General features: G+C 39.4%; 14 protein-coding genes and 2 non-coding genes across 23 annotated transcripts; 8 read left to right on the top strand and 8 right to left on the bottom strand.

Moving 5' to 3' along the window:
- The first annotated feature begins 4,280 nt into the window (after positions 1–4,280).
- Positions 4,281–8,719, top strand: LOC131975818 (phospholipase A and acyltransferase 2-like). The gene is made up of 4 exons (XM_059338594.1): positions 4,281–4,961; positions 7,278–7,401; positions 7,515–7,816; positions 8,630–8,719. The coding sequence occupies exons 1-4, from the start codon at positions 4,908–4,910 to the stop codon at positions 8,717–8,719; spliced, it is 570 nt and encodes a 189-aa protein (XP_059194577.1). The 5' UTR covers positions 4,281–4,907.
- Positions 8,720–9,647: 928 nt separating this feature from the next.
- alg2 (ALG2 alpha-1,3/1,6-mannosyltransferase) lies at positions 9,648–21,773 on the bottom strand. 2 transcript variants are annotated; one of them, XM_059338588.1, is made up of 5 exons: positions 21,665–21,773; positions 14,475–14,646; positions 13,577–13,714; positions 12,055–12,222; positions 9,648–10,516 (listed from the first exon to the last, which is right to left on the bottom strand). In XM_059338588.1, the coding sequence occupies exons 2-5, from the start codon at positions 14,643–14,645 to the stop codon at positions 9,776–9,778; spliced, it is 1,218 nt and encodes a 405-aa protein (XP_059194571.1). In that variant the 5' UTR covers position 14,646; positions 21,665–21,773; the 3' UTR covers positions 9,648–9,775. The 2 variants fall into 2 exon arrangements, with proteins under 2 accessions (XP_059194571.1, XP_059194570.1); XM_059338587.1 differs by lacking the exon at positions 21,665–21,773 and adding an exon at positions 15,927–16,057.
- On the top strand, positions 16,355–19,762 carry sec61b (SEC61 translocon subunit beta). Its single transcript, XM_059338593.1, has 4 exons — positions 16,355–16,511; positions 17,024–17,121; positions 18,278–18,382; positions 19,200–19,762. The coding sequence occupies exons 1-4, from the start codon at positions 16,509–16,511 to the stop codon at positions 19,285–19,287; spliced, it is 294 nt and encodes a 97-aa protein (XP_059194576.1). The 5' UTR covers positions 16,355–16,508; the 3' UTR covers positions 19,288–19,762.
- A 76,782-nt stretch (positions 21,774–98,555) lies between the features above and the next one.
- Positions 98,556–120,532, top strand: nr4a3 (nuclear receptor subfamily 4, group A, member 3). Of its 2 annotated transcripts, XM_059340232.1 has the most exons (8): positions 98,556–98,698; positions 101,706–101,876; positions 105,920–106,752; positions 111,702–111,831; positions 112,543–112,706; positions 112,818–113,017; positions 116,362–116,540; positions 118,675–120,532. In XM_059340232.1, exons 3-8 carry the CDS (start codon positions 105,922–105,924, stop codon positions 118,935–118,937), a joined length of 1,767 nt encoding a protein of 588 aa, XP_059196215.1. In that variant the 5' UTR covers positions 98,556–98,698; positions 101,706–101,876; positions 105,920–105,921; the 3' UTR covers positions 118,938–120,532. The 2 variants fall into 2 exon arrangements, with proteins under 2 accessions (XP_059196215.1, XP_059196214.1); XM_059340231.1 differs by lacking the exons at positions 98,556–98,698; positions 101,706–101,876 and adding an exon at positions 102,767–102,904.
- A 4,315-nt stretch (positions 120,533–124,847) lies between these two features.
- stx17 (syntaxin 17) lies at positions 124,848–139,679 on the top strand. Its single transcript, XM_059338663.1, has 7 exons — positions 124,848–124,982; positions 126,434–126,642; positions 126,749–126,814; positions 130,397–130,717; positions 131,487–131,537; positions 134,836–134,922; positions 138,503–139,679. The coding sequence occupies exons 2-7, from the start codon at positions 126,520–126,522 to the stop codon at positions 138,755–138,757; spliced, it is 903 nt and encodes a 300-aa protein (XP_059194646.1). The 5' UTR covers positions 124,848–124,982; positions 126,434–126,519; the 3' UTR covers positions 138,758–139,679.
- A 424-nt stretch (positions 139,680–140,103) lies between these two features.
- erp44 (endoplasmic reticulum protein 44) lies at positions 140,104–153,541 on the bottom strand. The gene is made up of 11 exons (XM_059338662.1): positions 153,360–153,541; positions 149,977–150,049; positions 148,911–148,950; positions 148,441–148,556; positions 146,697–146,881; positions 146,258–146,373; positions 145,989–146,163; positions 145,653–145,764; positions 145,423–145,564; positions 142,267–142,369; positions 140,104–141,663 (listed from the first exon to the last, which is right to left on the bottom strand). Exons 1-11 carry the CDS (start codon positions 153,417–153,419, stop codon positions 141,553–141,555), a joined length of 1,233 nt encoding a protein of 410 aa, XP_059194645.1. The 5' UTR covers positions 153,420–153,541; the 3' UTR covers positions 140,104–141,552.
- An 89-nt stretch (positions 153,542–153,630) lies between these two features.
- invs (inversin) lies at positions 153,631–186,935 on the top strand. 2 transcript variants are annotated; one of them, XM_059338661.1, is made up of 19 exons: positions 153,631–153,761; positions 154,319–154,425; positions 164,957–165,056; positions 166,480–166,643; positions 167,858–168,031; positions 168,653–168,820; positions 169,317–169,497; positions 170,649–170,758; positions 170,910–171,081; positions 172,375–172,530; positions 173,311–173,432; positions 176,266–176,373; positions 177,030–177,136; positions 177,220–177,429; positions 178,567–178,778; positions 179,430–180,018; positions 180,606–180,757; positions 186,439–186,525; positions 186,615–186,935. In XM_059338661.1, exons 2-19 carry the CDS (start codon positions 154,423–154,425, stop codon positions 186,728–186,730), a joined length of 2,931 nt encoding a protein of 976 aa, XP_059194644.1. In that variant the 5' UTR covers positions 153,631–153,761; positions 154,319–154,422; the 3' UTR covers positions 186,731–186,935. The 2 variants fall into 2 exon arrangements, with proteins under 2 accessions (XP_059194644.1, XP_059194643.1); XM_059338660.1 differs by having other exon boundaries at positions 166,477–166,643.
- trnat-ugu (transfer RNA threonine (anticodon UGU)) lies at positions 182,536–182,608 on the bottom strand. The gene has a single exon. It is a non-coding gene; the product is annotated as a tRNA-Thr (tRNA).
- On the bottom strand, positions 185,915–185,987 carry trnat-ugu (transfer RNA threonine (anticodon UGU)). Its single transcript has one exon. It is a non-coding gene; the product is annotated as a tRNA-Thr (tRNA).
- Positions 186,936–187,716: 781 nt separating the features above from the next.
- tex10 (testis expressed 10) lies at positions 187,717–202,305 on the bottom strand. 2 transcript variants are annotated; one of them, XM_059338775.1, is made up of 16 exons: positions 202,160–202,305; positions 201,523–201,714; positions 201,223–201,410; positions 200,460–200,786; positions 200,160–200,372; positions 199,054–199,306; positions 198,859–198,971; positions 197,751–197,998; positions 196,777–196,912; positions 195,462–195,631; positions 193,544–193,721; positions 191,991–192,213; positions 190,395–190,475; positions 189,788–189,972; positions 189,415–189,625; positions 187,717–188,241 (listed from the first exon to the last, which is right to left on the bottom strand). In XM_059338775.1, the coding sequence occupies exons 2-16, from the start codon at positions 201,703–201,705 to the stop codon at positions 188,119–188,121; spliced, it is 2,832 nt and encodes a 943-aa protein (XP_059194758.1). In that variant the 5' UTR covers positions 201,706–201,714; positions 202,160–202,305; the 3' UTR covers positions 187,717–188,118. The 2 variants fall into 2 exon arrangements, with proteins under 2 accessions (XP_059194758.1, XP_059194757.1); XM_059338774.1 differs by lacking the exon at positions 202,160–202,305 and adding an exon at positions 201,972–202,153.
- A 192-nt stretch (positions 202,306–202,497) lies between these two features.
- Positions 202,498–211,351, top strand: si:ch211-197h24.6 (uncharacterized). The gene is made up of 12 exons (XM_059338777.1): positions 202,498–202,693; positions 202,972–203,066; positions 204,721–204,748; positions 205,972–206,049; positions 206,149–206,288; positions 207,140–207,265; positions 207,347–207,392; positions 207,494–207,559; positions 207,655–208,082; positions 209,751–209,855; positions 210,849–210,897; positions 211,064–211,351. The coding sequence occupies exons 2-12, from the start codon at positions 202,989–202,991 to the stop codon at positions 211,084–211,086; spliced, it is 1,167 nt and encodes a 388-aa protein (XP_059194760.1). The 5' UTR covers positions 202,498–202,693; positions 202,972–202,988; the 3' UTR covers positions 211,087–211,351.
- A 650-nt stretch (positions 211,352–212,001) lies between these two features.
- On the bottom strand, positions 212,002–214,250 carry rbm12ba (RNA binding motif protein 12Ba). Its single transcript, XM_059338776.1, has 2 exons — positions 214,107–214,250; positions 212,002–213,935 (listed from the first exon to the last, which is right to left on the bottom strand). The coding sequence occupies exon 2, from the start codon at positions 213,918–213,920 to the stop codon at positions 212,169–212,171; it is 1,752 nt and encodes a 583-aa protein (XP_059194759.1). The 5' UTR covers positions 213,921–213,935; positions 214,107–214,250; the 3' UTR covers positions 212,002–212,168.
- A 1,225-nt stretch (positions 214,251–215,475) lies between these two features.
- Positions 215,476–228,891, top strand: tmem67 (transmembrane protein 67). Its single transcript, XM_059340238.1, has 28 exons — positions 215,476–215,684; positions 217,912–218,000; positions 218,138–218,228; positions 218,326–218,425; positions 220,376–220,439; positions 220,557–220,628; positions 220,729–220,791; positions 221,163–221,317; positions 221,859–221,967; positions 222,106–222,192; positions 222,711–222,776; positions 222,871–223,021; positions 223,092–223,206; positions 224,391–224,487; positions 224,686–224,742; positions 224,897–224,995; positions 225,094–225,192; positions 225,494–225,580; positions 225,682–225,781; positions 225,978–226,117; positions 226,213–226,353; positions 226,621–226,701; positions 226,793–226,909; positions 227,016–227,132; positions 227,243–227,350; positions 227,556–227,658; positions 228,339–228,481; positions 228,564–228,891. Exons 1-28 carry the CDS (start codon positions 215,480–215,482, stop codon positions 228,642–228,644), a joined length of 2,937 nt encoding a protein of 978 aa, XP_059196221.1. The 5' UTR covers positions 215,476–215,479; the 3' UTR covers positions 228,645–228,891.
- Positions 228,892–231,379: 2,488 nt separating this feature from the next.
- On the top strand, positions 231,380–240,740 carry pdp1 (pyruvate dehydrogenase phosphatase catalytic subunit 1). Of its 2 annotated transcripts, none has more exons than XM_059339833.1 (9): positions 231,380–231,453; positions 233,040–233,304; positions 233,393–233,560; positions 234,449–234,660; positions 234,998–235,079; positions 235,943–236,037; positions 236,163–236,331; positions 236,992–237,210; positions 238,620–240,740. In XM_059339833.1, exons 2-9 carry the CDS (start codon positions 233,053–233,055, stop codon positions 238,998–239,000), a joined length of 1,578 nt encoding a protein of 525 aa, XP_059195816.1. In that variant the 5' UTR covers positions 231,380–231,453; positions 233,040–233,052; the 3' UTR covers positions 239,001–240,740. The 2 variants fall into 2 exon arrangements, with proteins under 2 accessions (XP_059195816.1, XP_059195815.1); XM_059339832.1 differs by lacking the exon at positions 231,380–231,453 and adding an exon at positions 231,484–231,908.
- A 5,326-nt stretch (positions 240,741–246,066) lies between these two features.
- On the bottom strand, positions 246,067–268,772 carry cdh17 (cadherin 17, LI cadherin (liver-intestine)). Of its 2 annotated transcripts, XM_059340229.1 has the most exons (19): positions 268,698–268,772; positions 266,591–266,647; positions 265,994–266,089; positions 265,166–265,303; positions 264,917–265,052; positions 262,578–262,736; positions 262,118–262,270; positions 261,453–261,658; positions 259,499–259,630; positions 259,251–259,401; positions 256,306–256,515; positions 255,392–255,468; positions 255,130–255,318; positions 253,344–253,588; positions 251,899–252,029; positions 250,861–251,085; positions 250,104–250,214; positions 249,067–249,183; positions 246,067–248,370 (listed from the first exon to the last, which is right to left on the bottom strand). In XM_059340229.1, the coding sequence occupies exons 2-19, from the start codon at positions 266,636–266,638 to the stop codon at positions 248,279–248,281; spliced, it is 2,616 nt and encodes an 871-aa protein (XP_059196212.1). In that variant the 5' UTR covers positions 266,639–266,647; positions 268,698–268,772; the 3' UTR covers positions 246,067–248,278. The 2 variants fall into 2 exon arrangements, with proteins under 2 accessions (XP_059196212.1, XP_059196213.1); XM_059340230.1 differs by lacking the exons at positions 264,917–265,052; positions 265,166–265,303; positions 265,994–266,089; positions 266,591–266,647; positions 268,698–268,772 and adding an exon at positions 263,259–263,367.
- Positions 268,773–271,262: 2,490 nt separating this feature from the next.
- gem (GTP binding protein overexpressed in skeletal muscle) lies at positions 271,263–274,022 on the bottom strand. 2 transcript variants are annotated; one of them, XM_059339669.1, is made up of 4 exons: positions 273,255–274,022; positions 272,726–272,802; positions 272,410–272,614; positions 271,263–272,113 (listed from the first exon to the last, which is right to left on the bottom strand). In XM_059339669.1, exons 1-4 carry the CDS (start codon positions 273,607–273,609, stop codon positions 271,830–271,832), a joined length of 921 nt encoding a protein of 306 aa, XP_059195652.1. In that variant the 5' UTR covers positions 273,610–274,022; the 3' UTR covers positions 271,263–271,829. The 2 variants fall into 2 exon arrangements, with proteins under 2 accessions (XP_059195652.1, XP_059195650.1); XM_059339667.1 differs by having other exon boundaries at positions 272,410–272,802.
- Positions 274,023–288,358: the final 14,336 nt, after the last annotated feature.

Below are 288,358 nucleotides of genomic sequence, written 5' to 3'. Positions count from 1 at the left end.
ATCTCCAGCAATTCTATGAAAAGTTCAGGTTCATTTCTCTTCAGATTTATCATCTATGAAGGTTAAAAACCTTTGTAGAAATTACCGTAAAACACTGTCAAATTGCATCAGAAATAGGTTGTCAAATTAAACATTGTACATCACCATAGTGAATACTTTTAATTACTGTAAATCAAAGAATATCATAAAACTTTAAATTCAACTGCCATAAACTGTAGAAAACACACAGTTTTAGTGTAAAAATATAAAATTTTGATGTAAAGTTAATGGAGAAATACCATGATGACACAATTATCCTAAAAGTAAGGGGATTATTCAGTATAAATTACAGTTTTTGCTGATATTTACATTTACATACGCTCACTGTATTTTTTACAGTGAAGTTCTGGTTCTGTTAATATGTGTAATTTCATAACCTGCAATAAAGTAATAAAATAAAAATAAAAAAGGTTAAAAAAAAACAAATGTAGCCCCTTTGACATTCACAATAATGTGGCCTAGCTTTGTAAGACCCTAGAATCCAAAATAGCAACCATCAGCTGTGTTGGAAATGATGATGATGATGATGATGATGATGATCAATGTTGGCCTACAGAGATTAACAGTTCTTGTGTCTTTTTGGGTTGAGGAATTCAACATTTCTTATTTTGTATGACCAACATACCTTTGACATTCAAATACCACTAGCTGCTGATCAAACTTGTCACATAGTCTTTATATTAGGCTGTAAGAAAAGCTCTGCTCGTGCTGAGTTGAGTAGCGATACACACAAGTAGTTGATGATGAACACCTCTTGCTAAATGCTAAATGTTTATTAAAATACATGTACATCAACTATATGGAAGTAGAAGGTTTGTTACAAGGAAATTAACCTGAATTTGAAATGTGATATTATTAATATTTAACTTAATAATGGAATGCTGCTCTTTATTTGAACATCTGACCCATTAATATATTCACAGACACCTTCACATCAAACCTCACTTCTGGTGTACAATATTATCCATACAAATGTTGAAATTTGCCCTACCGCTGAACGACTGACTGATTTTGTTTGTGTTCTCCTGTTTCAAACTTCCTTTTTTAACTTTTAAAATTTCTGCAACCCCAGAATTTCAATGTACAGCAACAATATAGCTTCAAATCTTGAATCTTGAATGAGATATTTAACTGAGTATGAAATATTCAGAAAGAGTGATTGTGTTGTTGCATAACTTTTTTTTGTCTTCATTAAAAATTTAGTTAACTGAAGAAAACATAAAGGTAAAAATGAATAATAATAGTATATAATGTGTGTGATGCTTGTTACATTAGGAGTTCTTCAACACTGCAAAAAACAGAAAAGTTGGGTGAACTCAAAATTTCAAGGCAACAAACTTCGCTAAAATTTTAAGTTGGACAATTAAACTAAATATTTTAAGTTTTTGAGTTTGCTCAACTCTGAATTTCTCTGGCACGATTGTAACGCCGCTATGAAATGTCAGCTAATGTTGTGACCACAATTTTGAGTTAGCATTGATACGCTAATGGCTACTCTTGTAGCTGTAACAAGCAGCGCCGCTAGCATCAGTTAGCCGCTAGCTTTCGCTAATGACCTAATTTCACAACAAAGAAATAAGAGTTATCAGAACTATTGTCCCTTGTTGTGAACCCCAACTTAAAGATATAAGTAACAACAACTCACCAACTTGTTTTTGAGCAGACAACTGGCTTCCTTTGTTGTGCTAACTTACATTATTGCCCTAAATGTCAATAATTTATATTTCCAAGTTTTACCAATAAATCACTGTTTTAGGCCAAAAAATACAAGTTGGCTTTTTTGCAGTGAAAGTTGACTACTCAATTTCTAGATATTACTATCATACATTTGTATTGCTAACATGCATGCACATACGCCTCTGGAACTAAATGGAATAAAAATGTTTAAGAGAAATGGTTTCGCTCCTATTCTCTTTGATATTTATTTTATTATCATATAATATTATATTGTATTATAAGATCCTTACCAGCCTTTTTGTTTAAATGACTTCTTCCAGTCGTAACCCTATAAGCATCTAATTCATTAAAACCTGCGTAACACACACCATCCATTGGTTCTTGCATTGTTTAAATCTGGTGTACATCTCTGTGTTTCAGGGCAGCGAGTCTCTGACCTGGATAGTGAGCCGGAGGTTCAGATTGATGTATTAACACTAACTGTGTTTCTCTCATCATCAGCTGCATTTATCCCATGATTAACTCCCAATCATATGCTGTGATTAAAAGTCAGAGTAAAAATATTCCATACATATTTAATATTCCACTAACAAGGAAAGCAGCTCCCAAACTGCCAACAAAATAGATATACACCCATAACACGCACACACTCCCACATACATCTCTCCTTTCCTCGCCTGAAAACACACACCTAAACATTTCACGGCTATCTCCCCCACACCCCGGTGCCGGCTAGGTGGAATTAGAAAACCAACCCCGCGGTCTCATTAATTAATTAAACACCATGTGCCAGTGGCACCTGGGTACCGGTTATCGCTGCCACTCAGACACACCGTGATCTCAATAACCACCCCACCACAGGGCACGGAGAGAGAGAGGGGGGGGGGGGGGGGGGGGGGGGGAAGGGACATCGATTCTTCTTTCACAAGTTTGAGGGAAAGACAGTTTCTTTAAGAAGGAAGAGATAGAAAAGAGACTTTAGACACCATCTTCCTGTGCAGGCAGTAAAGTGGGACACATTCACACTGAATGGAGCTCGTTTGTGGGTCTTTCCCTCCCTTACAGGCTCCACGGGGCCTTTTTTATCATCTTGCCTAGCGGGGCCCCTAAATCACTGCAGCAACGCCTCCTCATCATCTACTCTTAATACCTCTGTATGTGGACACACACACACACACACACACACACACACACATTCTTGTACTTCTATCTTTGTGAGGACCCTCATTGGAACAGTGAATTCCCTTGCAAGGTTATAACAGCTTTGGATTTTTCAGTAGTTTTAGTTTTGATTTCGTTGTGAATTTTTGTTTTCGATTTCAGTTAGTTTTAATGTGTTTTAGAGTGAGTTTGCTAGTTTTAGTTTCATTTTTTTTTTTGAAATGCTTTAATTTTTATTAGTTTTAGTGTTAGTTTTAGTTTTTTGTAATGGGGTATTTGTTGGGTGGGAGATTAAAAGAGGTCACAGTAAATTTTGCCTTTATTTCCTTTGCCTCATCCATCTTCATTATGTATGAAAAAAGTTGACAAAGAGGAAAACAAAGGACATTTTCACTATAATTTTAGTTAGTTTTGTAACCACACAATACAGTTTCAGTTAATTATCATTATCATGTAACCTTTAACCCTTAAAACAAAGTCTGAAATCTCAAAAAAGCCTTTAAAGAAGTGAGGACCGGCCGAAATGTCCTCACTTTGCAAAAATGTCCTCATTCTGTTGGTTAAAAACGTGTTCCGGTCCTCACTATGTAGGAAGTACAAGAACACACACACAGCGGCTTTCTGATTCCTGCCCTAGAAGCACATTTACATTTTTAAAACTGCCTTTAAAGATTTTGTGTGGTTATTTCCTATGAGATGCCCTTCTTTACTTCAAAAAAAAGGCTTAATACATTTAGAATCTGTACTTTGTGCACACTGGAAACACTTTGTTTTCTTATTTTGATATATACTAAAGGGCATTTAAAGCTCTGTGATACTATAAAGTTAAATATGAAAATTGTACACATATTTGGCAATTCTAGATTAGGGCTTGTAAAAGACATCACATTTGGCACATTTGCACTATTTTATGATATGTTACAAATGTTTCACCCACATATAATTTTAATATATTAGTGGCCGAAAAAATTAATAATTTAGGGGAAAAGAGTCCAACATATCCTGTTTCTCCCTGCATTAATTGTTTTTGTCAATTCAGCAGATACATAGCAACATTATCATTTACTTCTAATCATATTTTGGACCATTTAATCTACCTGCTCCTGCTTATGAACGCTCTTATAAAGAATAACAAAATGATGAATGCTGTTGCAGGCTCTATGTGTCTGCAGGTCTTATTTATGTATTATTGTCTTTAGACTTTTTTTTGTTGAATGTCTGCATGTTGTTCAGAAAACAAACAATAAAATGTCTTTATTGAAAATTGTGGCCATTCCAAATGCATGATTTTTTTTTGTTTTTTACGTTGTTTATTTTTAAATCACGTTTTCTGAAGTGTGGTCATGAGGGTTGAGGTTTTGTTTTAAAGGAGCTCACAGAGCAGATTCATAAACAACTGAATCTGATTCATTTCTATAAATGTCAATAATTAATTGAATATCCAAGCAGTGAGAGAGCAAACAACAAATGTCACAATTATAAATATACAGAACTGGATTTCCTACAATTTAAATAAGATATCTATTTGTATATAAACAAATTGACTGAGGTCTACCAATGTGATAAATTCAAATGCTACACCTCAGTATCTATTTCAAATGGAACAGAGGCACCTGCACTAATTGGATCTATAGGGACAGATAGTTTTCAGATCTAACAAACAAGCTGCATCGCTGTTGGTTTCTCTGCATTTGAGCTTTTGAAATTGACTGAAGAAATGTCTGAATCAATAAGAGAAGTGGGGATTGAAAATTCGATGCACATTTTTAACAAACCGAAGCAAATATCTGTAGAATTTATTTTTGCATGATTGACTCACAGTGTCACCGTGAACTTGACATGATAGAATAATAGAGCACGCATATTAGATTAATAGGTGACATATTAGGCTGCATATCATCTTGAGAGTGTTACAGTCAAGGCTATCTGCGACTAATAAAGTTGTTTCAGATATTACACAACCTGTTACAGTGTCCCAATAATTGGAAAGGGCATTTCAGTCCATCTGCTCACTTCAGCTCACAGCAGCAATGGAGCTTCTTGGAAACTGGAATAGCATGTTTCCCCAAATGACATGGAGACAGGTGAATATTATTTAATATATCCAGAGAATATTTAACTTTATGCACACTGTAAACGATTGTCTTGTAAATTAACAGTAAAATACTGTCAGCAGGGTTTCCAGCATTCTTCTGTTAATTTTAAAGTTCCCTTACTGTTATCTTCTTTACACTATGTTACTTTCATAAAACCACATACTGAATTACAGTAAAATCCTGCATTTCATTGATTTTTACAGTAGACTAAAACACAGTATAGTGCTGAAGCTAGTTGCAATATTGTTGCAGTATGTATGCAGTCATTTTTTGTAAATAGAGCATATTACTGTCTGAAAGCCAATCACTATGAATTAAGCGCTGTCTTCACAATAACCTCAGTAATTTTAATATATCATATACTGAATGAGTTAGTTAAGTAAAATACAGCCATTACAAATGTGGACAAGAAGAGTCATAGAAAATATCTTAGATATACATATATATATATTATGGGAAACGGCAAGCTACCAACAAATATTGCCCAGAATGCATTGTTTTCTACAGTATAATACCTTTTTAATGGAAAACAGTATGTTACTGTCACAATTTGGCTGTTTTCTTACAGCAGTCTGTTACAGTGCAGTTGTGCCTACAGTCCTGACACATTAGAGGACCAGTTTAAGGGGAATTATAAACAGGTGCATTCCCAAAATATACCCAAAACATACCCAAAAAGTATTTTCAGGACAAAAGCAAAGAAAAGTCTTATAGCTGTGATGCAATGTGTTATTCTCAACATCAGGAATTACCTTTTTTTTCCATAGACTATAGAGTTTCAAAATTCAAAAAAGTTTCATTAATTCCACAGCTCAACTTTGTTTTATGAATCAGGGTTGTTACAGCTTGTTAAGAGTAAAATTCAAGCATTTTAATGCATCTAAAACAAAGATATGAAAGTCTTTATCATGACATCTAAACAGTTTTTATAAATAAAATTCTGGAAAAAGTCAACAGAATTCCTTTACACCCAATGCAAACCATGAATATTCTCACTCACTGTTATTTTAGCTGTTTAATCGTATGTTTTAGGGTCATGATTATTTAATGATGATTAAAATTTAAATTCCAAAGTAAGGGATCAAAGGATCTGGTGTCGGACATCAGTAGATAACAAACAAAAAATGATTGCTTCATTTCAAATATTGAGCAGATTTTTGTTTTACATGAGTGATTCTGTAGATGAAACATCAGATGATATTGAAAAACTTCTTTCAAGGATTATATTAGAATTCAAGCATGTTTCTAAGATTGAAATTATCATGGATTTTAAACTCATCCTACTTGTTTCCAGACATTTAATTTACTTTTTTTTAAAGTATCTTTTCATTTTGTGTCCTTTTTATTGTGTCATGTCTGAAATAAAGTTGATAACAAATGGATAAAATTAAGCATTTTCCAAACTTTCAAGACTGTACAAACAAAAGAGTTGTATGATTTGATTTGATGTATCGTTTTTTTTTTTTTCTAAGATTGCTATAATAAATATGAATGTATTGTCATTTGAATTACACTACTGGTCAAAAGTTTTAGAACACACCAACTTTTCCAGAATTTAATTGAAAATTATGCAGTTTAATGTCTCAGTGTACTCTGAAATTAATGCACATTTGCAACATTTAAAATTCTTTATTGAGCATGATAGTGTTTTGAAAGTAAAAAAAAGATTCAATATCACATTTTATGTTGGACTAAAGGACTAAAAAAAGACACAAAACGACCAAAAAAAGACACAAACTGACAAAAAAAGACACCAAAAGACGCAAAATGACCAAAAAAAGACACAAAATGACTTACAAAGACATGAAAAGAATTCAAAAATAGACAAAATAGCCCAAGACTCCATAGAGTTAAGTTGTTTATCCATTTCTTGTTCCCTGAAAAAGGCCTACTTGTATAATTCTGAAATGTACATTATCTTTCAGTTTTGGTTAAGCTTACCTTTTTTTATTTACCTCTGGCAGTTCACCACTTACCTTTGTACCCTTTCAAGCTGTTCTTTTGACTTGAACTGCTTGAATTTCAATAAAAAACTGGAAAAATTGGGGTGTTCTAAAACTTTTGACCGGTAGTGTATGTGATGAAATAAAGGAGAAAGAAAAAAAAAGTGTGGATACAGGAGAGGCAAAATTAAGCCTTGGGGCTTCAGCCTATTCCTTTTTCGGTTGCTGTCTGATGGATTATTTCGTAAAAACATGATTTTATTTTGTTGTCTGTTTTTGGGGGGGGGGTTTTGTAACCGAAATAAAGCATTCATTCATTCATACTGTGCATGGCTTCAACTTTGCGCTTTCTTCCCTTTAGACTGATCAGAGTGTGTCCACAGCACAGATCGGAGACTTGATTGAGTTTATGAATCCGTGGTCAGGATCGTCTCTCTGGGCTGTTCATGTTGGAGAAGGTCGTGTTGTCCATTTTGGAGCGGGAGGTAAATGTGACTTTGTGAAAGTTAAAAAATAATGTATACAGAAGTTTAAATAAAGGAGGTTTATTTTAATGCTTTTTCTGCACTTTCACACTGTATTTTCCTGTAACTGTAAGATGAGAACATGACGCAGAGAGCCTGCCGCAGCTTCATTCAACTCATGGTTCCAAAGTCAAAAGGCGATCGTGTCCTCAGGAAGACCAGAATCTGCACACAGCACATTACGGAGATCAAAGTGCCAGTAGGAACTCAAATCAGGGTCAACAACACTAAACACAACCTGGTTCCATCTGATGTGGAGATGATGACGAATCGCTGTGAGACTTTTCTGCACCAGGAGTTTAACTACGACCTGATGAACTTCAACAGTGAGCATTTCGCCACATTTGTTCGATACGGCAAGGCAGTGAGCAACCAGGTTGGTTCAATGAGTGAAAGTTATTGTATTGGTAAATATCTCAACCTACAGGTGCATCTCAATAAATAAGAATATCATAGAAAAGTTTATTCATGTCAGTAATTCAAATTTTAAAAAGTGGAAATAACACATTATATACAGTACAGGCCAAAAGTTTGGACACACCTTCTCATTCAATGCGTTTCCTTTATTTTCATGACTATTTACATTGTAAATTCATCAAAACTATTAATGAACACATGTGGAATTATGTACTTAACAAAAAAGTGTGAAATAACTGAAAACATGTCTTATATTCTAGTAAGCAAAGGGTGGTTACTTTGAGGAATCTAAAATACAAGACATGTTTTCAGTTATTTCACACTTTTTTTGTTAAGTACATAATTCCATATGTGTTCATTCATAGTTTTGATACCTTCAGTGAGAATCTACAATGTAAACAGTCATGAAAATAAAGAAAACGCATTGAATGAGAAGGTGTGTGTCCAAACTTTTGGCCTGTACTGTAGATCCATTGCACACAGAATGAAACATTTCATGTCTTCATTTATTTAATGTCTTCTAACTATAATGATTATGGCTTACATTTAATAAAGACTGTCTAAAAAAATGAATATTACAAAAGACCAATTTTAAAAAAGTATGTTTAATATGGAAATGTTGGCCTCTGAAAGTCTGTCCATCTATATGACTCAATACCTGGTTGGGACTATTTGACTTGAACTACTAGAAATTTACTTTTTCATGATATTCTAATGTATTGAGATGCACCTGTATAATTCAATGTTCTAATTATTTATTTATTCTTTTTAGATTCCCTTTAAGAAAAAGAATGATGCAAATATGGATACAACTCAAACTCTGGAAATGATAATGATGCAGCGGATGGAGACAGAAACTTAAGATCATGTGCATCTTTGTTAATGAGTAAAAATAAAAGTCTTTTGCTGCTACATTGTCTGAGAATGTTTCATTTCAGAACTCAAGGCCCAATCAAACAGTTCAATGAAAGAAAAAAAGTATGGTACAACATTAACAACATATCTGTGCCTCCAAACTCACCCGCAAAATCCTTTGCAAAGTCTATTAAAGGCCAAAAAAAACTTTACAACAAAGCAAAGCCCATGAGAGTCAGCAAAGCATGTCTCCTCTTGTTTATTAAGACTTGGGGAATGTCAATAAGAGCATTTCTATACAGTAGGAGGGCTGGAGAGGCCACCGCGCAGACACAATGACCTTCTGCTATTCTCCTCGTTGATAATGACCCAGACGAAGCCACACTGCCCATCAACCAGACCTCTAATAAAGCCAAACACTCTCTATCATCTGCTAATAACCTCCACGCAGCAGCAAGAGTCATGAACAGGCCAGCGTCTCCTGAATGCGAGGAGGGGAACAAAGCTCTGGGCGGACAGGAAGTAGTGGAAAGCATCCTGTTTTATCGATCTGTGACTGTGCACTGCCTGATGGAACATGGCGGTAACTACATTCTTCTTCTTCTTCTTCCCCCAAAACACACAAAGACAAAGACTTCTGTAGCAAAACATACACAGTGCAAAACATTTCACTCTAACAATCAATCCTTCTGGTACGCTCATTTACTAGGCTTTGTACAATTACACACACACACTCACTTACACACTTGCAGGTGTTTTTTTTCCAGAGATAGGGAAGGTAAACTCGTTACTCTTTTCTTAATTGGTATAGAGATTCCGTCCTTTTTTTTCCTCTCAGCAACCCCTCCAGGGGAATGCTGATTGATTGTCCTCCGAGTCCTCATAATACCCCCCCCCCCCCCCCCCCCCCCCCCCCCCCCCCCAATACCCGCCCACCTTCCTGCACATTTACACATACATTCTCTGTTCACCTCACTGTAGACCCCAGTGGCCCTCAGACAATTCACAGTTCAGAAGAGGATCATTTTCCCAGCCGTCTCCCGCCTCTCCTCCAGCTTTCCCGTCACTCGCTCAGCCTGACAATGTAGCCATACAGCTGGTCTGAGAAGGCCTGGAGAGAGAATTTATCTTGTACCCTCCTCCTCCCAGCTTGTCCCATGTCCCTGCGGAGCTGTGGCTCCCTCACCAGCCTCTCCATGGCCTTAGAGAAGGCCTCTGCTGTGGGCTCGCACAGGAAGCCCGTCTCCCCGTCTGCCACGCTCTCCAGGGGCCCCCCAGAATTCACCGCGATAACAGGGCAGCAGCAGTACATGGCCTCTACGGGAACGATCCCAAAATGCTCTCTGCTCGGGGTGTACAGCACGGCGGCGCTGGCCCGCAGCAGCGCCACCTTCTGTGAGTCGGAGGGGGAGCGCAGAAAAGTGACACAGCCGTCCAAGTGGATCTGCGCTGCTAGCTCTTTCAGTTCAGTATAATGTTGAACATTCTCAGTAACTCGGTCGTCGTAGCCCCCCGCCACCACCAGGTGGATACCTGCCGCCTGGCCCGGAGGAAGGCTGCTCCTCAGGACTGCGAGAGCCTCCAGAGCCAGACCCAGGTTCTTCTTCCTCTCGTATCGGTTCAGAGAGAGAAACAGGCAGGAGGCTCCCTCGGGGAGCAGCCCTTCCAGGCCTTGTGCTTCACTGGACTGCCGGTCAAAGGTACTCGTGTTGAGGGAGGGATACAGCACATCTGTCTGGACGCCTCGCAGACCACGAAAGGTCTCGCTGAAGATGCCTGCGGTGAACTTGCTGTTTACCAGAATCTAAGGAAGTACAGAGAGATTAGTTCATAAGGATCTCACATATATCACAGGCATTTAAATTCACTGTGAGCTGGACGACAGCCTGCAGTCTTTGGTTATCCTAAAGTCTAGAATAAAATGTAAATGTCATTTTCTTTTCTGTCAGGGCCCAGAGCTTCTGCAACGACTTGCCTGTATAACATTTTGAATAGTCAATAAGTATATTTAAGCAAAATAATATACCTTGTATTCTGATTCATTCTAATACACTACAGTTTTAGTAGTTATCAAGAGCCAAACTCAGTCAGAAAGAAAAACTTCACTGCTCTTAACCTCTCTTAACATCTAGGTGATATAATAGCCATTTTGAGCAAACCGACCCTGTTTTTCAAGCTGCAGTATTACCTTGAGAGCAGCCTTTACCTGGCAGCTCTGAAAATCCCATTATTAAAATACCTCATGATGTCACATGCATGGTGTATAAGTATGTAAGATTTTCTATCCATTGAAATGAATCCACTTCGGAAAATGAAATTTTTGAACTGTAGTTACTGCTCAGAAAAATCACTTTTCTCCCTACAATCAGCAAAATGCAAAAACTTTAAAATGAAATTAAGAAACTCATCATATCATCCTATTTGTTTTAAAATTAGATTTAGAAATGTTCTTACGTGACGTGCATAGTTTTAGCCTCTGGCTCTCCTGTAGACTCCGCCCTTAACATCCTCACATAGGACCCTCCGACCATTCTCAAAATATGTGCATAAAACCAAACCGTTTTTACTAATAAAAGCCAATACAACGATTTTTATTTATTTAATTAATATTTTTTAGTTTGATCTAATACTTTTCTTTTGGTTTTATACTGAAAGTACACTCCCGGTCAAAAGTTTTAGAACACCCCAATTTTTCCAGTTTTTTATTGAAATTCAAGCAGTTCAAGTCAAATGAACAGCTTGAAAGGGTACAAAGGTAAGTGGTGAACTGCCAGAGCTAAATAAAAAAAGGTAAGCTTAACCAAAACTGAAAAATAATTTACATTTCAGAATTATACAAGTAGGCCTTTTTCAGGGAACAAGAAATGGGTTAACAACTTAACTCTATGGAGTCTTGGGCTATTTTGTCCATTTTTTGAATTATTTCCATGTCTTTGTAAGTCATTTTGTGTCTTTGGTTGTCTTTTTTTGTCATTTTGTGTCTTTTTTGGTCATTTTGTGTCTTTTTTTAGTCCTTTAGTCCAACATAAAATGTGATTTTTAATCTTTTTTTTGTTTTCAAAACACTATCATGCTCAATAAAGAATTTTAAATGTTGCAAATGTGCATTAATTTCAGAGTACACTGAGACATTAAACTGCATAATTTTCAATTCAATTCTGGAAAAGTTGGTGTGTTCTAAAACTTTTGACCAGTAGTGTATGTGTTGTTCACAGCAAAGCATTTTCCCCACCATGTTACATAAATTAGCTTTTCCATCTAAAATAAAATGGTAACAGTGACACAATGCTGCACTGCCAACAGACCATCTTAACCCTTTACAATGCCACAACCGTTACGTACCATATCAGCCATGCCGGTGGTGCGTTCCTCCAGCCAGTCGATGGGAGCACGATAAAGCTTCTTTAGGGCTGACTTCCTCTGGGTCAGCAGCTGGTCCGGGAAGTGACAGTAAAATAAAACCTTCTTCCGAAGACGGGACAGCCTCAACACCGGAATACAAGCTGACACCTGGAATTGGATAAAGGGAGTATGAACAAAAATGTATATGTCTTACTTTTAAAAAATGTTCCCAATATCTTCCTGATATTATTAACATATGTGGGTACTTTTTTTCTTTTTGCAATTTTTATAAAATAAATCATCAAAGAAATTCAACTTGCATTTTTTTTATTTTTATGATTCATGGCATTACTGTGTTATACTGCACAAATTACATTTTGGGGTTTTCCTTAGTTCTAGCCATGTTTGTGCTGTTTCCATAGAGGTTTAATGAAAAGTGAGGCCACAGTAAGTAAAAATGTGACGAGCAAAAAACTCCCTGAAACTGCTCGGGGTTCAGAGGCTTAATACCATAGACTATAAAATACTTAATGTACTTGACTGGTAAACACACATTCTAAGACAAACACTTTAAATGCTCTATGTGACCGATGCATGGCATGTTTTGGTTGATTGCACTTTTATTCATTTAGGAAGTGAGGCTTCTTCGAATGTCACATTGTAAGTCAATCAGAACAACAGTTACTGTACTGTACTTACACTACTGGTCAAAAGTTTTAGAACACATCAACTTTTCCAGAATTGAATTGAAAATGATGCAGTTTAATGTCTCAGTCTACTCTGAAAGTAATGCACATTTGCAACATTTAAAATTCTTTATTGAGCATGATAGTGTTTTGAAAGTAAAAAAAAGATTCAAAATCACATTTTATGTCGAACTAAAGGACTAAAAAAAGACACAAAATGACCAAAAAAAGACACAAAATGACCAAAAAAAGACACAAAATGACAAAAAAAGACACCAAAAGACACAAAATGACTTACAAAGACATGAAAAGAATTAAAAAATGGACAAAATAGCCCAAGACTCCATAGAGTTAAGTTGTTAACCCATTTCTTGTTCCCTGAAAAAGGCCTACTTGTATAATTCTGAAATGTACATTATTTTCCAGTTTTGGTTAAGCTTACCTTTTTTTATTTACCTCTGGCAGTTCACCACTTACCTTTGTACCCTTTCAAGCTGTTCATTTGACTTGAACTGCTTGAATTTCAATAAAAAACTGGAAAAATTTGGGGTGTTCTAAAACTTTTGACCGGTAGTGTATGTTGAAGAAAGGTGATATTTGTGCGTATTTGTGTGAAACACAAAACAGTAGAATATAGTCAAAGGAGTGTTTACTTTACGTCATGGTGTAGTGAAAGGGTGTGACACAAAAAAAGGGAGATGGGCTGCTGTGAACAATGAAAGCTATTCTCCGAGCAACAGAGACAGTTACAAGATACACGAGGCTCAGGGGAACTCAAATAAGTGACAACCAAACAGACAGGTAGTTAGTTAGTTGCTGCAGGACGTCACACTCACTTGATCACAGAAGATAACATCGTACTCCACCCCACTGAGGAAAACCAGATAGAGAGCCACATAGATCATCCTCAGGTAGGCACACATGGCATGAAGGTATCCAAACACATTGGTGGGCAGCCAGTCACCCACACATACCTGTTAGAAAAGTAACAGATTAGGGGTGTGCCATATCGTATCGTTCACGATAATATTGGTATATTTTCTTGTGGTTAAAAAAAATGCATATCATGATATTGGCAACATTCCTACTTCTTGATATAGTGGCGTAAGGTTGACACTTACACAACTGACTATACCGAGCTGCCCTCCAAACACACTGCTGCATTATGCAATTCGTTAGCCACAAGCTAACATTAGCTAACAATTAAAGTTGTTTTAATCACAAAAAGCTACTTACTCTCTGTCGCTAAACACATGCAGCTTTCAAAATAAGATCACAGTGTGTAAACAGAATCCACCACAGAACTTACAAGAAGACCGTCAAAATAAGATGCCTTAAATAAAACATACAAGAACCTTTATTCTCCTTTACAAAATGTCATTAAAATTTGCCCCCGGAACCCCTAAATGGTTAATTTTTTATTTTTTTCTCATACTCAAGAGTCAAGAGTACATTTTTTTGTATTTGACAACTGTTGAGATTTGCACTTCACACTACATTTTAGATTTTTATTTATTCATACAGACTAAAAAAAATCAAATTTTTAATATATTTTTAAGTATTTGGTAATATTGCCAAGAATATCGTTATCGCAAAAATAGCCTGAAATATCGTGATATTCTTTTAGGGCCATATCGCCCACCCCTATAACAGATACAATGAAACAATACATGCACTAGTCTTTGTCTATGTGTATCTTTGAGGGACAGTATTACAAGGTGTGTGTTAACGTACCACAGGCAGCTCTGGGTCCAGGGTCTCGGAGAAGCAGTGTGTTGGGTCATAATGGGCCGTCCAGATCTGAACGCTACATCCCTGAGACTTCAGAGCGACAGCAGCATCGACGACCAGCCGCTCCGCTCCACCGATACCAAGGTCTGGATGGAGGAACACCACCCGCACCATACTGCACACAAGAACAAATAAAGTTCAAATTCAATCTGTTCAATATAGCTTCCTACAAGACTGTTGGTTTGCAGATAGGGTTGAAGTTGTATACATTATATATCACTATTTTGTGCAGAATGACAGATAAACTGATGAGCACAGAGAGTACAAATCATCCCAACATCAAAAATACAATGGGAATTCTAACAACAGCTTAAACTTTTACAGGTGCATCTCAATAAACTAGAATATCATAGAAAAGTTTATTTATGTCAGTAATTCACTTCATAAAGGGGTAATAACCCATTATATAGACCCATAAACACAGAATGAAACATTTCATGTCCTAATTTATTTAATTTCTTCTAATTATAATGATTATGGCTTACATTTAATGAAGACCTAAATTTCAGTGTCTCAAAAAAACAAAATTACAAAAAAACTATTTTAAAAAAGTATGTTTAATATGGAAATGTTGGCCTCTGAAAAGCATGTAAATTTTTATGCACTATGCAGTATAATACTTAGTTGGCTATTTGATTTATACTACTGGAAATGGACTTCTCCATGATATTCTAATTTATTGAGATCCACCTGTGGAATAAGTTGAGCTTAATGCAGATCTTAAATTCAGTGTCTCAAAAAAATGTATCGAAATGTTGGCCCCTGAGTAGTAAAGTATGTCCATTCTATATGACTCAATACTTGGTTGGGGCTATTTGACTTGAACTACTGGAAATTGACTTTTCCATCATATTCTAATTTATGGAGATGCACCTGTACATGAGTGACTGATTTCACCTGAGGCACATAAAAAAGTAAATTCATCTTAAATTGCATCCAAACAATCTCAAATATGTAACCACCAGTAACCACTTTATCATGCCAATAAGACATTTTTTTAGAGCTGCATTGTTGGTAAATGTGAAAAGTTTTCTAATTCCATGACTGTTTACCAGAAAATGTACCTACTACATCTCTTGCAAATCAATGTGGCTGACATGATGTCCCAAAGTGTTCTGCCTCATATATACTACGAAGAAAACCTTTATCTGATAATAAGTGTAATGATAGGAAGTCAAACTGATAGCAATTACAACAATACACTATAATTTTAGATAAATGTTTGCTTTGGAGGAAGGTGTCTTCAGCTACAGTGATAACTTTATGGATGCTAGCCTAATGTAGCTAATGGTATTTTAACACGTCCTAAAGCTAGCTTGATGATCAGTTGTCTTTGTTTCTGAACATAACTAACTATGTCTCCGTAAAATCTATTTACAAAGAAAGTCTGTTTACCTTTAGATCTCTCGACTACTTGGTGCGACTTTAGAAACCTGTGATTATGCTCGTTTAGAACCCCGTAGCAACAGGAACTGTCATGAAACTGTGGCGTTTGGACGCCATGTTGGCTCATATAATCTATTGTGATCGGGCTAACCGCGCCTCCGTGTTTGAGCCACAATGGCGCCTGTTTCCTCACAGCGCTTCCTGTGAGACACGTCTCCCTCAGAATCAGGGCAGACCAAATATTTGCCTTTAAATTAAAAGACAAATATAAGTAGGAATTAACTGTAGCAAAAATTAGATAGAGTTTTGAAAACACGTTTGTTTAAACTGGTGCAAAACTATGGTCTTAAAATAATGTTTCATTAATCATTTTTGTGGTGATTGCGATCTGCCGGTCAGGCATCTGCTAGGCCACCCGTGCTGGTCTTGTGTTTTGCAGTCGTGTCCTTTTTAGACAAGCGTCAGCGTTGTGGGATCCCTTCTCAAGTTTTTCAATTCACACACCGACTGTCTGCTCCTGTTCATTTGACGTGGACATCAGCTTGAAGAGGGGCTCAGGGTTTCATCTCGCATCAGGACAAATAAAGCAAAATGGTAAGCTTATCAACTTCATCTGAAACTGTTACTAAAACTAACTATCGAGCTCTAATGCACTCATTTAACGTTAGACCTGAGCTAACGTTGTGCTATCTGTTAGCTAGCTTGCTAACATTAGCTCATCATTTGTGGACGTGGCTTTTCTTCAGCAGCTCAAACTGTCCCTAAACACACATTAATGCTGACACAGCACTAGATAAACTAACTATTTACTATATGTTTGTATTCTGTGTGTTTTATCACCAGAAGTTGAAATTAATCTACAGTGTGGACATCAAGTCAAGGCCTTTGCCATCAGTCTGACATAAACACATTGTAACAGTTCAGAGTTAAATGTAAGATAGTTATTCAAACACCATTATTGGATCTCTTCGTCTGAATGTTGTGCGTAAGTTTTCAAAGTTTTACATGTGTTGCAATGTAAATGTTTGTGAGTGTATGAGAATGACAGATGTTAGATTGTCAAAGGGTATAATGATAAATCCTGATCATATGTGTTTTCCCTTCAGCCTGGACCAGCAGCAAGTGCAACCAATGTTGGGGCTTCTAGCCGTTCCCCAAGCAAGACAGTGGCTCCCCGTGCAGCTGGCTCTACAGTCAGACAGAGGTACACATACACGCTCTATCAAACTTTTACTTCTAACTGTACTTTTTATCCAGGAGACAGATGGATAAACTCTCCAGAAGTGCATACCAATGTGACACAAGCCTGAATAAAAGGGTGTATTAACACAATAAATTATATGTAGTAGGACTCAAGACCTCACTGAATTGTTTCAGTATGAAAATGATGTGAATCATTTGCTAGAGTCGTCCCATTCACCAGATTTCAACCCATTTGAACACCCATTGGATATTTTAGACCTGTTAGGCAGCTCTGTCCACCAGCATAATCAAACCCCACATGAGGGAATATGTTTTAGAAGTATTTAGCTCAAACCCTCAGTAGAGTTTAGACACTTGCACAGTAGAGTTGAAACTGTGGTAACATGTGGTCTTGATTGTATTCCAATAAGACAAATTATTTGTTTTTCCATGAATACGTCAAACATCCATATGTTAGCCACCACAGTAAAAAGTAGCCATTGAAGACCACTTTACAATAAACATAAGAGATAAGTTTTGTGGTCATCTAGGCCTGCCCATGTTCTCTATAATTATTTGCATTGACCTCACCTGCTCATGTCATGATACTGTAAAGAGTGATTGATGATATTCAGATAGCCATTCTCTTTACTTTTGTGTGCGCGGTTGAGATTAGAGCAGCAGATAGATGTTGCACTGTGGGCTTAATCAGTGTGTAATCAGAGGCTCGCTGTTACCTCTCATTATTACCCATTACTATCACCCTCTTCATTACCTCATTAACCTCCGTTTAATCTCATCACACAAGTGAAGCAGCCATGAATCACTCAGCTCTTTCATCAGCAGCTCCTGGAGTTGCTTACATTGTGAATACAGTGTATAAAAGTTTTATTTTTACTGTGATGGTCAAAGTGTTTGGCTTTAAGAAACTGCTGGATGAATAAAAAACATATTATTCAGCATGCATTATTTTCATCCATTGCACTATTATATTATTAGTTGTGTCTCTGTTTGTTCTAATGTCTTGTTGTCTTTGCAAAAGCATACATTATTTAATAAGCAGGAATTTTAAATTTCAGATCAGATTAGTATCATTAAAAGTTCTTGATAATAAGATGTTGAATCACTCAAACACTTGGCGGTGTCAATATATTCCTGACTTTGTGTGTGTTCCACAGGAAAGCTACCAGTAGCGGGACACGCAGCGGAGGCAGGACCACAGGGTCCGCAGGCACCGGTGGCATGTGGCGCTTCTACACAGAAGACTCGCCAGGCCTCAAAGTGTAAGTGCAGTTCATAAAGCAGAACACAAGAACATACATGCTTGCAAAACAAATTTAGCCTCTGACAATTTTGAACTTTCATCCACACACGAGCACGTACTAATACTCAGGACTTCCGACACTTGCGATCATTATTAGTGTTATATATGTTTATCACATAGAATAGGAGGAGTGATTAATAGCAGGAAATGGGCAGACGTGCCTCCGTGATGAAACAAATCATCTCTGAGCAGTGGATCAGCTTGATAAGTGTGTGTGTCTACAGTGTATATACACACACTAATGTGTGTTAGGAAAGCATACTTTTAGAAGACTCTCAAACTTCTATTCTGCTGCATCCTCGCCCCTAATATTAGAGCAGGCGTCCTGTCTCCTGGCCACGGCCGGCCATGGTTGATCGATGGTGCTGTGGTGGTTATTGAGTGCGTCTCTCCAGCAGTCGAAGGAGGGCAGACTGGCCATACAGTGCTGTATATCGAGTGCGTGTTTGTTCCTGCGTTAGACGCCGGCCTCAAAGCTTCATTAAAGGATGCACTCTGAAAGGTCAACTCAATTACAGCCTTCTGACAGGGAGAGGAGGGGGCCGCTGAGGAGATGGTTGGCATGGCAATGCTGCTACTTAGCGATGCGCCCCCTCCACCCCACCCCCCACTCAGTGTCTCCTTCAGAGATGAGAGCGCCTCCTTGTTTCCTAAGCTCATCAATAAAATCAGCCACTCCACTAAGACTCTCGCTCTGATCGAGGTTAGAGCAGACGATGGGATTGTGTGTTTGCGTGTTAATCTGAGCGTTGATCAGTTTCTCTTTGTTCTGACAGCGGCCCGGTGCCAGTGCTGGTGATGAGTCTGCTCTTCATCGCTTCTGTCTTCATGCTGCACATCTGGGGGAAGTACACCCGCTCTTAAAGTGCCTGATGACCTCTGACTCTGCGCCTCGGCTTCTTAAAACATTGGACCTGGACCAAACAACAACTGAACAACAACCTTACTCCCCTGGTTCTCTTCTGCACTACAACACAAGCCACACAACTTTTTTTTTAGTTATGCGACTGTTTTAGTACATAATCTTCATCTGCACTGAAGTTGGTATCCACCTCGTTCCTTTTGCCCTTCCTGTGTTATAACATCTGGTGGGCTGAACAGGAGGAGGCCATGCTAGCCTCACCTCAGCCAGTCTGTGTGTATGTGGCCTTCCCTCCGAGCAGCAGCAGCAGCAGCGTGTTCCTTCACTGCTGCATTAAGTTTCAGTGCAGAACTCAAAGGACATTGTTGTTTTCAGGCCCCAGCAAAAACATTTCCTCTTTTAGCCTGAATTTTTTTTTGTTAACGGCATTTGTACAAATGTAATTGTAATATTGTACAATAAAAAAGTGAAAATCAATGTGGTGGAATTTGGCCTTATTTTGGTCTGAAATAATATTTTTCTTATTTAGACATCTCAAGTTGAATGAGCCTGTTTATTAAGATGCTTCTTCACCATATTTCAGAGAAAAACGAGGCACTATTTTTTACTACACTCACTAAGTCTTGTACATTTCCCCAAAAGGCATTGGGCAAACCAAAAAAAAGTGCTATTAGGCAGCACTGTTCATAGAGGGGCTGGAAACCCTTAAACACTGTTTTGTTTTAAGGGTTTTTAAGTTTTGTTAACACAGCAAAGTTTGAAACTATTTTATTTTGTTGTAACTTGCCACCTTTCTGTAGAATGTTGTCACAAATCATACATTTGGTTGATGAAGAACTGAAACAATCAATATACTATATAAGAAGATGTAATTTACCACAGCTGTAAGGTGCTGGAATTTAACTGAACCCTGAATGAGATACTTTTCTCACTGTAAATCATTTGTTACCACTACCAGTCTATTGACTGAAAGCTGTACATTTTGCCATGAGGCAATAATAAACGTATACTCATAAATCTCAAATGTCACATTTCGGTATGATTGACAGATCACCTTAGGCTTAATGCTTGGTTCAAACAAATTCCTGCCACTTGCAACTTGTTCAACTAAGGTTTTGGCCATAACTTACTCAGTAATCAATTTTTTTGTCATTTGTTCAATTTTAAATGGCATCTCAACTGCATATAAACTCAAACAGCCTTAATTGCCATAAACTTCTTGTGTCATCATATTTGCATAAAGAGAAAAAGTCTAGACCTGCCTATACATATAATATATTAGACCAGAGGCTTTAAACTGACATCTGACTGGATGAAAGGGTTAACTCAGTATGCATACCTCTATAAAAGGTCCAGAGGCAGCAGACTCTAACATGGACTGCCCCAGGGTTCGTCTTTACCACCAGGACTGAAGCTTCTTCTTCTTTTTTTTTTTTTTGCTTCCATCAATAATTGCAAACAGGCAAAGTCCTCAAAGTGACTTAATACCAGAAGGAAATGTGTGATGATTTAGTGAATTACCGAATTTCCCTTCGGGGATGAATAAAGTAATCTACCTATCTATCCATCTATCTATGATCCAAACTTGTAATGTTACATTTTAAACTATATGTTTTTGCTCTTTTTACATGGCTGTCTATTAGATTCTGGTGTATGGTGTCAAGGAGAACAGAGCACCAGCTGATATATAATACATCTTCAAATATCCAAAGCACAATAATAGAATACATAAAAAAAATCAGGATGCAATTTGTGTTGATGTTGATCTAAAGGCTTGCATAATTAAAGGAATATTTTGAAATCCCTTAAAGACCCGAAATGTTCTTCATCTGGATTTTGCCCGGTTGACTTTCTGTGTTTTCCTGAAGGGGGAGCTGCAGACTATTTTCTGAATATAACCGGCTCAGACAATATCAAGATGTTACTCTGTCCTCACTGACAGAGCGCATGAACACATGTTCTGTGTGGAGATTTTTTTACCCAGTCATATTATCAAAATACTATGTAACATGATCATAGACACAAACCACACACACAAACCAACTTTTTGATACTCAAAATGCTTCATAACGAGACAAATTAACATCAAGTTCATTATTATTACATTCAAATCACTTGAACTGAGCTGAGTGAAACTAAAGTAAGTGATGAGAAACCGCATCAGATTTGATTTGTCCACATTAACTTAAACAGTGTGAATTTATGACAAGATGTTCAGTATAATGCTGTGAGCGTCTGGCTGCTTGTTTTGTAGGTTAGAAGAAGTTCAGGCCCAACCTGCATCACCAGGTCACCTGTGTTGAATATGAAACCACCAGCTGGCCTATACTTGTGCTTCTCTGTGTGTGTGTGTGTGTGTGTGTGTGTGTGAGCTTGTACCTTGTGTTAAACGTAGCATCCGGATCCTGTTCATTAATTCATTTTGTTGCTATGGCTCTGCTTTCCCACAGGCTTCCAGTGTTCGTGGCAAACTCAGGCACTACTGCCACATCACTCTCCCTGTCGTCCCTGTCCTACACACACACACACACACACACATACACACATAAAGAGAGAGAGCAAGTGAGAGATACACTCACAAACTCCACGGCCCAATTCATGGTGGCACAACACGGCAGTGAGCCAGAATAATTCAACGTAACAATTAAATATGAAGGAGCTGTGGCGAAGCTGTCCCTCAGTGTTCAGGAGTCAAACAGGCCCAGGCAGCATGTGGAGCGCTCCACGCTGCTGCAACCTGTAGTTACAAACTCCTCTTGACACCGTCAATACAAGTCAACTCAGTGTTTCATCAAGGGGTACAAATGAGGTGGAATTTTTTAATCTCCTTAACGCTGGAGTCCTCAGTCTTTGTGTTTTGGACACAGATGCATCAATAAGGCTCTTAAAGGGACAGTTCCCACCAAAAAAAAATTAAAAAATGTTTTTTCCTTCTTACTTGTAGTGCTGTTTATCAATCCAGATTGTTTTGGTGTGATCAATATAATCCACAGACCTTGTTGTGAGCAGTTTGGTGTAGATAACTACACTAGAAAGAAAGTACTTCCTACATGAAACTGCTCACAACAAGATGTGTGGATTATCTTGAGTAACTGGGTCATGATTTTTGGAAAGAAACAATGCTGTTGAGTTTTTCTTGAGATGTATTTTTTGGGAACTTTGAGCACCACAAGTGAATATAGTTCCATCATATTCAAAAGAAGGCAGACATCTCTACGGCCAATATCTCTAACCAAACAATTTAGATTGATAAAACAGCACTACAGGTAAGAGGAAAGTGATTTAAACTGTCCCTTTAAATCACTTGGTAGGTAAGCATGAAAATTTGAAGGTTTTTTAGATATGTGGAGATGTTTTTTTTTTTGCTTTGAATTCGACACACCTGCCCTAGTCAGTTTTCCAGCCAAAATAGCCAAAATATTAATCTTTAGATGTTTATATCAATCATCAAGTCAGAGTTAGTGTGCAACTTCTTTTCTTGCCTCTCACTAAAATAGGTGTGTGTTTCCTTTAATTCCTTAGCAATCACTCATTATTCACAGAAGATGACATGAAAACAAGAAGAAAGAAGAGATTTCATCATCGTGCACAAGTGAACAAGTGAAGTCTTTACCTCCACTTTTAAGTAAATGTTCCTGAACATCCACATGTGAGGTGACGTTTGTCTCGTGGAAAGAAAGAGGGGAGCGAGAGATAGGAAGACAGAGAAAGAAAGAAAAGAAGAGAAGCTTTCTTTAGAGCACTTCCTCTCTGTGTCTTTTTCACCAGAAACCCATATCCTGTGAAGAAACCACACGCTTTTACAAGGGATGGTCCCTTACATCGAGAGAGGTGCTGCACACGCACACCCTTGAGAAGACCTGTAAATAGGTCACATGTAGTTTCTGTTCTACATGCTGCTCTGTGGTTTAGCATGGAGGAAGAAGAAACTGCTGAAGTCAGTCTCTCTCTCCTCTGTCCCTCTTTATGGCTATGTCACTCTCTCACTCATCCATCACATTGGTGTTTATGCGAGGAGATGTTCCGCCCTGCAGCTAAACACAGCTATCAGGATATCAGGTGCAGCAGAGGGCTTATGATTTGAAACTCTTCTTTCCTTCCAAAGACTGCTCAGAAAATACCTTCTTTAGATTAATGTGAGCGCCCAGTCATGCACGCACTTATGTCAAGTATGTGTGTGCATTTCTGAACAGATCACATGGTTGGTAAAGCGTGGGATGAGTGGACGGGCGGGTGGAATCGATCCACGCTCACCGACCAAATGGATCCTGAGAGATGTCCCAAAAACTGAGGGCTGGTTCAGGTGATGCAGGGACACCTGTGACAGGATCTACACTGGGACATGGTATGAAAGCTGTACACAGGCCCAGTGGCGGTTCTACACAGGGGCCTACAGGGGCCACTGCCCCTGTGTAGAAGCCTTTGGCCCCTGCTGTGGCCCCTGTGTCAAATTAATAATAAAATGATCAATTTATAATAATGAACAATGGAACAATTCTAACCTTTTTTTTTTTGTTCAAACATTATCTCATTGTACACAAAAGGAACCCAGAATGTTACATTGTATAATAGTTTTACTCTCTGGAGTCTTATTGGGCTATTTTGTCCATTTTTGAATCCCTTTCATGTCTTTACGTGTCTTTGTAAGTCATTTTGTGTCTTTTTTGGTCATTTGTGTCTTTTTGTGTCCTTTTTGGTAATTTTGTGTCTGTTGTTGTGTCTTTTTTGTCATTGGTGTCATTTATGTGTCTTTTTGTGTCTGTTTTAGTTATTTTGTGTCTTTTTATTGTCATTTTGTGTCTTTTTGTCATTTTTATGTCTTCTGTGGGGGTTTTTTGTGGTTATTCTGTCTTCTCATTTTGTGTCTATTTTGGTAATTTTGTGTCTTTTTCAAGACATTCAAAGATTTTGAATACTTAAATATCATCTTTGCCATTTTTCATGTGCTAATATGCCCCTCTGATTAAACACTGGCCCCTCCTTGGCCCCCACAGTAAAATAGGTCTAGAACCGCCACTGCACAGGCCTGTCAGCATCATCTGTTTAACATTTGGTGGAGTACGGGAGCATCTCAATACATTAGAATATCATAGAAAAGTTTATTTATATCAGTAATTCAATTCATAAAGGTCTGGATGGAGGAACACCACCCGCACCATACTGCACACAAGAACAAATAAAGTTCAAATTCAATCTGGTATATAGCTTCCTACAAGACTGCTGGTTTGCAGATAGGGTTGAAGTTGTATACATTATATATCACTATTTTGTGCAGAATGACAGATAAACTGATGAGCACAGAGAGTGCAAATCATCCCAACATCAAAAATACAATGGGAATTCTCACAACAGCATAAACTTTTACAGGTGCATCTCAATAAATTAGAATATCATAGAAAAGTTTATTTATGTCAGTAATTCACTTCATAAAGGGGTAATAACCCATTATATAGACCCATAAACACAGAATGAAACATTTAATGCCTTAATTTATTCAATTTCTTCTAATTATAATGATTATGGCTTACATTTAATGAAGACCTAAATTTCAGTGTCTCAAAAAAAAGAAAATTACAAAAAAACAATTTTAAAAAAGTATGTTTAATATGGAAATGTTGGCCTCTGAAAAGCATGTAAATCTTTATGCACTATGCAGTATAATACTTGGTTGGCTATTTGATTTATACTACTGGAAATGGACTTCTCCATGATATTCTGATTTATTGAGATGCACCTGTGGAATAAGTTTAGCTCCTTTACTTGAGTGAAAGTAGAATTAAAGGAGACACATTAGGCTCATTTTCAGGTTCATGCTCATACATATTTAACCTCTGTATGAAACGCTCCATTTTAGCGCCTGTTTCTTTAAGTCCCCCTCCTGAAAAAGCCCAGTCTGCTCTGTTGGTCGGTGTTTTCAGGTTTCTGCATCTGCACTCTCAGCATCTCTGCATCTTCATTTCAGCCGGGGAGTGTCTGTAAAAAAACTGTAATGCCTTTGTCTACCTTTATATAGTAAAGTTTGTGACATCACAACCTTACAAAATATGTGGCAGCTCGTTTGAAGACACAGTATTTGAATATCGGCCTTGTGAATTTCTGCATGTATTGAGTATTTTGATATTGTCACAGTATTTTTATAGCACCTACACCTGCTTTATCTCTTAATCTTGTTTTCCTCTTTTACAATATGGTACCTCTAAAAATATTTAAAGAAAAAAGCATGCATTTTTACAGTTATTATTGATACATGGAACAAAAAATGCTTTCGTCTTACTTTAGTAAGTAAAAATAAAAGCACTTATTTTAGGGAATGGTCCCTTTAAAAGTTTTCCATTGAAGATCATGTGTACATTTAGAATAATAAAAGTAAATATTTTTAGTTTTAGTTTTAATCCATTGTGGCACGCCTCATATTTCATGACATAGTATATTTTGCTGGGACAATTGTTGTGACTCCAGGCATCAGATAAAATGAGAAAGAACAAAATATTTCTATTTTTATTTTTACTTTGGGTTTTACCAATAAAAGTGTAAAGTTGCAATTCCAATTTCTGTAATTATGCATCATATTTTTATTGCTTTTATTGTGAATTCTGTAATATGTACAGTACAGGCCAAAAGTTTGGACACACCTTCTCATTCAATGTGTTTTTCTTTATTTTCATGATTATTTACATTGTAGATTCTCACTGAAGGCATCAAAACTATGAATGAACACATATGGAATTATGTACTTAACAAAAAAAGTGTGAAAAAACTGAAAACATGTCTTGTATTTTAGATTCCTCAAAGTAACCACCCTTTGCTTACTAGAATATAAGACATGTTTTCAGTTATTTCACACTTTTTTGTTAAGTACATAATTCCACATGTGTTCATTAATAGTTTTGATGAATCTACAATGTAAATAGTCATGAAAATAAAGGAAACGCATTGAATGAGAAGGTGTGTCCAAACTTTTGGCCTGTACTGTATATGCATACTAGTTTTACTCTATAAATAAATGCTATTATTATTATTTTTATTATTACTATAGAACATCAAAATGCTACCGAAGTACAGTAATTTTCATTTTTTCTTTCCCCATCTAAAAGATCAGACAATTAAAGGAGGGTGTACAGCAAATCATATGTTTAAATCTTTCACACTCTCTGTGATGTGCGTGTGTGTTTGTGTGTTGATGTTGGTCCGGTCGCTGTGATCATGAGACCAGTGATTAGTCAGTAGCATAGCAGCCAATTGGTGCAACACTCTGTTAATGGCCAGTGATCAGTAGCAGGTCTGCTGAGAGGTGAGAGCTTGTTCACTGTAAAATAATCTGACTCCATATTCTGCATCCAGACCACATGGTCGCAGTCATATGAACTGGGAACTGGGACACACAGAGACAATTTGTGAATGTGTGTGTGTGTGTGTGTGTGTGTGTGTGCCAGCTGGAGGCACCCTGATCTTTCTGGACTCTCCTTCAGAGAGAAATAAGAGAGTCAGAGTCGGAGCCAAAGCTGAGTCTGCATCTATCAGTAACTCATCTCTCGCACTCTAATCCTCGGTGTGACACACACGCACCTCGTGCTTTATGCATGAAAGATGAACAGTGTGAAGCCCATTCACTCTGCAAAAATAATGACTTAATCCTAATGACTGCTTTTCTTATATTTCTATGAATTTCTGTTAGATTTGACCATGGTGCATTCCAGTGGAGTTGTTGTTTGACATGACAGAGACAGAACCAACTATTGTGTCTTTGGTTATATCACTTAAACAATTATTGTAACATTGTTATCTACAGTTCTTTGATCCAAGTAGCTTCATTGCTTTGTTCGTCAGGGTCAAAGATCAAATCTTCAGTCCTCATATTAAGTATTTAGACATGGCTATTCACAGCCAAACACACAATTACACCCTTTCTTTGTTGTCCCACTTTTTCTAAGAAGTGTCTGAAGCAATACATATTAAATAACAACCATAACGTCCTCATCAAGCTGAAGCAGCTATAATTGATATTTTTATAATAATGATGAGTCAAATGAGAAAAAACAAGAAAAAAGTGTGATCATGTGAAATCGGTTCCCCACTTGAAACTGCAGCTTTCCTCAGCTAAAGGACCAGATATTTCCCTCAGGAGGTGATGGAGACAAAAATAGAGCATATAATAGAGTAAATATCAGACACAGCACAACTCCTAATGAATGATACTTCTGTTCCTTGTGTGCCGGATTTATAAATTATCTTAATCTTAAAACGAAAAAGGCCATAATATGTACATTTTTTGCTCACAACTTTCAAATAACTAAGCAACAGTAAATCAGTTACTGCAGATTTAATTTAGAATTTTATCAGCAACTGTATTTGGCAAATTAATGACAAATAAAACTGAATGAAGTCTCAGGCTCAGTCACCATGTGCACATTTTTTGCTTGAACATGATTTCTATTAACTTCCCTGACTTCGTGAAAGTAAATTCATAAAAACAGGGCATTTCAGTTTTAAATCTACCAATTTGTTGTTTTGCATTATTAGAAATATTTATTATTAATGTCCTGAAAGTCTTTTTGATTGGAACAACATATCAAGACACCAATAATAACGTTACTTTTAATCATTGCATGAGATCTAGTGTTATTAATTCAGATAAGTCACAAAAGAAGCATAAAAACAATAAATATAGCATTGCACAAAGGACATAAAAAGAGGAGAGAAAAAGAAAGAAATGCATTGATAAAAAAGACTGACAAATGAGACTAGAAGGTGTTTAAAAATAGTCAATAGGCAAGTTACAAAGAGGAAAGAGTGGAAATTGAGATCTCGAAGAAGAATTGCATCACTTGAGGTTAAGAGCTTAAAGAAAACAATTATACAGAGGGTTGAAAGAAAGAGAGGCTGAGTGCAAGAAAGAAGCAAAACAAAGAGAGAAGGTGCTGGAGAGAGATATGAATAACTACAGGAAGATGGAAACAAGTGGAGACAGTCGATGGTGGGAGAAAAATAAAAGACATTAAAAGGTCTATAAGATTTTAAATGAATGGAACAATGTGGAGGCACATCTAAAGTCAAAAAGAAGAGCTGAATAAAAGCTTAAAGGAGTGGGGGGAGGAAACCAAACACAATTCTGTTTTTCAGATGAGAAGATAGCAAACACACTGTGAAGGATCAGTCAAAGGGAACAGGTGTCAGTATACAGGTGGATAGTTCTATCTAATGGATATCACTATGGAACATCTACAGTTGATTACTTCAAGACAATTATTTCTTGTATTACAAGTTTTCAAGCCAAGTTTTAAAGGCTTGTTTCATTTTGTTGACATATTAGAGTCAAAGTTTTTTTACACAGGGAATTTTGAAAAAATATCTACACTACTGGTCAAAAGTTTTAGAACACACCAACTTTTCCAGAATTTAATTGAAACTAATGCACATGTACTCTGAAATTAATGCACATTTGCAACATTTAAAAAGCATTTATTGAACATGATAGTGTTTTGAAAGTAAAAAAAAGATTCAAAATCACATTTTATGTTGGACTAAAGGACTAAAAAAAGACACAAAATGACAAAAAAAAGACACAAAATGACTAAAAAAGACACCAAAAGACTAAAAAAAAGACACAAAATTACCAAAAAAAGGACACAAAATGACTTACAAAGACATGAAAGGAATTCAGAAATGGACAAAATAGCCCAAGACTCCATAGAGTTAAGTTGTTAACCCATTTCTTGTTCCCTGAAAAAGCCCTACTTGTATAATTCTGAAATGTATATTATTTTTCAGTTTTGGTTAAGCTTACCTTTTTTTATTTACCTCTGGCAGTTCACCACTTACCTTTGTACCCTTTCAAGCTGTTCATTTGACTTGAACTGCTTGAATTTCAATAAAAAACTGGAAAAATTGGGGTGTTCTAAAACTTTTGACCGGTAGTGTATTTGCCATGTTTTTAGAAATAAAATCCTAAATACAGTACAGGCCAAAAGTTTGGACACACCTTCTCATTCAATGCGTTTTTCTTTATTTTCATGACTATTGACATTGTAGATTCTCACTGAAGGCATCAAATGAATATATATATAATATGAATGAACACATATGGAATTATGTACTTAACAAAAAAAGTGTGAAATAATTGAAAACAGGTCTTGTATTTTAGATTCCTCAAAGTAACCACCCTTTGCTTACTAGAATATAAGACATGTTTTCAGTTATTTCACACTTTTTTGTTAAGTACATAATTCCACATGTGTTCATTCATAGTTTTGATGAATTTACAATGTAAATAGTCATGAAAATAAAGGAAACGCATTGAATGAGAAGGTGTGTCCAAACTTTTGGCCTGTACTGTATATATCAGTTTGTGAATGATGTGTGATGAGCAAACACCTCTGTAAATAAATACACAAAATATAGATAAGAATTAAACTGGAAAGTGTGGTGAGTGTGAGTGCTACTGAGGGCTACATGGTGGTGTAGTGGTTAGCACCCTTGACTCACAGCAAGAGGGTGTCCGGTTCAACTCTACTGTGCAGCTCTTCTGTGTGGAGTTTGCATGTTCTCCCCGTGTCAGCGTGGGTTCTAGCTAGGTTCCAAAAAACATGTAGCTTAGGTTTAACTAGTAATGAGAGTGTGAATGGTTGTCTGTGATAGTCTGGCGACCTGTCCAAGGTGTAACCCGCCTCTCGCCCAATGTAAAATAATACAATGCAATGTAAAATTAACACCCAAAAGTGTATTTTAGATGATTTCTTTCCACTAGTCTAAAGGAAGAGATTTTATGGAAGCAAAACAGCCCAGAATGTCAAATTTGACCAGAGTGTTTGTGACCAGAACAAACTACCCGTAGATTTGAGGTCTGCCCAAACGGTCAGCTCCTTTAAATCAAAACACTATTGTTTATTGAAGCGTACTTTTAACTTTAACACTTATCTGCTCTACTCTACTGCCTTTACTATTTAACTACACAATGTTTGACTTGTGCTCTTTATTATTTTATCTCTTTTTTTATCCTGCTGTATCTTATTTTATCCTATTTATATTTTTATTTCTATTTCCCTGTTTTAATTGACTGTTTTTACTGTTTTCAATTGTGCCTTGCTGTTTTTAATGTGTATGTAAAGCACTTTGAATTACCTTGTGTTGAATTGTGCTATACAAATAAACTTGCCTTGCCTTGCCTTGCCAGTGCATGAATAAAACGTTTTGCCTGTATGTGTCTCACCTGAAATACAACCATAATAGAAGAGTCTGAAACAGCAGAATTTACTGCAAATGTCAAAGCTTTTTGTGTGTGTCTACGTGCCTCAGTGTGTGTGTGTGTGTGTGTGTGGGGGGGGGGTGTTATGACCGGGAGAATCCCAGGATGGAGGCCACTGTGTGACCTTTTCACACACATAGCTACGTCAGGCCTGGTGATGCCCCGTGTGACTGCCACAAGCATGCAAAGCCAACTGGGCTGTGATGTCATAAGCATGTGTCCCCCCCCCCTCCCCCCCCCCCAGCCCCTCCACCCTCCCCCTCTCCGTCATTAACTGCCAGCCTGCAGCAGAGCGGATCAGACTGGACCCTCAGGGACACGTTGGCCACGGCTGGACTAATTTAAGGAGGAGGGAAGGGGGTGACACGGTTGCTCTGAGTGTCTCAGGTGTCAGCCTTGTGCTTTCTAATATTAAAAACACTTGGCGTGCGTGTGTGAGAGGGTGTGTGTGTACCCATGTGTTTGTAAGTGTGTTGTTTATGTGCAGAGTATTTTTAGGTGACTGTATTTTCCACTCCTTGTGCAGCGCTCCAGGACAGGGACAGAGTGGGTGGGGGGGATCTGGGGATCACCTGGCTCTTGTATATAATGTTCCTCATTAAATTATATTGATGTAGTCTGAAAGATATTCTAAGCATGCTTTTAGTTTAGTTTAGCACATAATTCTTTGTAAATAGCTGCAATATTTGTTACATTCCTTTTGCATTACAGCCTAAAACAAAGCTGGGCTTACTTTCTTTCATTGAGTCAGACATTATAAACCCACATTAGCAGCGGAAATAGTCCAAATAATGACGTACGTACTCTTTTCTTTGCAGTTATTTTTTTCAAGATAGAGCCAAGAGCTTTTATCTCTGAGTCATAATTATCATTTCCTTGGCTCGCTTATGTGTGCCACACTCATAAATTGAATACTTCCTACATCTATCTATAAAAGCAAAAAGCTCCTGTGTGTGTGTGTGTGTGTGTGTGTGTGTGTGTGTGTCTAGGGCATATCTCGCTGACCGTTCAGATTTCGTATGTGACTTGCACATGGCACGAAGGTCTGCATCCTCAATTTTGAAGATTTTTGAATTCATTTTTCAAAATATTATTTACGTAGGGTGTGTTGCAGCATTGCACTGTTTCTGATCAGACACCTTTTAGTGGAGCTCCGCCCCATTGTGTGATAGGCCTACACCTGGTCACTAACACAATTCACTCTGTAATTCCAAGCCCGATCATCTCTTCTGTAAATCTATTTAGCCTACCTATATTTCTGAGTTTTAAAGTGTGCTACAAGGTTCGATTTTCCAATAATATTTGAATAGTTTCCGGCAAATATCAATGTTCAATGTGTATGTGCTGGATGGTGTGCGAATACATACTTCCTACGGGCACTGCACTAGTTGCATTAACCCATTGAGGCCTGAAACTTCCTGTAAAACCTCTGGGCGATTTTAAAATAAGCCCCTAAAACCTGAAGTTTTTCTGTAAATTCAACAGAAGTGTCAACGCTTCTACTAAATAATAGATTTTTCAGCCTCTGTAGCAGATAGAATGAAATTCAAAAAGTATTTGAGAGCTTATACAAATACTACAAAACGACGTATCCGCTTGTCAGGCTTCAATGGGTTAAAATAAAACAATATTCTGAAGTCAATATTTTGAATGTTAAAGAGCAAAATGAGCCGTGATTCTTGGCATAGACAAACTCTTAGCCAAACAGTCTGTAGAAGTGGTGAATAAGATGCAATAAATTCATTTCTCCTTTCGAGGAATGATAGAGTGAGATTTATGACTTTGGCCTGGGTGTGTGTGCAAACTGCAGATGCATGGAATGGGTGTGGTAGGTGGTTTAACATATTCTGTTTATTACAAGATGCTTATTAATAAATGCCAACATTCAATGTATCTCCCTTTGTCTCTCTTGGCACCACGCCAAGCGGCTTGTACACTACAGGCGTGGTGGTTTTGTGGTTTTGATTTCAGAAGCTTTCCACAGAATGAGACGCATATTTGCAGCGCTGATGAATGAGGAAGGCCGTCACGAACAATGAAAGCAGCCTTCAGTCACATGTCTGCCGGACAGACATGGAACATGGCGGTTTTCATATAAACTAATAAATAACATCACTCACTGACTAAAGTTATGAATGATTTAACACCCTCTGCTGCTGTGCTTCCAATTCATCTAAATGCTTTCCTAAAAGGTTGGAGCAAGAACAGTCAGTGAGTTTCCTCTGGATTTAAACCTGCAATAACTGATTTGTTGGCCACTCTGGGGCAGCAGAAACAAGTTGTAAACAAAACACACAACACAGAGAAACATTCACATTCATTCTGAGGAACTGATGAATATACAGCCATGGAAAAAATTATTAGACCATTATTTTCTTCAATTTCTTGTTAATTTTAATGGCTGGTACAACTAAAGGTATACAAAAGATCCTTCTCTCCTACAGCCATCAGGTTGTCTCATACTAACAGAGATTCTACCAGACTAACTGAATTTCCCCTCGGGGAAAAATAAAGTACTTTCGATTTTGATTTTGATTTGATTTGATTTGTGCACTCTTTGCAAGTGTTCATGCAAGACATGCATCTTCATTTCATCATTTCCTCAGTTATTATGAGTAAATATTGATGGTGCAACTGTAATGACAAATAAGCATAAGGCCAAAACAGGTGAACTTTCTTTAAAAATAAATATCCGTATTGTGTTTATGAAACTCATATCATTCATTCAGAAATCAAAGATTCTGTGATTTTGTGAATTTAAACATTTTAAAGCATGTTGTATAACCACATTATAACAACAACAGCTCCTTTCAGGCTGCATGATTTGCATATAGTGGCTCTCTGATTTGCATATTACGTGTATTTTTCTGTTCAAAGGCATGTTCATTCCATCTTAACAGGTCTGTCAGGGCAAGTTATTGCGTGTGTGTGTGTGTGTGTGATGTTGGCAGGTGGGAGTGCATTATGCAATGTTAAGTGTTCAGGGAGTGGAAGTACTTAAGGAGTGGAGATTTTCATAGAATGCATACCCCCAGCTTTAAATCCAAAAGCCCAGCCAGCTCAGCCCTGTTTGTGTGCATCTGCTGTGTGCATTGTTTACATATAGAGGTCATCTGATGAGGGTTTATTGCATTTTGCTGTGGGCCGTATGTCAGCATGTGGGTTCGTGCAACCCCTTTGCAAACTACACTTTCATTTGTAATTCTCATCCAGCCGATGTCAGCCCTTTTCTAACCTCTCACCCAGTGTCTTCCTGTGCAGCCGCAGTCTTGACACACTGCCCTGACTTACACATCCTCCAGAATAGTTACGTAAGCTTTTCTCTCTGCTTACTAGATGCAAAAATTGACTTGCTGGTCCATTTTTGCTCTTAGGATTTTCTTTAGTGCTGAGTGAGCACGTACAGCACAATCTCTCTCACCTGCCTACCTGCTGCAGGTCTGAGCAGGGAATTCTCTCAAAATGCTCAAATGTAAATTGTTGTTTGTTCTTGAGTATGGATGCATGTGTGTGATCATACTCAGGTCGAAGCCCAGGGTGACAGAGAGATAATACCATAATGACAGGCCGGTCCTCCAGTCATAATTCTCTGCTAGCCTCGGGGCGAGGTGTGGGTTCGTGGAGAGGTGGTGAGCTATGAAAAAACTGATAGGAGCTTATTCTTCTTCTGTTACCTGCCCTCTAGTAACCTCTTTCCATTCTATACTTCTCTCCCTCCCTCTCTTTCTTACAGTGGCGGAAGTATCAATGCAACACTGTAAAATACTCCATTATAACTGAAAGTCCTGCTTTCAAAGCCATGCAAAAGTGAAATTATCGAACTATTCTCTCCTCTGGGACCTTTCGGCTGTTTGGCTGGAAAGTGACTTTTTCTCGTCATAATGCAGTCATGGAAAAAATTATTAGACCATTGTTTTCTTCAACATCTTGTTCATTTTAATGCCTGGTACAACTAAAGGTGCATTTGTATGGACAAATATAATGATAACAACAAAACTAGCTCATAAGAGTTTAATTTAAGAGCTGATATCTAGCCATTTTCCATGGTTTTCTCGCTAATAACCAAAATCATTATCAAGAAAACCATGGAAAATGACTAGATATCAGCTCTTAAATTAAACTCTTATGAGCTATTTTTGTTGTTATCATTATATTTGTCCAAACAAATGTGCCTTTAGTTGTACCAGGCATTAAAATGAACAAGAAATTGACGAAAAAGGGCGGTCTAATACATTTTTGCATGACTGTAAATGTGAAAATGTCAAATAACATGTACAAAGAAACACAAATTTGTGACATCAGAAATCTTTCTATTTTATTTCTATTTGTAAATTTCTATTTATTAAAGACTTGTTGCATTTGTATTTTACAAATGTACCTTTAGTTGCGCCAGGCATTAAATGAACAAGAAAGCAAGGAGAAAACAAGGGTGGTCAAATAATTTTTTCCATGACTGTATGAAGAAAAAAAAAACAGTCTGCATGTGCCAAAAGATTAATTACAGTAAGATAAGAAAAGGGTTTCATCTCCTAAACCACAAGAAGGTATGAAGTTAAAAAAGAAAGAAAATATATACTCCAGTGCAGCACCAAAGTAAATGTACTTAGTTACATTCCACCGCTGGTTTCCTTTCACCTCACCTGCTCTGAGCTCCTGCTTCCCTCTGATGTTCACTAGTTGCTCGCATGAATAAATTGATGAGAAGAAGGACAGGTAAAACAAACGCAAAGATTCAATCTGCTGGGGGTGAAAAATGCAGACTTGCAGATTCTTCTCACAGAGATTTGTCAGGGTGAATGGCTGATGAGTGGGGACAGACACGGGTAAACATGACTGTGGGAGCGTATGTGTGTGTGTGTGTGTGTGTCAGCTTTGAGCATTGGACTTTAGCTGTTTCTTTATGTATTATTAAGCAACTGAAGAATACAAGGGAACACAAGAGATTGGCAACTTGTTTTTCTTTTATGAGGGTGTTTCATATTGATGACTCTTTAGTGAGTCAGTGATTTGAAGCCAAACAGAAATAACTTTGATTCAACTTCATGTTTGGGGAACTTAACATTGACCTTTTGGACAGATTAGACCGGATTAGTCACAGATTTACAAGGTTACACACGAATATGCTGAAGTGCGTATGTGCGTGGCGGTGAGGAGTGGTTGATTCTCGCTGTCGCTGGATGTCACATCTAATATCGTCATGTGGCCACTGGAGCTCTATTATTCATGAGATCAATGCTGAGATTCAACCAGGCCTAATACAGTACAACCTTCCCCCCCTGAGGCTCTTCCCCTCCGTCCTTCCTCCTCGATATTTCTCAGAAGATTATTTTCCCTTCACAGTTCCCTTTTCTGCAGAGACTGAGTTGTGAGAGCTGTGAACATGAAAACTGAGAGTGTTTACCTCGAGGGGATGACAGCCAGTGAGAGGTAACAAGGCGGACACAGGTTTCAGATACCCAACAATGACCAGGGAACTGTAAACTTGCATGCTACATGTCCTGCAGTTCCTAAACTGGTCACTCATTCACTGTTCCATACATGATTAACATGCAGTAGAAGACTCCATACTATGGAGTCTCCTACTGCACACTACTTGTGTGTACTTGCACACAACATTACAGACCATATGCATGCCAAAGTATACAACAGTATACTTTTTAGGCTGTAACCTTTTTTTTTAAGTAGGAACTTAAAGTCGAACTACTTTGAAATTAACAGAAATTATATTTACTTATAAGATGATTATGAAAAATACCAGACTGTATAAAAGAAGTGGTTGTAGCCTCCAGAGCTGATGTGAAAGTGCATTAAACCTTCATCCTCTCCAGCAGGGGACGACTTTACTGGTTGCAAAAATAAATCGGATTGTATAAAAGTCTATGAGAAATGTCCATTTGTTCCAGAGGTGGGACCAAGTCATTGTTTTGCAAGTCACAAGTAAGTCTCAAGTCTTTGCCCTCAAGTCCCGAGTCCTACAGTTTGCGTTTCGAGTCCTTTCGAGTCCTTTTAACAGCAGAGTAATAATATTTACACGGATCATGTATGTTCTTAAAATCTGTATTTATTTATCAAAACTTTTTTTTACAATGCCATTCTTCAAACACATTTGAAAAAAAGTGCATAACAAGAGCATATTGCACTAGAATTAGTTCCACAGCAGTTTCTGTCCTGTCTTGTCTCATCTCATATTGTGTGTGTGTGTGTGTGTGTGTGTGTACGTGAACAAATCTATCTTTGGTATCATTGTTGCTAAATGACGCCGTTTTTTGACAGTTCTTCTTCATTGGTTGTCCTGCAATTTGATTGGATGGATGCTGTTGGATCAAAATAACGTGGATGAAATTTTTATTGGATATTGTGCCAACAGCAGACGTCAGACACACACAGACAGACACAGACACACACACACACACACACACACAGACACACACAGCGAGAGAGATTTACACAAAGAGAGATAGAGCGGTCCTTAGTAACAGACTTTTTTTAATCTTTGGGTTTTGGGGAAAGTAGCAAGTCTTTTTCAAGTCGAAATAAATGAATGATCAAAAGTGATCAAATTCATGACTCAAATCTGACTCAGTCATGTGACTCAAGTCCACACCTCTGCTCCATAGTGAACAATAAATCAAGAATTTGGACAGATATGAATCATCAAACAGTGGCATCCATAGAATGTATTGAACAAGCGGACATTTCTCATAGATTTCTATACAATCCGATTTATTTTTGCAACCAGTAAAGTCGTCCCCTGCTGGAGGGAATGCAGGTTTAATGCATTTTCACATCAGCTTCACTTTTCAGATCTGGAGGCTACAACCACTTCTTTTATACAGTCTGGCATTTTTCATAATCAAGTTATCTTTTAAGTAAATATAATTTCTGTTAATTTCAAGGTAATTCGACTTTAAGTTTCTACTTAAAAAAAAAAAGGTTACAGCCTAAAAAGTATACTGGAAAATGTTGTGTGCAAGTAAAAAAATATGTTACATACTGCAGTCGACCCTTTCCACAAATCCTCCAACACTCAACATGCAACAGTTCCACCCACACAAACATGCATATTTGTATTCTTCCATGTGGAAAACATGACTGGTGTGCCAGGAGCTGGAGCGACAGGGAAGGAGGGACTATCCATGCATGCTGCCTGATGCCTGGTGCCTCTAAGGTCCATCAAATATGCACGACGACCAGAATAACTATATACAAACACACACACTCAAATCATGGACCAAGACTCAATGTCTCGAGACCAATCAGCTCAATACGATTTCAAGTGGGCCGAACCAGTTAAACCATTTCATAAAAAATCTGTAAGAAATGTTCCCCTTATTTTAGAAGAAAAAGAAGTTCAAGCAACTTCTGAAACATCACAATTAATGAACAATCCATTTACAAAACAGATGATTTAAAGCAGGGGTGTCAAACTCAAATACACAATGGGCCAAAATTTAAAACTTGAATAAAATCGCGGGCCAACATTGAACAAATAAACCTTTTAATATATACCAATCAATATATACCATCAATGTCATTCATTTATTAAATTAAAATTAAATACAAATTGTAATGCCTCTTTTCTATTTGCATCCTTCTGATTTAAATATCAAAATAAAGTTTTTCAACAGATGAATACATTTAAAAATAAAATAATAATAAATCTAGTATTAGCGGTAAATGCACCGTATAATACCGGCGGGTCAGCTTTTATATTACAAGAATAATATAATAATTTGATATTGGCTCGCGGGCCAATTAAAATTACACGGGCCAGAGTTTGACTGATTTAAAGCCTAAGTTGTTAAAAAGATAATTGAAATTTCAATGTGTCTCAGTTTGTCCACATTCATTCGGTCTAATTTTTTTTCGAGCTCAACAGCAATTGTACTACTACTACTCTAATTAGAACAGCACAAAGCCAGTACACACATAATAACAGCAGTGCATTTAACAGAAACATTGGAATTTCTCTGCAATTTTTACAGTATGTAAAGTCATCTACTGGACCCTTTCGTGGGCAGGTCCTGGCCCTCCAGCTGCATGTTTGACACCCCTGACTTATGTGAGAATCCTTGAGCTTGACCCACACGGTGTGCCAGTATTTTTACACACATCGGGCTAGTTATAGGCCTTTTTCACAGCAGACATTTTTACTTGTCACAGTAGGAAAGGCGCAGGTGTTAGCCAGCATGAACCACACCAGGACCCTGAAACTGAAGCAGCTAAAGGGAATCAAGCCACAGATGTGTACGGCCTTTAAAGGTATAATATGTAACTCTTCTGCATTAAAATGTCTAAAATGACTAGACCTGGGTTGTATATTTTGTTGAGTTGTGTACTAACATCATAACAATTGTTTAAATGTTAAAATGAATGAATGAATGAATAAATCAAGGTAAGGTAAGTTTATCATGAATTAACTATTTATGCATTTTAAACCTTGGCTGTTTTTAACCAGATGAAGGATTTTAGTCATCAAATTTTGCCCATACATTTCATGGACAGGTGCATAAAGGAGGGATGAATGGATCAAAAATGCAGAAAAGACTCCCACACACGGTCTCAGTTGCAAAACATATTATATTTGCTTCAGTCATCTTAAGTTAATAGAGAAACAAGCTGAGCAAACATGAGCTGCAGCTGTTAGTGCCCCTTCAAAAAGATCCCCGTTCTTCTGTTGTGTCCCACCAAAGATCTCTATGTTTCATAGCAACTCGTAAATATTTCCAGTTCCCATAATGCCTGAGAACTACAACTCAGAGGCCCTGGGAACTACAACTTCCACAGAGAGACGTCAGTGTGTCTGCGTGTCAGTCGTCCCGGCTGTGACGTCCCTGCAGGGCTGCGTGTGTGCCGCTCTGAGCTGCCTGCGCGTGGACGCCTGGACAGTGATGTCAGCACACAGACTGCGGCGGCGGTCAGTGAAGTCGGGTTGAGGTTTGGGACCGTGTGGAGCTGCAGCAGCTGGAGCAGACTCCTCAGGGAGAGCTGGGAAAGTGGCCACAAACCTCTCCCCCCCAGAGGACACAGTGATAAGGGAGGACCCTGGCTACAGCATGTTATTAGTGGATGCATTGTGATGCAGTTCTCTCTTTCTGTGCGACACATTGTTGTGCGTAGTCGCTAAAATCATCTTGTGCATGTGTGTGTGTGTGTGTGAGTACAGGAAGCAGTGGTGACGCTCTCACACCGCCCACCATATATTACAATGGAAAGCCCAAGCTTCTGAGCAACTGTGAGCTACACATGGAAAACTACCATTGCGTTGTCCTATGGTTGTGCTGGCCAGCTAGTGGGTGTACTAACTAACACTGGCTCAATAAAGGCTGAGTCAGGTACATTGGTCTCTGTATGTGTGTATCTGTGTGTGTTTGGGGACAGTGAAGAGATGATGGCAAAGCAAATTGGTGTACACACACCGCACATGCTCCTCTCCTGACACGTGTGAGGATAAACATCGATTACCTTGACTGACGTTAACACCCTGTTGAGTAAACACACACCTTAACTCACAGCGCGGCACACTCAGATGCATATAAGCACCTCGGCACCTACAGCCGTCTGGTTAACGGCGACAGGCCCAACAAACAGCGCCAGTTCAGGGTTCAGAGCAGCGACAGCTAACAGCTCTCCCACACGTACCGACACTAACTCAGCACATACCTGTATTATGATTTAACAGCCTCCGATTGTCAACACAGTTCACTGTCATGCCCCACGGGGAAAGAAACACAGAGACACAGGTCACACAAAAGATCTCACTCCCTATTGTTCTTGAACTCACAATCAAGGCCAAGTCACGTCTCCAATGTTTCATTAAAAATTAAGAAAAGAATGAAGCAGACTTCTAATCAAAGCATGGTCGTGGTAAAAAACAAAACAAAACAAAAAGCTGCTGAGCTTATTCAGGTCTTAAAACTATATTTTAAAAAAGGGCGATAAGATTACTGTAGGTAACAAAGCAGGAGGCACCTTAGTTGATGCAAAGTCCCTAACAAATCTAAATTAATCAATATTCTTAAAGGGGAATTTCTGTATTTTTCAACCTGGATCTTTTTTCCCCATTTTTTTGTGCCCAACGGTAATAACAATTTCTGAAATTATTCCATAATCATGAGGCAGCACTGCAAAATGAGCTACAATGCATGTAATTACATGGTTTAAATACACAGTGTCTATATACGTAGGTCCACTAACAGGCACAGATTGTTATTATAGGTGTCTGGCAACAATATGTGTAAACAGAGAAGTCTCGATTGGAATCTCATGACAGATGACCTGACCAAAATATTGAGGCATTCAGTAAACCAGGGGCTTTTAGGGCCCTTTAGGGTCCGTTTGTTAATGAAACCACTGCAATAGTAAGTAAGTTACCAAACCCTTACATAAATGCATGTTTTATAACATCTATATAAACAAATTAAAATATATTAATGTCTTTAAATGATTTGTATTACTGATGCATTAATGTAAGGAGCATTTCTGGTTGTTAACTAAACATATAGTTATATTTGATAGCTATCACAGTAAGAACACAGACTTTTCTGTTCACTTTTAACAACTTCAATGTTGTTAAAGTTATTATTTCCTCTAGATAAGCAAAGGCATTTAGGCTAAAGAAATGTATTTAATTTAATCTACATATTTTATAACAAAGTTCCCTCTGACATCGACATACACAAAACAAACTTCAATAAGTAAATTACTGCAGGCCCTAAGCGGGGGGGTTACAAAAGGCTGAATGTGTAAACAGCTCATTGAGGCAAAAAAGAAACATTTTACTTTGAAGTAAAAAGTTTGAAATGTTATCACATGAATGGCTGACGGGATTTTATCATGGCAAATCAATTTTACAATCTCCCCCCCAGGCTGCAGGCTGATAAAAACGCTGAACTCAGGACGTCAGAAATAGACGTAAAAATGTGCCTCTGAGCGCAGTGAAGTCCTAAAATAAATTATCAAACTTTGGTTTTTAACGTCATTTCATAAATGTGATAAAATGCATCATTAGGTTTGTTTCATAACTACTTTTGCGGGTTTTTTGAGGATGTTTGTGCGCTAGGAGACAGAAACAGAGCCACAGGAAAGCAGTCCTGAGGGGGCAATCATAATACTATGAATGAATTCCTCTCCTGTACCAGAAACCAGAGAGTCAGCTGGACTTGTTTGTGACTGAGGCCATGACAGAAACTGGGTTAAGTCCTACTTTTGCTCCTTTTTAAGACAGTAGTACTGTCCTTTTTTACTCCTACGTGTATTTCCTTTAGCTTTAGTTACAAGTTACTTCAAAGGTTACGTTTTTACATGCAACTTTTTGAATGAAAATCTTTTTAATTCAATGATCAGTCAAGTACACTGCAAAAAAAACAACTTGTATTTTTTTTGCCTTAAACAGTGATTTAAGTTGGTAAAACATGGACATATAAATTACATTTAGAGCAATAATGTAAGTTAGCACAACAAAGGAAGCCAGTTGTCTGCTCAAAAACAAGTTGGTGAGTTGTTGTTACTTATATCTTTAAGTTGGGGTTCACAACAAGGGACAATAGTTCTGATAACTCTTATTTCTTTGTTGTGAAATGCGGGAAAGCGGTGAAATTCATTAGCGAAAGCTAGCGGCTAACTGATGCTAGCGGTGCTGCTTGTTACAGCTACAAGAGTAGCCATTAGCATATCAATACTAACTCAAAATTGTGGTCGCAACATCAGCTGACATTTCATAGCGGCGTTACAATCGTGGCAATTCAGCACATTGCAGAAGTTAGCAGAAGTAAGGATTAAAAGTTATTACAATGTAAAATTATAAGTTAGTACAACTTACAGTTGAGTTGACAAAAATCGGAATTCAGAGTTGAGCAAACTCAAAAACAAAACTTTAAATATGTAGTTTAATTGTCCAACTTAAAAATTTTTGAAGTTTGTTGCCTTGAAATTTTGAGTTCACCCAACTTTTCTTTTTTTACAGTGTTGCTAGCTCCAGCCCTTGATTGTGGTTTGCTGAGCCACATATGATGCCATTTCATTGCAATTTCTGTATTATTGCACCAATTAAATCCCAGAGGACAAGAACAGCCAGTACCCAGCACACGTTGTTCAATAAATGCACAAAAAAGGACAAAGATGCAGGCAAAATGAAAATAAGGAAGTTGTCACGAGCTTGGTTACTCAAAAAGCAAACAGAACTTTTGTTATTCCTTCTCCTATCACAGTGGTTCCCAAACCTTTTCAGCAGGGCCCACTTCCTTTCTTCTTCTTTTCTCCCTTTCCGTTTTATTTTTCCCCCCAAAAAATTTGACTGGAATTTATGTGTAGATCCATCTGCTTTACATTTTACCTTGAAGACCTTTCACAAACTTGTCCTCGTTTTGCCAGTAGTGCAGAACTATAGATATAATATAAATTTAGCCTTGATGTGCCGACCCTTTTATAACTGGCTTCATGTTGCCACAGATTTGTAAAGCAGCCGTCACCGAAAGGATCTACACCGACCGCTGCTTGATTCTCCAGACTGCATGCTTTATACTGCGTCTTCACACTTGCTTGATGGAAGAATGATCATTTATCATCAATAAATCATTGCATTTTTTGTTGTTTTGTGTTAATTTTGTGAAACATTTCCAAGTATACGTAATTACCGTTTTATAAAAGCAATAAACCACTTGAGTCCGTGGTTTAAATTGATGTTAGAAAAGCTTGGGGGATTTTTACAACACCCCTTAGTTGCTTCAAAATCACTGTGAACCACAGTTTCTCATGGCTTATTGCTTAACCACACAATAATGCATCAGTAATAATATATTGTAACAGTGTAACACTCCATGTGATTACCATTTCCCTGAAATATAGTACTTTTACTGTTGATACTTTAAGTACTGTTTGTTGATAATACTGACAAACTTGGGGTAAACTTTCCACGCATGCATTTGACTTTTGATGGAGTATTTTTACATTGCAGTATTGCAATCTTTAAATAAATAAAGGATCTGAAAACCTCCTCCGCCACCGGTCAGGAGTGCATGTTGCTGCATATGAATGTGTGTAATCCTTCATCACATTTAAAACCCTCCACTTATCTCACCTGTTTTGCCTGTCTTCTTGTCCTGTCTAATAGCTAAATCAAGCCACGACAGAAACAGGTTCAAACCCCTCTTCTCTTCTTTCATCTTAAGATCCTACAGATCTGTGTGAGACAAGGGAAGAAATGACTGAAAACACACACAGCGGTAAGGAGTGAATGTCCTGAAGGTGCGAGTAAGAAGGGGAGGGGGTGTGGGGGATAGGGTTTGTGCAGGAACATGCTAGAGGATAAGGCGTGTTCCCTTTGGCAGCGATGTGCAGTGTAAATCCACCGGTGCCATCTGATGCCTGTGTTTGTGACGGTGCAACAGTGTGCGCTGTGTGCTGAGAAAAGATCCGGCAGCTATAAATAGGCTGTGTGTTTAAGAGGCACGTTGTAAATATAGTGCCCTGGTTTGGTGTCACTTTACACCCCCCCGCCCACCTCCACCCCCTCTTGGTCTCAGCCCCAGCCTCTACCGGACTCCTCTTAACAGTTTCATTATGCCAGAGTGCGTCATGAGCACTGGAAAAAAAAAGACCTGAAAACACAGAAAGAAAGGGAGAAAGAAAGAAAGAAAGAAAGAAAGAAAGACGGGGCTGGCAGCAGTGTAGCTATGGGACAGATTACACTCAAGGTGTGTGTGTGTGTGTGTGTGTGTGTGTGTGTGTGTGTGTGCGTGTGTGTGTGTGTGTGTGTGCATGATGTAATGTAAGTGAGGCCAGGGTTCCCTGAGTCCTCTGGTGTCTGCAGGTTTGGGAAGCTTCCAAGGTACAAGAGAACAGAGGAGAAGTGCAGAGAGGGAGGTGATCCTCTCCTCCCTCCTCTCCTCCTCTCCTCCTCTCCTCCTCTCCCTCTCATCTTCTCTCCTCCCTTCCATCCTCTGGTCTCATGGACTCTCCTGTCCTCATTATTTTTATCCCCCATTCCTTTATATTCTCATCACTTCTCTCATCTCCTGTGATCTCCTTTGCTTTGATGTTCTCTCCTTCGGTCTCATGCCTATTCTGCTCGTTTCCTTTATTTCTTTCTCTCCTCTCTCCTCTCCTCTCCTCTTGTTTCCTCTCCTTACCCCTTGCCTCCTTTCCTCTTTTTCCTCTCCTTTCTTCCGTTTTCTTTCCTCATACACTTTCTGTCCTCTCTTCTCATATCTTCCCCTCTTGTATCCTCTCCTGTTCTTTTCCTTCTCTCTTATTGTTTCCTTTCCTCTTCTATCCTCTCCATCCCCCCTTTGCCTTCTTTCCTCTTTTTTCCTCTCCTCTCTTCTTGTTTCCTCCCTGTCAAATCCTCCTCCTCACTATAAACCTGTTGAGAAAGTGCTGTTGGTGGGTGTGGTGTGGTCTGTGTGTAGGCTTTGTGTTTGTGTGTGTGTGTGTGTGTGCGTGTAGGTGAATTCCTCCTATCGCATATAAAATCCTTCCTATGACATCACACAGTGACGTCCCTTGACATTCAAATGTCCACTAAGCCAGCTTTTAAGGGCACAGTGTGTGAGTGTGTGTCAGTGTGTATTAGTGTGTGTCAGTGTGTGTGTGCGTGTACTTGCACATCTGGCAAAGATTTTCAAGAGTTTTTTCCTCTTCGTTCCTTTTCAGCTTGAACAAGCGACTTCTTTACAAGACAAAAGTCGGATACACTGTCTCTCTCTCTCTCTCTCTCTCTCTCTCACACACACACACACACACACACACACACACACACACAAATACACTATGTGACGCAACAGCCACTGGTCATGTTCCCAAGGTCCTGTTCTCAGAGCAGTCTGACTGGAGGCCTTTGTCTGCACTCACTTTAAAAATAAAACTGGAGCAGGGTTACCACACACACACACACACACACACACACACACACACACACATGTACACACACTCACTCACTTGCTCTTTGTGCATGAACTAAGCCTGACCCGAGGTGGAAAAGGAGCTCACTGCCAACTCATGATGCTGTTTAAGTAAAGTGTGTGTACGTCTGTGTGTGCACACATGTGTACTCCCATACTGTATTTGTGTGTATTATTCCACTCAGTCTCCACCTTACAGTGTAATTATGAGCTTGTGTAACACCCATGTGAATATGAGCACACACACATACACACGTAGGCCCGTGTGTGTGTGTGTGTGTGTGTGTGTTTGTGTGTGTGCCTTGAACATGATCACACCACCTGTCATTTTACGGTTATGCACAGAAACATGATCCCCCACAAATTACAGGACCCAGATTAAACTCGTCAAAATCTTCATAACTCCTCATAAATTGAGGAGCCCGTTTGTTCTTACAGTGTTACTTACTGACCCTACCCCACACTCCCATTACGGCTGCAGCAACATCCCACATGAGCGCCTGGAGGGAGTTCAGGATAAGAATCAGTATCCAGTTTCACCTCAACTTCAACATGCCATTACTGTCAGCTGAAGATTTTAGAAAGCCATTTTATAGATTTGGCATTTTAAAATATTACAGCTTCAATTTAAACTCTACATAGTCCTTAATGGGATCAGATAAAAACTATGACCATTAAATTGATTACTTCTTTTGAACAATTACAATAGAGAACATTGAAAATACATGGTGGTCACAAGTGAGAACAGCGCAATGACTGTATCATTTCTTAATGCACTGTACAGAGGATTTGGGGTGTTAAAGGTCCTTTGGATACTTTAGAAAACTTGAAAATATTGATTCAAGAGTTAAATAGCAGGTTTTCAGCTGCCAGCACTGCTGTGCCTTCTGGCAAATTTCATCCAATCTATGCAAATTATCCTGAAAGCACCACAAGTACTTACATTTCCATCATGGACCCCACACAGGGGCTCAAACCCTTCACTGTGGCATGTTTTACCAATTGACAAACACTCAACTCAAGACACACTTTATTAGCTTTGTCTACTAACTCCGAGATCCTTTCCCTTCTCCATTAGCTTCTACTCCAAAAACACCTCAACCACAAATGAATCACTGCCTTTCTGAAGGCTTCAAGGGCGCATGTTGCCAACAAGCACAGATGATACCCAGTAAGAGCTCTTGCAATGGATTAGCAAAGCATTGCCACAACAAGGCCCCGGAGCTCCACATCAATGATAATAGAGGTGGCAAATGGAAAAGTAAATGGAGAGCCAATTGGTAAAAAACAAAAAAATAAAAAGTGCCCCTTTAAATAGCCCTTTTGCATTACGTTTAATGGAATGCAATGTCCTCTCTTTTTACTTCTGATTTTTTTTTCACAGTTAGGGGTGCTTGTTTCTGTTTTTCATTAAAAATAAAGACCAAGATTGTGAATATTCAAGACTGCACTCCCCCAAATAACACCACCAGAAGTTGTTTATACACACAATTTATTACAAACCATATTTATGTTTATTACTAGGCAGTGTCTGTTAGTAGTCATTTTTATGAGGAGCAAAAAGTAGGTCAAGAGACGGAGTATAGAGAGTGACAAAGTCCACAAAGGGAGAAGTCCAGGCGGATGGACGGATCAAAAAGACAGGACTCTGGCCCAAGAGAAAGCTGTTTGTGTCTCCTATGAAATGAAAGATTCAGGCTACGTTTACACGAGGACGGTCTGAACAGAAGACGCAAAAGTGGCGTCGCGTTTCCACTTTTTATTCCTCGTTTAGACGAGCGTTTTCGGGAGGAAATCTGCTGCATACGGTGATGCAAAAGTGTGTGAAATGTGATTGTATGCAGCCAGGCGGCATCACTTAAAGCCATAAGAGCATCTTTGGGCATGCAGAAGTTTTCACGCCACACATTTTCATCAGCTACTCCTTCCACAAAGTTCTCCACCATCACTAGATCTCCCAGGTCTCGTTCACAGCCGTCTGGCTCCTCCCACCAATTGCTGCATCCAGAATGTGAGGGTCCTCGTGTAAACAGGGCCTCAATCTTGAGTTATTTTAACTTCACACATCACGTACTACATCAGGTGCATAAATGGGTCACATACTGACACACAGAAGTTGAGTTATGAAACATTGCTTTATAAGCACTTTCAAAGCTCTCTAGCTGTTATAGAGCTCTCAGCTTGACCCTTTGACTGAACTTATTACCCCCCTGGTTTCACTTTATGTGTGAATATGACCCCTGGCAGGTCAGTATTGAGGCCACATCACAAGGCAAACCCTCCTCAGGACAGTCCGACACCTTCCGAGGTGCCAGGGAACAGCGTGGACCTTCAGGGGGGACACCTGCTGAATCAGGCGCTTCTACGGCACAGAGTGTGATGGAAACTGATCCACTAATATCAGCCATGTGGCTATTAATGTCCTGTACAAACACACTGCTGTCTGTTAATACTGTAACCTGGCACACACACACGCTACTCTATAAATGCACACTCACGCGGTGGCTGTCACACATACCTGATCTGGTTTCAGCTGCACAAACCTTCCCGGCAACACATTATACAAGCGAGTACACTGGCCCACACAGGCAGATACACACACAAATACACACTCACACTAGTTGGCCGTGGCTCTCATAGTGTCCCGTTCAGCAGACACTTGAAAGGACACCCTAGAGAGGGGTCCTTTTCACAGTAATAGTGCCCGGCAGCACTTAGCGCAGACCCGGTGGCTCACTCCCACTGTAGTGAAGGGGATGAGGGTTCTCAATTCCACGGCAGCCCACTTTTCTCTTCTCGCCGAGTGGGGGGAAGAAGAGTCTTTCATGGACACAGCACTCCACCGGCTGCACACTCACTCACACTCCAAAGCACTCACTCACCCGCCGTCCACTGTGGAGTGCGAGATCTCAAATTTGAGTGAACGAACAAGTGGGAATTGGCGATGAGTGTGAAATATTTCTGATTATATTCAGATCGTTCACACTCAACACACTGAAACTCAGCTGCCACAACAGAAAGAGCACATGAAAAAATGCCCAACACATACACAGTGTGGAATTTTTTTTTTTGGGGGGGGGGCACCACAATTGCTAGCAAAGTGACCAAAATGCATCCCCCTTGTTAACCTGCCATCCCCCCTCTCCATCCCCTATTGGCAGAGCAAGTGTAGGGTAAGGCTGTTACGATTACCAGACTTTTAAACTTTGATACAATAGAAAACGATACTTGACACCTCTTTTAATACAATGGCAAAGAGCCAAAACAAAGGTTTACATAGTGTTATATGCACATACAAAGTACTAAACTAAAAGTATGACACCCCTCGTCACACATTTTTGTATTGGGCTGTTTGCCATTGAATCATGTAAAAACAGGAAGCTAGGGAGGGACTTATCATAGAAATGAATTGGCGCTTACATTAGACCAGTAGTTCTCAACCTTTTTGAGTCGCGACCCCCAATTTAACATGCATGTTGTCCGTGACCCCCGCTCACTGAACAGAATCTCACATGCACAGTTTGGATCACCCAAAAAAGAAACAAAATGACCAAAAAAAAAGAAACAAAATGACCAAAAAAGACACAAAATGACCAGAAAAGACAGAAAATGGCCAAAAAAGGAAACAAAATGACCAAAAAAGACACAAATTAACCACAAAATGATCAAAAAAATACACAAAATGGCCTAAAAAGACACAAAATGACCAAAAAAAGACACAAAATGACAAAAAAACAAACACAAAATGACAAAAAAAAGACATTAAGTGACCAAAAACACATTAACACATGAACACTTTAACACAGTGGAGACAGAGCTGACTTCCAAAATGATTTGGCGACCCCCAGAAATCATCTCGCGACCCCAATTGGGGTCCCGACCCCAAGGTTGACAATAGCTGCATTACACAATAACGTTGAAAACAGCCATGAGGACAGCATGCTCTCAAAGATTCTCGCCACCATCATCGCCTACACCTTTGGATTTTACTGATGGAGGAAGAAGATGATCATGATGAAGTTATTTCTGGCCACAAATGTTCTAGTGCTGCTGGTGAAGGAGAGACGAGGCTCATCAGAGGAGCTGATGCGTTCCTATGGGAGCCTTGTGTCTATATTATGATCTGATCATTGGTTGCAAAATTAGTTTACACCCCCGATTGCAGGATGAGTCATCAACACTTTTTAAAATAATTTTCCAGAAAACGACAAACTCTAAAATACCATTAAGAACACAAACAACGTGTTGTTTTTGTCATTGTCCGGCAAGACAATGGCAAAGATTTAATTTATTTTGAATTCATGGGAACTTAAACATAACAAAGCTATCAGGTATACACGTCACCCATAAAGTTGGAAATAAAACATTTTTTACCTCTTTCCATGAAATTATTGTGACAATGTAATTTATTATTGACAGATAAAGTGTATATCTTCTCAAAACATTATGAATCAATCTCTTCCAAACATATCACAATGAAAATGAAAAAGGAAAATTGTGTCTGAAAACTAAATTATTCCAACTTTATGGGCAACAGTATATAAAGAAATTGTTTTCTGAGTGTGTCTGAGGCAATCATCATTTATAAGTTGATTATATTTTGTTTTACTAATCTGAATATGCAGGTAACTAAAGCTTTTGGATAAATAAAAAGCAGCAGCAGAAAATGAAAAAGTTTAGGCTTGTTTTACCTAAAATTGTTGAATCTTTCCACATCTATATTATATATTTATCTTTATTTGTTGTACCAATTTCCCCTGGGGAAATTCTGAAAGGGCCACGGGGGCTACTGCCGGTGTGTGTACACTATGATGAGATTCTTCAGAGATTTCAAACTATGCCCTTTAACCTCAAAATGTGTGTGTGTGTGTGTGTGTGTGTGTGTGTGTGTGTGTGTGTGTGTGTGGCGAAAATCGCATAAAGTTACCTGTGTGTGTGTGTGTGTGTGTGTGTGTGTGTATGTGTGTGTGTGTGTGTGTAATTAAAATCACATAAAGTTACCTGTGTGTGTGTGTGTGTGTGTGTGTGTGTGCACGTGTGCGTTTGAAGCATATGTATGCATGTGTGAGGAGTGTGTGCGCTTACGCACGTGTGTGTGTGTGTGTGTGTGTGTGTGTGTGTGTGTGTGTGTGTGTGTGTGTATCTGTAACTGTAATCACATCAAAAATCAAAGGCAATCAGATCAAAGCAATCAACAGAACTGACTGACACCTGTTCCGGCTCAGTGACAGCAGAGGTAGACAGACTGAAATTTCTGGCCTCGAACAGAAAGCATTTTTGGCAAAACCATAATACCTATCATTGATCCAACTTCACTTTGAGCGTCCTGAGTTCTTCCTGAACGTCTACATATGGTTTTTTTTTAAGAAAAATGAAAAAATAGCTTTGTTAGAGCGATCTACAAAAACTGTTAAATGTCCCTTTTTCTGAAATCTCCCTGCGTTTTTAATATGGGAGCCAATGAGGCTGTTGGTGGTGTTGGTGGCACATCTCTGCATCCTACGCCCAAACTATAACTCTGACAGCTTTACCAGAGGATTGTGAGTGAGAAGACAAATTTTCCTACGTTTCTATGTATAAATTATTTCTGTAGAGTGGAATTTGCGGCCTGGAGCGCAGTTTTCAAATACATTTTTTGACAATTTTTTCTCTCCCTCTACACTCTGGCGATGATGTCACACACTGTGACACGAACATTCCGTGCAATACACACCCATTATAATCTCGCCCCGGTGCGATTGCCCCGAGGCCCTAATAAGAATATCGGTATCGATAAAATCCTAATGAAAGCTATCCCTGCATAGACTTCAAGCTTGTACTACTGCAAATGCACAGGCATCCATCAGTAGGCTCAGTCACCATCATGTTATCTCCCAAAAAACCTGGAGGATGTTGAACCCGAACTGTGAAAAATCAGGGGCCGATCCCGCTAATAAGCTCCAGGCTGAATGCAGATTCTACAATCTGGTGTCAAGGCTTCACTGTTGTAGCAACGTATTAATGCCTGTGGTCTTGGAATAAGATGTTCAACAATCACATATGGGTGTACTATAATGTTTGGGTGTCCACATATTTTTGGCCATGTATTGTAGCTTCCACCCCTATTGAGGAAAAACCTCTTTACCAGCTGACTTTGTGTTGTCTAAACAGAGTGGAGTGTGGACCCTCACTTTACCGTCTGAGTGGAAAAATGAACCTGAGAAGCTGTGGGTCTGACACGAACAGAGCAACCCAAGTGTAAGAGGAGCTGCGGTGAAAGACCACCTCTCATCTCCACAGCACGTCTGAGAGTTAAGCGAGACACCATCTTTCAACAGATTATCTTTTATCTCTCCCTCTTGTCTTCCTTCTTCTCATCTCTCCTGACTATATTGCGCATATTCTGTCGCCTCTGTGGTATTCCCGTGTGTGTTTGCCAGCTCAGCATCACGGTTGGAATTCATCACTCGTGGCTCGGCGCGGCCAGGATTACAGCAGCATTCCCTGCTGCTCAGTCACGACGTAAATTCAGCTCATCCAAGTGGATATCTGGGCTTTTTGGACTGTGTGTCTCTTGGCTGAAGATGTAGACAGGATGAGCATAAAAGTAAGCCTTTAGGAATCAGGAAGATAGTTCCAGGGATGCCTGGAATTCCTTCTGGAAACCTTGATGTCTGACATAGAGGGTGTATTACAGTCCAACGTGTGTGTGTGTGTGTGTGTGTGTGTGTGTTTAAAACAGAGTGAAAGTAAGAGTTACGGCAGCTATCTCCCCCTCTCTCTCTTCCTTTTGAGGCCAGAGCCGGCTGTATCTACTCACGAGACTAGAATTATGGAACAGTTATTCGGAGAAGCCTATTATGGTATGAGGACACAACACATCTCTCTCCCACACACCCAAACACACACACAAACACACTCAAACAGAGACAGTTACTGCATGGCAGGTGATAGGAATCAGGCTGTTCTAGTGTTATCAGACCAGAATGTGATGATGCTGTGGATTCCTCAGATACCTAAGTGGTCAGGTTTATCCCTCACTATAGACAAGCGTTGCAGACAATTGCCTAATAGCAGTCCGAAGTGCAATAAAACACAATTTATGATTCAGCCATTACACTTGTGGAGTCATGCAGAGGAAAAAAGAAAGCGGTTCACAGATGAAAGGAATGCAGAGGGAAAGAGAAGAGAGGGACGGAGGCTGAATCTGTCATAGTGACACACTTTCTCTGTCTCCCTTTCCATCAGTTTAAAACCCATTTACAGAGTGTTGACATCAGAGACGGACACGTGTATACACAGGAATGTTCTGCCAAACTGGCCAAAACGATGCCTGAAAGGAAGACTTTAGTTTATTAAAACTTCTTATTTCACTCTTTTTTGTTTCTGTGGTCATTCCTTCTATTAATTAAGTTACTGAGATCTGAGAACACAACGTCACTACAGCAAAGTTTGACAAGAACAGAAAGAAAAACTGTGACAGATGACCAGACACACTACAAAAAAGCCAACAAAAGTTTAGACAGATGATCTAAACCACTTTATCTGGAGGGCAAATTGAAAGAAATCCCTCTGAATGCACAACTATGGCAAGTATGACAGGTCAAAGTTGAACCAGTAAGTTGGTCTAGGCTGTAAATCATTTTTACAGCAGATCATTTGGGTGATGATTTTACTGTTTACATTTGTTTTTCTTCTATATAAGTGAGGATCTTAGCAATCACGGGTGTTCTCTGGCAATACCGTATCTCACTTCCGTTAATGCGTTATTTATGCTACAAAACCACTGACCTAGTTTTAGGGCAAAAAACGTCCTAGTTAGGTGTTAAAACACAGTTTAAAAAGTAAATATATGTACAGAAATGCCGGAAGTTAATTAGTTACGAGGGTGGTGTGACTAATGTAAGTTACGTTAAAAAATGACTACTATGTCAGCAAGATGGCGGCGGGGGAGAGTCTAAAATAGAAATATGAGTCGTTTTTTGCTGCCTGTACAAACGCCTTATATTGACGTTTTTGATGGGAAACCAGTCTGGTTCTACCAACTGTTGGTTTGGTTTCAGCGCCTCAGTTGTGATTTAGAATTTTCACATTGTTTTTTTTTAAACAAATGTTGGGAAAATCATGTTCTTAGAAATACCAATGCATGATATTGGTCGCCACAGTGTGACATCGGTTATGAGCTTCGATCTCCCCTGTGGTCCACACCGCCACAGCCTAAAAGCATTACCCACATTAAAAATGAATGGGAGCACTGGTATTTTCACTGCAGCACTAATTTGGTGGTGGTTTTGGTATGAACACTCACATGGTGCAAGTAACTAGCTATATTTTGGGCAATTTTGGGCATTTTCCAAGCCCAAGAAGAGATACCTGTGATATCATCATCACGGTTATTTTCTTCCACACAGAAGGCTTTATACATCTGTTTCCACACAACTCACAACGAGTGGTAAACTGATGTGGATAAAATCATTGAACCTTCTGTTTATAAGTGTGTATCTGTCCCTCTATCTATCATGATATTAGTCACCACAGCTGGGACAATGGACACGGATCAGGTTCAGGAACTGATATTTACATGATGTCAGAAACGGCACAGAGGCACGCCTCACACGCCGATGGAGCAGTTTGAAGGAAATGAACATGACACGCATATCTTATACCTCTCTCACACACACACACACACACACACACACACACACACACACACACTGGGCTTCTGCAAATTAACCAAGATAAGCAGGTGTGGGCATCCCCACAAGCAAGGGACGGCCCGACACGCTAGCACGCACACGCACACGCACACGCACACACACACACGCACACGCACACGCACACGCACACGCACACACACACACACACACATTTCTGTACAATGCCAGAGTCAAAACAACGACAAAATAGATTTTAACTGCATGCTGGCAAACGAGCAGTCCATTTTTCCAATTCTGACTTGTTTTAAATCATAATGTACCACATTCATGCTTGTTTCCCACTGCTGGAAACTCACAGCAGAAGAGAATAGTGCCCTTGAGGTTCTTTTTTTTTTTTCATTTTGTTTTATGGCTCAGCTTTTGCCATTTTCTCCTACTACTTCTTTGTAGTGCCAACTTACAGTACAATTCTACTTTAAGCTGCACACTTTTTTTTTCATCTTTCACACCCAGCATGCACTGGAAAAATTCCCTCCGTCACCAGTTCCCACAACTCACCTACAGGAGCCTGTGAGGGACAATAGATGCATTCAAGAATGAATAGCTGGCAACTTACTGAAAACTTTTGAACAGGGTGAAAGGATACTCCTAAATTGCCATAAATTTACAGCCACATCAAAAACCTTTGGTCATTTTTCGCCCCCAGGCCATTGTTAATTTCTGTTTCTACATCTGACAAAGTGCACACACTAATATCTGTCCAATTGCAACCTCCACCTGAGTAGGTTCACATCAACTATATTTTTTTTGTTGCTGTCATTACAAAAATGACAATACTGGTATCCCAAGTAAGCTGTTTTCACGGCTGATGAAAATGAATATTCCAATAATATTCCTGTTTACATGCAGCTTTCCCGGCTGTGTTTGACATTTCTGTTTCTTTACATCGAAATAGGACTTTTTCAAGTTTTCCACCAGGCTTTTTCATTCCTCCATCCACCTCCTGGAAAAGGTCAATGTTGCAACATTTGCACATATCCAAAGATAGTTGATATCCAAGTCTTTCAAAGTGTTTAAAAGTAGATTCTCCTGATCAGAAATGTGAGTTCTTCTTTTGGGCATGCATCTCTACTCCTGCATTTTAAACTGTTGGCCAGTTGTTTTTAACAGGCAAAAGACTGTGTCACAAACTGAATGCACCTTAAATACATCATAATAACAATCAAATATTAGGCCGCGTTCAGACTGCCAGCCAAAATCCGATTTTTAGCCCATCCAGATTGGAACTGGATGGCTCTTTTGAAGTCTGAACAGTCACAAATCACATGAAATCCGATTTTTACAAACCGGATCGAAACCACCTTCGGGAGGTAGTTTCAGATCGCATTTGGACAGATGATCTCAGTCTGAACCTCCAAACACTCACATCGGTTTTGACTGTCCGTGACGTCACTCTACGCGGCACGCGTAGCGCCGGCAGCGCGGAGACGAGGTGTCCACCGGCAGCCGCGCCCAACTCATGCGGGCCCGACGGGGGCGTCCATCCGCCCGGTTTCTCCCCTGGTGCTTCTGAGATGTTCTGCACCTGTACTGGACAGTGATAAGGCCAATATATTGAGGTGACCTGCCTCCATCATGTTTGTTGTTGTTGTTGTTGTTCTTGTCGCAATTATATGACGTCTGACGACGTCAGACGCTCTGACGCCGTTACTATGGCAACCTGTCAGATTAGTCTATAATGTGGCCCAGTCTGAACAGAGCCATATCCGATTTGGACACTTGCTAAAAAATAGTGTGGACAGTCAGCCCTAAAAATCGGATTTGAGTAGGAATCTGATTTGAATCAGATTCGCCTGCAGTCTGAACGCAGCCTCAGTGTGTATGTAAGGGTAGTCCCTGTAATGCTGCATCCCTCAGCTATCCTCTTAAACACAGATATCATCACTTCAGAGAATCAAAGATCTTAACAGATTCAAGTCCACAGAGAAGTGAATGCAGCGTCTAACAGCTGACTGACAGGGCCACGCTGATATCGAGGTCATCCTCCATTTATTCTGATAAATGGGCAGTCACTTGTGATGAATGCTTTGATCTCAGAATGACTTACTGATAGCCCATTGTGTATCTGTGTGTGTGTGATATCTGTCACTTGGAGGCTCCCAGCACTATTATAACGAGCATACGGTTGGCGTCACACACTGCTCATATTAACCCGTCGGCCCTTTCTCCGTCTGCAAGATTGTGTGTTTGTATCTCCGTCTCCGTCTTTGCAGATGTACACACACACACATTTTTATGTTCTCGTGCGATGGCTAATGTAAGTGTTTTTACTCATGTTTTAATGTCTGATTAAGTCGAGTGAGTCAGGGAGAGAATTAGGGAATGAAGTCTTTCAGCTCAGAGCAACGACTTAAGTGCCGCCTCGCTCTCCTCATCCAGCCGCATCATCCATCTTTATCAAGCTCCCGCACCCTTTGGTCCCTATCCTAAACTTTTGCGGTCAGTGCCCTGAGAGAAGTCAGCCATGCACCCAGAAAACTCCCTCACACTCCCACAGCCGCTCAATAAGCACTATTCATGGGTCGGCACTATAGGCAGTATAGGCGGTAACAGAACAGAACATTGTGCTTGCACACATTGTTGCCAATGTAAGGGTGAGCCAGAGGTGAGTGAGAAACCCCAAGAAGTCCCAATCCAATTTCACAGAAAATTCACTGCATGAAAAAATTAACGGCGACACAATGAGATGTTTCAAAGCGAAGCTTCGGTCTCCGAAGAACTGCAGTCAAACGTCCCGACGATCCCACACTCCCCTCCCCGCGGCAATCCCTCTCTCCTGCTAGAACAAGATCCATGAGTGGCTCCAGCAGATATCTAACCTGGCAAGCATATGAATGTGTGTGTGTTTGTGTGTGTCTCTGTGTCTGTGTGTCTGTGTGTGTGTGTGTGTGTGTGTGTGTGTTCCTCGAGCTGTCCCACAGGGGATACGTGCGTCTCGTCTGTGAGTCACAGGCAGAGTCTGTGTCTGTGTAAGAGTCCATCAGAACACATCAGCATCAACATCCCCTCGTCTACCTCAGGCAGGCGCGCACACACACATTGTACATGGTTAAACCTCCCCAGGGCTATGTGCTATCCCCCCATGTACCCTCCAGCTGGGACCTCAGCTTCTCTCCTCCCTTCATCACTCTCCATGTCAGACAGGCCGCTCACTCACACTGGACAACTGCTAGCATATGCTGCTCGCCTGGGAAACACAGAGAGCTATCCAGGACTGGATGAGACACACACACACACACACACACACACACATTCTTGTTTTTTTATCTTTGTGAGGGCCCTCATTGGAATAGTGAATTCCCTTGCAAGGTTATAATAGTTTGGGATTTTTCATTAGTTTTGGTTTTAATTTTCGTTGTCAATTTTTGTTTTCAAATTCAGTTAGTTTTAATTAGTTTTTAGTCTGAGTTTGCTAGTTTTAGTTTAGTTTTTATTAGTTTTAGTGTTAGTATCAGTTTTTTGTAATGGGGTATTTGTTGGTTTGGAGATTAAAAGAGGTCACAGTAAATTTTTGCCTTTATTTCCTTTGTCTGATCCATCTTCATTATGTATGAAAAAAGTTGACAAAGATGAAAACGAAGGACATTTTCACTATAATTTTAGTTCGTTTTGTAACCACACAATACAGTTTCAGTTAGTTATCATTATCATGTAACCTTTAACCCTTAAACCAAAGTCTGAAATCTAAAAAAAGCCTTTAAAGAAGTGAGGACCGGCAAAATGTCCTCACTTTGCAAAAATGTCCTTGCTCTGTTGGTTAAAAACTTGTTCTGGTCCTCACTATGTAGGAAGAACAAGAACACACACACACACACACACACACACACACACATTCTTGTACTTCTATCTTTGTGAGGGCCCTCATTGGAATGGTGAATTCCCTTGCAAGGTTATAATAGTTTTGAATTTTTCATTAGTTTAGTTTAGTTTTTATTAGTTGTAGTTTTTTGTAATGGGGTATTTGTTGGGTGGGGGATTCAAAGAGGTCACAGTAAATTTTGCCTTTATTTCCTTTGTCTGATGCATCTTCATTACGTATGAAAAAAGTTGACAAAGACGAAAACGAAGGACAACTTCACTATAATTTTAGTTGGTTTTAGTTAGTTTTGTAACCACACAATACAGTTTCAGTTAGTTAATTAATTATCTTTTTTTTAAACATAAACCTAATGTAACCTTTAACCCTAACAAAGTCTGAAATCTCAAAAAAATCCTTTAAAGAAGTGAGGACCGGCCGAAATGCCCTCACTTTGTAAAAATGTCCTCACTCTGTTGGTTAAAAACGTGTTCTGGTCCTCACTATGTAGGAAGTACAAGAACACACACACACACACACACACACACACACACACACACACACACACACACACACACTGTGCAAAAGGATCCAAAAGATCCAAAAATAAAGTGAAGAGATTTCTTAAAAGCAGCACTGGTTTAAAATGATTTTCACTAGTTTTGTGTCCCCACACACCCAGAAGTAGTTGTGCTGCCTGCTGCAAGAAAACACCACACATCATAGTTTACAGTAAACAATGTCCCTTTGTGACAAGTCTGGCTCTGAAAATCATCCAGAAACTGAACACAGAAATGAGAGTAGCTGATTATGCACCAACTTATTCCTTTTGCATATGCCTCAGTGTTTTGGTTGTCTTCCAGAAGCTGCAATAACTCAATTTTAAACTCAAGTTTATATGTTTTGGAGAGGAGGAGACCTCTATGTTGATTCAGCTCTCAATATAAACCTCCTAAACAAGTCTTGCAGCAAATTTTTCCCAATGGTCGCCAGCAGTATTGCAACAAAAAATCCCTTTGCAACCCAAAAAGCAAATTCAGTGGGCCACATATTGTGGAAGTGAACCCAGAAGCTAGAAAACTTTTTGGGCACGTGCACCAGGCGAGTAATTCTTGTTGGAGTGAACAGGTGCCATCTATGAGTCCAGTATCCAGACAATTACATATTGTGAGTTTAAACTAGATTGTCTACAGTCAAGGAAAAAAATATTAGACCACCCCTGTTTTCTTCACTATATTGTTCATTTTAATGCCTGGTACAACTAAAGGTACATTTGTTTGGACAAATATAATGATAACAACAAAAATAGCACATAAGAGTTTATTTAAGAGCTTATAGCTAGTCATTTTCCATGGTTTTCTTGATAATGATTTTGGTTATTTTCAAGAAAACCATGGAAAATGGCTAGATATCAGCTCTTTAATTAAACTTAAGAAAAGGGGTAGGCTAATATTTTTTTTCCGTGACTGTATATGCAGAATAGGAAAAAACACAATTGCAACATTTTAACTTACTGGCACATACTGAGGAAACACTAAATGTATTGTTGTTCAGGAAGTTAAAAAAAAAAAGAGGAATATGCTGTGTTTTTCGCGTGAAATTGTGAAATGTCTTTAATTAGCCTTTGTCTGTACAACATGACGACTTGTAGAGAGACCGCAATGGAGACAGAGAAACAGGGAAACAGACTGAGAGACAAAAAACAGGGAAACAGACAAGAAAAGGAGAGCGTGGAGACAGGGAGACAGACAAAGACAGAGACAGGGAAGTGTGGAAACAGAGACAGATGGGTAAATACAAACAGAAACAGTGGAGCGTACATACAGAGGAGCTGACTGAGTGGACAGCAGGACTTTATCCTGAGTACTTCAGTGCGGCTCTTTGTGCTGAGAGTCATTATCGCTCTATGACACAGATGAATGGTACATTAGCATAAGGGAGGACCTGACGTGACACATGGCAGACACAAATAACTCTCCTGTGAATGCTCTTTCTTCCACCACAAGTGGACAGTTACATCGTTTTCTTGCCCACTGCATGTGTTTGCTTGTTTGTTCATCTGTTTATGTGGCACATTCACATGAGTGCATGACTTCAAACATCCAAGGCGCAGTTTGTCACATGAAAAGAGAAAGGATAGGCCATTGTGCTCAATCACGCTACCTCACACGGCCGTTGATACATTATGGTGGGCGTGTGTGTGTGTGTGTGTGTGTGTGTGTGTGTGTGTGTGGCAGAGAATAAAAGAGAATATAACAGCTCTGCAGAGCCTCACTACACAGTGAGTGTTAGTTAAGAGCCTCTGTATGGACTTGTGGCCTTGTTTGGAGTGTGCCTCATTCTGGTGTGTTGTTTGATGAAGAGGCTCTTAGAAAATACACATATCCACACACACACACGCTCTCTCACACTACAAATGGTATCAATGGTTTTCCAGCACTCGGAAAATGAGTGCATGTTTGGTGGGTGAAAGCAGCATCCCAAGGTCTTCCATCCGTTGATTGTTCTGCGTTCCTGTTAATAATTTCCAGAGTGTATATGTCCGTGACTATTCCTGGCATGTGATTAGGAGTTTTGTGTAGACAGAGCCGTGCGTAGGGGAAAGTCTCTTACCCTGGCTAAGCTCTGGGTTTCCGGTTCACTCTCTGCAACTCTGCTGACTTAGTGGAAGTCGCTTCTTGGCTTCTTCCTCGTCTTTGTTGACTCACCTGGCAGGCGGCGTGTATGTCCACGAAAATAGCAAGGGGATCCTTTGTGCGTAAGAGGTGTCCTCCTGATGCTGTGGCTTAGTGCCACTTAAGCACCTTACAGCTGGGAAACACTGGGATTGCCCGACCTATCCATCCACTAATAATTGGATCAGGGTTTGTCTGAGGAGGCCCGGGCCAGGCTGCAACTAACTAATGTCCTAATTGGATTAGTGAGTGTGGCTATGTGTGTGTCAGTGTGTGTGTGTGTGTGTGTGTGTGTGTGTGTGTGAGGGCTTCCCCAGCTTACCGTGTCCCCGTTGTGTATAGTAAAGCTGCATGTAACGTCACTCTCTAATACAGCTGTCCGGTCACTGTTGTGACCCCACTACTGGCTTTTTTCCCACTACCAAGGCAATACCAAACAGGAGATTCCATCAGCAACACGAGCCAAGACGTCACTGAGCAAGAAGAGGAAAAGACACAGAGAGGAAAGGATTAATTTACTGACAGGATCCAACTGAGCGAGCTGTTAATGAGCGGGGATGGAGCCTAATGTGTGGGACAGCCCAGGAACCTCCCAATGTCAACAAACAGCCTATTACCGCGATTACATAACTCAGTCAGTTCTACTCGGGATCACAAAGACCAAACGTCACTTTCTTATTATTAAAAGTTATCATAATAATGTATTTTCTTTGGCATCGGGGTGGATCAGAGGGTAGTCAGTCATCTCAGCTCCTGCACAGCACTACAACTTCTTTGGAATCGTACAATATGGCATCTAGTTGCTACTTTTTAATGCAGCCAATACTCACGCCTGTGCACTGTGTTTGGGGGCTAGTGCCCACAGACTTTGTGTGCTGTCAGTACTGACAATGTTCTTGAACGGACAGCATTTTCCTCTAGTAGTCTAGACGGAATTGTCCAAAAAGTGAAAGTGAGGAGCATTTATGGGTACAAGTCGGGAACTGGCCTACTTTACTTATTCCAAGGGTGCTGAGTCCAAAAAAAATGGTTCCCAAGCGAAATTTTGAGTTTTTTACCTTCTCATTTGCATATCAAAATGGCGGCCAAATTGCCCATCTTGCTCAGTTGTTGGACCATTTTCCCCAAGTTTTTTTGTGAGTAGGCAATCAAAGATGAGGAAATTAAGTTTCTAGATCTATAGTCTTTATATATATGCAAAATACCAACTTTTAAGGTGAAATTAAGCATTATTTGTGTCATTTTTTAAGGCCGACATAAATATTCAATCAATCACTTTTAAATGTTCCAGTTGGTATTTTGCATGTATATATAAATGCCATTTGATACAAATTAGAAGGTCAAAAACTCAAATTTTCGCTTGGGAACCATTTTTTTTGGACTCAGCACCCTTGAGATATGTAAAGTAGACCGGTTCCTGACTTGTACCCATAAATGCTCCTCACTTCTTATAGGAGGCCTTTATTCTGAAATCCGTCTAGACTATAGACCACAACTAAAGAATTGTTACTGAGAGCTTTAGGTTATAGCATATATAAGGCCTTAACTTATTTATCTTGATGATAAAAAAGTTCCAAATTAAAGCAAGAGCATATACAAAACCTGTATTGATGTGCATGAGGCATTGTGATTCACATGCGTTTGAAACAAGTTTATCATAGTTAACGAAAACTAACGAAATAACGAAAACTAGAATTGAAAAACATTTTCATTAACTGAAATAAAAATAAAAACTAGAGTTTTTCATAACGATAACTAACTGAAACTGTATTGTGTGGTTACAAAACTAACTAAAACTAAGTAAAATTATAGTGAAAATGTCCTTTTTTCGTTTTGTCAACTTTTTTCATTCATAATTCAGTGTTTCTATTTGAACATGCAACACATGGTAAATATGTTTACTGAGACTGGGATGTTTACACTCGAAACAAAATTCAAAACACTCAGAACTGTAAGAGTTAATAACCTTATTGGGGCTGAGATGATAAACCAAAGGAAATAAAGGCAAAATTTATTATGACCTCTTTGAATCTGGCACCCAACACATAGCCCATTACAAAAAAAACTAAAACTAACACTAAAACTGATAAAAACTAAAGTAAAACTAAGCATTTAAAAAAAATAAAAAACTAAACTAAAATTAGAAAACTCACTCTAAAAAATAACTAAAACTAACTGAATTTAAAACAAAAATTCACAACAAAATTAAAACTAAAACTAATGAAAAATCCAAAACTATTATAACCTTGGTTTGAAAGAGCTCTCTGTGTGTCTGTACTCACTTTCTCAACAACCAGCACGAACCAACAACAAAATAATGCTTAATATGACAGGACTATTGTCCAGCTTTTTTAGTGTAACTTATGTACACAATCATGCTCAAACTCAAAGTCCCTCTCGATCACCTGACCAATGCAACAAAGTCTGAATCTAGTTTGTTCTTGTGTTTGCATGTGTGGGCGAGTGAGTGGGGGCAGGGATGCTGAATGTGCCAATCCATAAGCCCCATCGACAGAAAAACTACTGTTCCTCAACCAGAAAGAGCATTGGAGGAGAAACACTCAAAGTGGATGTCCTCAGAACAGTTCAAACACACACAAACACACTCGGCAGGCAAATATGTCATACTGAATTTTGGCAAAAGAAACAACAAAAAAACCCTAAAACTTCATCGTTTTCATACATATTTGGGTTAGATATCAAACACTGACATGCACTAAAACATCCATAACCAATAACAGTAACGATATCAGCTGATGGAGTCAAACATTCCCCTCAATATTAAAGAGACAGTTCACCCTTGTAGCAGAAAATACTTCTTTCTTTCAAAATAATTTTTATTGCATTTTCCTTGGATGCATAATTATATCAGCTGTCAGAGCACACATCAGTTTATCCAATACATCCATAGACTAGGCAAGTACAAAATGAATGAAAACACCAAATTTATAGTCAAATTATACAAAAACAAAACAAATAGAAAAAACAAAAACAAATAAATGAATGAAGATAAACATATAAGATATGATATGTAAGATAATAAAAATTGAATAAAAGGAGGATAAGACACAGACAGACAGAAAATACTTCTTGACTAAAAATAATGAAGCGAGACCTTTCCTTTCATGATCAGACGATCTTTAGTGAAAAATAAAAAAGAGCAAAAAACATACAGCGTGTGCGTTCATGCCGTGACTCCACATTTCTTGCTAACACAACAAAACTCTGACGTAATCACGTACGTTACGTCTGCTCCTAGAGCATCTTGGGAAATGAAGTCTTTTTAATGTAACTCCAAATCAATTAAATTAAATGTCTCTTTCTAATCACATATTACACACATGAACTGTTTTTAATAATATTACTGTTAACTTATATTTTAACCTGTATTGACTTATTTATTCTTTTATTCAGTCAAATAAATTTTCAACAACCCTAAAATCACCTGCAGTGCTATTAATCAATCTAGGTTGTTTTGGTGTGAGTGGATATCAGCTGTGGAAATCTCTCCCTACTTGAAAATAAGTTGAGTTTTTGGCACAGGACTTCTAACATGGTATAAGACGAAGGGCCAATACACCGAGTTAATAAGCTATGTGTATTAATAAAACACATCTTCTCATTTATATCCCCTACTGTATGCCCCTGAAGATTTATTCAGATTTTAAGATCCCCCATGGATCTACCACAAGAACTGGAAACTGGACTCCATGGCGCCCATTCAATCTCTTAAAGTTGTGTTAATCAAAGACCTTTGTTCAGGAAGCAAACCTACGGGTGAATTAGAGGTTTTCTAAAGGGAGTCTGCCAGCAGCTGTGACGCTCATCAACACAATATTGTTTTTTTCCACAGGGGCCAATAGTAGGTAGTTTAACTTTCTTTTTTTGTATTTTGGGTACAAAACTACACTGCAAAAAAAGAAAAGTTGGGTGAACTCAAAATTTCAAGGCAACAAACTTCGATAAAATTTTAAGTTGGACAATTAAACTAAATATTTTAATTTTTGTTTTTGAGTTTGCTCAACTCTGATTTTCTCTGGCACGATTGTAACGCCGCTATGAATGTCAGCTAATATTGCTACCATAATTTTGAGTTAGCATTGATACGCTAATGGCTACTCTTGTAGCTGTAACAAGCAGCGCCGCTAGCATCAGTTAGCCGCTAGCGTCAGTTAGCCGCTAGCATCAGTTAGCCGCTAGCTTTCGCTAATGACAGAATTTCACAACAAAGAAATAAGAGTTATCAGAACTATTGTCCCTTGTTGTGAACCCCAACTTAAAGATATAAGTAACAACAACTCACCAACTTGTTTTTGAGCAGACAACTGGCTTCCTTTGTTGTGCTAACTTACATTATTGCCCTAAATGTCAGTAATTTATATTTCCAAGTTTTACCAAATTAAATCACTGTTTTAGGCCAAAAAACACAAGATGGCTTTTTTGCAGTGTACTTCTTACAGCTCATTTAAACGTAAAGTGTATCTATGATATCCACTATGACTTAGTGATGCATTAATCGCTTCAGCAGACACACATTATAAACACAGATGTTCACAACAGAACACACCGTGATTGAATGAGTGAGAAAATAGTGGCACCATAAAATACCAGTTAGATTATTGAGCTCTATTGTGTGAGTGTGCACGTGTGTGCTCGTGTGTGTGTTTGTGTTTTTAAGCGCTCTATGTGGCTTGTTACCACAGATCTTTTATGACGTGCTAATTAAACATTCAGCTTCTAATCCAAACTGTCCAACAAGCAACAAAACACTATAGGGAATTCAAACATGAGGCCTCGACTTTCTGCTTGTTCCTTTTAATCAAAGTCACATAACAAAAGGATAAAGTGAATGTAACAATGACCCCTATGCCCCGACACACAACCTGTCATTTTAAACCCCCTTGCCTAAAAGCCCCGCTCATTCACACATCAATCAAACACCTTCTCCCACACAGACCACTACCACACACACCCATACACAAGCACGCAAAACACACCATTTGCATTCTTATTTACAGTACATGGGTAATTATGTACAGGACTGCACCTGTCCTCTCATTTTCTCATCCAAAAAATACAACCTCAGGTGTTTCATGTATGCATTATACAAAGCACGGTGGATCCATTTAGAGTTAATGAGCATAAATGCCTTCCAGCATGTCACTACGTATATACAAGTACGTACACATTCGGTACGTGCATTTTTTTCAAGCCTCAAGCAGGTTACACAAAAACTAATAAATTCACCTGACAGGATTTACAAAACCACTTACATGCAAACCACAGGGCTGATATTTCATTTTTTCCAACCAATTGCTAATCATTCCAAAAAATCTGGCAAAATTACACCCTATAAACAACCAACCTTGATTTTCATTTGTATATTACTGACTCTTCACCATGTTGACTTGAATTCTTAAGGAATATCGAGTATCTCCACAGTGCACAAAGACTGAGAACGGTGCAAATCCTTGAATTGAAGTAAATGGGTGCCCCGTTTAATTCATTCATTCATTATCCTAAACGGCTAATCAGGGCAGGGCTGACACATAGAGACAGACAATCACGCTGTCATTCACTCCTACGGGCAATTTAGAGTCACCAATTAAACCGTAGTGCATGTTTTTGGACTGTGGGAGGAAGCCGGAGTGCCCGGTGAGAACCCACGCTGACATGGGGAGAACATGCAAATTCCACACAGAAGAGCCTCAGGCCAGAGTCGAACCGGAGACCCTCTTGCTGTGATGCAAGAGTGCTAACCACTACACCACCATGTAGCCCGCACTCCATTTCACAACAGAAAAACTATATCAAAACAACGATTTTCAAACTCATGCGGCATAGCCAATCGTATGCTCAGTACTGTACTTCCCAAAAAGCATGCATTCAGGCTAAAGTTTTTTTCAAGAATTCAAGGTAACACGGGAATAGTCATTGATGTACTCTCAATGCCACTTTATTAGTTGAAGTGTGTACCTAATAAAGTGGCCTGTGTGGTCTTCTGCTGCTGTAGCCCACACTGCAAAAAAGCCAACTTGTATTTTTTGGCCTAAAACAGTGATTTAAGTTGGTAAAACTTGGAAATATAAATTATTGACATTTAGGGCAATTATGTAAGTTAGCACAACAAAGGAAGCCAGTTGTCTGCTCAAAAACAAGTTGGTGAGTTGTTGTTACTTATATCTTTAAGTTGGGGTTCACAACAAGGGACAATAGTTCTGATAACTTATTTCTTTGTTGTGAAATGCAGGAAAGCGGTGAAATTCGGTCATTAGCGAAAGCTAGCGGCTAACTGATGCTATCGGCTAACTGATGCTAGCGGCTAACTGATGCTAGCGGCGCTGCTTGTTACAGCTACAAGAGTAGCCATTAGCGTATCAATGCTAACTCAAAATTGTGGTTGCAACATTAGCTGACATTTCATAGCGGCGTTCGTGCCAATTCAGCACATTGCAGAAGTAAGGATTAAAAGTTATTACAATGTAAAATTATAAGTTAGTACATTGAGTTGACAAAAATCATAATTCAGAGTTGAGCAAACTCAAAAACAAAACTTAAAATATTTAGTTTAATTGTCCAACTTAAAATTTTATCGAAGTTTGTTGCCTTGAAATTTTGAGTTCACCCAACTTTTCTTTTTTTGCAGTGCATCTGCTTCAAGGCTGGATGTGTTGTGCATTCAGAGATGGTCATCTGCATACTTTGTCTGGCCATTCTCCTCTGAAGTCTGGCATCAACCAGTCATTTTGTCCCAGAGAACTGCCGCTCACTGGATATTTTCTGTTTTTCAGACCATTCTCTGTAAACCCTAGAGATGGTGGTGTGTGGAAATCCCAGTAGATCCGCAGTTTCTGAAGAACAGCCCACCTGGCACCAACCAACGTGTCACATTCAAAGTCACTTAAATCACCTTTCTTCCCCATTCTGATGCTTGCTTTGAACTCCAGCAGGTCATCTTGACCATGTCTTCATGCATATATGCATTGAGTTGCTGCCATGACTGACTGGTAGACTAAGTTGAACAATTATACATTATAAAGTGGCCAGTGAGTGCACAAATGATCATTTTAAGGTCAAGGTATTCCTTTAAATATGCAACAGGGAAAAGCATATCCTCAAAATTATTCATAGCCAATGCTCCTGTCTTTGTTTCATGGTCATGTGATTTGTCATTTAGGGGGACATATCTGTTCACTAACGTCAAGAAAGTTGCAAATTACTTAATAGCTGTGAGAGTGCCACAGTCATATTTTGAAATATAAATTTGTTCTTTTTGGCGTGGGCTGTGTGACATCATTTGGAAAAGAAACAGTAACTGTTTCTCTCACCCTTGGAAACAGGATGTTTTTATCAATTATCTTTGAAAAGAGGCCCGCTGAGACCCCCCAACACTCTGGCCCACATGCATATACATGCACACACACTCCCACAAAAAAAAACACACACATTCACAACTACCTCAAAGACGCACAGACTTTGCCATTGAGTGGAGAGACGCTCAGCCAATCAGAGGAAGCAGGGCGATAGAGGAGGAAGTTAGTGTGCTCACACTGTATGTGTTCATCATCAGCGCTGACAGAAATAGCTCTGTCAGAGAGTAAACAACACATCCCATTCATAAAAATAAAAAAACAGCCAGCGAACGCCTACTCCGCTACAGTGGCAAAGCAAGAGATAAAGACAGAGAGAGAAACAGAAGTGCACCGAGAGACACATACTGTACAGAGAAGGACACAAAGAGGGACAGAAATACAGACAGAGATAAAAAGAAAGCGACAAAAGAGTAGCGTGAGACATATTAGAGTAGAAGAAAGAAGAAAGAAAGCCTGGTGATGACATCACATCCTCGTCACTGCTGGTTCCACTTCTTTGGTTTGGAAAACACCAGAAACCTACGTCACGCTGTGAGACTCCACTTTCCAACTCTCACTTTCTCAGTAAGTCAGTCACACACACACACAATGACAACCCCCCCCCCCACACACACACACACACACACACACACCACCACCACCACCACCATATATGTGCAACATATGCACCATCATGTACAAATGTGCATCTTGTAGAGTAACACTTTGTTACAAAGGACTCTACGTATCCATGCGTTAATTGAAGCCGCCAGCTGTTTCCCGGCCCACGCATTGTGCCATTACACCAAACCACTTTCCACTCACACACACACACACACACGTACACAATCAAACACACACACACAGCATGGTTACCACGCAATGGCAGATAAGGAAATTGTTAAGCGTTGTTAAGCTACACATTCATCTTTATGTGTGTGCATGGTGTATCAGAAAGAGGAAGCTGCAATGGAAGGTATATTTTTAGAAAGAGCGGAAGTGTCACTTCTCTTTCCAGGATCAGATCAGCACATTCACAAAATACACATACACAAAATACACACACACACACACACACACCAGCAGCAGCAGCAAGCAGTGAAAGTGCACACTTCCTTGCCACAAACACCAACACAGTCTTCCAGCGGTGCACAGTTGTGGATCTGATGCAATGTGTGGAGAAGTTTAAAAGGTGCAGTTTGTAATTACTGGCCACGTGTATTTCACCTAGTACAGGTATTGCATAATTTACTAAATGCAGTCATGGCACTATTGTGACACACACAATAAACCTAGCAATGTCTTCAAAAATGTATAACGAACTTTCCAAAGTAATAAAAACACCTACACCTGAACTGAGCTGTGTTTAAGAGACTATTGCAGTGGGCGGAGCCTGGAGAGTCTTATCTCCATCCCAGGAGGGGACTTGCTCAGTGGAGGCACAGGGAGCAACAGCTGGCAGAGAGGAATCACAGACGGATGCGATGCAGAGTTGGGTGTGGGGATAATAAGGCCTGCTAGCTCCATGGCTAAATTAAATCCGCCACGTTTTCATGTATCAACTCTCTGATGTCACCAAAACATAGCTGTCCATGCTGTGGTCCACAATCTGCAGGCTCAGAGAGAGCGGAAGTTGGACTTGTTTATGCTATTTTATGTAAACTAAAGCTGTTTACTGCTTTGCTGCTAACAGTGTAGCTGCTTCTACTTCTTCATCGTCTCTGATGGCTGACTGAACACTACAGTGAGTCACTATCGCCTCTCAAGGCAAATTGTAAACAAGACAGGGTGAGCTGTTCAGCAAGCTTATTTCAGTAAAAAAAATCTCTGCAACACAATACATAAACATTTTTTATGTAAAACTCAAACCTGTCACTTCTTTACACTCAGTTCATTGTTACAATGTTTTAAACTGGTTATATCTTACAAATTCTACCTTTAAATAAGCATTACATCACTTGCAGGTGACGTTTTTATAACAATGTGCAGACCTGCCACTAGAAAGCTTACACTCATACCATTCATTTGGTAGAAAACAGGTATGAAAACCTCCACAGGTCATAAGATACAGTATCTTACTTTCATATGTGTGCAGACACACCTACACACTGTCTCAAACATCACCTCATCAACCAATCAGCCACTTTCTAATCCTACTACTGAAATAACCCGCCAGACTACCAGGTGATAATAAAGCTGTGTCATTGCAATACTGATGTCATATGACTGTCATGGCACTGAAGAAGAGTGGGTGTTTTCACTTCCATTTACATCACATGGTAACAGGATGAAACTAGCAAGTGAGACTAGAGTGGGCGACATTGTCACTACCTTGATCACTGGACCACAAACCTGCTATCTATGTGACCAGAGACTGAAAGGAAAAGATGGCAGATTGTCTATCAGGCAATCCCAGCCTGATTTTCTGTCTTCTGATTGATCATTTGTTTTCCATTTAAGATAGAAGCTCCAAACTTGCACGCACTGCTTTTCTGTCTTCTGCTTTAAATACTACATGAATTCAAGGTAGAACATTGTAGCATTGCATTGTAGTCTCAAGTTACGTATCAATGTTTACAGAAATATAAAACAAAGGTATCAGGAAACATAGACGTCATGTGAAATATGATGTTATTGTGACACTGTTTCTTAAAATAGTTGTTGTTGGCGTCTAATGTCGGAAGTTGGAGTTCCCCAAATGAGCTTTAATGCATCTATAAACAAGTTGTTTTACAAATAGTTCTGTTTCTGAGCTGCATTACTACACATGGATGACGCAATGCTGACAAAACAATAGAGAAAACTCAGTGTTCCCCATGATGGATCACGTCTATACAAGGTGATTTTCATAGTGAGGAAACCCATGGCTGGAGATAAGTACAGAGGCATTGTGTTAAAGGTTTTCTCCATTGGTTTTATATTTCAATGTCCATTTACACAACATGAGGAATAACTGTGCTGTGAAAACAGCCTGTGAAAACAACTGTGTAATGTTCTCTGTGGCTGGTGGGGCAGCTTTGTTGAGTTTGAGAATATTAGTCAAATAATGTCAACCACGAATCTCAGCTTTGAACAGGAAGCATGGAATACAGTTTAGAACGTGGAGTTTGATAGAAGAGGCCATTTAAGAGGCATGGAAGAAATTAAAGAGTTTCACTATGCGAAATGTAGGATCCAGTGTTTTTGGAGCTTGAACCAGACAGAGTGCAACACATCACACTCTGACAAACCTCGGCCACCGGAGGGGACAAGTAATTGATTATAGATTGAAGAATTTAAAATGATTATTTTAGTATTTATTTTAAGTATTGTATTAGTATCTTAAGTATTTTTGTATGACTTTATTGATGAAATACTTTGTAATAAAACATGGTTTGGACAACATAAAATTGGTTTACGGATTATAACAGTTGAACAACGTAGTTACAGAATGGGTAGCCCCCACACTGCAAAAAAAGAAAAGTTCGGTGAACTAAAAATTTCAAGGCAACAAACTTCGATAAAATTTTAAGTTGGACAATTAAACTAAATATTTTTAGTTTTGTTTTTGAGTTTGCTCAACTCTGAATTCAGATTTTTGTCAACTCAACTGTAAGTTACTAACTTATAATTTTACATTGTAATAACTTTTAATCCTTACTAAACTCATTACTAATGTGCTGAATTGGCACGATTGTAACGCTGCTATGAAATGTCAGCTAATGTTGCGACCACAATTTTGAGTTAGTTAGCCGCTAGCATCAGTTAGCCGATAGCTTTCGCTAATGACCGAATTTCACAACAAAGAAATAAGAGTTATCAGAACTATTGTCCCTTGTTGTGAACCCCAACCTAAAGATATAAGTAACAACAACTCACCAACTTGTTTTTGAGCAGACAACTGGCTTCCTTTGTTGTGCTAACTTACATTATTGCCCTAAATGTCAGTAATTTATATTTCCAAGTTTTACCAACTTAAATCATTGTTTTAGGCCAAAAAATACAAGTTGGTTTTTTTGCAGTGCACCAACAGAGGCTCCGAGAGCTCAAGAATTATGGCCGTTTTTTTACAATTCACCCAACTAAATGAGAGTGCTACATTAAATCACTGAAGTGTCTCTTTAATGGACTAAAGCATTAAAATACAATTAAATGTACCAGTAGATTTGAAAAGGAGACAAAACTGAAATGTTTTCTGATGTTCTGGGTGCAGGACGTCATAGCATGGGAGAAAGAGAGAGAGATGGAGGATGTTTGTTTTTATCAGAACCAACTCCAACCTAACACAACAAAAACACAAAAACACACGCACACACTTACCACACATACAAGGACCAATCCCCTTGCACCCCTGTGGTGTACCTTGGAGGGGGTTAATGGACGCGCTCACTCACCCTGATACTTTCCTCCCCCCTTAAGCTCATCTTCCACTGCCCCGGTCCTCCCACTCCCCACTCCACTGGTGTTTTCCACCCCAGTGGAAACAAGGAGGGGTGGGTGGCAGGGCTGCTCACCACCATCTACAGTGTACACAGGAAAATGGGTCAGATACAGGAATATGGATGAGGGGGGCTTCTATCTCGGCCCTGATCGACGTACATATTGGGGGGCAGGGTGTGTGTGTGTGTGTGTGTGTGTGTGTGTGTGTGTGTGCCCCCAGGGTGGCATCACCTTCAGGCACCTGCTGCTGGTGCTTTTCTCTCAAAGACACACTCAATGACAAACAACAGTCTATCATCACTTTACCTTAACCCATAAGAACCTATGGTGACACGGGTGTAACAAACACTTTAAATCTTCTAGAATCTCCCATATTCAGCTTTACGTTTCATCTTAACTCATTTAATCCCTAAGTGACACATACTCAACACCCTGGTGTAAAAAAAGTAACTAATTTCAAAAAGCTTATTTTTTTATACTAGCTTAAGTTTAAACCCATTTAACTATTCTAATCTGTTAGGGTGTCCTTTATTGCATTTAACCCTATTAGGGTTTGTTATTTGTTATTTGTTATTTGTTTTTATTTATTATTTATTGATTGATTTATTTGTTTTTTACTTAAAAACAAATCTGAAAAATAATTTGTTTTTAAACAGCACTATTAATGTCACAATTTTTAATATATGTTGTGGAGATGCAGAGAAAAGGGAAATGTGTGTTTCTGTAAGCGGAAAAGGTGTCGAGTTTATTTATATTAAAATAAGAAATATCATAAAAATATATGTCACATCACAGATCTTTATAAATGTGTTCTATGTGGTATCCCACATAATTTTGCTTTAAGGATCAATGGGTCTGGGTTCTTATGGGTTAAGTCAGTTGAGAAGAATCTGTAATCATTATCTCTATATTTGGGATTTATATTTTGCTGTTTGTCTACATCTCAAAAGAAAACAACAATTGAAACATGTATGGCTGCAGATTCACATTTAAAAAAAAGAGCCAAATGAGTGTGAGTGATCTTAAAAGCAGCTGTACTTGAAGACCTCTCATGTCTTCATCACTCTGAGCAGGACAAACAACACACTAATTTTATCTCATAAACAAGTAACTGTATTTTGACACGTCGCATACGTCGTTGTGCGTGTGGGCGTCTTTGGTGTGTGTGTGTGTGTGTGTGTGTGTAAGTGTTTGCATGAGTGCATGTGTGAATGGTGTTGATGCGTAGGAGACAGTTACGTGTTTTTGGCTTACAACATGGCTGTCGATGGATTGAGTTGTCATGACGATTTTTAGTAGGACTTCACCATGGTGACCATGACTGGACACACACAAGCACACTTTTAATCCAGAGCAATGGAATATTTCTTCAATACATTAATGACACACATTTGTCTATTTTTCTTTTACTTTTTATACAATTGTAGCCCTGTCTGACCCAGTTTTTTAGAGAAGAAAACATGCTTCTTGTATAATATCCTGCTGCCACACTGTCTGCTACTGATCATTTTCAAACTCAAATGTTCAGAAACACTATTAATAAACATGAGGATATAAATCTTAGGTCTTGGTAATAGAGACCTGACCCAGAACCAGGAAGTAAAACAGGGTCCTATATAAGCATAAGTCTCAGGTCCGTGTGTCAATATATCTTATACCTGAGTTGATCTAAATGCACTCGCTATCACTCATAATTTCATAGGTGAGATGAAGAGTGTGAGCTGTGAAGAGCAGGGGAAAATGACTGCTGAATGCTGATGTACCGCTGCTCATTCTGCTGCTTCCACTGAACTGTGCAGCTCTGCATGATAGAGACTACAAGTTTGAAAATAAAAAAATAAACTGGATGTGCAAAGTTTGAACAAAGTGAGCTTACCAGACCTCTGTGGCCCGATCCTTATCACAGCTTAAGTCTCCATTAAACCTACACTGTAAAAAATAAATATGTTTAATTTACGGAAAAATACCGGCAGCTGTGGTTGCCAGAACTTCACCTTAAAAAATACAGTGAGTGGGTTTTCTATTCTAAATTTAAATGTAAATATCAGCAAAAACTTATTTTTAGGGTTATTGTGTCATTCATTCACACATCATGGTATTTCTCCATAAATTTTGCATGAAAATGTTATATTTTTTTACAGCAAAACTGTGTGTTTCTTCCAGTTTATGACAGTAAAAGTAAAAGTTTTGTGCTATTCTTTGATTTACGGTAATTAAAAGTGTCTACTACGGTGATATACAATTTATAATTTTACGCCCTATTTCTAATGTATTTCACAGTGTTTTACTGTCATTTCTACAAACATTTTTTACAGTGTATACTAGCATAACATGTCTGAATGACTGGCCGAACACTTGAGTTGGATTGTGGGTAATGTAGGCGCCAGGCTTTAACAGCAAATAAACTATATCTGTGGTCCTGCTGCATCAATTTTTATCTTTTTTTTGCAGCTTGTCTAACCGCTTTGGTGTTTATCCCCATTTCATTGAACCAAGAACCCAACTCCCTACAGTAGAAAGGAAACGAAAGGGTGTATTTTTGTAGGCCGTCCTGGAAGTTAGCATCACCATGGGGTCTACTGAGAATTAGCCTATGGGATGTTGGGATTGGATTTTGGGTCAGTGCAGAAAATGAGCTCTGAGGTAAACACACGTTTCTGATGCTTACGCGTTTTGTTTAGCAGGATAATCTTCTTTTTATGATGTTTGAGGCATTATCTGCTGGACATTTTCAGTTCCCGCTGTCTCACCAGATCTGCAAACATTGTGAAAGACCCCTCACACCCAGGTCATCATATGTTTGTACTGCTGCCCTCCGGAAAACGTTTCATGTCCATCAAATCACACACAAACAGATTCAAAAACTCCCTCTGAGTGTCAGACTGTATGCACTTTTCTCATTCAAAACATGCACTAGAAAATGTATGTGAATGTATGTGGGAATATGGAAGGGTAGAGAGGGGGGCTGTCTGTGAATGTCTGTGAATAGCTGGACAAGTATGTTTTATTTTGTCTTGTATTATGATAGAACTCTATTTGCCTTTATTTTTAATTTTTAAGCACCAAGAGGACTGCCATCCAATTTCGTTGTATTTTTGTGCAATGACAATAAAGAATTCTAATTCTAATTCTAATTCTAATTCTAATTCTAATTCAGGCTATGAAAGTAAAAAGCTAACATTATGCTATAGCAAACTATACCACGGTCACATGACTTCTACGTCACTATTGTTATGCTTCAGACACTCTCCAACAAGCTAACCAGCCGTTTTGACAACCAAGCAAATCCGTAGCCTGATAGATTGTTTATTAACCAATCTACAATCTACGAGTTTGTAAGAGCACTGAAAATCATGACTAGAGGCTTTAAGGCAGACTAGTGAGAGAGTTCCCGGTCTGATGACGTTTGTTGTTACCATCAGACCTTATTTGAGGCATCTAACCAGCAACCCATTCAAAAGCCTCATTGAGTTTGAGAGGAGAGACCCCATGATGCTAAAATGCTAACTTACTTTCTGGTTTAAGAATTCATTCCTGTGATATAAATAATGAACCAAAACTACACAAATTAGACCCAAATATGATTGTAGGTTTAAACATCTTTCCTGTGCTACACACAACATCATAGTGTTAAACTTTAAAGTGCATTTTCTTTAACATTTTATCACACATATGCCTACATGACTTCTGGATAAAAAGAGTATCTGCAGCAGTGCAGAAGTCGCTCCCATGTCACACATTTCTACACTGCGGTGAAAAGAAAGACGCAAGTGACCCACTGTCGGATAAGAGGTCGCAGATCAGTTGACCATTTTGACCACGTTTCTCAGTGGCACAGAGAGCAACAGTCACCCACATAGTATCTCCCACATACACAGGACGCAGTCAGACGTCAGCCAATCACACACAACAAAGCTCTGACATCATGGCAGCTAAGCAGGAACAGCTGTCTAGTAGTTACAAGCCACACCACAGGAGAGTGACGCAACAGTGTGTGTGCGTGTGTGATTCTGTGTGTGTGTTGGCGTGCATGTACTGTATGAGAGTCTAGGTCAGCACTGCGTCGGTATAGGATAGAAGGCACTGGTGTGGTCAGCGTGGGAGAGATGAGTCACAAGGTCACACTGAAGTTGCATTCCAGCGAAGGGAGAAGAGGAGGAGAGAAGAAAAGAAAAAGTCAGAGTAAGTGAGAGTAGAGAAGTTAGAAGTCAGATAGAGTAGGAAAAAAGCAGATTTGACAGACACACAGAGGCTGTTTATGTCTTAGTGATTTGGTAATACATCCTTTTGTAAATCAAATTTTGGCCCAGAGTGGCCCAAAGCACAGATCTCATGAACTGTGCAATGAGGTTAAGTCCACACAAATGGACAGTGTGTTTCCATGCTTTGCTGTGCTACGTGTTCATGTTGCGTACAGATAGTCGTGTGTGAATGGTCCGCTCCGCTGGGGAAACGAGGGAATCCTGCCCAGACATTCCATGGCACAGATTCCCAAAGAGTTTCCACTACAAGCAAGACACACACGCATACACACATGCTGCCTCTCAGGAAGGATTCCTGTCTTATGTACAATGGGAAACAAAGAAAAAACAGAAGGGCTTAAAAGAGGCACAGCACAGTCACTCTGACAGCTAATAACCCATTGGTATATTAGTGTCATGAAGAGTGACAGATAAGCACTCAGCCGGGCAGGTTGTTGCAGCAAACTAGAACATATCACCGCAGCCTGCACACAGCATGCAAATCCCTCACAGGACACAGCTCCAAATGGGACTTCCCATCATGCAAAGTATGGGCAGCCCCTCCACTACAAAAGAAAAAGTTACTTCTGCACACTGAATTATGAGGTATATGAATATGTTAACGCCGATGATGTGAGTTTCAGTGTCCCCACACTTCATTAAGCAGAAGATAGGAGAAAGAGAATTGAAAATAGCGTGCTAACCATTTTATTTGCATGGCAGTCTGGTCAGGTCATATGACATGCCACAAGACTCCACGCAAATATTGTAAATAATGTTAACACACTAAAAATAATGGGAAAAGAATGAAAAATACATAACGCCGTACACAGAGGGTAAACAAAATGTACAAAAATGCAACATGTTAAGCTTCACAAATGTAACATTTATAGACGGGATCTGGTGTTTGATTGATTAAACAATTATTAACACCATTCCCGATCGAAAAACATATTCATTTATCCAAATAGAGCAAACTTTCCTCTAGTGCACACAAACCAGCCGCAAAATCAAACAAGAAAAACTCATTTTAAGTGTTTATTCGCCATCTTGTTATAGCCTGTAAGTATGCTAACATTTGCTATTAGCACTAAACACAAAGTAAAACTGAGGATTAGTTTAGCAGAAACTTAGTCATTAACTAAACTACTGGCAGTATTTTTCCAGCAGCAGTGCTGGGGTGCTTGAGTTTTATTTTGTGCCGCTGAAAGATATTTAGAATTTAAAGTCAACGTGGAAAAGTCAAAAACCACACTTCTTCAGATGGCCACGTGAAGCTGGCTCCAAAATTGAGTCATCCCCACAAACCCCAATGTTAAAATGCCCAACTTTAAAGTAGAAATAAACATATTTATAGCCTGATACAAATAAAGATGCTTTGACGCACAACTGTAGGACTTTGGACTGACGCAGGAGGCTTTTAAGCCATGATGCTGAGCTCAGTGGTCAATGACTGTCAGCCATCAGCGGATGGATAAAAGCACCGTCCATTGGCCCAACAACATTTAGTTAAGCAAATCAAACCGTAACAGGAAACATAGCATAGCATTTGCCCATAGCAACATTTGCCCAAGTCATATTTGAACATTTTCGGGAAACAAGAAAATACACATTTTTTAGCAAGCCCATTGGTATTTTTAATTAATATTGTAACAGTAAGTTCAAATAGAAGTGTGAACAAGTTTGCATAAAAAATTAAACACATCGATTTCATAACAGATAAAAGTGACTTAGGCAGAATATGCCCTGACTAAGGCAATTTTTCTCTTACATATAAATAATGTAGTTTGGTTTGTATGTAGCGGCAAAAATGCCTAAGTCACAGAGATGACTAAGGCAGAAAGTGATTTTGGACTCTAACAAGTGTTCTGATAGGCTGAGAACATAGGCAATAAGGCAGAAAGATGCAGCAGTGGTAGGAGAGTAAAGTTAGGCAGATGTCACAATTTGGCCAAAAAATGACTTAGGCAATTATGCGATGAGGCTAACGACAGTAAAAACCCCACACCATCTCAGCACAGGTCTAACATTACAAGGAAGGTGGTGCTTCTAGAACATTTCAAATATGGGGTCAACCGCGGCCAGAGATCATAATCAATTATAGACTGGTAATGGAGGCAATGCCTGCGGTTGCCTTGCTTCTCGTCGACTCTGGCTGGCTTTATTGCGTTTAGGGAGATTTTATATTGCAGAGCTTGAGTGCAGACAGGGGAAAGAATGAGTGCTCGAATTGAGATTTCGATCTGATAGGTGGCACTAGATAAAGCCAGGGGATCACCAAAGTTTCTGCAGTCTACCCAACAGACAACATATTTTACTCAGAACTACAAATGTCAACCTCATGGTGACACGAGAGGAAAAGTCCAGGGAACACATAAATCTTCAGGGTATCTCGGTTGTGAACCATTAATGTCAGTTCCAAATTTGTCTCAATAAATCTTGAACTATTTCACTGTATAAGTGAAAGCTTTGGTGCTCCATGAAAGGTCAGGGGTCAAAGTTATTGGGTTTCATCCTCTGGGCAACATGGATATCTCATGGCAATCAATTGAATAGTCCAAAACGATAAAACTCAAGTTACAGCTACTTAACAAGAACATTTGAAGCTCATCCTGGTTATTTCAGCCGTGATGCACTGTACGCCTGCATTAACAGTCAAAAAGACAAAAAACTGGGGAAAAAATTGATTGACTGCGACAGGGACATGAGATAAACCTGTCACATCAGTTTAAACCCTGCAGCCAAGAGAAAACAGAGGAGCTCTGGTTTACATAAGATGGTAAGTAAGTAAACACAACTTTTCCCCTCTCATTCTGCCACTGTCTTTCTGGCAGTGCCACAGTTTAACAGTTCCTCTTCTCCATCCAACCATCAGAGCCTCCGCTCCACATTCATCCATCTGTCCGTCCCGCTTCTCCACCACTGTCCCCACTGAACAGAGTGGGGCAGTGGAGCATTTCCACAGCAGCGGCCAGGAGAACTTCCAAGGCGTCACGGACACACACACTCACATACAATCACACAATTGCAGTTCCACAAGATTTCCAGAACTTAAAGCGCCAAGAATTATATAAGTCCCAGGCATACTTCATATAAAGGCCAGATATGTTCATGGAGAAAAGGAATATTTTGACTATGGAAAAGTCATCTTTGACAGCCACATATGCCTGCACACACACACACACACACACAGTGAAGAGGCTACTGGTCATGGTCATTGTTGAGGTAATGACTTCTGCTTACGCCACTGTGGTTACCTCATGTATTCTGCTTCTATTCCTGTCGGCTTTGAATACGATGACTCCCTGTGTTTCCTGGATGTGTGCATGCACGTGTGTGTGTGTGTGTGTGTGTGTGTGCTTGTGTGTGTGTGTGTGTGTGTGTGTGTGTGTGTGTGTGTGTGTGTGTGTGTGTGTGCTTGTGTGTGCTTGTGTGTGTGTGTGTGTGTGTGTGTGTTTTCCACAAAGCTCCTACCTCCATCCTGTGCTGTCTATCTATTAACGCTGATAAGTATCCAATTATAGCAGGTGTCTTTCAGGAGAAGATCAAAAATAACACGCACACAGAGACAGATATAGACCTGCGCTTTGCATGTTGCGGTCGTCGTATGGAAAACTATAATTTGAATGGGAGTGCCTCTAATGATGGCCTGTTAGATAAAAACATCTTTCTCTAATGTCTATAAAATCATGTGCTGCCAGGTGCTATTTGAAATGATTTGTATGGTAATAGAAAAAGATCAAAGTCATTGTAATGTGGTGTGAGGCAATAAAGAGATGTACTAAATGTGCGATTGTATACATACAGTATGTGTTTGTGGAAATTTGTGTGGATGCAGTGACATGAAGGCCAGCTCCCCCCTCCCCTGCTCGGTGTGGAAAGCGAACCGGAGCAGCGTTATGTTTCCACAGTGGAAGCCTGTTCCTGGATAGAAAGTGCAGTGGAAGTTCCCCCTCATGGAGCGAAGGAACACAAGGAGGGAAAGAAGAGAGGGGAAGGGGAAAGACAGAGCAGAGGAAGGACTGAGTGGCGAGTTTAAAGAGAGGGCAACAGAGAGAGACGAGAGCGGAGCCAGAGACAGAAAGAGAGGAACAAAGAGTAAGGGGAGAGGAGAGGGGAACAGAGACAGCAAGGGTGAAGGCGTTGTGGGGGAGGAGGAGGAGGAGGAGGAGGGGGCTGTTGGCATTGGCTAAGTGGGTCAGTCTGAAGTCATGACCAGCCATTGACCTGAGTCTGGTCTGGCAACTGTCTGAGAGATTTCAAGAGCAGACTCTCGGCCTCATGCTGCCATGTTCAGACAAAATACACATAAAAGGGAATTAAAGGTGACCTGTGGAGTTTTTGGCCACCGGTGGCGCTGTGGAGCAACGCTTCAATAAGAAGGTTACCGATTTGTTAGTGAGTGTGTTTTGGCAGCACACACAAGGACGTGGGTGACGACAGGTGATGAAAGATGACCTGTGGATGAAAGTTGCAGAGGAGGACTGTTTGAATTGGAGGTGAATCAGTCATCCAAATTTGAGTGGTGAGTGATTTTTAATTTACGCACAAAAAAAACCCAAGTGCATCTTAATAAATTTAAATATCATAGAAAAGTTTATTTATGTCAATAATTCAAAAGTGGAAATAACACATAATATAGATCCATTACACTACAGAATTAAACATTTAATGTATTAATTTATTTAATTTTGTCTAATTATAATGATTATGGCTTACATTACAAAAGACCAATTTTAAAAAGTATGTTTAATATGGAAATGTTGGCCTCTGAAAAGTATGTCCATCTACATGACTCAATACTTGGTTGGGGCTGTTTGATTTGAACTACTGGAAATGGACTTTTCCATCATATTCTAATGTATTGAGATGCACCTGTATATCTCTCACTGAGATGAAAAAGTTGGTGTGTTGATAAAAAGAGAAAGCAAGTGCAACCAAAACCGATTTAGCAAATAAATACTGCGGCCTCTTTCAGCAATCACGTCATGTGTATTATAGTTTGAATTTTGGTCATATTCTGGGTCAATGTTCTTTAAATAAATAGAGACTTTGTCAAGCTTGGACTAAATTTCCTTCACAACACACCCATCAAGTAGCCTTCAAACTATGAGTTTTATGGATATGAAGGCTTCTTCATCACCAATCGGAACTGTGAGTTATCTGCAGAATCTGAAACAAAAACGTCACTAAAACTGCGTCCTTCTCTACTAATGACCCCTCAGAGACTTATTGGATGAGGGCTTCAAAGCAGCACAGCAGCCATCCAGACTGGCAGGCTCAAATGAAGTTATTTATCTCACAAGCAAACAACTTTCCAAACATTACACAACATTAGTGAGCAAACATTTAGACAACAGAACCCTCTCTCTAACGGAGTTAGTGAGGTGAATCACATCCGGTGAGTAAGCAGATTATTCAACAGAGAGGACAGGGAGGAGTGCTGTCTCCCTCGTCCCAGTAACAGAGCTAAAGCTGCTCTGATGGTCACTCCTACTGTCACAATCACAGATATTTCACATATAGCCTACACAGCAACGCACTGGTGACTTGCACAGCACAGCTCACTGCAGTTTACTCATCAATAGGAGCATTATTTAAGTTTCATAAACAGCTGTGTATTAAATATGGTCCTGAAAGTTGAAAGTTTGCAAAAAATAACCCTGAGTTGCATTATGGGAATTGTAAGATTCTTTGTTTTTGGAGCTTGGCCCGAGTAACAAATTAAAAGACAGTACAAAATGGGGGTGGTCGGTAGCGTAGTGGGTTACGCAGGCGCCCCATGTGTAGAGGCTACAGTCCTCACTGCAGCTGGCCCCGGTTCGAGTCCCGCATCGGACGGCCATTTACTGCGTGTCATTCCCCCCTCTCTGCTTCCTGTCTCTCTTCAACTGTCCTGTCCATTAAAGGCATGAAAAAGCCCAAAAAAATACATTTAAGAAAAAAAAAAAAAAAAGACAGTACAAAATGGAAGTGCCACTGTAATAAAACATGCAACAGTTTGTATGATATCTTGCCAAAATGACCGTTCTTTTTAACACTGTCAAAAGGTTGCATGCTCGCTGTTCAAACATGTGGTAAATGTTGCAAATTGGAACTACTTTGTTTTGCAGGTAATGTAGAAAGTTACATAGTTAAGTGTCAAAATTATCTTAGTTTTTTGGTTTCACATAGGACACGAAAAGTGGTCTGCTGGGTGAAAGTCCTGTGTTTTTTGAGCCATCCATCCATCCACCCCAATCTCTTCCCTTTACGGACTTTCTCACTCTTTATAACACTGACTCCTTCCTTTTCTCCCATCTTCCCATTTGCTCCCGTTATATACAAATTGCAGTGAGCTACTTTTGTTGGTATATGTACAAACAGTGAATGATGCAACCTGGTCTCACAGGAATCCGTGAAATAGCCACGGATTTGCTTCACTCAAAATCCGTGGAATAGCCACGGAATCACTCAAATTTCCGTGAAACTGACACGGATTTCGCTACAATGCAAGTTAATGACAGTCATATCCCGTGGCTATTCCAACATACAAAGTGATTATGTACATTCACTGAGTGAATATTTAGAAAATAAAACATATATTTCTCGCTAGAAATGTGATCAAAATCCATTTTTATGCAGAAACTAAGTCAAAATATTGATTTTTTCACAAAAAATTAGAGAACTGTCCGCCATGTTTTTTGTTCTGACCGCTGGGACCTTGAAAGTCACGTGACTTGGAACAAACCAATAGGAACAAATATCCATGGAATAGCCACGGGATATGACTGTCATTAACTTGCATTGTAGCGAAATCCGTGTCAGTTTCACGGAAATTTGAGTGATTCCGTGGCTATTTCACGGATTTTGAGTTAAGCGAATCCGTGGCTATTTCACGGATTCCTGTGAGACCAGGTTCGAATGATGATAGCACCCGAAACAAAAATATTAGTTTGTATCAAACATCCAGCTCACATCTTATTTGCATGTGCCTACAGATAATTTGCTCCAATGATAATAAATCTATGTAACGGTGAAAATACAGTATTAGTTCCATGTTTAATGCTAGAATAAAATCTTACTTTGAAGCATTTCTCTACCAGAAGAGCAGCGGATCCTATAGACATCCCATTGTTGAGCTCTTTGTCCTTTTTAATCATTTCTAATGCAAGAAAACTATTACAGAAGGTTTTATGATTATCTAGCTAATGTTTATGAGCAGGGTTCAAATACTGGTTGCTTGATTTCCCAATATCTGTCACACTTCCAAGTGATCCAATCTCAGGATTATTATCACAGCCTATCTAGAAATCAGTGCAGGCACACTGCAGTAGCACATTTACGTATGATCACAGAAAAAGTTGGACCTTGGTGGTCTCGGACTTGGCTGGACCTTGAGCCTCAAAAACCTGGAGCCTGGTTGGAGCTCTATTATGTGGTCAGTGAGTGTGTGTGTGTGTGGAGGAGGACACTGGGAGCGTCAGTCTTTCAATGATGCAAAAAGCTGTTTTTTTTTTTTACCAGTATAATTTCTCTAACTTGTCATTACACAAGCAGGTGGGCGTTTAGACGTAGGTGTACTTACAATGAAACAGATTTTTAATTTCCAATATTCCTGAAAATTATACATTCATATGCCGGAACTCCCTCTGAACATCTTACATCAGCAACAAATTATGTCAATAGTTTTGGGCACTGCACTCCCACACAAGTCAGCACTTCCAGTCATGGGGAGCGGCACGCGTAAATACTTGCTCTTCAGGTATGCAGCTGGCAGAGCGTCAGAAGGGGAGTCCCGGTGCCTTCTTTCACCAGAGGAAATCATTCTTATGGAAATTTCTGGGAGTGTCTCTCACTGCACACCAATGGCTTCTGGGAAGTTGACAGCAATGGGTGGTTTGGGATGATCGCTAGTGCCCACGCAGAAGAATCATACGCCATGCTGCGTTGCCTATGTCGGATTCCCGTATGCAGGTAATTGTTCTGCTCCGGGTTTCAATCGTGAGAAGGAGATGGAATTTAAATGTCAAAGTTGACATACAGTGAATCATAAGAGGTGAACTTTGGAAAAGAAAAGGTCAAGGTTAACGGAAAGCCAACTTAAATTGCAAAATGAATCCTCTTGTGTAACCCGTAACGAACAAGACGCCGCTTTTATCACGGTGACTTTTAAGTATTTTTCAAAAAAAAGGGTGAAGCAAGGTGAAAACACAGCAACGCACAAGAAAGAGAAATATAATATTGTTGAATTTATGAATAGTTTCTTGTTGCAGGTGATGATGCCGGTATTGACGGTTGCTACATAAGGTTATTCAAGATCACAAGATGTTGTAACAACATTTTTGCATCCTCCTATTGGAATCAAGTTCAACTAGATTATTCATAATCATGGCAGATAATAAAAAACAGATTATTTGACCACTGAATGAACTTCTACTGTCCTGTTACTGAATGAGAATAATTTGTGTTTGGTGTTTGGTGTTGCTGCTCTTTTTTTGACATTTTTCATGTTTTAAGTAGGCCTATAATATTTATGTTTTTATGTGAAACTTTTTTATGCTGCCAAAACGCTCTTGAAAATGAGATTTTCTTCTTAATGGGAACTATCCTGGAAAAATGAAGGTTAAATAAAAAATCAAATCTGCTTCCGTGTATAGTGTAAAATTTAAATGACTGAATATTTAATTAAGAGAGATTAAATTTAAATTATTATACATTAATAAATCTTACAAATGTCTGAATGGGATAGCAGAAATGTTTAATCTTTTCTATTAATTTAATTTATTATGTGCCCCTTTTTCATTTCTTTTACCTTTACTATTTATTCTTGTCACATGTTAATGATTTTTTCATATTGAAAAGGATTTATAATAGCTTCTTTACTTTCATTTTCCCCATGCACATTTAGTTTTATAATATATATTTTTATATACATAATCGTATTTATTTGTTTGTTTTTATATTTACACATTATATGAATGTATCATGATGTTGTAATTGTGCAAACAATTAAACAATCTTTAGTTATAAAGTTAAACAATAAAAACACACTTTTCTTGTCTTTATAACATTCACATTTCGAGCCATAAAATCATCTTAATTTAGCAATTTTTCCATGTACTTGTATACTGATGACACATGCAGTTTCGGGCTGTTTATGGACAAAGTTTATACTACAAACACACAAACAAATAATCTGCTTGTATCAAAACCAACAACAAAGTTAGAAGAAGCTTTAATATATATTGGTATGATATTTAAGTATTTTTTTGAGATATCCAAATCCAGTACTGAATACTCTGGTGCCTTCACTGTCATGTCAAAAAAACATGAAAGACCAAAAGCAAAATATGACCCAAATAAGGAGCGAAACTGTTGTTTTGTTTCTGTTTTTGACTGAAATATGCGTCACTTTGTCAAAGAATGAAACTCGTGTGTTTCAGAGTGAGCTGGTGAAAGTCATGTGATAGTTCTGTTAATATTAGAGATAACTTTGAATAACAGCAAGGCAGACAGTTTTGTTTTTTGCATGTACCCAGCATAAAATAAGCACATTTTGTGGTGAATTGGAGGAAATATCAACAAATGTCATTTCTTCATAAAATGATTGATTTTGGTTTTTTTACGCCCACTGCCGCCTCACTTAGTGAGAATGAGATTTCACAGGAACTTGATAGCGTGAGGAGTTTTCAGCACTTAATCTACATGAACCAATATATGCAGGTGTGAAAACTCCCCAAGGACCAAAACCTTTAGGTCATCTGCAAGCCTGACAAGAATTATTACCTTCTATCACTTTTAAGTCTCTCTTTTTGGGAAAATGTTTGAAAATTTGCAACCACACTGAAAGTTAAAAATGGAGCTGTAACTGTAGTCAAACACCCTTGAACTTTATTAAAGGTTAAACATTAAAACTGTGACACTGCATTGAAAAATGTTTTGATCCCATCCACCCACACAGAAAATATCAAAGGTTAATGAAGTTGAAAGTGAAATGGTGGCCCTTAACTATTGTACTTGTGAAAAAAAAAAAGCTAAACCTTTATATTTCATGTACGTGCAAGCATCCCACAGACACAAACACAAACGTGCACGCACATAGACAGCCACAGGCAAAGACATGAACAGACAGGTTCCTCTCTATAAGCTGACATTTGCTGCTCCCTTTCTCTACGCTAAGCTCTACATACCTGATGCTCATAAAGCCTAAAGTTATTATGTCTCATTAACAATAGACTCTCTGCAACCATTTCATTCATACACTATGAGGAAGAGAGTGAATGGAAGCTTGGCTGCTGCGGCGTTGTTAGGATTTGTTAACCCTTGGAGGTTAAACTAAAAAACATAAAAAATGAATGTCTCAATAAATATATATTGGGAATACAGATGATTAGCAGAGGCAGTTAAATAAATCAAAACAGGCCTTAGATTCTAAACAGCTGACAGTTATTATGCAAACATCTACATAATGACGTAACACAACTGAAAATACAATGTTGGCCCTTTTTGTATAAACATGGTATGAAAGGCTGCTGCAAAATGTATCTTTAGCCTTTCTTGAGTCAAGTTTCACTCTCTTTTTGTTCAGGAACGCCCTGTTCACTTTCACACCTGGAGGCGGACCAGTACACCCACAGTCTGATGGAAGCCCCGCAGCTGAACTGGAGCAGCTGAGAATTCAAGGCCTTGCACAGGGGCACCTCAGTGGTGGTGATGGGAGGGGGGCAAGATTTAAATTTTCTCAAAAATTTAAACTAGAGCTGCAAACAACAGTCCACAACCAGAAAATACTTAATTTACTATACTTTATGTATAAAACAAGTAGCAAATCAATCAATCAAAATCAAATCAATCAAAATTACTTTATTCATCCCCAAGGGGATATTCATATTTGTAGTAGAAGTTTGTGTCATAATTCAATATTCACTCGCACAACTAATTAAAATATAAAAAATAAAATATAACACATAAATGCTGCCATATTAGCGTATTTTAGGTTGACTAGAAAAAGCTACAACTCCATAATTTGTATTTAATTAGTTTAATTAAATTGTGCAATTCTACATACTTAACTATTCAATCATTTTGTGCTAAAATTCAATGTGCAATAATTATTCAAATGCAAATTTAATACTGCATTTATTTATACTGTACATGGCAACCAATTCTCATTTATACAATTCTTGCACATTTTTAATTATAATATACACTGTTGTTATATATTGCAGTATGCATCTTTTAATATATATATATATATATTTTTTTTTTTACATGTATATACTTATATATGTCGGTTTATGTTTGTGTGATTTTTTAATTATTATTATTATCATTTACATACATATGTCTTATTTATATTTTTCCTATAATTTTGATATGTCCATACATATTTCTGTCATAGAATGGGAGCAAATGTTACATAACTCAGGGAATAAAAGTATTTCTGTTTCTGATAACAACAGTAGCATTAGTAGTAGTTGTGGTGGTAGTATAAGTAGCATCAAGTTATTAATTTTGAAGCAGTAACCGCGTGCAAAACTATTTTTAAATTGCAGAAAGAAAAGAAAATAGCACAGTGTGATTATATGACCTATATATCCTGACTGTGTTTCTGTCAGTGAGCATTAGAATGAAAGTAGTCTGAATGTGTGCAGTTCCAGCAGGTATGTGCTGAATCCACTATCCCTACAAGTTGACTTGGCATTAGAAACACATCAGATACTTCAAAAAAGTATCAAAAGTGTCAGCAGGGGGGAATAGCCCAAACAAGGAAACTTTCCACCTCTGCCCACGACTGTGACTCATGCAGAAATGCAACCACTTGTTTATCTGTAAGTGTGTGTGGGTGTGTGTGTAAGTGTGTGTGTGTGTGTGTGTGTGTGCGCACATGCCCATGTGGTCAGTGAGTGACCCGCAACGACATTACTCTGAGCCACAGCAAAGCGTCAAACACTGAGCACATATTTAGACAGATTAAAAATCACAGAATACACACACACAAACACACACACACACACACACACACATTCTGCTCAAGTGTTGAATATCTGAAGGGCGACGAAGACACTGACTCAGCTACCAAAATGTCATCACTCCTTTATATGATATAAGCCTGAACTGCAATTACGAGCTGTCAAGCAGATACCTGGGCTGAAGATGTGGGAGTGGAATGAGCGGAGGTGAAACTGTCTTTGGAGGTGTGTGAGGCATTCAGCCAGATGGCACCAGTGTCTCCCCACAGCAGTGCCCAGATGTGAATAACTAAAGGGCAACTGTCTCTCACGCAAATATACAGATATTATTAATCCCCAAATACATAGACACACACACTTGTGCATGCAGCCCAAATTCCCAAGCTTTAAAAATAGCATCTGCGGTATCCTTCCAGGCGCTCGGCAGCATGTTTTATAATTAGTTTATTCCTAGACTGCATGCAAATATTTAGTTAATCCTCCATCCCTTGCTGCACTGCTCACTGTGACTTGTCAAGTGGACACCTCAGCCATGAGGGGATTCTGCCTGTTTGTTTTCTGATGTCTCGATCTAAACACTGAGAGGGGGAATCCTGTGATGATTCAACTCAAATGACAAAACCACACCACACACACACACACACATACACCTATACACACATATACACAAATACATGTTCCTGTTTCTGACATCTCCTAGAAAATGGCCTTTAAACAACTGCCTACACTAAGGTGACTCATACGCCCACTATTCAAATATTTCCACACTATCTTACAAATTACACCCACACACACTTAAACTCACCGCTGGTAGTTAAGTTGTTAACTTAATACCAATCAGTAGTGACTCAATATGTTGTTTCCAGTAACCTTACATAAGGTGAGGCTGATTGGCACAGGTATTGATCGCCAGGATGTTTTTGTTTTCATGCCTGATGTGTCAGGTGTCCACAGACTCTGGATCGTGATTGACGGCCAGACAGATTTGGAATAAAACATCCAAAACAGGGAGAACAAGTAACACCTGGGTGGTATATTCTTAAAATCTTTTATCTGATGCCATTGCTCAATACCTGAGATTGCTTAATGCCAAAATTCCTTTGAGTTCAATGTCTTCAGGGAGTTTAGTTTTTGTGTTTTGTTTGCAGCGTGGAAATTTTCTGTACATGGCTTATGTTCAGGACATGGAAACCATCAGCAGCATTCGGTTAAAGATCCCCCTCAGACATGCTTTAAGAAATATAAAAATACTCTTCATCATTGGAAATCCAGAATTCAGAAATAAGTAAGTCTTTAAATAAAATGCACACTACACTAAATATACAGTCATATAAAATACAAATGCAACAAGTCTTAAATAAATAGATATTTACAAATAGAAATAAAATAGAAAGATTTCTGATGTCACAAATTTGTGTTTCTATGTACATGTTATTTGACATTTTCACATTTACAGTCATGCAAAAATGTATTAGACCACCCTTTCTCGTCAATTTCTTGTTCATTTTAATGCCTGGTACAACTAAAGGTACATCTGTGTGGACAAACATATTGATAACAAAAAAAATAGCTGATAAGAGTTTAATTTAAGAGCTGATATCTAGCCATTTTCCATGGTTTTCTTGATTAGGATTTTGGTTATTATCAAGAAAACCATGGAAAATGGCTAGATATCAGCTCTTAAATTAAACTCTTATGAGCTATTTTTGTTGTTATCATTATATTTGTCCAAACAAATGTAACTTTAATTGTACCAGGCATTAAAATGAACAAGAAATTGACGAAAAAGGATGGTCTAATAATTTTTCTCTCGTCTGAATCAGTGGATGACTTTAGAAACTTGGAGCATTTTCCCCTTGGTTAGGTTTCTTTTCACACATAGAAAAACCCAAACAAACTATTATGCATCAGTACAAACCACGTTAGAATGTTCACTGTGCATTAGTGGTCAGATGTGTCTGCAGAGGGAGCAGGAAGGTAAACACAACAATAAGGCTTATCTTCTGGACTAGTGCATCAATCTGAGAGTCAGGTAGGTTTGGTACGCACCCAAGTTTGATTACTTCACACAAACCGCACCAAAGACAGAAACGAACCAGGATTCCATTCAAACTAAAAAAGCAGGTGTATAAAGACCCCAAAGCTCAAATTTAAGGTGAGCGCAGAGTAACTTCTTGACTCATAAAATGATTATGTAAATCAGAATGACTGCTTCACAGTTGCACAGTATGTAAGAAGATCTATACAACAAATATTAGTGTCACAAATTCAGTATCCGACCAAATGTGCCCCCTTCTGTTCCTGACTAATGGTCTGTTGAATAATGGCTAGGAAAGTGTTTTTGCAGAACATTCTGGGGTCACAGTGAAGTTGACATTTGACCTTTTGGATATTAAATGTCAACACGTCAATATTTGAGCCTATTGTGTGAAACTTAAGCATAATGAGGTATGGCCAAAAGTGTACTGCCAGATTCAGAGTAGTCATTGTGCAGAAATACAAATAAATCTGAGCTTTTTTTTTTTTCTAAAGCAGAATGATAAGGGGTGCAGGCTAACCATTCTCCACAGTGACACAGCACACTGATCTAGACTGTAAGCTCCAAATCTAATCAGGTCATCCTTGAGTCCAAGTGAATGTGTTTTTGCCAAATTTAAAGATATTCTCTCCAAGCTTTTCTTGAGATATCACCTTCATGACAGACAACACTAAAACATTACACCTGCAGCCACAGCTGACACCTGTCCTTAAGCATGAAAAAGCTTGGGGTGTCCCCGTACCATTAAGGCTGAGTCCTTCCTGCAGCAGACCCAGGTTCGAATCCGGCCTGAGGTCCCTTTACCGCATGTCCTCCCCTCTGTCTCCCCCTTTCTTTTTTTTTTTTTTTAAAGATATTTTTTGGCCATTTTCAAGGCTTTATTGATAGTGAGAAACAGAGTGAAAGGGGAAGACAGAGGGGAAGACATGCGGGAAAGGGCTCCGAGTCGGATTCGAACCCGGGCCGCCCGCTCACGAGGACGGTGCCTCTATGGTACGCGCTCTACCAGGTGTGCCACCGGGGTGCCCCCTTTCTATCTATCACTTTCAGAAAAAGCAAAAATGCCAAAAAAAAGAATTAAATAAATAAATAAAAAAAAGCATGAAAAAGCTTTGAGTGTTAAACTCAAAAACAATCATTAACAATCAGTAATAAGTTAATGACAAAAATCTCTTCTGTCAAGACGTGAATCAGCAACATTTGTATGGAACTGATGTTGGAGCCATTTGTGTCAGTTCGCTCCATTGGTGCACCATCACCCCCACGGGATCCTTGTAGTTCACAGCCTGTGTGATCTTTGTGTAAGTGACATGACTGATACCCACATCTATCAACTGTCCAAACCCCGCAGCACAGCTCTTACTTTTAATTACTGATCTACTATCGCTGCGGCGTCTCATTAAACACGGAGTGACTTCTGTTACACATTTGGTTGAATGCTGTCTGCATCTGCGACTGACAACTGTTCCGCCCCAACACATAACTGCAGACTGGCTTATAATGGAGATATCTGCTTTGTCTGCCAGTAATCTCAGACTTGAAGGGTGTAGACAAACTTTGAATACTCACAATAATAGTTATTAAAAAGAAGTCAAGCCAGTTTTACTGATTAGCAGCTTTATATCACAAAACCTGAGAATACAAAGTTTCTTTTACACCTCTAAACTTCAATGTTAAATCATATCCGGATAGTATTAATCACTGATTTATATAATATATATTAGATTTCTATCTATAATAAGATATTTCTAAATGGATAGAGAGTCACATAACATAAGCACAGTGCACCCGTTGACCTCTGGGAGAATAAGCCTCCATGTCTCCGCCCCCTGACGACACATGTGCATTTACTGTACTTGAGAACCAAAACGATGAAGTTCATTGGATACATTTCTTTGTAACCGTGCAAATTAACACACTCACACATATCCCGCAACATGCTTAATCATGCTAATGGCCCGCCCTTGAGGAGAAATGTCTGCACGGTGGAAGCATTGTAAAACCGCATGTAAACATATATTAACACCTGCACAAAAGGACACAGATAAATGCGCACTGAATCAAAGAAAACAAACTCAGGGCTGGTTTTTAGTCACACCACCACACACCCTTTCAAAATTTACACAGAGCTGTGAATCATGCTGTTAAATTTCATTGCAGGGTAATAATAACAGAGGTGATAAATCTGCCATCAAACAACCGAGGGGAAACTACGGAACATTTACGTACAAGCTGCTACGCATTACCCTGCGCCTACCCTCAGTCGAGACACACACACGCAGAAAAAAGTGTAAAAACACATCATGATAACATCACATAATGGCCCACAATCCCTCAGTGATATACAGTACACCTCCTGTGCCGTGGCTCATGGAACACTTCTCTACACTCCTCTCTCCTGTCTTTGGGCACTGGTGTGATAAGGCAGTGATGGGTTGTATTACTTCACTTGGGTACTCCCGGGGGGAATCCCCCTGGTGTGGCTGTGTGTGTGTGTGTGTTGTCTGTGTGTGTCCCCACAGAAAGGGAAGAATGCCACCATTGAGCACCCTGCCATTGCGCCAGCAATCCTCTCCCCCGCACCCCCGCCCCTTCCCGTCCTCGCCTGCACTCTGACGTACAGTTGGAGCAGATTTGGTGACACGAAGATAAAAGCCTTCCTCTGTTTCTCTGTTTCTCTGCTTTCCTCTTTCTTCAATGTCACCAGAGCGCTGAGTGCTGGTGCCTTGGCCGTAGACATAGAGAGCTCATTCAAAGTGACACAATCACTTTTCACTTCTGCTGTGTGATAAGCCAGAGTGTCTCAGTGCAATATGCCCACCATATAGTCAGCAGCCCTGCACAGGAAGCCTAAAGATGCGGCACCGCTGGATATACTAGCTGTGACAAGCAGCCCCACAAGACAGTTTTTATGCAAAACACCTAACTTCCTTTGTCATAAATCTGACACGTCTGACAAGCCTGCAGAAGTTTAACATTTCTATACAGAGTTAGCAGACACTCAACCTGTCAGTGCAATTATTTATAGCTGGATAATTAGTTTCAGACGCAGGAAGAAAAAGAACAAAAAATAATTTATTTGATTTGTAAAATTCAATTTGTCTAGCAGGAAATACCAAAAATTCACTCACCATTGCGTCATTCAAGGTTATTCTGCTGTCTGGCACAAATTGGCGACTTTGCCTGATGAATCTCAGTGAGAATGAACTTGAAACCCTGCAGAAGAAGCAAGAACAATGGTAAGAAATGTCAGAGAGAAGACCTGATTGACCCTCAGCAAGTTTTTCTTGCCCCCTTTTCTTGTTTGTAAAATTGCATGGTGGAGGAATAAATACAAAAGATTGGATAAAATATAAATGAGTGAAAGTGCAAGGACAAAATGAGAACGTGATGAGTACAAAGGGTTTGGTGAATAGATTTATATTGCCTTTTACTAAAGTGTATAAAGAAATATGCCCTTTTTAAATATAAAATTATTGAGTATAAAGAAGGAGCAATACAACACACAGAACACTGCATAATAACTCCTCACAAAGTTATACAGAACATCCAACAAAACAGAGACATAACTGAATAAGATTAAATAACAACAATTCATAAAAATAATTTATATAATATTATATCAAATAATATAAAATAACAGCAAAAAAAACTTTAACAGACATCAAACAAGTATTTTATTCAACAATATAGAATTAAGTAAAATATTGATTATGTATGTGTGAGTTTAGGGCAAGCAGTTATCAGAAGCCATATTATATTGTGTATTATTATTATTATTATTGTTATTACTATAATAAAAGGGGATTTACACTCAGTATAGGGCAGGAATATTAAATCTCTAAGGACAAAGGTGTCCTTAAAGTTCCCAGCAAAAAAATTAATTCTCAGGGGCCACTAAGAGGCAAGAGGTCAAGAGGAAATATTTGGTTTATAACTTTGAATGAAATTAGGGTTATGCTGAGTTTACGGCTAATCGTGTATCACTTATGGTTAAGGGTATGGTGCGTTTTTGAGGGAGTGAATGTAAATCAATGCCCTCCTTTATGACAACAACAACAAGTGCTTGTGTTTGTGTGTATGACTGTGTGTGAATGAGTCACCTGACACGCGACGCTGGTGGACGCAGTTAATTACCCACACGTCCGATTCTATTAAAAGGACACGGTCATAATCTCTAATCACTTCCATGTCTGGCGGAATAAGAGAGCAGGTTAATCTGGATTACACGTCACCATGGTGAGGTCAGAGCCGAGGGAGCTGAAAGCCTGAGCGGCCAGGAGGAGAGCGGGACACGGAGCAGGTGAGACACAAAGACAGGGAGACAGAGACGGGTCCTGATGAGTTATAAAGGCAGTTATAAACACCTAATTTTTAAAAGTTAACTCAAGAGGACCTTACATGGCCAAAACCTGATAACATAATCAACAAAGGTGTTGACGTGCACTACTCCTTGTGCTAATGAGCACGGTTTCACAATGATAATATAATTATCAAAGCCTCTTTTATGAAATAAATGATCCATTTATAAAGGGCTTACCCTGGGTGACCCGGGCATTGCTCTAAAAGAGGGTAAACATGAAGAACTTGTGATCTATGCCTATAGGATATGTTTAACTCTAATAAACCATGGGGGTGGACTTAGATCAACAATCAAATATATTGAAAAACTGTCCTGGTAAGACAGCCCATGATGGGAAACAGATAAGAACAACATCAGAGAGCTTTCGAGGTAAATTTAGGTTATGATGCCAGGATCAATGGCAGATTATTATAGTTATAATGAAGTTTTCAAACCAGTTCTCACCCCCATCAGAAGGAAGAAACAACACTAGGCTAGAACTTTTCACAGTTGTGAAATGTGAATTTAAGGGGGACATTTCAATCGAATTAAAGCACAAAGTCATGCACTGTCAATTAATACAAAAATATTTATATAGATAATTTTAGCTGAGGCTTGGTGGCATGTGATCTGCATGCCCTGCAGCTGATCCTGGCTCTGTGAGGGCTGTCCACAGGGTTTCCCAACATTAATCACCACTCAATCTTCAAGCGTGTTATAAACAAACTAAGCATGACTGGAATGTTGGATCCTCCGCGCATTTTACTGCACAGTTGAATTTGGTAAATTGGGACTATTTGGGTCATTGTATGTTTGGGTATCCAAGGGTTTTTCCTGTATGCACACATGTAGAAGCAAATGCATGGCTTCCTTATGTGCAGGTCAGAGAGTTTGCAGGTGCACCACATGGAGAGGGATTTCCCGGGGTAGACCTCTCTTCACATTAGCCTATCATGAGTGCATTAATGCACTCATGCACTTTGTAATGTATTTGTAAATATTCTGATTTGTTTACATTGTATGATATGTATGATGTTCTGCTTGTTTATTTTTTTTTCCATGTTGTAAGGCGACCTTGAGTGCCTTGAAAGGCGCCCTATTAAATAAAATGAATTATTATTATTAATATTAACGTGTCTCCCTTTTCACGACAATTTTTGCCTTTAGCCTACAACTTTTCGCCCTGAACGCTACAACTTCCCCTGCAGCAGCAGCAGCAGCAGCAGCGGTATCCTGGCTACAGCGCCCTTTCCTCAGCTAACACAGTCAGTGGTGCTCAGCTGGTGTGGAAGAAGCAAGAGATGCTGTGCGAAGCTTGCAAGCCATCATCGCATTCACAAACCTGTTGTATGTGTCTGCTTGACGAAACGCAGGTTAGCTATATATCTTCGGGTCTTTTTCAGTCCCCGCTTTTCCAACCACGTCCCCGGATAGAGAGAGAAGCTGTGAGCAGCAGCAAGATTTACTCTCGACAGTGTTTTCTCTCCGGGTGTGACGGCTCTATCAGCTGACTGTAAAACTATCCCCCTGCTGAATAACAGCTTAACACTGAGTGTGCTGATTTTGGAGCCGTGGCTCATTTCAAACTGTATCCTATATCGCCCAGGTCGCTTTTGCCGGATGAAAACGGGGACACGCTTTACGGCTAAAAATACCTGTCTACGACTATATTTGGCTTGGCTGGATCACAATCGCAACGCTAAAATAGTCCCGCCCAGGCCGGCAGAATGAATGGGCTCTCTGCTATCTCACTCTTCCTCCGACGGCCAGGTGCTAAATTTAGTAACAAGGCTTGCGTCAATCACGAGCCTCAGTGCGTCAAGGCTTCCCCCGCCCCCCGGAGCTCGTCATTGGTCAGAATTAGGACGTTGACTGAAAAAAACGCGCCTCGTGATTGGCTGCTGTGAATTATTGTTCTTAGCGGCTCCGGAGGTGCTTTTTAATTTTGAGGTTGCTGAGTACGCCAGGAGGAGGAGGGCTTTTTCCCTCTTCTCATATGCTGAAGTGTGCTTTATGCGTTTGGGGTTTATTCACTCTTGACTAGATTCATCCGCAACTAAATTTACCATCATTTTTAGGCGTGTTGCAATGGCCCCCAACTGAGCCAAATTAACTTTAGCAACGTTGATTTAGATTGAGATTATGTGGAAAGTAGGCTAAATAAATTACAAATTACAAAAAAAGCATCCCTTTTAACAAGTCTGGTAATTTCATAATTATCCTCCAAGATTTTCTTTCTTTTAGATAAAAAAAACAGCAATAGTTCTGCTAATAGGATGAAATAATCCCATTTGCTCTGACTGCAATTTGCTTCTTGTCAGCATTTTTCTTTAAATTAATATGAGCGTCTTGACAATATGGCTGGACACTGCTTTTTGAAATTAGTGAAATTACAATAATAAATAAGTTGATTTTTTCTGGGGAAAAGGTTGAAGTCATTTTATTAGATTACTTCACTTCTCAAAATTACATTTAAGACCTGAGTATGGACCAAATGACCAGTTAGGATAGTGATTTTCAATAACTCAAGTTAAAGAAAGGTCATACAAATAGCAAAAAAGAAGCAATTCAGATACCATTATAGAGAATTATTATGGATTTTAGGCACAAAATCTATTGAACGTAAACATCTGTTCAAGACACATTAACATCAGGCAGAATTTACTTTTTTTTAAATGACAAACAAAAACTAAAATGTCTCATTATATTATTTTACAATATCAATTATATTTCTACTACACTCACTGTTACAATTTGTTCCAAAACTCGAAAGCTGAAGTAGCCTAATAGTTTTAGGTTATTTTTGTTGTAAAAAGGGGCAATATGTGTCTCTAAAGTGCATAAGTAAGTATTATTAATTATTATAGTAAAAACTGTAAAATACAGTACTTAATTCCTCTTTAATTAATGTTATTTCATTGCCCAAGTGTTTAGTGAAGGTAAAAGCCCATGTGTCTCATTTGTTAGAAGGTTTTTATTGGTAGTTTTCCAAGCAAATTAATCTTAAATCCTTTAAATTGACTTTCTATTATACTGATAAGGATAGAGTTTGCACTAAATAGCCTGGTGTCTACCTATAGTAGCAGGCTAACAGTGCCAGCTCGCCTGCCGGATCCCCCTCCGCCTCCTGCCCTGCAACCATCAAACCAACCGCCTCTCTCCCTCGCTCTCTCTGATCCTCTCTCCACCTCTTTCTCTCTGTCTCTGGCACAGAGAGCGGGGCTTATGTGTCTGGTACTGTAGGAGAGAGAGAGAGAGAGAGAGAGAGAGAGAGAGAGAGGGAGCTCTACTTTGAGTGACGTCACCTCTCCCATGGCGTCACATTGACGTAGCGCATACCAGCCGCTCTATGTGGAGGCAGAGCCCACATAAATGCACTATTTGACTTTCTCCACTCAGACGACGATCATAAACAAACCCGCGTTACAACTCCACACTTTGCAAAGCACCCATCAGCACTGACACACTCACGGGAGCGGACGCAGACACACTCCTTACACCCGGGAGTTTTTAATATTTTTAATGTTCTTTTTCACTTTTTCTACTTTGTGTACTTTAGGAAAAAAGTAAGAAGGAGAAGAAACTTTTTGTCGCCGATGCATCCTGATACTCTGCAATATTACTAAGAGGTTTTTTTTTTATTATATATATTTTTTTCTCTCCATTACTTCGACTCTTGGAGATTATTCTGGATGGAAATAGGATACTTCATGCGAGGTTATTACCACATGTAAAGACGGAACCGCCACAGCAAACCAGTAAGTAAATTGTGAATGAATGAGTGTCTGATATTCTGCCGTATAGCGCGGACTTGTTAGATTACCATACGCGTACAGAAACAAAACAGCTATGTGTATGCATTTTTATATGATCCACATCCTTTAGATAGCCTATCTCGTTAAATCTTTACATGATCTAATATCATGATGTGGCTGCTCGCTTCAACTTTGTGCGTCTATAACCTGTTGATATGCCGAACTCCAGCACGCTGCCCATGCTGTCTGTCCGTGTGTGTGTGTGTGTGTGTGTGTGTGTGTGTGTGTGTGTGTGTGTGTGTGTGTCTCCGAAGAGCAAAATGAAGCTGAATTTGAATTTAATTTGCGCTGGGAAGGTATCATATCCTTTCTGGTTGTCATGGAAATGAGATGCCTCTCACTCACACAATGAATAGTGGAGTCAGACGCACTAATGGTCTGAGTGGAGAATGGTCTAACCTACATTCAGCCAGGAGCTGAGAGAGAGAGAGAGAGAGAGAGGGGAGTTAAAGCTCTTTGATTTCATGCCATGTGTGGGGTTTGTTTTTCTTTTTTGCCTCATCATGTTGGATTTTCAGGAGAGTTGTGTGGTTATTGAATGATTGACATGTAGTCTTGAGGGATAATATGGGTGTGTTTGTGTTTATATACAATGGGCCATGAGTGTAGCATAGTATATTGTTCCACTGTGATTTTAACCCTTGTTTGTCTGTATTTTTAGGATTAAAGCTCCACACAAAAAAAGGTGATAGGTGTTTTCCAAACAGTCTTATAGTCTGACTGGTGTCCAAATGTCAGCTGTCTTTGTGTCTCTGTGAGGACACGGCCTCTCCTCCCATTGATCGCAGGGATAACAGCCTTTTAGCTGTTCAGCATAAAGCCACATCAAATTTCTGAAGCCCTCTGTAAAGTATTTCCTAGAAACATCCAACGGCAACACAGACGCTGTGTTCTATGGTTGGGCTTTAGGCTATCAGTGTATGATCAGAAACTACCACTCAGCTTCTTGAGTAACTTGCTGTTTTTTGTTTTTGTTTTTTTTTTATGTATTTTTACCTTTTCTTTCTTTTTACGCACGCACGCCACCGCGCACACAGACTTCTGACAGTCTCCCTCTCAGGGCTGATTTACAGTACTCACATATTTCTCTGCTCTCTCCTTTATGTCCTCTCTTTTCTCTGTCTCTGTTTGCTGGAAGCCTCGCGCTGTCCGGGGTTATTGGTGCGAGGGGCTACCGGGGGCTACCGGCGCTCCGGGGCGCGTGCTTTGCAGCTCTTATGTCGTTCTCTTGGTTACCGGTGCGCGCAGGGCCAGATCCTTCACCGACCGGCTCGGCCTGAGAAGAAAGCGAGAAGAGATCAGTTTGCTCATTTACAGAGGAAAAACTGAATGTCAGGCTTTGCAAAAAAATATGTTTGTATTTCCTTTTTTAGTGAATAGGGCACTTTATTTTTACTCTCATCCGCACATTTACGCACAGTTAAGCTCTCAACTTCATAAACGTATGAAAGAATGAGCCTAATTTGGCTTGGACCAAGGAATACATTTATTGCTGAAGTTGCCATACCCAAATACCTTTATAAGCGTAATGTTTTTTTAACAAGTATTCAGATGATTCCACACAGCACTGAATAATGACCTAACTGTTCCAAATCAACACTTGTTAAATACGTGTTATACAGCCTGACTTGTTTGTTTACTCTGGTTTGTCTTTTCTTATTTATTTTCACATATTTAAAGGCTCTATGTGTATAAAAGCCATATCCTGAACCAGTGAACCATCAAATGAGTCAATAGAAGCTCAATATTTCCTCTCAGAATTGGTGTGTGAGAGTTTGGAGAAAAGTGGCAGCTTGATGTGTTCACACAAAAATAAGAGGTGACAGCAGGCTGCAGGTGCCTGTAGCCCTGAGAGTTGGCTGTATTGAGATGCATACCTGGTGATCGAGTGGTCTCTCGACTTGACAGAATCCCAGAGGGGTCTGTGTGTCTGACAGAGAGAGAGAGAGCGTATGTATATAAGAGAGTGTGTGACAGAAAGGGGGCGCTCTGGGCCTTGAAATCCGGCGGCCATAGTGCGCCCTGCTGCAGTGAGGGAGTTGGAGGCGCACGGCGCACAGGAGTCCGCTGGTTTGGTTTCAGGTCCGACTCTCATATTTCTAGATTTTCTCTCTGCCTCTGGATGAACCCTGAGCAGGCGAATACGGTGCTGATCAGAGGCAAGAAAAGCGATGGCCTGGAGACACTGGCTCAGACTGCATTTATAAAAGTTGTCACTTTTGTAGGTCTGTATATGTGGAAGTTGAGTGCAGCTTTCAGTCTGGTTGAATGTTTTTGTGGCGCAAAATTAAAATTATAATAATAACGGAGCACAGCTTAGTGTTAGAATGAAACTTGTCGCCCACGTAAGCGTAAGTCTTGAAATGAGCTAAAAGTGCTCAGTTGTGGTTCCTAATATTCTCTTTGTAGCATGCATTCAGTGTCATAGTTATTGCCAAAACTGGTTTATAATTCATTTTAATGTGTACATCTTCCTTTTACTTTGTCTTACTATGGATTTACATGGTTAACTGCAATGATTGATGCCGTTTCAGCGAGTGGTATCTTGTTCTGATGTGCGCATAGCGGTTTGCATGCCCTTTCATCTGTCTGCTTCTTTTTATCCAATTTACTCACTTTATCAGTCAGATTACATTTTTCGCAAATAATTGTGTCTTTTTAGTGCAAAAATTAAATTGTTGCTTATTTTTTTTGAATTGTACACACGTTTCTCTTGGTTCAAATGTTTTGCGGTGGCAGAAAAGTCTCTGAGTGCAGCCTCAAAGAACAAATGTGCAAAATTAAGTTTTGGAAAGGAAGTGCTTATCGGAGAAAAAATAGTAAAACATCGATCAATGCTTAGTGTGATAGAGTTTGTATGTTGATGTCTTATGGCGATCGCTGAGTGGAGATGCCTACCTGCCTTTTAATTCAGCTTGCTCTGGCTGTAACCCACACCTCTCTCCTCCAGACACAGGTTCGGAAGAGCGCGCCCGGCCGAGCTCGGAGCCCCGGCGATCGGACATTTCATTTGCAACGCCCGCCGAGTCCTCCCCGCTTCAGGAGCCCTATCCCGGCCGCAGAAACGCTACCCCTCCATCCCGGACACTCAGCACCATTCAGCGCGAAGCTCTCTCACCAGGTACAGACCCAGCCCTTCTTTTTAATATTTATTATTATCTAACCAGTCCTTTAACTTCCTTTCTTTCTTTTTGACATGAAAAAGTCTCTTTCTTTCTTGACTTTATCTCTTTTCTCAGCTGATGCGTAAGTGCGACTGTTGTGGCTGCTCAGGTGTGTTTTGTGCACCTATTGTGGTGTGATAGGTGTTTGTTTTTTTGTAAGGGGAAAATGCCCTCAATGAGTCTATTGTCTATATGGGGGTTAATCCAGAATTTAACTCAGAAAATAGGCTATATTTTAGCTTCTTTCTACGAAAACTGAATACAGAATCATAAAGTTTTATGCTGGGGATGTTTTTCTTTGTGCGCGAGAGTTGCAGCTCGTGTGCCCGCGTGTCTGTGTGAGAGAGAGAGCAATTGTATGTCGGCTGGCAAGTGCGGACTGAGTTGACATTTCAATCATTATACAAACTGGCAGAAATAAGAGACTTCTGAGACCAGGCACACCTAAATCCAGAAGCTGTGGGCGACTCACATAGGTCATAGACATCGATCCTCCTAATGACTCAACAAGGTCTTCAAAAGCCTTTATGACTAAACCAGGCCAAATTACGGCTATATTTTTGTATTGTTTCAGTTATATTTTTTTATTTATTATTTAATTCTGAAGCTGTTGAATTAATATTAAATCTCCATATAATTTAATATCTGTCTTTGATAAATTAAACATATTATAAAAGCATCATATAAAAGGTTTGGATATATATTTTTTATTTTTTATTTTTTTTTAATAGTGAGTGGTGGTGTGATTTGTGTCTCATGTGTTTGTGTGTGTGTGTGTGTGCACTTGTATGAAAATCACTTGTGTGAGGCCACTGAATTCCAGCAATTTATTTCATAATTCACTGACAAAAAAAATCTGTGTTTTTGTATTTATGTCTGCAACTTCATGTTTTTATTTGTTAGATCTATGGCATTCTGACAATGAACAAGCGCGCTCAGTTATTGGAACAGCTGCAGTTTGTCCAGTTGAAATGCACACCTCGAGGTTAGAGACTGTTTCCCTTCGCCTCACTATGCTGCACCACCTGTGTCTGACTCTGCTTGGGTTGTCTGTCCTCTTGCTTACACACACACACACACACACACACACACACACACACACACAGTACTTGCATGAAAGTGTAATAAAGGCAACCTGATGGTGGTGTTGGAGTTGTTGAGGTTTGCTAAAGTTTTGCTCCAGTGGCATAAAGACGCTGCCCAGGTACAATTTTATTTGTACTGATGAGTGTGTGTGTGTGTGTGTGTGTGTGTGTGTGTGTGTGTTAGTTATAGGATGCACGCTTCCAAGCATGGGTGTGTGTTTGTGCGTTACTGACTGAAGGTTAGGCACACCACCAAATGTAAAGCACCGAAGAGGATGAGACGTTTGCAGACACAAGTGGTTTTACAGGTTCTTCTTAGGATAAGGGCTCATGTTATTGGCAGAATGAGTGTATACAGGTTCATGTTGACATCTTGAACATCATTAGTGGTGAAAATATGTGTGTGCCTGTGTGTGTAGGGACAACAATTCATCAAAAAGCATCTTTCCTCACCTGACACACACACATACAACACAGTCCATAAAGTGTTAAGTAACTGACAGCTGTCAAGTAGAGTGTTTGTTTTACTAAATTTCTCCCCCTCTTTTTTCTTCTCAGACATATCAACTGAAAACCTTTTGCATTTAAAAGTAAATATGTGCATACAGCTAATGTTAAACCACTGCAAATGATGATAGGGGCAATAAGCCTAACACTGATCTGAGGCATGACCTACTGACACAACACAGAGAGCCACAAAGTTCACCACTGTACTATCCCCCGCGTGCTGATTTTTTTCCTCTTCTTCCTCTGAGGCTCTCTATCAGTTGCAACACTACTTTAGGTATAGCCCAGAAAGGCCCCATGACGCCCATGAGGTTACATGTGTGTTTTTCCACGTGGGTTGAAGAGCTGGTCACTAGTAGAAGAAGAAGAAGAAAAAAATGTTGATGACGTCAACACAGGCCCACAGCTTGACTCATATCCTCAATTTAAAAAAAAAATTGGCAGCTTAATATTCCCTATGAGACATACTGACATAATGGTTGGGCTGTTACATATCTGTAAAAAAAATTAACAACTTTAATATTAACAAAGAGATGTGTTGTTGTTTTTTTGTTTATTTTAACAGATCAAGTCTGAGAAGTCAGCTCTCTTTTGACCTTTTTTCTATTTTATAACAAACAGTCTACACTTAATCAGTGACCCACAGAAATATTTAATAAATAAGAGCAATAATAAATAGCCTAAATATATAAATAAAGTTATGTAGATGGGTGTCCCTCATATTGTTTTGTTTTTCTTTAAGTAACGCTTTGAGTCATACCCTTGTTTCTCAAGCCCCAACAGCCAAAACGTAAGATGCCTCTCAGGTATAATTTAATTGTTAGAGCGGCTAAAATGAATGTGTCACTCAGTCTGCAACCGCCATGAGTGACATGCGTGTAGTGCAGGCTATTAGGCTTATATGACCGCAAACTAAATGTATTATAATTATTAGCCTAGTAGTTATTAGTTAGTGTAAATAGGGAATGTGCTATGAAATTACAGGACTTTTATTTTGTTAAAAAAAGTGATTTTTAATGTAGCACAACAGGAAACAGGCTGTAATTCCCGGAGCGAGCCTGAGTGCGTCCGTTTGGATGGTGGTATTTGTGAGTGCTTTAACAACAACAGGTCCCGATATGTCCCGTATTTGACTAGACAAACATGACGCGCGAGGGACGGGGGCGATTACGGCAGAGCGCGCGCATGCTGGGCGTCAATGGGAGCAGCGCTGTGTTGACAGTTCCCTGCTCGGGAGCGACGAGCAAACACCACAAAACCCTGGCTGCGCTGACACTCATGACTGATTAGCCCGCGCGCGCACACACATACACACACACACGTGCACACTCAGAGGCACGCACGCAAACGCAGGTGGAGTGTATTACGTAAGAGCTTTGATAAGGCAAGACCATATAGTCCACACACACACAACACACACACAGATGATGATGAGGTGGCCTGCTGCTGTGACAGAATTAAATCAAGGGGAAAAACTCAAGACATACCGACTGGCGTCTGCAGCAGTTAGAGAAAATATCTGTCTGTGTGTGTGTGTGTGTGTGTGTGTTTGATTTGTCAGAGTGTGTGTGTGTGTGTGTGTGTGTGTGTGTGTGTGTGTGTGTGTGTGTGTGTGTGTCTGGCTGTATGTTTTTGTGTGTGTGCAGCAAGCATCCAGCACCACCATGGGGTTCCATTATTTTTTAATGTTATCTCATCTGCTTTGCCATCTGACTAACCAGAGTGCAGCCACCCACACACACGTGCAACACAAACCCTGCACACACACACCCTAGTCACAGATACTTCACCATTTCAGTCTGCAGAGAGTGGATTGCTTTGCTTTGCTTTACTTCAGAATTGCGCACTGATGAAACGTTAACTGAACTAACTGGGAGAATCAGCGGTGTCTAGGGTTGTGAGTGTGCTCCATACTTGTTCAGTGAAGTGCAAGAAGTGTTGAAGCAGGAAATTGAGTAAATGGCAGTAAATGGAAAGATTTTCATATTCCTTGAAAGGTGCATTCAGAAAAGTTTTACAACATTGTGAAATCTCTGACACCTCAAGAGCTGAAAAAACTGCCTGTTCCAATAGAGCTGTGCAGAAATTTTTAGTCATGTACTGTTTAATCGTTGACCCTGTTTAGCACTACCCTTGTGTGCATGTGCCTCCAGCAGAGTCTGCCCTCAGCCCGTAGATTAACTGAAGGGTTGTTGTTGCTGTACTGTCTGCTTTTTGAAGTCCTGCTTTCCTGTTTAAATCGGTGGTTAACTAATATGTGATTTCCTCTCTGACTAATGATGTTGCCGTACAGCTGAATTCTACTAACAATATTAAAAAGGCTTTATGAATGAAAACTTTTTTGGGAAACATGTGGTCTGATTTGCCACGCAGCTCTAACCTTCATGTGTGCTCTGTCTCCCTGGCAGACATGCCCTGTGTGCAGGCTCAGTACGGGCCCGCCCCTCCAGGCTCAGCCTACTCTGGCCAGTCCTTCGGCTACCAGGGCGACAGCTACGGCTCTGACCTCATGACCTCTGACTACACAAAGCTGGATCTGGGTGGCGGGGAGATCTCCGCCGCCGCCACCACCTCCCTCCCCAGCTTCAACGTCTTTGTGGAGGGCAGCTACGAGCCCAAGTCCTCCTGCCTCTACCAGATGCCGACACACCGGCCCATCAAAAAGGAGGAGGAGAGCTACCCGACCGCTCCGCCTCTGGAGGCCATGTCCTCCTCCACTATGTACTTTAAACAGTCTCCACCTTCCACCCCCACCACCCCGTCCCTGCCGCCCCAGCCAGGCACTTCCTTCCTGTGGGAGGAGCACCCCCTGGCCCCTCCGTCCCACCCACACTCTATGGGCTCCGGCCTGGACACGGGCTCCCTCAAGTCACCACGCTTCCCCCACTTCTATCAGCACTCGCCGCCCCACAGTGGCAGCAGCGTCGGCGGTTATGAGAGTCTGGGTGGAGGACTTGTTCGTACCTCCTCCTCTTCCTCCTCATCCTCTTCCTCGGTCTCTCATCCTCACGGTCCACCCCTGGAGCAGTCCATGTACCAGCTGCACCGCGGGGCCGGGGGCAGCAGCCTCGCCTTCCGCTCCCTGGCCCTCGGGCCCTGCGGCCCGCTACTCGGAGACAGCCTGCCATCGCCTCCCCAACGTGGCCCCCAAGGAGAGGGCACCTGTGCGGTGTGTGGAGACAATGCGGCCTGCCAGCACTATGGTGTACGCACTTGTGAGGGCTGCAAGGGCTTCTTCAAGGTAAAAAACCTCAAAACTCACAAGTCATATCAAAGCCTTATGGTCTTGATGCAGTCTCAAGCTTTCGGTTTTACTTTAAAACCATCATCAAAGCTTAAAACAGCATCAAGGCCTTTATGGAGTAACTCCATTTCTTATTTTTCTTTCTTTTGACACACAACCAGATGCACACACTCACATTCATAACTAGCATTCCACCTTAAAATATCATCCAGTATCTGTGAAGTTGCTGCAAAACCCAATGACGTATTTGACTTAAAACAGTTTTCTTGCATTTGCCTTGCTCCCACTCTGCAACCGTCTCTGCACAGTCTAACTCGTCTATAAAGTCATCATGAAAGCACAACACGCCCACAGGGGTCGTCTCTCCCAGCAACCAAGTGGGCAACAAGTGTGCCTGCATGGTTTGTATGATTGCTTATGTTACGTGAGAACACAGGATGATAAAAAAAACCAACAACACAAACTCTCACTCAGACAAACAGGGAACAACTGAGCTACATGCTTGATATGCAGCCACTCAGAAATAAAGTGTGGTTAGAGTCCAGTGGAAAAGGAATCCTCCTTGAAATCAAAGTTTCCTTTTTGCGCGTTTGTAGTGAATCAGTGGCGATGAAATTTACCACAATCCACTGACATAATATAGAGGACGATATGAGTCAGTTTTGAAATGTGGCATGTCAAATGATTCAATCTAACACTTCTCAACTCGCTGTCTCACATCCCATGTTACCGCACACGTGCTCAAACTCAAAGTTTAACATTAACAAGAGCCTGTTTTTAGTCAGACACATTTTTGTCTTTCCTTTTGAAAGTCCAAAACCAAAAAGACATAACAACAAACTTCTCTGACACATGCATGCAGTGCAATATATCATTCAAATAACAGCAAGCTCACACTCAGCCACTCTGAAGTCATTTCTTTGCATGGGGTTTTGAATTATAACATTTTCCGCCACACTTGTTAAGCATTCTATTGGCTGCATGAGACAAGAGAGTGAAATTAAGAGACAGCAAGAATGAGGGTGCACACACAGAGGTAATTGAATAATGCCTCTGGTAGGTGGAAATGAATTATCCTTCTTTTCAATTAGTTTCACAATTTGTTTTTATTTAGTAATTAATGAAAGCAGCGTCTGGTGGCAGCAGGCCGGAGGCTGTCTGCTTGCTGCAGCGCTCAGCAGCCACACAGCCTGTCAGACCTCGCTATGTTTCCTTTACACACACATGCAGATGCAACCAGCCATGCACACGCAACATATGCACGCAACCACAGAGTCATACAGTAGCATGTACATGTTTTTCAGTCTGTATCCAGGATGCAACAGCAGATACTGAAACATGCCTTTCACACACCTTTCATATTCATATTATCAGGCACATTACCTCCATTATCCTGATGCTTTTTATTGTCCCCTAAAAATATTTCCTGATTATATTTAATTATCCCTGAATGGTTATTACACATTAAAGCCATAGAGGCTTGATGCAAAATGTTGTTATTTCATTAGTGCAATTTGAGGCACATTTTCACTGTGAATTAATTTTAGCTCTTAAACAAATACTTCTTTTTTCCCCATGTTTATTTTTTTGGCAGAATAATGTAGTCCATTCACTGGTTTCCATTAGTTTAGTGAACCCTTTCAGAAATAGAATTTTTAAAATTCAAATCTAGATCTCAGCTGTATAATACAAAAATATGCTAGAAACAAGAAACAATAGCGTTAAAAGTGACCTGTTTTATGCGCCTCCTGTCTGAACATGTGGGTTTCTTTAGCTGTGCTCTTACACACGGTCAGCGCAGCTCATTGAACACAATTTTCGTTTTCCACTGCTTGCACAGCATGCAGGTCATAAAAAGGGTTAAGAAGTGGCAGTGTAGGGGTGAAAGGAGACTGAAAATCATGTTGGTAACATGCACACACCTTTACCACTTAATGCACACATGATACCTTCAAGTTTAATTTAATACAGGAAATGCAAATAAACACCCACACACGTGCAGTGGCTTAGCGCTTTGACTCAGGTTATAAAAGTTATGTCAAGTTTTTTTCCCCTGTAACAATAAAATCAGCTCAAAATACAGCACACATAACTCTTTCCCTACCCTGTTACTTACATACAGAGAGAGATTGCCACAAAGAGGAGGGGATATGGGAGACAGAGGGAGGAGAAGGGGGAACAAAGTCCCTAAAGGCTTTTAATTTAAGCCAAAGCTATTAGCACATGTTACATGTCAAGAATCTGCCTCTGCATGCCACCATCCAGCCCGCACAACACCCACAGCATGGGAGCTTCTGTAAGCAAGTGTGTGTCTGTGTGAACGTGTATAGAACTCATTCTTTACTCTCACTGTCAATGTTTAACTGAACGTTTTTGCTCTGGAATTAAATCCTCTCCCACACAAACATAACATTACTGCCACCCTAAAATTTCAGTTTCGCATACAGTGCAAGTATTAAATTTGTCAATTATTGTTCTTATTGTGAAATTTGCCCCTAACATAAATTGAATTAACTCAATTACAAGACAGATGAGATGAATTAAAGTAGAACAAAGTGTACTGCACGCTGTCACATACACACACACTCACATACTTATAGGCTGGCCTAAATAGGTACGCAATGTACAGAGCACAAGGAGGATCTACAGATTTGCTAACCATATTGAGATAATTTGATCTGACTATCAGAGACTAGTTAGTTACAGAGTATTAGCTCTGATATGTAGTGTCTCTGCGGAGACGCCAGTCCTGCCCCACGCTGCTTATTAAAAAGCAAAGTCACAAGAGTCCCCCCTCCCTCCACACACACACACACACACACACACACACAGCAGAGAGAATAGAGACAGGACAGAGGCCAGCTCATGAGAGCTTAATTTATCGGAAACTTAATTGATCATTTCAAACTCAGGCTTTCATTGGAATCAGTTATCTCATAAATTAGCCCCTGAGCTCACTGAGGGGAAGACCCCTCCCCCCACCCCCTCCACCAACCACTGGGGTCAACTCAGCTTACAAAACTTTCACCTGAACCCACAATATGCTGCAAAGAAAGCACACAGGCTCTTATTGCAAAAGGTTAGTTAAAAAAAAAATCCGAAACTCAAAGTATCACTGCACACAAAACTTGTGCATTAAATCTACAAGAAAGACTGTGTAAATGTCTTTAAACTTGGTGCTGGTGCAGAATTATCAAGGTGTAAATAAATGTTTAGCATGTTTGGGTTTGTGCATCACCGTGCAGCTTTATGTTTAGTTCGGACTCTCACTAAACGGATGCTATTTTCCCTCAACCACATTAATGACCATAACTAACTTATCCCCGCGCGCACGGGTCACTGACCATTGAAGGGATGAGAGGGAGACATTCAGAGCGATCTGCGGTGCCATGGCAACGGCTCTCATCCATCGCTGGCGCCCATTACGCGCAAGTTCCGCACTCGCGCCGCAGCATATGGAATAATTGGTGTGTTATTGGTCTCCCGGGGGCACGGGCATGTGTGGCGCGAGGGGCTCCTAATTGGATTTATTTGTTTTGATGTGTTTTAGAGGCGTTAAAGAAGAGGAGAAGCTGCGACACTTTCCCTGTGTTCCGTTTGTTTAATTTACAGTTTGTTCTGGTGCTGTCGTGCCCGAGTGGACGACTGGAATCACAGCATGACTGAGTGTAAATGTAAACACTTACTATAATTACACAGTAATTATAGTGTAATTGTAAGCTTTTTTTTGTGCAAATGTAATCGTTTGGTTGTAACAGATTTGCACCCCAGGCGAAGGCTTGCCCAAGAGTTTTAATCCAAAGAAGTTTGCAAAGGTTGGCACCATCCCCAGGTGGCCTCACATGGTGTGTGTCAAAGAGTTACACAAGCATTATTAGTGACGGTCTGTGGTTCTATATTCCGATTATTGACCTAACTTCTCCCTTTTAATATTGTGGCGAGTTATGGTTAGCAAGGAAGACGCAGAGAGAAAAGCTTTAAAATCTGAGGCTTTAAGATGATACAGTCACTTATCAGATTGTTCATACACATTTAAGTTAAAGAGGCTGGTAGTCACAAAATGTAACAGTCAGTTCACTAGTGGTGCTCTCTGACTCATCCCTAAAACAACCATAAATAACAGTGAACATAAATAACTAGACATTAACGTAACCTGTGTAACAAATCGAACATGTCAATCTAACACTTCCAAACCCTTATTTACATGTAACACAGTGCTGCAAAGCATTCTGGGAAACACTCCCAACACGTTACAATATGATTCTCCTGCATCCTATAATATAATGAATGAAGAGCCAGTGTCTAGCCGTGGAAATAACTCCAATTCTGCCCATGCGCAGCTCCAGCAGTCCTAAACGTACCGGATTGACCCATTGGTGCGCGCGTGCACGGGATCATTCACTACCATTTCTGTTATTATTGTCTTTCATCCACTCGGGGAGCGCACCCGGCCCCCACGTGGCCCGTTTCTTGATTTCATTTTAATAAGGTCAGTAATAATCGCGGAGCCAGCCGAGGAGAAAACAGCTCCCGCGGGGCCCATTGAGAGAGGCGCGATGCGCGAGGCCCCGGAGGTGCCACGAGCTGACCCGCGAGCTTCACAAACAATCTGATCACGCAGCTCTTACGGCCGCTGTCCCCCCACGTGTCTCCCGGGACCCGCCTCGGCACGCCACGCGCTCGGTCCCCATTGTCAGCTCCGGCGCTAATAAAATTGTCCCTCCTGCAGGCGAGGCTTGTTGGAAAATTAATTTTATCTAATTATACTGATGTCAACGCCGCCTTTCAGCGCGTAATTAAAATCTGACCTGCGAGCTTCTGCTTTCATTCTTTGATGGGAAAGAGGGGAAAAAAACAGAAATTGAATTAAACAAATCAAATATTAGGTGCCTGATTGTGTTTGGAGGCTGATTATCGGAATGCCTGTTTCTTCTCTCTCCGTGCAGCGCACCGTGCAGAAAAACGCCAAGTATGTGTGTCTGGCCAGTAAGAACTGTCCTGTGGACAAGAGGAGACGCAACCGCTGCCAGTACTGCCGCTTTCAGAAGTGTCTGAGTGTGGGCATGGTGAAGGAAGGTAAGACAACACACCTGATACACACACAGTGCAACTCATATCTGACCTCCAGTCCATGACGATAAAGTTTCTCTGCAATCAGGGTTTAATAAGCCGGTAATGACCTGGCCTGTAGCAGCATCACACACATCCATGGAGCAGCAACCTGTCCTCTCTCTGATGGAGGAACAAAGTAGAAAATACCAATTAGTGCTTGTCACCTTTTAAACTCTGAATCCGGATCGTTTTAAAGCTTTGAAAGAGACACATCCTGCTCAAACATTCTCACACTTTCTCTCCATCTGTGCCATCACATCACATATAGCTGACTGTTGTTGCACAGCAGAGATGTTTTGCTGATGTGTAGTGTGGCACTCATACTGCCCTCATTTCCCTGAGGTTTCTCACCGGTTTCACACACATGCATACGCTCACATAAATGCAAACAAACCCACACACACCTCACAATCCCGTTAACACGTGTGCAGCCCAGAGAACGGCTCCACTGCCATCTGCTGGCTGCTGGCTTTCCCTGTAGGGATAGTGGGAATGTTAGAGTTCCTGTGGAAAAACACTAAAATCAGTCATAATTCTACAGCTATAAAATACTGATAACGAGCCTATCTATTGGAGGATAGAAGATCTTTGTGCATGCTGTGTAAATATGACTAGATTGAACTGAACAACCACTTCATTCTTGTCTGTTTTCTGCTCTCCTTCTCTGGTTCACAGTGGTTCGTACTGATAGCTTAAAGGGGCGCCGAGGCCGTCTGCCCTCCAAACCAAAGAGCCCCCTGCAGACAGAAGCATCTCCTCCTTCTCCACCCCTCAGCTTGCTCTCTGCTCTGCTCAGGGCTTATTCCCACTGCACACCCCGCGACCTCGACTACAGCCAGGTACCACCAACACCCCTTATTTCATTTTAAACAGAGAAATGTATGCATTCACTGAAAAATCAGACCTTTTTAGGAGTTTATTCAGTCGTTTATCTCTATCTCCTTCCACAGTTCAGTGCTGCCGACCCTCCCTCCTCCTCCTCAGATGCTGAGCACATCCAGCTCTTCTACAGGCTGCTCACCATCTCGATGGAGACCACGCGATGCTGGGCTGACCGGCTCCCCGGGTTCTCCGAGCTTCAGCGCGAAGATCAGAACCTGCTCATAGACTCTGCCTTCCTGGAGCTGTTTGTCCTGCGACTTGCTCACAGGTAAGAACGGGGAGATGTTTTGCTCTGGAACAAAAATCACATGGACAACTTTAGCACATTTAACTTAACTTTTTAAACCTATCTCCGCCAATACGTGCACATCTAGAACTTTTCCCGCAAAATTTCAAGATTTCACGCCTACGACTTTATCAGAAACTTTACTTTCTTTGGCATAAGAACAACAGGCAGTCCTTTACTGTTACAGTAGAGTGTAACTGTGCTGGCAGAGTTGTGTGCTGCTGTGTCGGTGTATCTCCAGAGTAGGAGGAGTGGAGCTGAGTAATCGCCATATGAACCAAATTATGAATGGAGTCTGTAGCTATGACAGCAGCTACACCCACAGAGTTCCGCTCCGCTCGTCTGATATCTGACGCACAGAGAGCTCTGTGTGTGTTCTGCGGGCTAAAACTGTGCTAACATTGTGAACTGTGAATTGACAGGATCAATTCCATCTAAAAGCTAGTCAGCTGAGAAACTGAAAAGGGCCGTTATGGAAGGAAATACATATTCAATTCAGCTGACTGAAATTTTAAAAAAAGAGAATCGACTTAATTTACATCATGCGTCCGGTTGTGTGTGTGTGTGTGTGTGTGTGTGTGTGTGTGTGTGTGTGTGTGTGAGCACGTGTGTGTCTCGCTCGTGGATACCTGTGGTGCCATTATGACTGCGCTCGCCCATCTTTGCCTCACAATTGCCCCGGGTTACCGGTCTGCTCTCGTAAGGCATGTGGCTGGTTAAATTTATGGGGAGGACGGGGGTTGGGCTACAAGCTCATCCCTTTGTCTGCGCTGTCGTCTAGGGCAGAAAACCAACACAGTCACACACACAAGCACACTTACTCACACACACTCACGCACACTGATGATGTAGAACTTTTCTCCTCCTCCCAGTGTGGGTCCAGGTGCAGGGTGGGTAGAGGACTGGGTGGTGGCATCACAGTCCCAGCAGGAGGGGGGATCAGGCTGGGACTCTGACTCACGCTAAACGCTGCACTCATAGGGGCCTCTATTGAATACACACATGCTCACAAACACTGCTCATCTTCCCATCAGCCAAACTCCCACGGCACAGAGGAAAACACACACACAAACGCAGCACTGTCTTACTTTGTCCGTCTTCCGTGAGAGCACAAGGATGCAGTCCACGCTCCCATCCCACTGTTGATGCAGCCCTGCGTTGACCCTGAGCTGAACTCAGATGCCTTGCAGACCCCCATGCAAGCGTATATCTGTATGCTTGTTGCATGTGTGTGTACGTGTGTGTACTCAGTGTGTGGAGAGTAAATTTGCTCTGCTCTTCTGTGCCGGCATTGCTGTAAGCGCCCTGTTACCAAACAGTTTCTGTGGTTATTGGTTGATTACCGTGGTGACAGTGTAGTCAGGAGTGAGTGGAATGTGTGGCAGACATCCAGCTGTGTGTGTGTGCGTGCATCTGCCTGGCGACTTGTCTGCCAGCCTGTCTGTGTAGTTTTGCTCATGTGCTACTATCAGACCTGGGTCAAATAGTATTTTGAAAGTCTTCGTAGTTGCACAGTGCAGCATTTATCCAAACATGACGATGCAGACCATTTTCGCTCACACACATTTATAGTGAACTGGCTTCATATTATACTGCGTCCTAAAGTTTATCACTGTTAAGTTAGTAGCTGGATTTTTTTCTTGGAAAACAGCACAAGAAGTGGAGATACTCCAACATGATTTTTAGTCTTTAGGAAATCACTTAATTCACTCATTTAATCACATTTATCTTGTCCACACTCAAACATGCACAGCCATTAACACTTACAGAAATAAAGCAAGTCATTGCTTTAGGTTATCAGTTTGTACAGATTTGTTCAGATTTTGCCTTTAGGATACAACAGATCTGCAGAAAGACCTGTTTTGTAGATTACCTCCGTTCAAGTAGAGTTGCGTAATATAAGCGAGACTTACAGCATACGGTTCAATACACACAAGCCTATTTACTGGTCCGTCTGGTATTTTATTATAAGATTAAATCTATTCCATCTTGCCGCACGCATCTGTCAGTTCATCACTTTTAATGCAAAAATCATTGTTCACAAACACAAAACCTTTTAGAAATTCCAAATGTGCAAATTATTTTATGCTGCATTTGATGGAAATGTGTCAAAACTATGTCAAAAATATATGAAAAAGACAGGGACAATGGGACAGCCCACCCTAAAATAAAAAATAAAAAACATAGACCAAAACATTTAAGCCATTTAAGGGGGTTTAACGGAAAATCCAACCTTCAGGGATGAAAATATGACAAAAAATAACATAAAAACTACATCAGAAGTCAAAACAGCAGGTTTTAAGGCCAACAATATATTCAGCCTCCGTCCTCAGCAACAGGTGATGAGCCTCTCCACTTCTGCCACATCCACCCTCTGCCACCACCTGAATTCATCCCTACATCTTATTCTTTCTCATATCTCCTATCCATTTTGGCCTTGGCGGCTAGTTCTGGTTGTCTTTGTTTTTGTCTGTGTAAGAGTGGATAATTTTGACTCTGTGACTGACGGAGCAGGTGATGTGCCAGAGCATCTGTGTGCGTGTGTTCGGCTGAGAGTGGGTAGAGTAGCTTTTTTAAGCTGCAGTGAGGATAATTAGACATAAATGGCATTTCATCCTCTCCTCTTAACTGCTAAACCAATGTTTGTGCACAGTGTAATTTGAGGCTTTACCCCTTTCTCTCTTTAGCCGTTTTCAAAGCACACACTCCAAGCCCTTCTCCTCTCTTCTTGAGAGCTTCCAACTGAACACTTTCTCTAAAGAAAGCCACACTTGCTCTTCTTTTAGGCACTAATAAAGACTTGTTTTAGCCCTCCCTCATTCACTGCTTGTCCTCTTTCCCTCTCTGCTCTATGGTAGAGGAGTGGGATGTTGTGTGTCGTGAGTAACTGGTGGCTAAATACATCTGAGAAGCCTTTTCATTTCCTCATTAAGTCTCTGTGTTTTCACTGCACACCACAGCCCAGGCACATTAAAGCCATAACAGTTTACCTATTTGCAAATACACGCACACACACACAAACACACAGAGGCACAGCCCTCTGCCCTAACCCCTCACCCTCACCCCCACCCTGCCAGAAGGAAACACAGGAATGTTTTAAAATGCTATAATTTGGAAAACACAACCTTAATCAGCTGCATGCCTGTGTTTGATGTGTGTCCCGTTTGTGTGTGAGTGCGCACACTGCCAGGTTTTCTCATTGTTTTTATTGTAATTGTTTCCTTGCCCCAGTATCACAAGCCATATTTACAATACATGAGGGAAAATGCAGCGTCTCACTGGAAGAGAGAACTTACCAGAGTCTCTTTTGTCCGTCTGTGTCTCAGGTCGATGCTGTCGGAGGACAAACTAGTGTTCTGCAACGGCTTGGTGCTGCACAGGTTCCAGTGCCTTCGTGGGTTTGGAGAGTGGCTAGACTCCATCCGGGACTTCTCCACCCATCTCCAGAGCCTAAACCTGGACGCCTCCGCCTTCGCCTGCCTGGCCGCCCTCGTACTGCTCACAGGTAAAAACACAAGCAAGCAAAATCGCATTTCAGATCTGGAACTCAGGAGAACATCAGGAGAAAAAAAGAAAGAAACGAGAAGTACTCATCAGTGTTTCCCAAACTTTTTTTAAAAATGGAAACTAACTTTTTGAAAAAGACAAACCATTGCAACCAAATTTACAAAAGGCTTTATTTATATATTGTGAGAATAGTGAATCTGTACATATTTTAATTGTGTCGTAATTCAAACAGTCAATGATACATTTGTTGACCACATCAGATGTATTCCAAGTTAGATTTTATTAGATATAATTTTACTTTCATCTTGCAGATGTTATAGGTGCACATGCATGCTTTTAAGTATTGCATTACGGAAGAAATTCTGCAAATTTATTTGGCGATCCAAATAAAATCCCCCATCTCTGGGAATGACTGGCATATATGACATTGACAAAAAACAGCAGCCTCTTTTCAAAGTCAGCTCTCCACTCTGCACAAACAACCGCCGCCAATCATACGAGTTGCTTATGCGTAAATATACGTTCACAAATCCACACACACCTTCTTTCCTTTGTCCGGAGCTTTGCTTGAGGTTGATTCAATGTGACAGTGATCAGGTGGATACATCCACTAACGTCACACATACGCTCAAAGACACGCATGTGCATGCTTGTTCTCACACATCTCTGCCTGAAACAAGAACCCGATACCCGGGAGCACCTGCTGCACCTGCCACACACCTGGCCCTCTAATCACTGTGAATGTGTGAAAAATGGAGGCAGAGTCACAGCTTTTTCTCTGCAAACGTACATCTGAGACGCAGCAGAATCTAGTGGTCAGTAAAGTACATTGGAAATGCATTAGACATAGTCAATTACAAATGTAGCCCAAGGTGACAGAGGACGCCTGTGCAATTAAGTGTTCACATTTCAGTTTTTACACCTTCACGTCAGAGTCAGAAACTGTATTTAAGTGTGTGATGGGTAAAACACCCCTCCCCCCTATGCTCAGCTTCCTTACCTCACCCTGCCCCCACCACCTCCTCCTCCTCTTCCTCCACCACCTCCTCTTCCTCTGTCTAAGCCCTCCAACCCCATCCTCACTCTCTGGGGGAGCACTTAACTCTGTGCCTGATCGACCAGCCCACTGTGGAGCACAGCTCTGGAATGGCGTCTGCGCTGTTCTCAGTGGCGCTCTGCCACCTCGGCAAAACACGCAGCGCACTGCCACGACAGAGCCGCCAGAGCCACCAGGCGATCGACCGCTTCAGAGTGGCCTGTGCAGAAAGGCAGCCATCGATCCCGCCCCGGGAGCTCGCGCACATAGAAAGAGAAGGGAGAGAGAGAGGGAGGCGAGAGTGTGTGAGAGGTCTAAAAAGCAGCGGTGAAAGAAGTGCTGGAGTGACTCTGCAGCAGCAAACACAGAACAAACAAAAGAGTCACATAAACAAACAATAAATAAGCTTCAGATAATGGATACCTCAAAGTGAGACTGGTCTTAGTGACAGCCTCCCTGCAGACTGGCTTGTGTGTGCCTATACGTGTGTGTGTGTGTGTGTGTGTGTGTGTGTGTGTGTGTGGGGTGGGGGGGTGGGGGGGGTGGACACCCTGTTCTCTGCAGAATGAGTTAGTGTCACATTAACCCTGGTAAGGGTGCCACAGGAGTTGCTATGGGCAGCAGTGTGTGTTTGCGCGTGTGTGTTTCTAATTTCATTTGGCTGCTCACAGAGCCGAATAATCAGCTAATTGTTGAGCACTTTTGTTTCTGTCAATGTCTTAAATTGCAGGGACAATGTGTGTCTGTGTGTGTTTGCAAATGTTATTATATATATATATATATATATATATATATATATGTGTGTGTGTGTGTGTGTGTGTGTGTGTGTGTGTGTGTGAACACAGTGGACGGCAGGCTTATTAGGTTAGACTGTGTATTGATCTGTAGTGAGTGAGACAAGTTAAGGCCTGTTAAGAACATTAGCCATACAGGCTAATGAGGTGGAATTCAATATAAAAGAAGATGTAGCTAATGCTCTGTCAGCTGAATGAGCTCTGATGTATGTGTGTGTGCATTTGTTTTTTTTCCACAGATGTAATTTTTGCTGTTTAATGTATTATTTTGCTAACGTCCCTGTCCATCTGTGTGTCCACAGAGCAAGTCCCAGGTCTGAAGGACACAAAGCGGGTTGAGGAGCTGCAGAATAAAGTGATTTGCTGTCTCAGAGACCACCTGGGTTGCGGCCCTTCTTCCTCCTCGTCCAAGCCTGCGCCCCCTCTGAGTCGTATCCTGGGTGTAAGGGCGGAGCTCCGTTCTCAGAGGACCCAGGGCCTTCAACGAATCTTCTACCTGAAGCTTGAGGACCTGGTATCGCCTCCTCCATTGATTGACAGGTTCCTGGACACTCTGCCCTACTGACGGCCCGTGGCTGACCACACAAGAGAAAAAAATCCACGTCACGTCCTGTTCAGGCCTTTTCCCCCCCGAGAGCACGCATCCAGGGAGAGACTCACTCCTCTCTGACCGGTGCAGAGCAGAGAGCCAATCAAACGCTTTTCACTCTACAGGACAACCAATCAAGAACGCCTTTCACTCAAACGGACAACCAACTTTTCACCAGTATGAAAGACAATTGCTCAACGCTTTACCACTTTTTATTTGATCCTCCTGTTTTACTCATGTGGGGGAGGATGACAAGGCCGAGATGGAACGACAGAAAAATGACTTTTTACTGTCCTCTCTCCGTCTGGGTGGCAGCTCATCCAGCAACAAAGAGAAAGAAGGTTTATGAGTACTGTTTATCCGTGTTTTGGCCTGACTCATCCAGTATGAGGACTTCTTTTAAGTAAAGAGGGAAGGGGTGGTGTCCCTGTGTCTGAATGTTTTCAGAGTTGAAGATGTCCCCGCTGTAGTTCCTCCTGCTGAAAAAAGGAAGGGGGGCGTTTTCATACGGAAATGTACTGAAATGTCAGAAGTCAAACAGCGTAGACGTGCAGAAAGATCACAGAACAGGACACAGATATTTCATAAACACATCGAAGTGGCTGTTGAGTTGGGCTCTTGATTCCAAGTGCAATTTCTTAAGTGCTATCTCACCACAAAAGGAAGATGCGGAGAAGGAACGGTTCAATTTCAAACTCTAAATTATTTTAATACAAAGACTTGTCCTGTACTGTAGGTAGCTAAAAGAAAGAGAGACAGTCTCCGCCTGGCTTTAGACAGCAGAGGAGAAACTGTGCACTAACGATTGATGACTGAGTCACCCAGACTTGAACTTGCTCTAGTATGTTTTTGTTTTTAACGCATTTTGAAATCATAGGTCGAGTAGGAGTATGGAGGAACATGGACAGAAATTGGCTTTTGAAGCACTTACACCCTGAGAAGGGCTAGAAGCACAGACACACACCCTACCTGCTCCCCTGGAGGATGGCAGGGAGTCGGGGAGAGGAGGGTGCTCGACAGATAGCTGTACATCCAGGGGTGAAACATTCCGCAGTCATGCTCTTTTTCTATTTGTTTCTATTGTGGAGGCCGTGTGAGAGTGTGGAGGACATGGTTGCATACTGTCTTTGTGTGTACGCTTAGAGAAGCCAGGATCATATGCATGGTGTGTTATAAGCTGTCAAGAGCTGCCATAGCCTGTCGAAACAGCTCGACTTGTGTTTGTGTCTAAGACTGCGGCTCTGTGGGGCTCTCCCCCCGGGCCTCCACCACCCACTCACACTCACGGCAGCAGTTTGAAATATGAAAAAAAGCAAATTATATAGATATAAATATAAATATAAATATATATATATACAAAACTAATATTTTGAAGTGTTTTTAGCTTTTTCAAATATTGTGGTACGAGTTGTGCATTGTTTTTTGAAGAAGAGAAACAAAAAAGGAAAAAAAGTTGCTGTTTTTCAATGTCCCTCTTTGGTTTGAGTTTCCTGTTCGATTATTTTTTTTCTTTCTCTTTGGTTCACTGGATTTTCTGTTCAGCACTTTGAAATCATAAACTAGTTCTGATTATTCTGCCCGACTGCGTCCTGTGTTTTGATTTGTCTTGGTAAATGAAATCACACAAAATGCAAAATGCTTCTTACTTTTAGTACACAGTGCACAGTGCCCTCACGAGGTACATCCTGCTGCATGCATTGGGACATCCTACTTCATTACAACATGGCACCTTAAACTTTGAAATCCTGATACTTTTTGACATATTGCATTGGAGATACTATATATTAGGACATACTAAATCTTTTTCTGGGATACTAGATAGTGGGGTAGTATGGGTGTTGGAACACACACAGTGTTTCAAGGCTTTTAAAAAGTAAACAAAAGCTAAATTTGAGCTGAATTTATTCAGAATACGTGTGTCTGTCTGCTCAGACACAAAAGCCTCTTGACAGGTAAAAGGCCTCGCCTCTCTCCCGAGGGACCCGAGGGCTCTCACAGAGAGTAGAGGGGGATTAGGAGAGTGAGAAGGGGGAGGAAGAGGGAAGCGAGGACAGCTTCATGTTAGCATGAGGTCCAGATCAGCCTCCAGCCTCGTTAAACACCATCGATCGCCACGGTGACATTTCGCAGCACATGCCGTCTATACTGTCACTGCCATCACTCACTCGTCCTCCTGCGCAACACACACACACACACACACACACACACACACACACACACACACACACACACACACACACACACACACACACACACACACACAGGTGATTGATAGTGACTGTGGTAGTGAAATTGTGAACAGCTCTATTTGTGTGTCTGTGTAAGTGATATAAGAAAGAAGTGAACCAGAGTAAAGTTCAGTGTGAGTATATACTCTACAAATTAGAATATCAAAGAAAAGTTTATTCATGTCAGTAATTCAATTCAAAAAGTGGAAATAACACATTATATAGATCCATTACACACAGAATGAAACATTTCATGTCTTAATCTATTTAATTTCTTCTAATTATAATGATTATGGCTTACATTTAATGAAGACTCAATCTCAGTCTCAAAAAAAATAATATTACAAGAGACTAATTTTAAGAAGTATGTGAATGTTGGCCTCTGAAAAGCATGTCCATCTATAAGCACTCAATACCTGGTTGGGGCTATTTGACTTGAACTTTTCAAGTCTTTTCCATTATATCCTAATTTATTGAGATGCACCTGTAAGTGTGGAGTGCACAATGTTGAAAATACTAAATCCCAAGAAATTTGATTTCTGACCACTATTGACATTTTTAAACCAATACTGATTTTTTGTCTGTCTAATATGTCACTTGAAAATGAAAAAAGGACATAAAAAACATTATTATACATTATAAATACAATATGTTACACTGTCAACCAATTTTAGGAATTAAATGGAGACAACAAAGAATAAATAAAAAATATTCAACTGCTTACCATTTAAATAAATAATAAATTAAATTAAATGAAAATAGTTAACAACACTTCTAAATCACCCAAGCATTGTTTTTGACATTACATTTCCTCAAAAAAAAAAAAAAAGATTATATCAGCATATATCAGCTGTTACTGACATATCTGTGATAAGCCGATAAAAACGTCTGATAATACTGAACGACCGATAAATAAGCCGGGCTCTACTTTCTGATGAAATTAGTGTTTACCAAAAACACAAAACCTTTTAGTAGTAAATAACAACCATGAAGTGCAGTTAAACATTGTGTTTATGTGACAGATCTGTCCAACACCTTCTGTCTGGGATTGTGAGTCTCTGAGTTTGATCATCACGCACGGAAATAAACATTCACACCATTGCACGAGTGGTGTGAATGTTTATTTCTGTGTTTATTGTACATGTGCAAAAGAACATCCTTTTTCTACGACACATCTCTGACAGAAAAGTTAAACAGCACGACCACGAAACCGTGAGTTGTGCTCGAAGCTTGAAACACACACTCAAACTTGTACACACTCAGACACACAGACACACACACACACACACACACACACACACACGGTGAGCTGTCAGTCTCCCAGCCAATCGATCAGTGCTGACAGATAGCAGATACCCCCAGAGTCTTAATTAGAAGTCCCATTAGAACATACATACACACTAATATTTATGCACAAGCACGCACACATTCAAAGCAGCTATTCATAACTTATCCTAATCAATTCATAAATGTAAAATGACCCCTTTAAGATTGTTTTTGTCAAAGTGTGTGTGTAGAGAGACCTGCAAGTTTACAAAAACACACAGAAGGAGATATAATGACTTGTCAAAGTATTAAAAATGAGGTGTAAATAATAAAATGAATGAGGGCCGAATGCTATTTAGCTGCTTCAGTTTTAGGTTCCTGGTATTGTGCATGCTGGCTCACACTGTTGTGGCTGTTGTTATCCGTAACACCTGAGCCTTTACCAACAATGACAAGTCAAGATGTCTGCTGTGTATCCACTGAGCCATCAGGATGATGCTTTAAAAACAGTTAGATACAGGAGGTAAGAAGTGATCGGAGCGCCCTGCTGGCTTCCTCTCCTGCTGACAAACTTCCTGGATTAAACTGAAACGAATGGCACCTGAGTCCTCCTGAGTTTAACACACAAACACACACACACACACACACACACATGCACAAACACACAAACACAGAGACAGACACATGCACAAACACACAAACACAGAGACAGACACATGAACCCAAATATTTTTGATGATTTGCTATATCAACTTTCAGTCAGCTTTGTTCTTCCTCCTCAGTCTGCAAGTCTGGGAGTCCCCTAGAAGTGGACAGACACCAAAATACACACACACACATACACAACATGTGTACAGCACCAGGGGAAATCCCCTGTAGCTGGGGACTGTGTGTTTTACTGTGGCCCCTCGCATGGAGCATCCGCTGAGGGAGGAGTGTGTGGGGGGTTGGCCTAAATGTCAAAGGTAAAAGGTGTCGAAGAAGAGAAGTGGAAACATGCAATAGACCCACTCACAGCGGCTGATCTCAGAGTAGAGGAGGGGGAACCCCACTTCTCTCTCCCAAACACAAAACAGACAAAAATATAACACTAAATGTTTCTTTCCACAGGATTGATGATGTTTATACATGCAGCCAACTGTCAAAAGCTTAAGGGAAATAACAAAACAAAAAAAAAAGATATGCAAATGTCAGCTTCAAATGTCAAATCAAATCAAATCACTCATCTCTTTGGTTTAACCTTAATCGTGTATCTATAACTTTTCATAATCAGATCTGTTATTTAGTGATGCTGGGACTGTGGCTGTGGTCTGAATAGCCACCGCTTCAAATATCATCATGCTCACATTATTGTTATGATCTAAGTTGTAGTTGTGATGCATTTTGAAAGATCACACATTTTAATATATGTGACCACACACAGTCATTTAAATAACTACCTTTTACCAAATGTTGACATCCTCCAGTAGCGCTGTGGCCAGGATTTGGGAAATTTTGAGGTGGTAAAGTCCAAAGACCACCAGCAAAACCCTCACCTACCTAAGAAATGTTTGAGTACATTTTTAAGAAAAATACCCAAAGTTCTCATTTTATTTAATCATATAATTGCTCAGGTAGATTTTCTTTAACGTTTACCTCCCTTCATTTTGATCAAACCGTTGTTCTAGTTATAATGGAACACACCAAAACCCATTTATTTATCTATTTAGTCTGGTTTTAAATGATTATTTTTTTAGTGTAAAAGAAAAACAAACATATAAAGCATTTCAAATCTGACATCCATAATGTGTGAAATAGGAGAATGTGAACTGGGGCTACTAATGTCATTAGACTCCAAATTACTTTTTAAATGATTTTGCCTGAACCTGTAGTAGTAAGATCTAATATTTTGTGTTATGGAATAAAATTAAGGTTCAAGGTTTTTATTGTCATTTGTGAACAGACCACAGTCCAAACACATAGGAATTTTTGTGCAGGGCTCTCTCATGGTCAACAAAGAAACTTAAATAAGGAGAATAAATGTAAAATATAAAAATGTACAAGGGTATCAGCTCAAAATATGGACATTATATGCAACATTATAGAATAACTTCTGAAAGCTGTGACAGCAGAAACTGGTTACTGGTGTATGTAAATCTAACACTTTCAGTTGCGTATAATGCTTTGTTTTTCTTTCTTTTGTGTGCTGCAAAAAAACATCAAACAGAACAAGTAGGAGAAATCCACACTTTCATGTTATTTCAGAAATGTCATGATGACTTGTCTTTCGGCTGCAGTCAGTCACGGGGGCACAGTGACGAGGAGGAACACATGTGCTGTGGGTGCTGGTTGAGGTCGGAAACTATTCGTGGACGCACTGGGAAGAGATTTGTTTACAAACAACAAGTACAAACAAAAGTGCCAGAATAAAACCGAAAGCGTTGCCGAAATTAGCAAATTTAGGCAGTCGTTAATTCCCTCAACAGTATGGAGGCGCTCAACAGTTTTTAGCGAATATAAATTAAACCCCTGAGTGATATTTTCAGTGGTAAGTGTCGCCAAATGTCTTTTAAGTTTCGTTTACCTACCTGGCTGATGGTGGATGGTGGACTGGTGTTTCAAGATTTTCCGGCTAAATCAGCGTGTTAGCTGACATACGAGCTATCTAACCGCACAGGAATATATCAGCTTCAGTACTTAGCTAACAGCTAATGCCATGTCAATTATGCTGAATTTAGCTACTTAGCTCTCCAGCCAGCTGTTACCAAACTGTTGTGTGAATTATCAGTTTCTGTTCAGGCGCCAAAAGGACAGCCCTGACACCAGCCCTGCTTAAATCAACTTGTTTCTCGACTTTGACATTAACAACATAAATCTATAATGGGGGTTAAGAGAAGCATGAGAATGACATGTCTGAAAAGCTGATCTAATATTTGTTTTAACTCCTAATAGTCATTAACCGTCTATACAACAGATCTATCATAAACCACTTTTATGAACATTATATAACATCGCAGTGTTATGTAGGTTTTTAGCAAAAGGTGCAATATCGATTAGACTGTCAATGTTTTTTCAATTAACTGATTTGTTGTTAGTCACAGTTCCCCAGAGCCCAAGGGGGGTTTATTTGAAATGCTTGTTTTTTACAATTAAACCTAATGGTGCAAAAAAATAAAACAAACACATTTAATTTAAAATGACTTGCCGGAAGTAAGCAGCACATCTGATAAGCTGAAACTGGAAATGAGGGGGTGCTTTCTGGCTTGAGAAATTACTTAAAAGGACAGTGAACCCCAAAATTAAATACATATTTTTCCTCTTACCTGTAGTGCTTTTTATCAATTGATTGTTGTGTTGTATGATGTAGATGTCTGCCTTCTCTTCAGATTAATTTATCTACATGGCACCTGGTTTGTGGTGCTCAAAACACCAAAAAAATACATTTGAAAAACATCAAAGCATTGTTTCTTTCCAGAAATCATGACCCAGTTACTCAATATAATCCACAGGCCTTGTTGTGAGAAGTTTCATTTAGGAACTATAATGAAACTAGTCATAGTTTTGGCACTTTGAATGGCACAAGAAACATGCCATTATATTCAAGAGAAGGCAGACATCTGTACGGCCGATATCTCAAACACTCCACACCAAAGCAATCTAGATTGATAAATAACACTGCAAGTAAGAGAAAAAAAATATGTATTTTTGATTTTTGGGTGAACTGTCCCTTTAAACATTTAATAGATTAGCCAATTTTTTGATTAATTTGTTGTCAATTAATTGATTGAACAAGTTTTTTTTTTTTTGTTTGTTTTAGCTTAGATGTGATACTGTCACTGTATGATGCAAATAATATTTCACTTACTCTTTCCACTAAAAGGAGGAGGGAAAATGTATTTAGGTGCCAATTTTAGACGTGTGGGCAGACTTGCATGTGTCACAGAGTTTATTCGTTTGATTTATGTATTTATTAAAATCATACTCTGCTGGTATTTACAGTGTGTGTGGGGGCAGTGAGATAAAGCTGAGCAGGTGCAGTGTCTAAGTTGCAGAGAGGTGTTGGCTGTGGGCAGCCAGCAGGACACATGGCAGAGGAAGGCAACAAGCTGACACTGAGGCGCCTGGAGGCACCAATCCACAAGTTCATTAAAGTGGCTCTACCCACGGACCTGGAGAGGCTGCACAAACACCACAATAACATACTGAAGGTGACGGCTGAAATCTGGCTCAGCACATGATCGCACCCTCACATCCACACTCTGACTTCCGGTCCACAGATGGATAACAGATTAATTATTATTATTATTTTTGCAGTACCAACAAAATCAGCAATGGGACCGGCTTCATCTGGAGCACATCAACGCCAGCAGGACTGTGCAGGTATAAGATAACACGCTGGACACTTCATGGAAAGCAGAGAGTGACACCGGTAGCTAACCGGTTAGAAATTGATATACTCAAACAAAACATAAGCCATGATATCTTGTTTTCAAACCGTAAGCAATATGATAATTTCCAGTTTCTCTGCAACACTACACTTCACATCCCTAACTACCAGTGTCTCCGTCATCACAGAGGCCTTTGTTATATTATTAACCCATTGAGGCCTGAAAAATCGCTGGGCGATTTTAAAATAAGCCTCTAATTTTCTGGAAATTCTGGAAAAATTCTGGGGAAAAAAGTGTCAACTCTTCTACTAAATAATAGATTTTTCAGCCTCTGTAGCAGATAGAAATGAAATTCAAAAAGTATTTGAGAGCTTATACAAATACTACAAAACGATGTATCCGCTTTCCAGGCTTCAATGGGTTAAAGTCAGAGCCTGACAGACATGTGAATGTGAGCATCGCCTGGATGATGATGTGGCTCACTGCCGCTTCAAATTCCTGAAAAAGCATGACCCTGCAACTCTGTGGTCTATTTTTTGTCTCAAATGGCTCGGTTTTGGAGAAACTGGATGTTTCCTTATTTGTTGCTGTTAGTGTGGCTCCGTCTAGTTTTACTTGAAACGCACACTTCAACTATGGAGCGTGAGGATGTAGCTGACGCGTGTCTTAAGCCGAAAAAATCCCACAGTTTCTTTCTTATGGTTTATTGAAAACCTTTCGTTTGAGCATTACAAACAATAAACTGCAGCAATCTAAAATATAATAATAATTATGAGCACGGTCAAAAACTAGTGTGCTCTCCTCGTCTCCATAATCCTAATTAAAGCAAAGTAAGCAGTTATGACGTTACACACATCTCAGCCAATAAGAAGAGTGCAATTCCTACGAACCAATAGGCATTCTTAAAACTTCAATAAAGAACTATGAACTATGAACTACAAATCTGAATTATTTACCAGCTTTTCCACAATATACAAAATGGCTCTAACAGTTGCTGTCAAGTTTTTCCAGTTTGAAAATCAAAAGTGAAAGCCAGTAGCAGGACAGTGAGCGACTGTCTGTTATTGATCAAATATGTGACTAAAGCAACTGATCGCTGTCACACCACAATGAGCAAACTGAATGGCTCCGGGTTATGTTGGCGCTGAGCTCCCATGAAAGGTACCAAAATCCTACTATTGAAAATTTTAAAATTAACTTTAATTTTTTTTTTAAATACGAGGAGCCGAATTCATCCTTGTTGTGCATTTTGTCTCCTTTTTGGCAAATTAATTACACTCAAATGATGAGTGTAGGAAGGTGGATTGAGAGTCTGAAAGAACTGGAAATTATTAAAGAAGCACTGGATTATTACAATATCATCCTATGTATATTATAAACATGACATCAGTATTTAATATTTTAAATATCATGGTTATCATCAATACCAGTTTATTGTGTCACATTGGTACCAAATTCCTAGTACAAGGACTGTTACTGGTATAAGCTAAGGTTTGAGTGGTGTCTAACCACGGTTTTCTTAATAATGATTTTGGTTATTATCAAGAAAACCATGGAATCAGCTCTTAAATTAAACTCTTATGAGCTATTTTTGTTGGTACAAGGTAAAGGTACATTTGTCCAAAGAAATGTACCTTTAGTTGTACCAGGCATTAAAATGAACAAGAAATTGAAGGAAAAGGGTGGTCTAATCATTTTTTCCATGACTGCATATGACCCCTTGTTACCACGTGAGCAGAATTCCTTTTTAAAGTTACGCGGTAGAAACTAAACCATCTCCATGACATCTGTGTGACCCCATCTGTAGAGGAAGTTGAAGAGATGTGAAAGCAATAGAATAAATCTGTTAATATAGAATGAATAGCCAAAAAAACATACACAAACATATGAAATACCTTAAAAGACTGGATCGGTTATTTATAACAAAATGAACTTTCTGGAAAGAAATTCACTCCTAAAAATCAGGGCAAGAAAACAGCTGCCACCAAACCTCAACAGACCATCTTTCTCCCTCTCCCTCTCCCTCTCTCTCTCTCTCTCTCTCTGTCTCTCTCTCTCTCTCTCTCTCTCTCTCTCTCTCTCTCTCTCTCTCTCTCTCTCCCTGTAAGTACTCGTGGTCTTGTTCACATGGTGGGTGTGAAATGTCTCAGAGGATGTTGTTGCCTGGAAGCCACCGTGTCTCTGAAGGTGAAATAACTCCGAACAGGCTCAAACCCATCCTCTCACCATAACCCTGCAAACTCCAGGGACACACACAGAGTGCTTTCCTGTGTCTTCATGGTGTTAATCCAGAGTAGGGGGTTAGTCTACTCTGCTTTAGATGTGTGTGCATGATGTGTGCTTATAGTCCATAGCATAGAAACATAGATAGATAGGTGTGCTGGGAGGCAGAGAGATAGATAGTAGACTCTGTTTTTTTAGTCTGCTTAGTCTGCCTGTCTTACATTTTGTCCCTCCTCCAGAGAGACAGACTGATTGACATTTACTCCCAGTAGCCTAGCGCCAAGCTAACCCCCAGACTCAGTACCCCCACCTTTACCACAGCAGCCCCAACAAGCACAGTGAGTCAGCAGCGACGTCAATACTGTTTTACCAAGAATATCTGCTAGTGAGTGTGTGTTTGGTGGTTGTGTGGGTGTGTTTGAACTCCGAACACTCACGGGTTAATTTGCAGGCTGACATGTGCCTTACCCGACGGTCTTACTGTTAATCAGTGTGTTTTTCAGTTTTATGCACACAAGGACATGTATGCATGTATGTTTATTCATGCTGTGTAATTAGAAGAATGTGTTATCGGCAGTGCGTTGACCCCCTGAGCCCCGGGTCGGGCTGCGGCCTGCAGGGCTGATGGCTGGGATGTAATCCTCCTGTCACCCTCAGGGCAAGGTGGGATGAGGGGGCTTGTGGTTCCCTGACTCATATCTGAAACTTATTAAGCACACACACACACACACACACACACACACACACCTTTCCCATCACTAGAACAGTTTATTGGGATTCTGAACCTGTCACTATGAACTCTTTTTTTTTTTCAAACTATTATTTTTTTTTCTATGAATTTAAAATAAATTATATGTATGAGTTGTTTATTAGATTTGTAGTTTAGGATCATTTTGTCCTTCTGTATATATAATACTTAGAAATGGTTGCATGAATTAACCCATTGAAGCCTGGAAAGCAGATACGTCGTTTTGTAGTATTTGCATAAGCTCTCAAGTACTTTTTGAATTTAATTTCTATCTGCTACAGAGGCTGAAAAATCTATTATTTAGTAGAAGCGTTGACACTTCTGTTGAATTTCCAGAAAAACTTCAGGTTTTAGGGGCTTATTTTAAAATCGCCCAGAGGTTTTACAGGCGTTTTAGGCGTCAATGGGTTAATATAATTTGTATGTTATCTTGTGTGTTTGTCCTCTGAGGGCTAGATTTTTTGGACCATGGGTTTGCTTCTTACTGTCCCCTAATCAAGTCAGGCATCCCACTACACCTTGCAATTAATTCATTAATTAATCGTCCGTCAGACATTATTTCAATCTTACTGATAAACCTGCATCCCTTCTGTCCCCCTGCAGCAGCTGAGAGCTAACATGAGAGAGATGGAGAAGCTGTGCTCACGTGTCCGTGCCGAAGACACCGACGCTCTGGAAGCACTTGTCAAGCCGGTCAGAGACAGGGCGTCCGCCGCCGCACTAGACTTCCTGCGTTTGCACTCTAACCCCGTGCCTCAACAGGCGCCACCACCTGCCGCTCAGCCGTCCAGCTGTGTGTCCAGCAGTTGCCACGCCGATGATGACGAGTGTGAGGAGCCAGTGTGTGACAGGCAGACTCAGCTCCAGCTTCCAGAAATCCCTGCTGATCAGAGTGCGGCTGAGTCCTGGGACAACCTAGAAGAGGTATGAGGGACTCTGTCTGGATATCATACTCTATTTTATACTTTAAATTCAAAGTAATTTATTACTTTAGAAAAGAATCATGTCTTGTTGCTTATTGCTTTACTGTTGTTGCAGAACTTTCTTTTTGATATCTGAGTTCAAGGTTATCGTGGCCATAATAGTTCAGGATAATGATGATTTATTGATATCTATGGAAAAAAAACAATAGTGAAACAAAAAATGCTAGCAGTCAAATTCAGCATTTATCATTTGTTTGTTTTGCATTTTGTCTCTTTCTTTTGCAGATAAATGACACTCAAAATATAAAATAAAAAAGACTGAATTATTTAAAAGGCTCTGGATTATTTACACAATGTCATCCTATGTGTATTATAAGCATGACATCAGTATTTCATTTTTTCAGTATTACAGTTATCAACACCAGTATATGTAGTGAAACCCTATATCCAATGGCAAAGTTGAAGTATGCTTCACTGCCCTCTGATTTGGACAGACAACCCTGATTCCAAAAAAGTTGGGACGATTATGACAAAATTAAATAAAAAAATATTGAAAACTTAACAAAAACAACATATTTTATGTTCAATTTGATACACTTTTTTTTATCATATACACCCTTTTTTCACACTGCTTTGCTGTGATACACACATTACACATTACTATTCACACTCATGAGCAATGGTCAGTCCCAGACAGGGACAGTTTGGATGCACTGTAGCCGTAGATTTGCGTGAAAAGGATTAATCGCGTTAATTTTTTTCTCTCTCAGGATCTGAAGGAACTGAGTGGCTTGGTGACGGAGTTCTCTCTGCTCGTCCATGTGAGTACGAACACTCTGCTGTGTACTTCCTGGCTGCAGCTACGTTCACATTTCTCTATCTGCGTGTGTACTCAGCTACCCCGTGAACAAAAACAATGTGACTGAGGCCGCTTGCCTATAGCGTTTCCAGGAAGTGGTGCGTATTTGACCGTGTGTGCTGGTGTTGCCTGGTTAGGCTCCTCTGAGAGGAGGTTACACACAGACCGGTTCAGTTCAGACTACTGCTGGGGCCCCAGAGGCCCTTCACCGAGGCAGGGGGAGAGATTGAGGAGTAGACGAGGGCGAGAGGGAGGATTTGAGGGAGGGTGGCGGGTTGTCCACAGGGGGAGAGGGTGGGGAACAATGGATACATCGGAGCAGGTGGAGAACAGACGGCTCAGATTATCACTCTATCCTCAGGGATGGAGAGAGAGAAGCAGCGAGGCCGCCCGCGTGAAGGAGAGATTAACTGAAAGAGAAAGAGAGAGAGAGAGAGAGAGTGAATATGTAGTTAAGGTAAAAAAACAGACAGATACATGAGGTGGGGGGGCAGAAAGAGCATAGACATGTTGTTGTGGTGTCTCAAGGGTGAAAGGTGCCGTTCGGGGAGTAATATTCCAGCTCTCAGCCACAGTGGAAATACTGAGTGTTAGTGTGTGGTTGTGTCTGTGTCTGTAAATGCGTCATGTTAGTGCCTGTTCCGCTCACTGTCTTCTTATCTGTATGTTTTCTCTGCGTGTGTCTTCTCAGGCCGCACATCATCAGCCTATATGTGTGATTATAGCGCATAAAACTGACAAATAGGAATAGGAATAGGTCTTTATTTGTCATTGTCACATGTACAACGAAATTCAAAGTGCTCTCCAGTAAGTGCAACATTTAAGAGTCTATAAAAATATAAATATAAAATAAAATAAAATAAAAATATGTACAATTCAAAATACCCAGTTTAGACGAACACATTGCACAATGCAGCATTTAAATGATTGAATGATTTATCAGGTTTCTCCAATATTCAATCAATCAATCAAATTTTTATTCAAGACTCAGGGTCCATAGGAGACAGATATTAAAAACAGGAACAATACAAATAAATAAATTACACAGCAGACAAAAATATGACAGAAACCAAAAAATACAAAAAGATGATCTTTTTTTTATTATTAATTTACTCTGGAAAATATAACCAGAGTCTAATATTACATTTACTCACTCACACCAATTAAAGGCTTGTAAAAAGCTTTCAATTTCTGATTACCATAGCTTTAAAACAGAGGCTATTATATTATGATATATAACAAAAACTATGAAGAAAAATAATGATCTTTTTATTCTCACATACTAAGTGACTAAAACGGTGCATTGTTATTTATGATATTTTTTTGTACATGCACAAATCAACTAATCAAAATATCATTCTTAGCTTTCACCAAAGATAATTATAGAATATGACCTTTTTTTTTTTACTTATTGTATTGTTAAGAATGGCCTGGGATCATCTGGTAAGATTTAATTAATAAAAATAAATGATGACAAATAAAAACAAAAATCCATTTCTAGCACAAGATCCATTTAATGGAGCTCAAATCACATCTTTGTGAAAGTTTAGTTATTTTTATTTAACAGGAGTCACGCCCAACATAACTGTTAGCTGGATGGCTCGTTTGCACCTGTATTAAAAAAAACAATACAGTATAGTATTTTACAAATAATTAAAATTTAAATAGATTTTTGGTTTGAAAAGAAGTGCAATATTTGAAAACTGTAATTAAAACGTCATAGAAAATTTACAGCACATAGTCTCAGAAAACTGTTGCTCCAGTAAAGAGGTTTAGATCACTTATAACTTGATTGGTTAATTGAATTAATTGATTCATCAGGAACATACCTGCAAAACAAAGAAAACTGTCAGAGAAAAAAAAGATACTTTTGACTGATTGTAACTCCTTGTCTTTTTTCAATCCAGAATGTACACAGATTAAGAAACAGTTGCTTTTAAAATAGGGAAAAAAGTGCAGAAAATGAGAAAAGAAGATCTAAAAAGATGAGATCTAAAGCGGTGAGGGATTTGAGTTTTGAATGTGATTTTTTTTCTGTTATACTAGGTGATGTTACAGAGACAAGCAGTTATATTATTAATTTAATTATCTTGTTGGGGAAAAGATTTATTTCTAAAGCTGTCAATGCAGATTCTTTGAATATTAATCAATTTAGGATGCTTATTAAACGTTATTTTGTTTTGGAAGGTTATATTGCTAACAGGAATGGTGATGTTGGACGGTATTTGGAAAGGTGGGAAAGGTTTATTGAAGTGGAAGGCCGGCATTTAACTTAACCCTTTATTATTATTTTCTCTTAGGTTATTAAATTTACTGATATACTGTATGTTCTATGTGGTAATTATGTTTGATGTTTGTTTGTGTCTGGTTTAGTTTTGATGGGTTAAGGTTCTTGTTTATTATTGTGGTTTTATTTATTTATCTGGGTTGGTTTTGTGATTTTGTTGTTGTTGTGTTTTTTGTTTTGTTTTTCTCTCTGTGTTTGTCCATTGGTGATTCAGATTTCAGATTTGACTTTATTAATCCCACAGTGGGGAAATTTCTTTGTTATTGCCGCAAAGTTTCACACAATTAAGATAAAGATAAAAAATAAACAATCTAAGAAAAGACATATTAACAATATACAAATATACAATAATAATAATAGTAATAATATACTATATACAACTTAGTGCAAATTTAATTTGTGTTGTGTTTTGTGGTGAGGAATTAAACTGCTCATCTTCAGTCAGAACGGGTTTACAATCTCTGACACCATCCAAAAAAACAACAGGAAGCTTTTACCTGGGTGTGTGTAAGAGAAGTTGTAAAATAACTTTCTGCTCATCGTGTGGAGGTGAAAGAGGGAGAATCAGTGTTGAGGAAAGGTGAGAAAGAAGAAGGGGGGGGGGCTCTGGTTGTTGTTTGGTCACTGTGTCCATCCAGCCCTCACATGGAGAGAGACAGCTGCCACTCTGAATATTTCATGAGATCTACACAATACCACACACACACACACACACACACTATATAACCCAACCCCTTTGAGTTAACCTACAAGCTCCACACACTCGTACACACCCTTCCTGTGTTAACTTGTGCTGTGGAGCAGAATTTGGACAACTAAAAAAAAAAAAAATTAAAACACGACAGGTGGTTGCTCTTTCACACGTGTGTGTGTGTGTGTGTGTGTGTGTATGCATGTGTGTGTTTATATTTAGGTGAATGTGCTTGCTTGTGTGTTAATATGTGTTTGTGTGTGTCTAACCCCTGTGCATCAGTCCCAGCAGGAGAAGATTGACAGCATAGAGGACAACGTCAACACAGCCACTGCCAATGTGGAGGAGGGGACCAAGAGCCTGGGGAAGGTGTGTATGTGTGTCCTGATGATCTGATGATTGTGTGTGTGTGTGTGTGTGTGTGTGTGTTTGCGTGTGTGTTTGTGTGTGTAGTGTTTGGGAGATGGGGAGATCGATGGCACTTTGCCTCCCAGCCATTCCACAGCGTTTGTCCCTATTGATCCGTTCGAATACGGAGGAAAGCTGCAATTAAGGAAATAGAGAGAGGAGAGGGATAGAGAGGAGTGGGGAGGTGATAGAGAGGTAGGATGAGAGGGGTGACAAGAGAGGGTCTATGTGTGTGTGTGTGTGTGTGTGTGTGTGTGTGTGTGTGTAGCATTAAAGAGAGGTTTGAGTGACTGTTTAATAGTTTTTCAGGAGCAGCATTCGGGCTTCCATTATCAATTCAATACACTCTTACACACTGAGTGTAACTCAGGAGGACAACTCAGAGACCTTCACACGTATTACGCACTTGAAATGTTGAACTTTTTTCATACTCAGAATGAATCACCTGTTGTTGTTAATCAGCAACACACACACACACGCACGCATATGTGTGCACACACACACACACACACCATTGCAGTGGTGTTTTTCTGGTGTTTTGCAGTTTTCTACCAAAGATTGTGACATTTTCTTACTTTATTTGAAGTGTTTTTGGGATGATTTGTGGTAAGGACAGAGTTCTGTTCACACATAATGGAGGTGTGAAGTAATTACAGTGTAATTACAGAATCTGAGAGACGGTGATAACACGGAGTCATGCAAAAGTAGTAATTTCATAGCTGTTTATACAGTCCTCTGTCTATTTATGTAAATTACAAAGAAAGGGATATTTAGCCATGCAGATACTGACTTCTTACATTTCTTTTGTGGTTAAAGCATTGAAAAAAGACATTAAACCACCCCATAATATAATTTCATAATCAATTAATAATTATTATAAATTAATATATTGTAATTAAATTGTTGTAGAAGGAGTTGGTTTTGTTACAGGGTTGGCGGTTCAAATCCCAGTTTCTCCTAAGCATTCAATTTTAATTATGAACTCAAAAGCAGGATCAGAGAAATTAAAAATGTATATATTTTTATTTTAATAAAAAATTGGTAATAAAAAAAAGGATATATTTTTATAAATAAATAGTGTGGTACATTCCAAAAACAAATATGGCGGTTCTATAACATTTGATGCCATGCAGCCTATCATTTTAAAGAAGAATTTGAGACTGTTGATAACAGTTATCAGGGCATAAAACAGTCTAAGAACGGCATAGCCATCAGAGCTGAAAACATTTTTAAATCGGAAATTGAATTAAATTCATTCATTCATTCCATTTATTATCGTTAACTGCTTATCCACACTCGGGTCGCGGGGGCTGGAGCAAGGTTATAATAGTTTTGGATTTTTCATTAGTTTTAGTTTCAATTTTGTTGTGAATTTTTGTTTTAAATTCAGTTAGTTTTAGTTCGTTTTTAGAGTGAGTTTTCTCATTTTAGTTTAGTTTTTATTTTTTTCAAATGCTTAGTTTTAGTTTAGTTTTAGTGTTAGTTTTAGTTTTCAAAGAGGTCATAATAAATGTTTCCTTTATTTCCTTTGGTTTATCATCTCAGCCCCAGAAGGTTATTAACTCTTACAGTTCTGGGTGTTTTGAATTTTGGTTCTAGTGTAGACATCCCAGTCTCAGTAAACATATTCACCATGTGTTGCATGTTCAAATAAATACACTGAATTATGAATGAAAAAAGTTGACAAAAACGAAAACGAAGGACATTTTCACTATAATTTTAATTCGTTTTGTAACCACGCAATACAGTTTAAGTTAGTTATCGTTTTTTTTAAAAACTCTAGTTTTTATTTTTATTTCAGTTAACGAAAATGTTTTTTCAATTCTAGTTTTCGTTATTTCGTTAGTTTTCGTTAACTATAATAACCTTGGGCTGGAGCCGATCCCAGCTGCCATTGGGTGAGAGGCGGGGTTCACCCTGGACAGATCGCCAGACTATCGCAGGCCTGACACATAGAGACAGACAATCACGCTCTCATAGACACCTACGGGCAATTTAGAGTCACCTATAAAACCTAGGTACATGTTTTTGGGGAGTTTGCATGTTCTCCCCGTGTCAGTGTGGGTTCCCACCGGGTACTCCGGCTTCCTCCCACAGTCCAAAAACATGCACTTAGGTTTAATTGGGGACTCTAAATTGCCCGTAGGTGTGAATGAGAGTGTGATTGTCTGTCTCTATGTGTCAGCCCTGCGATAGTCTGGCGTCCTGTCCAGGGTGTACCCCGCCTCTCGCCCAATGACAGCTGGGATCGGCTCCAGCCCCCGCGACCCGATTGCGGATAAGCGGTTAATGGTAATGAATGAATGAATGTTTTTGGACTGTGGGAAGAAGATGGAGTACCTGGTGAGAACCCACGCTGACACAGGGTTTAATTAAATTGTTACCTTAAAATCAAAAAGTCTGATTGAATTGGATTTGAAGAATGGAGTTACCTCCACTTCACAGAGTAAATTAAACTTAAATTGTGTATTGAAGGGCAAACATTTTGGATACAGCCTCTTGCCAAATTAATGTAAACTGTGTGAGCGTCATTCCATTCACCACCACTGTCAAAATCCAACCGTCTCCTGACAATTATGTTCCTATACAATGAAACTGCATGCTCAGTTATGTTTCGAGGGAAATGTATTTTCTCCCAAATCTTTCCTTCCCAGGAAACGTAATTCACAATGCAGTTTCTTTGTAAAGGAATGTTGTTTTACTGAAATGTAAGTGCAACAACCCCTTAACAGTTTGAAATTTAGTCCTAACATTTGTAAAATAAATGCCACAAATGAATGAAATATTCTTTTGAAATGGTTATTTTAAATTAATTTCACCCATTTGGCGAGACAAACAAAGGTTGACCTCTCTGCCAGGGTGCTGGGAGATGTAGTGGGCTGCACATTAGACAGGGTGGGGGGTGTGGAGAGATAAAGCAGATGAGAGGGATGTCAGATGTTTTAACGCGTTTGAAAGCTTGTAATCTGTCATCAGGTCAAACAGCATTACACACACATATAGCGCGCACACACACACACACACACTCTTCCTCCATCCTCTACAACCTGTGCCCAGAGTCCTTTTAACTCTGCTCAGATGAAATTAAAATTCCCTCAACTGCCACAGGGGTGGGGACATGCAATGCTGGCGTTTGAACTAGATTAATTTAATGGTGAAGTGTTAATCAAGTGTGTGTCTCCGTGTGTGTGTGTGTGTGTGTGTGTGTGTGTCATTAATTGTCATCAGCAAAGAGCACCTTCCACTCTGATGATAACAGCCGTAATAACACACAGGCCACATCTCTCTGATTTCTCCTAAATGGAGATAATGAAAACTCTTTGATGCAGCTATGGAAGTGTTGATGTACATTTACACATGCCAGCTTGTTTGTGTCTTTTTTTTTTTTTCTTCTGTGGGTCTATGTGTGATCATGAAAGGATAGACACGTCAAACTGTATCGCAGACTGTCTTGAAGCCACAAAGTACTAATGCCTCTAAAGGCGTGTGTGTGTGTATGTTAAATTAAACTAGCACATATCTCTTCTTCCTGTCTCTCTAGGCAGTGGGATACAAGTTGGCGGTGTTGCCAGTGGCTGGGGCGTTGCTGGGCGGTGTACTAGGAGGTCCAATCGGGCTGCTGGCTGGGTTCAAAGTAGCAGGGGTGGCTGCTGCTCTGGGAGGGGGGGCCCTGGGGTTTGCGGGTGGCAACATGGTCCAGAAACACCGCAAAGCCCGAGTGGAACTACAGATGAAACAACTGACAGCCCCGCCACCAGAAGCAACACAAGAACCAGAGTCGAACAAAGACAAGTGACCCCAACAGTTCTGGTTCAGGTGCTGACTAAGCATTGACGACTCCATGCTAACTGACCAATCAGAAGCACAAACTAGACCTCCGGCGGTGTCACATTGCCTTAAAAACACACAACATTAGACGTCATAAAGAGTCACATACTTTGATGTTGGGATGTGAATGGTTTGTCTGTGAGAATCTAACTGGTGTTTTTATGCTGAACACAACTAAGCAGTTAGTAACACCACATCTTTAAGTGTGTGGTTAGGACAGCATGACATCACATCTCTTAACTCAAAGAAATCTTTGGCACCAAATAATTTAAGTCCACTAAACAGACCCAACCATTCTGTTTAGTGTCAACACATAAAAAGGACAGTTTGTTCTTCATGCTAACATATTTTTCACCAGGGTTTGTTTACAAGTGATCATGCCCAAGTATTTACTTATGCAGAAAGTCATATTCCAATGCAGCACTACTGAAACTACAATAACATTGATGTACAGAGAAAATGTCACTGTGGTGTTTCATTCACTTAATGTAGACTGAAGTGGTTCTACTTCAGTGTTTATATATATATATATATATTATACTGTATATAGAAACAGACTTGTTTGTGTGAAGTGCAAGAGCAAAATTGCACAAAAAGCACCAAAGTGCCACTGTTCAGATCACTTCAGGGACTGGAGTGGAAGAACCTGCCATGTATTGATTATACTGCTGCTGGTTTGCTGCCAAATAAAATGTTTCTTTTCAACAGTAATGCCATTCATTGGATAAATATCACCGTAAAAGACACCAGGAAAGTTCAGAGACTGACATACAAAGCATCAGACAACACGATATCCTGTAAAATGGTTTTTAATTTACTTTTTCATTTTTTTACTCTTCTTCCCCTCTGAGATGACTGGTTTAGAAATGGCATCACACTCCCCCCCTGTTGCTCCCCTGTATGTGGGCTGATATGTCACTATGCAGGCTTCTGTTAGCCTCTATGGAAGGGCAGGACGCACAGTACAAACTTAGCAATGGCTCCCTATACTCTTAATCTGGCCTCTGGATTCATTCACGCTCAGGGGATCAAGGGGATCTAGACTTGTACCAAAACCTCAAAGACATATAAAGAGACAAAACCAATTTTAAGAGAACTTGTAGAAAGTGGCAGACTGTAAATTTCCACCATTCATCACATGGGTTTTCCCCTCTTGTCTCTCGGCTTTTTAAAACACCGGGAAGGACGCAGTCTTTTCTCCCCCCGCATGATGACACATTTAACAGATAACAGCAAAAACAACAGCCATTTCATAACCATCATTTTTAAAGTACATCATTGCAAAACATTTTTTTTCCTCTATTAGGGAACACAACTCAGAGGTGTTATGGCAAATACTGTGCCTTTAAAAAGGTATCCAGCCCCCTTTGACTTTTAATGTTCTACAGTAGTGGAGGTAATCAGCATTTTAAGACGGAACACAAAAATAAGGCGTTCAGATTTCTTGGGTAAAAAATTAACAAAATTCCTGATTGCATAAGTATTCATGTCCTTTAAGACAAAACTTAATTATTTAGGCACCTTTGGCAACAGTTACAGCCTTAAAGGTCTACTTCAACAGGCCTGTAACACATTTACACATGTGGACACTGATTCTTTTACATTCTTCTCTGAAATCCTGCGCAGATTTGGCTTTATGTTTGGGGTTGTCTTGCTGTAAAACATACATTTATAGTTCTGTGTTGTCACCGGGATTTCTCTGTACTTCTTTTGATACAAGCTGTCCACACACAGCATGATGCTGCCACCACCAGGCTTCATGACAGGGATGTTGTGTTTTTGGTATTGTGTAGTTTTAGGCTTGTACTAAACACAGAATTTAGTATGCGGGCCAGAATTCTCTTTCACTTAAACAGAATTTTCTGCTGATAACATTTAAATCCTCAATACATCCACTGTAATTCAGTGACACATAAAAAGATCTGAGGGGGCAATACCTTTTCTAAGCACTGTAAGAGACATCATAATCTATAACCATTCAGTACCAGGGAGACAAGGGGTGCATCTCAATAGGCTGGAGTAGCTCTGTGTCTTTATCTTCAGTCTCTAGTCATGGTTTGAAATTATGTTACCCCTACTACCCCTTTAAAAATGTTATTCTGTCTATTCCTTCAGAACTTTGGAGAAGATATGGAGATAAAGCTACTTCAAAACAGGCATATTGTTATAACTTGTGCTATACAAATGAATTAGACTAGAGTTGGTCATATTGAGATGCAGCCATGAGGTCAGTGAGACTAAACAAGCGTCTCCTATCAGGCTAACCTGGACTACCCACAGATAAGAACCGTACAACTGGAGTGAGGGAACTGTTCTGGTGTTTTTTTTTTTCCTACAAAAAGCCAGGTGATGTAGAAGAAAGGAATAAAATAAAGAAAACTCTGCATTTAATTTAGACCAACAATGAGACTCCCATGTAGCACAAACATATTTACAAGCTCCAAAAAATAAAGTAAAAACACTTCTCTTGTTGTCCTAATGCCCCTATCCCTGCCCACACACTTTTTTTCGTCGTTACCCCCCTTCCTTTTGATCCAAAATAAAAATTGTACGTGAAAGAGTTATGAAAATATAGGTTATTCCATCATGGTTGTGTCGTGGACTGGACCTCCTGTTCTTCTTCATTCTCCTCCTCTATCTCTCTCTCTTCAGTAAGGGTGTTGGGTGTTGCTGTTCTGTCCCGCTGGCCTGTCCCAACCCTAACCCCCTCCCTGACCCTGGGGCGTGGCATTGAGTCACAGGATCACTGGAAGGCTGTTGAGGTCACAGCTCGTCACGTTCCCGTCTGAGGATGGTGTAGCGAGTCTCGCTGGGTGCCAGCTTCTGGAACGAGCTCTCTGGAGGGCTGCTGGCCACTTCTCCTCCCGTCTCCTCCTAAAGGGGGAAAAGTCAGAACAGAACAAACAGTTAAGTTTCGCATGACATAACAAAAACAAACTTTCAGTGAGTCCTTAGAGCAGGGGTGTCAAACTCAAATACACAATGGGCCAAAATGTAAAAACTTGAATAAAATCACGGGCCAACATTGAACAAATAAACCTTTTAATATATACCAAACATGTTTTGCTTTAACATTAAATATGGGACCAGCAACGCTTATAAACATACAATATATAACTAAATAGTGCAGACATGCAAAATCAAATTTCTAATAAAAAACACATCAATGTCATTAATTTATTAAAGAAAAAATAAATAAAAATCGTATGCCTCTTTTCTATTTGCATCCTTCTGATTTAAATATCAAAATAAAGTTTTTCAACAGGTTAATACATTTAAAAATAAAATAATTATAAATCTAGTATTAGCGGTAAATGCGCCGTATAATACCGGCGGGTCAGCTTTTATAGTACAATAATAATATAATAATTTGGTATTGCCTGGCGGGCCAAATAAAATTACACTGCGGTCCAAATTTGGCCCGCGGGCCAGAGTTTGACACCCCTGCCATAGAGCGTGCTGAAGCTGCCGTCTGACCTGTCCAGGCGTGCTGTCCGTGGGGTCAGGACCGTGGTGAAACTCTCGGTGAAGCTTTCCAGAGTGAAGGTCCAAGACAAACTGTCTCAGCTTGCCAGGAATACTAAAAAAAACACAAAAAAAAAAAATCACACATTGGACATCATGCAAGAACAGTTTTGAACCCTAAATCTCTTTTACTTTCTTCTGTGAAGGTTTTTCATACAAGTGTTTATGAACAAAATTAAAAACCTGCCATAATAGTGCAACCTCAGCCCGGTGGGTTCCACCTATTCATGAGAAGATGTGCGTTTGTGAGATTTAATCTTCGGCATACTAAACCCTCCCAACACAGCTTTATGATACCAGTTTCACTCAGTAGAAAAGCTTAAACATTTTAATTTAAACAAATGTCTGTTAAGTCACTGTTTATTGTCAAGGTGACACAATGGTTAGTGAGCCTATGGCCCACTGGTGTTTGCAGTTTGTAATGCTGCATTTGCAGTTTCACAAACTGGATGTCTGTGGCGACATTCCTGGGAAAATCAAAAGCGATGCAGTTTGTTGCCGTTTTCCATCACCCAGCAGTGGCTGGTCCTCCATAGAGAGTAGGTGGAGCCAACACAACACGCTCCTCATGTGTAAAACAGGATACAGTTCTTTCCAGTCTCTGCTGGCGTTGGAAGTCAAGTTATTATGGCCGAACAAAAAAAGAAAAGAGCGACGACTACAGATGATGAAACAAGTGATCTGAGATCTGAGGTCGCCAAAAAGAACAAAATAGAAATCTTGTGAGATTGCAAGTCACATTCACAATAATATTACTCAAAAGTAAAAACAAAAAAAGATCTCTGCAGAGCTTTATGTTGTTGGAATTTAGCAAGTAAAAATAATAGTACGATGGTAACCTTTGTGTACAAAGTGCTTTACCGAATATCTTCTCATGTGCCCATTCACTCACGCGCGGACACAAGGACCAGGGAAATTTGGATTTAAAGGCATTTTATGGATTTGTTTTAGGATTTGTCCGTTGCAATATGTAAAAGCAACACTCAAACTTTGTGCCTTCTTCTGGCTCAACAACATTTGAAAAACAGCGAATCAGCAAGGCCAAACCCATAACCATCCCAAACACACCAAAACGAAAAGAAAGTAGAAAATATAGGCAGAGGCCAGAGTCTCTGCAGATACGGACACGTTATGATTGAGAGGGATTATTTGTATTACAGTCTAAACATCGTTTTCTGGAAAATTCCTCCTCATTCAGCTTCTAACTCTCTTGCTTGATTGTTAGGGTTTTGTTGTTTTCAAACTTTTCTCCCCTTGTGAAGAGAGGCAGACTGCATCTACAGCAGGGGTGTCAACCTCTGGCCCGCGGGCCAAATTTGGCCCGCAGTGTAATTTTATTTGGCCCGCGAGACAATACCAAATTATTACATTATTATTGTAAATTAATGACATTGATGTGTTTTTTATTTTAAATTTGATTTTGCATGTCTATGCACTATTTAGTTATATATTGTATGTTTCTAAGCGTTGCTGGTTCCATATTTAATGTTAAAGCAAAACATGTTTGGTATATATTAAAAGGTTTATTTGTTCAATGTTGGCCCGCGATTTTATTCAAGTTTTAAATTTCGGCCCATTGTGTATTTGTGTTTGACACCCCTGATCTACAGCATCTGTACATGGTACAACTATCGCCCAACAAGATTGGACCACTCGTGAATTTCAGAAGCACTTAGAGAAACTTCTGGGTACAAGAAATTGAAAGTGAATGCAACAAATTCTCTTAAATCACTCGTACATGCCTGGAAAAGCCAGTCAGTTTGTACAAACTGTTCCTGCATGAAGACCAGTAACTGTGTGTTTGACAAAGGCATTCCTACACACAAAGTTCAGCAATAACGACAGTTGATATGAGACAAAACAGCTCGTGGCAGCAGCGGAAGACGTCAGTCCCTGCGGACATGTCATGAAGCAGCATTAATCCATATCAACGCTGTCCTGTGAAGTGTGCTTATTAACGACAGGTCATGAGCTGTTGTCATATCACACAGGCGGAGCAGGTCCCCAGTCACAGCTAACCCTGTGTGTCAGAGCAGCATGCAGACACACTCACACACATATATATTTATATATATATATAACATACACTGCGCTAATGTAATTACAAGCTGTGTGCCACATGCGGTGGTGATGTGATGTAATTAGGTTGTGGAGGGCTGGTCAGTCCTCAGGGCTTCTGTCTATCTGATCAGACTCTGATTGGGGGCTGGGGGAGGCCGAGTGGTGGGGGGGCAGAATAAATAAGATTAAATTAGATTAGACTGGATTAGTTTAGCACTTATTGCACGTGCCAAATCATGTCACATTAGCTCCGGTGTCCTGGCCCATTCATAAAGGACAGATTTTAGGAGGTGTGACATTTCTCTGATGTGTGTGTGTTCATGCATGTGTGTGTGTGTAATGAAATTAACTTTATTTAAGAAGATCTCGTTATGAACAATTTCAAAAATGGTATTGGTATCAGGCAATAATTACTTAAAAATGTCCAAAAGAATGCTGAAAATAATCACACTGATTTGACATTGGGATGATTCATTTGTTAATTACAGCTACATTTGTGGTCAGTTTCTTATTTACATATGACAATTTATTTTTGTATGAAACAATTACCAGCCCCTATGTATTTATTTTTTTACTTTTCTAGATGTATAAAAGGGAGATGCACACAAGGTGGTATCACAAACAGGGATGGGAATTTATTAGATTTTATTGATACCAGTGCCATTTCGGTTTTGCTCATCAGTCCAATTCCTCTAATTGATTCCAATTGATTACTTATTGCACCTTGGACTGTTTCTTTTTCTCCACCATGACTCCTTGTTGGAAGACACATGAATTTCACATCATTGTTTTCCAATGCACAACTGTCAGAAAACCAGTGCCAGCATTGATACATATGGAAGCATATGATTGTGATGGATCAGACAATTTGGAACTGGTTCTTGATTCCCATCGCTAATCGCAAAAGGAATAAAATATGTTGATATTGTTTGAAACTGCCGAGCAATTTATCATTTATCATAAATGTATAATATTGTGAATCTTCAAGGATTATATTGCCGCACACAAGCACTACATTTTAAAGAGAAAGTGAAAGGTGCTACTTACTTGAGGTCTTTGAAATCAGGAAAGACATACATGTGTCTGAATGAGTCTATAGCGATGACGGGACAGTCAGAAGGAGTTTTCTGGATATGGAGCAGAGGATGGCGGAACTTCTCACAGTCGGCGTGTAGGAAGTTTATAGACCCTGCGGAGGAGACACCAATGTCATGAACACCACTTCTGTACACAAGGATATTCGGCTTGCATCCCTGAGAGGTTAAACACAGGCTTACCTTTCTCACTGATGAGCTGGCGGGCCACTTCCTGTTGGAACTTCTCTAAGCTTTCTGTGTCTTCTTTAACATGAAACAAGATGAGGAAAGGGATTCCTTCTTCAGTCAGCTCCTAGAAAACACAAATACAAATACATACACAAAGCGTCAAGGACAGATGGAGTGAGGGCCTTTCCGTGGCTCAGCAGATGGACTACCCACAGACTCCATGAATATCCTCCAGGCTGTTTGTTGTGTAAATATCTCTATGTACATCTACATGCCCACAATTACAGACCTAACATCACACCAGGAAGCCAAAGATCAAACTGACAATGAAAAAAGGAGGTAACAAACCTCTCCATTTTCAAAGGTGATCTCCCTGACCAGAGGCACACACTTGTCCTGGGCCCAAGCGTAGGTCAGGTCGAAGTTGGTGAGTGAGCCGAGGTAGATCATGTCAGGGACGCTCTCCCCCATAGGTTTGTAGATGACATTGTCTCCACTGAAGCGCTCTGCCTCAGATATGGCTCTATAAGAGTAAAGCACATAAAAGGGGTTTTTAGAAAAAAAGGAAAGGGAAGAATTAAAACTAAGCCTGTAATAAAGACGCCGTTGTGTCTCACCCAAAGGCAGCCAAGAATGTGCAGTCATCTCGAAGGATGTTGGCAACTTTTTCATATGAGTGGTAGTTATCCGAGTCCCGACTTTCAAAGTAACCTATAATGTTTCTCTTGCCCCTCTGTTGAATAGAAAGCAAAAAAAGGTGAAATTAGAGAAGAAATTATACAATTTTATCTTACAATGACTTGTTTAACCCATTGACGCCTGAAACGCCTGTAAAACCTCGATTTTAAAATAAGCCCCTAAAACCTGAAGTTTTTCTGGAAATTCAACAGAAGTGTCAACGCTTCTACTAAATAATAGATTTTTCAGCCTCTGTAGCAGGTAGAAATGAAATTCAAAAAGTATTTGAGAGCTTATACAAATACTACAAAACGACGTATATGCTTTCCAGGCTTCAATGGGTTAAACTTTGCAATGTGTGTGTGTTTTGCCACTTACATCCAGAGTATTAACCTCCTCCATTGAGTGCATCTCTTTCACGGGGTCGACCTGCTGTTGGCGAATGAAGTCAGCAATGGCCGCCACCGACCTCTGACCCCTGTACTCCCTCTTCATCATCATTCCATTGCGGAACAACTTCAACGTTGGATACTTGGTGATGCGGTACCGCTGGGCTATGTCCGCTACACAGCGAGGCAGAGGAGAAGTTAAGTAAAGAAGGACTAATCAATTGATGAAGAGGAAGAAGCGGAGTAAAAACACATGGGGATGGGTGGATGAGGAGCGGCGCGGTGACAGAGACGGTGGTTAAACCTCGGTCTGAAAACACTGCCTTCAGTCAGCTCGGAGCTCTGATCTCCCACATGAAAGCTACCCCCCGCCAAGAGTAAATATTCTCTCTGCACACACTGAATGAGTGTGTGTGTGTGCATGTGGCAGGTGTCAATCTCCCTGCGGGGTGTCTCTAAGCCTCCCGTCTTCACAGGAAGCAGCAGTTTTGTCATTAGTCTTCAAACAGTTTGCAGGTCATCAATAATTCTCTTTAATTTGCTTTATCTCAAAAGGCTGAGGCTGGCGGTTTATGTGTCTGTGCTTTGGTGTCCCGGGCATCTATGTGTACATATGTGCATCAAATATAGGAAGTCTGTGTGTGTGCCTTTTTTGTTTCATATATGTGTGTGTGTGTGTGTGTGTGTGTGTGTGTGTGTGTGTGTGTGTGTGTGTATGTGTATATATATATATATATATATATATATATATATATGAGAGAGTTGTAGCAGTTTTATGCCATTACATCACCATACACAACTCCCACCCCATATATTAATACTAATAATAATAATAATTTGGACAACAGATTTATTATTTACGTCAGTAAAAAAATACAAATAAAAATTCCTGGTTCAACTTCAAAAAGTCGAAGATTAGTTTACTTGTCTTTGTCTCACATCGTTTAAAATAAATACTTTTAACTATTGTGGATCAAATTTTTATGCTTTTTTCATGTTTTAGGTTAAGCAAACAAAAAATAAGTGATATTAAGTTGAATTGTTAATCGCATGTGTATGTTGTTCGGTCTTTTTTTTTGACAATGTTAAAGACTTCAAATTCAAGCACTTTCTAGCTACCTATACTATTGATATACTCTTTATCATCACAATTATTACTATAAATATTGTTAAAAACAAGGTTTACAGAATGTATCTATACCAACAGCAATTAATGTATATTCTGCTGTTCATATTTACTCTGATTGTACGTTTTGATCAGGATTATTTTATGCTTGCTAATTTCTAGAGTAAGGGGTCAACAGAGGACTTATGAATTATGCTATGACTGCATTAGAGAACAAGAAAATAACTATCCTGTCAATCTTTAATGGTGTCAAAGAACAGAAGGCCTCAGTTTATATTTATCTATATCAGCGAGTACAACAATATCTGTACATGTTCAAACAACAAAAAAGAACAAATGAACAAAATTACAGGATTATCCCAAAATAATATCTACATTAGAAAAGATTAGTGCTCATTGCAAAAGATTTTTGGTTTAAAAGAGTGATTGTGTAGATAAAGCAGTGGATTATGTTGAAAAGCAAGTGTTTTTAGGGAGTATATTCAAATTTAAGCATATTCTTAAACTTGACAACATAACTGATTAAGCATTTATCCAAAGGTTCAAGACTTTGGACAAACCTTGTAAATAATACTAAATTCCGAATAAAAAGGTAAGCAATACTCACAATGTTGGTCACAGTCCACACGGGCAAACACCACCTGCTTGGTTTCAGGGAACTCCTCCCTCACTAAGTTCGAGGACTCCTCAAAAATTGGATGCAGCATCTGACTGAACCTGCACCTGTAAAGGGGGGTAGGTGACGTGTTGTGAGGCCAAAAGGATTTCCATAATTTGTAAGTAAATTAAATTGATTTTTAGATCCATTGGACTTAATTTTGCACTATTTGACAAATGATTTTCTGCCTATAACAGTTCCATTATCCATCCATTAATTAGACCAAATGAGAAAAACAGACAGACCCACGAAGTAAAAATCCTTTAGAAATAAATCAACAAAATCTTTACTGTGGATGACAGCAATCTAATTATACTTATTGCACCATGTGCCATTCATAGGAAATGTCTGCATCAGGAGCAAAACTCATTTCAACAAAAAGAGGTCCAATGACTGTGGGAGAGACACAGCACACTTACCAGTCGGCGTAAAAATTGACTAATGCCACCCCAGCATTATCTGCAAGAAAACACACACACACAAACAAGAAACAAATATAAGCCTCTATACATTATTACACACTCATGGATGTATATTTTGCTTGTAAAAATAATTACAGGAATTAGGCAATTAATCTTAAAGTCCTGTTTGCTGTCACTGGACAGAGTTTTATGACCAGTGACTTACGGCCATATACACTTAATCAATCATACCACCCACTGGTGAAATGTAATTAAATGTTTATCTGGTGGAAAGGTAAGCCAAGGGCCAGTGAATATCAAGTAGGTCATACCAACAATGAGTCTAAGAAAACCACATAGAATTTTATAATAAGTATAACACAACTGTTGTTGCGATGGCTGCATTTGTATTTACGGTAATTGTTTATGTTAACTGTGTTTAAATGTTGTAACTTGTCACTTTTTATGCTGCTTTCTTGGCCAGGTCTCTCTTGGAAAAGAGATTTTTTAATCTCAACTAGACTTTTACCTGGTTAAATAAAGGATATATATATACAAGAAGAACTTTTTCCCCAGCTTACCCAAAATTTTTAGAAACCACATCTGCTGAATACCGGGGGTTTCACAATTTTGCATTTTTTATCTCAAAATTGATCGAGATGATTTGAATTTCAATTACTGAAACCTTTCTACGCTGCTAACTAACAGACAGAGATTCAGTCTGACAAAGTGGACTGAAAACGTCCTTGGTGGACATAAAAAAGAAGGAAATATTAATATATATTAAAGGCAAGTGAGGGGGGAAAAGAGGACAGCTAAAATCTGAATTAGTATTAAATGAATCATTTTGCATTTTGGGAAATATGCTTATCCGCTTCATGCAAAGAACTAGATGAGAAAGAAATGCATGGAAATAAGCTGTTTGCACAAGACAAGCTAATCCAAGAAGGTATTGGCTGTAGCTTGATATTAATGAATAGACATGAGTGTTGTATTGATCATCTCATGCAGCTCCCAGCAAGAGAGCGAATAAGCATATCTCCCAAAATGCCAAACTATTCCTTTGTAAAGTACGATGCCTTACTTAGAACGTCATCGATGTTGCCTGAATCCAGACTGGTGATTTCTGCTTGTCCGGGGGTAGAGAGGCCCATCACCTACGCAGGGAAGAGACAGATCAAAAATGAACATAAAAACAGAGACATGATGGTCCAGATAACTATGTGGAGGGGGAGGGGAGGGGATATCGAAGACAGTTGACCGAGATAAATTAATAATTTAGGACTAAAGACTGTGTGAACCAACAAGTCTGGTAGCATACTTCTAACCAGCATAACTAGAGTCTGACTCAGCTGAATACCGGCCCTCACAGAGTGAAATATAATCAACATGGTACTAAACTCCTGCCTCAGCAGTCAGCACCGAAGCATGCCAAAGTATTGCCTTATACAATCCTATCATTGTAGACTGTAGAGAAAACTGTATTTTTTATACTTTATAATTCTAGCCTTTTGTACTTTATAATTTTGTTTGCAATGGAGAATGGATGCAGCAAGAACAGGCAAGATGTAGCAACTTTCTCCAAATGCAGTATACGTATAATCTCTCCAGTGTTTCTTGGTTCTTTGTCCCAGTCTGTTGTTCCTGGTATTGGGTTTTGGTCACCACTGACATGCAAATTTATACAAAGCAACTTTGCAAATTTGTGTTCTCATGATTTCCTGCATAACCTGACCTCTCCTTGTAACCAGTTTTACAAAACAGCACACGTTGGATTGATTCTCCCTGCACACTGACCAATTTGTCAAGTTATTGTGATTAATGAAGATATGTGCCAATGGCGGATGAAAATGCAATTTTTTAATAAATACTTCCTGTTTTCCTGTACTTTACTATTCATACTAGTTTTTGTTTATCAGGGACTAGATTGTTTTATTTCTGTGTGAATGTTTAAAGTTATATATGTGGTATGTGTGGGATGCTATGGCATTCCCTGAGAAACATTTTCTCATTTTGCATTGTACAACTGCTGCTCAGCAAGATGACAATGGACTTTGAATTAAATTTCCCAGAAGCTGTTGAAAAAATGCATATCTCTCTGCTCTAATCAGAGTCCAAACACAGGATTTTCAACTTGTTTATTTTACTAAAAAAGTGCCACCTTAGTTATTTAAATCATCATCAACAAATCACAGAGCAAGCAACCCTCAGGCAGTTTAGTGGCTGCATGTACTGTATTTGCTTTCCTTCAATCACTAGTTACTTACTAGTAATACACATACTTTTCTACAAACATCCTGTTTTTGTCAGACATTTTCTCTGAAACCTCGTCTTTAAGTGAAAATTAGGTGGAACTACTGTCAGTCTTATGCAAGTTTTTGGAGTTAGGAAAGTAATCTTGCAGTCGTCAATTTTTCTTTCATGTATCTCCCTCTTTGGATCACTCAAAAAAGAATATAGGTGTTATTATAATGTAACAGCTGTGGATTTCTGAAATGCAGCTCTGATTGCAACACTGTATAAAATAATCCTGAATTAATGAGGAAATTTAAGGCTTAAAATTATGTTCACTGGAGGGTGAAAAGGAGGAAAAAAATTGATTCAACTGAAAATAGAGTTCCAAAAGAAAAGGCAATCATAGCTTAAATGAACTCTTGTATTAAAGCGCCTATATTTCATTTCATTCTGATTTATTGTTAATACTTTTTTATTTCTTCTGGTTCATTTTATTGCTTTGTTAGTATCCATTGTCATTTTATTTTGCTATTCACTTAATACTGGAAATTTCCCTGGAGTAATTAAGGAATATCTCATGTTTAACAAATATGTCATGACAGAAACCCAAGAAGACTGCATGACAAAAAGTTTAACTCTTTTACTAAATTATTAAATTCAGGCTGCAAATGTAATCCCATATATTTCTGCATCATCATCATCATCATCATTACACCGACTGCACCTATTTAACTTCAGCGGCTTAAGTCAACACTTCAATTGCATCACAACACTTTAAAAGTATGACTGTACTCTCTCTTATCTGCCGCGATCTGTGCAATATAAAGTTCCTCTTTAAACAGGATATATGACGGTCATCCTCATGATGGGTGTTTCAAAAACTAAATATGTGTTTCAAGGAAGGCCGCAAACATTCAGACAGTGAAACAACTTCAGCTCAAACTGTAAAAAAAAAAAATAGTCCAATTTTAACTGCCACGATGCTTCCCTAAGTTTATAGTTGTTTAAAGTTTACTGATGTAAAATTAGGTTTATCTAAAAACTACATTATTTCTTTTATAAAGTAATATGACAATAATTTCTGTAATGAATACGCTAATCTATAAAATGTTAACAGAGTAAACACTAAAAAAATGAATAAATATATGCGACAAAGAAAGGCAGCAAAGCATCACATATAGGAAGCTGGAACAAGTGACTAAACCAATTATTGGCAATTTACTACTGTTTTAGTCTTTTTTTCTATTTGCACTCTTTGTATCTGCACTTTTCACACTTTATATTTCAAATGCTGCACAGCAATTAACCTCGGGATAAATAAAGTTTTAACCTATCTTAGTCATTTTCTGATCTTCTTTGAAAGTTTAAACAGTGCAAAATAAATTTTAAAAAAGCCACTCTGCCTTTTGACCAACACTGCTGCAAACTTATATGAAATACCACAGTTGCTGTGGTTAGACCACTTGAGAAACTGCTCTGTAACTCAGAGAGAAGTTAGAAGTTTTCATTTCAGGCCCAAAACTCTCTCAACAGCACAGCAGCAGCAGCGCTATGTCTAGTTCCGGGTTGTCAGCCAATAAGAATGAGCCACAACAGAGGAATTTACCAACCGGTGAGCATCATTCAGAGACACACACAGATACACGATGAGTCCGACAATAACTGTGTGCATCCGTGTAATCATAAGCACTGTGTTTAATCAAACACAGCAGACCAACCTTTTTAATAAACAAAAGGCTTAAACTAACCATGCTAGCAATTAGCAAAGGTATGTGATAACAGCTAATGCTAGCTCGATGCTTCATTCGTCCTCAACAAAGTTATCAGGAGTCCAACTTAGCTCATTTTAAAGTTTGCAATACACGACGTGTTATGCGAGTAACATCTCGATTATATAAGAAGGATTATGATTTGTTACAACACTAGAGCAAACGTTACTCAACACTACCGGCTAAGTTGACATTGCAGCTGGATAACTTGATTAGTTATGGAAGTGGCTTGATGAAACACAGTCAAAAGGCCTTCCTAGTGGACCTGATCAATAGCTGCACTTTCATCAGGGAGTGGACAGGCTCGCTAGTCACCTTAGCCACTTTAAAAGCCACGTCTCATGCCACTACAGGCTCATCGGTTGGCTAGCAGCTAACTACCCAGCAGCAGGCTACCTAACGTTAGCCTACCGTTAGCTTGCTCCTGGAGCTAAAAGTCAAAGGCTGGAGTAAATATGCTTACCAGCAGTACAACCGTGACGAAGCGGATATCAAGAGAGGGAGATATTGCTATTAGTTTCATTGTACAGTAGTTATTGGAGATGGTGGTGTTGAGTCTTCCCAGTTCGTCTCGACGCCGCTCTTCTTGCTGCAGCAGGAAACCGACGGCGAACCGATCTCACGGTGACCACGGAAACGCGAGCGACACTTCCTTGGTGCTCGCTTGGCCTTGTGGGTAATGTTGTTTTTCCAACCTGTCAAACGGCTGACCTGGATGATGGAGGGAACTCAAATCATGGCGGTTTATTGCGTTAAAAAAGTAACGGGAGTTGTAGTGTTTGGTCTCCCAGACAGTGGCGATTCAACGGGACTACTTGGAAGAAAACTTTCTGAGATTTCATCTGAGAGTAAAGGACATCAAACGGTAAATATAAAACAGACAAAGGAGGAGTGAAGAGACGATGTTATTGAAATGCAATAGCATTACTGTGCTATTCAGTTAATCCACTGTCACACATTTGTTCTCTGTGGTCATTTAGTACGCATATGAATAACTGATTTCTCTTGAGCAGGGGGAGTTGCATCATTATGCTTCACTTTTTGTAATACTTTGTTTGGCCTATTTTTCACCGTTGAACAATGCGTTTTAAATTATTGAGCAAAAAACAAAGTTAGAAATCTTGATGCACAACTCACCAACTATCTGCAAATGTTCTCTGAAAATCCAGCAAAATTGTGTGTGTTGCTGCTTAATCAAACACAGACTCCACAGCTCAATAACAAAGACACTTACTTAAACAAAAGATTATTGCACCTCATCAGATTAGACGACAAGACTGGTTAACACATAGTATGTGTCAGTCTGAGGCATCCTCCCTCTGCCTGTAATCAGTACAGTAGCAGTGTTATGCTGGCAGTTGTTAGTGTGAACAGGTGGGCTGGTCTCAGTGTGCCAGTGATCCTCTTTCTCTGACCCTGCAGGAGCCAGGATCAGGGCAGGTAGGGGACCTGGACGTGCATCCACACCCATGAAGGATGCACTGAACTGAGAAACATCTGCTGAAGTGTCCCCCCTCAACGCAGCTATGGTAAGAATCCAACACATAGAGAGCATCCACCCACATTTAATTTAGGTTTATAAATCCCAGAAGAGTTTGATTTTGTGTAGTTATTGGATACATCTGCTAGTTACTTTGGTATCTCCCCTGTACTACCGGTTTGTAATTCTCTCTCTAGAGTCAAGGCCATTGAGACTATGTGGAACAAACCTAATTGTGTGTGGAAACAGCCTAATTGTTAAGGAGATTAAGGTGGAATGTTGAATTGAATCCCAGCATTAATATTTTATGGGCTAAAGCTGTCCATAGGGGGTTCCCAGTGTGTGTGCAACTCACAGATGGAGTCAGAGGAAGATTTCTCTCTCTTCCTGTCTGAATATCAGTGGAGGAGAGAAGGAAGAGCAAAATGTATTTCCTGAATTGTTAATGCTGGAAAATAAGCACAAATTAGCATCACAATATCAAGAAAAGCTTCTTCCAACATTGACATATATCATAATATGTGCTGAGGTATTAAAAATCACTATATTGTGTTTGTTGCATTATGCTATATGGTAATGTGAATTCAAACTGGAACAAATACATCTAGTGTAATTCTCAAGTATTTCCCAAACCATATCTATCCTTACTTTAGACGTTAAAGTTTAACATCACAAGACAGACACAATTGAATTATATTTATATATGACAAATGTTAATGTATTGTCCAGCCCTGCACTATATGTAAGTACTATGAGATTACTAATATTTTACCTGCAGAAAAGACATGTTGGTCTTGAGAGATTTGTGAAGCCACAAGCTGTCACAAGTTTAACTGGAATGTATGATTGACACCGGGCTGCAGAAAATTCATATTTCATTAGTGAAGGGATTTTTTAGTCTTTAACATATCTATAATAATAATGAGATGTCTTTTACTACTTAACTGAGCCAAAGGGCTCTTCTTCAAATTGACTGCATTGTCAAAACACAAAGGTGTTCAAATCAGTGATACAAAAAAATAAATAAAAAAAATGTATGTTTACATTTAAGAAGCCTTAATCAACACTGGCACTCATCTGATAATGACATTATTGATTTGAAAATTTCTCTTCCTTCTTTGTTCATTGACAAATTAAGGCACAGCATATACATATAATCTTTTAGTGCTTGATTCGATCTGCCCTGTTGTTACATGTCACAAGACATTTGAAAATTTGACTTTGTTCTCAGCTGCAAGGCAAATAAAGCTATGTATTGTTAGAAAAATTGCATGAGGAAACCTTGAAAATTGATAATCTGTCACCAACAGAAAAAACCTCACAATTTTTCTGCGCAGTTCGTTGATGGGGAATGAAGAGCTGGAGACGTCCAAGTTCTCAGTTTAACATAGTTTTATTACAATACGTCAAAAAATGTGCACTTTACAGAGATTTTCCGGGTTCAAAACTCATGTCCCTGAATACAAACAGACGTGTTTCAGTTCGTGAAGTCTGAACCACGACTCCCTCCCTGGAACCCATTAAAATACTAACATTTGTTTACAAAACATGCTTGGCGATTTCCTTGTTAGAAAAATTGCATGAGGAAACCTTGAAAATTGATAATCTGTCACCAACAGAAAAAACCTCACCATTTTTCTGCGCATTCGTTGATGGGGAAATGAAGAGCTGGAGACGTCCAAGTTTCTCAGTTTAACAAAGTTTTATTACAATACGTCAAAAAATGTGCACTTTACAGAGATCTCCGGGTTCAAAATTAACTCATGTCCCTGAATACAAACAGACGTGTTTCAGTTTGTGAAGTCTGAACCACGACTCTCTCCCTGGAACCCATTAAAATAACCTTACAATTGTTTACAAAACATGCTGGTCGATTTCCTCCAGGAAGTCCCGCCTTCCCCCTCCGCTGATTCGCCAGTCTTCTTTCATACCGTCACACGTCAGGCCACCTGGGCAAAACAATCACTGCTGCCCAGGACAAGGCCATGTGGCCTGCTAACAAACTTGTTATGACGAACATACTGCCTTGTTATGACCTACAGAAATATAACAAGAGCCAACTATTCTTCAATATCTACATGTTCTTTTAAAGGTTAAAAAATATAAGACAGACAATACTATTTTTTGTGATTATAGAATCTTAATTAGTTTAAGCAAATGGAATATATGTAATTAAAGTAATCATAGTTTTCTACATCAATATTAACACACAAACACAATCAATGTATCAAAATCATATTACCTGATTAATATAAATGCATAGAGATAGACATTATCAAGATTTAGTGAATTACGCATGCATAGTGACCTGTGATGACTGTTAGGAAAAAAATCACAAAGAGGAAAAAGAGAGGAAGACAGTAACATTTCATTTTAAACAACGTATAATATTCAAATTATTCTAACATCCTCCAGGAAGTTCCGCCCTCCTCACTTGCTGATTCGCCAGTCCCAATTAACACAACGGCACGTCATGCCAGCTGGGCATACGATCTTGCTGCCCCGGACAAGGCCATCCTGGCCTCTTCTCCAGAACATTCAACAAAAACCTCCTGCCTTGTTTTGTCTTCCAAAGATATTATGTCTACAGAGCCAAAGGATTTTCACTGTCTCACATAGATTCTAAAAGTCTAAAAAATATGAAACAGACAATGAAATATATGTATTCAAAGTTTCTAAACCAAAATTAACACACAAACCTAATCATTGTATCAAAATCATATTGCCTAATTTAATATAAATGCATAGAGAGAGATATTACACTCAAGGTTTTGATAGTGACCTGCGTCACGCACAGAGACAGACAACAGAGACAGACAACAGAGGAGCAGAAATCAAGCATAAAATAATTTACCAATATAGAAAATAATCAGTTATTTTAACAGTATACATTATAATATTTTGTTCTGTAACTATTTATATGTGCTGTGTATAAGTCAAAAAATACTTATTCTTTAGACTTTTAGTTAATATTGCGGCCGTCTTTACAATGTACATACTCTTCATGCTTTACGCATACAATTGGGACATACTACTTCGTCATAACATTGTTCCTTGAACTTTAACTCTCTGGCTCATGTATGCTGCACAGAGGATTGTGGGTCAGGAGGGCCATAAAGCCTGCTGGCTTGCAAACTGCAAAATGTGACCAGATGCAGTAGGACTTCCTGCTGTTTTTGGCATACTGCATTTGACGTACAAAATCCTATTCTGGCATAAAAAATAGTATGGCAGAATGGGTATTGGAACACACCCATATATTTTGTGAGGTAATCTTGTCTAAAGAAAGTCCTATGACACTACATGCAGCACACACCCATCACGCTCTCCCTGCACTCTGATTTCATCTGTCTGTCGTCTCCCTGTTTGGCCCTCTCCTCCCTTTTCTGTTTTCTCCATCTTCTTCCATTTCGCATTGGTCCCATTGATTTTTTTGTTTGTTTTTCCAGCTGATTATGTCCCTGTACTCTGATTCGCCGGTGGGCACATTGCTCTCTGCGCTTTAATTGGACATTTAATTAGATCACAGTTTTAGTCCAATTAGACTCAGAGGTGTTGGAAAAAGGATACGGAGAGGAGAAGAGGAAAAAGTCCCCAAGCTGGTCTCTGTCTCCCTTCCCCCTTCTCGTTCTCTCCTCTCCTCTTTTCACTCTTTTTCTTCGTCTGTCTTTTTCTGTCCGCCTTGCCGTCTCTCACCCCCCCCTCCCTCCCTGCTGAGGGCGGCTCATTAGTGATATAATGGGATGACACAAAACACACATCTCCCCTAACTCTTAGAGTGTCTCAAGCAGTGCCTGAAACACGCACACACTAGGTGATGGGGACTGTGTCAGCTCGCTGTTGCAGAAGTTGTGTGCTTGATTTTCAGGCTGTTTCCTTTATGAAGATGCTCTCTTCCTCTTTTTTAGTAGTGAAGCTATGAAGGGGCAAGCAAAGGTGTTATGAGACAGAGCCTGGGTGTTATTAGTGCCTCTGATTAATCTCTAGTACCGCCTGACAGTCTGCCAGTCACAGCAGCATCGACCAGCCCACACACACACACACACATATATACACACACACCACAAACATTAACGACATGCTGGGCAGAACCCTATCGACTCAGTGGAGTGCTCCGGTATGATATCACTACACCTAATGAGACTAAGATAAGCCTCATTACCAGCAGCGCTCCCTTACATGCCAGTCAAATGCAAGGCTATTCTGCAAACAGTTTTAGCTCCCCTATGGTTCCGCCCTCTTCCCCCTTTTGTTGTCATAGTTCTCACACAGAGCTCTGACTCAGAGCATAAACAACACGGTGTCCCAGTGGGCTAAAACACATTGGCAAATGTAAACACACACCCAGATGTATGCGGCGGTGCACACACTTGCGCTCAGGTGTAAGTCCTCAGAGGACACAAGTCAATCTCTGAGTCCCTGGAGCAGACACACACCACCTCCCACCTTTCAGCCTCAGGAGAAAGATGGAGAAGCAGCATCTAATGTGTCCTGTACTCGACACACATAGCCCACATAGGGCTGCACCATTTGTAAAAAAAAAAGTTTATTTCAATTATTTAGATGGGTAGTTCGATTGCAATTTATTGACAATGTTGAAGGGAATGATCATTTTTGCACTATTATTCTCCATTCCATTAAAATGATCATCGTGTGATTACTTTTTGTGAGAATTTGTACCGTAACGTAAAGATTTTTTGTTTTTTTTTAACTTTATTTTTTCCAGTCAATAAAAACACATACAGAAACATACAAAAACACAAGGGGGTAAACACTACCTTGACACATAGAGATGCCATTTTGTCCATCTTACAACATATAGCTCTGTTTTAATTCTTAGACTGTGGGTCATTTGTTCCATTGATCGAATTTCTTCTACAATGTCCAGCCAGTGGTTCAGTCCAGGAGGGTCAGTTCTCAGCCAACTTCTTGTAATGGCTTTCTTAGCTGCAAGTGATAGGATCTTGAACAGGTATATGTTTTCTTTACCTATTACATTATCTGGTACCAGTCCTAGATATATATACACCGTGGATCATTAGGGATATTATACCCCAAAATTTCACCCATAGCTCTTAAAACCCCTTCCCAAAACAATTGTATTTTCTCACATGACCAAAATGAGAATGGTTGGCGTTCAGTTGCCCACAATTTCTCCAACAATATTGTTGTTGGCCTAATTGTTTATTTTTGATTTTGGGTGTAATAATAAACCGTATTAAATTTTTCCAACCAAACTCCCTCCATTTTTTAGAACTTGTTGAAGTATGTTGAGTCTGAAATATCTTATGCCAATCGCTCCCAGACAACTCTTTATATACTCTGTATTTCTCCCCTGTTGTTTCAATAGGCCCTTGTACAGTTTAGAGACAATTCTTGAAGGAGTTTGCTTGAACGGCAAACAAAGATTTTTTTAGTGTAGAATATGACTTGAAAGCCGGGAGATCTTGCAGCCATATTTGTTTGTCGTCTTGTGGTGTCTCATATAAAACAAGCTAAGCTAGCTAATAGCTAGATAAGTTCTGTGCACAAATACTCAATATTACTCAATATACATTGATTACTGTGGGTATGAATTAATTCTGTAAATGTTAGCGCACTCACATTTATTGTAACAATTTAAACTTGACTGTGAGATTCTGGAAATGGTTTAGGTGATGAAAGTGCTTGAAAAGTTCTTAAATTTCCATATTGTGATTTTGATAAAGTTTCAATTAATTATGCAGCCTTAATCCTACACCTCATATCAGCACCAGCACCACTCTATATGTGTATATACGTATGTGTGCATGTATAGATGGTGTGTGTGTGTGAACGACAGGCAGCAGGCAGGGGTGTTTTAGCCACAGGCACCACTACCTGACCCCTGTGGCTGTGAGATTGACAGCTGTGGTCCCGCCTAATTGCATTACTCTCCCAGGTGATTGGCTCACACCCTGGGGGCTCATTTGTCAGGATGCATTGTGGTAATGATGTAAATTAGCAGATCTATGTGTCACTCAGCCTTCTCGCCCCCTGCTGATTGGCCCCGCTGTGCCCCAGGGCCCAGCCCCCAGCTGAGGGAGCCAGCTCATTGGTCCTTGGGGAACCAGGAAGTCCCGTAGAAATAGGGCTTTACAGAGTGGGCATCCCTGTGGGCTGATATTATCCTTCTTCCCACCTCTTTAGCTGTCAGTCAAAACCCAGGGACTGATCCCTGCAGCCTCTCTCTCATGTCAGACACACACACTCCTACACACTCCTACACAGATATGTAGGTGGTATAGGGACCAGTAATAGCCCCATGTTGGCTAAGAGCCTAAACACACTCTTTTATAACTGTATTAACTGTATAAAGACACACGTATATAAAAAGTGTGTGTGTGTGTGTGTGTGTGTGTGTGTGTGCTTGCTTGTCTAGAATTGAAATAAAGGCCACAGGCTCAGGCTCTGTTCCCCACTGCTTACCCAGCATGCCTTAGCTATGTCCTCTATCAAAAGCAGACACCTTCACGGTGACAGACAGCTAGAGAAACAAACAGACAAACACATTGTACACAAATACAAACACACACACACGCAGACTTTGACACCCCGGTTTCTTTGCCTGTCTGTCTCAAACAGCATCAATTGAAGTGTTAGTTACAGTACGTGTCCAGTGTGTGTGTGTGTGTGTTGGTGTGAGAGGAGGCAGCGGTGTGTATTACAGCACTCCTGTCGTGTTGCTGAAAGGTTTCGTGGGAGTTTCTGGATTCTTTGTTAAACTCACTGCGGTTATATGAGGCCGAATATGAATAAAGACTAAATAATGTCAGCATCAACATGAATCAATACCTATACAGATGCACAATCACTAGGTCTGGACCTCCGCCCGTGATCAATAGTTTACTCTGAGTTATTGTCTTCATATTAACAAGTGGAGTGCTCCCTGAGGAACGCGTATGAATGGCTAAATGAGACCACTCCAAACCTCTCAACAGGACCTGGTGTTGTTTTTACACCCTCTTTTGTTGATTTCAGACACTGTATTGCAAAAGCCTTTTTAGCCAAATTTGGATGCACTGTAGGTGTTTCCAAAACACTCAGGTCCTCATGAAACTCTAATTGCCCGCTCTTGGCAATATGAATGTCCCTTGCATAGATTCAGGTATCGACTTGTGTCCCTCATGTCTGTGTTTGGCCAAATTATGTTTTTTTTCTCTGCAACTAAGATTATTCATAAATCAATTCATATTTTTGTCAGGGCAGCTGGGGGCTTTCATATTGACTCCAAAAATGCCGAAAAAGATCAAAATAAGTCAACAGAAGAAGGAAAAGTTTAGAATAAGCTTATGTGAAGATTGAAAAGAAATACAGTGAATACCAGTCATCTGCACAGCAAAATCTGTAGTGTTGTTCTTTCAGTGTTAATCATTTTGAGTTGGTGAGTGTTGATTTTGGAGTTGTTTTAACACTTATAGTGATCAAAAAGCTCTGCCAGCGTTGTCAATCAAGTTACATGTTAACACCTGAATTAGATTCACTTCAGCTGGAGTTGATTTTCAGATTTTGTGACTTGTATGTTCGGCTAAAGACAGAATGCACTTTTAATGTATTGGAAAACAAAACAATGAATGTTAATTATCACATGAGTGAACGGAAATAACATGATTTTATGGTTGGAAATACACTTTAATGTGTCAAAGTAACCCAATGTATGTTAAAAATTAACACTCTTAGTGAAAGGGATAACACAATTTGGAGTTAAAAGTGCACTTATATGGTGTCATAAAGGGTGTCAAATATTTAACACTATTAAAGAGTTAAAATATTAACACTTTTCAAAGTGTAATTTTAACTCGGAATCCGTGAGAACTATATAAACTCAGAAAAAGTGTTACATTTAACACTCTGTGAGTTGAATTAACACTTCCGATGTTGCTGTGTGTGTAAGAGGATGATAAAGGGACAGTTCTCCCCAAAATCCAGAAAGCACATTATTCCTCCTACTTTTGACGGCAACATTAAGTGAGGGCCATATAGTTGCTGTGGTAACAGAATATAATATAGATAACAGAGTATTACTGAAGTTAGACTGCTAGGACACATTAGCTTGTTGGAAGTGTTGGAGGGTAAAGAAAACTGAACTAAAACCTGCAGTTTCTCATGTTTTAACAAGCAGATCTCACAGGTCAGCTATTGAACCACTATATCTATATTTCCATCAAAGCCACCCTACTGTAGCTGTAGTTTAAATACATCCATTCTTAATAAATCCCTGGTAAACACACGGCTTGCAATACACTGGGGAAAAACCTAATAAGATAGGCCTTTTATAGATCCCAAGAAGGGAAATTCAGGTGTTGCAGCAAACAGAAATAAGCACAAGTAGAGAGAGAAGTGGAAAATAAATAGCACTTAGAATAAAAAATGAGGTATATACAACTAGAATAAGAGTAAAAATATAAATATGAACTATACAAGCGCAATAACAGGCTAAGGTAAAGTGGCATGGTATGATTAATAGCAGCAAGTCTAGCATAGTTATGTAAAAAGTGATCACCTGATGAAAATATTGCAATTAACCCATTGACGCCTGAAACGCCTGTAAAACCTCTGGGCGATTTTAAAGTAAGTTTTTCTGGAAATTCAACAGAAGTGTCAACTCTTCTACTAAATAATAGATTTTTCAGCCTCTGTAGCAGATAGAAATGAAATTCAAAAAGTATTTGAGAGCTTATACAAATACTACAAAACGACATATCCACTTTCCAGGCTTCAATGGGTTAATATGTAAGGCTTATTTCTTAGTTACTTACTTTATGGATTAATATGTAAGGCTTATTTCTTAGTTTCTAAGAAACTAAGAAATAATATTCAGAAGCAGACAAAATGAAATTGCTGGAAATAATATGTAAGACAGTGTTGTCTGTATTGATATAGCAAAATAGAAATGTTAAGTAGTATATGATGTGGCAAGACAGTATAAAGTAAAAAAGAAAAATGTATGTTATAGTGCAGTAGAACAGTATGATGTATTAGCTACAAGATATAATATAACTGTCCCTTCTAACATGAGAATCATGATGTTACTCTTCATGTCCTCTTAGTCTTTTGTGCATGTGTTAGATATTAGTATTTGCAGACTGCGTGTGTTTGTGCGCATGTACGCGCATTACTGACTGAGTAATCATTGTAAATTAAGGATGTTTAGAGATGTTTGTGGTTGATTTCGGTAAAGCCCCTGTAAAAACTCTCTCTCACGGAAAATAACTTCCCATGACGTGACACATGTGCCCAACACACACACACACAAACTGCTCACACACACCTTCATGTGCCGCTCCTACCATTCTCCTTTACGTGCACACAGACCTACTGCAGTAAATGCATTAACTAACCTGTATTTAGTCTCCGCCACTACTTGACAGAGCGTGAGAAAGCAGCGTGCATGATGGGTAATTGCCATGCTGCACGCAGTGTCTACAGGAGCGCTCTTTATGAGGTGACGGCGGGGGAAGAGAGAGGGGGATGAGAAGGAAAGATGGAGGACACTGGAGTCTCCCTTCAGATCATTCAGTTTAGCGAACAAGAGTTAAAAGTTTCCAAGAATGTGGCTGAAGTAATCGGCCTGTACTTTATCATCAATTTTTCCTATCAGATGTGTTGTATAAAAGCTGATAGTGGTGAATCACATCGATGTGTGTGACCGATAATGAAAATGTCTCGGCGAAATCTTAAATTGTTGCTTGAGTTTGTGCCTCCAGCATTTATGTGTTTAGGGGCAATAATTGATTTCTGTGTTGTGCCCCGCAGGGCTTGTCCCCAATCTCCAAACCCACACACACACATGCACGCACGCACGTACACACACACACACACACACACACACACACACACACACACACAGCAAGGCATGCTGCAGTATTAATGAGACATGAATAAGACATGAAGAGAGACCCCCCTCTTACATGCTCACACAGGGTCTCCCCCTCCCCAGCTGCTTCCTGTCTGCAGATTACCCAGCTTTCACTGGGCTCTGGTTAAGTGGGGCCAGGAAGAGATTTAGCCCCCTCAGCAGGAGCAGACACACACATATACTCACACACGCAAACGCACACACACACGCACACACACAATCTCTACTGTAAGCATCGGAAAGTATCTATTTTATTGTGTGGTTGACTGCTAACAGAGTTTGAGGTGTTTGTTATCTGTCAGAAATATGATCAATGTTATGTTTACTCCTCCATCACTCTCATCTATTAAACTTATTATTTGGTAATATTTTTAATGGTGTTTTATGGTGTGTGGGTGTGAGAGGGACTGTAATTTCCCAGCTTGGGATAAATAAAGTATATCTACCTATCTATCTTAAGTAATATTTCTTTATTTTTTTGTTTGTTTGTTTTCCTAAGTGACTTGGAATATGGTAGTTGTAGCTATCTTAACATGGCTTATTATTGCATTATGCATGAGTCTAACTATGTCCAGTTGTGGGGTATGTTTGGAGCTAAATGAATGGTAAAGAAGTATAGACTCATGTTAATGTCACTGTATTTAACAGCTGACTGGATGTTGCTGCAGCTTGAGTTCTGACCTTCTATATGTTCCTGTTTCAGGCCTCAGCGACGTCCAGCCCAGGACCTGCGTCTCTGGGCTCGCAGGTTCATGCTGCAGCAGTCAACGGTGATCGGAGCGCCCTCCTCAAACTCATCACAGGCAAGTCACCACATATACTGCATAACATAGGTAGAGCACACAGATCCATCAAGACACAACAAACACGAAGCGTTCCACTAACATAAATGTGTAGTAATGATTACCATAAGGAACATTTCTTTGTATTTTCCCCAATCTGCATAAAGGTCAGAGTGCAGGGACAGCTGCAGCAGCTGGTGGGAGATTTGGGTTTTGCTCAGAGAAATTACAGCAGAGCAGGTGCTCGTCAGCATGGAAGCTGGAACCGTGGTCCTTCTGCTAAAAGGATGGGCCACCCTTCTGTGAAAGGACATGCAGACATGTACATATTTAAAGGATCGTTCAGAAGTGTTGTATTGTATGAGTTACTTTACAATTTTCAGTGTTTTGTACAGTAGATGGCAGTCGGTGTGCCACCAGTTTGAAGAAGCAGGCAGAAGTACCAACACAGAAGCAAAATAATAATAATAATAATAATACATTTAATTTATAGGCACCTTTCATGTCACCCAAGGTCACCTTACAAAGTCTAAAATCTTAAACGTCTTTAAAAACAAGACAACATGGTAAAAACAAGACAATGTGATAAAAGCAAGTGAAGTAGTGTCCAGTTATAGAGTGTATGCCAGTTTGAAAAAACAATGTAGTTCTGTGGATGGGGTGATCAAAAATCTATACGAACAACAGAAAAAGGGTCAACTAAAACAAGAATATCAGCTTAAGTATAAACTGTATTTAGAATATTTTCTCTGTTTTACCATGCCATCAGATAGGTGTTAAAAGGGGGAGCTGACACTATTATCTATGCTCCCTTCAAAGCCACCAGACTCCTTTGACAAAAACAGTCATTTTACCACACAGAACATGGGAGTTGCTGGTCTAGTCCTTACTTGATTGTTTAGTTTGGTTGTTATTGTGTGACTTTCCGAAACTAACCCTTTACAACACCAAAGTCACACAAGTAACCAAACAAATTAACCACTCAGCTCACTCATTCGAGAATTGAGTCTTGCACAGGCGTAAAATAGAGATATTGGGTAAAAATAAATATAAAGAGCATTGAATGATCATTGCAGATTTTCACTTACTCTTCGCAAGGAGGCGTCGCGGTCCTCCAGATTATCTGTGTTACAGTATTTCCTTATGGCTTCCAGCTGCTCCAAATAATTGAGAAAAGTGGAAGTGGAATTCCTATTAAATGCAAGCAATAAAAGACTGCATTTTGAAGTACAAGGAGTTGCCTTTTAAAGACAGTTTTTAACATATTCCATCACAAGCCACATAATTGTACTTTGTAAATTCAAGGCATATTGACCCAAATAGCTATTAACGCTTCCCCTCTGACTTAAATTGTGCTTTGTGTGTGTGTGTGCGCGTGCTTTGTCTGTCTGTGTGTGTGCTTTGTGTGTGTGTGTGTGTGTGCGTGTGTGTGTGTGTGTAGCAGAGCCCTCGCTGCGGGACCGTGAGGACCAGTTTGGCCGGACCCCTTTGATGTACTGTGTGCTGGCTGACCGCCTTGATTGTGCAGAGACCCTGTTGAAGGCCGGCGCCTCGGTCAACAAGACGGACCACTGTCAGCGCACCGCCCTGCATCTCGCCGCGCAGAAGGTCCGGGCACCCACAGATACACACACTGGAGCACACACACACTAATGTTGCATCTGTCTGAGCACTTTTTGAGGCACAAATTTGAGTCAAATCACAAGAATTGATAAGTGGCTAGATTTATGAAAATGGAATGAATATGAAGATGTGATCTCACAAAGGTTTAATAGCAAATAGAGAAATTGTGACAGTCCATGAGATCCAGTGGGAGGCCAGTGCCCCCTAGTGGATGTAGCTATGGCTTTAAGGCTTGTGGGGGGTTACTGGCAACTGATTTATCATCCTGCCACACGAACACTAAAGTCCCATTTCACAGCATTCTGACTACTGAAACTTATAAAACGAGGAGATAAATGTTATTTTCACTTCAGTCTACAATAAGGAAGAGTCAGAGGTTAACAATGAGGCAGGGTGGTCTGTTGTCTCTTGAGGGACGTAGAAGGGGAACAGTGGGATGTGGTGCTAATAATATTGCTTTACAACTCATTTATGTATTGGTGCCTTTTTTGGGGGAGAGTACTGATACAGGATCATCATAGAAAGAGGGGAGGTAATTGGGGTCTGTCTCATAGCTGGAGAGTGTGTGTATATGTGTGTGTGTTGGGATGCTAGTGATGGGAAGCCCTGTCTCTTTGACATCTGATCAATAAATGGCTGAGACAGGGAGAGAGGCCAGGGATTACCGATCTAATTGGACTGAGAATAGGGAGGACGCACACACACACACACACACACACACACACACACACACTCACACTCACAGTCTAGATGCATGCTCACACACGAGATAGATCTGTCAGACTGAGGCGTTGTGGTCACAGGATGGCAAATATACAAAACAGACTCACACATGTACACGGTCATGCCTGCGTTGACACACACACGCGCTGCCGTTGCACAATACATCACCCGGCGGCCCGGTGGTGAGAGCCCAAAACTGAGGATGATGATGGTGATGATGATGTGGAGCGGACGACAGGCAGAGAGAGCCGCTGTTTACTGTTTAACAGCTCATCACAGACGCTGAACAGAGAAACAGGAGGAGGGAAGATGGATGACCTGCGGATTGAACCAGACACAGCTAAAAGCCTGGGGAGAGTGTGTGTGTGTGTGTGTGTGTGTGTGTGTGTGTGTGTGTGTGTGTGTGTCATTGCTGCTCAATCATGACTAATATTGAGCAGAATTGGTGATTTTTGAGCAAATTTTCTGTGTCGCAGGGGAATGTACGTTTCCTGAAGCTTCTGCTTTCCAGACGTGCTAACTGGCTTCAGAAAGATTTAGAGGAGATGACCCCGCTCCACCTCGCCACCCGCCACCCTTCCCCAAAAGCCCTCGCCCTGCTGCTCAAACACATCGGACCGGGAGAGGTCGACACACAAGACAAGAACAAGGTACTACAGTACAGATACACACAAATAAGTTGGTGGGGGATTGTTGGTCTCCACAACTGTCCATTGTTTGTCCTCAGTCAGAAAGCCTCCTGTCTGGCGTCTGACCAATAACCTGCTCAGAGATAACTGACTGACTGGAGATAGTTCGTTAGAAGCAGCAGGAATTTGAGGTCACACACACAACCACCAAGAGACACACTCGAACAGCAGCGAACGATTTAACAATCTGTGGCTTTGTCCTGTGTTCTGCTGATAAGACCACAAACACACAAATACACAGTCTCCTTTGTCTGTTGAAGCTGATGTGGATCTGACATCAGTAGTTAGTTTTGTAATAATCCAATATGCATCATCGTGTCAGATGACAGTGGTTTCAGCGAATCCCAGAATAGCTCAGTAGCCGTCATGCTGGCAGTATCTGAGCTACGATCTCAGCTCACTGCTGGATCTTCAATAAGGGCTTTGTGTAGCACGTTGCCCTCATATTTCCTGTCAAAGCAGAGTAATTTTTGTAACGTAAATGGAAGCCTCAAACCTGGAGTTACAACAGCCCCCTCTGTTTTGGACTCCATTCATTATCTTTGGCTCTTCTTTTTCATCCGTCTCTTTTTCTCCGTGCAGCAAACTGCTCTCCATTGGTCAGCATTTTATAACCGACCAGAACACGTTCGCCTCCTGATCAAGCACGATTCCAACATCGGCATCCCTGACAGCGAGGGCAAGATCCCTCTGCACTGGGCAGCACACAGCCAGGAGCCCAGTGCTACACAAACTGTCCGCTGTATACTGGTACACACTATTCTACACACACACACATACACACACACACACACAAAGCAGGGAGGAAGAATTAATCTGAAATTTATAGAAATTGCAAAATGAACTAGTGCAAAACCCAGATCACAGGAAACACAATATTTGTGGTGCTACAGAGATGTCCTGGAGTACAAATTTTATTCAACAGATTTAAAAGAAAATCTTTGTTTGGTACAAAAAAAATCATTATAAAATAATAATAATAATACATTTTATTTGGAGGCGCCTGTCTTGGCACTCAAGGACACCGTACAAAAGGATAGAAAAGAAACAGCAATAAAATACAATCTAAAATACAATACAATACAATAGACATATTGACATATTGGACAGGGTAAAAGTCATCAAAGGGAATAGGCAGTTTTAAACAGACAAACAAATTTAATATGTTTAGATGAAAATGAGAATTGTGCAAACAAATTAATTCTCTACTGTGTGTGTGTGTGTGTGTGTGTGTGTGTGTGAGAAGGAGGCAGCTCCCACTGAGTCCCTGTTGAACTGGCAGGACTATGAGGGACGGACGCCCCTGCACTTTGCAGTTGCCGACGGTAACGAGGCCGTGGTGGAGGTGCTGACGTCTTACGAGGGGTGTAATGTGACAGCGTATGATAACCTCTTCAGAACACCGCTGCACTGGGCCGCTCTGCTCGGTGAGTGAACACGCATCCTGTATGTGACCCAGTACAGCCTGAATGACAGCTGCACACTGACATTTTCATGTGTAAACTATGATAATTCTCCCAAAACAAAATTAATTTGCACACTGGTCAACTGATTCAAAGCTAAAATAGAAGGGTACTTTCCTGCATGGTTTTATTTATTTTTTGCCATGCTAGCAGCATGTCTCGAAGGGATTCTTTTGTCTGTTGGTCCAGCACTTTGGCCCACACTGAAATATCAACAGCTGTCAGATTAATTTCTATGAAATTCACATTCGGAACATGGTCATGGTCCTGAGTATCCTAGAAACCAGTCAGATCTGTCAAGCTCATGTATAATTTTGCTGGCAGAAATAACTGATCATTCCCAAATTCATACAGATTTCCACCAGGCATGACCCTCCTCCATGGGGCGGGTTTGATATGATGACGGACATCCAGCGCAACTCACAAAACTCACATCAAACTATTAACCTGGGAAGCACTGATCAAATATGAATCAAGATTTTGTTAGGACGTCGCAAATTTCTCAACTGGAAAGTTGAACATTTTAAAAAGTTTGTGACCAGGCCGCCCCCATCTTGCATGTGTCACTAAACGCTACATCACATGCTTCGTTGCTCTGATTGATTCAAAGGCATGGTTTCGTTTATTGTATCTCTTTGAAATCCAAAATGAGCCGACAAAAAGCGTCTTTTGTCAGATGGACATAACCCTTTACATGCTTGTCCCCACAATTTAACTGCTTTCATTCACATTAAGCCATACTGGCCTGTTTCCTGAAATGCTACGAGGTCTTGAGGTTAGAAATTAGAGGTACAGATTTCCCTGAACATCAATCCGTGCTCCCATTGTCACTTGGCCCTGTGCAGGAGTTCTTCCTGAACATTTCAGACAGACTGTGTCAGATTGTGTGAAAGAGGCTTTTGTCTTGGGTTTACGACCTGTTTGCATAGCAACATAAAAGACAAACACAGTGGTTAACGATTGTGTAATTAACTGTTGACAGTTTTGTAAAGTAAAAAAACACAAGGTGCTTTTCATATATAGGTATAGTTGAGCAGTTGTCCCAGCTCATTACTGTAGATCCTTGTCATTGTCTGTCCCCCACCACATCCCACTAATATAAATGTGTTTTTCAGGCCATGCCAAAATTGTCCACTTGCTGTTGGAAAGAAACACATCGGGCACCATTCCCTCAGACAGCCAAGGAGCAACACCTCTGCACTATGGTGCTCAGAGCAACAATGCTGTGAGTCACAAACATTGACACACAAAGCTTGGAAACCAACTGAGTCAGCTTCATGCACCTTTATCCAAATATTGTATTATTTATGCTGAAATAAAGCTGTCTCTTCTGTATGTACACTGTCTAAAGTAGTTATATTTCTGTGTGTCTGTAGGAGACAGTGGGTGTGTTTCTGTCCCACCCGTCTGTGAAGGATGAACCTGATCTGGAGGGGAGGACGGCCTTCATGTGGGCTGCTGGGAAGGGCAGTGATGATGTCATCAGCACCATGCTGGCCCTCACCCCTCACATTGACATCAACATGGCCGACAAGTACGGAGGCACAGGTGAGCCACTAAGTCTCCTCATAACTGCTGGTCACGATACTGTACACAAACCATGGATGCTGTCATTTAATATGACCTGGATCAAGTGGCGACCTCCTGTTCCGTAAACTGAAGCTAATGTGGAAGTGCCTTAACCCATTGATGCCTAAAACGCCTGTAAAACCTCTGGGCGATTTTAAAATAAGCCCATAAAACCTGAAATTTTTCTGGAAATTCAACAGAAGTGTCAACGCTTCTACTAAATAATAGATTTTTCAGCCTCTGTAGCAGATAGAAATGAAATTCAAAAAGTATTTGAGAGCTTATACAAATACTACAAAACTACGTATCCGCTTTCCAGGCTTCAATGGGTTAAACCTGCAAAAGTGCTGCCAATTTTTTCCAATCACTTTTTGTAGTATTGCAACAAAAAAAGCTTTTTCCCCATAGACCACCATTATTAAAGAGACATCTGTAAAACTGAAAATCTTCTGAACTGTCAAAGTTTTTAAATAAACCCAGAAACTAGAAATGTTTTTGTCGTATGCATCAGGCAATCAGTTCTTATTAAACTGAATAGGCGCCATCTTTTGTCCAGTATCCTGATCTTATAATACATCCATCACACAAACATACACACTTTTGTCCTTTGTTGTGTGTTGTGTGTTTTTTTTTTCAGTGTGGCCTGCTGCATGTTTAAGGCCAGAGGTGATGATGTCACAGGGGATTCCCCTTAAGGTGCTAGAGAGAAAGTGAGGCTCAGAGAGAGAGAGAGAGGGAAGTGATACTGTCAGCAAAATGAGTGCAAGCCCTCTGAATAGACTCCCACCACTGCCAGCACTGTCCTCACACACATGCAGACACACATGACTTAGTGCCACACTCTGTCCCCCGGGGCTGTTTGGGCATATAATCTCCATGACGATAGCCCCTCTGCTCAGCCAGGCAGTCACTGTTTATGCATGCATAACATGCACAAGTTGAGTCATCCTAATGAGACAGTGTGAAGGGCAGCAGAGCTGACTGGTGCCCAGATCACTTCCATGCACTTGACTCTAGTCTGTGCTGTCTGGGGGACTGGGGAGCCACCAAGGCGCTTAAGTGTATTGCTCCTCATTAAATTCCTCCGTCCATTTAACCCGCCATTGACCAGGCTTTAGCCACAGCCCAGAGAGGAGCTGCAGTCAAGGGGATGAATGAACAAAGAAGGGGCAGGCGAGAGAGGAGTCCTGAGGGTGTTTACTGTCCAGTTGGATTCAGGACCTCTTATCTCTTCATTTTTATTTGTCTGTGTTTGTGTGGGTGTTCACACAGCAATTCATGCGGCCTCCCTGTCAGGCCATGTGAGCACAGTCAAGCTGCTGCTGGAGAGGGGAGCCATGGTCGACTCTTTGGATGTGATGAAACATGCACCGCTGTTTCGGGCTTGTGAGATGGGACACAGAGATGTCATACTGACACTCATCAAAGGTCGGTGTAATGGGTACAAATGTGCAAGCACCCCAATTATCTCACTGTCTTTACTCTCACTGTGCTCTGAGTTTTCATCATTAACCCATAAGAACCCATGGTGACACCCATGTAACAAACACTTTAAATCTTCTATAATCTCCCATATTCAGCTTTATGTTTCACATTAACTCATTAAATCCCTAAGAGACGTATACTCAACACCCTGGTGTGGTGGTCATGTGACTTTGACAAAAATGTGGCTGTGACTGGAAACAGAAATGTGTAAAAGTAGCTAATTTTAAAAAGCTTATTTTTTGTGACGAGGCTAAGTTTAAACCCATTTAACAATTCTAATCTGTTAATAGTTTGTCCTGTATTGCATTTAACTTGTTCTGACTTGTTCTGATATTTCTTGCACAAATTAAAGTCACAATTTTGATAAATGTTATGGTAAAAAGGTAAATTTCTTAAATTTAAGTCTCTGTAAGCAGAAAATGTGTCTAGTTTTTTTATATTTTAAAATAAGAAATATCATAAACATAAAGACCATAAACGCCCATTGTAATGTTTATGTCTCATCACAGATCTTTGACATTTAGGGGTAGATTTTTTTTTAAAACATCAGAAATGTGTTCAATGTGGTCCACTTATAGAACACATCCTTTAAGGATAACTGGCTCTGAGTTCTTATGGGTTAAGGTACTAGTCATGGCAACAATATTAAACTCCATGATGTAGGAGATTATTTGAATGTTTAAGTGTGTCACTTTAGCTGAAATGTTGATGTATTGAATAAAGGTTCTGCACGTGTGGACCTGGTAGACGTGGATGGTCACACCGCTCTGCACTGGGCAGCTCTGGGAGGGAACGCTGAGGTCTGCCAGATACTGATGGAGAATGGGATTAGTCCCAATGTACAGGTATGAATGTTCACACTAAAAGATATGCACAAAAACATTAACAAAATACGATTTAAAACCCTGTTCAATGCTCATTGCTCACATTTACATAGTAAATAGGGACGTTTTATTCAAGCCCATCATGGTTTTTCTAGCTTTCCATCCACAATCCCTGTGTAGTGCACAAGAACATCTCCAGTTTATCAAAAGCAAACATGATACAACAGCAGTCTGCTGTAGCAAACCTGAGAGGTTGTTTTAAGTCAGTTTAGTCAGAAATGATATGTTCCCAGCATCCATCTGTTGCACTTTTCCATCTGTATACTCCCACAAATGATGGCAATAATTGCAACAACATAGTCATGGATACACAAGGGATTTCTATCCACTTAATCTGACTCACCGGATGTACACTGTTGGTAAAAGTCTGCCATTGGTCTCTCAGAAGCAGTATTCTCCCGCCCCTTCCACTGTCTTCTCTGTCTATTTTGCAAGGACACCATCATTGCATCCTGGGCTTGGTGCCACCAAAAAGATTATACCAACAAGCCAAAGGCTTTTTTCACTATAGCTGAATGATAATGGGTGCGGCGAGACCATTCACCAGCACTGACCACACCGTGGAGTTAAGTCTTCCTATGTGAGACTACTATGCACGAAACAAGGATTGTAAATTTGTCCCCCATTAATTGCAACAAAAATCGCCTGGACTGCTGAAGCGGCATGAATCAAAGGAGTGTGGAAATAAAATCATTCTTTGCATTGCTTAATGAGCAGTGAGTATAAAATCAGGATCATCCTCATAAATCCTGAGCTACCCTTTTCATTTTCCTGCACCTAAATGAGCAGGTCTAGGTGCTCTATAAATACTGTGAAAGGATCAAAATGTTCAATCCACAGACAAATGTAGGTAGAAAGTGCCGCTACAGAGTTGTTACAGTCATTTTGCAGCTGCAATGATGTTGTAAAGGTGCTGAGAGTGCAGATGTTGAAGATCCAGAAGGACTGATCCAGAAGCAGAGCAGGCTTTTTCAGGAGTGGGTCTTAAAGAGACAGGCGCTAAACTGACCGTTTCAGACAAAGGGTGAATATAGGTCTATTCATACAGACAGTGGCCATTTATCAAGCGAGCGTAGAAACCAGCGCAGATCTGAGTGTATATTTCGTCTTACGACAGGGTCCACGTGTGATTTATCAAATGATCGTATCTCTCCAATCACAGCGTGAGAATGATCGGCTGTTGATAAATGTGGCGGCTCGAAACAAGCGTCATTTAAATACCACGGCCTAATATATATAATATATATATATATGATATATATATACCCGATTCAGAAGACTCGCCTTCAGAGTTTACGACACTGAAGGGCGCAATACGGCCAAAAAGAGGATTTTTTTCACCCTCTGAAGTCAGCTTTATTAGCAAAGTGCACCGTTACAATTAACAATAGGGGCAATATAGACATATTACAGAAATAAGCAGCGACAGAGGTTTATGAAATAAAAGTACTTATAGTTATAAACTCAAACAAGTTCACTGAATATTTTACATTTGGAGCACGGACTTAGAAGTTTTCAGCTTTTTGGTTGAAGGAGGTAAACAATGTTTTAAAGTCAGTTTTAATTCTAAAAGAAGAGGAATTTCTCAGAGTCAGAAAGTGAAACGCTGACGTCCAACAGCTGCAACACAACAAACTGGTTTTGTTTGGCAGCTTAAAAAGTGAAAAAGAAGGAAATCAGTGGTGCTGTCAGCAGAGTAGCGGACTATTAAACTCCCGGCGAGGTTTGAGTAATTACATCGTGATATATAGTCTATATAATATCCGAATGTTGCTATTATTATGATGGAGATATATTATTAACCTCTTTACATTTACTAATAATGATGTCCTAGTGAGAGGAGCGTGTGGCAGCGCTGATTGGAAATGTTTCTATTCGGGCAGCACCGCTGGTAAAATCAGTGGTGCTGTCAGCAGAGTAGCGGACTATTAAACTCCCGGCGAGGTTTGAGTAATTACATCGTGATATATAGTCTATATAATATAAAATATACAACAAGATATATATACAATAATATAAAAAAAGAGAGGCTGACGGAGCTGGATAATAATAATAATAATAATAATAATAATAATAATAACAGTAAATAGCAGAAGACAACAACATTTAATATCCTCGGCTGGTATTCTGTTTAAAGAATTTCACAATCGCAGGGTGTATTTCTTTTTGAATTATGTTTTAATGATAAATGATGTAGTCTAAACATGTTTTGCTTTGTCACTATTAAAAATCAAAACACCACAGAGTTTTATCAGCTCCAGGCATCGATACTATAGTCTAAGATCAATCTCCGACTCAGACGTGTGGACTTCACGCTGACTCAGATTTGCGTACACGAGCTGAGAGCAGACTGAGATCTGATCGTACCCTCCGCTCACGTCCAAATTGATAAATGCAGAGGCTTGCGTAATAATAATAATAATAATAATAATAATAATACATTTTATTTGGAGGCGCCTTTCTTGGCACTCAAGGACACCGTACAAAAGGATAGAAAAGAAACAGCAATAAAATACAATAAAATACACATAATTAATAACAATACAATAGATATATTGGGCAGGGTAAAAGTCATCAGACGGAATAAGCAGTTTTAAACAGATGTGTTTTGAGTTGGGATTTGAAATGGGGTAGTGAGTCAATGTTCCTGAGTTGGGGTGGTAGTGAGTTCCAGAGGCGTAGAAATCATCTTACGCCCACTTTACGCTCACTTTCTGACGTACGCTCGTTTGATAAATGAGGGCCAAATTATGAGCAATATGTGCCCTTTAAATGTTTGACTTCTCCTGGGCAGGACCAGGCAGGACGGACTCCTCTGCAGTGTGCTGCTTATGGTGGCTACATCACTTGTATGGCTGTTCTCATGGAGAACAATGCAGATCCAAACATACAGGATAAAGAGGTATAAATCTACTCATGTGTGTGAGCTATGTCAAGCTTTTTGACACAACTATTGTTTGATTGGCTGTATTTTTATGGGTGCACAGCAAGGTTATAATAGTTTTGGATTTTTCATTAGTTTTAGTTTTAATTTCGTTGTGAATTTTTATTTTCAAATTCAGTTAGTTTTAGTTAGTTTTTAGAGTGAGTTTGCTAGTTTTAGTTTAGTTTTTATTTTTTGAAAATGCTTAGTTTTAGTTTAGTTTTTATTAGTTTTAGTGTTAGTTTTAGTTTTTTTGTAATGGGTATGTGCCTTAATTTCCTTTGGTTTATCCATCTTAGCACCAATAAGGTTATTAACTCTTACAGTTCTGGGTGTTTTGTACTTTGGTTGGAGTGTAAACATCCCAGTCTCAGTAAACATATTTACCATGTGTTCCTGCATGTTGAAATAGAAACACTGAATTATGTATGAAAAAAGTTGACAAAGACGAAAACTAAGGACATTTTCACTATAATTTTAGTAAGTTCTGTAACCACACAATACAGTTTCAGTTAGTTATCGTTTTTTAAAAAAACTCTTGTTTTTGTTTTTATTTCAGTTAACAAAAATGTTTTTCTATTTTAGTTTTCGTTATTTTGTTAGTTTTCGTTAACTATAATAATCTTGGTGCACAGGGGCGGACTGCTCTCCACTGGTCATGTAACAATGGCTACCTGGATGCTGTGAAACTGCTGCTGGGCTATAATGCCTTTCCTAACCACATGGAGCACACTGAGGAGAGGTGAGGACAGAGCCAGTCAAGGGAGGAGCTGGAGGTGAGGAGAGGGGAAGTATATCACTGACTCTGGTGTTTTTGTTGTGCAGGTACACCCCTCTGGACTACGCTCTACTTGGGGGGCACAGTGAAGTGACTCAGTTCATGCTGGAGCACGGCGCTCTGTCCATAGCGGCCATCCAGGACATCGCTGCTGCCTCCATCCAGGCTGTCTACAAAGGCTACACCGTCCGCAAGGCCTTCAGGGAGAGAAAGCAGCTCCTCATGAGGCACGAGCAGCTGCGCAAGGATGCAGCCAAGTGAGAGATGAGCGCACACGTTTCCGTTTCACACACTTCCATATATGTGTGCACTGAAATACAGAGCCGCACTGAAGCCTTAGTCGTAGCTTCTGTTGCTTTATGATGCTCACATTTGTTGTATAACTGCATAAACATTCCTCCGTTTGTCACATGATACATTTTTTACATCTACATCCATTGTGTTCATGACTCACTTTTATTTCTGTCTTCATTATCGGTCTCTGTCTCCTTTCTCTCGCCCATATAGGAACAGTCACACTCTCTCCATATCTATCTTTCTCTCTGTCATCCCTGCACACACATACATCTTCCCCCTGTCTCCCTCTTTTGGCTTGTTCTCCTTCTGTCATTTGCTTACATGTTTCACCTTTATTCTGTCTTATACAATGATCCTGGGAGGCAAGTTTATTGTAAGAGGGCAACTCAGCCTCAACTATTACTAAACAGGTGGTTTTATTGTGATATCAGTCTTCTGTGAGATTTTCTAATGAAATATTCTTGATTTGTTATCAGTTGGTTTTCCAGATTAATAACCAAGATGTGACCAAATGTTTTATTGCCCTGCAACTAAACTAGAAAATGTTACCGAAAGTGAAAAATATATATATATACAGTACAGGCCAAAAGTTTGGACACACACCTTCTCATTCAATGCGTTTTTCTTTATTTTCATGACTATTTACATTGTAGATTCTCACTGAAGGCATCAAAACTATGAATGAACACATATGGAATTATGGACTTAACAAAAAAGTGTGAAATAACTGAAAACATGTCTTGTATTTTAGATTCCTCAAAGTAACCACCCTTTGCTTACTAGAATATAAGACATGTTTTCAGTTATTTCACACTTTTTTGTTAAGTACATAATTCCACATGTGTTCATTAATAGTTTTGATGAATCTACAATGTCAATAGTCATGAAAATAAAGGAAACACATTGAATGAGAAGGTGTGTCCAAACTTTTGGCCTGTACTGTATATTTTTTAAATAGTTTTTTCTTTTTTTTAGTTTTTCTGTAATCCTGTTGACAAACAGTCAACGAAACCAACGCAACCATCTTGACTTTGGCTGTGCATCTCAGACAAAACCAAAAGCCAAGATTAGATACGACTGCTCTTCTTTTTGTTCAGGAAACGAGAGGAAGAACAGCGGAGGAGAGGAGCTGTGCAGCAAGTGTCTGCAGCCACCACAGAGAAGCGGAGGGTCTCTTTGGTGAAAACGGAGCAGGAAAAGCTCTCCTTAGTGAACATTATAGAGGACTTATCCATGAACGACTCAGCGGTGGAAACAAAGAAATCATCCAAAGCTGAACGTACTAAGAGCAAAGAGGAGAGACTCAAAGGTACATTAGTGCAGAAATTCTTAGAAGTCGAAGTAGAAGTTGCCGTTTGAAGAGATGTTAAGTGGGTTGACAGTTATATAAGTATTAGAGGCTAAAAATGTAACATTTTGACTAAGACAAGTTATTTTTGCATTTTTGATATTGGTTTTAATAAAATGACAATGCTCAAAACTCCAAGATAAATCTTTTCTTGAGATACAGTACAGGCCAAAAGTTTGGACACACCTTCTCATTCAATGCGTTTCCTTTATTTTCATGACTATTTACATTGTAGATTCATCAAAACTATTAATGAACACATGTGGAATGATGTACTTAACAAAAAAGTGTGAAATAACTGAAAACATGTCTTATATTCTAGTAAGCAAAGGGTGGTTACTTTAAGGAATCTAAAATACAAGACATGTTTTCAGTTATTTCACACTTTTTTTTGTTAAGTACATAACTCCATATGTGTTCATACATAGTTTTGAGGCCTTCAGTGAGAATCTACAATGTAAATAGTCATGAAAATAAAGAAAACGCATTGAATGAGAAGGTGTATGTCCAAACTTTTGGCCTGTACTGTATAATACTTTATTGCTACAAGTAAGTACACAAAAAGTGGAAGAAATCTGTTGTATAACTCGCGTTTTCTTCCTCTCTCATCAGCCCACAAGAGTAAATCCTCCAGAAGAAGTAAAGCAGGTGAACCACATGATGCTCCAGATGCGTTGGGCCGCCACTGTCCTGTGACCTGTGACCCTGTCCCCGGTGCTCCCCAGACCACCAGGCTGAAGGAGCTACTGTCCCCTGCCAGCTGCATCACGCTCCCCAGCCTCAAACCCAGACCCCCCTCCATGCCCAAAGTCAGGGAACGACCTTCCTCAAGCACATGCATTCCTTCCACAAGCGTCACAGCAATTGACCAAACTGACACTATTACCAGAGAATGCATCCCTCCAAATAAGAAAGACACTCGCATGACTGTGCAGACTGCCCCCGGCAAGACTGATGCCCACACTGCTCCACAAACGCACAGAAACCACAAGGAGCAGACTTCAGAAAAGGCCGCCACCAAAGAGCAAACTCACACTCCCTCATTAAGAAGCAGTTCATCTTCAGACCACAAAAGCCCCTCGAGAAAGACTCAGAGTGCCACACATGCACCCATCTCAACACGCACACTCAGGGAACACAACAAAGAGCTGCGCAGGAGGAGAAACGAGGCTGCACGCATCATCCAGCGAGCTTGGCGAAGGTGAGTTTGCGTCCGTACCTTGAGGGGTGTTCGGTAGCTGAAGCCTCTCAGGCTGTGGGAGATTGGCAGTGCCATGTGGTGCCCACATGTGCCCTCTCCCACATACATGCCAACCCGTTCTCATCTCTCCTGCAGCCCCCCCTCGCTCCACGTTCGGTCTGGATGCCATCAACACTTGAGCAGTGGGGGGGAGAGCGTGGGAGATGGGTGAGGCAGGGAGGCAGGGGACAGACAGGCTATAATCTCGAGCTTTCATACTGGTTTAACAAGAGGCTAAAAGTTCAGTTGTGCTGCTCTAATAGCTACCAGCAGCCTCTCTTTGCTTTTCTCTCCCTCGTACGCACTCTGTGTTTCTCTTAGAGGCTGCCAGTCCGCCGCAGGAGGCCCTCTGTTTCCATTCAGCTTCACAATTATATTCTGTATGCGCTGCCTATTAACTGCCTTGAATAAACTCTGTTTACTTTGTTTATGCTTAGTGAGTATTAATGTGAGGACTTGCCAGCTTTTAGACCTTTGAACACAGTCTGAATTTTTTTTTATTGAACGGTGTGCCCGTGAATGTGCTTGCATGAATGTGCGTCTGCAAGGTTCCACGCACGCAGACGGAGAGAGACACAGGCGCACGAGGAGGCGGAGTCAAACGATTCAGACCACGCCCACAACAGGAGGAAGATGGAAATCAGAGCTCAACCCACCAAACTGCCAGCGAGTAAGAGCTCCGTGCTACAAAGTATCTATGGTGAGATCATTGCTTTTTTGCCTCACACACACTCAGCACCCAAAAAGGATGTGATGTCATAGATACAACATTGATCATATATAATGTATATTATATGATGCATGAGCCGTTACAGACCCTAAACAGTGGGTGAGATCAGTGCTGCAGTTAGTATGTCTGCTAGTGTAATAGTGTATGAATCAGGGAGATGGCACACTGTTTGGAAGTGGAGAAAACATTATTCTAACGCAGTGCGTCACTGTTTCCATGAGCTGATGTTGCAAATTCGCAGGTCAAAATTGAACAAATGTGAACACAGAAGGCCTGTCCTGAGTACCAGATTGTATATCCCTGATTCCCTTCCTCTCCTCTTAGTCCCGCCCACAGAAGATGCAAGCAGAGGAGGAGAGAGGAGTCGAGGCATTTTTATTTATTTTTTTTTTTTAAGATATTTTTTTGGCCATTTTCAAGGCTTTATTGATAGTGAGAAACAGAGTGAAAGGGGGAGACAGAGGGGAAGACATGCGGGAAAGGGCTCCGAGTCGGATTCAAACCCAGGCTGCCCGCTCACGAGGACGGTGCCTCTATGGTATGCGCTCTACCAGGTGTGCCACCGGGGCGCCCCCTGAGTCGAGGCATTTAACAAAATGAGACATCCTTGCATCTGAGTTGTCATTTTAACGTTGTCAATTAAATATGACGGGGGCACAACTGCATCAGTTCTCGAATGTCAAGCCTCCTTTATATCATTTACAGTTCTATTTGATTAATTTCCTTATTTTTTTTAATTACATTTTATATTTAGAAATCCACACTCAAGCAAAAAGCCACATTTTTCAGAGCTGACTGCTATCCAAGCGGTTCAAATGTTAAATATACAAGATATTTATTTTGTATAAAATGTTCACACAAAAAAGGAAAAAAAAATGACGTGACTGCCGCAAGGATACAGCAGTGTATCCACTCTTATATGTCTTCATTGCTCCTCAGTCCTCACTCCTTGATATGCATATTAGCAATCCAGACGTCCTTTAAGATGGAGCACTTTGATTGATTTATGGGTCACAAACTAGGGGTCAAGGTCATGAGGAGGCACAAAATTAATCTCAAATGAAATTGAAGTGAACGGGAGAAGGAGTGCATATGCATAGTGACTGTAAGTGAAAGGTGCAGTTTGGGGATATGCTATATTTTTATGATGGGACAACTTTAATGGAAAAAAAAACACAACAATGAATTCATCCTAGATAGATAGATAGATATACTTTATTTATCCCAAGCTGGGAAATTACAGTGTAGTAGTGTATCCTAAGTGCTGCCCGTGTAGCCACGTTAAATATCTGATTTCTTCTGACAAACGAATATGTTCCTTTATTACAACAAACACAGCGAACACAGTAGATTTATTTAGATTCAATCCCACTCAACGTCCTGCTGACACACTGAACATTACTCAGCTGAAATTAGTCCTCAACAAATGCACCATTTACTCCTGTTTCAGTAACACGTATTTTGTTTATGAAACTATGTATTTGTGATGCATTTGCAAAGATTTACAGCCACAGTCGGAACAATTAGGCTTTGAACTAAATGCCACAGATAAGCAGCATAAGGATGTTGAATAATACTGAGATGAAGGTCAATACATAAAACAAGTGAAGCTTTGATGTGATCACAGTCAGCATTCTAGGAGAAACAGTTTCTCTAAATTGTTCGTAAGCTATCTTCTCAATACTGTGGACAGTTTTTTGATCACTAAAGGTTATTGTTTAGGCCATAACTATTTAAAAATATTATTAAGGCCCTAGTGAGATTTGAACTCACGACCCCTGGTTTACAAGACCAGTGCTCTAACCACTGAGCTATAGAGCCTTTTTTAAGAACAACAATATCATATTAGCTTAATAAAGACAACACCTTGAACTAGCATGGGTGTGGTGGTAGACTAGATCAACAAGTTACGGGAGCATCCTGAGCTTGTTATGCAGCACCAGCTGGTTGAATACAGAGACAGTTCACATCACTGTAAATCTACATGAAGCTGTCAGCCAGATATTTTTTCTTTACTCCCCTTTAGAGCAGTAGTTCTCAACCTTTTTGAGTCGCGACCCCCAGTTTAACATGCATGCTGTCCACGACCCCCGCTCACTGAACACAATCTCACAGGCACAGTTCAGATCATACAAAAAAGAAACAAAATGACCAAAAAAGGAAACAAAATGACCAAAAAAAGACACAAAATGACTTAAAAAAGGCACAAAATGACCAAAAAAAGACACAAAATGCCTAAAAAACCCCACAAAATGACAAAAAAAACCCCCACAAAATCACTAAAACAGACATTAAATGACCAAAAAGACTAAAACACATGAACACTTTAACACAGTGGAGACAGAGTTGACTTCCAAAATGATTTGGCGACCCCTAGAAATCATCTCGCGACCCCAATTTGGGTCGGGACCCCAAGGTTGAGAATAGCTGATTAAGCAACTCTCGGCCAGAGAAGGTCGAGCTGCTCCTGGACACACCTTTTTAAAATGAAAATCTATGGGGCACACCTGGTTGAGCATGTACCATAGAAGCTTTGACCTCGCAAGCGGGCGGTTCGAGTCCGGCTCGGAGCCCTTTCCCGCATGTCTTCCCCTCTGTCTTACACTATCAAATGAATTGAAAAATGGCCAAAAAAAATATCTTAAAATTAAAATCTATATTTGTAACCCATTTGTAAATATTCACATCCACAAGGCTGAGTGCCAGATAAGGATTGGGAGATGGACTGTGGCCGCAAACCACATGGGTTGGGATGTTATGGGATTTGTTGATGATAACAGAAATAATGACTATATCCCCGCTGTACTGCTCTCTGTGAAGCTGAAACTTTCAAGCATACAGAAAGACAGTAATATCAATGTGATGACAGTGATTAACGTGCCAAAAGTGTATTTGGGAAACTCAACAGCAATGTCTCTTTTCAGAAATAATGGCCAGATCTTGTTACGAGCAGTTCCCTTTCTTTGCTGTCTTGACTAAAAAGGTCATGATTTAGGTTTTGTCCCTTTAAGTTGCAACCTACAGAAAAAGTTTTTTTTTAACTGACTTTTTTAGAAACCAAAGCTCTTGAATTCAGCTGTTATCAACCATGCAGTATCCACTGCATGACATTAGTCACAGACTAGAAAATAACATTTTGAGATCACTTCTAAGGCATTTCTGATTGCAGACAAACAGACTTTTGACCATGGTTGTAACCATTTTCTCACTTACCAATTCTCCTCTCCCTTAATTGATTAAACCCCTTCATTGATAAGACATCAAAAATAGATAAACACATTCCCATTGCCAACCGTTTCCCCCCCACATGTGAGGCACCGTTCACACGAGGACGCTTGCGGGTAAAAACGACAAAATATTTTATCGGAAGTGCCTTTCGTTTAGACGGTGACAGCGTTTTTGGGGCTTAAAAACGCAAAAATCTGAAACCACCCTCCAAAGTGGAAAAGTTAAATCCTCTCCTCCGTAGCGTGTCGTCTACACTGACAAGACACAAAACTCTGATCTGATCTGCTCACGTCACGTATGTGTTTACGTCACATACATGCTCCAGTACAGGAAATAAAGAAACGTGGGATTATTTCCATGGTGGGACCTTCAAGCTGCTCTGGCAGCTCTAATAAACTTACAGGAGTCTTTCCACCAAATGTCCAGGATATGTACAGATAGTATTAGTGAACAGAGAAGGATCTGTAAAAACCTCTATCACATTCTGGATGCAGCAATTGGTCGGAGGCGAGCCAGACGGCTGTGAACGAGACCTGGGAGATCTAGTGATGGTGGAGAACTTTGTGGAAGGAGTAGCTGATGAAAATGTGTGCCGTTAAAACTTCTGCATGCCCAAAGATGCTCTTATGGCTTTAAGTGATGCCGCCTGGCTGCATACAATCACATTCCACACACTTTTGCGTCACCGTATGCAGCAGATTTCCTCCTGAAAACGCTCGTCTAAACGAGGAATAAAAAGTGAAGACGAGACGCCACTTTTGCGTCTTCTGTTCAGACCGTCCTCGTGTGAACGGGGCCTCAATCAGAAGCTGGAAATCAGGATGGTTGTCATACTAGTGTAGAACGCTCTGTAAGAGATATCAGGAACCCGTGTAAATGCCTGGGTGATGCTTCAATCCCTACACCAGGACAGTATCAGTCTGGTGTCCTGTGTGGAACCTCTGGTAGGGTTTCGCCCCACAGACAGGCCTGACCTTCATCACACATCACCAGGTGATGATGGGAGAACGGGAAGAAACCTCGCTGCGCCAAAACATACAAGCATGCTCGCCTTCACAGCTCACAGACAGAGAGACGGACAGAAAGACCCCCCCTCCTTACGTGGTTTTCCCCTCCCCTTTCTCACCCCACCTCCCTCTCTCTCTCCCCATTTCTCCCCTTCTCGCTCTCTGACAGTCCTGGCACTGTGAAAAGTTCAGAGCTGTCAGGGGGAATGTCAGACGACTGCGTAGAGCTATCAGCTGAACACATACACACAACCCCAGACACGGTGGCACACACATTCATAAGACTCATTCTTTCACTCCTTTTTTACTGAGATGTAGACAGGCGTTTGACACACAACTCTGGACTGGGTCACACTGTTCCGTTAATCATCATAAACCAATTTTAAATCGGCCGTTAATTAGTTTATCGCAGATGTATTTTGAATATCTGTTCATCTGTAGCAACACAAACGCAAAGACAAATGTAATTTTGCATCCCAGATAACAGAACTAAGGCATGTTAAATATTTGCTGTGTGCAAGCTAATAGTATATATCTACACTGCATTGCAAACACAATACAGTTTAATAGGTTATAATCGCCATAAAGGAGGTTGTGTCTTTGATTAGTTAGCAAGATTATAGAAAAACTGCTGCACCTAACTTGATGGAAGGGTGCAACAACCCAAAATATAAATATAAAATAATAATATGTAATATTATTGCAAGATAGGGCACATTCTGAGCACAAGTCAGCACTCTAGATTCCTCTCCGCTCCTCCAACAGCAGCCAACTAAACATAACCTTCCACTTGGGTAATACATGTCAGTGTCTTTAAAATCGGTCAGAGTAGTTCTCTTAATTGATCATTTAGTTGTTGTTTGTATCCTTTTATCATTTAAAAGTAACAAAAAGGCCCTAGTGAGGATCGAACTCACGACCCCTGGTTTACAAGACCAGTGCTCTAACCACTGAGCTATAGAGCCCTTGATGAGAACTCTTATATCATATTGAATTCATAAAGACAACACCTTGAACTATTATGGGCGTGGTGGTAGACTAGATCAACAAGTTACAGGAGTCCTGAACTTCGTGATGCAGCATCAGCTGGCTGAATGCAGTTCACATCAAGATTATTTTTCTGCATCTTACAACTGTGATAAATTACCTATTTATATACAGTACATACAGTATATTTTCCTATTTCACACCAATGTAGCTGTTATTATGCATTAAAACATTTTTATGACAGCATTCTACATATGGGCGACACATTTAAACACAAACCTTTTTTTTTAATGTGTCACTGATTTGTTTAACTTCTATATTTGCGTTCTATATAACCACAATTTCAAATAGTTTCAAACACCTTTCTTGATGTAACTGCAAATCTAAGTGAAGATATCATCCAAAGTTTTTCTCTACTGTCCATTTTAGGCAACTCTATGGCCAGACGAGGGCGTTCACTCCGGGGCTCCCAGTCCCAGCTGCTCCTGGACATGCCTCTACGCACCCAGAGCCAGTGTAGGTGGACGCACACACACAAACATGCCATTTAAAACTCCAAAAAAAAAAAAAAAAAAAAAAGGTAATTTTATGTGCTTATTTTACAGTGAGCGGTATCGACTGTGTGCACGTGACTGATGCCGTGAATCAAGCCAAGCAGTATTCATACCACCTGAGACCACACAGTGCTGGACAGGGGACCAGAGGCCGGGGGAAACATTGAAGACAGACACACACACCTCTTTGAGGTTTCTCAGCTGGCTGGTGGCCCTACCTCTATAGAATTACTTTACACATTGTTCGGTCAATGCACCGAGCTTTTTAAAACCTGAGACCACATAGTGCTGGACAATATAAATGAAAATGAAAATGAAAATATTGAAGACACACACACACACACACACACACACACACACACACACACACACACACACACACACACACACACACACACACACACACACACACACACACACACACACACACACACACACACACACACACACACACACGCGTGCGCGAAGACACACACACACACACACACACACACACACACACACACAGACACACACACACGAAGACACACACACACACACACACGAAGACACACACAGACACACACACACACACGCGCACGCACGCACGCGCACACACACACCTTTGAGGTTTTCTCAGCTGGCTGGCGGCCCTACCTCTATAGAATTACTTTACACATTGTTCGCTCAATGCACCGAGCTTTCTAAAATTAAGCCATGACATCAGAGCCATGACCTCACAGGGTGGGGTTAAGTCTACAGAAATGGTGTGTGTAAAAGATAACCTTTCATCCATTGTGGAAGGAACACATACACACGCTTTCTCCCTCGTTCTCCATCGGTCTCACACACACACTGAGATAACCTTTCCTCCTGTTGTGGAGAATGAGGCAGTCTATCAACAGCCGGTCATACAGATAGCCCACCTGCAGCCACAGACAGACAGACACACACACACACATACATACACACACAGTTACTTTCAACATAACAGTCTGGTGTGATAAGTATTTTCCCTCTCAAGGGAAAGATGTATTTCCAAACCATACAGTTATAATTTACATTAATATGCATTTGCACAAATATACTTAGTCGTGTATAATTTTTGATGTACTTCAATATTTGTTTTTTGTTGTATTATAAGATATATTAAAATAAAATTCGACACAAAACGAAAGCTTTAATTTATTTATTTTTTTGCTTTTTTATTCTTTTTTAAATTTAGTTTTTATAAATCAAAAGTCACCAGGTGCCCCTGAAAGCCCTAGACAACGTTTGGCAACAACAATACTCCGAGGAGGCAAAAGGAGGACAAACAACTACCAGACTAAGAATGAAGCAATAAAGAGGCAGCTTAGGACACAGAAAAAAACTGGAGCTCTTAAAACAAGAATGTGGAGTATTCATTGTCACGTACAATAAAAAAAAAAACATGTCACTACCCCACTGTATTCCTGTCTGAATGTTTTGTTGTATGCATCACTTTGTGCTCTGTGAGTGCTTTGATTTTGTAAAAGTCACTGCGAGATGTTTGAGAGGGTGAACTGAGAAACACACCAGGTGACGGTCAGGTGGGTCAGTACATGTCTCGGAGACCCAGGTTACCACGACGAGCAGAAGAGCCGTGAGCCACGGTGACGCTGTAACAGTAGAGCAAGTCCGTCAACCACTGCTCCCTGGTCGCACCCCGGGAATACCTCTGCAACAAACACAGAGAGAAATCATGAGTTAATACATTAACCCATTGACGCCTAAAACTTCCTGTAAAACCTCTGGGCGATTTTAAAATAAGCCCCTAAAACCTGAAGTTTTTCTGGAAATTCAACAGAAGTGTCAACGCTTCTACTAAATAATAGATTTTTCAGCCTCTGTAGCAGATAGAAATGAAATTCAAAAAGTATTTGAAAGCTTATACAAATACTACAAAACGAGGTATCCGCTTTCCAGGCTTCAATGGTTTAATACATATCTCTACATCCAAATAGGGGTGTAGATCCCAAGTTTCATCCCGATACGATATTATAGGCCTTCGATATCACAGTCTGCTACGATACAATTTCGATTTGATTAAATTCAGGATTCTGTGATCGATATGTGATATAATTTGCCCATTTAACCCATTGAAGCCTGGAAAGTGTTTACGTCGTTTTGTAGTATTTTGTATAAGCTCTCAAATACTTTTTGTATGTCATTTCTATCTGCTACAGAGGCTGAAAAATCTATTATTTAGTAGGAAGAGTTCACACTTTTTTTTCCAGAATTTTCTAGAAAATTAGAGGCTTATTTTAAAATCGCCCAGAGGTTTTTCAGGCCTCAATGGGTTAACACAATCAGTTACATTTATGTCAACTCACAAAAAAGCTGCTAAAATATGATTTGACAAGTTTATTACTGAGCTCTTTTAGACAAAAATGCAAATAAACACATTATTTTTAAAATAAAACAAATAAATATAGAGTACCAATTTCAATATAAAGGCATATCTTAAAGATGATATGTATTGATATTTTAACTTTGCATCAATCGATAATTTAAACTACATTACTATGCGTTATACATACATATATATAAATACATACATATATATAAATATTATTGTTATATAACTGCATATAGTAAATTAACATAGGGAGAAGGGATTTAATAAGCTTTGGCTTCTTCACACTCCTTTTGAACACAAATAAGTGTTGAGTCTTGTTGTCGTTTCATTTTTGTGTTGTTGTTGTTTATTGTTGTTTGTTTGTTTTTAAATGTGAATTTTGTGTTCAAATAAATTCTAGATCAATCAATCAATCAATCAATAATTAAATTGATACAGATCGGTTGAATTGTATTCTGTCCCAGTGAACGGTACAGTCCGAGCTTGGTTTACCGTGAGGTGCTGTATGATCTCTTGCAGCAGCGCAGCGTTGGCCAGCAGCTGGTTGTGGAGCGGCGTGTGCTGCAGGAGCATGGACAGGATCTGTCCCAGCTGTGGCAGCTCCTCCTCACTCAGATCTCCAACACGCATTAACTGCAGAACCATTCTCAGCAGGCGAGGAACGGTGCTCAACGCTGACACACAAGCACCCCATATCGCCTCCCTGCAAATGTGACACAAAGGTGTTTTAAAACCAATTGTTGTAAATCTTTATGGCCTGATAATGGCAAACTGCTGCTATTAAGCTGAAGATTTAAAAAAAAAACAGGGGATCATTTCCAAACACACATCTGTATAAAAAGGTAGCGGCCCATTCAAAACACACCTTTTATGGTTAGTTTCGGCAGGTAGCTCCTGCTGCAGGGTGATGAGCAGAGCCAGCAGGCTGAGGCAGCACTGAGACAAGAAGCGCAGCACGGGCTCGATGGGTAGGATGGACAGGTCCAGTAATCTGGAGACAGCTCTGAGCAGCCCAGCCGCCATATTGTCGGGCACCACCCCTAACTTGGTCTGAGACACGCATAAGATAGATAGATAGATAGATAGATAGATAGATTACTTTATTTATCCCCGAAGAGAAATTCGGTTGTCACAGCAGTCCGGTATTCAAGTACAATAAAATACAATAGAATAAAATACTGAGGTAGCATAAATAGAAACAACAATAGAAAAAAAACACAGAATAGAACAAGGACACAAGTTTAAAAAAGCAGATCAGTTGGTAAGTTGGCAAGATGATGGTAATTATACTGATGATATGATGCAACAATGCTATAGTGACTAGACGGTATATAATTGTAACATATAACATAAGCAGGATTTTCATTCTGTATCATTTTTTTAAATAAAGACATTAGCAGTAAAGCAAAAATGAAAAGTAGTTCAAGGTGTCAAATGGACACTATGATTGAGAAATTAAAACAGTTTCTTACCAAGTATTTACAAACACCGTTTTGTAAGATGTCAAAGCACTGAGACTTTGAGCCCAGAGTGTCCAGACAGTGGCAGACTTCCTATAAATTAAGCAAAAAATAACTTCATGTTAGTGGTTGACTGATTGGGCTGATAAATGCCATTTGGAGATATTTGGCATTGGCAGATGCCTCTGCTCACAGGTACAAAAATGTATTTATTATTTATCTAATATTTCACAGAGACAACACCAGGGAAGGCCACTTCACTACCATTGTTAACTTTCTTTTTTACTTTGGGAAGTTTACAGTTTTTCATTCTCTCTCAGAAACAAAGAGATGCTGCTGATGAATTTGTTATTAAATGGACTAAAACTTTATTGGTTTTTAAATTAAATTATTTGATTTTTTTGCACTACAGACAGCACGTTGTGTCTCATTTGTAAATATGAAATTGTATTTTATCAGATCGGGGGGAAAAAGAAAAACAGCAACATGATAGACAATATCCCCATTTCCCAAAGTTTTGATTTCCCATTCAAACATTTTTACAATCTTCAATAAATTATGTTTTATGCGGAAAAAAATTGGCAGAATGGTGAAACAAAACAGCAGTTATGCTATCACAGTAAAAATGATTAAATAGAAAATCATGGAAAAACCTCAAACAGCTTTAACCTGCGTTTATCAGACAAACCACATTGCTGCTGTAGATAAACAGCATGAGAGTATTTCTACATTCCTCTCTGGATGAAATGAGGCCGAGATTTGATTCTTGTTTGGATGGACACAAGAAGCCGCCACAAACTTTTTAAAAGTGAAAAATAAGGTTCAGCTTTTCCTCATTAACTTCAAATCAAAATCAAAATTCTCATTAGCTTTTATCAAATTGAGGTGCGCGCGTGTGTGTGTGTGTGTGTGGTGAAGTGCGGGACTAAGTTTGGAGCCAGTGTGTGTCAGAACGGTGCACCTGTTGGCATTCTCGCCGTCATTAAAAACAATCCCGTCTCATTAGTCGAACCAGAGTTGACACAGTCCGTCCCTTAATGCTGCCCCCCCTCGCCACCATGTGTCCCCTCCCTCCTCCTTCCAGCCACTTGCCTGTGATTGACTCAGACAGGGAGATGAGAGAGGCAGGATCTGAGGGCTTAATTGAGGAGCTGAATTAGTGATTATAAGCCCCCCACATGCTCACACACACTTGCCCCAGGGCATAGTTACGTTAACTGTAATTTCTGTGCAGAAATGTCACACTCCCATCATGCCATGGGCTCTCATTAGCATTTGTGCATATCCGCTATGCCCGATAACCACGCATCTCCAACCTGCGCACCGCGATAAAGGTTCCCCTCTCAGCCGTAGTGCCACGATAAAGCTTCCACCCTCTGAGCTCTATATGAGAGACAGAGAGGGACACGGGGGGACTGAAAGACCACAGCTGTGTCCAGAATATCAACACTTTTCAATTTTCAAAACAATATCTTTTCACATCCTTCCTTCACCTACTAGTCTCGTCTAGGTTCATTGTCAATGTTGCATCCGAGTGTTTCTGCTTGGTAAGAGTTATGTGTGTGAGGTTTGGGGGTAATTACAGGCCAGACCGTGCAGTGAACACACCTCAACAACATCCCAGTGGTGTGTGAACTGTTCCATCGGGGTGGGGTAGAGGCTGAGAGGTGAAAGAGGGGAGGGAGGCAGGATGTTCTCGTCGCCGGCCTCCTGCAGGGCAGCGAGCTTGTCGGATGTGAATCCAGTCAGGGTGGAGAACAAGAAGCTGATGTAGTCCACGTCCTGCACAGCCGCCTCCTGGCTCCCAACCGACCACCCGCTCAGAGACGACCTACAGAACACATTGCGTGAACACGTAAAGCACGCGTTAAGCTGGAACTCCACATCATTTACACTTGTTGGACGCACATTATTTTTCCTGCTTTCTTATCACATTTCTTAGGATTATTCCCACTGCCGTTTTGTAAAAGCACCACATTGAGCATAACAGGGGGAACAGATCTGTAACAGTAGGAAATGGGAGTGAATAAAAACAAGTGTGTTTTGTGAAGCCTGGGAGGCACATGCAGACCGAACTGTCTCCTCAATACTCCATGACGACTCTGCATTCCTACCTCCCAAAGAGCTCTTTGTATCATTATGCACACATCCCAACCCATCTGAAGTCAGCACTCCCTCCTCTTTAAGATTTGTACCACACTGCCCCACTGACACGATCAGAAGGCCAGACGCACAAATGCATGCAGATACACACAATTGTTGAGGTAAAAGGTAAACTGTGGGTTTGGTACCAAATACAAAGTATAAAAACTGCTTTTATTGTCAGCCATAAGTTGAATATCAAATGTACAGGGCATCTATATCAACACCTGTCAAGAGGCAGGTAAAAAAAAAACTGGTCTGTGAAAGCGCAACACTGCCATCTGATGGTGGCAGGTGAGCATTCAACACTATTTCCTGTTGATGTGAGGATATTCCTGCTCTGTCCTAAACTGGAGCATCTTCTACTCACACATGCCAATAAATTGAACTTAACCCATAAGAACCCATGGTGACACCTGTGTAACAAACACTTTAAATCTTCTAGAATCTCCCATATTCAGCTTTATGCTTCACATTAACTCATTAAATCCCAAAGCGACGTATACTCAACACCCTGGTGTGGTGGTCATGTGACTTTGACAAGAATTGACTTCTCCAAAATGTGGCTGTGAAATGTGAAAAATTTTTAACAGCTTATTTTTTCTTACTAGGCTAAGTTTCAACCCATTTAACAATTCTAATCCATTAATAGTTGTGTCCTGTGTTGCATTTAAGTTGTTCTGACCATATATCCTGAACAAATTAAAGTCACAAATGTGATATATGTTGTGGAGATGCAAAAGAAAGGTAAATTTGTGTCTCTGTAAGCAGAAAATGTGTCTAGTTTTTTTCTATTTTAAAATAAGAAATATCACAAACATAAATACCATAAACGCTCAATGTAACATTTATGTCACATCACAGATCTTTGACATTTAGGGGTAGTTTTTTTTTTTTAAAAACATCAGACATGTGTTCTATTTGGTCCACTTATAGAACACATCCTTTAAGGATAACTGGGTCTGGGTTCTTATGGGTTATGTGACCTCTGCAGGTGTATGGGAGAAGTTCAAGCTCACCTAAGGTGTACGATACGAATGAGGGAGGCAGCAAGGCCGGCAGAGATTCGTCCAGCGGTGCAGCAGTGGCTCAGATTAGCAAGAAGAGACGGGGACATCTTTGGTAGAAAGTACAGCAACTGCACCATTCGCTGCTGGGACTCTGCTGGTAACAGCACCATAATTCCTTCCTGTGGATCTTCACACACAAACGAAAACATACACATGCACACACTTCATGTTTAATTACATAGAGACAGCATTGCTACAGGGTGATTGGGCAATTTGAAGACATACTAGGAAAACCAGACAATGTTCGGACAAGTAAAAATAAAAAGAGTCAGACAGACGGACATATCCACTACACTGAGGGCTCAGATAATGTGTGTGTGTGTGTGTGTGGTGTTCTGCCGGTCTCTGACGCACATGCTGATGTCAGAAGCCCTCAAACAAAAGGAGTCTTGTGATGGTGAATTGCTGGCTCTGCCGCAGTTTCTGACCCCCCCCCCCCCCCCCCCCCCCTCTGTCACACACCAGTCTAACTATCCGACCATCATCAGAGCGGTGGGCATGTTCGGGCTTATTACTGCTCTCTCCGCCTCCGGTTGTAGTTCAGTTCGACAAAAGTTGTCTGAGCGGTGAAACATGGAGGTACACTGCCTCCTAGGGAAACAATGGTGTAACTTGTGGTTCATAGTTCTCTCAGCCTAGTGACATTTCTCTCTTGATAATTTGACCACTGTTGCTGCATTCTATATTGTTCAAACTGTTTGTGTTTATTTCCTACAATGTGAATACATTTATTTTTCCAATTCAGTAGTGGAAATAATAAACTAACTATCTAAATAGAGAGATTGCTTTTACTGCATCTCCCATTAATTAATCCTAAATCAGAAGCTAGAACTGAGCAGGAATTTAATTAAACAAGCCAGATAAAGAGCAAGACTACACTCTGTTCCCCCAAACTACTGTCGCTCTCTTTGGGTTTCAACCTTTCAGCCCCTGACGACACCCTGATCTGTGCTGACACATCAGGGGCCAGGTGCAAAAACGATGTATTTTCCAGTTTTAGTGGTGCATCTGAACAGTTGTATGCATCTGGCCCCTGGTATTTGCCAGATGTTGGAAAACACTGCAAACAATAAACTTGAGTGAAATAGCAGTTTTCTGTCCTGTGTGAGCTGGTAACTATTTGAATATTTAAATATGAATCTGACATAAATCCCATAATTTATATCAATAATTACACTACTGGTCAAAAGTTTTAGAACACACCAACTTTTCCAGAATTTAATTGAAAATGATGCAGTTTAATGTCTCAGTGTACTCTGAAATGAATGCACATTTGTAACATTTAAAATTCTTCATTGAGCATGATTGTGTTTTGAAAGTAAAAAAAAGATTAAAAATCACATTTTATGTTGGACTAAAGGACTAAAAAAAGACACAAAATGACAAAAAAAGACACCAAAAGACACAAAATGCCAAAAAAAGACACAAAATGACAAAAAAAAGACACAAAATGACAAAAAAAAAGACACAAAATGACAAAAAAAAGACACAAAATGACAAAAAAAAAGACACAAAATGACTTACAAAGACATGAAAAGAATTCAAAAATGGACAAAATAGGCCAAGACTCCATAGAGTTAAGTTGTTAACCCATTTCTTGTTCCCTGAAAAAGGCCTACTTGTGTAATTCTGAAATGTACATTATCTTTCAGTTTTGGTTAAGCTTACCTTTTTTTATTTACCTCTGGCAGTTCACCACTTACCTTTGTACCCTTTCAAGCTGTTCATTTGACTTGAACTGCTTGAATTTCAATAAAAAACTGGAAAAATTGGGGTGTTCTAAAACTTTTAACTGGTAGTGTATATGCAATATGACAAAACCCTCTATGATCACTGTCTCTTTGTTTGTCCCTCTGAGTGTGCATACCGTAAAGCGTGCTGGCGTGTGTGTGCAGACTGTTGAGCAGGTCTTTGTGTCCTCTAGAAGCAGCAGCCTGGATGGACAGTAGAAGTCGTGCAGAGAGAGCAGGGTTACGGTGGTCCAGCTGGGACAACTGCAGAGGAAGTGATGCCAACCAACGACACAGCACTTTACTCCTTCAGAGAGAGAGAGAGAGGGAGAGAGAACATACACTGGATGAATAAACTGCTTTCTAAACAGTCACTGGTCTGTGCTTACAATTTTTGAAACATGGTGGATATCAAAGGTCACGAAAACAAGTTGGTTTTTAAGATGAATTCCAAGTCATGACTAAGGAGTTCAGTTGTATAACCCATGCATAACTGCAGTATGGACCGAGACGTAGATGTGATGCAAAAACTTTCATTGATCAAGAAGCCCAGTGTTACTTATATTTTATAAGTAAGTTACTACACTGCAGGCTGAGATGTCATATGAGCGTCTCCAGCACGGATCGATTTCAGCACGTCTGCGTTATATACGGCCTCACTACTTTCTCCATGACACCCTCTAGACAGTATTATATGTCCTTATAATGAGAAACAGGGGTGTGACAGCTGCAGATAGCAGCTATGCTCCTGTCAGTTAAGAATAATTCTGATTCCCTAACATATGCACGGTGGTAAGAACAAAATTGGCACTGCATGTTTCATAAATCTGATGGTGATTTTGCATGGGCACTTATTTTGCGCGATAAGTAAGAACATGTCTATAAATATTGCTATAAGATAAAGACAGTTGGATTCAAAGTATCAAAGTTTAAGTTGAATTTAATTAAAGTCTTGTACAAGAGGAGCGTTTAAATCATGCAACACAGCGAGTACGGTTACAGAGAAAAAGGCTCAATGTGATAGTCAAAACTGTTGGTTTATATGCCTCCTATAGTGGAGGTTTCCAACGTCTAGCTGACTGTCTGACACAGATGCTGTTATTCTCAGTTCCCCAAAGTCAAAGGTACGATCAGCAGAAATACGTCTGACCCGTGTCTGACTCCCCCAGTCATGTGTACTTCCCTTTATATTAACATATAGTTAACCTCATCTAGCCTGCCAGCCTTTTGCAGAAACACTGGTCTGATGTAACCCAAAGCCAGTGCCTCTACATGCAGCAGACAGGGGCACATCTGCTTAGTATGATTAAAACGTTGGAAAAACCCCAGATTAGTAAAAATTTTTATAACAAATATATTAGTGTTTTCTCCTACAGATGGGGTACAAGTACAATTAAGAACAAATAAGCAACTCTGAATCTCCAGATGTTGAATAAGAGTTGCTGACATTACCTCGCTATGTGTGTATGTCCTTGCTCTTGCAGGTAGAGTTTGCTGTAGAAAGACAGCAGCAGAGATCGTGTCTGTAGAGTCAGGTGTCTCTGCTTGTAGTAGACATACACCGCTGCTAACAGGTCCTCTGTCACTGCTGCACAAATACAAAAAACATTCATACATTAATGTTCAAGTTACGTTAAAGATTTATTCTAGTTCACAAATTAGTATCTGGATAGCAACCCATAATCCGGTCATAGCAGAGCCGGCCCAAGCCTCCATGGGGCCCTAAGCAAAATTCAATTTCGGGGGCCCTCTATTTCTGCCAATATTATTGATTGTTGATCATTCACACACCTACTATAAACTCATTGCGGCTCTGGCAGTGTTGTTTACATTATGCTATAGTCAGCCTGGTATGTCTTCACACATTTAAGGGGGTGGCCCAGTTAATTACATAAATAATACCAATACAATAATGATACAAATGATACCAATGAATGAATGAAGTCCAGGGTGTCACATGTGTTTTTTAATCTAAAAATTTATCACATTCAACTATAGAGTGACTTGGGGTTAAAGCATTATTTTTACTGTAAAAGTGTCATCTGGTTTATTATTTTTGAAAAACGTGAAAACATTCCTTTTATCTTGGCGTTGTAGACATAAAATTGTATTTTTGTACAATAATATATCTTTGATCATAAAGAAAGTGTCACTCATGCATGCAAAATATTAAACAAAATATGTACATATTTTTTGTTAATTGCTCTTGGGGGCCCCCTAGTGGCCACGGGGCCCTAAGCAGTCGCTTAGTTCGCTTATGCCTTGGGCCGGCTCTGTGTCATAGGATACTACACTTATATTTCCTCAAATTTTAGGTCGGTTCTAATGTACATATTGCCCATATTAATAACATTAGAACCTTCTAATCTGAGTTCTTGCTTTTTTTAAGTCAGACACACTTTTAAATATAAACTGCCAGTGCTTACTTTTGCTTCTCTGTGTGAGCACCATCCGCCATACGGTGCCCAGTAGCATGTGGAGCTGCCTGTAGCTCAGTTTCACTCCACTGCTCAGAGTGTCTCGGACAAACGTCTTCAGAGGTGTCAGCCACTCTCCATCCGTCTCTCGTCCTAGTCCTTGCCTTTGACTGAGGGACACCATGACCTGGCACAGTGTGATGTTTAGGGCCAGAGGCTCCACTGTCAATCCTGGGATGGCTGCAGTCTGCTTATTCCTAAAGGAAGTGCAGAGGGATTACAGTTGTTATTGCCATTTCAGTTCTTCATAACAATGGGTATGATTACAGGTCCTGGGTAGTTTATGGATGCAATGTGGAATTTTAAGAAAATCTTAGGGGAGGTGTAATTTTTAATATACTTTACAATCTATTCACACATTGGAAATACAAAGTGATAAATACATTAATCTAGTGCAGGGGTGTCAAATTCTGGCCAAATTTGGCCCGTAGTGTAATACCAAATTATTATATTATTATTGTACTATAAAAGCTGACCCGCCGGTATTATATGGCGCATTTACAGCTAATACTACAAATCCCACAATGCCCTGCTGTTGTTTTGGCGCCTCAATCAGGACAGGACCCAGAAACGCTCATCTGTGACAGTCGTCATAGCAACCTCAAGCTAGAGCTGTCTCCCAGCTACCCCTTCCCAAAAATGGAGAAAAGAAAGGCAGAATTTATTAACCTGTTGAAAAAGTTTATTTTGATATTTAAATCAGAAGGATGCAAATAGAAAAGAGGCATACGATTTTTATTTAATTTTTATTTAATAAATGAATGACATTGATGTGTTTTTTATTTGAAATTTGATTTTGCATGTCTGCACTATTTAGTTATATATTGTATGTTTATAAGCGTTGCTGGTTCCATATTTAATGTTAAAGCAAAACATGTTTGGTATATATTAAAAGGTTTATTTGTTCAATGTTGGCCCGCGATTTTATTCAAGTTTTAAATTTTGGCCCATTGTGTATTTGAGTTTGACACCCCTGGTCTAGTGCTTCACATAGTGCCTTTAAGGAAGGGGGCAAGTAAGGATGTTTGTCCGACATATTTACACTGATATTTCTTACCTTTTGAGATCAACCTTCTTTCTAGATTTGGGTGTGTCCCGAGCACCATAGGGAAAGTTTTTCATAAAGTGCTGCTTAAATTCACCCAGGTATTCTTTGTAGAACCATGCATCCTACACAAAGACAAGGCATTTTTAGCAAACTACTTCCTTTATGAAAAACTTCTAGACAATATTTTTACTCTCAACTTCTCACCAGTGCATCCTGGTGCTCCTGCTGTGGTGCCAGTTTTCTCAGCAGCTGAAGAATAGACAACACCTGGAACATGACTGACATGGCGTCTGGAGTGAGCAGGTGAGCACCCTCAGTGTTGTTCCCGGGAGAGTCACTGGTACTGGCTTCCACCCAAACTTCTAGCAGAAGAGGCACCAGTGTGGCTGCAAAGCTCTGGACAGCCTCAGCTGAGTCCAGACTCTCACCCACTGCAGGTCCAGGGTCTATCTCGGGTCTGCACAGCAAGAGAATTGGAAAAAACAATGTTTTACATGAAATATAACTGTTTCAATTAAACTGAAACAAAGAGAAACTTAATCAACTCAGAACCATTTTATTAATTTACACATTTAAATGACATACCGACATAATGTGCACTAAAATGCCGTATCTTTTTAGTCAAATTTTGCTATGTATATTCACCTTCATTAAAAAAATATTGTTTTTTTATTGTTTTTTTTGGTGATATGTTGTAGGACAATTTGCAATGTCCAAATGCATAGTGCTAAGTGCCATGCACTTCAGCAGCATTTCAAATATTTGATGATTTCAAATGATTCTTTTAATACAGACAAATGTAACACTATGCACTATTTAAATATTATTTTATAATCAATTATTATTGTTTATTTGTTTATTTTGCACAGTTAGAATTACATAGAATGACAAAGATAACAAAAATGTAAAGTGCAGGGAGAGGCAGAAAACCCAGATGGGCTTATATAAAACCTCCACCTAAAATGTAATAGTTATAAGAAAGTAATAACAAAATAATAGAAAAAACATATGTATAACATCAACAAGTTAAAAGGACAAAAACAAAAATAACAATATACAAACAAAAATATGAACATGATATAAAAGTGTATTTGTGTGTGAATTAGAATTTTAAAACAGCAGTTAAATGGGCTTTTAGACATCTTTTGAAACAGTTTATACAGATGGAGTTCTTTGCCCAAGGTATTCCATAATTTTGGTGCCCCTAAATTTATATAAAATATTAGTTAAGTACATTTCTGTTATATGTTTACAAATGAGCGTCTCTGTCACCTGTTCCTTGATGATTAAAGGAGTTTGTGAAGTCATACCTGAGTCTGAAGGTGGACCGTGGAGTAGGTTTGGCCCCAGAATACTCGTACACCTTCACTCCGACCTTGCTGTAGGTGAGGTCCTCCCAGTTGAGATACAGAGGTGTAAGCCTGCCCTCTCCACTCGAGCCAAACACTCCTTCAGTTGGGTTAAAAATATCACTTTCCTCTACTGGTCTTTCCTCAACTACTGCCTGCAGAAAGCGGCCAAGCCTGAAAGTGAAACAAAACAAAGGGTTAACAGCTAGAATTATAATTGTACTTAATTCTTCAGAGCCTGTGTGCACATGGCCTCCATACCTGAGGAGCACAGAGAGCCGCCACTGCTGACTAGTCACAGCCCTGTTAGGGTTTACCGACAGCGCCCAGGTTCGTCCCTTAGGATCCTGGGCCTTTTTTGCTCCTGTGCTGCTTTGTCTGTGAGAGATCAACTCTAAGAAGTTAGTGAGGAGGACTGCAGGCCGTGATGCTAGCAGAGCAGGGTAGTGCTCCAGCAACACATCGAGAACCTTCATGGCGTCCTCATGGATGCCTGTCTCGATGTGGGTCATGGCACAAGACAGGTGGGCACTGAGGAGGGGGAAAAATGGAGCCACTCTTTCTGCAGGCACGGACTGTGCAATGAACCTGGAAGCAGTGCAGATTAAATTTGAGATAGTTTAGTGCAGGGTTGTCAAACTCAAATACACAATGGGCCAAAATTTAAAACTTGAATAAAATCGCGGGCCAACATTGAACAAATAAACCTTTTAATATATACCAAACATGTTTTTCTTTAACATTAAATATGGAACCAGCAACGCTTATAAACATACAACATATAACTTAATAGTGCAGACATGCAAAATCAAATTTCAAATAAAAAACACATCAATGTCATTAATTTACAATAATAATATAATAATTTGGTATTGCCTCGCGGGCCAAATAAAATTACACTGCGGGCCAAATTTGGCCCGCGGGCCAGAGTTTGACACCCCTGGTTTAGTGCATGTTATTTGAGAAATAAACAAAAGCCAATTTCAGTATTATTGTATTCCGGTCTCACAGTTGCATGACAAACCTGAGCACACGTGTAGCTGCAACCCGAACATTGCCATCTTTGTCTGTGAAAACAGCTGCCACTTCGGAAAGCAGGCGAGAAAGATGCTGCTCTAACAGAGATGGGTTAAGGGACAGCAACTCTTTCAACCCCAACAAGGCACTATTTTTCACATTGGCATTGTAATGGTGGAGCTGGGAAAGGAGGTCCTGGTGGATTAGACGTAAGGGAGAGAAAGCAGACAAACTGTATTAATCACAACATTAATTTATAGAGAAAGCATTCATCTGGTGACATGTGAAACGCAGATGAAGAACTTACATTAATACCAAGCTGTCTGTGTGTGGTGGGGCCACTTGTGTCTCTCTTCAGCTGTTCAGTTAGATGGATTCCCTTTGTGCGGAAGTTAGTGTTGGTGGCATTATCAGCTTTTGGTTTCGTCTTCCCCACCTTTAACTTGACCTTCTGGAAATCATCCTGTCTCTTCTTCTTCTTGGACTTCATTTCTGCAGTCTACAGTGAGATGATGGAACTGAATTAGTGCATTGACTTCCATACTGATCTGTGGCACATGTTTGGACCGGACTGCCAACGTATTAAAAACGTTTTTTTTCCTGCACAAACTGCTATTTTTTTTTTACCCCGACTCGTGGGAACGCTATATTCAGTTGCACCTGCGTTAACGTGAGGTCTGTTAGCTAGCTAGCATGTAGCTAACTGTCTCGTATCGTGGTTGAGCATCAAGCATGCGACTTCTTTATTTTACTTACCACAGAAAAAAAGTCTTGGTTACTACTGTCAGAGGTTAACACAGCAGTAAACACTCACTCGGTGTCTAGAGATAACGGGTTGCCCCCCTGCTAACAATTATCAATACATATATAAGAAAATATATTTTGTCTTGAATCGTGTTGATGCCTTGGGTCCTCTGACTCTGTGTACATGAAACGCTACATACCTGTTGGGTGTTCAGAGCGTAACGGCTGCGGGGCTTACAACGTGAAACCTATATAAATGGCACCTTATAGATGTTTTAAAGATTTATGCGCATTTGTATAAACTCACATGTTATTAGAATTAATACAATTAAAGATTCAAGTGTAATGAGAAATATTAACGTCAATTTCGGCAAGTTACAACGGCCAGCACCGGCGTCCAAAACGAACGCATGTAATAGTAGTCCTCACCAGTGCCTATAAAATATTATAATTGTTATTTTATTTTTTAAAACATTGGCAATTAGACGTCTTTTATGCTCAACAGCACACTTTTAAATGTGATTTTGCTAAAGAATTACTGTGATGGTATTCTCAGGTTTGTTGTAAAGCGCAGAAATAAAATACTTACATCTCGTCTTTTTTAAAGTGGCAAAAGCACGGCGTCCTATTTCTTCAGAAACGGCTTTTTTATAAATCAACACAGCGTGTCTGCTCCTGCTGTTCTGCCGACCTTGTGCTTTTAGGAACTCACAGTTTGCTTCAAAATATATTGGGTAAGTCAGGTAATTGTTATCTCACTTCCTAGTGGAAATGCACAAGATATTTGGCACTTGCTAAGATATTGCTCACGACTAGCGTAAGTTGTGAAAAACGCCTTGTAAGCTAAGGCTAGTCTGGGCCGGAGAGAAAACGAAACAACGCAAGTAAAACGGATATTTGCTGAGATGAGATCGATAATAACTCAATAACACCGATGAGAGTATGTATACATGTTAAGGGGAAATATTTGGAATAGGAATTATTTTGATGCGATCTTCTTTTTGTCCCATAGTGGAGGTAAATTGAAGAATGGACGGTCAGGGCTCAGGCTTCAACCACCCTCCACCTACAAATTGGCCGAGGGTGATGCAAAGGAGAGTAGGCAGGGTAAGTATCACACTTAGATGTAAGTTAGCACCACTTTAGATCACATGTACACTACTAAAAAAACTATCATTACTAAAACTACACTGGTATTACCTCACATGATGCTGGCCGCTCATGAAGGAAACTCGTTTTCCTTTTGATATTTTTTTCTCAGATGTATTGTACACTTGCTGTTGTGAGGCCTGGTGGAGAGCCAGGCGGCAGCAGTTCTTGGCAGGTGGACTTGGTGCCAGCCTATGTGCTCGTAGGCTTTATTTACACTCTGGATTATGAAGACCTCACTCAGTGGTCTGGGCCTCACGTATGTGTGTGCCCTGTTGTCACTGTTGTGGTTTGAAGGGTTTTCCTAGCACCAGTTTGTTAGTTTCACAATGCAAACATTTCTTCAATGGGGTTTCCTTTCTCAGATTTGACTGTGGGCTTAATGAGCCACATGCATCAAGATGGATTTGATATTCATCTGGTCTTTCGTTAAGTAAGTCCTATGATGGTAGCAAGAGAGGAACCCAAATCCAGGCTACAAAATAATGCAGGGAACCCCTTTACCTTGCTCTTCCTGAAAGGGGGGGGGGAGTGAGTGTGTTTTTTCCCTAATCTTGCTGTTTGTGTTTGCTGTTTTCAATCCTCACACTTCATTCAGGGCTCCCAAACACACCACACTGTGTGTAAGGCCACAATACAAACTGTGGAAAAGGAGAATAGACTTGGTGCAACATCTTAATTTTTTTCTTCTGTGAAAATGACTCCTGACCTCATTGTTCTTTAAAGGTATAATATGCAGAAAATACCCATTTAAAAAAACAAAACAATGTGTAGACTCACGCAAAAATAGAATGTGTGGTGGTGTCTGTATCTGCAGAGACCTTGCCCTCTTATTTTGCTGTGTTCAGGACATCTTTGGGCGTCAGCAAAGAGCCTTTGGGCCCCACATGGGGTGTGTATCCCCCAGCCAATAATAGCGTGTGGGGTGAGCAGCCCGTTCCCAGGTCGTCAAATATCACCGATTTGTCACGCCCCTCTGTATATGATACTGGCCCACTGCACCATGCATCTATGTAAACTGTGTTATTTGATGTTGTTGCATAGCGGTGTGTTTTTCTGCAATCCAGTGTGTACCCTGCTCCAGGTTTCTGTCCTCTGCTGTGTGCAGAGTGCTGCTGTGTCGGCCATTGTGTCTGTCAGACAAAGACACAGCACATGCATCGCCAGCATGAAGCTCTTCTGTGCACAAAATCCAGAAATGCAGCACCGTCCTGCGTAGCCCAAGTAGCCCGGGAGGAGGGGCCAACTTTAAATGTGTGCTTGCAAACACCAACCGATACTTTCTACAAATTATACCTTTAATCAGGACACTTTGGACATGGTCGCATATTGAATTTACTTTATTGACAATGTCAACCCTTTCTCTTTCGTAGCTATTAAACAAATCATTTAAGTGTTGCTGTTCTACATTCTCATTTTATGAGAATTTAGAGTGTCTCTTTGACTGTTGCTGCTTGATGCAGAGGTCATGGAGAATAAGTAATTGCTCTATGGCATACATAGTGTGGCGGACATGGACGGGGAGTTCAGTCCTCTCTGCTAAGTGTCGTTCTGTCACTAATGCCTGTATGTGTCTCTCTCCTTCATGTGGGTTTATTCCCTCCATTGACAGAAAAAGCAGCTGCAGCATTCTGATATAGGTAAGTCCTCTATACACAGTGCCACCGGGAGTTGAAGCTTGAGATCTTGATTTCACGGCTTCATGTCACGGGTGGTGGCATGTTCACCACTCTTTGAGACTCAAACTCTCAGAGATGGGGGCTGTTTCGGTGCCATCTGTGGAGATCAGTGTTTGCACTGCACAAATTATCCTGCAATATATTTTCCAGTATCTTGCCTGTTTCAAATCCATTTTTTCAACATTTAGATAGTTTTTAAAAAATGTACTGAACAATATTAGAAATGTCAACACATTCTCCTAAGATGTTGCTTTATTGATGAGCAGCACCATAAGCTCCATGAGTCCATAGTGACAGCTGCACGTGGTCTTAAAGCAGTGGGACATGCAGTGATACAACCATGCATCTGCAATTGTTGCTAATGAAATTTGAATGCACTTTTTGTGCTCTGATGGTTGTATAAAGCCTGTCTTTTCCCCCATTAAGTATTTTAACACTGCTAAATGCAGTAATCTTTTTTTTTTCAGTGGCCTGTGCTACACTGGCTTGAGTGATATTTTTTATTGCTTTTATTACTTAATAGTAGTAACCCATGCCATCTTACAGAGTATCAGAATTGTGCAGGATTTTATTGTGTGTTCACAGTTGGACTGCTTCATTAGTGTGACACAGAAGTGTTTCTTCTGTGGTTGGGCACAGTGCGAGGCAGTGCATCATGGGAGCTGGTGTCCTGTCACCCAGTTTGGGCCTAAATGGGGGTCAGCCGAGAACTTCTCTTCCCGTTCTTCCCCCAGGCTTCAAAAGCACACACAAGGAGTTTGAATTTCTAGTTGTTCAGTTTAAATAGACAGAATAATTCACTGGTCATCCGACACTGCAGGTAGTGTAACACAACGCACTTTCTTATCTTCATCGTCTCCCTAACTATGACTATTATAATTAGGTTTTCCCCAAGGTATTTCTAACAAAGTGGCTTGTTGAACTTGTTTTGTTTGGCATGGACTTTGTTGTCCCATGGGGCTGGGCGACATGATGACCTATCATCAACACAGTATTTTTTGTTACAGTAGACAATTTATTTATTCAATACTAAAATATGCAGTATTTTTTATAGATTTCTGTATTTACATATGTAATTACCTTAATAGAAGATTCTGGCCCTATTGCCCAGCCCTAGTGTCTCACCTGTTTATCAGTTGTAGATCATTATGAAACTTTTGTGCTGAACGCTGTTGTTTTCTCAGTATTCACCAAAGGGACATCCCTCCAGACCATACCCTCTCTCAGCAAACAGTTGAATGGGGTCACCGAGTGCATCATTGGTAAGCAGAAGCTCTGTTTCCCTTACATACTCTGTCTTCCCCTTCTGGTATGGAATATAATTTCCATATGCATAACCAATGATCATCATATGTTTACAGGCCTTCAGTATGTGTGGGAGTACCGCAGCCCCAGTAAATCTGTCGCACCACACTACCAGTGCAAACTCTGTGCCGTCACCCGCCTGCAGCCTGATATGCTCGCCCATGTGAAAGGCTGGAAACACAGCTTCAGATACTTGGTGAGTATTGCTGGTTTCTTTTAGCCTGGCTAACACCAGACTATTCTCAAATGAGGTCTAGTCTGGCAACGGGCAATGCATTTCTCCGTAGAGGAGGCGTGGTCTACGATCCTCCAGAGCCGTTTATTGGGCGCTATGAATGTCTATCAAAAGCGTCTGTAGGTAGCTCTTAGCCAATCAGATCAGTTATACCAGATGACGTAGTAGAGCAACAGAGATGGATGTTTGTTGTGTGTGTGTCTGTGAGAGAGTGTTGCTTGCTGCTTTGCTTCTCCAGTTCTCGATTTCTGCAAGATTATTTATTTTCACGCTTTATTCCCCTTCATGTCATTCAGCCACACACATCCACTGATTTTATGGGCAACAAACAAGCTGCTGCGGGTCTCTGGGGGCTCCGCTGTCCCCCGGCTCGTAGCCAGATCACCGGCGGTGACCGACGGTCTCGCCGGTGCGGCGCTACGAGCCGGCGCTACCGGTGATCTCGCTACGAGCCGGGGGACAGCGGAGCCGCCGAGAGACCTTTCACCTTTCAACTTTCGCTCTAAACTATTTAAAACACCATCTACAGCTAAAGAGAGTTTCGCGTCTGCAGCAGCCATGTTGGATCCGGAAAACTACAAGCTTCCAAGTGCCGAGTAGTACGCGTCATCGCCTTGCTGTCCCTCCCCGCTCTGTGATTGGATCCCTAAAACAGGGCTAAGAATGCTTCCTGGTTTCCGGACCCTTTCGCAGTTCGAAATTAAATTTGAGCGTGCAAGGCAGTCTGGGTATACCCAGGCTAGGTTTCTTTGGTACTCAATGGCTTACGGCATAATTTGTAATCTTTGTCTATTTTTCTGCCATCTGCACAGAAAAAGGCTCACCCTGAAAAGGTCACTCAAGAAGAGGAACAGGCCATCAAAGACCCTGCTGTAAGGAAGGCCATCAAAGAAGTTGCAGCTGAGGTGGAAAGGGCAGAGGGCAGGGGACAACTTAAGGTGAGTTTCATACTCCCATGTTCCATGTTTATTTTTGAGCAGCTTACATTTTTTTTTACATTTTCCTGTTGTGGCTTATAGGTGATTCTGAGGGAACCTTTTGAAGTTGCTGCTTTCAAAGGACTCCGTGAGTTACTGTGCTGTGAATTAGTTGAATGTGTTAAAGGATTTCCTGTTGGTCAATAAATTCAGTTGTGAATGTCTGTTGTGTCCATACCTCTCTCACAGGTTCTGCTGCTCCTAAACCTCTTCCTCCACCAGGACCAGGGCTAGGATTAAAGGGACCCCCCTTTGGTAAATCATTTTTTATCACTGAAGCATAATCTGTGTAATACTCTGCATGTATGCCATGTTTCTTTTGTATGACTGTATTTATTCAAATGTTACAGGTCTCTTAGGTCCGAGGATCTCTGACCCGAGGTTTCCAGGGGAGTTTCCTCCTCGGGGTGGTCCTCTGTCTGACTATCCCGGGGACCATGGGGATCACGGGTTCGGGGGCTATGATTACGCGACAAAGCAAGATTTCCTTGACTCTGGTATGGATCGAAGACCTTTCCCGGATGGTATGGATCATTGCCCACCTGGGGTTCGAGATGGTTTTAGATCAGGTGGTGGAAGAGATGGCTATGGAAGGAGTGGACTACTGGAGGACAACCCAGGAAGAATGTATCCTGATGAGTACAGAGGCAACCAAATGGGGACACGCTCCATGGACAGACCAATGGACAGACCAATGGACAAGCCACTGGAGAGGCCGGGCCTGATGGGAGCAGCTCCACAAATTAGCAACGCTCCTCATACACTGCTCTCTTACCTGGTACGTGAATCATTTCTCACAATGGGTCCCCCAACAACTTAACAAATGTGTTATTTAATAAAAGAAACATTGCATATAATTTTTATTGTTAACGTTTTGCCTTCCCTACAGTTTCACCCCTTACACAATCAAGAACAGCTGTACATCAGCACTTATGATTACATTTATGATTAGGATAAAAAATTAGCAACTTTGCTAACGTTACCAAACATCAAGCCAGTGAAACAGCACAACACCTGACAAGCCAGCTAGTATTAACTTTACTTACTGTTCCTATGCCAAGAAGACCAGCACGGTGTCTGTCTTGCAGCCTTTATTTCAGGAGGCCCTCTAAATCCTTTTTTTTTTTTTCATTCAAAACAATAAAGGCAGAAGAACTGCATGTGGTGCTGTTTCACACTGTTGAGATTCTACATAGTTGAGCAAAGTTGTTCTGCATTTTGCTTAAAACGGTTTGATTACTGTCTGACTCAAGTGGGAGGCGTGTTTCTGATGATATGGTCCACTTCCTTTTTTTATCATCTGACTGTTGGTCACCGAAGCAGCACGGTGTTGGTGCTTCACATTGAGCTCATCTTGAACAGTCTCACCAATTTAATGCCTCTGTTACTGCCACTGAAGGCGGTACAGAGCCAGGATCACTTGGTTCATGCATATTCAATGACTAATCCCAAGTATGCATAGGTTTAGGAGTCATATTTGGTCATATTTTGACAAACTTGACCCCTACCATTAGCATAATGTTAAACCGTATATACCAGGGGTGTCAAACTCAAATACATAATAGGCCAAAAATTAAAACTTGAATAAAATCGCGGGCCAACATTAAACAAATAAACCTTTTAATATATACCAAACATGTTTTGCTTTAACATTAAATATGGAACCAGCAACGCTTATAAACATACAATATATAACTAAATAGTGCAGACATGCAAAATCAAATTTCAAATAAAAAACACATCAATGTCATTAATTTATTAAATAAAAATTAAATAAAAATCGTATGCCTCTTTTCTATTTGCATCCTTCTGATTTAAATATCAAAATAAACTTTTTCAACAGGTTAATACATTTAAAAATAAAATAACAATAATAAATCTAGTATTAGCGGTAAATGCGCCGTATAATACCGGCGGGTCAGCTTTTATAGTACAATAATATAATAATTTGGTATTGCCTCGCGGGCCAAATAAAATTACACTACGGGCCAAATTTGGCCCGCGGGCCAGAGTTTGACACCCCTGGTATATACCATGGCTGAGGGAAGGTCTGGCAGAAATGGCTTTAACAATCAACTGTATCTCAGTACAGCGTCAGTGTCACTTATCCTCGTGAGTCATTCTATAAAAACAATTTCCAACTCAAAACTCAAATGTCTTTCTAATTTGTGTCTGAAATCCAGTATTTGCAGTTTCAATAGTGGCTTGAAACTGCAGGCTGAAAGGGGCTTCTCTAAATCGCTGAGTCGAGGAAATTAAGAGGGGAAACCATTATGCATTTTCCTCTCAATATGATCCAGTTTTGCCAAAATAAGTGATACCTTACCTGCAGCAGAAGTAATTTTGAGTTTTTTGTCTGCTAGTTTTAGATAAAATATTTCCTTAAAGGTAATTTATATTTGTCAGTTGTATTCAAGCATACATTAAATTCTTGATCTATTTTCAGGATACATTCCGGATAGAGAATGAGAGTGATGCTCAGCTGGTGCTGAAGGTGACACAGAAACTAACAGATGTGCTGATGGAGTACAGACTGAGGAGCGTATCAACGGTATGGAGCTTGTTTTTACTCTTGAATTTAAAACCAGATTTTCAAGACTATTCATATCTCACTTTTTTTTTGAAAATTATATTTATTGGGTTTTTAGAATTAACATGACGCATACATTAATGAGGGTTTACATGCCCATATTCTTAGATTAAAAACAAAACAAAAAAACAGACAAGACAAATACCAATACCACTAAAACAAAAAACAAAACAAGGTAAAACAAAAAAAACAATAGATACAAAAATAATAGTAAAAAAAAATTTTTACACCCCTGTATTTCCTATGTAGCTGCTGTGTTGAATATTACATTCTCTTTATACACTTCATTGTCCTTTTAAAGTGTTCAACATCTTGATCGGTGACTTTTAAGATATTCAATAAATTGTCCCCATAGCTTCAAAAAGCTCTGTATTTTTCCCTTGGTGGCATAGGTTAACTTCTCCATGGCTAGAACATTGGAAAGACTGTTAAACCAATGTTTAACTGTGGGAGATTCAGTGCTCTTCCAGGAAGTTGCTATACAGTGTTGATAGAGATAATATCAGATGTAGTTTGTATGACCTTTTTCCCAGATTTTTTTAATTTTGAGGCAACTCCATAGGCAGTGTAATAATGGTCCTTCTTCTTGGCTGCATTTAATACAGAAATCAGGATTATTGTTATCAAAGAGATGTAACAGGGCAGGAGTGATGTATGTGCGCATAATCCATTTAAATTGTAATAGTTTCAATCTGGTGTTAATAGGCTGACGTTGTGCATTATGACAAATCGTCTTCCAGTCAGCTTGAGAGATTTCTGCATCTAAATCACTAGACCAAGCCAATCTTTTACTGTCCGAGGATTCTTTAGATGCATCATTCATATCTCATTCTGAACCAGACTTGCCTGTGTCCAGATTTCTGTTGTTCTATTATGACATAAGTTGATCGAGTGAGTGTATTTTGCAATATGTTCATGGTCGTCTTCTTAATCCCTTCTTCTTTTCCTCTTCAGGGCTCGAGTCTGAACAGCTTGTCAATGAACTCCACAAGCTTCTCCTCAGGTATGTATGCAGCTCCTCTCTCATCCCGTCCATTTGATACATGACTCAAATGTAGAAGGTCACGTAATGGTAACTGACCGGAGAACTAAAAAATTATTTGAAATAACATGTAAGACGTAACACAGGCGAACCATCTTTTTATGATCCCGTCTTGTTCTCTCTGCAGGTCCATCCCGGTTTTACAAATGACAATCACAAAGTGGAACGCTTCGATCTTCTCATCCCTCTGTCGCGCCGGAGTTGAACATAATTTTATTTTGTGTAGATGTTAATGCTTTTAGGCAGTTTTTTTCTGTTGCTACCTAGTTGTATTTTTTTTTTTTTTTTTTAAGTTCTTTACAATTCAGGAAGATGTGTAACATGGATGTGTACAGGTTTTCATCAGTTTTAACTGAACATGTACCACCAGTTTTAATTTCCCATGGCCATGTTCTAATAAAAGTAATGGAGAAAATTGTGTTGTGAAATCCATTCACTAAAACTATTAGCTTAAAGGTGGAGTGAGATACATGTTTGTCAAATTCAGTGAAGATCTCCTCATATTCTGTCTCTTCTATGTACTGAAACTAAATCTGATGCTCCTATACAGCCCTGGTTCTGTAAAAGGGAAACATAATGGCTCGGATCTAGCCACACAAGTGTTCGAGCCATCCCAACAGCCCTTTTCACACTCAACACAGGAGAGAGGAAAAGTCTTGGATGTATAAAGAGAAATGTAGTGGGAAGCCAGATGGACAGTAAAAAAATAGCACTGATAAATGGGGGCATTTTCTTGGGTGACGAGTTCAAATCTTTCTCCAAAATTGAAATTCTTCTTTATTTCTTTGTTTCCTTTGAAATATTGAAATTCTTCTATAGCCAATGAATGAAGTCCCACTGAAGCATGAAGACATTTCTCTCCTGCTGGAGCAGGTTTCAGTGAAACAACTTAAAGTATCCCAAGATTAGACTATAAAGCATATATGCCTTTCCTCCAGACAGAAGGTGAGGTTGATTCCTTCCAGGGATAGATTTCTGCAGCACAAAATACTTTCAAAGAAGATAAATTCCAACCATGCAGATATATATGGCCATAAACAACAATACAGTAAGGTTAAATGGCTCAACAGTATAAAAAGATTTATTTTATATTGCAATATTCACAAAGGTAATGGGTAACCGTTATTTTTGAACATAAAAAATTAGTAGAAAACCTTAAATTAAGAGAAACTTGATGGGGTGGAGGGGCCTTTGCCAGGCTGCCTGAATTCAAGCATTAATGTTCAACTTCCTCAAATATTTCTTGCCAAGATGTCCTCCATTTGCTTCACATTTATGCGAGTGAGAAGAACTTGTGTCCCCAGGAAGTCCTGACCATGGTGGAGTCTGTGAGCCAGCTCAGCGAGCTTCTCTGATTTAAACTGAAGCACGGCTTCACCAATACCTTCACCCTCACGGTTGTACAGTAAGATGATTTTCATCAGCTGATGGAATTTGGAGAAAAGTCTTTTTACATCAGTTCTCTGTACGTCTGCAGGCATATTTCTAACAAACAGACATGTCTGAGCTGCTGGGTCAAAGTTCACACTTGGTGCTTCTTTTGATGTCTTCACTGGATTTAATTTCCGCTTTCGGGCTGATCCTTTCATTAAGTCAGTCTTTGGACAACTCTCCAGACTCCTGGGATGCGCGTTCTCCATCATTTCCCTCATCACCTTTTTAGTGACTGAGGTGACCTCAATGGCATCAGAGCCAACATGGCAGCCAGTGAGATTCATTGCATATTCGTAATCCTCATTGGAATTAAAGAGAAGAAAAGCTGTGTCTGTTCTTTTGCTGTTCACGTCAAGCAGATGCAATACCTTATTGTGAGCCATGTTTGGACATCCAAACAATTCTTTTATTTCAGTTTTGGTCATCTCTTTGGGCAGATTCTTGACCATGACCGTGTACTCCATAAGTGGTGAGAAAGCAGCGGTTGGGTCATGGTCGAGTCTTGGCTTTTTTGATGATTTAGATGGCAACTGGTCAACAGGCCGCCTCTTTCGCCGCTGTGCAAAAGTGTTTTTTGGTTCTTGGTTTGCAGTTTCCTTAAGAGGGTTTTGCTGGGGTTTCACGCTCTCTCCGGCATCAAAAGCAGCTTCACATTCTTGCACTGCACCAGTCCACATCTTCTCAGTTGCTCCCCGCACCTCCACACAGACTGGGCCCATTGACTGTTGGTTGAAGAGAAGAGCCGCATTCGCATCCTGCATGTTTGCAAACTTCACGAGGCAGCCGCGGCTACGCCCCAAATCTACATTCACTATCACTTCCTGTACAGACAGCCCTTTGAAAAACTGGCAGATTACCTCTTTTGTAACGGAGGCGGACATGCCAAAGAGCCTGACATAACCTGGTCTTGAGTCCAGGTTGTCCTTCCGAGCCCTCATCTCGTTACACACAACTCTGGGGTCAGCTTTGTGGAACTCAACTCTTGGCACTGCGTCATTGTTTTTGCTTTGAAGAGATGACTGAAGGCCTTGAAGAACTGTACAAACCCCAAGAAGAAATGCTGTGCTAGAATCAAGTGAGTCTACATTTGAAGGTTGTGAATTATCAATATCTGGATGAAGAAGCTGTGGCAGAGTTGCAGCGTTGGCATCAACAGGCTGTGCAGTAGGGGGTGGTAGATTTTCTGTATAGGGTTCAGGAGGAGATTCATTTGAAGGGAACACATTTGCATCAGGAGATGGCTGTGGTTTCTTCACAGGAAGCTGTGTGGGGAAGGGCTTCCTCCTCTTTAACAAGGACTTCAGTTTCTGCTCCAGCTCTGGCATGCTGCTTACATGTAAAGCCACCTCAGATCCTTTGAGGGACTTTCCAGTGCTCCGCATGGCAAGCTGGGCGTCTTCTTCAGTGTTGAACGCAATAAAAGCCTCTCTGAGACGCCCTCCCACAATGTACACTCCTCCTTCAGGTATGTGAAGGTGTTCAAAAAATGTCCTTATATCTTCAGTGCCTGCCTTTACATCAAGGCCTTGCAATCGCAGGATTATGGTCATTTTTCCCGGTGGTAACTACAAGTAAAGACAACAATGGTTAAAAAAAAATGCATCAACAGTTGTATATTGTGGTGTTCCCACTACACAGGGCAAACACGTGCGTCATACGGGAAAAGAAAAGAAACAGGAGAAGAAAAAATGTGGATAAACGTGTTTTTCCTGCATGAAGCGCCCATAAATACTCACCACACGTGGGTACAATTGGTAATGGTCTACATGTGGTTGTTGTTGCTGTTGTCCTGTCTAAAGTTAGTCGTCATATAGCGCGGAAAATTTTATCACCCTGCCTCCCGACGCAGTTGCTGAGAGTGAGTGAGGTGCCCGCCTTTTCCCCTCGCTTTTAAAGGATTTATACAGCCTGTGGCTCTTCACTGTGTTTCATGCGCATTACCGCCACCTACTGGACCGGAGTGGGAGCTACAGGCAGGACAAAGCTCTTAAAAGTAACTGCTGTTTCTGGCTGAAATAGAGGTTTTACAGAATTTTACTAATTTTAATATCTACCCAGTATTTAGCTCTGCATTCATAATTTACACACAGTTAGTGACAGCAATGATATGTTTACTGAACTGTATTTTGTCCACTGTTCTAATGTATTAAATGTAATCACAGCCTATCACATATACCTTTTTCTGTTCCATTTTAAAAACAAATGCAACAACAAAAATAAAAATCCATAACAGAAATCTGGCCTTCGTTACAAAAGTGCTGAACTTTCAGATTAAACAAAAAATATATTACTGCAAAAAAATCAGGGCGGGGAAAGGACGGAGATCATAATCTTTTGCCATAAAGCCACAAGTCTTTCATCAATAACTGACCACAATCATCAGCCAGAAAGAGAAAGGGACTTTTACTCGTTCTCACTCAGTCTCATGGGTTCATTTTTCGCCAAACCTTCATTTTCTTGCCTCCAACAGTCACTGATCCACACATACAATAAAGTACAACACGCTTAAGGCTTCTAATAAACACGTATCTCATATACTCTTTCTCATACATTTAAGATCAATTTTAATTAAATATTTCCATTATAAAATATTACTTACGTGATCTCATCAATTACTCGATTCTCTGTCTCTGTCTCTGTTTTGAGGACAAACATATCACGCTGTCACATAAACTGTATATAAATAAGCGCTGTCATAAGGAAGTGAATAGGAAGCAGCTGCAAGGCAGTCGTTTCCTGTCAAAAGCCCCTTATGACATATCAGTGGAAAAATAATTAAGAATCTTAAAATAACCCAAAAGTGATTACTCACCATTACTCTTTACTTTTCTGTATGTAAAAATGTTCCTCTAACAAAAAATATATATTAATTAACCTCATAAACATATATATATATATATTCTTTAAGTAAGACAATCTGTATAGTTTGTATTTACATTTGGATCAATTTTTACACTTTTGCATTTATCAAACTCAAAATGTCATTAAATTGGCTGACATTCAACCAGCACCAACCTTTTTTCTGTGACGCACACAGAAATTTGGTCGTGACGTCATCACGCTGGATGAATAGGATTGTGGGTAAAAAAAAGGCAGAACGTTGTTTGCCATGGCGACGGGGACGCTACCGTGTGCTGTTAACAGATACAGGGTGCTTTTAACATTATTTCTGATTATTTACACAGATCTACACAGTTGCCAGCAGTTTGTCATCCCATTTAAAGATCCTTCAAACTGTACTGCGGAAGAATTTTTCGATATCTCGAGCCTTTCGTGTGTGAAGTGTGGTCCAAACCAGCGACGGAGCCCAACAGGTCAGATAGGATCACACCACATCACAACAACTGATTTACTCACGATGCTGTACCAACAAATAAGTGAAATTAGTCTTAAAATAACTATGACTGTTACGTGATCAGCGACACACGACAAAAAGTAAGCACAGTGAATTGTGTCGATGCTAGCTAACGTTAACGTAACTGTCAAGTGAGAAATGGCTAACGTTAGCTACTTTTTTCAAAATCAGTTCACAACATGACCGTTAAATGGAAAGTCCACCTAAAATCAAAATGTACAGTGTGCTGTTTGGATTAATAACAAATAATGTTGATGTTTGCTATATGCTTAGTATGGACAACAGGTCTGGTGTTTGATCCCAGAGATTGCCCTTGTGTAGGGGCTTCTGGACCAGCTCTCCACTAAGGGGACACCCTATCCTATGGAAATGATCTCACTAGGTATTTTGGGAAATTATAACCGAAGCTGGTGGTGAGGAGACTCGCCTAGCTTCTGACTGCCGAGGTCCGGACACCTATCCTGCTTACTCCAGAATGGCACCTGTCGAATAACCCTGGAATTTAGATACCACGCTAGCCGCGTCTGTTTAATGGCAGCTCTCCTCTTACTGATCTATGCACTTGGTGAATTGCTAGGTTAATTTTAGGAATATAAGCCCCAAGGATAAGTTTAATTTCTTTGGCTAGAGTAACCAATTAGAACCTTGTTATTACACACCACCTTTTAATACCGAAAGATTCAAAGATCTATGGTCCACTACTTCACTTTAAATGCAATTGAACATTTATTGATAAAATAGCATACAGAATAAATTGATCCAAAATTGATTAAACATAAAATATTAAAAAATCCCAATAATAAAATGATTATTGTCTGTTTAATGTCGTACCCTAATACGCTAACTGCCTGTGTTGAATGAAGCTGTAGCTGGGAATTAATCCTGCAGATTTGGAGAAGGAGACAGGAGCGTTGCCTGGCCAAGCAACTCTATCACACGAGGCTCTCCACTTTGTCCAAAGTCGGAGTGATCCCTGACCGGTCCTTTGGTCCTGGCGTCAGTAAGAATTTAGAAAGAAAAATTATTTAATCCTTCATCGACTGGCGTTGAAATGGTTATTCTTCTTATCACACCCGTCAAATTGGAATCTTCTTTCTTGATGTAAGCGTCCTTCTTCTCTGTCTCTATTTCTTGATTGTAGAATCAGAGTATCTCCGTCTCTTCTTGTGGTAAAATCAAAGTCCTGTCCCCCGATGGGGTCGTTCAGGCGTCGTCTCTAGATCCTGAGAGTCGGTTGAAGAGTCTTGAAGCTCCCCATGAAGAATAACTCCGATTCTTCTTTTGTTGCAGCTTTTATACCCTGCCGCTCCTTCTTTCAGAGCAATACCTCATTGTGAAAGTACCAAACTGTCCAGTCGCTACCCTGCTGGAAAGTCCCTGATTTTCCCAATTTCATACCACTTTTTGCTGGCGTGTGGCCAGCAGAGATCTCAACTCACTTGACACTGGACAATGAGGCTAGAATTAATATTGCAGTATCAATCCTCTGATCCCCAAGCTGTTTCAGGGCGTTTTTTTGCTCTTTTTGCATTTGACTCATTGTGGCCTTGTATTTCACTGCAATATACAAGTCCCATACCTCTATGAATCACGACATCATGGCACGAAGTGGGAAAAACTCAAAAATGACTTTTTTGGATATATATATATATATATATATATATATGTATATATATATGGGTGTTTCTGCAACTACGGTCACTTTTGACTCTCCCAAATTAAAAAAATCAACCTCAATGAATTTCAGTCTTAACCACCAGAGTCTGTAATACATATTAATATATATATATATATATATATATATATATAACCCCCCCCCCAAAAAAAAGAAGAAGAGGGGAATAAAGTGTTTACTTCTTCCTACTCCTTTTCAAACAAGAAATAAATTTAAGCCTGAAGAATTTGTTTTTTCAGATTGAAGTCAAGGTTTCATACAGGCTTTATTTTTTTTTTGTTCATTACATCAATGCACTTAGTCGTAAGTCCTGTTTGCTTTCATCTTTTATCGTTTGTTTTGTTTTGAAACATGGTTGAAATAAAGAAACTAATTTCATTCATTAGTTCATTTTTGAAAATCAAAATTTTTAGAGGGATTTGGTTATTAACTATTATCTTACTCACAACACTGTACAGCATCCACTGTTCCTGCTAACTTTACCACTGGCTTTCCTTTTTTTTTTTTGCAGAATTGAGCTGCATTTGCAAAACTGGGTACCGAACTGTCATCGCTGAGAAGACTTCCATTGCTTGTCAGCAATGTCCCACTGACAAACCTGTAAGAAGAGTAATTAAGCTTGTCTTCATTTGCTTTTCATCTCACATTATACTGCAAATTATGCATATCACATTCCATACACAGTGTTTAACAGCATTTGTAATAGTTCTGTTTTGACAAGTTTTCTCTCTTTATAGGCAGTAACTACAAGTGGGCTTGAATGTATTCGCTGTCCAGGCAGTCTCAGTGATGAGGGGACGTGCAAGTGCCCAAAAGGCAATGTCCTGGGTGAGTCACCAAGTACCTGCTCATTGGATGTGCAATGAGGCTTTAGCATATGCAATTATGTATTTTATGTATACATGGATATATGTTGTTTTTTCAGTGGAGAGAGATGTCAATGGAAACCTTTTGAATGAGGCCAAGTGTGAAACATGTAATGGAAACTCCCCTGCTTTGACTGTACCAAACCAAAGAGGGGACAAGTATGTATCAATACAATAAAACAGTAACACTGATGTATCCCACTGTTTCATACAGAGTCACACTCAGGAATTTGACCAAGTTCCTATATACCTTGAAATGAAAATTTATTAGTACAGTTGGACTGTAGCAACTGCAGCTATCTAACTTGAGTGTCAATATTTCATACTACTGATTTAATGAAATTAGATTATCAGGATGTATTGGATAAAGCTGATCAAAATATATAAATGAACAGTACTGTCACATAGAAAATCTGGAATCAAGGCTTCCTCTCTTTAGATAAAAACAAATGGGAAAAAAATCCTGGAAGGAATAAAATGTGTCCTTAAATTGATGATGGTCATTAGCTGGTGCTTATCAAGTCAGTGCTCAACATAATGAGAAGTACCAGAGATAAGTAAACCTAACTTATCTGTAACAGGAGTTTAAATAATGTTTGTCAGCTCTCATATTTCCTCAACAACGTTTGACCTTCAATCCATAACTTATTAGAGAATTCTGCACTGATTTCACGTCCTCATTTGACCGAGGGTTTGATGTGTAGGAGTCCTTATCTATTAGATAACATATGCACTTTGACTTGAATAATGACACCCTAAAGGGGATTGTTTGGAGGTCTTGAGTCTTTAGCGTAATTTACTGATGGCTTTTGAATAGTCATTTATATCAACATGTTTGCTTTAGATCAAATAGCAAACATGTCAAATAGCAAACATGCTGTCACATAGAAAATCTGGAATCAAGGCAGATTTTCTATGTGACAGTACTGTCCTTAATTTTTACTACACATATACATTTGAAGTAAGTTCAGTAACAGTTTGACAAAGATCTGATTTGAGAGCACAGCACTCCATGCATGTGGTGCTTGAAAGCCATTTTCCAGGTCTGACACTAGATGCTGCTCAAGCTGCATGTGTGATTCATTGGTTACATGGTTTCATAAATTTCAATAATACTCACTCACTCAAAATAATCACTGGAGTGCTCTTGTAACAATTTATTTGATCTACAGCAAACATGTTTTTTTTAAGAATATTTTATTTTTCAGTTTTCAATTCAACAAGATATACATGAAAACACAAACACACAACTCCAGACCTCTTCCCCAACCCACCCACAAACTGAAAAGCGAGAGAGAAAAAATAGATAAATAAAATTAAATAATGAAAATATTAATGATATAAAATTAATTTGAAAATAAATAAATACAATAAAATAAAATAAAAAATTAAAAACGGTCGAGAGGCAAGGAGGACAAGAGTAAGCACTGACAACAAAGAGAATGCAAAAACTACAACCCGTCCATCATAGAAACTGGCAATGTGTCCATAGATGCTAAATAGGGCTGCCACATCTCTGTAAAAGTATTATAATCTTTCCTGAGTGTATATGTAATTTTTTCAAGTGGAACACAGCTATTCATTTCTGAAACCCATCTTCCTATAGAAAGTTGGGAATCAGATTTCTACGTGATGGCTACAGCAACATGTTGATACAAATTACTATTCAAAAGCCATCAGTAAATTACGCTAAAGACTCAAGACCTCCAAACAATCCCCTTTAGGGTGTCATTATTCAAGTCAAAGTGCATATGTTATCTAATAGATAAGGACTCCTACACATCAAACCCTCGGTCAAATGAGGACGTGAAATCAGTGCAGAATTCTCTAATAAGTTATGGATTGAAGGTCAAACGTTGTTGAGGAAATATGAGAGCTGACAAACATTATTTAAACTCCTGTTACAGATAAGTTAGGTTTACTTATCTCTGGTACTTCTCATTATGTTGAGCACTGACTTGATAAGCACCAGCTAATGACCATCATCAATTTAAGGACACATTTTATTCCTTCCAGGACATTTTTTCCCATTTGTTTTTATCTAAAGAGAGGATGCCTTGATTCCAGATTTTCTATGTGTAGTATGTAAGGGTTGGATTTGTCTTTCAGGTGTGAGATATGTCAGGCTTCATTCATTACCACCTCGTGTGATTGTGACCCTCCTAACATCTTGGTGAGTTCCCTTGACCCTCTATCCTCATATCCTCTTCCTGACACATCATACCCACACCATTCAGTAACAGACTCACAGAATACATGCGTCATCAACGGTTGGTATATGATTTCCCAGGCTGGAGGATTATGTTTCCCTCCAGGCAGCCTCTCCACTAATGTGAATCCCAGTGTCAACTATGCTCAGTTGGTGAGTCTCCTTATCCACTCTCACTTTATTTGAGTTAAAAAACATTTTTTTTTTTTTTGCTGTATTCTGATTTGTGTTTTCTCTTCTGTTCTCCTTGCAGAAATTCAGTGTCCAGTCTGCCTGGTTCGTCAAAAACCTGTACTCCTCAGCAGCTGCTTGCCTTGTAATTCCATCTTTTATTTTGAAATATTTATTTTCTTGATCAGAGGAAGCCAGTTCTATGCTCATTGTGGCACAAAAGAATATTTGAGATTTGAGGGTGTTGTGTTTTAGCTTTTTAATTGTTATAGTCATAATTGTGATTGGTGGGTGACAAACTATAGACATTCAATATAGCCATAGAAATTTTAAGAACAACTGATGCCAAAATGCATTTAATAAATATGCACATGTAATGTTAGTATGCAAAAAGTGTTTCATTAGTGTTTAAAAAAAAAGTACTGTGTAGTGATATTGTAGCTCATAATGTCAGTTTATGTGGAGGTGATTTTGTGTGTTTCAGCTGTCGTGCATAAACAGGTTGTGTGCTCGCAGGTTTTCTCCAACCTGACGGCATGTCAGGCTCTCGGGAACATGTGTGTGATGAACATGCACTCCTTCAGCAGCATCTCCAACGATGCCTGCGGTCTCTTCAACACCATCTTCAGATCTCAAGCTGCTTCAAGCTCAAGTCAAGACATTTCCTACTGGTAATCAACACTCGTGGCATATGTATATGTTAGTGTGGCTCCGTCTAGTTTTACTTGAAACGCACACTTCAACTATGGAGCGTGAGGATGTAGTTGACGCGTGTCTTAAGCCGAAAAAATCCCACAGTTTCTTTCTTATGGTTTATTAAAAACCTTTTGTTTGAGCATTATAAACAATAAACTGCAGCAATCCAAAAATAATAATAATTATAAGCACGGTCAAAAACTAGTGTGCTCTCCTCGTCTCCATAATCCTAATTAAAACAAAGTAAGCAATTATGACGTTACACACATCTCAGCCAATAAGAAGAGTGCAATTCCTACGAACCAATAGGCATTCCTACAACCTCAATAAAGAACTATGAACTATGAAATACAAATCTGAATTATTTATCAGCTTCTCTTCAATGTACAAAATGGCTCTAACAGTATACATAGTGCAACCTTGCAAATTCATTTAAAAAACAAGGTTTCAAATCCAATATAATGTAATTTTGTTGCACCCAGAGTGCACAGTAAGCCTTTGTTACTCTTTCTTCAGGAGAGGTAATCTGCCATGGCTTTACTACGGGGACGAACCAGGACTGGCCAGCCGGGTGCTTCAGACTGATCCTGTTCCCATCAGGTTCAGCTTCAGAGGAAGAAACAAAGTAAATGATACATCTTTAATTATCTTCCAGTTATCCCAGTGACATCAAATTTTTTTTATGATTCTACAAATAAAGCGAGAAAACTGAAATGTAACCATAAATGCTCTGTTAATTTGACATATTCTTTTTGTCTGAAAGAATACTGACATTAAGCTGCTTGCTGCTGTCTATAATGTCAGAGGAGAGTTTCTCAGATGGGAACCAGTAGGAGCAGGTAACCTCCAGGTAAGATTTAATAATAATAATAATAATAATAATAATAATACATTTTATTTGGAGGCGCCTTTCTTGGCACTCAAGGACACCGTACAAAAGGATAGAAAAAAACAGCAATAAAATACACAGAATTAATAACAATACAATACAATAGATATATTGGGCAGGGTAAAAGTCATCAGACGGAATAAGCAGTTTTAAACAGATGTGTTTTGAGTTGTGATTTGAAATGTCTTACTATTAGTCTTACTATTTAGTCTAAATAAACAGAAGCATGGTAAATCAGTAGTGTCTGTTTAAAGAAATTACCCTTTATTCAAGATTATCCACATTTCATGTAGTAACTAATATTTCCTACATGAAAAGTGGTCTGTTGCTTTAACTGCACAAAATCATTACAGTTACACAAAATTGCTATTGAATAAATTAAGTCATCTTTTTTTTCATGTGGTTAATAAAAAGAATGAAAGTATATGAGGCTAGCAGATTTCTCCCTCTACTTCTCTTCTTCTCTTTTGCTCTTTTAGATTTGTCCAGAAACAACTACCAAACAGGCTGCAGCCTTCAGCTTTGGAACCGCTTACCAAGAAAGTGTGAGTGTTTTTTCTTCATTTAGCTCAGAGACATTGATCAAACTCTCTCTTGCAATGTCCAGTTTTATTATAAGCCGTTTGTGTTTGTGCGTAGTGTGATCTCTCAGTAGCAGAGCTGTTAAAAACCCATCCTGAGCCACTGTTCTATGATGTGTTTATGAGTCTTGGAGGAGAGAAAGGAAAACTTCTTCCACTGCCTACACTAGTCTATAACCAGCAGTACAATGGAAGGTTCATCAACCAAGGTAGGATTTAATTTTTACCATGTGTTTGTATGTGTGTATGCATTTTTTAATATATCTTGTCTTTGTACAGAGGACATGAAGAACTGGTACCTTTCTCGACGCATGTTTGTTGTTGACACACTGAGTGGCAGAGAGAAAGGTTCTGTGCCCAAAGTCATCCGTGTTGCTAGCAGCGTCAAAATAAGGTGGGCAGGCCTCTATGATGAAAGAAAAAGAAAGCAAGACTTCTATTTGTTATTGCCTTGAGATGTGAAAAATTTTGGTAACGCTTTATATTAACCCATTAGAACCCAGACCCAGTAATCCTTAGAGGAAAATGATGGGGGATATATCACAGACCAAGTTGACCACATAAAAAAAATTCTACCCCTAAATGTCAAAGATCTGTGATGTGAAACATACGATACATTGGGCGTTTATTGTATTTATGTTTATATTTCTTATTTTAAAATAAAAAAACTAGACATTTTCTGCTTACAGAAACAGAAATTTGCCTTTTTCTCTGCATCTCCACAACACATATCAAAATTGTGACATTAATAGTGCTGTTTAACAATAAATCATTTTTCAGATTTGTTTTTAAGTAGTAAAATAAATTAATAATAAATCAATAATAAATAAAAACAAATAACCATTTGCCTTTTTGTTTGCATCTCCATAACATATATCAAAATTGTGACTTTAATTTGTTCAGGAAATATGGTCAGAAAAAGTTAAATGCAATACAGGACGCCCTATTAAAAGATTAGAATTGTCTTTAAACTTAGCCTCCTAACAAAAAATAAGCTTTTTGAAATTAGCTACTTTTTCACATTTCTGTTTCCAGTCACACTCATTTTGGAGAAGTCACTTCTTGTCACAGTCACATGACCACCACATCAGGGTGTTGAGTATACATCGCTTAGGGATTTAATGAGTTAAGGTGAAGCATAAAGCTGAATATGGGAGATTCTAGAAGATTTAAAGTGTTTGTTACATGGGTGTCACCATGGGTTCTTATGGGTTAAGGTCCTTGTAATAACCATTAATTAACAAGTAATAAGGCCCTTGTAAGTCCTTACAAGATGCTTATTAACATTATTGTGTGTTTATAAGCTTATATAAGTATTAATAATAGCATTACAAACACCCATGACCCACCCATTATGTCTTTGCCATGCCTTTATTAATCTTATTTTGTTTGCTTATTGATATTAAAATATACTTTATTGCTCATCTATTATAAGTTAACTATAAGTTATCTATGCTTTTTGCAACTACCGGATCTAAAGCGAGAACAATACCTTATTACTTGTTAATTAATGGTGATTAAGGACCTTATTATAAAGCGTTACCAAAAATTTCTTCTTCAAATGTGTGTGTTTGGTAGATTCCAGCTCGTTCCACGAACCCGGGAAGGTCAGGTATATCCCCCCTTAATGACTGTGACCTACAGAGATGTTCCCATCGATACTCAAACTGTGACTGTGAGTAGACACACACACACACACACACACACACACACACACACACACACACACAGCGGGAAATTAAGTTTCAGTAAGACTGATTTGCTTAGTAGGCTTTTTGTAACAGCGAAAATGACTAAATGAGTTGCCATCTTTATTTTCTCTCAAACAAGCTTTTGGTTGGTTAATGCATTGATTTTATTTATTTATTTCTAGACAACATTTGCAGTGGAGTATGAGATGGATCAGAGTGAGGCTCGTGTGAAGACAGATGTGAGTAGAAGTATAAATGAAAAGTTATATTTTTAAATGGTCTAATATGACAGATTAAGCAATTCTTGTGTATGATTGATGGTGTTCAGTGCAGCCAGTGCTGTAACATGAACAGAGAATAAAACCTTTGGATTTGATGTGTTTGTGTTTACAGACTGCTATAGGTGTGATGGGTGGTGTGGCTGTCCTTTACTCTCTGCTGAAGACAGTCAGCTGGAAGAGGAGGATCGCCTCTCCACTCATAGATGCAGAGGTAATGCTTCTTGAATTTGTCATAATTTAAGTTACATCAATCCATATGTTGGATTAAAGATCAGGAGTAATATTAATCTCCCTCTCCTTCTGCCACAGACTATGATGAAGTTTATGTTGTTTTATGCCGGAGATCTGGCCAATGTTTTCTTCGCTGTCACTGTGGGAACTGGACTTTACTGGCTCATCTTTTACAAGGTTAGTAGAAGTCCTTTGGGGCTTCCTTTTATTGGATAGACGATTTTGTACCAGTATCTATTTTCTGTTGCTTTTTTCTCTTCAAGCCCTTTTTTAAAACTCAATTTCTTTCGAGTGTTTCTGCATGTTGTCTTTGCATGGCCTTCTAACAGTTTTTTCCCCTCTGCACTCTTTTAGACATTAAAGGCAAGTTTTTTTAATCCTTTACATTCATTGCATGAACATTTTTTTCAGTGCATAGATTTAGATGTGACTATTATTGGCAGCTTCCTGTGATTTACTTGTGTCTGTGTCTGTTTAGGCCCAACAATTTGTATCGGTGCTGCTACCACTTCCTGCTCAGGAGGAGCAGTTTGTGACGTACATTGGTTGTGCCTTCGCACTCAAGGTTAGACACCTAAAACAACACCAGTACAATTTTTTAAAAGTCAGATGTAATGCTCCTGTTGGGAATATTGAAAATGTATTGTTTCGTGTATGTGTATGTAGTCTGTCCAGTTTCTACACAAGCTGATCCTTCAGGTGTCAATTGACATTTTTTTTATTGACTGGGAGAGGCCACGGACCAAAGCTGTCAGAACTGTGCAAGGTACAAACATACTTTTTATAGTTTTTTTAGCTTTTTTCATAGTTTTATATTTTTAGGATACCTGATACCTGGTACTTTTTTCAGAGAGGAGAAATTCACATTGTCAACCAATTCTAGAAATATAAACTAAGAAAACAAAGAATAAATAAAAATAAAATAACATATATATTTATATATGTATTTGCTGCTGTTCCAGCTGCCGGCGAGCCGAAACGTGACCCCGCTCCAGTCAGCATCTGGAGGACCTACCTTGTGGCCAATGAATGGAACGAGATCCAGACCATACGCAAGATCAGCCCAACTTTTCAGATAGTGGCTGTGCTCTTCTTTCTTGAAGTACTTTTTACACCAACATATACACTCTATTCTTCTGTGCCGCTTTTGTTATGTCCCTTTTCCTTATTGATCACATGTTATCCTTTATTGTGAAGGTTCTTGGTTTCTCTAACCTGGCCCTGAGGGACCCCTGGCCAACTTTACAGCGCTCCTCACAGGCGTACAGCCCTTCATACAGCCTCATGCTGCGCTACGGTCTGGCAGCCACACTGTGGCTCAGCATCGGACTTCTGCAGGTGAAACCACTTACTCTTAACTCTTAATATACTGTATAAACTCTTTTATTCTGCATATTCATATTTCTATCTATCTATCCAGATAGATAGAAATATGAATTCTATCTATCTATCTATCTATCTATCTATCTATCTATCTATCTATAACTCCTCTTTCTCTAACTTTCCCTTGAGCTCTCACCTCTTCCTGTCTTTCTTTAAGAAAATAACAGCATACTGTATAAACTGAGGAGAGGTCCTTTAACAGATAAATACTTATCCCTACAGGTGATTTTCTTCACTGTGTTTTATGAACACTTCATAGAGGACAAAATCCGTCAGTTTGTAGATCTCTGCTCCATCAGTAATGTAAGAAGAATGTTTATTTTATTTTATTTTAAACAACCTATCCGTCTGAAAATTCTTTACATAGCTGTACTTTGTCCTTGTTTCTATGTAGATTTCTGTGCTGCTGCTATCTCATCGTTGTTTTGGCTACTACATCCACGGGCGCTCAGTACACGGACATGCAGATACAAACATGGAGGAGATGAACAGCAATCTGAATAGAGAATCTGTATGTACACAATACGTGTTGTGTTCGTAGATGTAGCATATTTACGACATTCTCACATTACATACGTCCTCTTCCTTACTTCCTCGCTGTCTTTTTCTGTCTCAAGGAGTCCCTGTGTGCTCAGAGAGGCTTACTACCCAACACAGAGATCCAGACATTTCAGGTGTCTGTGACCGGTAATCTGCGGTCACAGTATGAGAGGATACGGGATCAGATCGGCAGGGTGTGTGATTTCTCTATTGTTCTTGTAATTGAGCTATAATTGATCAAGCCAAGAGAAAAATGACTCCTCATTTTTTTTAATCAAATGTTTGCTTGTCTCCTGTTCAACAGAGGAACGGGCCGTCGCGGCTGGTGGACGCAGGCTTGGCTAACCAGTTTGAGCAGAGGGCCAGAGGCTACCAGACCATGAACCACTTTTTGGGATCCATTATAGACCATGTTTGTACAAATGCACATAAATAAACTCATACAAGTTCATTGAAACTATCAGAGTTCAATTGTATTGTCATGTATTTGTTAGCTTGTAAAGTACTACTTTTCTTTTTATCTAAATATTTTATACAGACAAGCTTTTTTTCTGCCTCTAATGTTGCCTTCTTTTTTCTTTTCTTGTTTTTTCTTTTCTTTTTTCTTTTTACCTCAGGCACAGCCTGAAATGGACTACATAGTGAAGGACAAGCTGGTGTTTGAGAGGGTCATAGGGATGGAGTTCCTGGAACCCAGCGAAAAAAGCATCTTTTACAATGGTAACGACCTCTTGGCCCAGACAGCCTGTACATTTCTGTTTGTTTATACAGTACAGGCCAAAAGTTTGGACACACCTTCTCATTCAATGCGTTTTTCTTTATTTTCATGACTATTTACATTGTAGATTCTCACTTAAGGCATCAAAACTATGAATGAACACATATGGAATTATGTACTTAACAAAAAAAGTGTGAAATAACTGAAAACATGTCTTGTATTTTAGATTCCTCAAAGTACCCACCCTTTGCTTACTAGAATATAAGACATGTTTTCAGTTATTTCACACTTTTTTGTTAACCCATTGAAGCCTGAAAAGCAGATACGTGGTTTTGTAGTATTTGTATAAGCTCTCAAATACTTACTGAATTTCATTTCTATCTGCTACAGAGGCTGAAAAATCTATTATTTAGTATAAGCGTTGACACTTCTGTTGAATTTCCAGAAAAACTTCAGGTTTTAGGGGGTTATTTTAAAATCGCCCAGAGGTTTCACAGGCATTTCAGGCCTCAATGGGTTAAGTACATAATTCTACATGTGTTCATTAATAGTTTTGATAAATCTACAATGTAAATAGTCATGAAAAGGAAACGCATTGAATGAGAAGGTGCGTCCAAACTTTTGGCCTGTACTGTATACAGTACATATGTGCAAATATAATGTTTACTTTTTCTCCCTACAGATGAGGCCCACTCCTTCAGCGATGTGCTGTTCTATGGAAATGAGGCCACGCTGCTGATCTTTGACACTTTGTTTTTCTGTGTCGTCGACCTCGGATCTCAGAGCTTCGTACTTGCAGCCGTGCTTACATGCTTACAGCAAATGGTCAGTATTTGGTGTGTATACGTTACCTTCACTGACTTCCACCAAACAGAACACGTACTGAACACCATCTTATTCATTACAGATGTTTCGCTTGATCCGTAACACTCTGGGAAGGAAGAACATTGCCAACAAGACGCTGGTGGATGAGAGATTTCTGATATAAAGTTCCTGCTGAGTGATTAGTAGTGTCAGTGTTTAGTGGCATTCTTTGCAAAGATGTTTACGGTTCAGCTTGTGCCAGCTCTCTTTTGTATTTTTCTATACAGTATTTTCACTACAGTTTCCTGATGTAAATACAATTTTTGTAAAGATTTTGATTTTTTTATTGGTTAAAATGTTTTGATATGAAGACATTGATGTTGTACAAGTTTTGTTTCGAGGTAATTTTTAATAAAACAATTGCTTCCCTGGATGTGTTTTGATAATTATGGAATACTACATACTGTGACACTATATAACTTTGTCAATCATCAGAGGTTCTGCTATTAACATTATACCTATCACATTAACATTTCTGGGTATATTCCCTCATTTTGGACAACGCTACAAAACACTTTCATAGCAAAGTAGGATTCCTATATGATTCTCCTGCATATTTTTATGCTTTATGTTTATGTTTTTTCAATGCAGATATTACTTAATTTCCTTTCCTATACCAGGATATAAATGTTGTGATATAAAAAATACATATCCCTTGAAAAAGGACAGTTTGAGTGGAGCTACACTGAAACAAGGCTTTGACTTTTCAGTGGGAACACACTGAGTAAGCCATCATCTTTTTCAGTTTTCATATTTAAAAAGCACCACAAAAATAAAGCCACGGTTTGTCTCCTTTTGCCTTGCCTTCATAGCTAATTGTTGTTTCTGCAAAAATATAAACTTTGTAATGTATATATAGTAGTTTAAAGAAAGGTATGTTATTCCTGTGTGTGGTTTATTTGCACAGCTTAGTCATTAGTTTGAAATGTGCCTTGAGGCTGTTACAGTGCTCCTAAAAAAAAAAGTAAATATTTTCCTTGTGACCCTAAATGGGAACTTATTACATTTATTGTAACATTAGCATTATTCTTTTTGTCTTTAGTTGTTCAGTCCGTGGGAAACTAAAAGCTGAAACTCTCTAACCTCTAATTTAATCTTTATTTATATAAAACAGCAATACATTGCACAGTTACAAAGAAGAAGAAATGAGTTGCAGAAAAATAAACAATGCAAAAAAATAGAAATAAATAATATATTTTTAAAAAGAAGAGTAATTAAATGGAAAAGAATGAAGCAAAAAATAAATAGACGCAAGATTACATGTTAGTTAAAGACATTAAACGCAGTTGCTTATGTTGGTAGTCTTCACAGCTTTTTTGTTTGGTAGACAGGAGAGAGTTGAGATATGTTGTTCAAACTCTGACTTCAACAAAAAAGAAGTTTGTTTTTTTACTTGAAAATTTGTGTATGTGGTATTTGGCAAAAAGGATTTGTAAATTTATAAGAAAATATGCATCATCATGCTTCTTTTTGTGATCAAAACTGCCAAATATGACATCTTTATAATGCAAAGTAAAACCAGTGAAAATATTTCTGTCTGTTTGTAACAAAGGAGAAAATGTCCTTCCACAGTCTGTGTGTGAATTCAAAAGACCAAAATAAATGTGACATAGTAAAATGAGATAGTATAAAATAAACAATGCAATATATATATATATATATATATATATATATATATATATATATATATATATATATATATATATATATATATATATATAAAACCTAAGGCACATAGTGTATAAGGTGCTTCCCTTTATATTATTCTGGGGTTTCAGAAAATAAGTTTTAAAGTGTAGCAGAGTGCGTTCACATTTCTTATTTGACATCAACTCTAAAGTTTCAATATAAAATTTCAATTCTATTGTGAAAACACTAAAGTTAGGGAGGGATTTGGAAAACCTCATCTTGTGGATGTGAAACTTACCCATCAGAAGCATAAAATTTGTTATAAAGCATACTGTTTTGTTATTACATTCCAAATTTGAGATAATATCTTTAGGTTCAAAAATGATGGGCTGTCCAGTCATATTGAGTATGAAGTTTTCCATATCCCTCCAAAATATAGATGACAATGGGCAAATGTAATGTGTAAAGTTGTCTCTGGCTCATCTCCACAAAAAGTGCACATTTCACTTACATCAGCAAATTTGGAAATTGATTTATTATGGTAAATATTATGTAAAATTTTAAAATGAACTTCTCAGATCTTATTTGAGAGACAGAATTGGAAGGGACACAACCATGCTCTACACCAGTTTATACCGTTCATTTGTGAATCCCAGAAGAACTTTCCTCTGGGGGAAATCTTATTTTGTCTCTGTAAAGATGTTCTGATATGCTTGTTTGTGCATTTTTTATCTATTATATCAATCCCACACATTTTTAGAGAAGGTATATGAACAGTAACATTTTGATAATGTAAGTGACACCAGTACCAGTTGGGGTGGCCTTTACAATAGAAACAAACTCTCTGTATTTGACTAGAAAGGCTTTAGCTTCTAGGAAGTTTTCGTAGCTATAAAGACTTCCCCTAACGTCCCTTATCCAGTCCGTCACAAAGATTATGTCCCTCTCAATCCAGCTGTCTTTATATACACTTGTTTTTAATAGTAATTTGACCATTATTCAAAAGCAATTCCTTGTGTGGAGAAAAGTGGTGAACATAACATAATTTCCAAGAGAGTAAAGCCTGCTGATAATACTTTTAGTTTCAGTTGCAATTTAGAAACTGTGAAGTTGCAGCTCATTAGAAATTCTTAAGAAACTTAAAAGGCTCTTCGTGCATGAGGGTTTGGCTTGACGTCATCACGGCTGTCAGAGCTCAGCCAATCAGCGTTCAGTCTGCGGTGCGGCGCTGCAGAATGATACAGACCGGAGGGGACGGCGTTAAGTCATGAACTTCAATAACTTCTCCACATCCAGCGGTTAAGGTGAGTCTGAATTTTGCTCTGCACTCAAACCTTTCGACAGATGCAACTGAAACGCTGTCAGTCGGTGTGTTTATCTGAGCAGATATTATCCAGTTGGAGGGTGTAACCACCAACTGGCAGCTACCATTAGCATGGTTTTTGCTGCTCTCCCTAGTTGATTAACTGACGCATGTCGAGCTAACGTTAACTTTATCTGTTAATGTCATTATCGTGGCACAGTTTGGTAGCCTAATCAGCTCTTAGTTCAATGTTCTGTGCTGCAAGTTTAGCTAACTGCTCTGAGGTTAGCTTACGATTTTGTTGCTTTGCTACTAGCTAGGGGAGGCTAGTGATGTCAACAAACATGGCAACTTTCTCAGCTCAGAACTGGGACGGGCCTCTCTGTGGTCTGTCTGACTAATGCACAGTTTGAGAGGATGTTTGACTCCTCAGCTTACTCAAGCAAAGCGGGATCGGTATGTGGTACATTTCCCTTAAACGTTTGAGCAGTGTATTTAGTTTTTCACTTAAGCTTTCATCACTTGTGCTGCTGCATCTTTCTACCAAAAAGCCAGACACTGACAGGGAACTCTGAGGAGCTGCAGATATGCTTACATTATGCAATGAGGACAGGTTATATGGAGACACTCAGCTTGGATCTAGTTCAGTAGGCCATGCCCGGACAGAACATTTCTCAAGATCCAAATGTCAGTGCTGAGATTCTTGCCAAAACTATTTTTAGCCTTGCTGACCTAAAGTTGGACAGCAAGGCCAGAGTTACAACTCAGGCCAGTACATGCTCTTCTGGTGCTGTATTCTGTCTGTGGCACTTCAGGACAAAGAAGTGAACTGTGTATAAAAGTCAGTATCTATAGTGAAATGCTGTATTTTTACACAAGGCTTTATAATACCTCCATGTGAGGCTATGGTGGCAATACAATTAAACAGCACCACAATGATCATAAAGCTGAACCTCATAACCTTCTTCACGGGAGGATCTTGTGTTGTGATCTTTTGTATGATAGTTGTATTAGACTTATATTAGACAAATTATATGCCATGGATCTTGTTTCCCTTATGTTGTATATGCTGTTTTTCAGCATATGGGAATGAAAGGAAGGTTAGTCTAATGTTAGGTTCAGTAATCATCTGGGGAGCAGAGAAATGGGATAGAAGTTTCCAGAAGTTCTCTAGCACAACAGGCAGTTAATCAACAACTTTGATTTGAATTAATGTGAATTGCTCTGGCATAATATGTGAGCGGTGGCCAACAGGGATGGTGTTTTTAAAGGGCAAATAAAAAAAGATTAGATTTAAAAAAAGAAGTTCATATTTTAATTTTCAAAAGTGTGTTTGGTTTGGTTATTTGGACACTGGATCCAGCACTTGGTGTTTTGGAAGTGCTAATGTAAGGCCCTGCTACCGTCAACCTGTCACAGCTTCTAACCGCATAATCTCTTTCTGTTTTCACAATGTTTGCTTAATGGTGCGTAGAGATCACTCTGTTCTCTCAGGTTTAGCGGTTGCTGTCCTAGCTCTGTATATTTGCCTTTTTAATAGGCTTGTACAATACGTCAGCAGTGTGCTGTTTGTGTATGTGCCTGCAGTGCACCTTCAGCCATGCCTGTGACGTCTCAGCTGCTCAGGAGTCTGCCCCGTACAAAAGTGTTGGCCTCCGGTCTGCTGCCATGCCAACAACACCATTCCCAGTTAGCACCCACCAGTCATCGACCCGCCTCAAGATGGCCCCCTCACACATGGCAGAGCCACCAACACTCAAGAAGTTACCAGACAACCTCAGCGCTCCGCAGCTACATCCTCACACCACCACAGGTCAACTCTATTCTGAAAGCCAACGAGTACAGCTTCAAGGTTTGTGAGGTCATTCAACAGGAAACACACCAGGTCATCTCTATGTTAAAGTTTGCATCTGAGCATTTTGTGTATGTTGTGGTTTCAGGTGCCAGAATTTGATGGGAAGAATGTGTCCTCGGTGATGGGTTTCGAGAGTAACCAGCTGCCAGCAAACGCTCCGATAGAAGATCGTCGAAGTGCAGCCACCTGCCTGCAGACACGAGGAATGCTGCTGGGTGTGTTTGATGGCCATGCTGGCTGCGCCTGTGCACAGGTAAAAAGCTGACTCTGCTATTATATGCTACTTATCATGATAATCTAGTGCTAAATGTGCTGTTCTTTAGAGCAGCTATTCTCAACCTTGGGGCTGGGACCCCAGTTGGGGTCGCGAGATGATTTCTGGGGGTCGCCAAATCATTTTTGGAGTCAGCTCTGTCTCCACTGTGTTAAAGTGTTCATGTGTTTTAGTCTTTTTGGTAATTTTGTGTCTTTTTTTTGGTAATTTTGTGTCTTTTTTGGTCATTTTGTGTCTTTTTTGGTCATTTTGTGTCTTTTTTTAGTCATTTTGTGTCTTTTTTGGTCATTTTGTTTCTTTTTGGGTGATCTGAACTGTGCATGTGAGATTCTGTTCAGTGAGCGGGGTCGCAGACAACATGCATGTTAAATTGGGGGTCGCGACTCAAAAAGGTTGAGAACTACTGCTTTAGAGCGTGCATTCATTGTTTAAAACATGAATGTCATTATAATACCTTCTATCCAGTGGTTCTTTTTATTATCAAATAACTGTTTTGTTGAGTAAATATGTGGATTTGTGTGAAAGTACTCATGACAAACACATGGGAAAATGCCTCGGGTGTGTAAAGGCCTGTAGTTATTAAACATATTTAAACATGGTGCAGGCTTTGAATATTTTAAGTTTGTAAACATAATAAACTGTCTGGAAGGAATAGATTGATTTACTATTCTCGAAAAAAAATTACAAAAACAAGTTTCTACTATTTGGTTATTAAAGCTTGTCAAGGTATTCAGTAATCCGATACAACTGAAACTCTCGAAACTGAGATGTTTGAACATTTCAAATCCATCAACAAAAAGAGGCTTTAATTGTATTTACTTTAGTCATACCCTGTTTCATTTTCCCACCTCTCCTCCTCTCTGCCAGGCGCTGAGTGAGAGGTTGTTTTATTACATAGCAGTGTCTCTGCTGCCCCACAACACACTGTGTGAGCTGGAGGCAGCAGTGGAATCCGGCAGGCCCCTCAGTCCCATCCTGCAGTGGCACAAACACCCCAACGACTACTTCAGCAGGGAGGCCCAGACTCTCTACTTCAACAGCCTCCGAACCTACTGGCAGGAGTTAATAGATCTCACCAGGTGAGGACTGGGAAACCCAGCAGAGGATATACGATGAAGTCCAGACAACAGCACTGTGCAGGCTTATTCATTAGTCCAGTGAGACTAAAAAAAAAGAAGGAAACTCTTGAGCTGTACATGTACATAAATCGGGTTTCTGAGCTTTTCATAACATTCCAAACTGGATCTTCTGGTTTCTTATTTTATCTTCATCTGTCCTTCGTAGCAACACGCCCACACCAACACAGGCCAGTCTGTTGTTTTGCCAATAGTGCTGTTGTTGGTAATCTGTTCTTGACCTCTGGCTTCCTCTATCTGCGTTACACATATCGCTCTCTCTCTCTCTCTCTGCTTTCAGCCCAGGCGAAGTCCCAGACACCCGCGAGGCGCTGATGAACGCCTTCAAGAGGCTGGACAACGACATCTCACTGGAGGCTCAGGTAGGAACTGTCTGCTGTCATAACGTGAAACAGTTCTGCTCCTGTGTTAACCCATTGACGCCTAAAACGTCTGTAAAACCTCTGGGCGATTTTAAAATCAGCCCCTAAAACCTGAAGTTTTTCTGGAAATTCAACAGAACTGTCAACGCTTCTACTAAATAACAGATTTTTCAGCCTCTGTAGCAGATAGAAATGAAATTCAAAAAGTATTTGAGAGCTTATACAAATACTACAAAACGACGTATCCGCTTTCCAGGCTTCAATGGGTTAAAGAGGAACTCGGACTAGTCAGTCCATCAAACTCAACTCCCAAGTCAAAGTCTGAGTATCTTTGACTCAGTTTAGTCAATCTTGAATAACTGAATTCAAATTTTGAGGCTGTTATTGTCTTTTCCTTGAGTTTTCACTTCCCATTTTTACATTCGGACCCATTTATTGTAAAATGTTAATTAGTCTGCTTAATCTGCGGCTTGACTAACATGCTTCTTAGGAACTGTGACTTTATGCATCACACATTATGTGCTGTAAGATGATATTGTGAAATCATGAGATGATCGGGCACCAAATCACACTTTAAAATGATGCTGTCAGCATTAATGTTGTTACCGACTCCCAGTCATCAGCATTCATGTCTGACTCAAATTGTGAGTCAATAAATCTGCTTTGGGTACAGGACTAAAGTGTCGTCTCCATACATATTGAATATCACCTTTGCCATGTGGCAGCAGTGCAGAAAATGTGAGCATCCAAATTTAAACTTTTATGGATTAAAGAGGAGCTCAGGTGTCGTTGCCTCTCCTTGTAATTTAAACCATGCACCATATCCTGTCTGGACGCTCACTGTGTTCCTCTCTGCCATGCAGGTTGGAGACCCAAATGCTTTCCTGCACTACTGGGTCCTGAGAGTGGCCTTCTCTGGAGCTACAGCCTGCGTGGCTCACATCGATGGCTCAGACCTGTAAGGAGGATCAATACATGCACACACATTCCTGTCAATGTGTACAAATAAGTGTTGCTTTACTAATTTGAACTATTTAAATCTAATATTTCTCATCCTAAATCTTCTCCTTTATGTTCCTAAAGGTTTATAGCCAATGCAGGAGACGCTCGGGCAGTGTTGGGGGTGCAGGAGGAGGACGGTTCATTCACTGCTCACACTCTCTCTAATGACCACAGCGCCCAGAACGATGACGAGATGGCTCGGATACGAGGCGAACACCCTCCATCAGAGAGGAAGACGGTTATACGACAGGTAAAACAGCTACGAGTTTACTGGATGTGGTTAGTGTTGCAGCCAAGGTTATTATAGTTAGCGAAAACTAACAAAATAACAAAAACTAAAATTGAAAAAACATTTTCGTTAACTGAAATAGAAATAAAAACTAGAGTTTTTTAAAAAACGATAACTAACTGAAACTGTATTGTGTGGTTACAAAACTAACTAAAACTAACTAAAATTATAGTGAAAATGTCCTTAGTTTTCGTCTTTGTCAACTTTTTTCATACATAATTAATTTAATTTCTATTTCAACATGCAGGAACACATGGTAAATATGTTTACTGAGACTGGGATGTTTACACTAGAACCAAAATACAAAACACCCAGAACTGTAAGAGTTAATAACCTTATTGGTGCTAAGATGGATAAACCAAAGGAAATAAAGGCACATACCCATTACAAAAAAACTAAAACTGACACTAAAACTAATAAAAACTAAACTAAAACTAAGCATTTTCAAAAAAATAAAAGCTAAACTAAAACTAGCAATTTCACTCTTAAAACTAACTGAATTTGAAAACAAAAATTCACAACGAAATTAAAACTAAAACTAATGAAAAATCCCAAACTATTATAACCTTGGTTGCAGCATTTATTATAACATCTTCCTCCTCTTGTCTGGCTCTGCATCAGGACCGGCTGCTGGGCCTCCTCATGCCGTTCCGTGCATTTGGAGATGTGAAGTTCAAGTGGAGTATTGAACTGCAGAAGTGTGTGTTGGAGTCCGGACCCGATCAGCTCCATGAAAACGAGCACACCAAGTTCATCCCTCCAAACTACCACACGCCCCCCTACCTGACCGCAGAGCCCGAGATCACGTACCACAAGCTGCGGCCACAAGATCGCTTTCTGGTAAGAGAAGAAAAATCCTCTTCATTTTTGTTTTCAGAAACTGTAGGGCCGCGTGGATCTAATTCACATTTGATCTAAGGGGACGACTGTTTCCCTAAGGATTATGATTGCCATCAATATGGGTACAACACCAGACTTATTTTAATTATTTAATTAATAAAGATGCAGGCAGCAATTAAGAGGTCTCTAACCAGGGAAGAAGATTTGTACCTACAAAATGCTGGAGTGATATCACAGACATCATGGATCTGGCTTCTCACTTTCACATGGGAAGCATTAAGTGCATCAGTCAACGCCAGCAGATTTTATCAGTCTCAACTATTCATTCTGATATTTCGCCAAATTACAAAATTGTACTTGGCTGATAAATGTGCTCTTTGTGCTGGTGTTTGTACCGTTATGCTAATCAAAGATGGTTTCCTAGAAAAAGGAAGTGTGCTGTGTTTTAAAAAAGAAAATTACATAGAACTCAGTGGTTCTTTTCCTAGAAGAATTATGTAACTTCTGGGGCCCATGATTGCATGTTTTATGACATTTAGGCCCCGTTCACACGAGGACGGTCTGAACAGAAGACGCAAAAGTGGCGTTGCGTCTTCACTTTTTATTCCTCGTTTAGCCGAGCGTTTTCAGGAGGAAATCTGCTGCATATGGTGACGCAAAAGTGTGTGAAATTGGATTGTATGCAGCCAGGCGGCATCACTTAAAGCCATAAAAGCATCTTTGGGCATGCAGAAGTTTTCACGCCACACATTTTCATCAGCTACTCCTTCCACAAAGTTCTCCACCATCACTAGATCTCCCAGGTCTCGTTCACAGCCGTCTGGCTCCTCCCACCAATCGGTGCATCCAGAATGTGATGGAGGTAATTCCAGATCCTTCTCTGTTCACTAATACTATCTGTACATATCCTGGACATTTGGTGGAAAGACTCCTGTAAGTTTATTAGAGCTGCCAGAGCAGCTTGAAGGTCCCACCATGGAAATAATCCCACGTTTGTTTATTTTCCTGTACTGGAGCATGTATGTGACGTAAACACATACGTGACGTGAGCAGATCAGATCAGAGTTTTGCATCTTTAAGCCCCCAAAACGCCGTCACCGTCTAAACGAAAGGCACTTCCAATTAAATATTTTGTCGTTTTCACCCGCGAGCGTCCTGGTGTAAATGGGGCCTTAGATTTTTCTGGCTGATTTGAAATGACACCTGATGACCTCTGCCAACAAAGGCTTTGATGTAGATGTTTTCAAGAAACACTTTTCCCTGAAGTGTTGTCTAATGAAGCTCATTTGAGGGGAGACTATCCAGAGGAAAGAACCTGGTACCAAAAGTAACTTGAGTCTTGCAGTTGAATTGAGGCTTATGTTGTTAAAATCCCGTGTTTCCTGACTTTTCTCTGTCTGTCCCCGCAGGTTATTGGCTCTGACGGTCTCTGGGAGACCCTCCACAGACAGGAAGTGGTTCGTATTGTCGGGGAGTATTTGACAGGCGTGCACCAGCGTCAGCCACTCAAAGTCGGAGGCTACAAGGTCACCCTGGGACAGATGCAAGGGCTGCTCGAGGAGAGAAAGGCTCGTGTGTCATCAGCTTTTGAGGATCAGAACTCAGCGACCCACCTGATGCGCCACGCGGTGGGAAACAATGAGTTTGGCACGGTCGACCACGAGAGGCTTTCAAAAATGCTGTCGCTGCCCGAAGAGCTGGCTCGCATGTACCGCGATGACATCACCATTATCATCTCTCAGTTCAACCCTCATGTGATCGGAGCACAGAGACAAGAAGGGCAGTCCTGAGCCGTACAACAAGGCAATCAGTGGTGTTGTACTGAGGAGTACACGCACTAACTGTGCACCTCAGATCTACACACAAGCACACTCTGTGGACAAACAGGCCATATTATGAAAATATCTGTCCAGCAGTCAGAAAAAAATGTTTTAACTCTATTTATGTAAAGAGTTTGTACGTTTGTATGCAGTGCAGATTATCCGGTTCCCTATGAAGTTCAAAGATCTTCACTGGATCGAAGCCTCTTATATAACTTTATTTATGCTGCAATCATCCTCTGGCGACTGTTTCATACACACTTCTTTTCTGCGTGGCTGAGACGCTGTTACAAACTTACTTTTGTGCCAAAAATTCAACCCCCTCGTCTGCTGAAGGACTCAGCGGGGATGAATTCATAGAGATTCCAAAGAGGGTGAAGGTCGGGACTTTACAAGTAAAGAGTTGCTGCAGCACTGACTCGACCTGCTTCTCTGATATGGACTCTAACTGGGCTGTACCGTTATAACACCAACTCTCTCTTCCTCTGCCGTCTGGGTTGGTTATTGGCATCCCAGGTACAGTCTTTCTCACTTTTTAGGCTCTTCCTGCATCTGTTACGACAGAGGACTGTTGCATCTGTTTGTTTTTACACCTTTGTGTTCTAAGCGCTGTCCAAACATTCACATTTCCTTCAGTGTTTCTGTGATATTTGAATGATGATGTTTGCTCCAGCACACTGGATTTCAAGTAAACCCAGCTGCCCTCTAGTGGAGATATCATCCATGCCAAGGTAAAGGACGCATGGAAGTATGTGAGCAGTTACAGTTACATCGTTTGAAATGGACATATCTTTTTTGTATGTAAAGGTAGTATAAATGAGGCTTACATTCGACACACTGGTGCTGTAAGTGCTCACTTTGAGCTTTCAATTGTTTACGTCCATACTGGGTGACGAGATCAGACTGTAGAATTAAAGTTGAAAGTAAACACTCATAGTGTAGTGGTTATCATCCTTTGTGGTGCCCAATAATGAGTCCCGATATACATTTCAGGGTTACAAGACAACTATAGGGAAGAGAGAGAATTTTTTAATCTATTGCAATTAAATCTAAAAGCTCTCAAATTGAACAATTTTAATACTGAAATAGACATTTCTTTAGTTTAAAGGGCCACAAGTCAAAAAGGTTTTATTTCAAATCTAATATGCAGGAGCACAGAGCAAAACAAATATTTACAGACTGCACAGTAACAGGTTTGCACCACTACTTTAACAGTAATAATTAAGTGAATTAATCTCCATATATAAAACAGCACCACTTTGGCTAGAGTGGCAGAAGTAGATTCAGAGTCAGTGTGTCTCTGAATGAAATGAAAGTTTGTAGTTCTTTTCCTTCCAAGCTGTGTGGGGCTAAAAGGGACTCTTGTTACCGGTTCATCTTGCTTTATGTTGTTTTGTTCTGAAAGGTCATTAGCAGTTTGCGTAACAGGTTGTGACAGTTTGGGTTTTTATTCCTCCTGGTGAAAGCAGAAGTACTCTCCTAATACTCTCCAGGTAAACACTAATACCAGGGATGTAGCTGTGTGTTCAGGTGTATTTCAGCCCAAATGAATGAGCAGAATGTAAATTTGAAAGAAGTTGTTTGAATATTATAGATTATTTATTCAGCTTTTGCAGTATGTTACACGTCTTTATCTGCGTATGTATAAATTGTAACTTATGTGGGTTAAGTTTTATATATGGAATGGTTTAATAAAACACTGAATTCACACTTGGTGCTGTTGTTGTGTTGTTTTGGTTGACACATGCCAACCCCCTGAATGCAGCAGGAAGTCCCGCTAACCTAAAACCACCTGGAGGGTCGATGTGTGTCAGGTTGCAAGCGTGGCAGTCACTGTGACCTCGGCTGGAGGAGTCAGTTGTCACATGGGCCACTGACCAGTGTAGGAATGTAAAGCACTGTGCACTAAATGCAAATGAAATTTATTTTTTTTGTAACTGTGGCAAATTTTAATGAAAAGCAACCTCTGGTTTTTTTTCCAGTGTCACAAAAAACCCTCCAACTTGATACTATAAATGACAACATTTCCCCTTCCCCAAAACTGTTTTAAAAGACTTTAAAAATATGACTTTCCAATTTAAAAAATAAAATAAAACATTTTAAGTCCTGGTCATGCTACCATATATTCATTATTTTTCTGAATTTTAACCTTTTAAATTCCAGATTGTTTACACAATGCCACTGTTGTTTTTTATGGGGGAAAAAAATCTATATATTTTGATGCTTTTTTATTTTTCCATCATACAGCAGCAATAACTCCAGTAGAAAACAAAGAAAATATCATGTAATTCCCCCATAGGTCAAATATAAGATTCATATAATATAAGACATGCTTTTATTTTGAAATGAGAGTGGTTCCGGCTTCTCTGATATGTGGATTTTACTGCTTTTTTGACCTCAATTAAAGTAAACTAAACCATCTTTTGACCTGGGAAATTGTGATAGGCATTTCCAAACATTGACACTACAGGCAATGAAATTATTTTAACAAGAGTTAACCGCCACTAGATGATGCTGCAGGATCAGACAGGAAGTTATCTAGGTTTTGTAGTTTGTTTATTTAAGGGTTCCACCATAATGACTTTCATTTAACTGGTTATATGTAACCAAGACTTTTAAATCATGGTAGTATTTTATATTATATATTGCAATATTAATTCCATTTAATAAAGTTCAAACTTCTAAATGTGAGCAAAAGCAAGGATTTCAATATATTGTTTTGTTTATTTACTTAATAGTGGTTATTCCATTATTATAGAGAAAATACATTCTCTAGTTTTCCAGCAAACTTTAACTTAAAAAAAAAAAAAAAAAAAAAAAAAATTAACAATATCTTCATCTTCACTGAGGCTATAACAGGCAGTGACCATGGACAATTAGACTGGTAATTTAAAAAACAAACAAACAAACAAACAAATTATCAGCAAAACTAGAGTAACATTTGTATTGGTATAAGAGCTGCTGGATCTATGTAACTGTGATCAGAAATAAAAAATATGAAGACTTTAAATATCAGACTTTTATTTGTATGTCAAAGATTGGATCAAACCCTGATGTAAGATTGTTGATAATATCTTGCCTTTATCTCCAAATAATACTTATAAAAAAATATACTTATTTATAATGCACACTTCCTGTTATCACAAATGGTCACATAGAGAGGAAACTTTATTTTACGCCAGCGCTTCTTTTTATCGTCATCACGTTGACACACTGTAGGCGTCCAGATTAACTGGTGTGTTGGTTTATAGGCGACATTCAGCCAGTTTACTGGAAATAAACACAACATTTGGTCCGTTACATGCCTCATTTCCGGTGTGCTACAGATTATTTTTCCAGTGACATTTGTTTCAGGAATTTGTTAACATGCTTGAACGTTTTCCGTGGGATCGAGACGCAGGAAGTGTAATAAAAACCTTCCCACATAAACTGACTCTGATATACAATATTAAACAGTTTAACACCTGATTCAGTTAAAGTTTTACACCACTAGGGGCAGTATCACAGCTCTTTATCCGGATAGAATAAGATACTTAAAAGATGACACATTTAGTTGTTGTTGTTGTTGCTGGGTCGTTGTTGTTGTTTTTTAGATCATTTGAGATCATTTCAGTCCCCCTTTGACAAAATGTCAACATTTTACAAAGTGCAGAAGCTGTCTTTGGGAATAAACAACATAGATCTAAAAATGCTGGTAATATATAAAGAGGAAAATTCACTATCTTTAGTTTCCTGCAACATTAAGGACAATATAAGAAGAAATATATAACATCAATATTCCAAATTAAAATGGATATTTAATAAACATAAATAATATATATTCGATATTTAATATAATAATAGAACAAAATAATGAAAACTGAAAAGATTATAAGGAAGGATATTAGTTTTCATATTAACTTTTAAAAGGATGAATGTATTATTATCTTATTCTCTTGACTTTTTTGTTGCATCACTTTTTAAAAAAAAAAAAAATTATTCAACCTTTATTTAACCAGGGAATATCCCATTGAGATTAAGAACCTCTTTTTCTTTAAGGGAGCCCTGGCCAAGAGGCAGCAAACACAGAATATAGTTACATATGTACATAACATACAGACCTTAAACACGTCATGAGAAACAAGTGCATGTTGTGGAATTGGCCTCAATAACTCTTAGTTTGGATTTAAAAGTGCTCAAAGAAACAAATTCAGTTAATTTCCATTCTTTCTGGCGCATATTCCAGCATAAGGTGCAGAGTAAACAAATGCCCTTTTACCCAACTCTGTAGAGCAGAAGGGACAGAAAGCAACAACTGATCTAGTGAACGAAGAGAATAAGATCCTGCATTTCTCACAGTAATTAAGCTGCAAATGTACGAAGGCAGCAGTCCCAATATTGCCTTATAAAGTAAAGTAAACCAATGACTCTGAGCCCTTGGAGTGGCCAGAGCAGGCCATCCTACCCAGAGTATCATTCACAATGGTGAGTGGACATCTGACAGTTAGTAATGAACCTCAAAGAAGCTGATAAACAGCATCAATCATTCTAAGACATTGATCAGCAGCATTCATGTACAAAAGATCTCCGTAATCCAACACAGATAAAAACGTTGCAGTGACAAGACGTTTTTTTTTACATTAAAAGAAAAACACACTGACTAATGAGACTTAATGTCTCCTACAGATACTGTGTTACATTAAAAGAAAAACACACTGACTAATGGGACTTAATGTCTCCTACAGATACTGTGACATTATCACAGTCATACTTCTGCAACATATTTATGTAACTGTGCAAATAATCTCTGAGTACATTGTGTGCTAAGTACAGTATGTACCATTTACATCATAATGCATTTTGGACCTAAGACAGCCAGATGTTTCGTTCTTGTTTGCATTATGGGGCTATTAAGGTTTGTTTGTTTTACAGTACAATGAAACTACTGCTCAAATAATTTTGCAATCAATAGACTGAGTGATTCATGACTAATTTTAAGCATGTATTGTATATAATAAACCTTGGTTTTATGACAACAAATTCTAGCCTATGTAAAATATGCAATTAAGGCATTATTCCAGAACATAAATCTGAACATTGGTTAAAGCCAAGATTAAAATTCTTGTTTATTCTGTTCACATATTAGAGTCCAAGGTTTTTACAAGGGGGATTTTGGGATATATTTTTTATCCTTCCATGTATTACAAAATAGTGTCACCAGCCAAAATAAAACATGTTTAGGTATAAAATATTGTATGAATCAGGTTTAAATGGTATATAAACAAACACCTCTTTAAAAAAGTGGTGGGATGTAACTTAGTTTTCAGGTCCAGATTTAACATGAAAAAATATGATCAATTTAAAATGATTACACGTTTATAAACCACATAAGGTATATTAAGTGGTGAAAATTAGCCCTACCAGGACAATAGTAATAATACAATAATATATTTGGAATATATATAAAACAATCTGAGCAGGTTTTGTATTTTTTTACTTAAGTAAATTTTGAATATAGGACTTTTACTTGTAGTGGAGTAATTTCTCAGTGTGGTATTAGTCCTTTTACTTAAGTAAAGGATCTGAATACTTCTTCCACCACTTGTAAATACCATCAGAATATAGACAGGGATAAAATAAGTTGTTGATTGTGATGGTAAAACATATTCTCTTAGTATGTCTTTATTAGGATGAAATGGTTCCTCAAGCAAATCTAGGACAACAACAAACGTGTGTGACTGTGTGATGGTAAGGACTGATATCCATCACACAGTTTACTCTCCCTGTCTTTCCTCCCACCTCTTCTCTTCTGTCCTTCAAACTTTCAGCATGTGTGTGTGTGTTGTTGTGGAAAGTGTTGCCGGGATACAGGCGTGGAGAGAGAGCAGGCATAAACACTAGAGAGGCTCCATGTTGAGTTTGTCATTACGAGGCCGCAGCTCGGTCCACTCCTCTGACACTATTGTGTGTGTGTGTGTGTGTGGGACCTTTGGAAGCTGCAGAAGGCCGCTTGATGACTCATCACACACACACACACACATTCTTGTACTTCTATCTTTGTGAGGACCCTCATTGGAACAGTGAATTCCCTACCAAAGTTATAATAGTTTTGGATTTTTCATTAGTTTTAGTTTTAATTTCGTTGTGAATTTTTGTTTTCAAATTCAGTAAGTTTTAATTTAGTTTTTAGTTTTTGAAATGCTTTAGTTTTAGTTTTGTTTTTATTAGTTTAGTTTTTTGTAATGGGGTATTTGTTGGGTGGGAGATTAAAAGAGGTCACAGTAAATTTTGCCTTCATTTCCTTTGTCTTATCCATCTTGATTATGTATGAAAAACGTTGACAAAGATGAAAACGAAGGACATTTTCACTATAATTTTAGTTAGTTTTGTAACCACAAAATACAGTGTCAGATAATTATCATTTTTTTGTAACCCGAACCCTAAAACAAAGTCTTAAATCTCTAAAAAAAAAAGCCTTTAAAGAAGTGAGGACCGGCCGAAATGTCCTCACTTTGCAAAAATGTCCTCACTTTGTTGGTTAAAAACGCCTTCCGGTCCTCACTATTTAGGAAATACAAGAACACACACACAAACAAACAAATGTGGCACATGGATTGGAAAGATGCATGTCGTGGCAGCACATGTGGCACTCCCACACAACTCTTACATGTTGTGTGAGTGTGTTTTTGTGTGTGTTTTTGTGTGTGTTGCAGCCTCATTGTGCTGCCTAAGAGCCATCCATCATGCCCATTCATCATTTTGGCCCCAATAACAGTCTTCAGAAGTCTCCCACTGTCTCAGAGGTGAGTCAGAGCATCACTCTCTGCAGCACTGTGGCCTCGACAGCTCAACGACAGACTGGCAGAGATGAGGGAAGAAATAATCGGATGCAGCAGTACCGACTGTGAGTACATGTTACTCAGAAATTTGAGCAGAGAGGAAGTAGTTTGTGCTGATGTGTGGATGCCTTTGTCACCGATCACCTGCTGCACCACGCGGCTGCTCTGACATGAACACATGTGCTGCACACGCACCCACACAGGCGGACACGATGATGTGAAAGTGACTCCCAGTTTCTTTGTTTATTGGGAAACAGAGCAGCTCATTACAAAACACATTTGTAGATGATCATTACAGGGAGTGACGCTCTGGGTTTAAGATGTTTCGTCCAAGACATTTCCAGCTTAAACAAAAATATTCAAGAGCTGCAAAGATTAATTAGTTAAGTAACTGTTTCTATTTAACTTAAAAATAAGTAAAATCCTCTGCTTCAATAAACAATTATCAACTTTTTTTTTTTTTTTACCATTTTCTGAAACTTTTGATCAATCAAGAACATTTTAATCGACAATGACAGTCATCGTAACTTGCAGCCCTACAGTATTCAGTCAGTCATCACATTCAAGCAACACGAGCTCTGGGCCAGAAACTAATTAAAATATGTGAGATGATTTAGCTGCTAATGAAGCAACCGGAGTCCGGGAGGGAAGCTCAAATAAAATATGTTAACAAGCTGTATAAATGCCTGATTATCATGCATTTAGCAACCTGACAGTAATTAAGTATGCACAGCACTTAATAATCAACTCTCTTAATAAAATAAAAATAATCTTATGTGAATATGTGTGTGTGTGTGTGTGTGTGTGTGTGTGTGTGTGTGTGTGTGTGTGTGTGTGTGTGTTAGGGATGGAACGGTTCATGAAAACCGTCAGAATTGTTCGGTTCGACTGTCTCGGTTCAATTTGCGTGTGTTGCGTTCGGTTCATGCACTGCTCATTTTTCTCATTAGGGGCGAAGCGTGTACACTCCAGAGCAAAAGGTGGCGCTACTGCGCCTAAAGCCAACCACCAGTAGTAAACAACAACAAGCGAAGCAGTGTAGCCGGGTGTAGCAGATAGAAAAAGTAGTGGGTCAGTTGTTGTGGAGAAATGTGTGGGTATGGTGAGTGGGAAAGAGCCAGAGTTAGAAGATGCGCCAGCAGCACTCTATAGGTCTGCTGTATGGGACCACTTTGCATTTAGAGTGACCTACGATGACGGCGGTAAGAAAGTTGACAAAAGTGCGACAGTGTGCAAGCATTGTGCAACACGTGTTGTTTACACTAACGGCAACACTATTCCGTTCTATTATTAAAGCACTGGAGCCATGATATAAAACCCCCTCCTGCAAACACTTCAGCAACACGGTAATTACCGCACTTTATGAAGAGACCCGACAAGGAATTGTTGTCTGACACAGCCTCTGTAGCGCTAACTACTGATGGATGGACCTCTAGGGCTACTGAAAGTTTCCTGACTGTGACTGCCCATTACATTACCTCAGAATGGCAGATGAAAAGCTCCGTTTTACAGACACGCCCCCTTTATGAGAGCCATACTAGCGAGCATCTCTGAAGCACTGACAGAATGGAAGTTGCAGTGCAGTATGTGTTAGTTTGATTTAAGCTACATTTTATATTGATGATTGTTTACTGGATGATTTATTTTGTTATTTTAGATAGCACAGTGACACTTAAGTTTGATAAGAAATCCAGCCTTAATTATTTGATTTGTATTTCAAGCACTGCACTTTTAAGTTCAAGAGGAAAAAACTAAGTTTTCCATGAAGTACTGATAATCAGGCAATTGATACATGTCAACATTATTTTTGAGTTAATTTCAAACAAAAGGACCTCAGTCAAGTGTTGATAGAGCCTATGCTTCTTTGTTAAAGATATCTCTGTTTGCCAAGTAAATGAAGCACATGTTGGAACTAGCAATGTCGCTTCTCTCACAATGATGTATCAAATGTTAGACTGCTTCATTCTTTCAGTTTTAACATGACTATACCAGACACAATTGATTTTCCTAACAATCAACGTATACCGAACTGAACCGAAAACCGTTACCATAAAACCGTGAACTGAACCGAACCGTGGATTTTGTGAACCGTTCCACCCCTAGTGTGTGTGTGTGTGTGTGTACTGAGAGAGCGGACAGTGTTGGAAAATCCAGTCCTCAGTTCTGCGGTTGTGCTGATGAGGATTTATTTATTCGTTAATTTTGTTTTATTAGTTTATTTGGAAAGGAAAATGCTCCTTCATCAAGAGAAAAAAAACCTACAGGTATAATTTCCATCTATTGTCTGTGGGAAGATGTAAAAAAAGGAACCATCAACATAGAATAAGGTGTACAGCTTGGTTTGAGGTTAGAATTATGTTCAGGTTAGGCATGTAGATGTGCCACTAAAGTATAAAAGTACAAATATTTGCATGTGTGTGTGTATAGTCTCTACATAATGGAGTTCCTGTCTTCCTCTCCATTCTGGTTTTTCTTCTTGTCACTCTTACTTACACGTTTGATCACTATGGCGAAGACAATAACTGCAAAAAAAAAAAAAAAAAGAAGAGTAAATTACAGCCAGGAACCAACACAAAACCCCAGACAGTACAGTTTAAAGCAGGGGTGTCAAACTCAAATACACAATGGGTCAAAATTTAAAACTTGAATAAAATCACGGGCCAACATTGAACAAATAAACCTTTTAATATATACCAAACATGTTTTGCTTTAACTTTAAATATGAAACCAGCAACACTTATAAACATACAATATATAACTAAATAGTGCAGACATGCAAAATCAAATTTCAAATAAAAAACACATCAATGTCATTAATTTATTAAATAAAAAATAAATAAAAAACGTATGCTTCTTTTCTATTTGCATCCTTCTGATTTAAATATAAAAATAAACAAAAATTAAACTTTCAACAGGTTAATAAATTTTGCCTTTCTTTTTCGCATTTTTGGGAAGGGGTAGCTGGGAGACAGCTCTAGCTTGAGGTTGCTATGACGACTGTCACAGAGGAGCGTTTCTGGGTCCTGTCCTGTATTAGCGGTAAATGCGCCGTATAATACCGGCGGGTCAGCTTTTATAGTACAATAATAAGATAATAATTTGGTATTGCCTCGCGGGCCAAATAAAATTACACTGCAGGCCAAATTTGGCCCACGGGCCAGAGTTTGACACCCCTGGTATAAAGGATGCTGGTTCACGTGTGAGTTCGTCAGACTTACTGCAGAATCCCAGAGTGCCAGCCAGGATCCCGATGGTGGGTCCCATTCCCCAGTTGAAGCTACGTTCAGCTGGTGGCATGAAGCAGTAGCCCAACTCTGTGCAGTTACACACTCTCACTGGAACAGAGAGCAGAGAGAAACAGGTGTGTCATCAAACATTTATAATAGAGTCATGATTTGATTTTAAAGGGTGAGGTTAATCTCTGCAATCTTTATTGTGAACAAAATAAATGAAAAGATACAAAACAACAATGAGTTGGTTCATCATCAACAACCAATCTCTTATCTCAGTTCTTGAAATACTGTGTTACCTGCCACAGTATGGAAAAGTATACTTTTTATGACATATTCACTTTTGTATTTGTATTTCACTCCTTGTTTTTTGTCTAACCTGCCTCCAAAAACCACTCACTGCCCACTCTATAGTCTACTTTATTTAGAGTTTGCCATTTGCTAGTGCTGTCTAAATGTACAGTCATGGAAAAAAATATTAGACCATTGTTTTCTTCAATTTCTTGTTCATTTTAATGCCTGGTACAACTAAAGGTATCTAGCCATTTACCATGGTTTTCTGGATAATGATTTTGGTCATTATCCAGAAAACCATGGAAAATGTCTAGATATCAGCTCTTAAATTAAACTCTTATGAGCTACTTTTATTATCACTATATTTGTCCAAATAAATGTACCTTTAGTTGTACCATGCATTAAATAAACAAGAAATTAGAGAAAACAAGGGTGGTCTAATCATTTTTTCCATGACTGTATAGTGAGAATAAAGCCTATATAGTGGACTCAAAGTATCGCACAATGCACCATGAATATTGAATTAGTTTGATATGTTAAAAAACAGGAAAAGCAGTTAATCTTCATATCTGAGTGACACAAAACAGCATTTCCAGCATGAAAAATGACTTAAAAGATGAATCAGTTATCATAGTAGTTGGATATTATTTTTCTTTTGATAAACTAATGGAGTATTCGACTAATCATTGCAGCAGTGTTGTAGTTTTTAACTCTTATAATAATGAACTCACCCTCAAACAGCTGTGTGACTCCCATCCCTGCACTGTCTTTGATGTTGATGGGGATCGCAAAGGTTTTATCTTCAGTTGGTTTTTTCTTCAGGGTCAGTGTAGCTGATGTACCTGCATGACACACGGAAGGAAACAAGAGGAATGTCATCTAAATCTCTCAGTTTTACATCAAGTTCTGATTCGTCTCCTCCCTACACTGCAAAAAAAGGAAAGTTGGGTGAACTCAAAATTTCAAGGCAACAAACTTCGATAAAATTTCAAGTTGGACAATTAAACTAAATATTTTAAGTTTTGTTTTTAAGTTTGCTCAACTCTGAATTTCTCTGGCACGATTGTAAAGCCACTATGAAATGTCAGCTAATGTTGTGACCACAATTTTGAGTTAGCATTGATACGCTAATGGCTACTCTTGTAGCTGTAACAAGCAGCACCGCTAGCATCAGTCAGCCGCTAGCATCAGTTAGCCGCTAGCATCAGTTAGCCGCTAGCTTTCGCTAATGACCGAATTTCACAGCAAAGAAATAAGAGTTATCAGAACTATTGTCCCTTGTTGTGAACCCCAACTTAAAGATATAAGTAACAACAACTCACCAACTTGTTTTTGAGCAGACAACTGGCTTCCTTTGTTGTGCTAACTTACATTATTGCCCTAAATGTCAATAATTTATATTTCCAAGTTTTACCAAATTAAATCACTGTTTTAGGCCAAAAAATACAAGTTGGCTTTTTTTTTGCAGTGTACAGTTTGTCAGCGTACCGTCGATGTTTTTCAGTTCCCAGTTTTGAGATTTCTTGCCGTGGGCGAAACCGAAGGTGAAAGGCTCGGAGAAGGGGGCGCTGTCTGCGTCTTGGGCCTTGATGATGACCGGTTGAGATTTCTTAACACAGATGAAGGCCTGGGTCTCCGTCAGTTTGGGGATATTGTCGTTCACATCCAGCAGCCTCACAGACACGACGCGCTCGGAGGACTTTTCTGGGTTCTCTGTGGACGGAAATCAACTTTTCTTGAATAACAGCAAACAATGGTTGGGTTTTAAAGGTCATGATGAATATGTTTATGTTTTCACAACATACACTACCGGTCAAAAGTTTTAGAACACCCCAATTTTTCCAGTTTTTTATTGACAATCAAGCAGTTCAAGTCAAATGAACAGCTTGAAAGGGTACAAAGGTAAGTGGTGAACGGCCAGAGGTAAATAAAAAAAAGGTAAAATATAACGTACATTTCAGAATTATATAAGTAGGCCTTTTTTCAGGGAACAGGAAGTGGGTTAACAACTTAACATTATGGAGTCTTGGGCTATTTTGTCCATTTTTTAATTCTTTTCATGTCTTTGTAAGTAATTTTGTGTCTTTTTTTGGTCATTTTGTGTCTTTTTTTTAGTAATTTTGTGTCTTTTGGTGTCTTTTTTGTCATTTTGTGTCTTTTTTTGGTCATTTTGTGTCTTTTTTTAGTCCTTTAGTCCAACATAAAATGTGATTTTGAATCTTTTTTTTACTTTCAAAACACTATCATGCTCAATAAAGAATTTTAAATGTTGCAAATGTGCATTCATTTCAGAGTACACTGAGACATTAAACTGCATCATTTTCAATTAAATTCTGGAAAAGTTGGTGTGTTCTAAAACTTTTGACCGGTAGTGTAAACAAATAGGAACTATATAATTTAATGCTTTTACTGTATTATTATTATTAATTATTATGAAACATAAGCAAGTTAAAATTGTGTGGCCTTTAATAAAAATGACCCAACAACCCCACTAAAATAAGCGGTAACATAAGTTAATTATCTCACCCTTCTCAAATGCAGTGACGGTGACTTCGAAGGCCTCCAGAGCTTCTCTGTCCAGCTTGTCTTTGGTCTTGATCTCTCCTGTGGCGGCATTGATCTCCAGCCAGCCCTGAGTGTCACCCTCCAACTTGAAACTACACACAAACACACAGCAGCAATTACACACCAGGCTCTGAACTGAGTGGGCCCGAGGGAATAATGGTGGCAAAAACAAATCCATAGTCCAGTTTGGCTACATGTGACAGATAAAACCTCAAACTAGCAGGCAGTAAGAAGTCCCTGCTGATTTACTGGAACAGCTCCTGACATATGAAAGCTATGTGAGTGTGTGTTCAGTCTTTTATCGTACAGAACATCTTGTTAAAGCTCGTAAACTGATGAAGAACATGGACATAGTGTAAATGTCGTCTCCCACAGGTTACTGAGATGATGTTTGAAGTCTGTATTTGGGAAAAAACAGCTTGGAGCTGTTAGTAGTAACTATGCAAAAAGAAAAAGAAATCATCAAACAATACATTTTAGATGTATTTATATAGAAATGTACCTTTAGTTGTACCAGGCATTAAAATTAACAATAAATTGAAGAAAACAATGGCCTAATTAATTTTTCCATGTCTATACATACATACATACATATATATATATATATATATATATATATATATATATACACACACACTATCGGTCAAAAGTTTTAGAACACCCCAATTTTTCCAGTTTTTTATTGAAATTCAAGCAGTTCAAGTCAAATGAACAGCTTGAAAGGGTACAAAGGTAAGTGGTGAACTGCCAGAGGTAAATAAAAAAAGGTAAGCTTAACCAAAACTGGAAAATAATGTACATTTCAGAATTATACAAGTAGGCCTTTTTCAGGGAACAAGAAATGGGTTAATTACTTAACTCTATGGCGTCTCGGGCTATTTTGTCCATTTTTTAATTCTTTTCATGTCTTTGTAAGTCATTTTGTGTCTTTTTGGTCATTTTGTGTCTTTTTTTAGTAATTTTGTGTCTTTTCGTGTCTTTTTTTGTCATTTTGTGTCTTTTTTAGTCCTTTAGTCCAACATAAAATGTGATTTTGAATCTTTTTTTTAACTTTCAAAACACTATCATGCTCAATAAAAAATTTTAAATGTTGCAAATGTGCATTAATTTCAGTACACTGAGTACACTGAGACATTAAACTGCATAATTTTCAATTAAATTCTGGAAAAGTTGGTGTGTTCTAAAACTTTTGACCAGTAGTGTATATATATATATATATATATATATATATATTAAAACAGCTACATCACCAGTTTTTCATGAATGGTGTAGTGTGGGCCAGAGAGGAACCCATAAAAGTTTGGAGCCGAACCGAATCCTTTGGCAGATACATACATTATTTTTTAATGTTGTTAACATTGGGAGTTACTGGCAGTGGTGCCCTTCTAGTTTCTGTGTTTGTTTACCTGATCTCTTTGCCCTCTGGATCCTTCGCCTCCACAGTAAGCAGCACTGATCCCTTGGTGGTGTTTTCAGGCACGGTCACATCCAGGATGTCCAGGCTGAACTCTGGAGCCTCGTCCACGTCACTGAGAGACACGGAGATGAAGACCGTGGAGTCGCTGCCGTACTCCAGACCCTTCATCAGCGGCTCCGGGTTACGAGCATCAATCTGGAGCTTGTAGGCGGGAGAGGACTCAAAGTCCAGAGGCTGTTAGGAGAGAAGCAGGTTGAATTAAAAAAAAGGAATAAAAGAAGGCAAAGAATATGTTGTTTTCTGTCACATATCTTTCAGCAGCAATATACTCTGACTTCTTTTTTTTTTTTTTTACTGCACATTTTGTTAATTTACAAACGGTGAACAACATAGAACAAGAAGGCACATACAAGAAAAAGAATAACAATAATGATAGCAATAATTATGATAAAAAATAATAATAAATAAATAAATAACTGGGAAAAGAAAGAGAGAGAGAGAGAAAAAAAAGGGGGGGGGGGGGGGGGGCTTTATAACCACAAAATAAATAAATGAAAAAATAAGTAAATAAATATATACATACATATATCTATACAAAAGAAAGAAGAAAGTTGTTTCTGTATGTTGTATTGCACATCTCTTGTAATATATTATTAGATCAAATTGTCTTTTATTTTTATTTGTGAGTTTATTGTTATTCATTATGTATCTTGGATTGGATTTTGTTGTTGTTGTTATTCAGTTATGTAAAGCACTTTGGTCAACCTTGGTTGTATAAAGGTGCTCTAGAAATAAACGTGACCTTGACCTTGACCTATACACACACACAGATACATATACATGTCCGTAAAGCTCTAAATGTGTATGCTAAATCAAGATTACTCTGCCTTCTTATTTCAAAACACAAATAGTGAGAATTCAGAGCCAGCAGCTTAATCAGCTTACACTCAATACACATGCTTTTCACAAAGAAATTGACAAAATAAAAAATGTTTCATTTCCTATATTTGTGTGATATATTGATTGTTAGCGAAACATGCAAAGCATTTGCTTCTCTAATGTGAGGATTTGCAGCTTTTCTGTTTTATATCGTTATAAATTGTACATCTTTGGGGTTCGGACAGTTCATCGAACAAAATGACATTATTGAAGATAAAACATTGGACTGACATTATTTTCTAACAATTTTAGACTAAACCATTATTGTTTTTATTACACATAAGTCCATAAAATGATGAAATAATCATTAGTTTCACCCTATATATAAAAGGATATCACATAATCACAGTGAATAGTAAACTTTTTTAGTTACAGTATAAGGGACCTCAAATGTTCCAGTGACAGTTAAAGATCAAAGTCGTGTGATATATTAACCCTTTATCGGGCAAAGAACTATGTTTGGTAACTTCAGGTAATATTTTGAGAAAAAAGTTGCAAATTTAAGAGATTTAAAGTGGCAAATCTGTGCGAAAAAAGTCGCAGTTTTACGAGAAAAAAGTGGGGAAAAAAGCAAATTTTTTCTCGCAGATTCACCACTTTAAATCTCATAAATCCGCACATTTTTTTCTCATAGATTTGCCACTTTAATCTCGTAAACTTTTTTCCCAAAATAATATTTTCAGATGTTTTTTTACACATTCTGGCTGTATGTAATATCCTCCAATATTCTCTAGGGTTGAAATTTGGAATTTGCAAGTATTTCAATGAGTGCCCTATTAAGGGTTAAATCTGTGTCTGAGTTTGTGTGGGAGATATAGAGAACGTAGCTTACGTACCTTAGCTACGAACACGTGGCCAACCCCTTTGCCTTCGGTATCCACAGCAAAAAGTCCATCATCATTGCCGCCAGTGATGTGGAACTCGATAAGAGAGCTGCCGCTGTCTGGGTCATCAGCGTCTGTTGCTCTGATGGTGAGCACTGTGTGTCCCACAGGAGTGTCCTCTGCCAGAGTCTGACTACCATACTGCACAGAAACATGAAGAACATCAGCCAAACATCACCAGAAATAAAAGTCAAGAAGTGGGTCACATACTTACGTCTTTCTTCTCGAACAGAGGCATCTCGTTGTTGATGTCAATGACCTTGACGAGGACCTTACACACTGTGCTGAAAGCTGTGACACAAAAAATACTGAGAGTTAAAACTGACTCACCTCTATTTACAGGTGTGTTGAATCAAGCCGTGTGTGTGTTAGTCTAGACGGAATTGTCCAAAAAGTGAAAGTGAGGAGCATTTATGGGTACAAGTCAGGAACCGGCCTACTTTACTTATTTCAAGGGTGCTGAATAAAAAAAAAATGGTTCCCAAGCGAAATTTTGAGTTTTTGACCTTCTCATTTGCATATCAAAATGGCGGCCAAATTGCCCATCTTGCTCAGTTGTTGGACCATTTTTTGTAAGTAGGCAATCAAAGATGAGGAAATTAAGTTTCTGGATCTATAGTCTAGGGTCAGAGCAAGGATATAGTGGAGGCTCAGTGCCTTTTTTATGTATATTTATATATATGCAAAATACCAACTTTTAAGGTGAAATTAAGCATTATTTGTGTCATTTTTTAAGGCCGACATAAATATTCAATTAATCACTTTTAAATGTTCCAGTTGGTATTTTGCATATATATATAAATATACATAAAAAAGACACTGAGCCTCCACTATATCCTTGCTCTGACCCTAGACTATAGATCTAGAAACTTAATTTCCTCATCTTTGATTGCCTACTTACAAAAAAACTAAGGGGAAATGGTCCAATGACTGAGCAAGATGGGCAATTTGGTGGCCATTTGATACAAATTAGAAGGTCAAAAACTCAAAATTTCGCTTGGGAACCATTTTTTTTGGACTCAGCACCCTTGAAATATGTAAGGTAGGCCGGTTCCCGACTTGTACCCATAAATGCTCCTCACTTCTTATAGGAGGCCTTTTTTCTGAAATCCGTCTAGACTATGTTACCTGGGTCGCTGACTCTGATGTTGAGGTTATACATCTGCTGGTCTTTTCTCTGCAGCGAGCGCAACGCCTGGATTCTTCCAGAAGCAGCGTCGATGGAGAAGGCGCTGGCAGCGGACGGTGGATTCAGGGACTCGATGGCGTAGGTCAGCGCAGCGTTCAGTGTCCCTTCTTCATCGTCATCATGGGCCATCAGCTGTCCAATCAGGCTGCCTGAAACCACAATTGTGACTTTAAAAGAGGACCTTCCCAGTCATTCTGGGTTTTTTTTAAACATTTTATTACATTAATGTTTGGATACAGAGGAAATGTTTTAGAGAAACAAGAATAATAACATAATGACATGAATATACTAAGTGCTGAGAGAATGAGAATGTATCTTTTCTATTTAGTATTTATTGAGATGAGATGATAAGAATGTATCTTGTTATTTATTATTTATTATGCTTTTTTTATGAGTCCAGTACCTGAGTGCATTGAATTTCGTTGTATTTCTGTGCAATGACAAATAAAAATCTAATCCAATCTAATCTAATCACCAATAATGGAGGTATTTGGGGGGAAAATTGGGATTAATAACCGTAGGATCATGTACGATAAACAGTATTATATGACATATTTAAAGTGAAACAGGACATGTAACTTCCTTTTTTTTTAAATATTTTCCCATGTGTATTGGACTGAAATATAAGTCTATGTAAAGTAATCTATATTGAAGCCTGTTTGATTTTATTTTGGCATATCAATTTACTAAAGCCTTATGAAAGCCTATTTTTAGCCTATATTTGATAGGCAACAACAAGAATTAAGGGAGATCTGATTTTGTTTGCAGTCTACAATTCTACAACTCTACAATGTCATTTAGCAGACGCTTTTATCCAAAGCGATGTACAAATAAGAGTAATACAACACAAGCAAGGATGAAGTCAAGAAACATAGCAAGAGTAAGTGCCGCTTGGGTTAAGTTGGAGTCCATTAGTGCTAAAAAGCAGAGATGCGGGGTGAGACTGTGGGGTTGTTTGGTGAGAAGGAAAAGAACAGCTGGGTATCATCGGCATAACAACGGTATGAGAAGCCATGATTGTGGATGATTGTGCCAAGTGAGGTGGTGTAAATTGAGAAGAGAAGGGGACCAAGCACTGCTCCTTGAGGCACCCCAGTGGAAAGATTTTGTAGTTTGGACACTTCTCCCTTCCAAGATACTCGAAAAGATCCCCCTGATAGGTAGGACGCGAACCATCGGAGGACAGAACCTGAGGTACCAAGTTCTGCGAGTGAAGAGAGGAGGATCTGGTGGTTAACCGTGTCGAAGGCTGCAGAGAGATCCAGCAATAAAAGAACTGATGAATGACCAGCTGCTTGAGCCAGACGCAGTGATGTTGTTACAGACAGGATCAGTCTCAGTAGAGTGACCCTGTTTGAAGCCAGACTGATTTGGATCGTACAGGTTGTTCTCGGAAAGGAACCTGGAGACTTGGTTTAAGACTGTGCGCTCCAGTGTTTGTTGACAGGAATGGTAGGAGTGAGACAGGTCTGTAGTTGCTCACTTGTGTCGGTCCAGTGATGTTTTTTTGATCAGTGGAGTCACCTGGGCCTGTTTGAAGGTGGTGTGAAACACACCAGCTGTAAGTGAGGAGTTGATGATGTGTGTGATTGAGGTATTTACAGCCGAGGAGATGGTTTGACGGAGATCGGATGGTATCGGATCCAGTGTACAGGTGGTTGGTCGCGAATCCAGCAGAAGTTTCAGAACTTCCTCCTCGGGCCGAGGATGTAGAGAGGTGAGAGAAGCCTGGTTGGGTGGTAGCAGCAGCTGTGGCTGGTCAGGCTTAGAGAACTGGTTACTGATGGCAGCAACTTTTTCGGTGAAAAAGGAGGCAAACATATCAGGAGTTAGCAGAGCGGAGGGAGGCGGGGGTGGAGGATAGAGGAGCGTGTTGTCACTTTCCATGCATCCTTCACCAGCTGCACCTGTCAACGTGGCCTTGGACTTTCTCGGATGTATAACAGCAGCAGAATTTCTTTGCTGCTGCAGAAGAATTGGCTTTTTGTATGAGCTTCATTCAATGCCCTGTTATTGAAGAACACGTGTATAAATGTGATCACTGGAGAGCTGAAGGTTCCTTTTACACTTCAAGTAGAAGCCAGTCACCAGTGAGTCACAACAGTGGAAGGTACATTTACTGAACTTTAAGCTGGAGGGCTGGATTTCTACATACATTAACATCCTTTACATTCAAGAAAGCACCACACCATAGGTTTAATTACAATTTTGACTTGCTTCTTACTTTATTTTTTCAGTTTATGCTACTTTATACTTGACTCCACTTCATTTTAAAGGGCAAATATTTAAATTGTATTATTCCACTAAAATTATCATTCGGTTTTGTTACTTGTAAGGCTTACTTTGCACATTGGAATTATGAATCCAAAATACGATCAACTAATAAATGATGTGTATCTTAAAAACTAAGATACTCTGCATACTCTGTATTATGTAGTTACAATCAGCCACATTCATATTAGCTGCTGTATTAAGATAATTCTTACACAATTGTCCATGCATCAATAGTTATAAAAACCATAAGTATATATTAGTCCCAAATGGGCCATTCTGCCTGATAACTACTTTTTCTTTTGGTTTATTTTGATGTAGTTTTTTTACAGACTTTAAGAGAAGCTATTTCTGCACAGGATTATTTTTAACTTATAAGAATGCCTCACTGAATACATTTTTTCCACTTTAATTTGATTCTTTAGAGCAATCTTAAGTGTAAAACTTTGATAAATAGAGATTTAGAAACAGAAAACAGAAGAAGCAATGGTGAGGTAAAAGTGAAAGCACAAGAATACAAGTTTAAGAAATACTTTGGTTGAATACTTAACCTTGAAACACATGTAACACACTGAATGAGTTATTGTATAGTAATCACGCACACACATCTTACCTGCAGGCTCGTCCTCCTGCACCTCAAACACACTCTCCTCACTTGCACACACTGGTGCGTTGTCGTTCACATCCTCCACCAGGACTTGGATCTCCATGGGTGGGTCCACCTCTTTGTTGTTTTCATCTACTGCGAGCACCACCAGGATGTACTGAAACGGTCCAACACAGGGTCAAGAACCATCCACGCCAGTTTTATTTCATTGTAGGAATAAGATTTATTGAGCAAACTAAGCATATATTGTGTACCATGTCCCTGTCTTCTCTGTCCAGCTCCTCTGTCAGAAGTATTTGTCCATCTTCTGTGATCTGGAAGGGGAACTTCAGCTCTCGTTCTTTCTGCACTAAGCTGTAGTGGGCGTTGGGCTCATTAGACTGGACCTGGAACCAGAAAGAGGCCAGAGTAGGAAGGTAATTTACTTAGAGTAGGTTAAGTGAGCATGCTTTTTTTATTGTGATTTTTAAACATGTGGTACAATACTGACAGCAAGACAAGAACAAGAACAGAAAATAGTGATGATTAAACCAAATATACAATAGTATTTAAAAAAAATCTAAATAAATAAATAGGACATAAGAAAATAGTGGGCTATAGGATATATATTTGCAAAAAAAATAAATAAATAAATGCAGTGTAGAGAGAGCTGTATTAAGCGAGCATGAGGAATTAAGCTATAAGGGATTCTAAGTTATTAAAAGTTGTTTTTTTGTTGTTTTTTTTACTTTAATGAAGTAAGTGCTTTCAATTTAGAGGACTACCTGGCTTCTGGTTTATGGTATAGTACTTTCTTTAGTTTTGTTTTCTGTTTTGCTGTGGTTCTCTGCTATATTTATGGTTTTTCTCTTCTTTTCTTCTTTAACATATAGCACTCCTGTAGCGATGACAGTTAGCTCTTAAAGTTATGTACTTACTTGATTCCTGTGGTCTATGTCTAATACCTTCAGGTTGAATGCACTTATTGTAAGTCGCTTTGTACAAAAGCGTCTGCTAAATGACATGTAATGTAATGTAATGAGTATTTAATTGTAAAGGTTCAGTATGTGCGATTTTGTGACATCTAGTGGTGAGGATGCAGATTGCAACCAACTGAGTACCGCTCAGCTAAACTTTTCCTTTCGGAGTGTGTCGGAGAGAACTATGGTGGCCTTCAGGAAAAGATAAAGCGCAGAAGGCCCCCTCTAGTTTGTCCGTCCTGGGCTACTGTAGAAGCATGACGCTGGCAGACTCCATGGAAGAGAAGCTGATATTAATGTGGATATGAAGCGCTCATTTTAAGCTAACGAAAACACAATTCTTAGTTTCAGATGATTCTGTACTAATGAAAATAAATACACTACCGGTCAAAAGTTTTAGAACACCCCAATTTTTCCAGTTTTTTATTGAAATTCAAGCAGTTCAAGTCAAATGAACAGCTTGAAAGGGTACAAAGGTAAGTGGTGAACTGCCAGAGGTAAATAAAAAAAGGTAAGCTTAACCAAAACTGAAAAATAATGTACATTTCAGAATTATGCAAGTAGGCCTTTTTCAGGGAACAAGAAATGGGTTAACAACTTAACTCTATGGAGTCTTGGGATATTTTGTCCATTTTTGAATTCTTTTCATGTCTTTGTAAGTCATTTTGTGTCTTTTTTTGTCATTTTGTGTCTTTTTTTGGTCATTTTGTGTCTTTTTTTAGTCCTTTAGTCCAACATAAAATGTGATTTTGAATCTTTTTTTAACTTTCAAAACACTATCATGTCTTTTTTTGTCATTTTGTGTCTTTTTTTGTCATTTTGAATCTTTTTTTTACTTTCAAAACACTATCATGCTCAATCAAGAATTTTAAATATTGCAAATGTGCATTAATTTCAGAGTACACTGAGACATTAATCTGCATCATTTTCAATTAAATTCTGGAAAAGTTGGTGTGTTCTAAAACTTTTGACCAGTAGTGTATATTGTATTCTAATTCTGCTAATAGCTCCCCCTAAATCCAACAGTGATCTTTGAAGGAAGTACAGTAAATCCAGTTGATATAGTTGTGGGTATGGATCTTTCCATTTAAGTCGGCATGGGTCAGTAGTTTTGTTCAGGCATTCTGAGATTGTTTGAAAAATGAGAGACCAAAATTCTTGAAGCTTAGCACAGGACCAGAACATACAGACATGATGTATGTTGTGTCTGCATTTGTGAGATTTGTGCAGAGTTTGCTCCCCAACCCACCTTTGCGATGACATGAGGGTAAGATTCCTTTAAGTGCTCTTTAATAGTAATAGGTCCAGGGTTGACCCACAGGTTTTGCTGCACAACAATGTGCACTCTGGCGTTTCCACTCAGCGCGGTCTCTGAAGCTCCTCCCAGGTCCTGGACGCGAACAGACAGGGTGTAGTCTGGGTCCTCCAGGGGGTTCACATTCCTCCGCCTCATTTCTGACACCACAGAGGAAGATAAAAGTTGCAATTAGAGCCAAAGGAAAAGGTTTGGAGGGTTGAAAATCACAATTTCGGATTCTGGAAAGCTGACTCATATGGATCCAGTTTTAGTAATTGGTGGTGGCTTAACCGCTCTATCCCCAGCTGAACTCATCAACTCAACACCCAATAAATCACAGCACCAGCGCTAATCGCTGACAGTCGCTTCTTCATTACAGTCTGTGTTTATCTACATTGACAGCAGCTGACACTGTCACACGCTCTAGCTTTCACACACCACAAATCGCTCTTCTGGGATCATTTAGAACTTTAAGATTTCAGAAACACTTGTGTCCAAATAAACAAAGTATGTGTATGCAGTTGTGTGCCACAGAACACATCACAAATTCCCAACCTTTCATGAGATTTTATAATGTTATTATGATGATATTTTTTCTAATTCTGCAGCAGACTAACCTGCTCTCTCCACACAAGTAAAGAAGGGGTTGTCTTCATAGGGGATCTTCTGGACTGGACAGTAGTCGTCAAACTTTGTCCTCAGAGCTTCGATGCTCCGATCTTCTCCTCTGCCATACTGGATGCCCTCTCTGGCTTTAAGCATTTCTTGCCCTGTTAAAGAACCCACACAGATCAAATATAGTTCAGTAAGATGCCAGCTGCTCACAGACATGAATCTTCAAACACTCTTTCACATCTTGCTCAAAGTAATCAGTGATCAGCATCACGCGACACATTTAGGCAATCTGCCTTCTATCAGCGTTAATCTTGAGCACATGAGATGAGCTGTGTAATCTGGTTTTACAGCGGCACTATACTGCCAGATTAGAGGCAGAGATGGACAGATTATAGATTTTCCCACCAACGGTGCACCTAGTTCTGTACGCCGACGTCTGGGGTCATGTCTGCGCTTTATTACCTGCTGCTGTGGTGGAGACCTCTCCAGTGTTTGGGTCGATCTGGAAGAGCAGTTGGTGGTTTTTGTTGGGGATCTGGCTCACCAGGCTGTAGCTCAGATGAGCGTTGGGAGTCTGTGGGTCATCCTGATCCGATGCAAACACACGGGCAAATGGGACGCCTGGAAGAACATACACAGATGATGTTAGAGTCTTACCACAGTGAGATGATAAACAGAGAATTTTAAAACAGAATTACTGTATGTCCATGAACATACAGAAATATTGCTTAGCAGGGCATCACAGTAGCTCAGCAGTACAATGCCCAAGTTCTTTGCTGCATGTCTTCCACTATCTCTCCTCTTACATGTCTATCTTTATCTAAATACAGCTAAAATAACTTCAAATACCCCTTTACCTATGCATGACAGGTATATTTTACAGTTGTGTCAACAAATCAACTGAGTAAAGACTTGCTTGGTTGGAACAAAACCTGCAGCCATTGATCAGTTTCACACACTAGAGGTAGTCTTAGAGAACCACAATGGTGCTTTGAGATGCTTCAGCCTATTAACTACACAATGGCTGTTCTATTTTACTGCCAAACACATCTGAAAGCACGCCAGTTTGTGGGCTTTTTAGGAGACAGCCATTGTTTTTCTTTATTTAGTGTGAAAATCACTCCGCAGAAACGACAAACTCACTTGAGCTGTTCATCAGACTGAACACTGAGTTGACTTTATCTCTTTGACAAAGTTAGAGTAAAATAGACGATAAAACTGCACTGCAAAAAAGCCGACTTGTATTTTTTGGCCTAAAACAGTGATTTAAATTGGTAAAACTTGGAAATATAAATTACTGACATTTAGGGCAATAATGTAAGTTAGCACAACAAAGGAAGCCAGTTGTCTGCTCAAAAACAAGTTGGTGAGTTGTTGTTACTTATATCTTTAAGTTGGGGTTCACAACAAGGGACAATAGTTCTGATAACTCTTACTTCTTTGTTGTGAAATTTGGTCATTAGCGAAAGCTAGCGGCTAACTGATGCTAGTGGCTAACTGATGCTAGCGGTTAACTGATGCTAGTGGCTAACTGATGCTAGCGGTTAACTGATGCTAGTGGCTAACTGATGCTAGCGGTTAACTGATGCTAGCGGTTAACTGATGCTAGCGGCTAACTGATGCTAGTGGCGCTGCTTGTTACAGCTACAAGAGTAGCCATTAGCGTATCAATGCTAACTCAAAATTGTGGTCACAACATTAGCTGACATTCATAGCGGCGTTACAATCGTGCCAGAGAAATTCAGAGTTGAGCAAACTTAAAAACAAAACTTAAAATATTAAGTTTAATTGTCCAACTTATTTTTATCGAAGTTTGTTGCCTTGAAATTTTGAGTTCACCCAACTTTTCTTTTTTTGCAGTGTGGGTTTGTTCGAGGGCCTGCTACCTTGTGACTGACATTTGTCACCATGGAACACTGTGTGTTTGACCCTTTCAAATTGTTTTTTTCAGACTCTTTGGTCACCTAAATATGTCTTGCTCAGCATTCAGTTGACCTAAAAGTCACTTTTAGGAGCTGGCTGTTAATTTTTTCCCATAAAGTACATTTTGTTTTAAGCCTGTTATTCACTAGCCAAAATTAGCATCCATAGTATTATCAGTTTTAAAAATGGGTGCGACACTGTTGTCGGCTGTAATAGATTTTTATGTTTTCATTACTTTCAGTGTGAACAACCCATACGTCCACACTAACTGCACTGCAAAAAAATAAAAGTTGGGTGAACTCAAAATTTCAAGGCAACAAACTTCGATAAAATTTTAAGTTGGACAATTAAACTAAATATTTTAAGTTTTGTTTTTGAGTTTGCTCTGGCACAATTGTAACGCCGCTATTAAATGTCAGCTAATACTGCGACCACAATTTTGAGTTAGCATTGATACGCTAATGGCTACTCTTGTAGCTGTAACAAGCAGCGCCGCTAGCATCAGTTAGCCGCTAGCATCAGTTAGCCGCTAGCATCAGTTAGCCTCTAGCTTTCGCTAATGACCAAATTTCACAACAAAGAAATAAGAGTTATCAGAACTATTGTCCCTTGTTTTGAACCCCAACTTAAAGATATAAGTAACAACAACTCACCAACTTGTTTTTGAGCAGACAACTGGCTTCCTTTGTTGTGCTAACTTACATTATTGCCCTAAATGTCAGTAATTTATATTTCTAAGTTTTACCAAATTAAATCACTGTTTTAGGCCAAAAAATACAAATTGGCTTTTTTGCAGTGTGTATGTATATACTAAGGCTATTATGCTACTGCATTAGGGGTGTTTCTTCTCTTCTCATGTAAGTTCTTATAATACACACCTGCTGGATTGTTTTCTCTGACCACAGCTGTGTACTCGCTCTGGTTGAAAAAAGGAGCGTTGTTGTTGACATCCAACACATTTATTGTCACATAAACTGGGCCATCCACAACTTCATCATCTGCCAGCGCCTCCACCTGGATAGAGCCGTACACAGAAACAAAAGCATGTAAAAAATATTTGTTTTATGGCTCTGACATTGCAGGAGTATAAATGTCTGTGTTGATAGAAACAGAGAGGACTGCCTTACCCCGATCATGTAATGGTCTTCTCGAGACCAGTCCAGAGACTTGTCCAGGTACAGCCAACCGTCCTTCGAAATCTTAATGTCTTCCTTACCTTCTCCACTCAGCCTGAAATTATTGACACCTGGGTGCTTCACATGAAACTACAGAGGAAGAGAAACATAATTTAAAATGAATGGGGGATTAAATATACCAAAAATAATATTAGAAAATAAATGTAGTCATTAATCAATTGATAAAATGTGGCAAATTGATTTAAATAGCTTCTTTGTTTACTTACCTTTGTATTAGTTCTCCTATTTATTTACTTTGTAGATTCTCTTTTACTCATTTATTCTTTTTTCTTCGTACAATTTTTGTGTTTATTCTTATTAATTAAAAATAGTTTTAAATGTATTCATTGTATGATTGTATTCATTTAAATGTATTTATTTAAATATGTATTATTTTCCCTTAGTTTACTTTACTTTTAATGTATTTTAGCATTTCTTTTTTATTTATTTTAAATCAATTTCCAAGTTAAAGTAATAATTTCAAAATGTATTTATGCATTTATCAGTATATGTATTATTTTTCATTTTCCACATTTTTCGCACATTTCTTATTTTTTTATGTATTATTTTAATTCTCATTCATTATTTGGGGTATTATTATTTTAAGGGACCTGTAGTTCACTTAAATGAGGGTTTTTGATCTGCATTTAATCATGTGATTTTTTAATGTAAAATCTTAATGGTAAACATAACTAATAAGTACAGCTGTCAGATAAAAATTAATGGAGTAAAAAGTGTACTAAGTATAAGTACTTGGGTTATGTGGCATGTGTGTAATACCTGATACATGGGGTACGGCACTGGTGTCCCCTCTGGCACATTAAGCTCTGTGTTCTCAAACGGGCCCTTCTTTTCCTCTAGATCCTTGCAAGCAGCCTGCCAGAGCACAGAAACAGAGGTCAAAGGTCACTGAATATGGTACAGGCTGCGGTAAAACTGAACCTCTCACGGTCACGCCCACATTTGCCCTTTTAGCTTTAGCTCCATACTGTAGCTGAATGTAGTGAGACATTGAGGCCAGGTTTTTACAGCCCAGTTATTTATTGAACCAAAATTACACGACGACAAGTGGGGAAACTCTTATATCCCACTGCAGGATATGAGAGCAAAGTCTATGGACAAAGGACTAACATTCAGATTAGTAACAATATACACTTCCTTTCTTCACTTTTCTTGCAAACATTTCTTCAAACATCAATATTTTCTTTGTTCAAATGCCATGAAAACAAGTATGCATCTTTTATACACTGAAAATGTCCCATAAATGTTTCATGAATACCCTTAGTGTCCTTTCAACAGGTTCATGTATTTGTGCATTTAGTCTGAATATGTATGGAAGGACTGGAGCAACAGTTGGCAGTGTAATCATGTACTCACAATGCTAAATAGGAGTGGGAGCAACAACAGATGCATCATGGGTGTCATGATCGCAGCCTGGGAAGGAAAGAAGGGGGAGGAGGAGGAGGAGGAAGAGATAAGGGGGATAGGCGATAAAGGCAGAGAGGTGACATGAGAGGAGGATTTAAATGACACATTTCAATTTTACAAAGACTAATATTCACTTGGCTCAGCTGTTGAATTTACATGTCATGCTTGTAGAACATGATGTGGATAATTTGTTACAGAGTCAGTCTAGGAAACAATTAACCCCAGTACAACTCTACAGTACAATGAGTTATTGATTCATTGTACTCAAAGAAAATCTGTCCTTGAGGTTCCACACATGTACATGCAATCTCCATGTGTGGCTCCACCTACACAACCAGGTGAACGACCCTCCTCAGCACCGGGAGAAACTGAAAGTCAGAGCAGAGTCTGAATGACAGAGTCGAGACAGCTTTTACACACTGGGTGTCAATATGACGCGGGTAATCAAAGGTCAACGTGGAGTATTTAACCTCAGTGACTTTACAGCCTCAGAATAACACTACAGCCTTTATCGTGTGTTGTTACGTGTGGGTTCTTTGTCTTTTTTTTATTAAAAAGAATAATGACGGATACGTTTCTAGAGTTACATATGGAAGTCATAAGATTGACTCTGCTCTGCAACGTTATCTTCCATGTGTCTTGATGACGATATAGTCATAAATGAGAGTTTTATTCAGGTGACAGCAGAATATATGCACAGCACTGTTCAAGTTCAAATTAATCTGACACTGATTTGATAAAAAAAAGAATTCATGTCAAACAAGACTAACAGGCACTTAACAAATATATCAGGAGTGTAGGGGTGTGCCATATCGTATCGTTTACGATAATACCGGTATATTTTTTTTATGGTTAAAAAAAATACATATCATGATATTGGCAATGTTCCTACTTCTTGATGTAGTGGTAAAAGTTGTTTTAATCATCAAAAGCTACTATTACTCCCTCTTGCTAAACACATGCAGCTGTCAAAATAAGAGGACAGAATCCACCACATAATTTACAAGAAGACTGTCAAAATAAGATGCCTTAAATAAAACATACAAGAACCTTTATTCTCCTTTACAAAATTCATTAAAATATGCCCCCGGAACCCCTAAATGGTTATTTTTATTATTGCTGATACTCAAGAGTCAAGAGTAAAAATATTTTATTTGGCAACTGTTGAGATTTGCACTTCAAACTACATGTTAGATTTTAATTTATTTATACAGACTAAAAAAAAAATCATATTTTCTATATCTTTCTAAGTATTTCCTAATATCGTCAAGAATATCGTCATCGCAAAAATAGCCTGAAATATCGTGATCTTCTTTTAGGGCCATGTAAGTTAATATGTTTGAGATTGTCTTAAAGGGAAGTGCAGGCAAGAAAGAAGTCAGCGGGTTCAGAAAAGTGAAGGTGACATTGAGTTGCGGCTAATGACCTTTTTGTAGCCGTGCATACTTTTAATGTCACCACCCTGGTGCACTCCTTATAAACAGATCTCAAAGTCTACTTTACTGTTAACTCATTTAATTAATTGATTAAGTTAAATTTGTATTTCTGCCTCCATGTTGACTACTGTTACCTGTCATATTTAGACTCAAAAGCTATCATTGCCAATTTACAGATATTTTAACTACAGTGAGGAACAAAATTCAGAAAATTGAATTATTAACTGTAGTTGTCCAACAAAGGACAAAGTTATTTGAGTGTCACAGGCCCTTTTTTCCTCCTTTTAGTGTAAAGACTTGATGACCTTTGTTGCAGCTGTTATTTCACCAAATTTCGAGTCTCATACAGGTAATATCCCCCTAAAACCAGGTACTGGCAGCACACCAGGAAGCCATGAAGAAGGAGAGGTCGGCTTTCAGAAATGCCAACACCTAACGCTAAGGCTCTGCCAAAGTCAAGTGAAGATCACAGCACTTCTGCAACAAACTGAAAGCATCTGACACATCAAACACAGCCTGTTAAAACCAACAGAGACCGTTTGGGTCCTATTCTTAGCCAATATCTACACAAAATACTCAATATTTCCAAAGCTGGGAGACGGCAGAGAGAGGAGACTTACCTTTGTCGGAGAGGTCGAGCGAGTCACTCCTCAGATCTCAGAGTGATCTGAGCAGCCCCATCCTGTCTGGTCAAACGTTAACCAAGTGTTAACCAGCTATGTTTTATTGGATCTAATGATTGTCTAATCACCCAGCCCTCATGTGCAGCTGGCCAATGGGGGAGTAGCTGACAAGAGAGAAGGAGACAGGAAGAACAGAACAATGATATGTACAGTTCTGTAAACTACAAAGCCATTATCACTTAATATTAGTCACTGATTTTATAGAAATCCTCAAATGCCTAGAGATTGAGACCTGTTGTTGGGTTTTAATTGCAAAAAAACTAACTTATTCACATTTGTAATGTACCTTCTAGAATGCAGGTGTGTGAATTATGAACAAAAAGAGAAAACAACAGAGCAAAAAAAGGTATAATAATTGGAGACATTTCAATAGGGATCTGCTATTCAGCATTTATGTTTCTAATTTTCCCCTCAGACTTTGACCTCTGCACCTCTGCACTGTTTCCTGTCAGATTTTCCATTAGTAGCAGCGCCTGATAAGGAGCTGTGTGAGTGTAGACAAAAGGACTAACAGATCACACTGACAACCCATTGCATCATAAGAATGCAAACCCACGGGGTCATCTGGTGTGATTCAGCAGGTCAAGGCGAGAAACTATAAACCCGTTAAATAGCAGGTTTGATTCCAGCTTCTGCTCTCTCTAAACTCTTCCACCTCTAAAAAAGTAAAGATAGCTTTGATTCTGTTCCAAAGAACATGGTCTCACAGGAATCCGTGAAATAGCCACGGATTCGCTTAGCTCAAAATCTGTGGAATAGCCACGGAATCACTCAAATTTCTGTGAAACTGACACGGATTTCGCTACAATGCAAGTTAATGACAGTCATATCCCGTGGCTATTGGTTTGTTCCAAGTCACGTGACTTTTAAGGTCCTGGCAGTCAGAACAAAAAACATGGCGGACAGTTCTCTTATTTTTAGTGAAAAAATCAATATTTTTACTTTGTTTCTGCATAAAAATGAATTTTGATCACATTTCTAGTGAGAAATTTATGTTTTATTTTCTAAATATTCACTCAGTGAATGTACATAATCACTTTATATGTTGGAATAGCCATGGGATATGACTGTCATTAACTTGCATTGTAGCGAAATCCGTGCAAGTTTCACGGAAATTTGAGTGATTCCGTGGCTATTCCACGGATTTTGAGTTACGCAAATCCGTGGCTATTTCACGGATTCCTGTGAGACCAGGTTGGTTCCAAACAACCTGGTGCACATGCTGCCATCCTGGGCTTTAAGCTGTGAGCTTCACATGCTGCAGGAAGCTGCTCGGAAACAAGGAAGAGATTTGCAACTGTAGAAAAACAGGCTGTGAAGTGAGTCACCATTTCACAGCCTGATATTTCACCAGAACCTGTGAGCGAAGCGTTGATGGTTCAGCAGATGAAGCCATTAAAGAAACAGTTCACCCTAAAATGAAAAAAACACATTTCTCCTCTTTCTTGTAGTGCTATTTATCTCTATAGATTGTTTAGCTGTGAGCTGCAGAGTGTAGGAGATATCAACAGCAATGTCTCTTTCCAGTTACAACCCAGTTACTCAAGATGATTCACAGATCTCGTTGTGTAAAGTTCCATGTGGGAACTACTAATTATATACAGTCATGGAAAATAATATTAGACAATGGTTTTCTTGATAATGATTTTGGTTATTTTCAAGAAAACCATGATAAATGGTTAGATATCAGCTCTTAAATTAAACTCTTATGAGCTATTTTGTTGTTATCATTATATTTGTCCAAACAAATTGACCTTTAGTTGCACCAGGCATTAAAATTAACAAGAAATTGAAGAAAAAGGGTGTTCTAATCCTTTTTTCCACGACTGTATGTAACTATATTAGGAAGAAAATAGTGCATACATCATCTGACCAATATCTCCAACATTCTGCAACTCACACCAAACCAATCAAGTGATCAATAGCACTAGAGATAAGAGGGGAAAATGTGATTTTGATTTTGGGGAGAACTGTCCCTTTAACTCAGACGGAGATAACTTTGTTATATAAAGGACGGGTTCATCTGTCTTTGCCACTCTGTCTTGTGATAGAAATTCTGGCCAACATGCACCAACACCATCTGCTTGACAATCCCTGGACTGAACATACAGAACACACACAGACTTCCTGGACTCTCTCTGAATGTTACCGTGGCAACATATTTTACCGCTCTTTCAACAAAGCGCAGTTCGTGAGCCAAGCAGGCATTGTGCGAGCATGATGTTGGATGTCACACTGTGACCCAAATCTGCAAATCACTGTGAGACACACACACACACACACACACACACACACACACACACACACACACACACACACAGTCTCTTAAAGTTCACCTGACTCATCTCTATCAGATTAATTGTGCCATGTTTTTTGTAAGTTTGTCCCTTTTGTGTCAAAGCTGCTGAGTCACCCTTAATGTCTCATTATTGTGGTTGAGATGACAGACAAAAAGCTGGATGATGTCACTTTATTTAAATAAGCAACACTGAACATGTACAAGTAGCAAAATACACTGAATCATCAATCTGTTATTTATTCACATTAGGTGCGATATATTACACGTTATAAATAAACTCAAAGTAACATACTTCATCATGAATAGCTTACAACTGGTCATGTTAGCACTTGGGGGATCGACGGACGACATATTTGGCAGGGCAAAAGGAGAAGAAAGTAGAGAAAATGCTAATATTAATGTCAAAACACAGAAATATCACATCCTTTCTCGGTTTCCATCAGCTGATCTCTGACCTCTGATGCCTCACAGACACAAAGAGAGTCTTTGTGAGAGGGAGATTAACTTAATTTGCTGATTGTCCAGTCCATTACAGAGGCTGAGCTCAATCCACTCAGTCTGGTTTAGACTGCAACATGTGGATGCCGGTGCAGAAATGTTGCAAACACCTCATGTACACCATGCTGGCTCAGACTGAACCATCCAACGTTCAGCCCTCCAGACGCAGGCGTCCCTCCAGCCCACGTCCACATATTCTGCTCTCCAGGCTGTAACTTGTTCACCTGCTCAGTGGTTGGGTTTAGAGCTAAAAACGAGTGTCTGTCAGAGTCCTACAGCACAGAGAGGTCATGGCAGGACTTAGATTTCAACCAGAAAGCCACACTGGGATTGTTCTTTGCCACCACCTTGTCCAGGAAGCGTTTGGCCTTCATGGGAAGGCTCTCGCGGCGTGTGTTGGAGTTTATGTACCTACGACGCTTGTTGGCTTCCTTGGAGTCTCGGCGAAGACGCAGCTGTCTCACCATGCCGTGAAAGGCCTCCCAGACGTTGTGCTGCATGGCGGCGGATGTTTCGATAAACTTGCAGTCGAACACAGCAGCACAGGCTCGACCCTCTGAAACAGGAAGGGACAGATGAGTACTTGCATGTAGAAAAGACGCTCAATTCAATTCAATTCAACTTTATTTATAGAGCGCATTTCATGCACAAGGCAGACTCAATGTGCTTCACAATGTATATACATAATTACAGTTAAAAACAAAAACAAAAAACAAAACAAACAAACAAAAAAAACACAGAAAAACAATCAATTACAAATACATTGAAGAGTGTAGGTAGACAAGCTATTCCATATTCACCACATATACACTCAGTCATCACACATCAGTAAGATAAGTTGTGTCTCCTCACCGTTGACTGACACCTCTCTGCGTCGCACCAGGTCACATTTGTTCCCCACCAGGATGATCGGTGTGTGCTGGGCAGGACGGAAGCGCCGCAGGGTTATCCGGAGCTCTGAGGCTCGCAGGAACGAAGCCCGGTCAGTCACAGAGTACAGCAACAGGTAGGCATCACCTGTCTGCATGTAGTGCTCCTGAGCCCATTCGTTGTCAGTCTGCAAACACAAACGCACACATGAAACACACATGGAAGGTAAGGTGTCTACAGTACCATCCTCTAATTCACACCAATCAGTGAAGCTGTTTTTTTTTTTTTTAAATCTCACCTCTGCATCCCATGTGTCAAGCAGAGTTAAAGACGCAGGCTCTCCGTCCACTTCAATTTCCTTTTCACACACTTCATCTGAAATAAAACAAATAGCAAAAAACTTTATATTAGTAAAAAATCATTTACTTACAGCTATTTTGTTGATAACACTGTGTAAATGTTAAACTATGAAAAAATCATTACAACAGTGTCAAAATGACAGGAAATTAATAAGTGTATGGTGATAAATACTGAGGTCATAATGACATTTTTAGGATGAGGTTGTGGCACTTTATTCTGTGTATGTTATTATTATTACTATGAATGTTTTGTCATGTATTTATAGATAGATAGATAGATAGATAGATAGATAGATAGATAGATAGATAGATAGATAGATAGATAGATATACTTTATTTATCCCAAGCTGGGAAATTACAGTGATATGTATGGCTTGACATTATAGTGATTTGGTTTGCAATAAGACAGAGCTGCTTGTAAGTAATAACAGTGAAATAAGTTTAACTGTAGTTATCATATTTTCTCACCTCCAAAGAGCTCGCAGTCATCGCTGTCCATGCTGTCCGCTGCCCCGGCGAAGATGCTGGCAAAAGCCGTCTTGCCGACCCCGCTGGCCCCGAGCAGCACCACCCGGTACGGGCTCCCGGGCTCTACCGGCTCCCCGGCAGAGTTGGTGGAGATGACCGAGTCTGAGGACGACCAGCTCCCGCGGCTCCCGTTCGACTCCCCGGCGGAGCTGGTGCAGGACTTGGAGCGGGAGATGCAGCCGGGGACCCGGGACAGGAGGCTGTCGGTGAGCAGGTGGCTGCCCGGGTCGCAGATGCTCCACCGGTGCAGCTCGGACTGCAGGCGGAGGCTGTGCCGGCGCACACTGGACAGCATGGTGCCCGCCACGGAATTAGGATGAACTAAATTAACCGGCAGCGGTGGGATTAATTGAGAGGAGGTGCTTTAACCTCTATTAGTGAAAAAACACCCCTGGAGGAAGTGAAAAGAGTCGATTTCTTCCTTAAAAATCGCCGTTACAGCTTATTATCCGCATCAAAATGTCAATTTGTTTCTTAGAGATGAATTTAAGACAACAGGGGAGAACAAGCTCTGTCCCAAAATTTAAAAAAGAAAGAAAGTGAAGTATAAATATGTGCTCTGCTGCAATTATACTTCAGAGTAAATTCCCTCAAACAGATTAAACTTTTTCTGCAAAGCTGCGCATCCCGCATTAAAAACAAAGTTGCGTTGGTAAATCCCGGAGCTGGTGTCTTCTTCAACGCTCTGCTGCAGTCTGTGTCTGTAATCTCCATCTGAGTGTCTCTAATGCTTCGATGGGGTTTCCCTGCTCTTTATATGAAGAGGAGGGAGGAGGGAGGGTGTGTCACACAAGTGGAGCATCAGTGTTTACTGCTGTGACTCATTTGCACACTGTCAGGCGATGGACCACTGCTCGGATTAGATTTACACCAACATTGTATTAAATTGTGCAACAGGGATATAGAATGTAATTTAACAAATAGATATTCTGTACAGGATACATAAATGGGGTTTTCTGAAGATTAATAGTTATTGTGATAACTCATATGGACCACAGATTAAAAGGTGGAATATAAACATTTTTATAGTGCTTTACTTAAATATGCAGTATGTAACTTTTGAGAAAAGAAATAACACATAGAAGTCTGGCATTTTGTTGGTTTTCATCTTTGTGTTTTGGAACCAGAAGTGACCATATTTGGATGAGAGTTCATTGAAGCTGAGGAGGAGGACACCAAGTTAGAGTGTGTGTCTCCTACAGCGTTGTTTAGTACAACCGAAGGCTTAATAAGATATTTAAAGGAGTGGGAAGAAGTCAAAGCTTATTAAATCCCACCCCTTCTCCCTATGTTAATTTACTATATTCAGTTATATAACAACAATAATATTTTTATATATGTAAACTTATTATTACCATTATTAACATACATAACATATTAACTTACATACACATACAGTTGAAACCAGAAGTTACACTGTATAAAAAGACACGTTCTTTGTCATTAAATCAGATTAAACTTTTCCTGTTTTAGGTCAATTAGGGTTATCAAAATTATTTTCTTTATTTCTTTTATTATTTCTAAATGCCAGAATAATGGGAGAGATCATTTTTTAGACAATGTTTTTATTACTTTCTTGAAAGTCAGAAGTTTACATGCATTTCATTAGTATTTGGTACCATTGCCTTTAAACTGTATGACTTGGGCCAAACCTTTTGTATATCCTCCCACAAGCTTCTCACAATAGTTGGCAGGAATGTTGGCCCGTTCCTCCTGACAGAACTGGTGTAACTGAGCCAAGTCTGTAGGCCAACTTGCATGCACATGCCTTTTCAGCTCTGCCCATACATTTTCAATAGGATTGAGATCAGGGCTTTGTGATGGCCACTGCAAAACATTGACTTTGTTATCCTTAAGCCACTTTGTAACCAGTTTGGCAGTATGTTTCGGGTCATTGTCCATTTGGAAGACCCATTTGCGCCCAAGCTTTAACTTCCTTGCTGATGTTTTGAGATGTTGCTTCAGTATTTCCACATAATGTTCTTTCCTCATGATGCCATCTACTGTGTGAAGTGCACCAGTCACTCCTGCAGCAAAGCAACATGATGCTGCCACCCCCATACTTCACAGTTGGGATGGTGTTCTCAAGCTGCAAGCTTCCCCCTTTTTCCTCCAAACGTAATGATGATCATTATGGCCAAACAGTTCGGTTTTAGTTTTGTCAGACCACAGGACATGTCTCCAAAAATTAAGGTCTTTGTGCCTGTGTGCTTTTGCAAACTGTAATCTGGCTTTCTTATGTTTCTTTTGGAGTAATGGCTTCTTCCTGGCAGAGTGGCCCTTCAGCCCATGTTGGTACAGTACTCGTTTCACTCTGGATAATGACACACTCTTACCAGCTTCAGCCAGCATCTTCATAAGGTCTTTTGCTTTTGTTCTTGGGTTGATATGCACATTTTGGACCAAAGCACGTTCATCTCTGGGACACAGAGCCCATCTCCTTCCTGAGCGCTATGATGGCTGGACATTCCCATGGTGTTTATACTTGGGTATAATTATTTGAACAGATGAATGTGGAACCTTCAGGCATCTGGAAATATCACCCAAGGATGAACCAGACTTGTGCAAGTCCACAATTCTCTTCCTGATATCTTGGCTGATTTCTTTTGACTTTCCCATGATGTCACACAAAGAAGCAGTGTGTTTCAGGTGTGCCTTAAAATACATCCACAGGTGTGTCTCCAATTAACTCTAATGTTGTCAATAAACCTATCAGAAGCTTCCGAAGACATGACAGCATCATCTGGGCTTTCCCAAGTTGTTTCAAGGCATAATAATGTTAGTGTATGTAAACTTCTGACTTTGAAGCAAGTAATAAAAAAAATATCTAAAAAAATCCTTCTCTCATTATTCTGGCATTTAGCAAATAGAAATAATTTTGGTAATCCTAACTGACCTAAAACAAGAAAAGTGATTGTCTGATTTCATGTCAGACAGTCAGAAAAAAAGCATATGTGTCTTTTTATATAGTGTATGTAAACTGCTGGTTTCAGCTGTAAGTACACATACACCCATGTAGTCACAATGAGACAACAATGAAGAAACAAACAAAACCACAACAATTAATCAACAATTGTTTTGTTTTTTCTTAGTTTACCGACACAGTCTCTACTGTAAATATGCTCAACTATTAAAGCTTTTTTTTTCTAATGAAAGCGTGCATATCTTTGTGATTATAAAGAAATTAACCAAACACATACAGATGAACTATTTTGTGGTTATTTATGAAAATTTCCAACTGGAATCAATGCATTCCTTTAAACGTCACATTAACTCAGTAGACAATAAATTACTTGCATTTGCAACAGTTTTTTTACGGTGTTAACATTTGTCTTCTCTCCTGAAGCTAAAATGTCCCCAACGATGGACATGGATTTCTTCTTGGGTACAAGCTGCTGGAGTTGCTCAGTTTGCTCAGTATTTGAGTTCTCTCCATGTTGATTCCATGTTGCGAATTGGACGGAAAAAGATATGTCAGTTACAGGTTCTCAATGGCGGCATCCAATCATTTTTGATTGAATTAATTGTCTTATTGAGAAGACAATGTGAAAGGATGTGAAAAGTCAGAATTCTGAGACACAAACACAATGCTCCATGGTAGCCAAGCCTAAAAAAACAAAAAAATGTACAGGTGCATCTCAATAAATTAGAATATTGTAAAAAAAAGTTTATTTATGAGTATTAAGTATTTATGTCAGTATTTCAATTAAAAAAGAGGAAATAACACATTATATAGGTCCATTACACAAAGAATGAAACATTTCATGTCTTAATTTATTTAATTTCTTCTAATTATAATGATTATTTTCTACATTTAATGAAGACTTTAAATTCAGTGTCTCCAAAAATTTGAATATTACAAAAGAAAAAAAAAAGTATGTTTATGATGGAAATGTTGGTCCTTTAATCATAAGGTGTTGTAAGTGTCCTTATTGCGCCGCCTTCATTAGCGCATGAATGTGTTAATGGATCATTCATAGGCAAATTGTAAAGCACTTTGCCCAGTAAGGAAGAAATGTGATAATACACTATACATGCAGATTATTTAGTGGTTTATGGACTGCATAAAGACTCAGTGTCCATCATTTATACAGTTTATTCAAATTAAAGAATTGCTTAACTTCGTTTAACTTCACTTAACTTAACTTAACTTAACTTAACTTAACTTAACTTAACTTAACTTAACTTAACTTAACTTAACTTAACTTAACTTAACTTAACTTAACTTAACTTAACTTAACTTAACTTAACTTCACTTCACTTCACTTCACTTCACTTCACTTCACTTCACTTCACTTCACTTCACTTCACTTCACTTCACTTCACTTCACTTCACTTCACTTCACTTAACTTAAGAAAGGTGAACAAGTCCTTCACATATTTGTGTTTTTTCTGGAGTGAAAAAGCAGCTTTCACTTTGTTGGAAAACATCTTGTCTGTACTGGGCGTCCTATGAACCATTATTTCTAAATATTTTCTTCTTTTTATGTCTGCATTTTCAAGCAAATGTATGAATACAAATGAGTTTTTACCTCAAACTTATGATAAAGAGGCTCTGTTAAAATTCAGCGTTACTGCAATTTATTTCCAACAGAAATACAAAATAACTCAAGTGAACTCAATCGACGATTTCTCACTTCACAACATTTGTTATAACATTCAGCAACAAGTAGAAAACAGCTCCTTTGCCACCAGCGTCAATCTTTTCACCCACATTCCTGATAGTAATAATCAAAGTAATTGTTCCAGTTAATCCGTCACGACATTGATGCAGCAAAATGCCCCATCTCGCAATGTTAATGAAAGTGAAAAATCAATTGTGTATCCATCCCAGGTTTCAGATTCACTCCAAAATTTAATGGGCTCTTCCTTGACCTATGCAACACACTTCCAAGTTTCAAGAAAATTGGGCCAGTGTGGGTTTTTTTTGTAATCCTGCTGACAGACAGACACACAAACTAAGCCGAAAAGATGCAGGTAATCACCTGAAGTCTGTTTGATAAAAACTGGGCCTTCAGCGTCGACACAAGATAAGAAGAATGTGCCTCTACTTCTCATCTGATCAAATTCAAGACCAAATTTAAGGCTGATTTAGTGTGTGTATGAATTATTTAATAACTCCTCTCTCTTAAGAATTCATTCATCTCTAAATAGATTTATGTGCAGGTGCCAACGTGAATAACTGGTCTGGACCTCTGCTGCTGTCTTGCCAACCTCACGGATGATTAAGAGACATGCTGGATAACAGCTTGAACCAATAAAGAAAGCATAAATTATTCCAAAATCCTATTTGCTTCAATTTCGTTCTCTACAGCTGCCTAAGAACACATATTAACAGGTATAATAGGTAAATTTTGCACATTAAAAGGTCTTAAAATGACAATGTTTCAGACAATTTTCAGAGAAATCTGTACGTCAGCGACCTCTTTTGCTATTGTTTTCAAGGAGAGACCCCATAGCGGCAAAAAAAAATGACATAAGGTGGTTTTACGAAGAAGTTTTTTCTCACAAAAGTGTCCCTCGCTCAAATTAATCACTTTAACACTTTCAACTTTCAGTCTCTAAGAGAGAGACACAGACCTGTTCAGATACTAAGTGAATAAGTGTCAGACAGACATTGTAAAGTGAAAGAGAAAAGGTGTGGCTCAAAACTGATAACTGGATTTTATACCAAACACACCCTGTTCATTATATGGCAGGTTTATTTATTTATAACTGTAACGCTGTGACTGTTGGGAGTGAAGAAAACGTGTCTTTTCAGTGTCAGAAACTCTCTAACAGAGCCTCCTACACTGTAAAAAATGTTTGTAGAAATTACAGTAAAATACTGTCAAATTGCATCAAGAATGGGGCATAAAATTAAAAATTGTGTATCACCGTAGTAGACACTTTTCATTACCGTAAATCAAGGAATAGCACAATTTTTACTTTTACTGTCATGAACTGTAGGTAACGCACAGTTTTGCTGTAAAAATATAACATTTTCATGTAAAGTTAATGGAGATTTGCCATGATGTGTGAATGAATCACACAATTACCTTAAAAATAATGAGAATATTCGGTCTAAATTAGTTTTTGCTGATATTTAAATTTACAGTAGAAAACTCACTCACTGTATTTTTTACTGTGAAGTTCTGGCAACTACAGCTGCCGGTAATTTACCGTAAATTTAACAGAATATTTTTTTACAGTGTATCAGGAGTTACTGAGTAAAAGCTTTCAGAAGAAGCTTAGCATGTAAGTTTGACATCCACTGCCCAAAGCAGCAGAACATTGTTAATGGGTTGGAAACCACCAGTTGGTATTTTGTGAATGATCCATCTAGCAAAATACACAAATGTCCATAGAGAGCCTCCATCACATCAAGTACTTTCGCAAAAAAAAAACAATAAAAAAATGTACAGGTGCATCTAAATAAATTAGAATATTGTAAGTAAAAAAAAAAAAAGTATTTCACTTCAAAAAGTGGAAATAACACATTATATAGGTCCATTACACAAAGAATGAAACATTTCAATTTCTTCTAATTATAATGATTATCGCTTACATTTAATGAAGACTTTAAATTCAGTGTTTCAAAAAAATTGAATATTACAAAAGGAAAAAAAAGTATGTTTATGATGGAAATGTTGGGCTCTGAAAAGTCTGTCCCTCTATATACCCTCAATACTTGGTTGGGACTATTTGACTTGAACTCCTGGAAATGGACTTTTATTTATTTATTTATAACTGTAACGCTGTGACTGTTGGGAGTGAAGAAAATTTGTCTTTTCAGTGTCAGAAACTATCTAACAGAGCCTCCTAGCAGGAGTTACTGAGTAAAACAGGGGTGTCAAACTCTGGCCCGTGGGCCAAATTTGGCCCGCAGTGTAATTTTATTTGGCCCGCGAGGCAATACCAAATTATTATATTATTATTGTACTATAAAAGCTGACCCGCTGGTATTATGCGGTGCATTTACCGCTAATACTAGATTTATAATTGTTATTTTATTTTTAAATGTATTAACCTGTTGAAAAACTTTATTTTGATATTTAAATCAGAAGGATGCAAATAGAAAAGAGGTATACGATTTTTATTTAATAAATTAATGACACTGATGTGTTTTTTATTTGAAATTTGATTTTGCATGTCTGCACTATTTAGTTATATATTGTATGTTTATAAGCGTTGCTGGTTCCATATTTAATGTTGAAGCAAAACATGTTTGGTATATATTAAAAGGTTTATTTGTTCAATGTTGGCCCGCGATTTTATTCAAGTTTTAAATTTTGGCCCATTGTGTATTTGAGTTTGACACCCCTGGAGTAAAAGCTTTCAGAAGAAGCTTAGCATCCACTGCCCAAAGCAGCAGAACATTGTTAATGGGTTGGAAACCACCAGTTGGTATTTTGTGAATGATCCATCTAGCAACATACACAAATGTCCATAGAGAGCCTCCATCACATCAAGTACTTTCTCAAAGCGTAAACATGAGATTTTCATTTGCCAAAGCACTTTGTGTGCGAGAGAAACAGCGGCCGAGAGCACGGAGAGTTATTACAGTAAATGTGGGATTATGCTGCTTTTTCAGCTGTTGTTTTTCAGGACTTTTGTATCGGGTTGTGGCCTCACCCGCGGGACCTGCTGCTGTGTATTACAGCGCTGATCTGATCTGCCTGACAGATGATTGGGCGACATTAAATCCTTGTTAAGTGCTGGAGCAGGACCAGAATCAGGAGGAGGGGGGAGCTGTGCTCAGGCTGCAGACTGGCTGGCGATGGCTCTAGATGGGAGCTGAACATGAAGTGACCTCTTTCTTTCACATCATGTGAAACATATTCATAAAGTCAGGCAGAACAGCCTAAATACAAGAGAAACAAGCACCATCTGTATTGTAAAAAAATATTAGACCATTGCTTTCTTCAATTTCTTGTTGATTTTAATGCCTTGTACAATTAAAGTTAAATTTGTTTGGACAAATATAATGATGTCAACAAAAATAGCTCTTAAGAGATTAATTTAAGAGCTGATATCTAGCCATTTTCCATGGTTTTCTTGATAATAACCAAAATAGTTATCAAGAAAACCAAAATGTCTAGATATCAGCTCTTAAATGAATCTCTTATGAGCTATTTTTGTTGTTAGCATTATATTTGTCCAAACAAATGTACCTTTAGTTGTACCAGGCAATAAAATAAACAAGAAATTGAAGAAAGGGTGGTCTAATATTTTTTCCATGACTGTATATATAAAAATATGAACATAAGACTACAAGAGCTCTTTACTCTGAATCAGATCAAAGATATCAACAACTATCTCTTCTTTGGTTGCGGCAACTTCAAAGGCAAATGTAATAATTAAACAAAAGTTACTGCACACCAGCTCACAGCAGTGGATAAATCTGTCGCCATCATAAAAGACTTCTCAAAGCTTCCAGTGAGTTTGTAATCAAGTCACTCAAAGAGAGACTCCACTGCTGAAACAATGCTGGGTCGGCACAGATCTCTGATAACAGGCCACTGAAAAGAATTGAGTCAATACACTGACACAAAGTCCAGCTGTACCAGTCGATCCATCATTAAAATGCACTGCACAGCAGGATGCTCTTTTCTGACTTGGCAATCTCTAAAAAGAGGAGTTTAGCAATGTTAATGGAGCAATGGACATTATTAAATGCAGGCAAGCATTGCCACCCTTTCACATGTTTGGTTTTGTCCAAAAATAAATGGTTTCTGGTGATCAATATTTAATATTTAAAAAGAAGTATCCATAGAATATTGTGGAGCAGCTGCAGAAGATATACACTACTGGTCAAAAGTTTTAGAACACACCAACTTTTCCAGAATTTAATTGAAAATTATGCAGTTTAATGTCTCAGTGTACTCTGAAATTAATGCACATTTGCAGCATGTAAAGTTCTTTATTGAGCATGATAGTGTTTTGAAAGTAAAAAAAAGATTCAGAATCAGATTTTATGTTGGACTAAAAGACTAAAAAAGACACAAAATGACCAAAAAGAGACACAAAATGACCCAAAAAAACACCAAGACACAAAATGACTAAAAAAGGACACAAAATGACAAAAAAAAAGAGACAAAATGATAAAAAAAAAACACCAAAAGACACAAAATGACTAAAAAAAGACACAAAATGACCAAAAAAAAGACACAAAATGACAAAAAAACACACCAAAAGACACAAAATGACTAAAAAAAGACACAAAATGACCAAAAAAAGACACAAAATGACTTGAAAATAATTCAAAAATGGACAAAATAGCCCAAGACTCCATAGAGTTAAGTTGTTAACCCATTTCTTGTTCCCTGAAAAAGGCCTACTTGTATAATTCTGAAATGTACATTATTTTTCAGTTTTGGTTAAGCTTACCTTTTTTTATTTACCTCTGGCAGTTTACCACTTACCTTTGTTCCCTTTCAAGCTGTTCACTTGACTTGAACTGCTTGAATTTCAATAAAAAACTGGAAAAATTGGGGTGTTCTAAAACTTTTGACCGGTCGTGTACATCTTACTTGCCAGGCGAAAATATCACAGTTTTTGCATCTCTCTTAGCCAGATGATCTATACTGCTTGAATTAATTTAAAAATGAAACATTTAAGCTATGCATTAAATAAATGAATTTGATGTAAAAGAAAATGTACTATTATACAAGAGGCCTTGTGTATCAATAAATGTATGCTATATTGAAACCATTTTAACCTCTTACCATTCAAAGTCCTTTTTTATTGAGAATTGGTGGTTGTGGGCAGTGGATGTTTAGGGGGAGACAGCAGGTCAACAATAAATAACACATAGAAGTGATGAACATCATCTGAAAGCTGTGAACCTGAAGATTAATTTGAGATACACTGCAGCACTGTGTGTCACATTGTTCTGGTCGAAATTCTCTAATAAACATGAACAGAACATTAATATATGCCCCTTTGAAGTCCATTTCCATTTGCATTTCATGAGAATGTGATTATTCTAGAGGTCACAGCAGCTCATTTTATACAGTGAGGTCGAGATTCACTGTATAACCAAGATAAACTTGGCGGTCCTTTGTAGAGTTGGTGGCTGGTTAGCCTTCGCTCCCTTGGCCTTTTTTTTTTTCTTTCCTTTCATGTGGACTGTACGGCCTTGTATATCTGCGCGGATGACTGGGTGACTGACGGTTGATGAGAGATGTATAGCTAACACAGTGGTAACTCATTATTTTTCATTTTATTTTATTTTATTATTCGTATTTTTATCTCTTATTTTTATTTATTTTGTTGTATTCCTTGTCTGTGTGCTGTGCTGTTTGTTTGTTTTTTCCCTTTTTTTGTGTTTTGTTATGTAAGTGTTTATTGTGGGGAAAAAAAAAATATTTAAAAAGATGGTAACAGGTTTTTCACTTATGTAGAAAAAATGCCACTTATGTCTAATTGTAGTTTAAACTAATGTTAACACATATTTTTTTATTTCTATTTTTTTCTTGCTAGTCATTCATTTAAGCATTTTGAATTGTAACTTTTCATTTAATTTTTGGTGTTTCACGATTTTTGTCATGTTGAATGTATTTATATGCACATTTAAATGTAGGTAGGGTGTAAATTGTGTCTCTTACCATTAAACTTCAACAGTCAAATGCTTTTAAAGGTAATCAAAGTTTATATCTCTGCCTGATATTCTTTATTTCATGAGCAGCGACTCATCAATGTCCTGTAGTGAAAGCTGTTGAAGGTTGAAGAGAAGCAGCAGAATATTATGTTTTGACCATGAGATTCAGCTGCAGTCTCATTGTTACAGATTTCTTTCACTTAATTTGAATGAAATGTGGGTCAAGAAAGTGATGACATCATGCAGAATCTTATTTAACAATACAATTGCTAACACCGGTGTACAATCAGGTCAAGGAGGACAAATCTTACTGCACTATTACTATGAATAAATAAATGTTTTACTACTAACCTACATTACTTCTGGATTGAATGCTTTAGTCACATTTAATTGGTAGTTTTGGTGTGGATCTAAATGTTGTGTTTGTCTCGATATTCATTTTTGTGGTTGCCAGTGCTAGTACAGTCATGGAAAAAATTGTAAGACAACTCTGGTTTTCTCCTTGCTTCCTCGTTCATTTAATGCCTGATACAATTAAAGGTATATTGTTTTGGACAAATATAATGATAACAAAAATATCTCATAAGAGTTTAATTTAACAGCTGATACCTAGCCATTTTCCATGGTTTTCTTGATAATGATTTTGGTTAATATGCCTTTAGTTGTACCAGGCATTAAAACTAACAAGAAATTGAAGAAAACAATTGTCTAATAATTTTTTTCCATGACTGAATGTTGGGACAATATGCTATTTAAAAAGCTTCCATTATAATTTACAAATTTCCATTATATCACTTTTATGAGATTTTTATAATATTATTATAACTTTCCAGTCCTGGGACCATATGTTGCCCATGTGTGCTTTAGAGCAGCAATTCTCAACCTTGGGGTCGGGAGATGATTTCTGGGGGTCGCGAGATGATTTCTGGGGGTCGCCAAATTATTTTTCAACCAAGTCATTTTGTGTGTTTTTTTGGTCATTTTGTGTCTTTTTTTTTAATCAGTTTCTGGTCAATTTGTGTCTTTTTGGTAATTTTGTGTCTTTTTTTTAGTCATTTTGTGTCTTTTTTGGGAAAATTTTATATCTTATTTTGGGTCAATTTGTGTCTTTTTTGGGTCATTTTGTGTCTTTTTTTGTGTCATTTTGTGGTCATTTTGAGTCTTTTTTAGTCATTTTGTGTCTTTTTTTGGTCATTTTGTTTCTTTTTTTGGGTGATCTGAACTGTGCGTGTGAGATTGTGTTCAGTGAGCGGGGGTCACGGACAACATGCATGTTAAATTGGGGGTCGCGACTCAAAAAGGTTCAGAACTACTGCTTTAGAGGGTTAAAATGTAAAAGGAGGTTTAAAAGGCTACAAGTACATTTGGTCAATATATTCTGTTTTCTAAGCTTCTATTTCTAAACATCTATAAAGAGAGAAGCACAGAAGGGAAAATTAATATCAGAGGGAGTGATGTCGACTATAATAAATGGGGCAATCAATATCGCTCATTTGATCTGAAGGGAGGACAGTTTAACAAAATGAGCCTGATGTTGTATTTCAAAGGACAGCGAGCCTGGTTGACATTAAACCATTGTGCTGCTGATGTGGAGGTGGACAGAAGTGGGGACCAATAGGGATGACAAGGGTGTGGGTTTAAACGTAGATATTTGGACGGTAAAGTGTGGAAAGATTGGTTGGTCAAGAGAATGCATGATGCATGACCTGACTGAATATGAGAAGGTGGTGTAAAATTATGAGGGAAAGGAAAGGGGAGTAAGGGAAGTCTATACAGACGTGTATTTTTATCTTGCAGAATTTGAAAGGAGAATGTCTAAAAAACTAGAATGGTGTGTATTTAACCCATAAGAACCCAGAGCCAGTAATCCTTAAAAAGGAAAATTACGGGGGATATACCACAGACAAAGTGGACCTTATGATATTTCTTATTTTTAAATGAATAAACTAGACACCTTTTCTGCTTACAGAAACACAAATTTGCCTTTTTCTTTGCATCTCCACAACATATATCAAAATTGTGACTTCAATAGTGCTGTTAGACAACAAATTCAATTTCAGATTTGTTTTTAAGTAACAAAATAATAATAAATCGAGAATAAATAAATATAAATAACACCTTATTGGATGGCTTCTCAACAAGCTACTGTAGCTGTAGGACACTAAAAAACACACTTATGTACTTGAGAAAACATACATGAACATTACTAGAACATTTAAAATGTTAGTGACACCGTGTCACCGTAGGTTCTTATGGGTTAAAAGAAATGGTTGTAGAAACTGGATTGTGTGTAACTTTTTTTGTTATTTTCCACAATATTTTTATTTTATTTTCAGTTTATAACACTTTGACATACAGCTTTTACATTCATGTATCGTCATTCAACTTCCATATTTTCAAATAGCTGCATTTACATAGACAGAAAAATAAAAACAAACAAAACAAAACACTTGGAACAGGTATGCTCCTCCTGTTAATGAAAATGGTAATCTATATACAATTGAGTATCGTTTGTAATTGGTGTGAATTAAACACACATATATAGAAAAGCAATATGAATCTGACAAGACCGGAATCTGTATTGTCAGGATTGTGTGTAACTTTTATTCAATAAATAATAAAGTTGAAAAACACAAAACAAACAAAAAACGTACTGCTGTTAAGGATATCTGCACTCTTTGTTCCTAATCTCTAGTTTAGTCTTTTGAGACTCCCGTCTAAAGCAATCAATCTTTAAGACTATCTCTAGGCTTTAAAGAACACAAACAGCTATGTTGCCCATGTGTGCTTTAGAGCAGCAACTCTCAACCTTGGGGTCGGGACCCCAATTGGGGTCGCGAGATGATTTCTGGGGGTCGCCAAATCATTTTTCAACCAAGTCATTTTGTGTCTTTTTTGGTCATTTTGTGTCTTTTTTTGATCAGTTTCTGGTCAATTTGTGTCTTTTTGGTAATTTTGTTTCCTTTTTTTGGTCATTTTGTGTCTTTTTTTTGAAAATTTTATATCTTTTTTTTGGGTCATTTTGTGTCTTTTTGGGGTCATTTTGTGTCTTTTTTGGTCCTTTTGTGGTCATTTTGAGTCTTTTTTAGTCATTTTGTGTCTTTTTTGGTCATTTTGTTTCCTTTTTTTGGTCATTTTGTTTCTTTTTTGGGTGATCTGAACTGTGCGTGTGAGATTCTGTTCAGTGAGCAGGGGTCACGGACAACATGCATGTTAAATTGGGGGTCGCGACTCAAAAAGGTTGAGAACTACTGCTCTAAAGGGTTAAAAATTTAAATTCTCTGCTAAAGGCCTGAGAAGAACAAACTGCATTCACTGCCCAACTGGTGCACCCCTATCTTAATATCTCCTGTAGAAACACGTGCAGCTTGATTGTTAATGATTCTTGGAGTGGTGATGAATGAAATGTGAGAACTGTGACCTCGTGTGGGTTAATACCACACTTGGCCATCCCGCCTCTACAGTACATTCAGATCTTCCACAGAGGTCCTGGGATCACAGGGAATACATTTCCAATCTGTGATTCAGTCTCTCCATCAAAACAACTGCATCTCTTTCAGTCCTTCCAGCGGTGGAAAGTCATTCATGCGATCCATACGCCAGCTCTTTGAGCCGTCTGGCTGGATCGCACGGCTTAAAAGAGGGATTGGCAGCAACGAATAAGAGCTTTAAACAGACAGACTGACAAATTCCACCTCATGCACACAGCAGCACATGGCCTCCGAGACTGTTGGAGGAGTGTATTGGATCAATATCCCGCTCGGACGTGTGGCACTCATCTGCAGGACACGTGTCCAATACTAAAGTGCTGAATGTGATCGCTCTGAAACAAAAAAAACTGTCTGTTATATTGCCAAAGCCAGGCCAGAGCAGAGGCTGCAGTCAGTTGCTTGGGTGACAGTTGCTATGCCACCGCTGGAGTCGGTCTGAGGCTCTGTCCTTGTGTCCACTTCTGGACTTTGTGTTTTTGCGAAGATACTGTCCATTTGCTAGTGGCATGGCTGAAGAAAATGTCTGTCCGTCGGTTGGTCCACTGCTTTGCTCCACACCAAGGTTATAATAGTTTTGGATTTTTCATTAGTTTTAGTTTTAATTTCGTTGTGAATTTTTGTTTTCAAATTCAGTTAGTTTTAGTTAGTTTTTAGAGTGAGTTTGCTAGCTTTAGTTTAGTTTTTATTTTTTGAAAATGCTTAGTTTTAGTTTAGTTTTTATTAGTTTTAGTTTTTTTGTAATGGGTATGTGCTTTCATTTCCTTTGGTTTACCATCTCAGCACCAATAAGGTTATTAACTCTTACAGTTCGGGGTGTTTTGTATTTTGGTTCTAGTGTAAACATCCCAGTCTCAGTAAACATATTCACCATGTGTTCCTGCATGCTGAAATAGAAACACTGAATTATGTATAAAAAAAGTTGACAAAGACGAAAACTAAGGACATTTTCACTATAATTTTAGTTAGTTTTC

Source organism: Centropristis striata, chromosome 8 (genome assembly GCF_030273125.1).
Source record: "Centropristis striata isolate RG_2023a ecotype Rhode Island chromosome 8, C.striata_1.0, whole genome shotgun sequence".
NCBI classification, from domain to species: Eukaryota; Metazoa; Chordata; class Actinopteri; order Perciformes; family Serranidae; genus Centropristis; species Centropristis striata.
The sequence above is the reverse complement of the archived record's forward strand: the minus strand, read 5'-3'. Positions and strand labels throughout refer to the sequence as shown.

Excerpts from the sequence above, each read along its gene's own strand:
- sec61b (XM_059338593.1), top strand. Across the intron at positions 17,122-18,277 it reads GGCTCTACAGTCAGACAGAG|GAAAGCTACCAGTAGCGGGA; the intron begins GTACACATACAC and ends TGTGTTCCACAG. Across the intron at positions 18,383-19,199 it reads GACTCGCCAGGCCTCAAAGT|CGGCCCGGTGCCAGTGCTGG; the intron begins GTAAGTGCAGTT and ends TTGTTCTGACAG.
- rbm12ba (XM_059338776.1), bottom strand. The coding sequence starts at position 213,920 with ATGACCATAATCCTGCGATTGCAAGGCCTTGATGTAAAGGCAGGCACT.
- cdh17 (XM_059340229.1), bottom strand. The coding sequence starts at position 266,638 with ATGACACCCATGATGCATCTGTTGTTGCTCCCACTCCTATTTAGCATT. Across the intron at positions 262,271-262,577 it reads GGTCTCCACCACAGCAGCAG|GGCAAGAAATGCTTAAAGCC; the intron begins GTAATAAAGCGC and ends GTTCTTTAACAG. Across the intron at positions 248,371-249,066 it reads TGGCACTCTGGGATTCTGCA|TTATTGTCTTCGCCATAGTG; the intron begins GTAAGTCTGACG and ends TTTTTTTTGCAG.
- si:ch211-197h24.6 (XM_059338777.1), top strand. The coding sequence starts at position 202,989 with ATGGACGGTCAGGGCTCAGGCTTCAACCACCCTCCACCTACAAATTGG. Across the intron at positions 207,266-207,346 it reads AGGGCAGGGGACAACTTAAG|GTGATTCTGAGGGAACCTTT; the intron begins GTGAGTTTCATA and ends TGTGGCTTATAG. Across the intron at positions 210,898-211,063 it reads CTCCACAAGCTTCTCCTCAG|GTCCATCCCGGTTTTACAAA; the intron begins GTATGTATGCAG and ends TTCTCTCTGCAG.
- stx17 (XM_059338663.1), top strand. The coding sequence starts at position 126,520 with ATGGCAGAGGAAGGCAACAAGCTGACACTGAGGCGCCTGGAGGCACCA. Across the intron at positions 131,538-134,835 it reads AGTTCTCTCTGCTCGTCCAT|TCCCAGCAGGAGAAGATTGA; the intron begins GTGAGTACGAAC and ends CCTGTGCATCAG. Across the intron at positions 134,923-138,502 it reads GGACCAAGAGCCTGGGGAAG|GCAGTGGGATACAAGTTGGC; the intron begins GTGTGTATGTGT and ends CTGTCTCTCTAG.
- nr4a3 (XM_059340231.1), top strand. The coding sequence starts at position 102,841 with ATGAACAAGCGCGCTCAGTTATTGGAACAGCTGCAGTTTGTCCAGTTG. Across the intron at positions 102,905-105,919 it reads GTTGAAATGCACACCTCGAG|ACATGCCCTGTGTGCAGGCT; the intron begins GTTAGAGACTGT and ends TCTCCCTGGCAG. Across the intron at positions 111,832-112,542 it reads TGTGGGCATGGTGAAGGAAG|TGGTTCGTACTGATAGCTTA; the intron begins GTAAGACAACAC and ends TCTGGTTCACAG.
- tex10 (XM_059338775.1), bottom strand. The coding sequence starts at position 201,705 with ATGAAGTCCAAGAAGAAGAAGAGACAGGATGATTTCCAGAAGGTCAAG. Across the intron at positions 200,787-201,222 it reads GCAGCTACACGTGTGCTCAG|GTTCATTGCACAGTCCGTGC; the intron begins GTTTGTCATGCA and ends CACTGCTTCCAG. Across the intron at positions 190,476-191,990 it reads ACCACTGGGATGTTGTTGAG|GAAGTCTGCCACTGTCTGGA; the intron begins GTGTGTTCACTG and ends CTTAATTTATAG.
- invs (XM_059338660.1), top strand. Across the intron at positions 176,374-177,029 it reads CAAACATACAGGATAAAGAG|GGGCGGACTGCTCTCCACTG; the intron begins GTATAAATCTAC and ends CTTGGTGCACAG. Across the intron at positions 177,137-177,219 it reads ATGGAGCACACTGAGGAGAG|GTACACCCCTCTGGACTACG; the intron begins GTGAGGACAGAG and ends TTTGTTGTGCAG.
- LOC131975818 (XM_059338594.1), top strand. The coding sequence starts at position 4,908 with ATGGAGCTTCTTGGAAACTGGAATAGCATGTTTCCCCAAATGACATGG. Across the intron at positions 4,962-7,277 it reads CCCAAATGACATGGAGACAG|ACTGATCAGAGTGTGTCCAC; the intron begins GTGAATATTATT and ends TCTTCCCTTTAG. Across the intron at positions 7,817-8,629 it reads GCAAGGCAGTGAGCAACCAG|ATTCCCTTTAAGAAAAAGAA; the intron begins GTTGGTTCAATG and ends TATTCTTTTTAG.
- alg2 (XM_059338588.1), bottom strand. The coding sequence starts at position 14,645 with ATGGTGCGGGTGGTGTTCCTCCATCCAGACCTTGGTATCGGTGGAGCG. Across the intron at positions 13,715-14,474 it reads TGGACCCAGAGCTGCCTGTG|GTATGTGTGGGTGACTGGCT; the intron begins GTACGTTAACAC and ends CTTTTCTAACAG. Across the intron at positions 10,517-12,054 it reads CCACCGGCATGGCTGATATG|ATTCTGGTAAACAGCAAGTT; the intron begins GTACGTAACGGT and ends GTACTTCCTTAG.
- tmem67 (XM_059340238.1), top strand. The coding sequence starts at position 215,480 with ATGGCGACGGGGACGCTACCGTGTGCTGTTAACAGATACAGGGTGCTT. Across the intron at positions 220,792-221,162 it reads CCTCAGCAGCTGCTTGCCTT|GTTTTCTCCAACCTGACGGC; the intron begins GTAATTCCATCT and ends GTGTGCTCGCAG. Across the intron at positions 223,207-224,390 it reads GCTAGCAGCGTCAAAATAAG|ATTCCAGCTCGTTCCACGAA; the intron begins GTGGGCAGGCCT and ends TGTGTTTGGTAG.
- pdp1 (XM_059339832.1), top strand. The coding sequence starts at position 231,853 with ATGCACAGTTTGAGAGGATGTTTGACTCCTCAGCTTACTCAAGCAAAG. Across the intron at positions 231,909-233,039 it reads ACTCAAGCAAAGCGGGATCG|TGCACCTTCAGCCATGCCTG; the intron begins GTATGTGGTACA and ends ATGTGCCTGCAG. Across the intron at positions 234,661-234,997 it reads GAGTTAATAGATCTCACCAG|CCCAGGCGAAGTCCCAGACA; the intron begins GTGAGGACTGGG and ends CTCTGCTTTCAG.
- erp44 (XM_059338662.1), bottom strand. The coding sequence starts at position 153,419 with ATGAAACTAATAGCAATATCTCCCTCTCTTGATATCCGCTTCGTCACG. Across the intron at positions 146,882-148,440 it reads TGTGGACTGTGACCAACATT|CGGACATAGCCCAGCGGTAC; the intron begins GTGAGTATTGCT and ends CTCGCTGTGTAG. Across the intron at positions 142,370-145,422 it reads CCTGATTTCAAAGACCTCAA|TATTCCTGGCAAGCTGAGAC; the intron begins GTAAGTAGCACC and ends TGTTTTTTTTAG.
- gem (XM_059339667.1), bottom strand. The coding sequence starts at position 273,609 with ATGCTGTCCAGTGTGCGCCGGCACAGCCTCCGCCTGCAGTCCGAGCTG. Across the intron at positions 272,803-273,254 it reads TGACTGCGAGCTCTTTGGAG|ATGAAGTGTGTGAAAAGGAA; the intron begins GTGAGAAAATAT and ends GTTTTATTTCAG. Across the intron at positions 272,114-272,409 it reads CAGAGAGGTGTCAGTCAACG|AGGGTCGAGCCTGTGCTGCT; the intron begins GTGAGGAGACAC and ends TTCCTGTTTCAG.